We start from the raw sequence: 288,358 nt of genomic DNA on the forward strand, positions 1-288,358 counted from the left end.
TGTCATGACATGTTCTGAAGCATGTATCAGCCAAGTCTGCGCAGAAGACGCTGGAGACAATGGGTACCAGAAGATGCCAAAAATGACCCACTAAAGACTTCACTTGTGACTGTGGGTCTCAAACTGTATGGGAGATGTGGTGGACATTTTATTGTGTTGAAGGCTGTGATGACCATCTTATTGTGTGGGATGATTTGGGGCATGATATTTTGCCTGGGGTTTTGGGGTCATCATACTGTGTATGTAGAGGAATGTGGGGACATCAATCTGTGTAAGGTTATCATATCGTGCAGGGGTCATGAAATAGTTATCATAGTGAGTGAGGAGGAGCTTCATTAGGGGCAAAATAACTAACTGTAAGCGCCTCAATACATAGCCCTCTCTGTTTCTTAAAAATTTGCGAGCTATGTCATTTTGTGACTGAGTCTATGTTCTATGAAAGGACTTTTGCTATGGGGCCCCAATGATTTTTATGTACACCCCTGCTCAGGGACATTATTACAATAAAGAGTCACTTAGGGTCATTATTATTTGTAGAGCTGAGCAAAACTTTCAAGGTTCGGTTCGTTTCAGCTCGGCAAACCTCCCAGTGTTCGCCTATCAATTCGTCAAGCAATTTGTCAAACATATCCGAATCCCAGTGGATTTAATGGGAGGCAAAACCAAACACATATAGAACACCTTCAAAGGGGCCCAAAAGTTGCTAAAACAGCACAAATTAGAGGCAGACACCAAGAAAAGTGGCATCAATTGACCCACAGTACACTATTTGTTGTGCACAGCAATAGTCAGCCATAAGTAGAGATGAGCGTTGTTCTACTCGAACTGTTCGCCAATCTCAAATTCGAGCTGTTTTGGGCGGTGTTCGAGCCGGTCGGCGAACACGAACAATTTGAGAAAAATTCGGCTGTTCGAGGTTATGTTCGATAACTGTTCGTGCACCAAAATCATAACTGGATTTTTTCTCAGTAATGATGAAAATTAATGTTAATACGCAGTTTGAGTGTACAGCGGGGCGGGGGGAGGGGCAGGGGATGGATCTCTGCAGGAACAATGAAGATCTCCATTTTTTTTTCTCTTTCCCGCATTTGCAGTGGGGAGGTGCAATCTGTCAGCCTATCAGCAGCGCACACACGGAGCGAAGTGCTTTTTTTCACACAAGCAAGGGCATGTGTGATTGGCAGTGTATGTCACATGTCCTTGCCCTATAAGACCAAGCCATTTTCCCCGTCGCCACCATTTTCTCACTGCTGCAGCTGCGTGTTAGACGGCACCGCTGTTGCTGTGTGCGCTATACCTTGTTAATTTCAAGCCAATTTTCGCACAAATATACAGATAGCTTGGGAGTAGGGAATAGTTGTGATTGCAGTCCTTTTAAGGACTAGGTTACAGCATTTCCTACGACTTTTATCAGGCAGGTCTGTGCTCTTAAATAGATAGATTGTGGGAGTAAAGACTAATTGTAATTGGAGTCCTTTTCAGGACTAGGTTACATCAGTTCCTATCAGTTTTTGCCAGGCAGGTCTGTGCCAGTGCTGTGCAAGTTTTTTTCACAGCATTTGGCTGAATCTAGCAAAGCTAATCCTTTTTGGCCTATTGCAGAGTGTGTTAGTCAGTGGAGTAGCCTATCTGTGTTGCAAGATATACCACCTGTGTATAGACTACCAATTTTTTTACTGCACCTAGTGAAGTAAAATCTTTTGGGCATAGCATCATTCTATTAGTCCATCTATACTGACCTCCATCAGGTTGCAAACTGAATATAATTTTTTTCTGCATCTAGCTCTGAAAAAATATTTGGGCTTCTAGCAGTGTGTGGGACTTGGTCTATTAGTCCATCTATACTGACCTCCATCAGGTTGCAAATTAAAAATAATTTTTTTCTTCATTTAGCTCTGAAAAAATATTTGGGCTTCTAGCAGTGTGTGGGACTTGTTCTATTAGTCCTTCTATACTGACCTCCAGCAGGTTGCAAATTGAATATAATTTTTTTCTGCATCTAGCTCTGAAAAAATATTTGGGCTTCTAGCGGTGTGTGGGACTTGGTCTATTAGTCCATCTATACTGACCTCCATCAGGTTGCAAATTAAAAATAATTTTTTTCTGCATCTAGCTCTGAAAAAATATTTGGGCTTCTAGCAGTGTGTGGGACTTGGTCTATTAGTCCATCTATACTGACCTCCATCAGGTTGCAAATTAAAAATAATTTTTTTCTTCATTTATCTCTGAAAAAATATTTGGGCTTCTAGCAGCGTGTGGGACTTGATCTATTAGTCCATCTATACTGACCTCCATCAGGTTGCAAATTAAAAATAATTTTTTTCTGCATCTAGCTCTGAAAAAATATTTGGGCTTCTAGCAGTGTGTGGAACTTGGTCTATTAGTCCATCTATACTGACCTCCATCAGGTTGCAAATTAAAAATAATTTTTTTCTGCATCTAGCTCTGAAAAAATATTTGGGCTTCTAGCAGTGTGTGGGACTTGGTCTATTAGTCCATCTATACTGACCTCCATCAGGTTGCAAATTGAATAAAAAAATTTTCTGCATCTAGCTCTGAAAAAATATTTGGGCTTCTAGCGGTGTGTGGGACTTGGTCAATTAGTCCATCTATACTGACCTCCATCAGGTTGCAAATTAAAAATAATTTTTTTCTGCATCTAGCTCTGAAAAAATATTTGGGCTTCTAGCAGTGTGTGGGACTTGGTCTATTAGTCCATCTATACTGACCTCCATCAGGTTGCAAATTGAATAAAAAAATTTTCTGCATCTAGCTCTGAAAAAATATTTGGGCTTCTAGCGGTGTGTGGGACTTGGTCTATTAGTCCATCTCTACTGACCTCCATCAGGTTGCAAATTAAAAATAATTTTTTTCTGCATCTAACCCAGCCAATAGTTTTGGCCTAATACCACAGTTTGGCCACTCAGCTCTGCTCGGTTACCATCCATTGTTTTTTTGTGCAAACAACTCCAGAGTTGTGAATTAGTTAACCACCAAAATGAGTGGAAAAAGGCCTGCTGCTGGTGGAAAGGGGAATAGGCGTGTTGGGAAGGGGAAAAAAGGTTGTGTCCGTGGGGTAGGTGCAGAAGAAAGACCATCTTCCAGCCAAACTAAAATGTCTACTTCTTTTAGCGGACAATGTGATAAGATCCCTTTCTTGCGGCCACGCCAATCGCTACAAATTCCAGATGAGGCACAAAAACAGCAGGTGCTTCAACGGATATCAAGTGCTCCTTTAAGTGGGCTCTCCTCCACATCAACTTCAACATCACAAATACTCCAGTCCTCAAAGGTGTCACCCAAATCGCACTTGCTTCCTCACAGCTCCCAAATCTCCAGCTGCCCGTCTGAGTATGAGGTAGAACAGATGGTTGAGTCTGCAGAGCTGTTTACTCATACTATAGCCTGGGAATCAGAGGTCGACTCCAGCGCTTCTGTGAATCCAGACGAGGAAATGATCTGCACTGATGCCCAGAATCTTTATGAGTCGGATCCAGGACCAGACGCAGAAGGTTCTGACCATAATGTAGACCCTCATTCCCAAACTGTAACTCCTGTTGGTGGAGACAATGAGGAAGATGATGATAAGACTCAAATACCTGATTGGAGCGACAACTTTAGTTTTTTGTCAGGGCAGGAACAGGTTGGCTCTGAGGACGACGGGTGTGATAACGCACAGGGTGATGATGATGAGGTCGGAGATCCCACTTACTGTCAACCCACAGTCAGCCAAGAGATGAGGTCAGCAGAGGAGGTGGAGGAAGATGCTAGTGACGACGAGGTCAGGTTGCGCCTTCCTGGACAGAGACGTAGTACTGGAAGCACGTCAACAACTGCATCCTCAAACACAACTCTGCCTCTCACCACAAGTCGTGGTGGCTCTTCAGGTCGCATGGGTGCTAAGCCTTGCATAGCCTGGGCATTTTTTCAGATCGATAAAGATGACCCAACTCGTGTTATCTGTAACATTTCTCAGCAAAAGCTAAGTAGAGGCCAAAAAATACATAGTTTGAGTACTTCATGCATGAACCGGCACATGGACATGAAGCATAAGTTGCAGTGGGAAGCTCAGTGTGCTACAATGCGGTCTAGCCGGCCGGGCCAACCACCGTCTGCCATATCTTGTGCATCCGCGGCCTCTTCATCCTCTGTGACTGGGGGGACAGCAGTCACACCTGTTTTGGGGCGCAGACCTGCCACCTCTTTACCCGCAACAGCCAGCGTGATTGGCAGGTCATCATTTTCTTTGGAGGTGGTAACACCAGCTGGTCTTGAGCGCTGTCCGACATCGATAGCACCACCTTTGGATCAAGGCAACCTAACATGTCCGCCTGCATCTTCCTCACAGACCGGCAGTTTGCCGGGGACACCCTTATCAACCCCGTCTAAGCACAATAGCCAGCCCTCGGTCCCTCAGATGTGGACAAGTAAAAGACCATTTCCTCCTAGCCATGAGAAAGCTAAGAGGTTGAATTTCACCATCTGCAAGCTCTTGGCTACAGAAATGCTGCCTTTCCGCCTGGTGGACACAGAGGATTTTCGAGACCTTATGTCCGTCGCAGTGCCCCAGTACCAGATGCCCAGTCGGCACTACTTCTCAAAGAAAGGTGTGCCTGCGCTCCACCAGCATGTCGCACACAACATCACCGCTTCTTTGAGAAACTCTGTGTGTGACAGGGTGCATTTCACCACAGACACTTGGACGAGTAGGCATGGACAGGGGCGTTACATGTCGCTGACTGGGCACTGGGTAACTATGGTGACAGCAGGACAAGGGGCTGCTGTCCAAGTCTTGCCGTCCCCACGAGTTGTGCGTCAATCCTCTTTATGTCATTTTTCCTCCACTGCTTCTGCCTCCTCAACCTCCTCTCGGTCTTCCACCTGCACCCAAAGCCTGTCTGGTCATGCCACAAGCTTTCTAACTGCGCAGAAGGGATCCTGCACACCTCCTTACTATGCTGACTGTAGGGCTCAACGTCATCAGGCGGTTTTTACATTGAAATGTCTGGGAAATGTGAGTCACACAGCTGAGGAGTTGTGGTCACCTCTGGAGAACCAATTTCATGAATGGTTGTCTCCACTGGACCTGAAACCAGGGAAGGCCGTGTGCGACAATGCTGCAAACCTGGGTGCGGCCCTTCGCCGGGGCAATGTCACACACGTGCCTTGTATGGCTCACGTGTTGAACCTGGTTGTCCAGCAATTTTTAGCCCACTATCCCAGACTAGATGGCCTTCTGCAGAGGGCACGGTCGCTGTGTGCTCACTTCCGCCGTTCGCATCCCGCAGCTCAGCGACTTACATCTCTACAGAAGTCGTTGGGCCTGCCACTTCACCGGCTAAAATGCGATGTGCCTACCCGGTGGAATTCAACTCTGCACATGTTGCAGCGACTGTGGCAGCACCGACAAGCCCTGGTGCAATACGTTCTGACGTATAGCCTGGGCCAACGAGATTCAGAGGTGGGGCAAATCACGCTGGAGGAGTGGTCTCAGATCAGGGACCTATGCACCCTTCTGCACAGTTTTGAAATGGCGACGAAGATGTTTAGTGCTGACGATGCCATTATCAGCATGACTATTCTGGTGATTTACATGCTGGAGCACATGTTAAACAGAATTCGGAGTCAGGTGGTGGCACAAGAGGAGGTGGAGGAAGTAGAGGAGGAGGAGTTGTATGCGGAAGGGCTAACATCTGCAAGGTCCAGACGGTCGGCAGCACCAGGGAGGCAGGCATGTGAGGGTGGGGGAGATGATTTTACCAGGGCGCATGGTAGCAGCCAAACTAGTGAGGAAGGTGCAGGAGCCCAGGAAGAAGTGGAGGATGAACTGATGGAAGACTCATCAGATGAGGGAGACCTTGATCACATTTCTGTTGTGCGAGGTTGGGGGGAGAGGACAGAGGAAGGAAGCATGATTGTTACCTCGCCACCAACACAACAGGGACTTGGTGCTCCTGGATGCGCAACACACATGAGTGCCTTCTTGCTGCACTACCTGCAACATGACCCTCGAATTGTGAGAATTAGAAATAATCCTGACTACTGGGTTGCCACACTGTTAGATCCCCGGTACAAAAGTAAATTTGCAGAAATTATTCCTGCCATAGAAAGGGATGCACGCATGCAGGAGTATCAGCAGAGACTGTTGCAGAATCTTACATGTGCTTTTCCACAAAATACCAGTGGTGCACGTAGTGAATCTCACAGTTCCAACTTGCCAACCGTGGTCTGTATGGAATTGTTCAATAAAGGGCCCAAAATTAAGATAACATAGATGGGAGAGGTCTCTATGAATAGGAATTCCTAAGTATTTGATACCCTGTGAGGGCCAGGCAAAGGGAAAGTTGGACTGGATGGAATCCTATATGGATTTAGGGAGGGAGACATCGAGGGCCTCAGACTTCGCTGCATTGATTTTAAAATTTTACCATGTAACAAAGTGATCTAATTCAGCCATAACAGCAGGGATGGATATATGTGATTGAGTGATATATACTAGGACATCATCAGCAAATAGAGAGCACTTGTACTTGGTGCCTCCCACCTCAATCCACCTAATATTGGGGTTATGGCGAATTGATGAGAGCAGGTGCTCCGTCACTAGGATGTATAAGAGAGGGGACAGAGGACATCCCTGCCTTGTCCCATTGGTGATTGTGAAAGGTGATGAAAATGTTCTGACGCACCCCCTGGGCCTTGGGACACCCGGAGCCGGACCCTTTTTGGTGGATGCTGGTGGTTGTAGTCTTCGTGGCGGCGATCCGGTTCCGTGGCTCAGGGCGGTCAAACCAGTGGCGGAACTATTTATGTGGTTTTGATGTTTAAATGTCCGACTACGCCACCCGTGGATTGCGGTCAGAGTGAACCGCCGCTACAGGGCAGACCGCTAAGGCTGGTGTTGTGGGTGCAGCAGAGCGTAGCATAACTCCCCACGGGAGGAGTATAGCCTCAGGGCAGTGTATGCGGAGGATGGGGGTGATGGTGCAGGGCAGCAGCAGTAACGACACGGAGTCAGTGATGCAGTTCAGGGCCTTTACTCACAGTTCTTATTATCCAGACCACGTCTGCAGGTAACGGCTGCCCACGTCGTACTGTGCTCACCAGGTGAGGGGCTCAGACAACTCCCAGATAACTTTGGAGCGCTTCACAGGACCCCCTTTGTGTGTCCTTTGTCTGGCCTTTCTTACCAACACTTCTGTCCGGCTGCCTCGGGCCTCCTCTTGGTAAACTTGGCGCCAGTTTCCCTGACCCTATGTGGTGCCTTCCTAGCGGGTGGAGCAAGGGGCTGCGCCACATAAAATGTCAGAGCCTCCGGTTTCTAGCTGAGGGTCGTTTCCTGCCTCCACTAGTTCGGGGACCGGTCTCCCCCTTTGGCCTGACCCCTCCACGCAGGTGGATTCGGGCGTGCGGTGGCGACTCGCCCGTCCGCACCCCTGGGATCCCTTCATTCCTCGTTCCTGGAGCCTTCTCCGCTCCTCTTCCTTCCTTCTCCCTCTTGCAGGCCTGGGCCTCTGTTACTAGGCCCGCCTCCGGAGCAGAGCTCATGCAGAGCCCCTGCTCCCTGCCACTTCTGCTCAGACTTCTCTGCACTGAACTAAGATGGTGCCCACCTTTTATACTCCCTTCTCAATGCACCCAGGAACTGCTTCCTCCCTGCTCCTGCACTGCAGGGTTCCCCTTCCTCAGTGTTCCCTCCCCCCACTCCAGCCAGGGACAGGGACTGTCGTGCCCATCTCAGGGGCATATTGGTCGCCCTGCCCCACGGCAATGTGGTGTAATGCATGCAGGTGTCGGGTCCTGATCCACACTCCATCCTTATCTGAGAGTGAGATATCACACCTCTGGGTGAGGTGCAATACGTCTGTAGCAACCGAGCCCTCGGTGCTACAGTTCCATTTATCTTCAGCCTAGGTGACGTATTGTGATACAGGGCCGTGATTTTGGCTATAAAAGGGTCCCCTAGACCCGTACCCCAAGCTTTTTAAGAGAATCATATATGGCGTGCCAGGAGACTCTATGGAATGCTTTCTCAGCATCCAACGAGAGTATCTACTTACAAATTTTTAACTGCATCTAGCCCAGGAAATACTTTGTGCCTAGTAGCAGTGTCTGCTAGTCAGCGGATTATCCCGGCTGTTAAGCAAGCTACACCACCTGTAGTTTGGACACTTAATTTTTTCAAAGGAAATGCTTCGGGACCACGGGATACTTAGTGAAGAGCATCAGGAGGCACCCCAAGGCATAGGGGCTGGGACTGGCACTAGGATGCCTTGCGGTGGACAGCCGAGCTCGATCCTTATAAAAGCTTTTTAACTGCAGCAGCTTTAGTGGACGCTACTGGAGCTGGAATTACGCGGCTGCTGGCATGAGACTTGCCCTCCAATAGATCCTTGTAAATGGATTTAAAGTGTATTCATTCAAATTAGAGGGACAATTTAAATTAAAAAGCTTAGAGCTGCCTCCACCAGAGGGGGGCTCTCTCGACCCACCAGCGGACAGGCACCAGTATTGGGAGAGGGGGGCTGGCCGTCAGGGTTCACCGCGGCTCTGGCACAAACCCGGCGACACGGAGGTGGCACGGGCAGGAGCGGACTGGCCGTCTCGGCTTCTCACTTTTTGGGTTTTAGAAGGGCATGACATGCCTATATCTGTGTCTCCCCCTCCTTTTACTCCTCCACCTCTTTTCTTTTCGCATGACTATATGTACTTGTCACTTTTCCATGTGTTAGTTGTGTCTTCTGAGCAGTTTGTCAGCTTTTGGACAGGTGTTTTCTATGTGTTTCTATGTGTTTTTGTTTGCCTGCCATTGGTTTTAACGGTGTTCGAAGGTGTTCGACGAACAGTTCGACGAACAGTTCGGCGAACACACGGGTGTTCGACGAACCGAACCGAACTCGAACACTACGGGGGTGGCTCAACACTAGCCATAAGCCATGCATGAGGTATCAGGTCCTGGGCCAGCATTTAAAGCTTTGAATTGAAATTCAAAGTAAGACAAGGTGGGTGAGTGATTGACGTACGCTTGCTGTGCTGAGAGCCCTGATACTTCATGCAACAGCTCAAACTACTTTTCTGCTCAGCCACACTCAGATGGCACAAACAGTTTCATAGAGTACTATTTTTAGAGAAATTTAAGGAAAGTAACACAGGTATTTAACTAAAAGTAAGTGCAGGTCTGCCGGTCTGGGAGCCCTACTGCTACAGGCAACACACATGAAGGAGACCCAGCTTTGAGTCTTCACATTTACAAAAAATAGGGGCAGACACTACCAAAGTGGCATCAATTTGACCAGAGTAGAACTCAGAGTAGAACTACACTGTGTTCCAAATTATTATGCAAATAATATTTTCTCAGATTTCCCAAATTACCTATATGAATTGCAGTCATTGTAATTTTCCAGTCAAATAACTATTAGAGTACAATTGAAAGGTTTTTGTACAAACAGCCTATGATAACAGTATATTTTTAAAAAAATAAAAAACTCAAACTGCACTCAAAATGCATGTTCCAAATTATTATGCACAGCAGAGTTTTCAACCTTTTCATTTTAATAAAGAACAAAAAAATTGTCATTTTTGAAATTATACGCATTAGCAGGTTATTACAAACTGAAAGCAAACAGTTTTCAACTCAAAACTTTATTCTAGGTGATGTTACATTTGCACATAGGACCGCTTGTTCGAAAGGAGCTTCTGAACTCTCTCGTCCATTGAATTTGTCAGGTTTTGGATGGTTTCTGCTTTAATTGTTTTGCATGAGGACAGAATACCCTCCCAGAGCTGTTGCTTAGATGTGAACTGCCTCCCGCCATCATAGACACTCCTTTTGATGATGCTCCAGAGGTTCTCAATGGGGTTGAGGTCAGGGGAGCATGGGTGCCACACCATAAGTTTGTCCCCTTTTATGCCCGTAGCAGCCAGAGATGCAGATGCGTTATATGCAGCTTGAGACGGGGCATTATCATGCATGAAATGATCTCGATGGTCCAGATGGATGGAGTGGAAGATGGCTGGTTGATGGACACCCCATGCAAACACGGCTACGGCACTAACAAGGAGGAGGTGGAGTAATGTTTTGGGCTGGAATCATGGGGAGAAAGATTGTCGGCCCTTTTAGGATCCCTGAAGGGGTAAAGATGAACTTCATAATGTATGTTGAGTTTCTCAAACAGCGCTTCCTTCCATGGTTCAAGAAGAAGAACCGTGCATTCCACAGCAAGATCATTTTCATGCATGATAATGCCCCGTCTCATGCTGCACATAACACATCTGCATCTCTGGCTGCTATGGGCAACGTGGCTACGTGGTAACACGAGCTCCCCTCGATTGCTGTAATACTCCCTTTTGTGGCACCCTGCCTGTGTGACAAAAGTGTGGAACTTAGAGACTTTGTTATCCCTTCCGCATCCTCCTCTGCTTCCTCCTCTTCCTCTGGGACCACCACCTGCAGACTATTAAAAGAGTGCTACAGCATGTAGATGACCGGGATTGTGATGCTGATGATGGCTTCATCAGCACTAACCATCTTAGTTACTATTTCAAAACTGTGTAGAATGGTGTAGAGGTCCTTAATCTGTTCCAACTCCTCAAACGTGATTTGCACCACGTCCGTACTGCATTGGCCCACGCTATATGACATGAGATACTGCATCAGGGCTCATCACTGCTGCCACAGTCACTGCAACATGTGCAGTGTGGAATTCCACCATGTCGGCACATCGCATACCAACCGGTTAACTGGTATGGACAAAGACCTCTGTATTAATGCAAATAGAAGACCTGCGGGGTGTGGATGGCAGAAGTGAGCACACAGCAACTATGCTTTCTGCAGCAGCGCATCCAGGCCGGGATAGAGGCGGACAAATTGCGGTATGACCATGTTGAGGATGTGAGCAATGCAAGGCATGTGTGTAGGGTTGCCATGGCATAGGGCTGCCACCGGGTTCACACCGTTATCTCACACTTCCTTCTCTGCATCAAGTTTACTGGAGACAGCCATTGCTCAAACTCAGCCTGGATAGCTCTCCACAACTCTTGAGCTGTGTGAATGCAATCTCCAAGACATATTAATTTTAACACTGTCTGTTTGCGGTGAGCCCTGGCTGCGCATTACCGAGGTAGTGGGGATTCATTCTGCACTGTTGAAACGTGTGTCTCATTAAGGCAGACGTTGAAGGTGCAGGTGGGGCCCTAGAGGAGGTGGAGAAGGCAGAAGCAGTAGAGTAAGTGTTAGATACAGAGGTTTCTCCCACAAGCCTTGGGGATTCCTAGACCTGTGGAGCAGCCCCTTTTCTGGCTGCCCCAGCAGCCACAAGAGCCACCCAGTGTCCAGTCAGTGAGAAGTAATGCCCCTGGCAATGCTTACTTGTCCAGGAGTCTGTGGTGAAATGCACCCTGGCAGACATAGATTTAGTAAAGAAATGGGTGATGTTGTCCGCAACATGCTAATGGCGGCTGGGCAACTGGTACTGGGGGACTGCGACGGCCATCAGCTTTCACCACCTGTATCCACCAGGCGGAAAGGCAGCATTTCCGTGGCCAATAGATTGGAGATAATGGAGTTCAACCTCTTAGCTTTGGCATGTGTAGGATGAAACAATCTTTTATGTGACCACAACTGCCGGACCGAGGGCTGGCTTCTGTGCTGAGAGAGGGTGGAGTAGGGTGAAAACGACAAACTGCTGGACCGGGAGTGAGGTGCAGGCGGGGATGTTACGGTGAATTGAGAAAGATGTTGTGTGGTCGGTGAAGCAAAAACAGCAGGTATGTCCACTTCTATTACAGCTGAAGGGCTCTCACTCAGCCGGACTGAAGCGGGTATACAAGTGGAGGTTCTGCGGCTGGAGACCTGTGTGACAACACTTCACACGGTGATGGAGGAGGAAGAAACAGCAGATGCAGTTGAAGGGGCATCTATTGGTTGATGAGGCCCACTGGTCCACATTTTATCGCAGTCAGTTTTCCAGACTAACACATGTTGATTGCGCATGTGACGGTTCATGCGTGTAGTAGTCAAATTATTGCAATTTTTCCCTCTATTGAGTCATTTTTTTGCAAAGTTGACAGATAACATGAGTTAGCTCATGATTTGCAGTCTCAAAAAATACCCGGCCCTGCGAGCTGCAGACTAGTGTTGAGCCACCCCCATAGTGTTCGAGTTCGGTTCGGCTCGTCGAACACCCGTGTGTTCGCCGAACTGTTCGTCAAACTGTTCGTCGAACACCTTCGAACACCATTAAAACCAATGGCAGGCAAACAAAAACACATAGAAACACATAGAAAACACCTTCAAAGGTGTCCAAAAGCTGACAAACTGCTCAGAAGACATAACTAACACATGGAAAAGTGACAAGTACATATAGTCATGCGAAAATAAAAGAGGTGGAGGAGTAAAAGGAGGGGGAGACACAGATATAGGCATGTCATGCCCTTCTAAAATCCAAAAAGTGAGAAGCCGACACGGCCAGTCCGCTCCTGCCCGTGCCACCTCCATGTCGCCGGGTTTGTGCCAGAGCCGCGGTGAACCCTGATGGCCAGCCCCCCTCTCCCAATACTGGTGCCTGTCCGCTGGTGGGTCGAGCGAGCCCCCCTGTGGTGGAGTCAGCTCTAAGCTTTTTAATTTAAATTGTCTCTCTAATTTGAATGAATACTCTTTAAATCCATTTACAAGGATCTATTGGAGGGCAAGTCTCATGCCAGCAGCCGCGTAATTCCAGCTCCAGTAGCGTCCACTAAAGCTGCTGCAGTTAAAAAGCTTTTATAAGGATCGAGCTCGGCTGTCCACCGCAAGGCATCCTACTGCCAGTCCCAGCCCCTATGCCTTGGGGTGCCTCCTGATGCTCTTCACTGAGTATCCCATGGTCCCGAAGCATTTCCTTTGAAAAAATTAAGTGTCTAAACTACAGGTGGTGTAGATTGCTTAACAGCCGGGATAATCCGCTGACTAGCAGACACTGCTACTAGGCACAAAGTATTTCCTGGGCTAGATGCAGTTAAAAATTTGTAAATAGATACTCTCGTTGGATGCTGAGAAAGCATTCCATAGAGTCTCCTGGCACGCCATATATGATTCTCTTAAAAAGCTTGGGGTAGGGGTCTAGGGGACCCTTTTATAGCCAAAATCACGGCCCTGTATCACAATACGTCACCTAGGCTGAAGATAAATGGAACTGTAGCACCCTGAGGGCTCGGTTGCTACAGAGGTATTGCACCTCACCCAGAGGTGTGATATCTCACTCTCAGGTAAGGATGGAGTGTGGATCAGGACCCGACACCTGCATGCATTACACCACATTGCCGTGGGACAGGGCGACCAATATGCCTCTGAGATGGGCACGACAGTCCCTGTCCCTGGCTGGAGTGGGGGGAGGGAACACTGAGGAAGGGGAACCCTGTAGTGCAGGAGCAGGGAGGAAGCAGTTCCTGGGTGCATTGAGAAGGGAGTATAAAAGGTGGGCACCATCTTAGTTCAGTGCAGAGAAGTCTGAGCAGAAGTGGCAGGGAGCAGGGGCTCTGCATGAGCTTTGCTCCGGAGGCGGGCCTAGTAACAGAGGCCCAGGCCTGGAAGAGGGAGAAGGAAGAAGAAGGAAGGAAGAGGAGCGGAGAAGGCTCCAGGAACGAGGAATGAAGGGATCCCAGGGGTGCGGACGGGCGAGTCGCCACCGCACGCCCGAATCCACCTGCGTGGAGGGGTCAAGCCAAAGGGGGAGACCGGTCCCCGAAACTAGTGGAGGCAGGAAACGACCCTCAGCTAGAAACCGGAGGCTGTGACATTTTATGTGGCGCAGCCCCTCGCTACACCCGCTAGGAAGACACCACATAGGGTCAGGGAAACTGGCGCCAAGTTTACCAAGAGGAGGCCCGAGGCAGCCGGACAGAAGGGTTGGTAAGAAAGGCCAGACAAAGGACACACAAAGGGGGTCCTGTGAAGCGCTCCAAAGTTATCTGGGAGTTGTCTGAGCCCCTCACCTGGTGAGCACAGTACGACGTGGGCAGCCGTTACCTGCAGACGTGGTCTGGATAATAAGAACTGTGAGTAAAGGCCTTGGACTGCATCACTGACTCCGTGTCGTTACTGCTGCTGCCCTGCACCATCACCTCCATCCTCCGCATACACTGCCCTGAGGCTATACTCCTCCCGTGGGGAGTTATGCTACGCTCTGCTGCACCCACAACAGCAGCCTCAGCGGTCTGCCCTGCAGCGGCGGTTCACTCTGACCGCAATCCACGGGTGGCGTAGTCGGACATTTAAACATCAAAACCACATAAATAGTTCCGCCACTGGTTTGACCACCCTGAGCCACGGAACCGGGTCGCCGCCACGAAGACTACAACCACCAGCATCCACCAAAAAGGGTCCGGCTCCGGGTGTCCCAAGGCCCAGGGGGTGCTTCAGAACATTTTCATCACCTTTCACAATCACCAATAGGACAAGGCAGGGATGTCCTCTGTCCCCTCTCTTATACATCCTAGTGACGGAGCACCTGCTCACATCAATTCGCCATAACCCCAATATTAGGTGGATTGAGGTGGGAGGCACCGAGAACAAGTGCTCTCTATTTGCTGATGATGTCCTAGTATATATCACTCAATCACATATATCCATCCATGCTGTTATGGCTGAAATAGATCACTTTGTTACATGGTCAAATTTTAAAATCAATGCAGCGAAGTCTGAGGCCCTCGATGTCTCCCTCCCCAAATCCATATAGGATTCCATCCAGTCCAACTTTCCCTTTGCCTGGCCCTCACAGGGTATCAAATACTTAGGAATTCCTATTCATCGAGAACAACTCCATACAGACCACGGTTGGCAAGTTAGAACTGTAAGATTCACTACGTGAACCACTGGTGTTTGTGGAAAAGCACATGTACACTGCGTTCCAAATTATTATGCAAAAAGTGTTTAGGAGTGATAAGGGAAGAATTTGTTTGTTTGTCAGTTAAACTCATTGATGGTGATGTGTGTCAGGGCTCTTTATATCACTGTAAGCAATTGCAGACACCTGTGCTAATTAGTTTGGCAGGTGTGTCCAATGAAAGGCAAGACTACTTAAGAAGGCTGTCTCACATTATTAAGCAGCCTACATTTTCTGCCAAAATGGGAAAGAAAAAGGATGTGTCAGCTTCTGAGAAGCAACAAATTGTGGAGTGTTTAGGTCAAGGCATGACTACAATCAACATTGTGCGATGATCAGGATGAAGTGTCTTGGCAATCAAGAAGTATGTAGCTGATTCACAGTACACACGTGTGCGTGCTGATAAGGGCAAATTGAGGACTCTTTCCTACAGGCAATTACGTCAGGTTGAAAGAGCAGCGGCAAAAAAGCCTTGTCATAGCAGCAGACAAGTTTTTGAAGCTGCTTGTGCCTCCAACGTCCCCCGAACAACAAGATGCAGGGTCCTTCAGAGGTTTGCAGCTGTGCATACGCCATCCTGTCGACCTCCTCTATCCACTTCACACAAGCAGAAACGGCTCCAGTGGGCCAAACATTACATGAAGACTGATTTCAAAACTGTTTTGTTCACGGATGAGTGCCGTGCAGCGCTCGATGGTCCAGATGGATGGAGTGGAGGATGGCTGGTTGATGGACACCCCACGCAAACACGGCTACAGCGCCAACAAGGAGGAGGTGGAGTAATGTTTTGGGCTGGAATCATGGGGAGAGAGATTGTCGGCCCCTTTAGGATCCCTGAAGGCGCTAAAGATGAACTCCATAATGTATGTGGATTTTCTCAAACAGCACTTCCTGCCATGGTTCAAGAAGAAGAACCGTGTATTTCACAGCAAGATCATTTTTCTGCATGATAATGCACCATCTCATGCTGCACATAAAACATCTGCATCTCTGGCTGATATGGGCATAAAAGGGGACAAACTTATGGTGTGACCCCCATGCTCCCCTGACCTCTACCCCATTCAGAACCTTTGGAGCATCATTAAAAGGAGTGTCTATGATGGCGGGAGGCAGTTCACATCTAAGCAACAGCTCTGGGAGGGTATTCTGTCCTCATGCAAAACAATTGAAGCAGAAACCATCCAAAACCTGACAAATTCAATGGACGAGAGAGTTCAGAAGCTCCTTTCGAACAAGGGGTCCTATGTGAAAATGTAACATCACCTAGAATAAAGTTTTGAGTTGAAAACTGTTTGATTTCAGTTTCTAACAACCTGCTAATGCTTATAATTTCAAAAATGACCATTTTTTTGGTCTTTATTAAAATGAAAAGGTTGATCGAAAAGTTTGGGGGGATCTAAGAGTGTGGCAACCCAGTAGTCATGATTACTTCGAATTCTGACAATATGAGGGTCATGCTGCAGGTAGTGCAGCAAGAAGGCACTTATGTGTCTTGCGCATCTCGGAGCCCCAAAATTATTTTCCGGGCTAGATGCAGCTAAAAATTATTATTAATTTTAAATCTGGTGAAGCTTTAGTATAGATGGCCTAATAGGATCAGTGCTGCACACTGCTACAAAGCCCAAATTATTTTCCAGCCAAGATACAGATAAACATGATTAGTAATTTGAAAGCTTAAAACGGTTGGTAGGGTGATTTTAACCAATCATCAAGCTTTTACTCTCCCCAGGATGACACAGGGGTAGAAAAGTCGTTTCGGATCCATGATTTGTTCATCTTTATGAACGTGAGTCTGTCTACATTATCAGTGGAGAGCCGCGTGCGCTTATCTGTCAGCACACCACCAGCAGCGCTGAACACACGTTCAGACAGAACGCTGGCTGCGGGGCATGACAAGATCTCCAAGGCGTAAGTGGCTAGCTCCGGCCATTTATCCAGATTGGAAGCCCAAAAAGAGCAAGGGTCCAGTGACACAGTCGTGGCTTCAATGTTTACTTGGAGATACTCCTATACCATCGTCTCTAGGCGTTGACTATGTGTCAGACTTCTTGTCTCCTGTGGCCTTGCAAAGGATGGGCTAAAAAAGTGGTGAAATGATTCCGCAAAAAAACTCCTCCTCCTCTACTTCCTCCACCTCCTCTTGTGCCAGCACCTGACTCCGAATTCTGTTTAACATGTGCTCCAGCATGTAAATCACCGGAATAGTCATGCTGATAATGGCATCGTCAGCACTAAACATCTTCGTCGCCATTTCAAAACTGTGCAGAAGGGTGCATAGGTCCCTGATCTGAGACCACTCCTCCAGCGTGATTTGCCCCACCTCTGAATCTCGTTGGCCCAGGCTATACGTCAGAACGTATAGCACCAGGGCTTGTCGGTGCTGCCACAGTCGCTGCAACATGTGCAGAGTTGAATTCCACCGGGTAGGCACATCGCATTTTAGCCGGTGAAGTGGCAGGCCCAACAACTTCTGTAGAGATGTAAGTCGCTGAGCTGCGGGATGCGAACGGCGGAAGTGAGCACACAGCGACCGTGCCCTCTGCAGAAGGCCATCTAGTCTGGGATAGTGGGCTAAAAATTGCTGGACAACCAGGTTCAACACGTGAGCCATACAAGGCACGTGTGTGACATTGCCCCGGCGAAGGGCTGCATCCAGGTTTGCAGCATTGTCGCACACGGCCTTCCCTGGTTTCAGGTCCAGTGGAGACAACCATTCATGAAATTGGTTCTCCAGAGCTGACCACAACTCCTCAGCTGTGTGACTCACATTTCCCAGACATTTCAATGTAAAAACCGCCTGATGACGTTGAGCCCTACTGCCAGCATAGTAAGGAGGTGTGCAGGATCCCTTCTGCGCAGTTAGAAAGCTTGTGGCATGACCAGACAGGCTTTGGGTGCAGGTGGAAGACCGAGAGGAGGTTGAGGAGGCAGAAGCAGTGGAGGAACTTTGACATAAAGAGGATTGACGCACAACTCGTGGGGACGGCAAGACTTGGACAGCAGCACCTTGTCCTGCTGTCACCATAGTTACCCAGTGCCCAGTCAGCGACATGTAACGCCCCTGTCCATGCCTACTCGTCCAAATGTCTGTGGTGAAATGCACCCTGTCACACACAGAGTTTCTCAAAGAAGCGGTGATGTTGTGTGCGACATGCTGGTGGAGCGCAGGCACACCTTTCTTTGAGAAGTAGTGCCGACTGGGCATCTGGTACTGGGGCACTGCGACGGACATAAGGTCTGGAAAATCCTCTGTGTCCACCAGGCGGAAAGGCAGCATTTCTGTAGCCAAGAGCTTGCAGATGGTGAAATTCAACCTCTTAGCTTTCTCATGGCTAGGAGGAATTGGCCTTTTACTTGTCCACATCTGAGGGACCGAGGGCTGGCTATTGTGCTTAGACGGGGTTGATAAGGGTGTCCCCGGCAAACTGCCGGTCTGTGAGGAAGATGCAGGCGGACATGTTAGGTTGCCTTGATCCAAAGGTGGTGCTATCGATGTCGGACAGCGCTCAACACCAGCTGGTGTTACCACCTCCAAAGAAAATGATGACCTGCCAATCACGCTGGCTGTTGCGGGTAAAGAGGTGGCAGGTCTGCGCCCCAAAACAGGTGTGACTGCTGTCCCCCCAGTCACAGAGGATGAAGAGGCCGCGGATGCACAAGATATGGCAGACGGTGGGTGGCCCGGCCGGCTAGGCCGCATTGTAGCACACTGAGCTTCCCACTGCAACTTATGCTTCATGTCCATGTGCCGGTTCATGCATGAAGTACTCAAACTATGTATTTTTTGGCCTCTACTTAGCTTTTGCTGACAAATGTTACAGATAACACGAGTTGGGTCATCTTTATCGATCTGAAAAAATGCCCAGGCTATGCAAGGCTTAGCACCCATGCGACCTGAAGAGCCACCACGACTTGTGGTGAGAGGCAGAGTTGTGTTTGAGGATGCAGTTGTTGACGTGCTTCCAGTACTACGTCTCTGTCCAGGAAGGAGCAACCTGACCTCGTCGTCACTAGCATCTTCCTCCACCTCCTCTGCTGACCTCATCTCTTGGCTGACTGTGGGTTGACAGTAAGTGGGATCTCCAACCTCATCATCATCACCCTGTGTGTTATCACACTCGTCGTCCTCAGAGCCAACCTGTTCCTGCCCTGACAAAAAACTAAAGTTGTCGCTCCAATCAGGTATTTGAGTCTTATCATCGTCTTACTCATTGTCTCCACCAACAGGAGTTACAGTTTGGGAATGAGGGTCTACATTATGGTCAGAACCTTCTGCGTCTGGTCCTGGATCCGACTCATAAAGATTCTGGGCATCAGTGCAGATCATTTCCTCGTCTGGATTCACAGAATCGCTGGAGTCGACCTCTGATTCCCAGGCTATAGTATGAGTAAACAGCTCTGCAGACTCAACCATCTGTTCTACCTCATACTCAGACGGGCAGCTGGAGATTTGGGAGCTGTGAGGAAGCAAGTGCGATTGGGGTGACACCTTTGAGGACTGGAGTATTTGTGATGTTGAAGTTGATGTGGAGGAGAGCCCACTTAAAGGAGCACTTGATATCCGTTGAAGCACCTGCTGTTTTTGTGCCTCATCTGGAATTTGTAGCGATTGGCGTGGCCGTAAGAAAGGGATCTTATCACATTGTCCGCTAAAAGAAGTAGACATTTTAGTTTGGCTGGAAGATGGTCTTTCTTCTGCAGATGTTACTGTTGCTTTAACACCTACCCCACGGACACAACCTTTTTTCCCCTTCCCAACACGCCTATTCCTCTTTCCACCAGCAGCAGGCCTTTTTCCACTCATTTTGGTGGTTAACTAATTCACAACTCTGGAGTTGTTTGCACAAAAGAACAATGGATGGGAACCGAGCAGAGCTGAGTGGCCAAACTGTGGTATTAGGCCAAAACTATTGGTTGGGTTAGATGCAGAAAAAAATTATATTCAATTTGCAACCTGATGGAGGTCTGTATAGATGGATTAATAGAACAAGTCCCACACACAGCTAGAAGCCCAATATTTTTTCAGAGGTAGATGCAGAAAAAAATATATTCAGTTTGCAACCTGATGGAGGTCAGTATAGATGGACTAATACAACAAGTCCCACACACAGCTAGAAGCCCAATATTTTTTCAGAGGTAGATGCAGAAAAAAATATATTCAGTTTGCAACCTGATGGAGGTCTGTATAGATGGATTAATAGAACAAGTCCCACACACAGCTAGAAGCCCAATATTTTTTCAGAGGTAGATGCAGAAAAAAATATATTCAGTTTGCAACCTGATGGAGGTCTGTATAGATGGATTAATAGAACAAGTCCCACACACAGCTAGAAGCCCAATATTTTTTCAGAGCTAGATGCAGAAAAAAATATATTCAGTTTGCAACCTGATGGAGGTCTGTATAGATGGATTAATAGAACATGGCCCACACACAGCTAGAAGCCCAATATTTTTTCAGAGGTAGATGCAGAAAAAAATATATTCAGTTTGCAACCTGATGGAGGTCAGTATAGATGGACTAATACAACAAGTCCCACACACAGCTAGAAGCCCAATATTTTTTCAGAGGTAGATGCAGAAAAAAATATATTCAGTTTGCAACCTGATGGAGGTCAGTATAGATGGACTAATACAACAAGTCCCACACACAGCTAGAAGCCCAATATTTTTTCAGAGGTAGATGCAGAAAAAAATATATTCAGTTTGCAACCTGATGGAGGTCTGTATAGATGGATTAATAGAACAAGTCCCACACACAGCTAGAAGCCGAATATTTTTTCAGAGGTAGATGCAGAAAAAAATATATTCAGTTTGCAACCTGATGGAGGTCTGTATAGATGGACTAATACAACAAGTCCCACACACAGCTAGAAGCCCAATATTTTTTCAGAGGTAGATGCAGAAAAAAATATATTCAGTTTGCAACCTGATGGAGGTCAGTATAGATGGACTAATACAACAAGTCCCACACACAGCTAGAAGCCCAATATTTTTTCAGAGGTAGATGCAGAAAAAAATATATTCAGTTTGCAACCTGATGGAGGTCTGTATAGATGGATTAATAGAACAAGTCCCGCACACAGCTAGAAGCCCAATATTTTTTCAGAGGTAGATGCAGAATAAAATATATTCAGTTTGCAACCTGATGGAGGTCTGTATAGATGGATTAATAGAACAAGTCCCACACACAGCTAGAAGCCCAATATTTTTTCAGAGGTAGATGCAGAAAAAAATATATTCAGTTTGCAACCTGATGGAGGTCTGTATAGATGGATTAATAGAACAAGTCCCACACACAGCTAGAAGCCCAATATTTTTTCAGAGGTAGATGCAGAAAAAAATATATTCAGTTTGCAACATGATGGAGGTCTGTATAGATGGATTAATAGAACAAATCCCACACACAGCTAGAAGCCCAATATTTTTTCAGAGCTAGATGCAGAAAAAAATATATTCAGTTTGCAACATGATGGAGGTCTGTATAGATGGATTAATATAACAAGTCCCACACACAGCTAGAAGCCCAATATTTTTTCAGAGCTAGATGCAGAAAAAAATTATATTCAATTTGCAACCTGATGGAGGTCAGTATAGATGGACTAACAGAATGATGCTATGCCCAAAAGATTTTACTTCACTAGGTGCAGTGAAAAAATTGGTATTCTATACACAGGTGGCATATCTTGCAACACAGATAGGCTACTCCACTGACTAAAACACTCTGCAATAGGCCAAAAAGGATTAGCTTTGCTAGATTCAGCCAAATGCTGTGAAAAAAACTTGCACAGCACTGGCACAGACCTGCCTGTCAAAAACTGATAGGAACTGATGTAACCTAGTCCTGAAAAGGACTTCAATTACAATTAGTCTTTACTCCCACAATCTATCTATTTAAGAGCACAGACCTGCCTGATAAAAGTCGTAGGAAATGCTGTAACCTAGTCCTTAAAAGGACTGCAATCACAACTATTCCCTACTCCCAAGCTATCTGTAGATTTGTGCGAAAATTGGCTTGAAATTAACAAGGTATAGCGCACACAGCAACAGCGGTTCCGTCTAACACGCAGCTGCAGCAGTGAGAAAATGGTGGCGACGGGGAAAATGGCTTGGTCTTATTGGGCAAGGACATGTGACATACACTGCCAATGACACATGCCCTTGCTTGTGTGAAAAAAAGCACTTCGCTCCGTGTGTGCGCTGCTGATAGGCTGACAGATTGCACCTCCCCACTGCAAATGCGGGAAAGAGAAAAAAAAATGGAGATCTTCATTGTTCCTGCAGAGATCCATCCCCTGCCCCTCCCCCCACCCCGCTGTACACTCAAACTGCGTATTAACATTAATTTTCATCATTACTGAGAAAAAATCCAGTTATGATTTTGGTGCACGAACAGTTATCGAACATAACCTCGAACAGCCGAATTTTTCTCAAATTGTTCGTGTTCGCCGAACGGCTCGAACACCGCCCAAAACAGCTCGAATTTGAGATTGGCGAACAGTTCGAGTAGAACAACGCTCATCTCTACTGCAGACCCATTACCGCTGCTGGCCACAGTTGTTTCTGAGGTTGCATCACTCAATGTCTGTGCGGTGGGCTGCAACATAACCTCCTCATCTTCCTCTTCCTCCACTAATTCAGCTGAGTTACTCAGCTGCTTGCTTCTCGGTTCACACCAAGTAGGATCTACAACCTCAGATCCCTGATCGAACAGAAAAAAAATTTGGGCATCTGTGCAGATGATTTCCTCTTTTTAAGTCTGTGAATCTTTGGAGTAGACTTCTGCTACCCATGGCACAGAATGTGTGAACATCTCTGCAGACTTGCCTATCTGTGGTTCCCTATAGTACGTTGGGCGGTTGGAGAGTTGTGATGCAGGGGGAAGCAAGGGTAAATATTACATTATTACACAGAAAGGTGTTTTTCTCTTTATTACTGTTCACAAATTTGTCTAAATCTGTGTTAGTGAGCACTTCTCCTTTGCCGAGATAATCCATCCACCTCAAAGCTGTGGCATATCAAGATGCTGATTAGTGCACAGATGTGCCTTAGGCTGACCACAATAATAATTGTGGGAAAAAGGCCTTTTGTGTACATAGAAAAAGTCTTGGATCTTAGAGTTCAGCTCAAGAATTATGAAAGCAAAAACAAAAGTGGTGCATTTATATTTTTGTTCAGTGTACTATATGGCGCTGTACAGCTGTAAAGAGGCAGAGGAGACATTATTTCTATATGCTGCCGTATAACTGTAATGAGGCACAGGAGAACCTTACTACATTGAGAAAGTACAGAGGAAACATTATTACTGTGTAGGGGGGCACATATGGAGCACTGTTATTGTGTGAGGCTTAAAAAGAGGGTACTCTTACTGTGTAGGACACAGACGGAGCATTATTACTGTCTATGGCACTGATTATAGCACTATATGGTTTGTGTAGAGGTGGTGGAATGTAAGAAGGGTACTGGAAAAAAATTAAGCCAAAAATGTATATTTTTTTGTATGAATGGCATTTATTTGTGAAAAAACTGGGAAATTTGGCAAAAATTTTGAAAACTTTGCAATTTTCAAACTTCGAATTTTCGTGCCCTTAAATCTGAGAGATATGTCATACAAAAGATTTAATAAATAATTTTTCTCACATGTCTACTTTACATCAGCACAATTTTGGAACCACAATTTTTTGTTGTTAGGACGTTATAAGGGTCAAAAGTTGACCAGCAATTTTTCATTTTTCCAACAAAATTTACAAAACCTTTTTTTAGGGACCACATCACATTTGAAGTGACTTTGAGGGGCCTTTATTTCACAAAATACCCAAAAGTGACACCATTGTAAAAACTGCACCTCTGAAGGTGCTCAAAACTAGAGATGAGCAAATTTGTTTGGCGAATGATTGCCAGTTTGAAATTTGGCACAAATATAGCACATTCGGATTCGTGTTCGGGTTACCAAGCTTTTGCACAAAAATCGTCAAAATTCGGCCTGAACATGAACATCCCTGGTTTCCCACGCTGTCATCTGTGTGACAACGTGGGAATCAGGGCCTGTGATCTGTGGTAATAGAGCTACCTCTGGTAGCAGCGCTGCGTGGACCATACTGACAGCTGTCAGAGTAATCCCCGCAGCTGTGATAGTCATCCTCTGTAAAAATCTTACCGCGGGTGACAGGCGCCGGCTGTAATCTCCCATCAGCTGTAATCTCCCATCTGAGTGCTTCCGCTGTGAAAGTGAAATTGAAAAATATTTAAATAAAAATAATAAACACATATACTCACTATCACTTACCTGCACCTTGACCCCTATAATCTTGTCTCCTGTAAAAAATAAAAAATAAGAAAACACCATATACTCACCTTACACCTAGTCCCCAAAGCCCATGATCACCTGAAATAAATGTAAAATAACAAACCAACCTCATCCGTCCGCCGTAGTCCATGTAAAGAGGGTCCCACATCAATCTCAGTGATAGCACGGCCGCATCCGGAGATACACTGACAGGAGCTATGGCTCTCCCAGTGTATCGCGGGAAGCTGCCGGCTGGTGGTCACAGGAGTTAAAACAGCTGATCATCAGCTGATAGCTACGGTGATCTCATTTACGACATTAGTGCTGTGTGGGAATTTTCCAACGCAGCACTTAATGCTGTAAAGTGAGATCACCGGAGCTCCCAGCTAATGATCTGCTGTTTTAACTCCGTGACCTCACCACTGCAGACTGCAGTGCAGCACTATGTACTGACAGGAGTGATCACACTCCTGTCAATGTATAGAGTGCTGTCTTCTACAGCAGTGACATCAGTGATTGCTGATTTCCCTGTTGTAGAAGTGATCCGGATCCGGGACACTGTGGATTATGTCATGACGGAGGACAGGTGAGGGATATGGTTGTTTTTTATTTTTGTTTTTTTCACAGGAGAACGAGGGCGTCGAAGGCTGAGTGAGTAATAAAATAAACACTAAAAAAATTACTAAAACCATGTGGAATTTTATTTCAATAAAATACTTTATTCTGGCCGTGTCTTTATTGAAAAACGTTGTAAACCTTTACTATGCTGTTAGGAAAGGGGGCATCTTATAGAAGCCTCTCCATTACTAAACTGGGCTTCATGTCAGCTGTCAATACAAGGCTGACGTGAACCCCAGCCCTATTACCCCACTCGCCACCACTACACAGCAGTGGGAAGAGCGAGGCTATGCACCAGAATTGGTGCATCTTATGGAGGCGCCGTTTCTGGGTAAGCTGAGGGCTGATGTTATTAGCCTTGGAGGGGGACAGGATCCATGGACCCTTCCCTGGCTATTAATATCAGCTCACAGCTGTCTGTTTAACCTTTGATGGTTAGATTTTATAGGGGTCCCTACGTCAATTTTTTTCTGGGGGCCCCCTATAATTTAGCCAGTAATGGCCAAGAAAACAGCTGTGAGCTGTTATTAATAGCCAGGGAACATCTTTGGCTAATGGCCCCCTCTTTGGCTACTAATATAGGCCCCCAGTGGTCGACTTTCCCTCTGCTGGTTAAGAAAATGACGCGAGAGCCCACAATATTTTTTTAATTTAATTCTTCATTTTATTTCATTTATAAGAAATCCCATGCCCACTGTGCTTGTTTTTTACGCTGCGTTAACTCACCGGCAGCATGTCAATTTCTGTAGTGGAGACGCAACTCTCCGCTGCTGATTTTGACCGATTGAAATGTCATTATATGCGCTGGATCCGCATGTACTGTAAAAATAAGTGCGGAATTAGAACGCAGCGTTTTGGAAGCAGTGAAAATACTCACTCCTAGTTTGAAGGTAATCCAAGGGTTAGGGTATGTGCACACGACCTGGACAAGCAGAGCTTTGGACGCAGTATACTTCATGCTGAACGCAGGTGAATTAACATGTGTTCATTGTACCATGCAGATGCACCACATTTAACACATTGTACTGATCAGATTTCTCTTGTGGAAACTAGCGACTCCTCAAGAGAAATTGACATGGCGCGGTCTGGAAAGACGCTGATGTCCGTGTCCACAGGTGATCCGCAGGCACAGAAGAACGCATAGAGGACATGGAATTTCTGCAAATCCCATCCACTATGCTGTAACATCTGGCGCTGCGGGTTTGATGTTGCATAAGCACACAGCGTCAAACCCACAGCGTCTCCTGATCGTGCACACATACCCTTAAAGCAATGTCCCATATTTATTTTTTTCAAATATCTTTATTTAGCTCCAAAAACCATTCATTGCTGTATAAAAATGCATCCAAAAAATGCATGCAAAAACACACAAAAAAATCTGCAGCAAAGTGAACGAGAAACATGACTTGTCATGCACACATTGAGTATTTTTCACTTGCAGATTTGGGGCAGAAAATAATCATCAGCATGTCAATTCTCTGTATGTTTTTTGCCAGTGTTTTTTCAGTGCATTCAATGGGTGAAAAACGCAGGCAAAATGCACCAAAAGCCAAAATAGAAAATAATCTTCAGCATGTCAATTCTTTGTGCATTGAATGCAATGCAATAAAATCGCAGAAAAACCACAGGTAATAACACGCATCAAAATTGGGGTAAAATCTCGGCAAAAACCCAATGTGTGAACATAGCCCTATTTTGCAAAAAAACATGCAAAGCATAAAATCCTGATAAAAAAAACAAGATGTATGCATGAGATTTCTGGACTATCATTTGCTGGTACTGTAAAATGCAGCTGTAAATGAGCATTAAAAAAGCATAAAAAAATGCAGAAAAAAAGCAATGCGTTTTTGCAACTTTTTTTTTATTCAGCAAATCCTGATGTCTTCCTAGGAAGGTTTGTTCAGTTTTATTCCTGATTTTTTGCTGCAGTTTTTTCACTGTCCTTTTGTTTCTTTATGCATGTACTTAAAGTTCAGTGAAAAAAAAAATCTGATCGGGTTTTGGCACAAAAAACGCTAAAAAAAACACTGAAAATATTGATACCTGTGTTTTTGGTGCTTTTTTTACAGCTTTTTTCACTACCCATTATTTCCAATGAGCGAAAAACACTGAAAAAATGCTGGAAGAAGTGACATGTTCCCACATTGCGTTTTTTCAGCATTTTTTTATGCAAATTTTCTGCTGCATTTTACAGTGCCAGCAAAGTCTATGAGATTCCAGAAATCTCATGCACACATTTTGTTTTCTATTTATCAGGATTTTGTGCTTTGCATGTTTTTTTTTGTAGAATATAGCTATGTTCATACATTGCGCTTTTGCCACAGTTTTACATCGATTTTGATGCATGTTTTTGCCTGTGTTTTTGCCGCGGTTTTACCACAATTTTGATGCTTTTATTGCTTGCGTTTTTGCCACGGTGTTGCCGCAATTTTACTGCAATTTTGATGGGCTTTCTTCCCTTCATTTTTGCTGCGATTTTGATACGTTTTATTGCGCTTGAGTTCAAACAGCTGATCATCAGCTAATCAGCTCTGGTGACCTCAGTTACCTTAGTGCTGGGTGTGAAAATTCCCACACAGCACTAATGTCATAAGTGAGATCACTGGACCTCTCAGCGGATGATCAGCTGTTTGAACTCCTTGCGATACACTGCGGGAGCCATAACTCCTGTCAGTGTATCGCTGGCTGCCGGATAGCACAGTTGTGTCTCCGGATAAGGCCATGCTATTACTGAGATCGACATGTGACACTCGTTATATGGACTGTGGTGGACAGGTGAGGATGAGGTTGATTTGTTATTTTACCTTTATTACAGGTGAACATGGGCTTCGGGGACTAGGTGTAAGGTGAGTATATGGTGTTTTGTTATTTTTTATATTTTACACGGTCGAGATCATCGGGGTCAAGGTGCAGGTAAGTGATAGGTGAGTATATGTGTTTATTATTTTTATTTAAATATTTATTTTCACTTATTTTTTACTTTCACTTTCACCGCACAAGCGCACTGATGGGAGATTGCTTCTCCCATCAGTGGTGCTTGGGCGGTGGGTATACTGTGACAGCAGGCGCCGGATGATGGGGGTAGTAGCCCCATCAGCCGATGCCTGTCACCCACGGTAAGCTTTTTACCACGTGTGACTGTCACAGTTGCGGGGATCACACTGACAGCTATCAGTATGGTCCCCGTAGCGCTGTTACCAGAGGTAGCTATATTACCGCCGGTTACAGCCCGATTACCGCAGGTGACAGTCACAGCTGCAGGGATCACTCTGACGGCAGCCAGTATGGTCCCCTCAGTGCTGTTACTGCCGATCACTGGCCCTGATTCCCGCGCTGTCACACAAATGACAGCGTGGGAAACCAGGGATGTTCGGGGCCATGTTTGTGTTCGAGTTCGTGACGCGGCAATACCAAATATGTGTACTTTTATTGTTTTGCTTTTTTCATAATAATATTTATTTATGGGTACTAATATATATATATATATATATATATATATATATATATATATATATATATATATATATTTTATCAATTTGTGATTTTGTTTTAAATATTTTTACAACTTTTTTTTACTTTGTTCCATTATAAGACTTTCACTTTCTGCAGTCTGATCGCAGTTATAAGGTATATCAGTGCAAGATCACTGCAATACCTAATAACTAGGGTTGAGCGAGTATGTTCTATCCGAGTATGCTCGGGCCGAGCTCCGAGTATTTATAGCTGCTCGGTGATATGGTTGAATCGCTCCCGTGTGCATGATTTGCAACTGTTTGACAGTTTTATTACATGTGAGGAATGTGTATAAGCATACTCGGCGAAAGGGTTAATATAACATACTCGCTCAACACTACTAATAACTTGTTTGTGCTGCAGACTGAAGTTAGTTAGATGATGCACTAAGCATGATCTAAGTAACTTACTAGTGCCTGGTGACCTGGATGTCATCATGACGACATCGGGTCACTATGCCACCGATTGGGACCATGCGATGATGTTGCGGGGTCTCCGATCCAAAAGCAGAGGGGCTTGTGTCCCTCTGCTTGCTCGCTCGCTAAATGCTGTGATCACAGCGATTGCAGCATTTAGCGGGTTAAAGTGCCGGGAGCGGTGCAAGCAGAATCAGCTGACACCTGTCGGCGATACCGTGTTCACAGCCTCTGTGCACACAAAATCCCCAATATTTATCCATATGTCCCTGGTCAATAAATACCAGGGCACAAGGATGTATGGATATGTCTCTCGTCAGAAAGGGGTTAATAATAATAATACTAAATCTTATATAGCGGTATTATTGGAAATATAGGTCTTGTAGTAATTCTCGATTTCTTCCAGGCAGGATAATATTAGTAACAGAGACCCCAATCTGGGGAAGGGGCTAGGGACAGTATGGACCCATGTGCTTTCAAATGGCAGATCTAAATTTTGGTCCCAGTGTGTTCCTGAATACTAGTATTACATGATACAATCAATGTTGAGTAGTCTGCAGTCCTAAGGCTTGAATATATTATTTTTATTTAAAATAAGAAACTTATGGTGATAAGAGAAATAAATTAGGAAAAGATAATTAGATAGAACGGCTCATTGCATAACACAAATATTCACAGATCAGTTTGATAAAGAAATATAGGGCTTCTTATTATGCATAGTTGTGTAACTTGAATTTTGGTAATTCACATCATGACAGTAATAGAGAAAAACATTTACTTAGACATACTCATATACAATGTAACTGATATTTTGAAAAACTATGTCATGGTTTGTTTAGTTTTAATAAACAAGGAAAACTTCAGGATTTTAATTATGTGTTCATATGTTGCCTTCAGAGTAAATGCAAAGAAAGTTCAATCAAATATTTATTATTCTTTCAGCTCTTAATAGAGGGATGTGTTCAAATTACTGAACACTATTTTTATTAATAATTCTATTAGCAGATAGAGTACAAAACTGGATGATTCTTTTTTTCTTGTTAACTACTCATTGCCTAAGAACCAGCAACCACAAGAGCATCAGAGAGTGCACAGTTGAGGTCAGCACTGGGATTATGGCACTCATTTAAATAATCAAACAGAAGCCCACCATCCTCCCTCCCCACAAGGCAATCAGGAATCCTGGAGAATCAGGGGAGTGCTGTACTTCGGAAAACAAAATGAGAATAACTCTTTAACTGTCTTGTTTGTTGGGTATTGTTTTTTTATTACACACAAAATCAAGTTTTCTGTAAATAACATCACAGTCATGACAAAAATGTGCTGAAAACTATCATAAAAGTGTAACAAAATCAAAATAAGAGTCTGCTTAATTCAACGTCACCTGATGCTTTTTTATTAAATTCAATTGTTGGCTATCCAGAGACTTAAATACAAATTACAATATCCAGAATACAAATTTCCAAAATAAGCCTGTGTGGACACTAACTTAGCAAGTCATGGAGATTTTGACTCTAACGCCCGCTGATTTTTAAATAAAGCTCTGAATTTTGATAGAGGCTTTAATTAATTGTTATAATCAGGATATTTTACTGTCATATTGGTCTCATTCTCAGACTGTCTCTTTTTTGTGTGAAGTACATTAATAATGTTTTTCTGACCTAAAAGGCTTCTGTCGGTGATTTAGATACGTTTATGATTCAACTTAACAACCACAATCTCAATATCTGCTTGGTCAATAAACACTACCAATGTGCAACTGATTTTTTAGATGTCATCATAATATGTGATCCATGACAAAGATGTTTTCATGAAAAAGATTTTGGTTAGTTTTCTTTTATATGTTACCTCCTCTCAGCCCCCATAGATGATTTGCGCCATACCTGTTGATCAAACCTTAAGGATGAGACATACTGTATATATTCCACTGATAATATAGAACATCAAATTGCTGATGTTAATAAATCCTCCCTTGACCGTGGAAATAGCCATAGATCTATAAAAAGGGACATACAACCATGCTAAACATGCCAAAATTCAACAGCTTTAAAACCAAAATAACAGAAAGACTTCCAATACTCAAGTAAAATTCCTCACTTAATTCCATTCCCAGTAGCAGATGAAGCACAATTGCTTAAAAATTGGTCCATTTTAACAGCTGATCAAACACTAGAAAGGTATTTAACTCCATATCTCAGCATGACTGCTCGTCATGAACGAAATTTAAAAGATATTTTGGTTAAAAGGCACTTGCTTTGACTAATACCAAAAGTCTGATTTTGTCTGATCAAGATTTGAGATGAGCGAACCTCTCAAGGTTTAATTCGTTTCAGATAGAAAAACTTCCCGATGTTCTCCGAACAATTCGTCAAGCAGTGCGTCGAACATATCCGAATCTCATTGCATTCAATGGGAGGCAAAACTAAACGCATACACAACACCTTCAAAGGGACCCAAAAGCTGCCAAAGCAGCTCAAATTGAGGACAGACTGAGTCTTTTTGGAGAACACAAAGGATGACACAACTCAAGTTATCTGCCAACTTTCTTAAAAACTAGTAGAGGCAATAATTGCAACAAATTGACTACTACATACATGAACTAGGATATGCACAATCAACATGCATTAGACTGGAAATCTCACTGTGCTAAAATGCAGACTAGCAGGACTCGCCAACCAACGGACCCCTCATCTACCGAAACTGCTGCTTCTTCCTCCTCCCTCACCGTGGCAAGTGTTCTCACACAGGTCTCAGGCCGCAGAACCTCCACTTATTTACCCGCTACAGTTGGGGTGAGTGAGAGCCCGTCAGCTATTATGGAAGTGGACATGCCTGCTGTTTTTGACCGATCTCAGACACCGAGCACATCACATCTTTCTCAATCCACCATAACATCTCTGCATGCACCTCTCTTACAGTTCAGCAGTTTGTCGTGTTCACCCTACTCCACCCTCTCTCAGCACAGCAGCCAGCCTTTGGTTGCGCAATTGTGGTTACTTAAAATATTGTTTTATCCTACACATGACAAAGCTAAGAGGTTGAACTTCACCATCTCCAATCAGTTGGCCATGCAAATGCTGCCTTTCCGCCTGATGGATACAGACGGTTTCCAAAAGCTTATGTCCATTGCAGTCTCCCAGTACCAGTTGCCAAGTCGCCATTACTTCTCTGAGAAAGATGAGCCTGTGTTACACCAGCATGTTGGAGACAACATCACCTGTTCCTTGATAAAATCTTTGTCTGACAGGGTGAATTTCACCACTGACACCTGGACAAGCAAGCATGGCGAGTGGCATTACATCTCGCTGACTGGGCACTGGGTGACTCTGGTGGCTATGGGGGCAGGTGGGGAATGAGCTTCTCCACAATTCTTGGAATCCCCAAGGCTTGCAGGGTGCTTGGGGATGGAGAACTAAACCACTACCCATCAGAAGATGGAGAACTAAACTACTAGACAACAGGGGTTGGAGAACTAAACTACTAAACAGCTAGGGTTTGAGAATTAAACCACTACACATCAGAAGATGAAGAGCTAAACTAATAGACAACAGGGGTTGGAGAATTACACCACTACACACCAGGGGGATGGATAACAAAACCACTAGACACCAAGTCTTGAAATCCCCAAGAATTGCGGGACAAACCTCTGTATCTAAAACTTCCTCTACTGCTTCTGCCTCCTCCACCTCCTCTAGGGGGCCTCCACCTGTGCCCTCAACCTCAGCCTTTATGAGACACGTTTTCCAACAGTGTAGAGGGAATCTCCCCCACTTCCGTACTGCGCAGCCAGGGTTCACAGTAATCATGCAGTGTTTAAATTAATATGCCATGGAGATAGCGGTCATGCATGTTACGCTCGCGCCCAGACTGGCTGGCGTGAGCGTGATTAGTGATGCCACTGTACCATGAACCGAGGAGTGCCTGGAGGGGTGTAACTAAGTATCAACCCGATCCGACCAAGGTCGCACGGCGGCTTAGTCAACTCCATTGGCCAAGGAGGAACTGAGCAGAGGGACCAGGTGTGACTCCAGGTCAGACCCCGGTCACAGTTGTTAACCCACACCAGGGAATGCAGGAACAGGCAGGTTAGACTGGCATACAGGCAGGTGGGTATTGGCAAGTACGGCTGGTATGCAGACAGGTGGGTACTGACAAGTACGGCTGGTATGCAGACAGGTGGGCACTGGCAAGCACGGCTGGTATGCAGACAGGTGGGCACTGGCAAACACGGCTGGTATGCAGACAGGTGGATACTGGCAAGCACGGCTGGAATGCAGACAGGGAGGTACTAGCAGGTTGGAGCGCAGGCTGGATAGGGTCCAGTACAGACTGGGAGACAGGTACAGAGCCGCAGATGCAGTAGACAAGCAGAGTAAAGCGAAACCGCCGGAGCGGAGGACAAGGCAGAGCAGAGAGGAACTGCTGGTGCAGTAAGCAAGCAGAGCGGAGCGAAAACCGCAGATGCGGTGGGCAAGGCAGAGCAGAGCGGAACAGCCGGAGCAGTGGACAAGGCAGAGCAGAGAGAAACCACAGGTGCGGTGGACAAGGCAGAGCGGAACCGCCGGAGCAGTGGGCAAGGCAGAGCAAAGAGAAGCTGCCAGAGCGGTGGGCAAGGCAGAGCATAGAGAAGCCGCCAGATCGGTGGGCAAGTCAGAGCAGAGAGATACCGCCGGTGCGGTTAGCAAGGCAGAGCAGAAAAAAGCCGTCGGAGCGGTGGGCAAGTCAGAGCAGAGAGAAGCCGCCGGAGCGGTGGGTAAGGCAGAGCAGAGGGAAGCCGCCAGAGCGGTGGGCAAGTCAGAGCAGAGAGAAACCGCCGGAGTGGTGGGTAAGGCAGAGCAGAGGGAAGCCGCCGGAGCAATGGGCAAGTCAGAGCAGAGAGAAACCGCCGGAGCGGTGGGCAAGACAGAGCAGAGCGAAACCGCAGGTGCGATGGACAAGGCAGAGAGGACAGGGCTCTATTCACATGGAACAGACTGGAAAATACAGGAAGATGGCTAGAACACAGGAGGAAGATACGGAGGAAGGGAAAAGGGTCAAGCAGAACCAGATACTCACAAGCTACTTCCTATGAAGAAGCGAGTGGACACAAAACTCACAAACAGAAGTACAGAGACAATGAGTTGAAGTTAGGTGCAGGTTCAGATACTGCAGGAAAATGGAAGGTACGGACATAGAGACAAAGAGGTAACAGGCTAGGATACAGTTCAGACAGGAGCTGCTACTGCAATGAGATACAAGAACGAGCCTGGGTATACAGCCCCCAGAGTGGCGGAAACAGACTAGAAGTCACAGGTAACAGGCCTGGGTATACAGCCCCCAGAGTGGTTGAAACAGACTAGAAACAGGACAGGACCTGGCAATTCAGTAGCAAAGACTAACTGAGTGAAGGTGTTGCTCAGGCACTTCCATCTGGGTGGAGGGGGTTTAAATATCCAGTGACTCACAGCAATAGGCTGGAGACGCATTAGGGGTGCACACACAGCAGCTATAAGAATCAGGAAGTAACCGGGCCGCCGTCCTAAGCAGTCAGTCAAGAGACATGCAAACAGCATGAACTGGAGCAAGGTTTGTAGGCTGGACTGACCGGTAAGATTACGGTCTTGCATAGTGGGAGGTGGTGCACTATGCATGCTCGCCGCCAGGGATGTTACAATGCAGCTCAAGAGTTGTGGACAGCTATTCAGGCCGAGTTTGTGCAATGGCTGTCTCCACTGAACCTGGAGCCAGGGAAGGCCATGTGTGATAACAGTGTGAATATGGTGACGACTGTACGCCAAGGCAACCTCACACACATGCCTTGCATGGCTCACATTCTCAACCTTGTGGTACAGCAATTTTTACGCCACTGCAGCAGAAACCACGGTCGCTGTGTGCTCACTTCCACCATTCGCAGCCCACGGGTCATCGACTTTCATTGCTATTGAGGTCTTTTGGCCTACCGGTTAACTGGTTGATATGCGACGTGCCAACATGGTGTAATTCAACTCTGCACATGTTGCAGTGACTGTGGCAGCAGCAACGAGCCCTGGTGCAGTATGTCATTTTATATAGCCTGGGCCAACGCAGTACGAATATGGTGCAAATCACACTTGCGAAGTGGACACAGATGAAGGACCTCACACTCATCTGCACATTTTTGAAATGGCTACTTACATGATTAGCGCTGATGATGTTATCATCAGCATCCCTATTCCAGTCTTTTACAAGCTGGAGAAGACTTTGAATAGTCTGTGGGAGGAGGTGGTGGTCCAAGGGGAAGAGGAGGAAGCAGAGGAGGATGTGGAAGGATAATAATATCTCTAAGTTCCTAAGAGGGTGGAATACAGTGATCAACGGAGGCTCATAGTACCAGGCAAACTGTTAGTAAAGGTGCAGGAGCCGAGGAACAAATGGAGGAGAAAGAGGAGGAAGAGGTGATGGCCACAGTACAGTTAGGAGATGAAGAGGATAATGATCCCCTCTGTGTTGTCTGTGGTTGGTGGGAAGGGACAGAGGAAGAAAGCTTGAGTGTTATTCTGCCACCAGCACACTATGGACTTTGACATCATGGAAGGGTCTGACCCATGAGCGCCTTCTTGCTGCACAACATGATTGTTGCCTGTATTGCTGGATTATAAATAGTGATGACTACTGAGTTGCCACTCTGCTCGATCCACTATACAAAAGTAAATTTTGCCAGATGCTCCCCCCCTGGAAAGGGACGCGCCCATGCTGGAGTATAAAAACATGCTCGAAGGCAATCTTGAGAGTGGTTTTCCCCAAGACTGCAGTGAGGCACATAGTGTGCATCGCAGTTGTAGACTTCCAACCCCGGGAATGTCGAGTCATCAATGCAAAAACATTAGCAGCGGCAGTGTAAATGGCAGAAGTAATTCTGTGAGTCATTTCACAAATTTTTTAGACCAACTTGTGCACCAGCAGAGTATAGAGTAGACCGCCTAACTTTCATCAAGATGAACAAGTCATCGATCTCTAACGACTTTTGCTCCAGTGCTGCATTGATCTCGAGTTATTGCAGTCTGTGACAATTTATTTTGGCTTCTGTGCCTGCTGCTGCTACTGCTACTGATGTTACTAAAAATGTTTTGAAATGTGGAGACTCCAAGTTGGGTGTCCATCTGTGGGGTTGCCTGTAGTGTAAGGGGTGTCAGAGACCCATTATACTATTTCTACTCTGGGGAAATTGATATGACTGTAAAGCGCTGTGGAATTAATGATGATACATAAGTGAGTAAAGTAAATAACTAAATAACAATTGATTCCACTTTAGTGGTATCTGTCCATAGTTCTTGGAAATTGTTGGTTTCCAATTTTGGTCTCCTTTATGTGTGGTGTTTGAATTTGGCCAAGCTCTCAAAGCACCAGGCCTACACCTGTCACTCATCCATCTGTTGCTGATCAAATTTAAGCTAGAAATGCTGCTCCAAGCTCTGTCCCATGTGGATATGTGGCTTGGTTTTAGGACCATGCTATCAGCACAACCAATTTAGATTCTGATATTTGGACTCCTGGATGGAGCACAATATGAGCACAAAATATTTATATGCTAACATGTGGCCTGGTTTCTGGGCCACGCTATTAGCACAAAATAATTAAAAGCTGAAATGTGGCATGGTTTCTGTAGCATAGTAGTACCAGAAAAAAATAGATTTTCTAATGTGGAGCCCTGGATAGAGCAGAATCGCAGCGTATAATAATTACAAGCTCAGATGTGGCCTGGTTTATGTAGCACAGAAGTAGCAGCAAAAAATTAGATTTTAAAATGTCAACCCCTGGATGGAACAGAATATCAGCACCAAAGAATTAAAAGCTTAAATGTGGACTAGTTTCTGTAGCACAGTTGTAACAAAGTAAATTTAGATTTTATAATGTCAACCCCTGGCTGGAGCTGAATATCAGCACCAAAGAACTAAAAGATCAAATGCGACATGGTTTTTGTAGCTCAGTAGTAACACAACAAATTTAGATTTTAGAGAGTCAACCCCTGTATGGAGCAGATTATCAGCACCAAAGAATTAAAAGATGAAATGTGGCCTGCTTTATGTAGCACAGTAGTAAGACAACGAAGTTAGATTTTATCATGTGAACCTCTGTATAGAGAACAATATCAGCACCAAATAATTTAAAGCTGAAATGTGGTCTGCAGTATGTAGCACAGTAGTAAGACAACAAATTTAGATTTTATCATGTGGACCCCTGTATGGAGAAGAATATCAGGACCAAAGAATGTCAAATGTGGCATGGTTTCTGTAGCACAGTAGTAAGACAACAAAGTTAGATTTTACCCCTGTTTGTAGAATAATATCAGCAGTAAAGAATTAAAAGCTCAAATTTGGCTTAGTTTGTGTAGTACGGTAGTAGCAGAAAATATTGAGATTTAGTAATGTGAACCCCTGGAAGGAGCAGAATATCAGCACCAAAGAATTAAAAGCTCAAATATGGCATGGTTTCTGTAGCACGGTAGTAACAGAACAAATTAAAGTTTTATAATGTGAACCCCTGGATGTAGCAGAGATTTAGCACCAAAGAATTAAAAGCTCAACTGTTAGCTAGTTTATGTAGCACAGTAGTAGCAGAAAAAAATGAGATTTTCTATTGTGAACTCATGGATGGAGCAGAATATCAACACAAAAGAATTTAAAGCTCAAATATGGCCTAATTTCTGTTCCACAGTAGTAGCAGCAAAAATGTTTATGTAGCACAGTAGTAGCAGAAAAAAATGAGATTTTATAATGTCAACCCCTGGATGGAGCAGAATATCAACACAAAAGAATTAAACACTCAAATATGGCATGGTTTCTGTAGCATGGTAGTAGCAGAAAATAATGAGATTTAGTAATGTGAACCCCTGGAAGGAGCAGAATATCAGCACCAAAGAATTAAAATCTGAGATGTGGTCTGCTCTATGTAACATATTAGTATGACAACAAAGTTGGATTTTATCATGTGAACCCCTGTATGAAGAACAATATCAGCGTCAAAAAATTACAAGCAGAGATGTGGCCTGCTGTATCAAGTTAATAACAGAAGAAATTAGATCTTTTTTAACTTTGGATGAGCTCTGAATACAGCTGAATTTCACCGCCAGAAAATTACAAGTTGAGATGTGGCCTGCTGTATCACATTAATAACACAAAAAATGTGATTTTTGTACTGTTGACGAAGCCTATATAAAGCAGAATACATTCAACAAAAAATTACAAGCTGAGATGTGGCCTGCTGTACCACATTAGTAACAGAAAAGATTAGATTTTTTTTACTGTGGATGAGGCCGGTTTACAGCAGAATATATGTGCAAAGCAATTACAAGCTGAGATGTGGTCTGCAGTATGTAGCATGTGAGTAAAAGAAAAAAAATAGATTTTTCTACTGTGGACAAGCTCTGGATACAGCTGAATTTCACCGCCACAAAATTACAAGCTGAGATGTTGCATGCTGTCTCACATTAGTAACAGAAGAAATTTGATTTTTTTTTACTGTGAGCGAGCTCTGGATACAGCTGAATTTCACCGCAAGAAAATTACAAGCTGAGATGTGGCTTGATTTAATGTTAGTAACAGAAGAAATTAGATTTTTTTTACTGTGGACGAGCACTGGATACAGCTGAATTTCACTGTCAGAAAATTACAAGCTAAGATATTGCCTGCTGTATCAAGTTAGTAAGAGAAGAAATTCAATTTTTTTTTTAATGTGGATGAGCTCTGGATACAGCTGAATATCACTGCCAGAAAATTTAAAGCTGAGATGTGGCCTGATGTATCACGTTAGTACAAGAAAAAAATAGATTTTTTTACTGTGGATGAGGCCTGTATACAGTAGAATATATGCGTCAAAAAATTACAAGCTGAGATGTGGCCTGCTCTATTACTTTAGTAACAGAAGAAATTAGATTTACTTTTACTGTGGACGAGCTCTGGATATAGCTGTATTTGAATTTCACCTCCAGAATATTACAAGCTGAGATGTGGCCTGCTGGATACAGCTGAATTTCACGGCAAAAAACATACAAGCTGCGATTTGGCCAGCTGTATCACTTTGGTAACAGATCAAATTCAATGTTTTTTTTACTGTGGAGAAGCTCTGGATACAGCTGAATTTCACCGCCAGAAAATGACAAGCTGAGATATGGCTTGCTGTATCACGTTAGTAACAGAAAAAAATAAATTTTTGAACTGTGGATGAGGCATGTATACAGCAGAATATATGAACCAGAAAATTACAAGCTGAGATGTGGCCTGCTGTATGCAGCACATTAGTAACAGAAGAAATTAAATGTGTTTACTATGGACGTGCTCTGGATTAAGCTGAATTTCACCACCAGAAAATTACAAGCTGAGATGTGGCCCTCTGTATCACATTAGTAACAGAAGAAATTAGATTTTTTTTACTGTGGATGAGCCCTGGATACAGCTGAATTTCACCGCCACAAAATTACAAGCTGTGATGTGGCCTGCTCTATAACGTTAGTAATATTAAAAATTAGATATTTTTTTTTACTGTGGACAAGGCCTGTATACAGCAGAATATGCAGTATGTGCCAAAAAATTACAAGCTGAGATATGGCCTGCTGTATGTAGTACAGTAGTAACAGAAAAAAATTGAGTTTCAAAGGTGTACTCAACAATTTCAGCAGTGCACAATAGTGGTCTATGCTGAAATGTTGCCTGCTGTCTCTGTCTGGAACACACCAATAGCAAAAACCATTGAACTGCTGGAAGGTTGATTTCCCAGCCACACAGGATCCCATCTATCTAAACTATTTTACTTAGAAGTAACCGCCTAGCTAACTATCTCAAATTTCTCAGTATCCAGGAGCAGCATCAGAAGCAGCCTCTCTGTGCTCTTACACTGACAAAATGGCGATAAAACAACATGTCCGCTCTTTATGTAGAGAGGGACATGTGACTTCAGCAGCAAATAACAGAAGCCCTTGTGTCTGGACGTTGTGGATGGTTCCTGCGCCCTGATTGGCTTGCCGGAATCTGCACACATAAAGTTAAGAAAATAAAAAAATAAAAGATTAACAGCCTGCCGCTACTCTGAATTCCCCCCCTCTTCCCTTATTAAACATATTCCCCCTGCTCATCATACAGCACCACTACCCTTGCCAAAGTCCTAATAAATACAGTAGTGGAGACGCGATGATTTCCCCCACTTTAGCCAAATTGGGCCGATTTTCAGTAAAAATGCTCGGGTGTCCGATAACTAATCTGAATCTACAATGTTTGTGCCGAATTTGAAAAAAAAAACAAATGTTTTGCGAACATATTTGCTTATCTCTAGTCAAGATCTACTCTACATGTTTGAAAAATATTAGGTTTCATCCTATCAGAGAAAGATGGCCTTTATATTATATTAAATGACCTTTACATTATTAGGTGGCCTTTATATAAAAGATGGCCTTAATAATAGGCTTAGTTCTATTAGAGAAAGGAGGCCTTGTCTTGCGTGACTAGTGGGCACACATGAATTGGCCAATTTGTGCATTAAGTATCTTTATTTTATAAGCATATTCTATATAATAGTAATGTAGCTTAAATTACATATATTCGATGTTTGCATAAATCTTTGCACTTTCAGAGTGCTACTGTATTCTTTTATTAGTATTTATTTGATTATATAGGTAGATGTACCTCAAGACTTACTGTGGTTCCTCCTGTCGCTCATACTATTTTGTCAATTACCCATAATAATCAACTGATTACCTGGTTTTGTACATCATTATAATAAAATATCTTACGGGATATTTAGACTTCAAGATCTTGTTTATTATGTGTATCATTTGTTGAGTATCAATTTTACTTTTACTTAATATCACTCACAGTATTTTCCATAAACTAATGAAGGGGTTTATGGCTCTCCTATATCCATTTGAGTAGTTGCAGTTGTATTGTCCTCTATATGTGAGTATATGTCCGTTGAAGTATAACCCCAAATAAAACTGCTATAGTGCTGTAGACGTTTAGCTACATGCACTCATTTGTACAACAAAATTCACTTTTTATTTACTTTTGTTTTCTTTTATTTAACCCTATATACTTTTTTGTCTCACACCTCCGACCACCAAATTGAAATATTTTGTCTGGCCCTGTCATTCACAGAAATTTAATTCACATATGTATTGCTTTACCATGAATTGCGCACTTATTATTTTTTCTCATTTATTTACATTTATATTTATATGTGTGCCGGACTGTGCAAAACCTTTAGACAGGTGTGTAAAAGAAATGCTGCATAATTAGAAAGCTTTAAAAAATAGAAACAATAATAGATTATTTTCACCAATTAACAAAATGCAAAGTGATTTAAATAAAAGAGAAATGTAACCATCCTTTGTTTTGCAAACAGCATCAATACTTCCACACTTGCACACAGTTTTCAAAATAATTTAATTTTTTCTTGTGCACATGCTAAACTGCATTTTTTTGTTTCTTATGCATCTAATATACAAAACTATTTTTGTGAGGTTTACTGTAATTGTCAATCATGCATTTTCAGATTTTTTTCATTTTAATCATTGGTATTTAGATTTTTTGTTGTTATTATCTTTATGGAAAACATGGTACCCTCTTGGATTTTCTTCTGGACTTACAGTGGCTTGCAAAGGTATTCACCACACTTGGCATTTTTCATATTTTGTTAACTCATAATTTGGAATGTCACTTTTTATTTTAGGGTTTGCATCAGTTCATATAAAGAGCATGCATTCAACTGTGAGCATTTGGTTCTGTTGTTATTGTGTTGGTTTTCTTATTGTGAAGCAAACAATAAATAGCACAAAAAAACTAAAAACATCAGTGTGCCTAACTATTCACCCCCTTAAAGTCAGTACTTTGTAGAGCCTCATTTTTCATCAATTACAGTTACAGGTTGCTTTGGAAGAGTCTCCATGAGCTTTCCACATCCTTCTACTGGGATGTTTGGCTATTCCTCAAGTCAAAACAGCTCCAGCTCTTGCAACTTAGATGGCTTCCTCTGGGGAACAGCAATCTTCACATCTGACCACAGATTCTCAATTGGATTAAGGTCTGGACTTTGACTTGGTCACTCCAAAATATTTACATGATTTCCATTAAACTACTCAAGTGTTGTTTTAGCAGTATGCTTTGGGTTATTGTCTTGTTGGAATGTGAACCATCGCCCCAGTCTCAAATCAATGACAGACTGAAACAGGTTTTGCATAAGAATGTCCCTATATTTCGCACCATCCACCTTCCTCTCGAATTGGTCCATTTTCTCTGCCTCTGCTGCCGAAAAACATTCCTACAGCATAATGCTGCCGCCACCATGTTTCACTGTGGTGATGATGTTCTTGGGGTGATGAGCTGTGTTGGTTTGTAGGCTGACATAGCAATTACTTTGGTGGCCAAAAAGATTAATGTTTGTCTCATCTGACCAGAGCACTTCACTCCATACATTTGGGGAGTCTCAAACATGTCTTTTGTCAAACTCAAAACAAGCCTTACAATTTTTGTGTGTAATTTTGTGACCCACTATTCCATAATGGCCACCTCTATGGATGGTACGGATTATGGTGGTCTTATGGACAGATACTCCAGTCTCTCCTTGGGAACTCTGCAGCTCCTTCAGGGTTACCTTTGGTCTCTGTACTGCCTCTCTGATTACATGCCTAGGCTGAGAGTTTTGGTGGACAACTCTCTCTTGGCAGGTTTGTTGCAGTAATGGACTTCATGGTGTTTCAGGGGATCATCAGAGATGGGGTTATTTTGTTATAACCCAACCATGACTTATATTTCTCACCAACTTTGTCTTATACAGTCGCCTCAATCACATCTTCTGTCATGTGATTGGTGCTCCAATCATGTGGTGTCACTTAATTTCCTGGTGTCTCTTGATATTGTAGTAAATAAAAGTCCAGCTTACTCACCACCAGGTGCATGGATCGCACAATCTGTGTATAATGAGAGAAAAACAAAGAAACAGCTATGGACAATTCTGAATGGACAAAGTGACCATTACTCTCCATACAGCACCCAGGCTCTAATAGAAATCATTCTTGAAGAATGGAAAATGATACATGCTGCAATATGTTGCCAACTTGTTAATTCCATGCTTAGAAGACTTGGTGCTTGTGACAGCACTGCATTTATTTTTAATTGTGCCAGATGTATTATTCAGTAAGCTCAGGGACATGAGCTATTGCTCCTATGAGTCTATTGTTTGTAGGTTGAATTGATGTTTGTTGATTTGTTGAATGGTTGCTGACTACTTATTGTATCAGTCCTTGCAGCTTATTGTTCTGCTATCATTGAGGGACAAAGGCGCAGGTTAATTGAACAATCAATGTTTTCTTAATTTGGTGAATACCTGCTGACTACCTATTGTATCAGTCAATGCAGATTGTTGTTCTACAAACATTGAAGGACAAAATATGCAGGTTAATTTAACACTTGAACAGCTGTGGAATCTCTCTACTTCTACAAAAAGACTCTAGAGGAGAGTAGCTAAGGCACCATGGCTCCAATAGGAGGAATACAGATTTGATCCACTGTCCATCACTAAACCAATGGAGACGTTTGGAACAATCCAGTCACCTGACCACATACCTCAATGGACTCTGTCATCTTCCTAAGCTTGCAGCTAATCTTTTTCTGTGGGTGCCCACCAAAATCAGGGTGCTACTGGCTGGGGTAGTTGGCCCTGGAAGCCCTGAAGTTCTAATTCCCAGCGAGCCTATGGAAGTGTGAGCGGTAGGTGGTGGCTGGACCTGAAATTGGGTCAGAATCATCTCTGGTCTCCCATTCTGGTCCAGCCAGGGCAGATGCTGCTTAGCATCACCGTCAGTCCCAAAGCCTAGCCAGTGCAAGAGAAGTACAGGCTGTCTCTCGGATCCTTTTTCCTAGTAGTGCTAAGCATAGGTTGCGGAGGGGAACAAGGGCTGCTACAGCCTAAGACCAGGAAGCACTGCACTGTGACATGGTGCACCGTGATTAGTGCTTTGGTGCCAGCTGATCCGACACCGCCTAATTGGCCACGGGTGACGTCATCAGTAGTGCGACCAATAATGTGACAGTGGGCAGGGCTTAGTCTTTAAATAGGCCGCCTACAAGCATGGCGGCGCGCTCTGATCATTGAGCTAAGGTTGTGTTCCTGTGTGGACGCTTGTCTGTTTGGCTCCATGTGCTCTTAAGCTGCTCTCTCCGTGACCTGCCCATGCCAGAGTTCGCTCGGCTGTTTAACACAGGTTGCTTAGGCAGGCCTAGCTTTGGACAGGCAAGTTTTGCTGGGGACAGGCAGTCTTAGCAGGAGGGAGGCAGGTAGTTTCCGTTTGACAGTCTGGCTCCGTCAAGGGGGTCGCTATACACCCTGAGCAGACTATGGGCGCCATATCCCTGGTACCGCCTGTTAGTCATGTGGAGAGTTACTCCGCAGTCCGGTCGCACACTGGCTGGGAGCACATACACGCCGGTGTGAGACACACACACTTCCTAGCGTCTGCTGCACAGCCTCTGTGCAGTTAACAGGGCTACGGCTACGTTATTTGTCGCACATCTCTTGTGCAGTTAACGGAGATAGTGCGAATCCCTTTTCCTGTCCCGGTGTGAAGTAACACTGGAGGGATTTATACATTAGTTGGTCGTTTTACCTTCTTACCCGGAAGGTGTTCGGCCGCAGTCTTCTAGGCTGCATCGCGGACCCTGGGTTCAGTTGCTTTCCATTATTTAATAAAGTTGTTTTGCAACCAACCCCTTAACAGTATCAGAGCACCAGGGTCTTGCCGAACATGGCTGACAACCAGCAACTGCAGCGCAATATACAGCAACTTGAGGCCAAACTTAGGACTCTGGAACAAGCTGCCCCAGTGGCTGATATCACTGCAGTAGCTACCCAGGCAGCTTCTCATGCGGCCAATCTGGTTAACACGGCTGCGGTGGATGCTGCGGCAGCTGCAATTACCCCATTACCCCGTTTTGCTCTCCCGGAAAAATTTTCTGGTGACAGCAAATCCTGCAGAGGTTTTATTAATCTGTGCTCCATTCAGTTGCTGATGATGGAGGCATGGTTCCCCTCCGAAAGGGCCAAAGTGGGTTTTGTAATCTCGTTACTTTCTCACAGGGCCTTGGAGTGGGCTACAACTGTGTGGGAGCGGAGTGACCCGGTAGCGGCTAATGCGGGTCTCTTTCTTACAGCCCCAAAAAGTTTTTCCTAGGTCCTCAGGTCACGCATGATATGGCTCTTAAGCTTCTTGCGTTGGTCCAGGGTTCGGCCACCGCCAGCCACTATGCCATCCAGTTCAGAATCTTAGTGGCTGAATTTCATTGGTCTGAGTGGTCTTTAATCCCGGTGTTCTGGAAGGGTCTGGCTGGGCATATTAAAAATGCTCTATCTACCAGAGAGATTCCAACCTCCCAGGAAGAGTTAATCTCTCTCGCTAACCGAATAGATTTGTGTCATGCACAACACAAGTTAGAGCTGGAGGTCTCCAGATCTCAGTTTCGGTTGGCACCTTCATTCTCTAGACCCATTTCCAAACCCGCGACTTCCGACACGGAGCCTGAGGCTGTGGATATATCCCGGACTGAGTCTAGCCCCTCTTGATCCCGACCTGCACATCCCTTGGAGTACTCCATTAATAAGGGTTCCAAGCGGTTGGGAAAACGAGTGTGTCTAACCGCCGTTGGAGGAGGTGTGTTAGATTCCGGGGCTTCTTCCTCCAAATTATTGTATAAGGTGACATTGCTCTTCGGAACAACCATGGTTACTGCCAAGGCGTGGGTGGATTCTGGCTCCAATGGCAATTTTTTGTCATCTACGTTTGCCCAGAAGCACGCCATTCTTATGGAGTTACTGCCAAAACCAATGAACATTAGGGTAGTCAACGTTTCACTGCTGGACACGCAAATCACTCATCAGTTGATTCCCCTCACCATGTCGTTCTCTCAGGGTCACCGGGAGGTTGTCTCATTTCTTATTATTCCCGGTGGTTTGGATGAGGTGCTATTGGGTCTTCCATGGTTACGTTGTCACACTCCACACATTGACTGGAATGCGGGGTGAATTTCTTCCTGGCTTGAGAATTGTTTGTCTTAGTGTATGTTTATAGCCTCCCGGAAGGTAGTCTCTGAGCCTTCTACCGACTTGGCCACTCTTCCTGTGCAATATCAAACTTTTGCGGATGTCGTTCCCAAAAAGGCTGCAGACACTTTACCTCACCGCCGACCTTATGGCTGTCCTATTGATTTGGTCCCTGGCACAGATCCTCTGTCTGTCCCCGAGACCCAGGTCTTGTCAGATTATATCAAAAAGAACCCTCGTGTAGACCCTTTGTCCCGGTCCATGGATACGGCTGAGGATGATGACGAGCCCAGGCTTACCATTCCTTCGGGAAGAATGCGGATGGTGGCTCCATTGTTCCTAAACCAGGTTCCTTCTGCGAGGACGTTCGTTCCTCCTAATCTACAAAATGAGGTGCTCTCCTGGGCACATGCCTCTAAGTTCGGAGGTCATTTTGGGGTCAAACGTACCACAAAGTTTCTCCAACGGTCATATTGGTGGCCCCAGTGGTGCCAGGATATAAAGGAATATGTTCTAACATGTGTCTCCTGTGCGAGAGATAAATCATCCCGTCAAAGTCCGGCTGGTCTTCTCCATCCGTTACCCGTGGCGGCTTCCACAGATCAGACTCCGCTTCTTCTGAATAATGGCCAACATCCGCGCGTTCCGGTTCCTATGCCAGTTCCCTCTGTGGAAACTGGGGTCAGAGATTGGGCTCTGGAGGCGCGGGAGGTTTGGGACCATACCCAGGATGCTATATTGGCCTCCAAGAATCGGATGAGAGAGTCGGCTGACACTCTTCGTCGTTCAGCCTCCGTATTCTATCCGGGCGACAGAGTGTGGCTCGCGGCTCGCAATATCAAAGTACGCGGGGAATCTGCTAAGTTTGCCCCCAACTTTATTGGTCCTTTCAAAATTTTGGCCCAAGTAAACCCCATAGTGTACCGTTTACAGTTACCACGACACCTGAGGAGTCATGACACTTTTCATGTGTCGCTCTTTAAGCCTGTTCACCTGACAAAATTTGCTGAACCCCAACTTGCTACAGACACCATGGGTGTTGATCTCGAGATGCAGGCTATTGTGGGATCTAAGATGGTTTGTGAAAAAAAAATATTTCCTGATACACTGGAGGGGTCATCGATCCAAGGATCGCTCCTGGGAACCGGTGGACCACATTCATGCCCCTCTGCTCTTTGAGGAATATGAGCGTCAAGTGGAGGGGGATGTTAGAAGTAGAGATGAGCGTTGTTCTACTCGACCTGTTCGCCAATCTCAAATTCGAGCTGTTTTGGGCGGTGTTCGAGCCGTTCGGCGAACACGAACAATTTGAGAAAAATTCGGCTGTTCGAGGTTATGTTCGATAACTGTTCGTGCACCAAAATGATAACTGGATTTTTTCTCAGTAATGATGAAAATTAATGTTAATACGCAGTTTGAGTGTACAGCGGGGTGGGGGGAGGGGCAGGGGATGGATCTCTGTAGGAACAATGAATATCTCCATTTTTTTTTCTCTTTCCCGCATTTGCAGTGGGGAGGTGCAATCTGTCAGCCTATCAGCAGCGCACACATGGAGCGAAGTGCTTTTTTTCACACAAGCAAGGGCATGTGTCATTGGCAGTGTATGTCACATGTCCTTGCCCTATAAGACCAAGCCATTTTCCCCGTCGCCACCATTTTCTCACTGCTGCAGCTGCGTGTTAGACGGCACCGCTGTTGCTGTGTGCGCTATACCTTGTTAATTTCAAGCCAATTTTCGCACAAATCTACAGATAGCTTGGGAGTAGGGAATAGTTGTGATTGCAGTCCTTTTAAGGACTAGGTTACAGCATTTCCTACGACTTTTATCAGGCAGGTCTGTGCTCTTAAATAGATAGATTGTAGGAGTAAAGACTAATTGTAATTGGAGTCCTTTTCAGGACTAGGTTACATCAGTTCCTATCAGTTTTTGCCAGGCAGGTCTGTGCCAGTGCTGTGCAAGTTTTTTTCACAGCATTTGGCTGAATCTAGCAAAGCTAATCCTTTTTGGCCTATTGCAGAGTGTGTTAGTCAGTGGAGTAGCCTATCTGTGTTGCAAGATATACCACCTGTGTATAGAATACCAATTTTTTTACTGCACCTAGTGAAGTAAAATCTTTTGGGCATAGCATCATTCTATTAGTCCATCTATACTGACATCCATCAGGTTGCAAATTGAATATAATTTTTTTCTGCATCTAGCTCTGAAAAAATATTGGGCTTCTAGCTGTGTGTGGGACTTGTTCTATTAATCCATCTATACAGACCTCCATCAGGTTGCAAACTGAATATATTTTTTCTGCATCTACCTCTGAAAAAATATTGGGCTTCTAGCTGTGTGTGGGACTTGTTCTATTAATCCATCTATACAGACCTCCATCAGGTTGCAAACTGAATATATTTTTTTCTGCATCTACCTCTGAAAAAATATTGGGCTTCTAGCTGTGTGTGGGACTTGTTCTATTAATCCATCTATGCAGACCTCCATCAGGTTGCAAACTGAATATATTTTTTTCTGCATCTACCTCTGAAAAAATATTGGGCTTCTAGCTGTGTGTGGGACTTGTTCTATTAATCCATCTATACAGTCCTCCATCAGGTTGCAAACTGAATATATTTTTTTCTGCATCTACCTCTGAAAAAATATTGGGCTTCTAGCTGTGTGTGGGACTTGTTGTATTAGTCCATCTATACTGACCTCCATCAGGTTGCAAACTGAATATATTTTTTTCTGCATCTACCTCTGAAAAAATATTGGGCTTCTAGCTGTGTGTGGGACTTGTTCTATTAATCCATCTATACAGACCTCCATCAGGTTGCAAACTGAATATATTTTTTTCTGCATCTACCTCTGAAAAAATATTGGGCTTCTAGCTGTGTGTGGGACTTGTTCTATTAATCCATCTATACAGACCTCCATCAGGTTGCAAACTGAATATATTTTTTTCTGCATCTACCTCTGAAAAAATATTGGGCTTCTAGCTGTGTGTGGGACTTGTTCTATTAATCCATCTATACAGACCTCCATCAGGTTGCAAACTGAATATATTTTTTTATGCATCTACCTCTGAAAAAATATTGGGCTTCTAGCTGTGTGTGGGGCTTGTTCTATTAATCCATCTATACAGACCTCCATCAGGTTGCAAACTGAATATATTTTTTTCTGCATCTACCTCTGAAAAATATTGGGCTTCTAGCTGTGTGTGGGACTTGTTGTATTAGTCCATCTATACTGACCTCCATCAGGTTGCAAACTGAATATATTTTTTTCTGCATCTACCTCTGAAAAAAATTTGGGCTTCTAACTGTGTGTGGGACTTGTTCTATTAATCCATCTATACAGACCTCCATCAGGTTGCAAATTGAATATAATTTTTTTCTGCATCTATCCCAGCCAATAGTTTTGGCCTAATACCACAGTTTGGCCACTCAGCTCTGCTCGGTTCCCATCCATTGTTTTTTTGTGCAAACAACTCCAGAGTTGTGAATTAGTTAACCACCAAAATGAGTGGAAAAAGGCCTGCTGCTGGTGGAAAGGGGAATAGGCGTGTTGGGAAGGGGAAAAAAGGTTGTGTCCGTGGGGTAGGTGTTAAAGCAACAGTAACATCTGCAGAAGAAAGACCATCTTTCAGCCAAACTAAAATGTCTACTTCTTTTAGCGGACAATGTGATAAGATCCCTTTCTTACGGCCACGCCAATCGCTACAAATTCCAGATGAGGCACAAAAACAGCAGGTGCTTCAACGGATATCAAGTGCTCCTTTAAGTGGGCTCTCCTCCACATCAACTTCAACATCACAAATACTCCAGTCCTCAAAGGTGTCACCCCAATCGCACTTGCTTCCTCACAGCTCCCAAATCTCCAGCTGCCCATCTGAGTATGAGGTAGAACAGATGGTTGAGTCTGCAGAGCTGTTTACTCATACTATAGCCTGGGAATCAGAGGTCGACTCCAGCGCTTCTGTGAATCCAGACGAGGAAATGATCTGCACTGATGCCCAGAATCTTTATGAGTCGGATCCAGGACCAGACGCAGAAGGTTCTGACCATAATGTAGACCCTCATTCCCAAACTGTAACTCCTGTTGGTGGAGACAAAGAGGAAGACGATGATAAGACTCAAATACCTGATTGTAGCGACAACTTTACTTTTTTGTCAGGGCAGGAACAGGTTGGCTCTGAGGACGACGGGTGTGATAACGCACAGGGTGATGATGATGAGGTTGGAGATCCCACTTACTGTCAACCCACAGTCAGCCAAGAGATGAGGTCAGCAGAGGAGGTGGAGGAAGATGCTAGTGACGACGAGGTCAGGTTGCGCCTTCCTGGACAGAGACGTAGTACTGGAAGCACGTCAACAACTGCATCCTCAAACACAACTCTGCCTCTCACCACAAGTCGTGGTGGCTCTTCAGGTCGCATGGGTGCTAAGCCTTGCATAGCCTGAGCATTTTTTCAGATCGATAAAGATTAGTGTTGAGCCACCCCCGTAGTATTCGAGTTCGGTTCGGTTCGTCGAACACCCGTGTGTTCGCCGAACTGTTCGTCGAACTGTTCGTCGAACACCTTCGAACACCGTTAAAACCAATGGCAGGCAAACAAAAACACTTAGAAACACATAGAAAACACCTTCAAAGGTGTCCAAAAGCTGACAAACTGCTCAGAAGACATAACTAACACATGGAAAAGTGACAAGTACATATAGTCATGCGAAAATAAAAGAGGTGGAGGAGTAAAAGGAGGGGGAGACACAGATATAGGCATGTCATGCCCTTCTAAAATCCAAAAAGTGAGAAGCCGACACGGCCAGTCCGCTCCTGCCCGTGCCACCTCCGTGTCGCCGGGTTTGTGCCAGAGCCGCGGTGAACCCTGATGGCCAGCCCCCCTCTCCCAATACTGGTGCCTGTCCGCTGGTGGGTCGAGCGAGCCCCCCTGTGGTGGAGGCAGCTCTAAGCTTTTTAATTTAAATTGTCTGTCTAATTTGAATGAATACACTTTAAATCCATTTACAAGTATCTATTGGAGTGCAAGTCTCATGCCAGCAGCCGCGTAATTCCAGCTCCAGTAGCGTCCACTAAAGCTGCTGCAGTTAAAAAGCTTTTAGAAAGATCGAGCTCGGCTGTCCACCGCAAGGCATCCTACTGCCAGTCCCAGCCCCTATGCCTTGGGGTGCCTCCTGATGCTCTTCACTGAGTATCCCATGGTCCCGAAGCATCACCTGCATGCATTACACCACATTGCCGTGGGGCAGGGCGACCAATATGCCTCTGAGATGGGCACGACAGTCCCTGTCCCTGGCTGGAGTGGGGGGAGGGAACACTGAGGAAGGGGAACCCTGTAGTGAGGGAGCAGGGAGGAAGCAGTTCCTGGGTGCATTGAGAAGGGAGTATAAAAGGTGGGCACCATCTTAGTTCAGTGCAGAGAAGTCTGAGCAGAAGTGGCAGGGAGCAGGGGCTCTGCATGAGCTTTGCTCCGGAGGCGGGCCTAGTAACAGAGGCCCAGGCCTGGAAGAGGGAGAAGGAAGGAAGAGGAGCGGAGAAGGCTCCAGGAACGAGGAATGAAGGGATCCCAGGGGTGCGGACGGGCGAGTCGCCACCGCACGCCCGAATCCACCTGCATGGAGGGGTCAGGCCAAAGGGGGAGACCGGTCCCCGAAACTAGTGGAGGCAGGAAACGACCCTCAGCTAGAAACCGGAGGCTGTGACATTTTATGTGGCGCAGCCCCTCGCTACACCCGCTAGGAAGGCACCACATAGGGTCAAGGAAACTGACGCCAAGTTTACCAAGACGAGGCCCGAGGCAGCCGGACAGAAGGGTTGGTAAGAAAGGCCAGACAAAGGACACACAAAGGGGGTCCTGTGAAGCGCTCCAAAGTTATCTGGGAGTTGTCTGAGACCCTCACCTGGTGAGCACAGTACGACGTGGGCAGCCGTTACCTGCAGACGTGGTCTGGATAATAAGAACTGTGAGTAAAGGCCCTGGACTGCATCACTGACTCCGTGTCGTTACTGCTGCTGCCCTGCACCATCACCCCCATCCTCCGCATACACTGCCCTGAGGCTATACTCCTCCCGTGGGGAGTTATGCTACGCTCTGCTGCACCCACAACACCAGCTTCAGCGGTCTGCCCTGCAGCGGCGGTTCACTCTGACCGCAATCCACGGGTGGCGTAGTCGGACATTTAAACATCAAAACCACATAAATAGTTCCGCCACTGGTTTGACCACCTTGAGCCACGGAATCGGGTCGCCGCCACGAAGACTACAACCACCAGCATCCACCAAAAAGGGTCCGGCTCCGGGTGTCCCAAGGCCCGGGGGGTGCATCAGAACATTTTCATCACCTTTCACAATCACCAATGGGACAAGGCAGGGATGTCCTCTGTCCCCTCTCTTATACATCCTAGTGACGGAGCACCTGCTCTCATCAATTCGCCATAACCCCAATATTAGGTGGATTGAGGTGGGAGGCACCGAGTACAAGTGCTCTCTATTTGCTGATGATGTCCTAGTATATATCACTCAATCACATATATCCATCCATGCTGTTATGGCTGAAATAGATCACTTTGTTACATGGTCAAATTTTAAAATCAATGCAGCGAAGTCTGAGGCCCTCGATGTCTCCCTCCCCAAATCCATATAGGATTCCATCCAGTCCAACTTGCCCTTTGCCTGGCCCTCACAGGGTATCAAATACTTAGGAATTCCTATTCATAGAGACCTCTCCCATCTATGTTATCTTAATTTTGGGCCCTTTATTGAACAACTCCATACAGACCACGGTTGGCAAGTTAGAACTGTAAGATTCACTACGTGAACCACTGGTGTTTTGTGGAAAAGCACATGTACACTGCGTTCCAAATTATTATGCAAAAAGTGTTTAGGAGTGATAAGGGAAGAATTTGTTTGTTTGTCAGTTAAACTCATTGATGGTGATGTGTGTCAGGGCTCTTTATATCACTGTAAACAATTGCAGACACCTGTGCTAATTAGTTTGGCAGGTGTGTCCAATGAAAGGCAAGACTACTTAAGAAGGCTGTCTCACATTATTAAGCAGCCTACATTTTCTGCCAAAATGGGAAAGGAAAAGGATGTGTCGGCTGCTGAGAAGCAACAAATTGTGGAGTGTTTAGGTCAAGGCATGACTGCAATCAACATTGTGCGATGATCAGGATGAAGTGTCTTGGCAATCAAGAAGTATGTAGCTGATTCACAGTACACACGTGTGCGTGCTGATAAGGGCAAATTGAGGACTCTTTCCTACAGGCAATTACGTCAGGTTGAAAGAGCAGCGGCAAAAAAGCCTTGTCATAGCAGCAGACAAGTTTTTGAAGCTGCTGGTGCCTCCAACGTCCCCCGAACAACAAGATGCAGGGTTCTTCAGAGGTTTGCAGCTGTGCATACGCCATCCTGTCGACCTCCTCTATCCACTTCACACAAGCAGAAACGGCTCCAGTGGGCCAAACATTACATGAAGACTGATTTCAAAACTGTTTTGTTCACGGATGAGTGCCGTGCAGCGCTCAATGGTCCAGATGGATGGAGTGGAGGATGGCTGGTTGATGGACACCCCACGCAAACACGGCTACAGCGCCAACAAGGAGGAGGTGGAGTAATGTTTTGGGCTGGAATCATGGGGAGAGAGATTGTCAGCCCCTTTAGGATCCCTGAAGGCGCTAAAGATGAACTCCATAATGTATGTGGATTTTCTCAAACAGCACTTCCTGCCATGGTTCAAGAAGAAGAACCGTGTATTTCACAGCAAGATCATTTTTCTGCATGATAGTGCACCATCTCATGCTGCACATAAAACATCTGCATCTCTGGCTGATATGGGCATAAAAGGGGACAAACTTATGGTGTGACCCCCATGCTCCCCTGACCTGTACCCCATTCACAACCTTTGGAGCATCATTAAAAGGAGTGTCTATGATGGCGGGAGGCAGTTCACATCTAAGCAACAGCTCTGGGAGGGTATTCTGTCCTCATGCAAAACAATTGAAGCAGAAACCATCCAAAACCTGACAAATTCAATGGACGAGAGAGTTCAGAAGCTCCTTTCGAACAAGGGGTCCTATGTGAAAATGTAACATCACCTAGAATAAAGTTTTGAGTTGAAAACTGTTTGATTTCAGTTTCTAACAACCTGCTAATGCTTATAATTTCAAAAATGACCATTTTTTTGGTCTTTATTAAAATGAAAAGGTTGATCGAAAAGTTTGGGGGATCTAAGAGTGTGGCAACCCAGTAGTCATGATTACTTCGAATTCTGACAATATGAGGGTCATGCTGCAGGTAGTGCAGCAAGAAGGCACTTATGTGTCTTGCGCATCTCGGAGCCCCAAAATAATTTTCCGGGCTAGATGCAGCTAAAAATGATTATTAATTTTAAATCTGGTGAAGCTTTAGTATAGATGGCCTAATAGGATCAGTGCTGCACACTGCTACAAAGCCCAAATTATTTTCCAGCCAAGATACAGATAAACATGATTAGTAATTTGAAAGCTTAAAACGGTTGGTAGGGTGATTTTAACCAATCATCAAGCTTTTACTCTTCCCAGGATGACACAGGGGTAGAAAAGTCGTTTCGGATCAATGATTTGTTCATCTTTATGAACGTGATTCTGTCTACATTATCAGTGGAGAGCCGCGTGCGCTTATCTGTCAGCACACCACCAGCAGCGCTGAACACACGTTCAGACAGAACGCTGGCTGCGGGGCATGACAAGATCTCCAAGGCGTAAGTGGCTAGCTCCGGCCATTTATCCAGATTGGAAGCCCAAAAAGAGCAAGGGTCCAGTGACACAGTCATGGCTTCAATGTTTACTTGGAGATACTCCTGTACCATCGTCTCTAGGCGTTGACTATGTGTCAGACTTCTTGTCTCCTGTGGCCTTGCAAAGGATGGGCTAAAAAAGTGGTGAAATGATTCCGCAAAATTGATGTTACCAGCAGATACTGTGGTTCTGTTACGGTTTGAGTGCTGAACACTTGACGGTCCCACGGTTGGCAAGTTGGAACTGTGAGATTCACTACGTGCACCACTGGTATTTTGTGGAAAAGCACATGTAAGATTCTGCAACAGTCTCTGCTGATACTCCTGCATGCGTGCATCCCTTTCTATGGCAGGAATAATTTCTGCAAATTTACTTTTGTACCGGGGATCTAACAGTGTGGCAACCCAGTAGTCAGGATTATTTCTAATTCTCACAATTCGAGGTTCATGTTGCAGGTAGTGCAGCAAGAAGGCACTCATGTGTGTTGCGCATCCAGGAGCACCAAGTCCCTGTTGTGTTGGTGGCGAGGTAACAATCATGCTTCCTTCCTCTGTCCTCTCCCCCCAACCTCGCACAACAGAAATGTGATCAAGGTCTCCCTCATCTGATGAGTCTACCATCAGTTCGTCCTCCACTTCTTCCTGGGCTCCTGCACCTTCCTCACTAGTTTGGCTGCTACCATGCGCCCTGGTAAAACCATCTCCCCCACCCTCACATGCCTGCCGCCTTGGTGCTGCCGACCGTCTGGACCTTGCAGATGTTAGCCCTTCCGCATACAACTCCTCCTCCTCTACTTCCTCCACCTCCTCTTGTGCCACCACCTGACTCCGAATTCTGTTTAACATGTGCTCCAGCATGTAAATCACCGGAATAGTCATGCTGATAATGGCATCGTCAGCACTAAACATCTTCAACGCCATTTCAAAACTGTGCAGAAGGGTGCATAGGTCCCTGATCTGAGACCACTCCTCCAGCGTGATTTGCCCCACCTCTGAATCTCGTTGGCCCAGGCTATACGTCAGAACGTATTGCACCAGGGCTTGTCGGTGCTGCCACAGTCGCTGCAACATGTGCAGAGTTGAATTCCACCGGGTAGGCACATCGCATTTTAGCCGGTGAAGTGGCAGGCCCAACGACTTCTGTAGAGATGTAAATCGCTGAGCTGCGGGATGCGAACGGCGGAAGTGAGCACACAGCGACCGTTCCCTCTGCAGAAGGCCATCTAGTCTGGGATAGTGGGCTAAAAATTGCTGGACAACCAGGTTCAACACGTGAGCCATACAAGGCACGTGTGTGACATTGTCGCACACGGCCTTCCCTGGTTTCAGGTCCAGTGGAGACAACCATTCATGAAATTGGTTCTCCAGAGCTGACCACAACTCCTCAGCTGTGTGACTCACATTTCCCAGACATTTCAATGTAAAAACCGCCTGATGACGTTGAGCCCTACTGCCAGCATAGTAAGGAGGTGTGCAGGATCCCTTCTGCAGTTAGAAAGCTTGTGGCATGACCAGACAGGCTTTGGGTGCAGGTGGAAGACCGAGAGGAGGTTGAGGAGGCAGAAGCAGTGTAGGAACTTTGACATAAAGAGGATTGACGCACAACTCGTGGGGACGGCAAGACTTGGACAGCAGCCCCTTGTCCTGCTGTCACCATAGTTACCCAGTGCCCAGTCAGCGACATGTAACGCCCCTGTCCATGCCAACTCGTCCAAGTGTCTGTGGTGAAATGCACCCTGTCACACACAGAGCTTCTCAAAGAAGCGGTGATGTTGTGTGCGACATGCTGGTGGAGCGCAGGCACACCTTTCTTTGAGAAGTAGTGCCAACTGGGCATCTGGTACTGGGGCACTGCGACGGACATAAGGTCTCGAAAATACTCTGTGTCCACCAGGCGGAAAGGCAGCATTTCTGTAGCCAAGAGCTTGCAGATGGTGAAATTCAACCTCTTAGCTTTCTCATGGCTAGGAGGAAATGGTCTTTTACTTGTCCACATCTGAGGGACCGAGGGCTGGCTATTGTGCTTAGACGGGGTTGATAAGGGTGTCCCCGGCAAACTGCCGGTCTGTGAGGAAGATGCAGGCGGACATGTTAGGTTGCCTTGATCCAAAGGTGGTGCTATCGATGTCGGACAGCGCTCAACACCAGCTGGTGTTACCACCTCCAAAGAAAATGATGACCTGCCAATCACGCTGGCTGTTGCGGGTAAAGAGGTGGCAGGTCTGCGCCCCAAAACAGGTGTGACTGCTGTCCCCCCAGTCACAGAGGATGAAGAGGCCGCGGATGCACAAGATATGGCAGACGGTGGGTGGCCCGGCCGGCTAGGCCGCATTGTAGCACACTGAGCTTCCCACTGCAACTGATGCTTCATGTCCATGTGCCGGTTCATGCATGAAGTACTCAAACTATGTATTTTTTGGCCTCTACTTAGCTTTTGCTGACAAATGTTACAGATAACACGAGTTGGGTCATCTTTATCGATCTGAAAAAATGCCCAGGCTATGCAAGGCTTAGCACCCATGCGACCTGAAGAGCCACCACGACTTGTGGTGAGAGGAAGAGTTGTGTTTGAGGATGCAGTTGTTGACGTGCTTCCAGTACTACGTCTCTGTCCAGGAAGGCGCAACCTGACCTCGTCGTCACTAGCATCTTCCTCCACCTCCTCTGCTGACCTCATCTCTTGGCTGACTGTGGGTTGACAGTAAGTGGGATCTCCAACCTCATCATCATCACCCTGTGCGTTATCACACCCGTCGTCCTCAGAGCCAACCTGTTCCTGCCCTGACAAAAAACTAAAGTTGTTGCTCCAATCAGGTATTTAAGTCTTATCATCGTCTTCCTCATTGTCTCCACCAACAGGAGTCACAGTTTGGGAATGAGGGTCTACATTATGGTCAGAACCTTCTGCGTCTGGTCCTGGATCCGACTCATAAAGATTCTGGGCATCAGTGCAGATCATTTCCTCGTCTGGATTCACAGAAGCGCTGGAGTCGACCTCTGATTCCCAGGCTATAGTATGAGTAAACAGCTCTGCAGACTCAACCATCTGTTCTACCTCATACTCAGACGGGCAGCTGGAGATTTGGGAGCTGTGAGGAAGCAAGTGCGATTGGGGTGACACCTTTGAGGACTGGAGTATTTGTGATGTTGAAGTTGATGTGGAGGAGAGCCCACTTAAAGGAGCACTTGATATCCGTTGAAGCACCTGCTGTTTTTGTGCCTCATCTGGAATTTGTAGCGATTGGCGTGGCCGTAAGAAAGGGATCTTATCACATTGTCCGCTAAAAGAAGTAGACATTTTAGTTTGGCTGGAAGATGGTCTTACTTCTGCAGATGTTACTGTTGCTTTAACACCTACCCCACGGACACAACCTTTTTTCCCCTTCCCAACACGCCTATTCCCCTTTCCACCAGCAGCAGGCCTTTTTCCACTCATTTTGGTGGTTAACTAATTCACAACTCTGGAGTTGTTTGCACAAAAAAACAATGGATGGGAACCGAGCAGAGCTGAGTGGCCAAACTGTGGTATTAGGCCAAAACTATTGGCTGGGTTAGATGCAGAAAAAAATTATATTCAATTTGCAACCTGATGGAGGTCTGTATAGATGGATTAATAGAACAAGTCCCACACACAGCTAGAAGCCCAATATTTTTTCAGAGGTAGATGCAGAAAAAAATATGTTCAGTTTGCAACCTGATGGAGGTCAGTATAGATGGACTAATACAACAAGTCCCACACACAGCTAGAAGCCCAATATTTTTTCAGAGGTAGATGCAGAAAAAAATATATTCAGTTTGCAACCTGATGGAGGTCTGTATAGATGGAATAAAAGAACAAGTCCCACGCACAGCTAGAAGCCCAATATTTTTTCAGAGGTAGATGCAGAAAAAAATATATTCAGTTTGCAACCTGATGGAGGTCAGTATAGATGGACTAATACAACAAGTCCCACACACAGCTAGAAGCCCAATATTTTTTCAGAGGTAGATGCAGAAAAATATATATTCAGTTTGCAACCTGATGGAGGTCTGTATAGATGGATTAATAGAACAAGTCCCACACACAGCTAGAAGCCCAATATTTTTTCAGAGGTAGATGCAGAAAAAAATATATTCAGTTTGCAACCTGATGGAGGTCTGTATAGATGGATTAATAGAACAAGTCCCACACACAGCTAGAAGCCCAATATTTTTTCAGAGCTAGATGCAGAAAAAAATATATTCAGTTTGCAACCTGATGGAGGTCTGTATAGATGGATTAATAGAACAAGTCCCACACACAGCTAGAAGCCCAATATTTTTTCAGAGGTAGATTCAGAAAAAAATATATTCAGTTTGCAACCTGATGGAGGTCAGTATAGATGGACTAATACAACAAGTCCCACACACAGCTAGAAGCCCAATATTTTTTCAGAGGTAGATGCAGAAAAAAATATATTCAGTTTGCAACCTGATGGAGGTCAGTATAGATGGACTAATACAACAAGTCCCACACACAGCTAGAAGCCCAATATTTTTTCAGAGGTAGATGCAGAAAAAAATATATTCAGTTTGCAACCTGATGGAGGTCTGTATAGATGGATTAATAGAACAAGTCCCACACACAGCTAGAAGCCCAATATTTTTTCAGAGGTAGATGCAGAAAAAAATATATTCAGTTTGCAACCTGATGGAGGTCAGTATAGATGGACTAATACAACAAGTCCCACACACAGCTAGAAGCCCAATATTTTTTCAGAGCTAGATGCAGAAAAAAATATATTCAGTTTGCAACCTGATGGAGGTCAGTATAGATGGACTAATACAACAAGTCCCACACACAGCTAGAAGCCCAATATTTTTTCAGAGGTAGATGCAGAAAAAAAAATATTCAGTTTGCAACCTGATGGAGGTCTGTATAGATGGATTAATAGAACAAGTCCCACACACAGCTAGAAGCCCAATATTTTTTCAGAGGTAGATGCAGAAAAAAATATATTCAGATTGCAACCTGATGGAGGTCTGTATAGATGGATTAATAGAACAAGTCCAACACACAGCTAGAAGCCCAATATTTTTTCAGAGGTAGATGCAGAAAAAAATATATTCAGTTTGCAACCTGATGGAGGTCTGTATAGATGGATTAATAGAAAAAGTCCCACACACAGCTAGAAGCCCAATATTTTTTCAGAGGTAGATGCAGAAAAATATATATTCAGTTTGCAACCTGATGGAGGTCTGTATAGATGGAATAAAAGAACAAGTCCCACGCACAGCTAGAAGCCCAATATTTTTTCAGAGGTAGATGCAGAAAAAAATATATTCAGTTTGCAACCTGATGGAGGTCAGTATAGATGGACTAATACAACAAGTCCCACACACAGCTAGAAGCCCAATATTTTTTCAGAGGTAGATGCAGAAAAAAATATATTCAGTTTGCAACCTGATGGAGGTCTGTATAGATGGATTAATAGAACAAGTCCCACACACAGCTAGAAGCCCAATATTTTTTCAGAGGTAGATGCAGAAAAAAATATATTCAGTTTGCAACCTGATGGAGGTCTGTATAGATGGATTAATAGAACAAATCCCACACACAGCTAGAAGCCCAATATTTTTTCAGAGCTAGATGCAGAAAAAAATATATTCAGTTTGCAACCTGATGGAGGTCTGTATAGATCGATTAATAGAACAAGTCCCACACACAGCTAGAAGCCCAATATTTTTTCAGAGGTAGATGCAGAAAAAAATATATTCAGTTTGCAACCTGATGGAGGTCAGTATAGATGGACTAATACAACAAGTCCCACACACAGCTAGAAGCCCAATATTTTTTCAGAGGTAGATGCAGAAAAAAATATATTCAGTTTGCAACCTGATGGAGGTCAGTATAGATGGACTAATACAACAAGTCCCACACACAGCTAGAAGCCCAATATTTTTTCAGAGGTAGATGCAGAATAAAATATATTCAGTTTGCAACCTGATGGAGGTCTGTATAGATGGATTAATAGAACAAGTCCCACACACAGCTAGAAGCCCAATATTTTTTCAGAGGTAGATGCAGAAAAAAATATATTCAGTTTGCAACCTGATGGAGGTCAGTATAGATGGACTAATACAACAAGTCCCACACACAGCTAGAAGCCCAATATTTTTTCAGAGCTAGATGTAGAAAAAAATATATTCAGTTTGCAACCTGATGGAGGTCAGTATAGATGGACTAATACAACAAGTCCCACACACAGCTAGAAGCCCAATATTTTTTCAGAGGTAGATGCAGAAAAAAAAATATTCAGTTTGCAACCTGATGGAGGTCTGTATAGATGGATTAATAGAACAAGTCCCACACACAGCTAGAAGCCCAATATTTTTTCAGAGGTAGATTCAGAAAAAAATATATTCAGATTGCAACCTGATGGAGGTCTGTATAGATGGATTAATAGAACAAGTCCCACACACAGCTAGAAGCCCAATATTTTTTCAGAGGTAGATGCAGAAAAAAATATATTCAGTTTGCAACCTGATGGAGGTCTGTATAGATGGATTAATAGAACAAGTCCCACACACAGCTAGAAGCCCAATATTTTTTCAGAGGTAGATGCAGAAAAAAATATATTCAGTTTGCAACCTGATGGAGGTCTGTATAGATGGATTAATAGAACAAGTCCCACACACAGCTAGAAGCCCAATATTTTTTCAGAGGTAGATGTAGAAAAAAATATATTCAGTTTGCAACCTGATGGAGGTCTGTATAGATGGATTAATAGAACAAGTCCCACACACAGCTAGAAGCCCAATATTTTTTCAGAGCTAGATGCAGAAAAAAATTATATTCAATTTGCAACCTGATGGAGGTCAGTATAGATGGACTAATAGAATGATGCTATGCCCAAAAGATTTTACTTCACTATGTGCAGTAAAAAAATTGGTATTCTATACACAGGTGGTATATCTTGCAACACAGATAGGCTACTCCACTGACTAACACACTCTGCAATAGGCCAAAAAGGATTAGCGTTGCTAGATTCAGCCAAATGCTGTGAAAAAAACTTGCACAGCACTGGCACAGACCTGCCTGGCAAAAACTGATAGGAACTGATGTAACCTATTCCTGAAAAGGACTCCAATAACAATTAGTCTTTACTCCCACAATCTATCTATTTAAGAGCACAGACCTGCCTGATAAAAGTCATAGGAAATGCTGTAACCTAGTACTTAAAAGGACTGCAATCACAACTATTCCCTACTCCCAAGCTATCTGTAGATTTGTGCGAAAATTGGCTTGAAATTAACAAGGTATAGCGCACACAGCAACAGAGGTGCCGTCTAACACGCAGCTGCAGCAGTGAGAAAATGGTGGCGACGGGGAAAATGGCTTGGTCTTATAGGGCAAGGACATGTGACATACACTGCCAATGACACATGCCCTTGCTTGTGTGAAAAAAAGCACTTCGCTCCGTGTGTGTGCTGCTGATAGGCTGACAGATTGCACCTCCCCACTGCAAATGCGGGAAAGAGAAAAAAAAATGGAGATCTTCATTGTTCCTGCAGAGATCCATCCCCTGCCCCTTCCCCCACCCCGCTGTACACTCAAACTGCGTATTAACATTAATTTTCATCATTACTGAGAAAAAATCCAGTTATCATTTTGGTGCACGAACAGTTATCGAACATAACCTCGAACAGCCGAATTTTTCTCAAATTGTTCGTGTTCGCCGAACGGCTCGAACACCGCCCAAAACAGCTCGAATTTGAGATTGGCGAACAGTTCAAGTAGAACAACGCTCATCTCTAATAAAGATGACCCAACTCGTGTTATCTGTAACATTTGTCAGCAAAAGCTAAGTAGAGGCCAAAAAATACATAGTTTGAGTACTTCATGCATGAATCGGCACATGGACATGAAGCATAAGTTGCAGTGGGAAGCTCAGTGTGCTACAATGCGGCCTAGCCGGCCGGGCCAACCACCGTCTGCCATATCTTGTGCATCCGCGGCCTCTTCATCCTCTGTGACTGGGGGGACAGCAGTCACACCTGTTTTGGGGCGCAGACCTGCCACCTCTTTACCCGCAACAGCCAGCGTGATTGGCAGGTCATCATTTTCTTTGGAGGTGGTAACACCAGCTGGTGTTGAACGCTGTCCGACATCGATAGCACCACCTTTGGATCAAGGCAACCTAACATGTCCGCCTGCATCTTCCTCACAGACCGGCAGTTTGCCGGGGACACCCTTATCAACCCCGTCTAAGCACAATAGCCAGCCCTCGGTCCCTCAGATGTGGACAAGTAAAAGACCATTTCCTCCTAGCCATGAGAAAGCTAAGAGGTTGAATTTCACCATCTGCAAGCTCTTGGCTACAGAAATGCTGCCTTTCCGCCTGGTGGACACAGAGGATTTTCGAGACCTTATGTCCGTCGCAGTGCCCCAGTACCAGATGCCCAGTCGGCACTACTTCTCAAAGAAAGGTGTGCCTGCGCTCCACCAGCATGTCGCACACAACATCACCGCTTCTTTGAGAAACTCTGTGTGTGACAGGGTGCATTTCACCACAGACACTTGGACAAGTAAACATTGAAGCCACGACTGTGTCACTGGACCCTTGCTCTTTTTGGGCTTCCAATCTGGATAAATGGCCGGAGCTAGCCACTTACGCCTTGGAGATCTTGTCATGCCCCGCAGCCAGCGTTCTGTCTGAACGTGTGTTCAGCGCTGCTGGTGGTGTGCTGACAGATAAGCGCACGCGTCTCTCCACTGATAATGTAGACAGACTCACGTTCATAAAGATGAACAAATCATGGATCCGAAACGACTTTTCTACCCCTGTGTCATCCTGGGGAGAGTAAAAGCTTGTTGATTGGTTAAAATCACCCTACCAACCGTTTTAAGCTTTCAAATTACTAATCATGTTTATCTGTATCTTGGCTGGAAAATAATTTGGGCTTTGTAGCAGTGTGCAGCACTGATCCTATTAGGCCATCTATTCTAAAGCTTCACCAGATTTAAAATTAATAATAATTTTTAGCTGCATCTAGCCCGGAAAATAATTTTGGGGCTCCGAGATGCGCAAGACACATAAGTGCCTTCTTGCTGCACTACCTGCAGCATGACCCTCATATTGTCAGAATTCGAAGTAATCATGACTACTGGGTTGCCACACTCTTAGATCCCCCAAACTTTTCGATCAACCTTTTCATTTTAATAAAGACCAAAACAATGGTCATTTTTGAAATTATAAGCATTAGCAGGTTGTTAGAAACTGAAATCAAACAGTTTTCAACTCAAAACTTTATTGTAGGTGATGTTACATTTTCACATAGGACCCCTTGTTCGAAAGGAGCTTCTGAACTCTCTCGTCCATTGAATTTGTCAGGTTTTGGATGGTTTCTGCTTCAATTGTTTTGCATGAGGACAGAATACCCTCCCAGAGCTGTTGCTTAGATGTGAACTGCCTCCAGCCATCATAGACACTCCTTTTAATGATGCTCCAAAGGTTCTGAATGGGGTAGAGGTCAGGGGAGCATGGGGGTCACACCATAAGTTTGTCCCCTTTTATGCCCATATCAGCCAGAGATGCAGATGTTTTATGTGCAGCATGAGATGGTGCATTATCATGCAGAAAAATGATCTTGCTGTGAAATACACGGTTCTTCTTCTTGAACCATGGCAGGAAGTGCTGTTTGAGAAAATCCACATACATTATGGAGTTCATCTTTAGCGCCTTCAGGGATCCTAAAGGGGCCGACAATCTCTCTCCCCATGATTCCAGCCCAAAACATTACTCCACCTCCTCCTTGTTGGCGCTGTAGCCGTGTTTGCGTGGGGTGTCCATCAACCAGCCATCCTCCACTCCATCCATCTGGACCATCGAGCGCTGCACGGCACTCATCCGTGAACAAAACAGTTTTGAAATCAGTCTTCATGTAATGTTTGGCCCACTGGAGCCGTTTCTGCTTGTGTGAAGTGGATAGAGGAGGTCGACAGGATGGCGTATGCACAGCTGCAAACCTCTGAAGGACCCTGCATCTTGTTGTTCGGGGGACGTTGGAGGCACAAGCAGCTTCAAAAACTTGTCTGCTGCTATGACAAGGCTTTTTTGCCGCTGCTCTTTCAACCTGACGTAATTGCCTGTAGGAAAGAGTCCTCAATTTGCCCTTATCAGCACGCACACGTGTGTACTGTGAATCAGCTACATACTTCTTGATTGCCAAGACACTTCATCCTGATCATCGCACAATGTTGATTGCAGTCATGCCTTGACCTAAACACTCCACAATTTGTTGCTTCTCAGCAGCCGACACATCCTTTTTCTTTCCCATTTTGGCAGAAAATGTAGGCTGCTTAATAATGTGAGACAGCCTTCTTAAGTAGTCTTGCCTTTCATTGGACACACCTGCCAAACTAATTAGCACAGGTGTCTGCAATTGCTTACAGTGATATAAAGAGCCCTGACACACATCACCATCAATGAGTTTAACTGACAAACAAACAAATTCTTCCCTTATCACTCCTAAACACTTTTTGCATAATAATTTGGAACGCAGTGTACATGTGCTTTTCCACAAAACACCAGTGGTTCACGTAGTGAATCTTACAGTTCTAACTTGCCAACCGTGGTCTGTATGGAGTTGTTCAATAAAGGGCCCAAAATTAAGATAACATAGATGGGAGAGGTCTCTATGAATAGGAATTCCTAAGTATTTGATACCCTGTGAGGGCCAGGCAAAGGGAAAGTTGGACTGGATGGAATCCTATATGGATTTGGGGAGGGAGACATCGAGGGCCTCAGACTTCGCTGCATTGATTTTAAAATTTGACCATGTAACAAAGTGATCTATTTCAGCCATAACAGCATGGATGGATATATGTGATTGAGTGAAATATACTAGGACATCATCAGCAAATAGAGAGCACTTGTACTCGGTGCCTCCCACCTCAATCCACCTAATATTGGGGTTATGGCGAATTGATGAGAGCAGGTGCTCCGTCACTAGGATGTATAAGAGAGGGGACAGAGGACATCCCTGCCTTGTCCCATTGGTGATTGTGAAAGGTGATGAAAATGTTCTGATGCACCCCCCGGGCCTTGGGACACCCGGAGCCGGACCCTTTTTGGTGGAAGCTGGTGGTTGTAGTCTTCGTGGCGGCGACCCGGTTCCGTGGCTCAGGGTGGTCAAACCAGTGGCGGAACTATTTATGTGGTTTTGATGTTTAAATGTCCGACTACGCCACCCGTGGATTGCGGTCAGAGTGAACCGCCGCTGCAGGGCAGACCGCTGAGGCTGGTGTTGTGGGTGCAGCAGAGCGTAGCATAACTCCCCACGGGAGGAGTATAGCCTCAGGGCAGTGTACGCGGAGGATGGGGGTGATGGTGCAGGGCAGCAGCAGTAACGACACGGAGTCAGTGATGCTGTCCAAGGCCTTTACTCACAGTTCTTATTATCCAGACCACGTCTGCAGGTAACGGCTGCTCACGTCGTACTGTGCTCACCAGGTGAGGGGCTCAGACAACTCCCAGATAACTTTGGAGCGCTTCACAGGACCCCCTTTGTGTGTCCTTTGTCTGGCCTTTCTTACCAACCCTTCTGTCCGGCTGCCTCGGGCCTCCACTTGGTAAACTTGGCGCCAGTTTCCCTGACCCTATGTGGTGCCTACCTAGAGGGTGTAGCGAGGGGCTGCGCCACATAAAATGTCACAGCCTCCGGTTTCTAGCTGAGGGTCGTTTCCTGCCTCCACTAGTTTCGGGGACCGGTCTCCCCCTTTGGCCTGACCCCTCCACGCAGGTGGATTCGGGCGTGCGGTGGCGACTCGCCCGTCCGCACCCCTGGGATCCCTTCATTCCTCGTTCCTGGAGCCTTCTCCGCTCCTCTTCCTTCCTTCTCCCTCTTCCAGGCCTGGGCCTCTGTTACTAGGCCCGCCTCCGGAGCAGAGCTCATGCAGAGCCCCTGCTCCCTGCCACTTCTGCCCAGACTTCTCTGCACTGAACTAAGATGGTGCCCACCTTTTATACTCCCTTCTCAATGCACCCAGGAACTGCTTCCTCCCTGCTCCTGCACTACAGAGTTCCCCTTCCTCAGTGTTCCCTCCCCCCACTCCAGCCAGGGACAGGGACTGTCGTGCCCATCTCAGAGGCATATTGGTCGCCCTGCCCCACGGCAATGTGGTGTAATGCATGCAGGTGTCGGGTCCTGATCCACACTCCATCCTTACCTGAGAGTGAGATATCACACCTCTGGGTGAGGTGCAATACCTCTGTAGCAACCGAGCCCTCAGGGTGCTACAGTTCCATTTATCTTCAGCCTAGGTGACGTATTGTGATACAGGGCCGTGATTTTGGCTATAAAAGGGTCCCCTAGACCCCTACCCCAAGCTTTTTAAGAGAATCATATATGGCGTGCCAGGAGACTCTATGGAATGCTTTCTCAGCATCCAACGAGAGTACCTAATTACAAATTTTTAACTGCATCTAGCCCAGGAAATACTTTGTGCCTAGTAGCAGTGTCTGCTAGTCAGCGGATTATTCCGGCTGTTAAGCAAGCTACACCACCTGTAGTTTAGACACTTAATTTTTTCAAAGGAAATGCTTCGGGACCATGGGATACTCAGTGAAGAGCATCAGGAGGCACCCCAAGGCATAGGGGCTGGGACTGGCAGTAGGATGCCTTGCGTTGGACAGCCGAGCTCGATCCTTATAAAAGCTTTTTAACTGCAGCAGCTTTAGTGGACGCTACTGGAGCTGGAATTACGCGGCTGCTGGCATGAGACTTGCCCTCCAATAGATCCTTGTAAATGGATTTAAAGTGTATTCATTCAAATTAGAGAGACAATTTAAATTAAAAAGCTTAGAGCTGCCTCCACCACAGGGGGGCTCGCTCGACCCACCAGCGGACAGGCACCAGTATTGGGAGAGGGGGGCTGGCCATCAGGGTTCACCGCGGCTCTGGCACAAACCCGGCGACACGGAGGTGGCACGGGCAGGAGCGGACTGGCCGTGTCGGCTTCTCACTTTTTGGATTTTAGAAGGGCATGACATGCCTATATCTGTGTCTCCCCCTCCTTTTACTCCTCCACCTCTTTTATTTTCGCATGACTATATGTACTTGTCACTTTTCCATGTGTTAGTTATGTCTTCTGAGCAGTTTGTCAGCTTTTGGACACCTTTGAAGGTGTTTTCTATGTGTTTCTATGTGTTTTTGTTTGCCTGCCATTGGTTTTAACGGTGTTCGAAGGTGTTCGATGAACAGTTCGACGAACAGTTCGGCGAACACACGGGTGTTCAACGAACCGAACCGAACTCGAACACTACGGGGGTGGCTCAACACTAGTTAGAAGGGGGGATAATGTTAGGCGTCGGGTGGTTGCTGGACCTGAAATTGGCTCAGAATCATCTCTTGTCTCCCATTCTGGTCCAGCCGGGGCTGTCTGTCTCTCGGGTCCTTGTTCCTAGTAGTGTTAAGCATAAATTGCGGAGGGGAACAAGGACTGCTACAGCCTAAGTCCAGGATGCACTGCACTGAGCATGCCCGTGACATGGTGCACCGTGATTGGTGCTTTGGTGTCAGCTGATCCAGTGACCTGGCACCTGACCTGATTGGCTGCGGGTGACGTCATCAGTAGTGCGACCAATAATGCGACAGTGGGCAGGGCTTAGTCTTTAAATAGGCCGCATACAAGCATGGCGGCACACTCTGATCATTGAGCTAAGGTTGTGTTCCTGTGTGGACTCTTGTCTGTTGGGCTCCACGCGCTCTCTAGCTGCTCTCTCCATGACCTGCCGATGCCAGAGTTCGCTCAGCTGTTTAACACAGGTCGCTTAGGAAGGCCTAGCTTTGGACAGGCAGGTTTAGCTGGGGACAGGCAGGCTTAGCTGGAGGGAGGCAGGTAGTTTTCGTTTGACAGTCTGGCTCCGTCAAGGGGATCGCTATACACCCTGAGCAGACTACGGGCGCCATATCCCGGGTACCGCCTGTTAGTCATGTGGAGAGTTACTCTGCAGTCCGGTCGCACACCTGCTGGGAGCACGTACAGACCGGCGTGAGTCACACACACTTCCTAGCGCCTGCTGCGTAGCCTCTGTGCAGTTAACAGGGCTACGGCTACGTTATTTGCCGCACATCTCTCGTGCAGTTAACGGAGATAGTGCGAATTCCTTTTCCCGTCCCGGTGTGAAGTAACACTGGAGGGATTTATACATTAGTTGGTTGTTTTACCTTCTTACCCGGAAGGTGTTCGGCCGCAGTTCTCTAGGCTGCATCGCGGACCCCGGGTTCGATGGCTTTCCATTATTTAATAAAGTTGTTTTGCAACCATCCCCTTAACAGTGAGACTCTGTCATTTGCACCATCTTGTGTATTTGCTGGGACTATACTATATGTTGTTAATTATTGGTGATGCAAATTGCTACTGTAGTGTGTTACCATCACACTGTGTAGTTTTAGTGGTATTCTGCCCACGGGAAAGGAGTATTTGTGTCCAGTGGGATGAGCCTTGGTCCATGTGGTCTTTCTAAAGACAGCCAGGCTAGCATACGAGAGTTTCCACGGTCCTTTAAAATCATGGCGGTCATACAAAATATTAGATGTAGTTTTTGCACTAGTTTATATTCATTGTGCATCAACTAATTTGGTAAAACTGAATATTTTGTAATGAAAGTTATATTACTAACCATACTTTAATGTTATGGGTTAAAAATGTTCTATAATACTCAGATTTGTCAAAACTTGGCAAATTATTCTTGTGTGGTCAGTGAGATATTGATTACAATATTACTTTTCAAAGGGGGTGTACACATTTTTTCTGTGCACTGTATATTTTTACCATATGTCAGAGGTAGTAATCACTGCACACGGTACAGAATAGGTTTGCTTCAAGTGAAAATAATTTATTCCAATATAATATAGTCAAAACGTGAAATAAACGACAAGGTAGAAGCTGACGTTTCGGCCACCAAGTGGCCTTGATCACAGTGCTGCTAGAAATGAATGGAAAAAAAATAATAATAATTACAAAGAATCCAATTTTTGCACTATTTACAATATTTGCAAATATTTTGTGAACCTACAGTACAGACCAAAAGTTTGGACACACCTTCTCATTTAAAGATTTTTCTGTATTTTCATGACTTTGAAAATAGTACATTCACACTGAAGGCATCAAAACTATGAATTAACACATGTGGAATTATATACATAGCAAAAAAGTGTGAAACAACTGAAAATTAGTGTTGAGCGAGCATGCTCGACACTGCTCGGTACTCACCTGAGCATCATGCTACTTGGGATGTTCGGCGAGCACCGAGCATTTCGGGGTTACTCGGGCAGGAGCTCGGGTCTCCGCCCTGCATATTTGGCGCTCTTTACAGAGCCAATGAACATGCAGGGATTGCCAGCCAGTCACTGTAATGCCGCAGCCATGTTGTTTGTGGGCATTATATTGATTGGCTGGCTGCACAGAGCCACCTCGAGTATTTAAAACTGGGCGCCGCCATCTTGGACACAGTCGCTCCGGATCAGACAGTGTAGGGACAGCGCTGCTGATTTAGGGAGAGATATATCCTGCAAAATAGTTAGTGCAGGGTCTGTAAAGGCTGCTAGAACAAACAAACAGTCCTTCTCAGGACTAATATCCATCTCAGGTATATCAGGAAGGCAGGCAGGCTGTATAGGAGACGCAGTGGTTATACCAGCAAACGCTGCATTACAGTCCTGTGTGCTCCTGTTGCTGAAATTGCTGGACTTAACTCCAGGTCTCGTGGGCCAGGAAAAATTCTTTTTTTTTCATCTAAATCCTGCTTTTTTTTTCCTCCTTCACACTGTACAAATACCCGTCTTATTAACCTTTTGGTATCCCCCTCCCAAAAAAAAACAAATAAAAGTGTGTCTGATTTTTCAGACACAAATATATCTGTTGAAAATAGTCTGGTGTAGGCTAGAGAAACAGAAGTGTGGTTTTGCAGTTCCACGGTTCAAACCTCTGTATTATCCACTTTTGGGCCATTTGTATCTAAAAAAAAACAGTTTGAGTGTGTCGCTCACTGTTCAGTCGCAAATATATATATTTAAAAATGTCCACCAGTAAATTATAACTGTGGTTTTGCTGTTCCATGGTAAAAAATCTCTATTATCCTGCTTTGGCATTTTTTGCTGTAAAAAAAAACTAATCGTGTCTCCCTGATTTTTCAGACACAAATATATCTGTTGAAAATAGTCTGGTGTAGGCCCGAGAAATACAAGTGTGGTTTTGCAGTTCCACGGGTCAAATCTCTGTATTATCCTGCTTTTTTGCATTTTTTGCCGTAAAGGAAAACGGTAGTGTCTCCTGATTGTTCAGACACAAATATATCTGTTAAAATAGTCTGGTGTAGGCCCGAGAAATACAAGTGTGGTTTTGCAGTTCCACGTATCAAATCTCTGTATTATCCTGCGTTTTTGCATTTTTTGCTGTAAAGAAAAACAGTAGTGTCTCCTGATTGTTCAGACACAAATATATCTGTTGAAAATAGTTTGGTGTAGGCCCGAGAAATACAAGTGTGGTTTTGCAGTTCCGCGGTTCAAACCTCTGTATTATCCACTTTTGGGCCATCTGTATCTAAAAAAAAACAGTTTGAGTGTGTCGCTCACTGTTCAGTCGCAAATATATATATTTAAAAAAGTCCACCAGTAAATTATAACTGTGGTTTTGCTGTTCCATGGTAAAAAATCTCTATTATCCTGCTTTGGCATTTTTTGCTGTAAAAAAAACTAATCGTGTCTCCCTGATTTTTCAGACACAAATATATCTGTTGAAAATAGTCTGGTGTAGGCCCGAGAAATACAAGTGTGGTTTTGCAGTTCCACGGGTCAAATCTCTGTATTATCCTGCTTTTTTGCATTTTTTGCCGTAAAGGAAAACGGTAGTGTCTCCTGATTGTTCAGACACAAATATATCTGTTAAAATAGTCTGGTGTAGGCCCGAGAAATGCAAGTGTGGTTTTGCAGTTACACGAGTCAAATCTCTGTATTATCCTGCTTTTTTGCATTTTTTGCTGTAAAGAAAAACAGTAGTGTCTCCCTTATTGTTCAGACACAAATATATCTGTTGAAAATAGTTTGGTGTAGGCCCGAGAAATACAAGTGTGGTTTTGCAGTTCCACGAGTAAAATCTCAGTATTATCCACTTTTGGGCCATTTTTACCTAAAAAAAACAGTTTGAGTGTGTCGCTCACTGTTCAGCCGCAAATATATCTATTTAAAATTTTCTGGTATACCCCAGTAAACAATAACTGTGGTTTTGCCATTCCACGGTAAAAAATCTCTATTATTCAGCTTTTGTTTTTTTTCCGTAAAGAAAAACAGTAATAGTTTCTCCCTGATTGTTCAGATTGTTTAAAAGAGTCGGGTGTAGGCCAGAGAACTAGAACTGTGGTTTTCCTCTTCCACGGTTCTAATCTACTTTATATTACCCTTTTTCCATTGATAGAGCGAGTGTAAGCTATTTTACTTCCTTTACAATGGGCAAGACGTGTGGCAAGGGAAGTGGAAGTGGACGTTCTGGTGATGGTGCATGCAGACGACGGGGCCGTGGCCAAGGTGAAAATGTGCCACAACCAACAGCCACATCTTCTTGCTCCCACTTCTTGACCGAATTATTAGGGAAGCACAGAACAACACCAGTATTGCGAACTGATCAGTGTGAACAGGTTATTAATTGGATAGCAGATAATACTTCCAGTTACCTGGGCACCAACACCTCCGGTCTGTCTTCCACATGGTCAACTCTTAGTAGCCGTGAGTCTCGACTGCATACTCCTCCTTACCCTGATGCTCCTTCCTCCCACCATGCCGAGTGTCGTCAGACAGCAACTGAACCCACACTTGGACACTCTGAAGAGCTGTTCACTGGTCCATTGCCAGATTTGTGCCCCTCGCCTGCTCCGCTTGAAGTGGTGGAAGAGGAGATCCCATGTAGCGATGCCCAAATATTTGAACAGCCACGGCCACAGAAAGTCGACGCTGGCAATTTGTCACAATAGGTGGACGACGACGAGACACAATTGCCAGGAAGTGAGGAGGAGGATCGTGGTGCGCAAGTGGAAGAGGAGGAGGTGGTGGATGATCTAGTAACTGACCCAACGTGGCAGGAGGACATGCAGAGTGAGGCCAGCAGCACACAGGGTGAGGGAGGCAGAGTACCCCAACAGGCAGGAAGAAGCAGTGTGGTGGCCGCACACAGAAGGCGGGCAACAGTTCCCCGTAACACCAACACGAGGGACGTTGCCAGTACAACCTGTAGGTCTTCCAGAGTCTGGAATTTTTTTTAAAGACTGCGGATGACCCCAAAAAGGCCATTTGTACCACCTGCCATGCAAGCATCAGCAGGGGTGACAAAACTACCAGCCTGACCACCACCAGCATTATCAGGCAATAGAACCCCCTGTTGTGTGTGCAAGGCAATCCTCTGTCCATACTGCATGCAAAGATACCCCCTCATCTCAGTCTTCACTTGTTATGGCAGTTTCTCAAGAAACAGCATCAACGTCCACGTCCACGTCCCACCGCAGCGTTCAATTGTCCATATCCCAGACCTTTGAATGAAAGCGGAAATTCGCAGCTAACGCCCCACAGGCCACAGTCCTAAATTCGCACATTTCACGACTGCTTGTGTTGGAAATGCTGCCTTTTAGGCTGGTGGAGACGGAATCCTTCCGCAACCTTATGGTGGTGGCCGTCCCTCGGTACTCGGTCCCCAGCCGACACTATTTTGCCCGGTGTGCCATCCCCGCACTACACAAGCACGTGTCCCAAAATATCTGCCGTGCCCTCAACAACGCAGTTACTGGGAGAGTCCACCTGACAACGGACACGTGGACAAGTGCTTGGGGCCAGGGACGGTACATCTTCCTGACGGCACACTGGGTAAACATAGTGGAAGCCAAGACCTAGTCGGACCTTGGGACGGAACACATCCTCCCCACACCGAGGATTGCGGGCCCTATGTCAGTCGGAGTTGCCCCCACAGTGTACAGCTCCTGCGCATCATCCTCCTCCTCCTCCTCATGTTCAGCCTACATCTCAGATATCACCACATCAGTTACAAGCTGGAAGCACTGCAGTACTGCCTCCGCCAAGCGGCAACAGGCTGTGCTGAAGCTCATAAGCTTAGGTGAGAAACCTCACACTGCTTGTGAGTTGTGGACAGCTGTGAAAGAGCAGGCAGATCTGTGGCTGAGACTCCTGAACCTACATCCAGGCATGGTCGTGTGTGACAATAGCCGTAACCTGGTGGCGGCTCTGAGCCGAGGCGAGATCACACATGTACCATGCCTGGCTCATGTGCTTAACCTCGTGGTTCAGCGGTTTCTTAAATCGTACCCCGAGTTGACAGATCTGCTCGTCAAAGTACGCCGCCTGTCAGCTCATTTGCGCAAGTCGGCTACTGCTTCCGCCACCGTTGCTGTGTTGCAGCAGCGTTTGCAGCTTCCATCACACTGACTGTTGTGTGATGTCCCCACACGTTGGAACTCTACCCTCCACATGTTGCAAAGGATTTGTGAGCAGAAGAGAGCAGTTGTGGAGTACCAGCTGCAACAAGGTCATCGATATTCAGGTCAGACTCCACACATAAGACCTCAGGAGTGGACCTGGATGTCTGACATATGTACCATCTTGGCAAACTTTGAGGAGTCCACCAAGATGGTGAGTGGCGATGATGACATCATTAGCGTCAGCATTCCACTAGTCTGTCTTTTGCAATTCTCTCTGCAGAGAATTAAAGAGGAGGCATTGCAGCCAGAGTATGATGAGATGGATGTAGAAGCCGTAGCGATCGATTACACACAGCCCAGCCTCATCTCATCCCAATGTGCATTGGGGGACAATGAGGGAGAGGAGGAGGAGGAGGAAGAACAGGAGCTTGTATCAGGCGCTGTAGACGGTAGTACCTGTACAAGTGTCATACCGTCGGTTCAGCGTGGGTGGCCTGAGGACAGGGGGCAAGAGGAGGAGGAGGAGAGCATGGTCAGTCATGATCTTGGTGTGGACACGGAAGTCTTGCCCGTGACCAGTCAGGCACGCATGGCTGACATTATTTTACGCTGCCTTAACCATGACCCTCGCGTTGTCAAAATGTTGGGTGACAGTCATTACTGGTTGGTGACACTTTAGACCCACACTACAAGGAGAACTTTCACTCTCTTATTCCTGAGCTGGAGAGGTCTACAAAAATGGGGCAGTACCAGAAGGCCCTTGCTGCAGAACTGTTAAAAAAATTCCCATCTGAACACGCTAGCGGCAGAGGTCACAGTTCGTTGACCAACCAAGGCTTACAAGCGAGAGAGAGACAATTCCAATCCAGCAGAGGCAGGGGAACACTGTCAACATTCTGGGACAGTTTTCCGAGACCCGCCCAGCTTACAGGCCCTGAGGCGTGGGGTACTCTCACAAGGAGTGGAAGGTTTCAAAAGATGGTTAGGGAGTACCTTGCCGACTGTACCAGTGTCCTCCGTGATTCCTCTGTGCCTTTTAATTATTGGGTACCCAAGCTGGACACTTGGAATGAACTCGCTCTGTATGCCTTGGAGGTCCTGGCCTGCCCTGCCGCTAGCGTTTTATCGGAGCGTGTTTTTAGTGCCGCTGGGGGAATTATAACTGATAAGTGCACTCGCATGTCAACTGAAAATGCTGACAAGCTGACCCTTTTCAAAATGAACAAGGACTGGATTGGGCCAGACTTCTCATCACCACCAAATGACAGCAGAGTAACATAAAGTCAAATCCACTGTGTTATGGGTATACGCTTCCTCATTTCGGCTGTTTTATGTTCTTCTCCTTATCCTCAGCCTCCACCACAACTATACCACCAGGGTGACCGTGGTCGGTGTGGCCATTATTGAAAGTTCCTCCGTCTTTTTTTTTGTCAGCTTTTGCTTGGAAGGCATAAGCAAAGAATGTGGGAGACCTACTCCCCAATAATGGGAATAATATTTTTAAGATGCTGTACTGTATGGCTCTTGAAAGGGGCATTAAAAGCGTCTTGTTAAGCTACTGCGACCTCTACCACTTTTCCGAGGGGCATTAAAAGCATCTTGTTAAGCTACTGTGACCTCCACCACTTTTCCGAGGGGCATTATAACTGTCTTGTTAAGCTATTGGGACCTCCACGTCTCTTCTGAGGGGCATTAAAAGCATCTTGTTAAGCTACTGCAACCTCAAACACTTTTCCGAGGGGCATTAGAAGAGTCTTGTTAAGCTACTGGGACCTCCACATCTCTTCCAAGCGGCATTCAAACCGTCTTATTAAGCTACTGCGACCTCCACCACTTTTCCGAGGGGCATTCAAACCGTCTTGTTAAGCTACAGGTACCTCCTCGTCTCTTCCAAGGGGCATTCAAACTGTCTTGTTTAGCTACTGCGACCTCCACCACTTTTCCAAGGGGCATTAAAACCATATTGTTAAGCTACTGGGACCTCCACGTCTCTTCTGAGGGGCATTGAAAGCATCTTGTTAAGCTACTGCGACTTCCACCACTATTCCGAGGGGCATTAAAACCGTCTTGTTAAGCTACTGGGACCTCCACGTCTCTTCCAAGGGTGCATTCAAACCGTCTTGTTAAGCTACTGGGACCTCCACGTCTCTTCCAAGGGGCATTCAAACCATCTTGTTAAGCTATTGCGACCTCCACCCTTTTTCCGAGGGGCATTAAAACCATCTTGTTAAGCTACTGGGACCTCCACGTCTCTTCTGAGGGGCATTAAAAGCGTCTTGTTAAACCACTCTGAACTCCACAGCTCTTCCAAGGGGCATTGAAATGTTGTTTTTAATTAACTATAACCTCCACGACTCTTCGATCGGGCAATGCATTTCCTCCTAATTTTTGGCAGCTTTTGCTTGGAAGGCATAAGCAAATACTATGGGAGACCCACTCCCCAATAATAGGAGTAATGTTTGTAATATGCTGTACTGCATGTATCTTGTAAGGGCATTGCAAGTTCCTCTGTCCTAATTTTTCACAGCTTTTGCTTGGAAGGCATAAGCAAAGACTATGGGAGACCCACTCCCCAATGATGGGAATAATTTTTGTAATATGCTGTACTGCATGGCTCTTGTAAGGGGCATTGCAAGTTCCTTCATCCTAATTTTTGGCAGCTTTTGCTTGGAAGGCATAAGCAAAGACTATGGGAGACACACTCCCCAATAATGGGAATAATGTTTGTAATATGCTGTACTGCATGGCTCTTGTAAGGGGCATTGCAAGTTCTTCCATCCTAATTTTTGGCAGCTTTTGCTTGGAAGGCATAAGCAAAGACTATGGGAGACACACTCCCCAATATTGAGAATAATGTTTATAATATGCTGTACTGCATGGCTCTTGTAAGGGGCATTGCAAGTTCCTCCGTCCTAATTTTTGGCAGCTTTTACTTGAAGGCATAAGCAAGACCATGTGAGACACGATTCCCAATAATGGGAATAATGTTTGTAATATGCTGCACTGCATGGCTCTTTTTTATGTAGCATTGCAAGTTCCTCCATCCTAATGTTTGGCAGCTTTTGATTGGAAGTCATAAGCAAAGACTATGGGAGACCCACTCCCCAATAATGGGAATAATGTTTGTAGTATGCTGTACTGCATGGCTCTTGTAAGGGGCATTGCAAGTTCCTCCGTACTTATTTTTGGCAGCTTTTGCTTGGAAGGCATAAGGAAATACTAAGGGAGACACACTCCCAAATAATGGGAATAATGTTTGTAATATGCTGTACTCCATGGCTCTTGTAAGGGGCATTGCAAGTTCCTCCATCCTAATTTTTGGCAGCTTTTGCTTGGAAGGCATAAGCAAAGACTATGGGAGACCCACTCCCCAATAATGTGAATAATGTTTGTAATTTGCTGTACTGCATGGCTCTTGTAAGGGGCATTGCAAGTTCCTCCGTCCTAATTTTTGGCAGCTTTTGCTTGGAAGGCATAAGCAAAGACTATGGGAGACCCACTCCCCAATGATGGGAATAATTTTTGTAATATGCTATACTGCATGGCTGTTGTAAGGGGCATTGCAAGTTCCTTCGTCCTAATTTTTGGCAGCTTTTGCTTGGAAGGCATAAGCAAAGACTATGGGAGACCCACTCCACAGTAATGGAAATAATGTTTGTAATATGATGTACTGCATGGCTCTTGTAAGGGGCATTGCAAGTTCCTCCGACCTAATTTTTGGCAGCTTTTGCTTGGAAGGCATAAGCAAACACTATGTGAGACACACTCCCCAATAATGGGAATAATGTGTGTAATATGCTGTACTGCATCGCTCTTGTAAGGGGCATTGCAAGTTCCTCCGTCCTAATGTTTGCCAGCTTTTGCTTGGAAGGCATAAGCAAAGACTTTGGGAGACACACTCCCCAATAATGGGAATAATGTTTGTAATATGCTGTACTGCATGGCTCTTGTAAGGGCAATGCAATTTCCTCCGTCCTAATTTTTGGTAGCTTTTGCTTGGAAGGCATAAGCAAAGACTATGGGAGACCCACTCCCCAATAATGGGAATAATGTTTGTAATATGCTGTACTGCATGGCTCTTGTAATGGGCATTGCAAGTTCCTCTGTCCTAATTTTTGGCAGCTTTTGCTTGGAAGGCATAAGCAAAGACTATGGGAGACACACTCCCCAATAATGGGAATAATGTTTGTAATATGCTGTACTGCATGGCTCTTGTAAGGGGCATTGCAAGTTCCTCAATCCTAATTTTTGGCAGCTTTTGCTTGGAAGGCATAAGCAAAGACTAAGGGAAACACACTCCCCAATAATAGGAATAATGTTTGTAATATGCTGTACTGCATTGCTCTTGTAAGGGGCATTGCAAGTTCCTCCATCGTAATTTTTGGCAGCTTTTGCTTGGATGGCATAAGCAAAGACTATGGGAGACCCATTCCCCAATAATGGGAATAATGTTTGTAATATGCTGTACTGCATGGCTCTTGTAAGGGGCATTAAAACCGTCTTGTTAAGCTACTGCGACCTCCACCACTTTTCCGAGGGGCATTAAAACCATCTTGTGAAGCTACTGTGACCTCCACGTCTCTTCCAAGGGGCATTCTAACCGTCTTGTTAAGCTACTGGGACCTCCCCGTCTTTTCCGAGGGGCATTAAAACCGTCTTGTTAAGCTACTGTGACCTCCACGTCTCTTCAAAGGGGCATAAAAAGCGTCTTTCTAAGCCACTCTGAACTCCACAGCTCTTCCAATGGGCATTGAAATGTTGTTTTTAATTACCTCTAGCATCCTAGACTCTTCCAATGGGCATGGCATTTCCTCCTAATTTTAGTGGGTAGAAGTTTTTTAGTACGCTGTAATCCACATCTGTTTCAAGGGGCATTGCAGTTCCTCATAATTTTTGGAAAGCCTTCCATTCACTGCTTAGGCCAACAGTGTACAGGACACCCAGTTGTTATAAATGGAAAAAACGGTTTAGTTAAGGCCCTCTGACCTCCATGTCATTTCCAAGGGGTATTGGAGTGCCTCAAAAGTTTTGGTAGGCATTGCACTCACTGTATGCCCTATAACTGTGTAGCCGAACCGCTCCTTTTGTTATAGAAACATATCCTACAAGACATATGTGGTTGACTGGCCTGATATTGATGTGAATGGTCCCTGTTCCTCCTGCTCTTTCTCCTTTGCCACTACCTTATCCATCATTTATCAACTGAAGCTTTGTTTTAACGGGAGTCATAGAACTGGGATAGTAGCAGGAAAACATCCAGCAATCCTCGAAGGAGGTAGGATATGCGCCAAAACGCTGACCACCTCAGCCCTAGCCGCTACTACATACATGCGCTTGCATTCCAAGAAAACAAAGTAGATGCTAACTTCTATCATCATCATCATGCTCCTCACCTTGGCACTCTCAACTCCACTGATGGAGAAGACAGGGCCCACTGGAGGAGTTTGGTTCTCTGGTGGGCTCATCCAATGCTGCCCTAAAGCAGGCCGGGCTAAGAAAAGTGTGTGGGGGGAAGTTGACAGGAGAAATAGGGGCGGCTGGGGACTGTGTGTGGACACCCGGCCGCGGGGCCGCTGGGGACCGAGTATGGACACCTGGCCACCCCCTGGCGGCTGGGGAACGAGTGTGGACACCCGGCCGCCGGGCAGCTGGGGACAGAGTATGGATGCCAGGCTGCCAACGCAGCCATGACGTGGTGGCCAGATTCCGCCTCCACATGCCTAAAAGGCCCAATTTCAAGTGCAAGCAAGCAGTATGGTATTGCAGCCTGGGGGTGGGTGGGTGGTTGGCTTCATATTTGCGCTTGCATTGCAAGGAATGGGGGAGGTACAATTGAACACAGCCCTGGGACAAGAACTTGCACGGGAATAGTTGCAAGTCTGCATCTTCTGATGCGGCAAGGATGACTTCTGATGGGCACACTTTTAGGCAGTGACCTGGGTGTCAGAGATGCTTCCAGGGGTCTTCCCCATGCTGTTCCCATGTCTTTTCAGCACAGTGTGCATGTGTCACACAGCACATGGCCAGATAAGGTTGTAAAATGTTAAAATTACATTTCCCGGTGAATGCATTTGTCACGGTTGAAAGCAATGCAACAGTGCAAACACGAATAAAAAATGCTACTTGTGAACATAGCCCAAGGTGTGGAGGAGTATTTTTTTGGGGGGTTATTTATTTTACCTTATACACAAGTCTTTACCCTGGAAAGGAACATCCTTAACAGTTTCAGTTTCGTTTTTTTGAACATTTTATTGTGAGCCCTTAAAAGTGGCTTAATACCTCTGACCACGTTGTTGACAGCAGTGACCTGGGAGTCAGAAATGCTTCCTGGGGCGATCCCCATGCTGTCCCCATGTCATTTGAGCACTGTCGTTTTGGGCACTTGTTAGGCTGTTAAAAGACTGCCGGGGGTACCGCCGCAAAAATCTTTGGGTCTCCCATAGACTAACATTGGGCTCGTTGCTCGGGTCGAGCACCCGAGCATCACGGTGAGCTCGGCCCGAGCTTCGAGCACCCGAGCATTTTAGTGATCGCTCAACACTACTGAAAATATGTCTTATATTCTAGTTTCTTCAAAGTAGCCACCTTTTGCTTTGATGACTGCTTTGCACACTCTTGGCATTCTCTTGATAAGCATCAAGTAGGAGTCCAAACCAAAGAAAAGAAAGGAAACTTGGGTAATCTATTGAAAAACCCCTCCCACTGTGTGCTCTACTATACTTTACCTAGAAGGGATGATACCAGAAACCTCATATATTAGTATCACTGAATCTGGGGAAAGAACACATCACATAAGCCAATCAATTTCCCTATTTAAGCCTTTAGGGTTAAATGTATCCAAAGTGTAGATCCAAAAAGTTTCACCTTGCTTTAAGAGCTTAATATAGTTGCCCCTCCCCTCCGAGGTCTGGGTACACTTTCTATTACTTGAAATCTCAATTCTGCCACATTGTGTTTTGCTTCCTTGAAGTGATACGGAAGTGGCAACCAAGTCTTTTCACACCTAATGGTGGACTTGTGGCTGGCAACCCTATCCCTTATTGATTGTGTGGTTTCCCCTATATATAATAGGCCACAGGGGCATTTAATGAGATATACCACGAAATTGGTCTCACAAGTATAGAAGTCCTTGATGGGGTATGATTTGCCAGTACATGGGTGAACGATTTAGTTGCCCTTAATGACATTTGAACAACTCATGCAACTCAGGCACAGGAAGGAACCTGTCCTGCGATTCCCTGTAAGGGTCCGGGTGAGAGTCTGTTTTTGAGGGCCTAGATCAGCCCTAACCAATTGATCTTTAATGTTTTTTGGTCGTTTTGTGCACATGAGTGGTGGATTTTTAAATACTTCAATTTTCGGATGGGCCTTAGCCAATAGGGACCAGTGTTTTCGAATCAAATAGTGTATTCTTGGTATTGTCGGATGATTGCAATGTACGAAAGGTAGTCTCTCTCGACGTGTTGGACTGTCGATAGGTGCTTCTATGTTGGACGAATAAATGCGGAAACATGATTACGGGGCAACTACAGCATTTTTAACAGTTTTGCTAGCATAGTGCTTGTGTATGATGAACAAGGGGACGTTGTAGATGAGTGAGGGAGCTGATAATGGCACAGAACAGGTCAGATCAGGGGCGCACTTGTAATTTTTTTCTTCCTGTAGGCAGTAACTTTAAGTCAGGAAAGCGCGTCTAGCCAATCAGAGTGCAAGAAGCATCCACATTGTCCTGACAAAAGGGCTTCTGCAATTGGCTGCTGAAATCACATGTCCTCTCTATATAAAAAGCATCCATGTTCCCTGAGCACCATTTTATCCAGGTCCCTGCTGGAGACAGACGTTGCGGAGTGTGTGCCTGTGTACTGAGAGATATTAGCTAGATAGATGGACACTTGTTTGGAAGTCAGATAGAGTAGATAAGTACTGTGTACCTGTTCAATCGACCTTGCAGCACATATTTTTTTATTGTGCAATTACTGAGATTTTGACAGAAAGAGCAGGGCCCATTGCCATAGAACAATGTTGTGCACCGGTTGTATTGTGCTCCATGCTCAAGTATACCTTCAATCTATTTATCTATTTTTGCACTTGCTAATGTGATAAAGCAAGCAAGCCCTTGTAAGCTACTTTTTGATTTTGTGGGGTTGAAATTCAGCTGTAGACTCTGCAGAGCTTCTGAGTGCAGAGCACAAAAACTTTTTTTCGCTTGCTAATGTGATAGTGCAATTTGCGTTAGCACAGTTTGTCATTTTTATGGTGGGTGAACTTTAGCTGTATGCACAGTAAAACAAACAAATTTTTTCTGTTGCAGGCAGAGTCCACAAAATATTTTTTTGTGTCGAAAATGTAATACAATCTGCTAAAAGCTACCTACTATTTTAGTGGCGGTGAACTTCAGCTGTTTTCAGAGTAAAAAAAAAATATTTTTTTTGTTTTGCTAGCCAGAATTCACAAAAGATTTGTTTCTGTCACAAGCGTATTACACTCTGCTTTAAGCTACCTATTCCTTTAGTGGCGGTAAAATTCAGCTGTATGCTCTCTTGCAGGGTAAAAAGAATCTATTTTTCACTGTGACTCATGTGTTACAGCAGTCTAGATATGAGTTTGAAATATCTTGCAGCATATATTCTATGTTATACTGGTCTCATCCACAGTCAAAAAATACAGTCATATGAAAAAGTTTGGGCACCCCTATTAATCTTAAGCTTAATGTTTTATAAAAATTGGTGTTTTTGCAACAGCTATTTCAGTTTGATATATGTAATAACTGTTGGACACAGTAATGTTTCTGCCTTGAAATGAGGTTTATTGTACTAACAGAAAATGTGCAATCTGTATTCAAACAAAATTTGACAGGTGCATAAATATGGGCACCTCACCAGAAAAGTGACATTAATATTTAGTAGATCCTCCTTTTGCAAAAATAACAGCCTCTAGTTGCTTCCTGTAGCTTTTAATGAGTTCCTGGATCCTGGATGAAGGTATTTTTGACCATTCCTCTTTACAAAACAATTCCAGTTCAGTTAAGTTTGATGGTCGCCGAGCATGGACAACTCTGTTAAAATGATCCCACAGATGTTCAATGATATTCAGGTCTGGGGACTGGGATGGCCATTCCAGAACATTGTAATTGTTCCTCTGCATGAATGCCTGAGTAGATTTGGAGCGGTGTTTTGGATCATTGTCTTGCTGAAAGATCCATCCCCTGCGTAACTTCAACTTTATCACTGATTCTTGAAAATTATTGTCAAGAATCTGCTGATACTGAGTGGAATCCATGCGTCCCTCAACTTTAACAAGATTCCCGGTGCCGGCATTGGCCACACAGCCCCAAAGCATGATGGAACCTCCACCAAATTTACTGTGGGTAGCAAGTGTTTTTCTTGGAATGCTGTGTTTTTTTGCCATCATGCATAACGCCTTTTTGTATGACCAAACAACTCAATCTTGGTTTCATCAGTCCATAGGACCTTCTTCCAAAAAGAAATTGGCTTCTCCAAATGTGCTTTTGCATACCTCAGCCGACTCTGTTTGTGGCGTGCTTGCAGAAACGGCTTCTTTCGCATCACTCTCCCATACAGCTTCTCCTTGTGCAAAGTGCGTTGTATAGTTGACCGATGCACAGTGACACCATCTGCAGCAAGTTGATGCTGCAGCTCTCTGGAGGTGGTCTGAGGATTGTCCTTGACTGATCTCACCATTCTTCTTCTCTGCCTTTCTGAAGTTTTTCTTGGCCTGCCACTTCTGGCCTTAACAAGAACTGTCCCTGTGTTCTTCCATTTCCTTACTATGTTCCTCACAGTGGAAACTGACAGGTTAAATCTCTGAGACAGCTTTTTGTATCCTTCCCCTGAACAACTATGTTGAATAATCTTTGTTTTCAGATCATTTGACAGTTGTTTTGAGGAGCCCATGATGGCACTCTTCAGTGGAGCTTCAAACAGGAGAACAACTTGCAAGTGGCCACTTTAAGTAGCTTTTCTCATGATTGCATACACCTGGCTATGAAGTTCAAAGCTCAATGAGGTTACAAAACCCCAAAAAGTGCTTTAGTAAGTCAGTAAAAAGTAGGTAGGAGTATTTAAAACAAGAAAATGATAAGGGTGCCCATACTTATGCACCTGTCAAATTTTGTTTGAATGCAGATTGCACATTTTCTGTTAGTACAATAAACCTCATTTCAAGGCAGAAACATTACTGTGTCCAACAGTTATTACATATATCAAACTGAAATAGCTGTTGCAAAAACACCAATTTTTAGAAAACATTAAGCTTAAGAATAATAGGGGTGCCCAAACTTTTTCATATGACTGTACTTTCTTCGATTCTTAACGTTATACAGCAGAGGATATCTCGGTTTGTATTAGTTTGGAGAATATCTCGTATGTTATACAGGCCTCATCCACACTAAAAAATACTTTCTTCTGTTACTAATGTCATTTACTAGGGGACATCTCAGGGTGCCAAAGGAGGGTGGTCCACTGCATTCGAGGGAGGTTGGTGATAACAGAAAAACTGATAGTGAAGGTGTTTGTGAAGGTGAGGAACAAATAGAAGAGCAAGATGTGATGGGCGAGCAACAGTCAGAACATGAAGAGGATAAGCATCCCCTGTCTGTTAGTGTTTGGCGGGAGGGGATGGGGGAAACAAGCATCAGAATTACCCAGCCACCAACACAGCATGGGCTTGAAGCTCATGAAAAAGCCCGACATATGAGTGCGTTCGTGCAACACTATCTGCAACATGATCCCCGTAGAGTTATGATTCGAAATAGTGCTGACTACTGGGTTGCCATTCTGTTAGATCCACGTTATAAGAGTAAATTTTGCCAGATGCTTCCCACCCTGGAAAGGGACTAGCGAATGCTGGAGTATCGAAACACTCTTTTACACAACCTTAAGATTGGTTTTCCCCAAGCCAGCAGTGAGACACACAGAGTGTATTGCAGCTCTACACTTTCAACCTCCAGCATGTCGATTTGTCAACCCCAAAATATTAGCAGCAACAGTAGTGTAAGTGGCTGAAGCAATTTCTGTGAGTACTTTCACATATTTTTTAGACCAGCTCGTTCACCTGCACAACAGAGTACAAGTCTGACACATGGTGAATGATTGGAGAGGATGGTGCAATTCTGATTGAGCCTCAATCTGCTGGGATGGCTGTAGTGGAAAAGGTTTTGGCTCCTAATTCTACAATTTCTACTGTAGTGAAATTGATTCCACTTTGCTGGTGTCTGCCACTAATTTATGGAAATGTGGAGAATCATGATTGGGTCTCCATCTATTGGGTTGGCTGTAGTGGAAGAGGTTTTGGTCTCCATTATAATACTTCTACTCTAGTGAAATTGATGCCACTTTGGTGGTTTTAAGCCCAAATGTTTTCAAATGTGAACACTCCTGATTGAGTCTACATCTAATGGGTTGGCTGTAGGGGAAGAAGTGTCGGTCCTAAATATACTATTTCTACTATAGTGAAATTGATGCCACTTTAATGGTTTTTTGGCCCAAATGTTTTCAAATGTGAACATTCCTGATTGGGTCTCCATCTACTGGGTTGGCTTTAGGGGAAGAGGTTTTGTTCCTAATTCTGAAATTTCTACTGTACTGAAATTGATGCCACTTTGCTGGTGTCTACCACTTATTTTTTGAAATGTGGAGTATCCTGATTAGGTCTCCATCTGCTGGGTTGCTGTAGTGGAAGAGTTGTCAGTCACCATTATATCAGTTCTACTCTACTGAAATTAATTCTTTGGTGCAGATATTTTTGTCACAGAGGTACACAAGATATAATCAAAATTGTTTTTCTTAGTACCATGGTATATAAAGCAGGTTATATTTCATCTTGCAATTCTTCGGTGCTGATATTGTTCTCCATTCAGGGGTACCAATTAGTAATGAGAGAGCAAAAAATGTGCTCAACTTAGTGGTTTAGCGGCTTCTCAAATCCTACCCAGATCTGCCAGAGCTGTTTGTGAAAGTACAATGCGTGTGTGCCCATTTCAGAAAGTCAGCTATAGCTTTCGCCAACCTGGCAGTGCTTCAGCAATGTTTGCAGCTTCCAGCTCACTGACTGTTAAAATATTAATTTTAACCTTGCCTGATTGCAATGAGCCCTTGCTGCGCAGTATGGAGGTGGGGGGGGATTCTCTCTGCACTGTTGGAACATGTGTCTTATTAAGGCAGAGGTTGAGGACGCAGGTGGAGGCCCTGGAGGAGGTAGAGGATGCAGAAGCACTGGAGGAAGTGTTAGATACACAGGTTTGTCCCGCAAGCCTTAGGGATTCCAACACTTGCTGTCTAGTGATAACTTGGTGTCTAGTGGTTTAGTTCTCCATCCCCTGGTGTATATTGGTTTAGTTCTCCAACCCTAGCTGTTTAGTAGGTTAGTTTTCCAAACCCTGTTGTCTTATTAGTTTAGTTCTCCAACCCCTGCTTTCTATAAGTTTAGTTCTCCATGTTCTGGTGTGTATTTGTTTCATTCTCCAAACTTAGCTGTTTAGTAGTTTAGTTTTCCAACCCTTGTTGTTTATTAGTTTAGTTCTCCATTTTCTGGTGTGTATTTATTTTTTTCTCCAACCCATCCATGCCCACCCCCAGGAGTTAACATCTGGTGACAAGGGTTTGGATTCTTCTCCGACCTTACTTCGTCCAGACCCAGATCAAATGTCATGCTTTCCCCCTCTTGAGTCTATGAAGCTTTGGATCGGATCTCTGATGCCCCGGAATAGAATGTGTGAACAGCTCTGCAGACTCGCCCATCTGTGCTTACCCACAGTCAATTGGCTGGTTGGAGAGTTGTGACATGGGTGAAAACAAGGGTAATTGGGGTGCCACCTTTGAGGATTGTACTGTGTGTGATGTTAAGGTGGAGGAAGAGGAGCAGAGGCCACTTGATGCAGAGCTTGTCATCTACTGGAGTACATGTTCTTCCTTCCCCTCATCTACAAGGTGTACCGCTGTGCGACTGCCAAAGAAAGGGAGTGGAGTCCAGTAACAGAAGTTTTCAAAATGCTGCACAATTGCTCACTGCACCAAAACAAACCTACTTCTCACCTGTCATATCATACGTGTCTCACAACCCTAAACAGCTATTCAGTACTTTCAAGTCCCCCCTCTGTCCGCCAGCTCCCCCTCCCTCTCCTCTCATCTCAGCTGAAGACTTTGCCTCATTCTTCAAGCAGAAGATTGACAACATAGGGCAAAGCTTTTGCTTAAGGTCCCAACAGCCCCTTCTCATAACGAATCAACTCTCCTCCTCAAAAACCAGCTTCTCCGCCATCATGGAAGATCATCGTTACTCTACAAATCACTTCTCACCGCCTGTGAACTTGACCCAATACCATCTCACCTCATTCCAAACTGTACCACAATCTTCATCCCAAGCCTAACCCTCCTCTTCAACCTTTCACTAGCAACTTCCCCTCATGATTCAAACATACCTCGATCACACCCATCCTCAAAAAGACCCCCTTGACCCATCCTATGTTTAGCTATCACTCCATCTCCCTTATGACTCCAAACTACTGGATTATAGTAACATAGAAACGTAGGTTGAAAAAAGACCTAGGTCCATCCAGTTCAACCTTTCTCCTCCAATTGTACTCCCTAAACTAACATACTAACTTACAGGGACTAGGCCTCACAAATGTATTATTACCATTTTTATTATTTCTGCTCTATTACCCGTTGATAATTATTTAATTAGTTTTATGTTTTGTATTACTCTTGTGATTCTAATAATGGTATTAGTAAAATCCCTATGCCTAAATCTGTTGATCCAGAAGAAGGCAAAAACCACAGGACACATTCAGCCAATTTTCATCATGGGGAAAAATTCCTTCTTTACCCCGAGAAAAGGCAATCAGTCCTAGAACCCTGGATCAAACCTAATTGTGTTATGTAATTACTATTATCGTATTAAATGTACTACTATACGTGCAATATTTTTAATAATTTAATAGTAGCCCACAATGTTATGTGTATCAAGGATAATGTCCAGCCCTTTTTTGAAAGCTGTTATAGTGTCTGCCATTACTACCTCTTGTGGCAGAGAATTCCACAGTCTAACTGCTCTTAGTGTAAAGAACCCTTTCCGGTTTAGGTCCCGGAATCGCCTTTCTTCCACCAATATTGAGTGCCCCCTGGTCCTTAGTATAGTATTTGAAAGCAATAAGTCATGTGCTAGTCATTTGTACTGACCACACATATATTTATACATGAAAATGAGACCTCCTCTTAGGTGTCGTTTTTCTAATCTAAACAGATTCAACTTTTTCAACCTCTCATCATATGAGAGGCCTTCCATCCCTTGTAATAATCTAGTTGCCCGCCTTTGAACTGACTCTAACTTCTGCATATCCTTTTAAAAATGTGGAGCCCAAAACTCGATCCCATATTCCAGATGTGGCCTAACCAGTGATTTATGAAGGGGTAACAGTAGATTGGGATCGCGGGATTTTATTTCTCTTTTTATACATCCTAAAATCTTGTTTGCTTTTGCGGCTGCTGCTTGACATTGAGTACTGCTGCTCAACTTACTTGTAACCAGAATACCCATGTCCTTCTCCTGTTCTGCAGTCCCGCGTATACTCCCATTTAATGTATATGCAGCAATAAGATTACTCTGTCCTAGGTGCATTACTCTACATTTCTCTACATTAAACCTCATCTGCCAAGTGTTTGCCCATACAGTCATCTTATCCAGATCGTTCTGCAATACTGCAATATTGTAATGTCAAGATCAGATTTTAATTTCCTACATGGTTTGGTGTCATCAGCAAAAACCAACACTTTACTCTCAATCCCATCCCCAAGGTCATTAATTAAGAAGTTAAAAAGAATCGGTCCTAGCACAGATCCCTGCGGCACCCCACTGCTGGCTATATCCCATTTAGAGAACGTACCATTTATGACGACTCTTTGTTTCCTATCATTTAGTCAATTCATTACCCATCTGCATATAGTTCCCCCAAGTCCTTGCTTCTGCAGCTTCAGCATAAGGCTGCTATGTGGTACAGTAACAAATGCCTATGCAAAGTCCAGATAAATCACATCATTCGCATTACCAACATCCAGATTTGCACTTATCTCCTCATAGAACCCCAACATGTTGGTTAGACACGACCTATTTTTCATGAATCCATGCTGATTGTCATTTATTATATTACTGGATGGAGGCCTGATGCTATCGCATCGAGAGGGTGGTAATGTCACGATGGGGGCAGGCTTTGCAGTGTTGAGAATCTCTCTCCCCCATGTGCTCACCCACCTATCCATTTGCTCTTTCCCCCATGTGCTGACTTCTCCCATCTGTGCTCTCTTCTTTGACCTGTCTACCCCATGTGCTATCCCCCTTGTCTGCTGTCTCTCTCCTTCCTGTGCTGTGTTCTCTCCTCATGTACTGTTCCGTTTGAGCTGTCTCCCCCCAGTGCTTTGTCTCGCTCCCCCCTGTGCACTTAGTCTCTCCCCCATCTGCTGTCTTCTCCTCTCATGTGATCTCTTCTTTGACCTGTGTACCCCATGTGCTCTCCCCCTTGTCTGCTCTTTCTCTCCACCCCTGTGCTGTCTTCTTCCCTCATGTGTTCTCTCATTTGAGCTGTCTCCCCATGCAGTAAATCAGACTGCCGCCATCTTTGTGCAGGCAGATAGCGGCGGTCACATTAAAACTGCGCTTGCACTCCTCCTGTACAAAGATGGCGGCGGTCAGTGAATCATTCGGCTGATCCCGGCATCGGCGTGTGCAGCGTGTATGGCGTGTTCCCGACGGTGTTCCGCTGGTTTTACCACGCAAGAGGCTGGTACCACCAGCAGTTTCCATATTGAGACACCCATTACTTGGGTGTCCCAATATGGCGGTCGACAAACTTCCCCCGCTTGGAATTCTGGGATCCGGACACATCTGGATGGAACAGGATGTGAAGACATTGCAAGGTAAGTATATTATAGATTCTCTGTGATATAACTCTGCAGGTCATCTCTTATGATGCCCTCAAAAACTTTGCACACTACTGAGGTCAGACTTACCGGATGGAAGTTACCTGGATCCACCTTTTTACCTTTCTTAAATAACGGTACCACATCGGCTATCCTCCAATCCTGTGGCACTACCCCAGTTACCAGAGAGTCTAAGAATATGAGATACTGCAGTTTGTCAATTACTGAGCTAAATTCCCTCAGTATTTGTGGATGAATACCATCTGGGCCGGTGGATTTGTCAATGTTTAATTTGCTCAGACGCAGGCGTACTTCTTTTTGTGTTAAACTAGTTATATTAGGTGGTGAATTTTAATTTTTGCCCCGTTGAAAGATCCCTGGAATGGACGGTATGTTGGTGAACATGGATGAAAAGTGCCTGTTTAATATCTCAGCCTTTTCTTTGTCCTCTATAATTATCTTGTTGTGATTTTTTAAGGGGCCGATACCATCTGATTTTTTCTTTTTGGCATTTATGTATGTATAACATTTTTTGGAATTTATTTTAATGTCGCTTGCGATTTGCTGCTCTGTAGATAATTTTGCAACATCAACACGTCTATTATGAACTGTCCTCCCACCTCTCCTGCTCCCTCTTTGACCACTTAGAATCTGGCTTCCGACCTGACCATTCCACTGAAACTGCCCTGACTAAAGTCACCAACGACCTACTAACTGCCAAATCCAAGCAAGACTAATCTGTCCTCCTCCTCCTAGACCTGTCATCTGCCTTTGACACAGTAGACCATGCCCTCTTACTACAGACTCTCATCTCTCAGCCATCACAAACATGGCCCTGTCTTTGATCTTTTCATACCTAACCGACAGGACATTCAGGGTTTCCCACTCACACACCACCTCCTCATCTCACCCCCTATGTGTTGGTGTCTCCCGAGGCTCAGTTCTAGGACCCAGGCTCTTCTCCATCTACACCTTTGGCCTGGGAAAGCTCATAGTCTCACGGCTTTCAGTATCACCTCTATGCTGATGACACACAGATATACCTCTCTGGACCTGATATCACCTCTATCCCCTCCTTACTAACCAGAATCCCACAATGTGTGTCCTATATTTCATCTTTTTTCTCTGCTATATTTGTAAAAATTAACATGGATAAAATAGAATGCATCCTCTTTCCACCATCTCATTCATCCCCTCCCAACTGACATATCCATCAAAGTGAAGGGATGCTCACTCTCCCCAGTCCCGCAAACTTGACTCTGATCTGTTCTTCAAATGTCATATCCAAGCTCGTTCTGTTAGAACCCTCCTGTTTGTTTTTTTTCCATCTTGTGTTTTGCTGTCACTTGACCATCTGCCTTTATATTCCAGCTCCGCCCTTTTGGCCGTGCTGGACTTCAGTGTTTGACTGTTTCTCTAGCCAGGTGTTTTGGTGCCTTTCTCTGTCAGTTCGCTTGGTCCTTCTGGGACCTCTAGTACCTTTTTGACAGTTTGTCTATTTGTATTCTGCAACAACTTCTCTGTTTAGGAATTGTCCCATTTTTGTCCCAGTCCATAGTTCTTTTAGGGACCCCTCCCCTTATGCTATAGGTCTTCATTCAGACTAGCTGAGGACTAAGGCGGGTCTGTTCGCTAGGAACAGGCAGCCCACTACATTGTAGGGATTCAGCTTAGTCTTACTGTAGGGACAGCTTTCCCCTATCTTTCCTTAGTACTTGATGCAGTTCATAACACTTTCCACTTGCTGACTCCAACTCCAAAGTATCTCGGGGATCCATGCATTCCTCAACTATGAATATAGAAAACACCAGTGCTAGCCCTCATCATCTGCCGCCTCGACTACTACAAGCTCCTGCTCTGTGGCCTCCCTTCTACCACTCCAATCTTTCCTTAAATGTGCTGGCCGATTAATCCACCTGTCACCTCGCTATTCCCAGGCTTCTTCCCTCTGTCAATTCCTGCGCTGGCTCCCTGTTGCCCAGAGATTCCAGTTGAAAAGCCTAACTTTGGCATACCAAGCCATCGAAAACTTGTCTCCTCCATACATGTGTGACCTAGTCTCCCTGTACCAGTTACCTGCATGCAACCTCCCATCCTTCCAAGATCTCCTTCTCTACTTCCCTCTTGACTCTTCTTGTCACAACCACATAGAATATTTGTCCCGTGCATTTCACCTACTATGTAACGCTGTAACTCAATACATCAGACTGTTGTCTACTGTGGAAACCTTGAAAAGGAAGCTGAAGACCCACTTCTTGTGAAAAGCGTACATTCTGCGGTAACCCTCGCTCCAGCATACCGCTGCACGACTAGCTGTAACCTGACCTACTGTATCCTCCCTCATCCCTTGTACATTGTTTGTGCGCCCTCGCCGGCAGGGTCCTCTCTCCTCTTGTACTAGTCGTTGACCCCTTTTCACATGTAATGCGCCACGGAATAAATGTCGCTGTAATAATAATAATAATTATAGTACTTGTACTCTGGGTGAATTGATGGAACTTTCCTGGTGTTTACCCCTAATTTGATGTGTTTTGGTAGCTTTTGGGCCTGTTTGAAGGTGTTGTATTATGATTTTTGTTGTCCCTCCATTGAATCCTATGATGTTCGGAAATGTTTATCGAATGTTAGACGAATAAATTCGGCAAGTGTCTAAATATTCAGTGTACATTTCCGAACCGAACATTGAAATGTTCTCTCATCTCTACTCAGCACACAAAAAAATGCTTACATGCAGCATCAAGGATAGAAAATATAAAACGTTTTACATCTCATAAAATGGCAACAGAAATAAAAAAAGTTTTGCAAGGTTCTGAATTTTTTAAAAAAGTAAACAGTAAAAAAAGCCTTACAAGTCTTGTATCAGTGTAATTGTACTGACCAGAAGAATTTTATAACCATGTCATTTTTACTGTACAATGAATGCTTTTAAAACAAACCAAAAGACAAGCAGCTTTTTATTTTTTTCCCCATTTCATCCTACTTGGAATTTTTATTCCAGTTTTTCAGTACATTATATAACAAAATGATTGGCGTCATTCAAAACTACAACTTATCCAACAAAAAAATCAAGCTCTCTTACTGCTATGTCGATGGAGAATTCCATTTTTTATTTTACTTTGAACAAAGGGAGGAGAAAACAAAAGTGAAAAAAAGAAAAATGTACAGGTCCTTAAGGAGTTAAAGTTATTCCTCTTTGTTAGTTGATATTCTTGTGCATTCCACCGCTAACTGTGTCCTGATCACAATGAGTGCAACTTAGTCACCCTATAAAATCAGGGTCGTGTTGAGCTGTCAGTATTGTGAATGACAGCTCAGCTGTACAATCTGAGGCACGGCCGTGCTGAGCTGTCAGTGTTGTGAGTGACAGTCCAGCTGCCAATAAGGGCAAGGACGTGCTGATTTTTTTCCAGGTTCCCATTCTGGGTGATTGCCTAGCTATTTAGCTGGCTATCAGTGTCTGATTATTACCAGTCACTGCTTTAGCTCGGTGGTGTGTGCCCTGTTTCCCTGTGCTCTGTTTCTGACCTTTTGCTGCCTGACCTATGACCCTGCCCTTTAACAATCCGTTTGCCTATCCCCTTTGTCTTGATTTAATTTCCTGGAATTTTGACCTCACACTGTGACCTGAATACGGATTTTCTAGAACACTTATGAGCAACATCTTTCCAACTCACTACCTCCAGAACTCAACATTAACTCTGGAAAAAAAAAAACAAATGACATTTGTTTTGGCTAAAACAAGATGGAGTGTCAGCACAGGGAAGTGTCAAGTTACATCTCCTATTACAATCTATGGAGAGTCGAGAGTGAAGAGGAGTGAGAAAATATACAGAAGCAGAAAAAAAATCAGGAATTTCTCTGTTTATGTATGTTATGTAAAGTAAGCATAACAGTAGTTAGTTTCCACCCACAAACTAGGAAAATTCAAGATGCAATGGCTATAAATAGTGTTTTTCCTCATGTACACATACATGAAAACATATTTTGAAGAGTTATCTGAAATAACAAGTACACTTTAAGTAAAAAATTTTGGAGGAAAGTGGGGGGTGCATCTTATAATCCGATGTACATTAATATTGTGGCTGTGGGTGGTGGAGGATGTGGGGGAAGTGACAGCGGCTGAGTAGCGGGGCACAGGAGGCAGCTGCCGCCTGCTGCAGCCTACACTGTGCCCGCTACTAAAGAAAATGAATATTCACTTTCCTTAATAGCCGGCACACTGTGCCTGCAGCGCGGCTCCTGGCATGTATGGCACCCTTCATCCCTGTATGTATGGCCCCCCTCATCCCTCATCCAGGTAAGTATGGCACCCTTCATCCCTGTATGTATAGCCCCCCTCATCCTTGTATGCTTGGCACCCCTCATCCTTGTATGCTTGGCACCCCCTGTTCCCTGTCACGCTGCACAGAAAAAAAATAAACATTCATACTCACCTCCTCTCTCCTCCGGCACTGTGTCCCGCTCTGTGCCGGAATAGTCACTGCTCCCCACGCTGGGACTCTGTGCGTGCGGAGCAGTGACCATTCTCCCTAATAGCGTGCACACTGTAGCCGCAGCACGGCTCCTGCTACGCTCGGCTGTCAGTGTGCCCGCTATTAAAGTTCATGAATATTCACCACTCCCATGGGTGTGGTGAATATTTATGGACTTTAATAGAGGGCACACAGACCGCAGAGCGGCAACAGGAGCCACGCTGTTAGGGAGACTGAATGGTTACTGCTCCCCACACATGCATTTACGGCATGGTGAGCAGTGACTATTCTGGCACAGCATCTCGCTGTGTGAGGGCGCATGGCAGTATTGCCATGCGCATCTCACACAGTAAGAACCCTGTTGGCAACAGAACGGGATGCAGCGATAGAGGAGAGAGGGGGTGAGTATAATTGTTTATTTTTTTCTGTGCAGCATGATGGGGATCAGGGATTGCCAAGCATACCAGGATGAGGGGGGCCATACATACAGGGATGAAGGGTGCCATACATACCAGGAAGAGCGATAAGGGGGGCCATACATATCGGGATGAGGGATGAGGGGGGCCATACATACAGGGATGAGGGGATCCATACATACAGGGATGAGGCATGAAGGGGGCCATATATACTGGGATGAGGGGGGCCATACATACAGGGATGAAGGGGCCATACATACAGGGATGAAGGGGGCCATACATACAGGGATGAAGAGTGCCATACATACCAGGAAGAGGGATGAAGGTGCCATAGATACCAGGATGGGTGTAAGGGGGGCCATACATACAGGGATTAAGAGTGTCCTACATACCAGGAATAGGGATGAGAGGGGCCATGCATAACAGGATGAGGGATTGGGGTGCCATGCATACTAGGATGGTGGATTGGGGTGCCATGCATATGAGGGTGGGCATGAGGGCCACATATAACAGGAAGGAGGGGGCCATATATACCAGGATGGGGGATATTAACAGAATTGGGGGACATTACCCCTATAACAGTGTCAGCAACAGGGCATCATGACCACATTTTTTGCTTAATTTTTTTTTCTATTTTCCCCCTCTAAAACCTAGGTGCATTTTATAGCTCAAAAAATATGGTAAATCCAATAAAAACAAGACATAAAAAACATATAAGAAGCTGACTCAAACGTGCAGGTAATTTAATATGAACATAACTCTGTAGTGATGTGCTGAACAACTCGAAGCAATTTTTATATCCCCCACAGCAGTAGAACCAGAATAAGATTGATTCCAAATTTCACCATATTATCACAAAATGTATATGGTAGTCAGTTTCCCAACAGACCAATAAATGATTCCATGAAAAGGAATCTCTCCCAAATATGCAGGTCTGTAGACAATAAGTGTCAGGATTATTCCATGTCCATTAGGATGTTGGCGAATCCATGCGCCTCTCAGTCATCCAGTACTCAGACGATAGGGTGCATCCTGACTTTGTATATTAAACTCCTCCCGATACGTTTTCTCCCTACCAGGGAGGAAATATAGGCTGGCACAGAGGAGGTGCAGTTGGGCTCCCACCATACCAAACTATCCCATCCCCTGATGAAACATAAAGGTTATGTTTTATATATTTCCCAACCTGCTACATCTACTCTGAAAGTCCCCTGGGAAAAGAGGATATTTTGTCGGTTTTTGTTGGAGACCGATTTGACTTAACTATGTAAGTAATTGGGGTTAAAAGATTGACAAAGTTAATTATAGTTTTCTATAAAATGTTTTCAAACAGAAAAAGTGGCAATGGAAATAGACTTGGTGGTGTTAGCGAAAATAAAAAAACATCATTGGCCGTGTTTGCCTCTGGCAAGCTTATTAGTGGGGAAGAAGTGGAGGGCATTTTGGAATATATGGCACATCAGTCATCTCAGTCATAGCATGATGATGGCATCTCTGACAAAGACACCATCAGTCCAATTTTTGGACTGTCTCTTATTATATTTCCTATTGGTTACTGCCAGGTAACTATCTGTTTCTAAGGGGAAATGACTAAGGCTGTATTGATATACATCTTTTTATGGCATTTGAAGTGCCAGAGATTTGCTGTGAATTTGTTGCAAATCAAATTTGTATGAAAATTTCTCCTGGCAAGCTCAAATTTCAAAAGATATGATCATCTCTACAGTTATTGCCTAATTTGAGAGAAATTATTGAATTAACAAATAATGCTAATCGCAAGCTTACAGCATGTTTCAAAAAAATAAGTTATGCTACAGTTATAATTTCAGTGTGTACTAGATCTAAAGTTTCTTCTTAATATGTCAAAACAAGTATAAGAACTTGTTTTTATTCTCAACTTTGTGCAAAGTGATGATTTTCTTAGTAAGCTGAATAGCATTATCTCTGCACTCTCCTTGCAAGCCAGATAAACAAACATAATACAAGAGCAATCTCTTTGGAATTGATAAACTAAGTTGGTCATTTTATTTGTGCAGACGTGAAGCTTCATTTACATATACATTTCACTGTGATCATAAATTCATAACTTTAGATAATACAAAGCCATATGAAATGAATTTGCTTATGTTTGCATTATCAGTTTCTCAGTATTTACTATAGTCTTTTCTTCTTTTAAACAGAATGTTATTCATATGAAATCTAAGTCAAATGAAGTATATTGCTTGCAATTAAATAGTACTTTATAAACAATGAATGCTCTTTCCACAGGTTTGAGGAAAATCAATATGCAGATATAGTGGTTTGCTGGAAGGTCCACTCAATGCAACAACATCAATGACAGAGTTCTTGTGGCTCCTTGTATGAATGTCTGATTTTGCTGAATCTCTAATTTGTTTCTCCATAATAATTAGACAGCATTAGAGCTGTCTGGCAGTGTTTCCTCTTTCCATATGTGTATAGCCCAATTTTAGAGATGACCAAATCTTCCGAGATTCAAATTCAGCAGATAGCTTGAATTTAGCAGGAAAATTTGATTTGCATTGACGTTACTGCAAATTGAATATTACTTATTAAAAACTCTGAGCCTTAAAATATACTGTAGGGTGTAAAAATTAAATACTCACCTTATGCAACATCCTTTCTGACCTTCTTTTCCTGCCATCGCACCCCCTGCATGTGCGCACCTTCGACATTGGGTCTGATTTTGTTCACAGGTCATTTTCTTCTCTGGGCTATTCCTCCAGTGGGTTGGGCAAATTTTTGTGCTTTTCTGTGCCTTCCACTCCCACAATGGGCTGGTCTTTTTCTCTGTATGGCGACACAGTTCGCCTTGTTTGTGCACATGCTGCTATGCACCTTCTTCTTTATGCCATATATCACATTCTTACATTTAATAAGTTAACATATAGGGGTCTTGAGCATGTTAACAACATCAAGTTCTGGAGTAAGATTAGTTTGCTAAATGTAATTTGAAAACCTTAAACACCAGGGACACACGTGATGTGATGACAATGTCTTCCCTCACACTATTGGTAGTGCTCCCTTCGAGGCTGGTGGCAGTAGCTTGCAATGTAGCTTGGTTTAAGGGATGAGCAAGAAAGCAGGAGAGGCCATTATAGATAACAACTGAAATTCTTTTAGTATTTGAAATTTGAAAAACATAAATAACTGGCAAAAGACTGAATAGTATTCACAGACGACATTGACAGAATTCTCATATATAGTACATGGTCGCATTTTACATTTGTTCTTAATTATGATCACAATCATTTGAACCTATTTTAACAAAATCCCTATTTACTACTTAGTGCATGCTGGCTGCACCAGCTATCTTTCCAGATTCTCACATGAGGCAAGGCATAAAATTTCTTCCCTAAAATCTTCCACACTGTGTCTGACCATACAGGAACATGGTCTGATCATGCCACAGCTCCTGGGCAGGGAAGGAAGCAAAAGAGACTATACAGACATTTCAGCACATGATCACAGCTGATACTTTTTGTTGGGTAAAACATTTTCCTGCCTGTTTATAAACAATGTTTTACTTCAAAGACGGAATCAGCTATGATCCTCTGCTGTAATGTCTGTATACTCTTTTGCTTCCTCCCCTGTCCAGGAGCTGTGGTATGATCAGACCATGTTCCTGTACGGTAAGACACAGCCATTATACAGTACACAGCAGGGGCACATTTATAAGATTATCTCAGCACAGGAACATTTTATTTAAATACATCCAAATGTGGAACTTATCATTATTCAAAGACCTATTCATTAAAATGAACTTTTGTTCATGGGAAAACCCCTTTAAGAATTGAAATAAATATTAGTTTCAAACCACAACATTTAGAGGCAGGACAACCTCATTTGTAGTAGTTTCAGAATGTGTTTTTAATTCTTCCAATTTTTGGAAAAATATTTAACCAGAATGAATCAGTCAACTCCAAAGTGGTTGTTATAGCAGAAGATGAGGTCCCTCAAGTTCAAAGACCCCATCTATGCTATATAAGTCTGACGGTTACCTTAGGTCAAAAACAACAACTAAATGTTCCTTCCTTGTATCAATAGAAACTAACGTGTCCTTGCTAGTCATCAGATGCGCCTGATTAAATGTTTCAACTACAAACATAGGCGTCACGGGAACAGAAACCAGTTTTTGTTTGCACAGCTAAATTGTATGATCGGACCATATATGGTAAATCCGTTTCTGCCTCCAGGGTGTATATAAACCCTATGCTTTGTAATAAAGTTAGAGTCTGTTGACGCATACTACCTGTCTTGTGTCTTATTCTATCCCGTACCGCATACCAAAGGATGGAAGGAGCAAGAAAGCAGTGACGACAGCTGGCGCCCGAACAGGGACCTGAGTTAATCAGCCCAGGGGTGCTCGACCGGTCCGAGACGTGGGACGAGCGAAGCTCTCTATTGGTGATATGTACAGCGCTGAGGTAAGAATAACTGTTATATTCTACCTAAATTATATCACTACATAGAAGAGACTCCCTCACCCCAGAGCGGTCGGCTCCCAGGTAATTCACAGATTGTTGTCTGGCTCAGGTCTCTTTGAACCAGTAGAATCCCCTCAGATAAATTGTCAGCCCTGCCTTCTATCCTTTGGAGAACTTAAGAATGACAGCATGGATCTGATGATTGTGTTGTGGGTGTGTCTCGGGTTCGGTGTTTTTGGTCTGTTTTTCTGGTTGGCGTATAAGTCCTGGAGGGCAAGTAGTGGCGTGGTTCAGAAATCTTTGTGGCCCATTGTCTAAGTGATTAAGGAGTCTACTCTGAGTGAGGAGAACCAAAAGAATGGGTAACCAAAATGCCAAAGAAGGCATTACAGCCAAAGACTTAGTAGTACGCAGAGAAGGGAAACAGGCACTGATTGGAATTGACAAAATATTGTGTAAGGCGGGAATGAATGAAAATGGAGAGATGAACGGAGAGAAATGAAAATCCTTCTTTAACTCCTATCATGGATGGCTGAAAGATAAGGGTCTGTTGAAGACAGTGGATGTATGGATGAATGCATGCGCTCATTTTGAAGGAAGAATTGAAGAATTAGGAAACGGATGTTACAGACTGACAAAAACCGGAATGACAGATTTTCCTCCCTATCTGCCCCCGACGTCACCTCCACCCCAGTACCAGAATTCCCAGGAACCCAATTGCTGGGTTTGCCCCAGATGTGGACAGCAGAATCCCTTGACTGTAGATATCTGTGTGGCATGCGGAGGACCAAGACCCCACCCAGCTAGACTATTCCCAATGAGGACGATAGTTGTGCCAGGAACACCAGGCGCAGCAGCAGCAGTAGGGGACGCAGTTGTTCCAGGTCAAGAAGCCCGTACAATGTTAATGTATAGACCATGGAGTCCCTCAGAACAATTGGCGTTGATTTCCCAGTTGCCAGATCCGTCCCAGTCCCCGATGGGTTTTGCCAGAATGATAAGAACCATACAGGATACGTATAATTCAACTAGGTTGGATTTACAAGGGGTAATTAAGGGAAAATTGGCAGATGAAGCCCTCTATGATAGGCTGATAGACGAAACGTACAAGCAGTATGACAATAGGACCGGACCCTTAGACGCATAACCCAATAATGCAGCGGCCGGAGTCCTGTTCACAACAGCATTGGTAAAGGCATGTAGAGACAGGCAGGGAGACAGGCAGGTTCCACTAGAAGACCGAGTTCAGGGTAAGGAAGAGGACCCCAAAGATTACCTTTGGGCTCTAAGGAGGACTTGGTCGGAAATGGGGTTCATTCCTGAAAATAAGACTAGTGAGAGGGTATTAGCACGTGCTTTCATGAACGGACTAAAGAAAGAGATTGCAGAAAAGGTAAAAGCAAGTAGACCAGAGTGGAGATCAGTGAAGGCAGAGGACTTGGCCAGGATAGCTCAGGGGGCACAGCATGACATAATGCAGGCAAAAAGAGCTGCCAGAATACACATAGTAGAGATGACCCCCAGAAACAACAGAGGCAGAGGACGGACTGCAGGAGGGGGACAGAGACTATGTTACGGATGCAGAAAGCCAGGACATTTTAGAAAGGACTGTAGGACCAACCCGTATCCAGATGCTCAGAGTACGGGTCCTCCAGCCAACCAAACAACGCCCCCATAGGAAGAGGGTAGCTTGCACATGAACCCCCTCATCTCCTTACCCCCAACTTCCAGTTGTATAGTGCAGGTGAACCTACCAGGGGGACATGAAATCGATTTCCAAGTAGATACGGGGCCGACAATTCAGTAATTACGCGAGGTGATTGGCCATACACTGACACTGATTTTTCACATCATGTCATTGCCACCCCTTTCAATTCCCTGTCTGTCCTGCTCCCTGTCACTAAAAAAATCCCCTGCAAATTCAAGGAGCTACTGTACATAGCCAGCTCATGGTATCGCCCCGAGGCCAATGTAACCTTTTGGGAAACAATGTATTGTCTCAATTACAAGCACATATCGAATATCATCCTGATGGCACTGTCACCATGACCCCAGGTTTAAAAATAAGCACCCTGTGCAAAATTATGTCACTAGATATTGCCAGCATAGAAGAGACAAACGATTTTCCCCTGATATTGGAGCAGGCTGTACCATATGACTTTTGGGCCTCAGATGACACTGATGTTGGTAGGTTAAGAGTTCAACCAGTAATGGTGAATCTAAAACCAGGAGCCATCTTGCCTCAACAGAAGCAGTATCCCCTTAGCTCGGCTCAGGAGAATGCCATAGCCCAGCAAGTCCAAAAATTACTACACAGGGAAGTCCTAGTCAAAACCCAGTCCCCTTGCAACACTCCCCTGTTCCCAGTAAAGAAAAAGAGTGTGCCAGGACAACCAGCCGCATATAGAATGGTCCATGACCTCCGGTTGGTTAACAAAGCCACAGAACTTCTAACACCAGTTGTGCCCAACCCGCATACTTTTCTATCACAGATACCTTCTAACTCTCTTTGTTTTTCAGTGGTCGATTTGGCAAATGCATTTTTCAGTGTATCATTACATCCTGACTGCCAGTACCTGTTTGCTTTCACATTCCAGGGCAGTCAATATACATGGACAGTGTTGCCACAGGGTGCCCAGAATTCACCCACAATGTACACTGCAAGTCTGCAGGAAATACTGGAGGGATGGTCTGAACCACATATCGTTGTTCTGCAATATGTCGATGACCTGCTCATTTGTGCCCCCTCCAGGAAACAATGTCATAATGCAACTATATCGCTTATGTTGTTTCTCTATCGCGCTGGCTGCAAGGCATCAAAAAATAAGCTTCAGTTTTGTAAATCTTCAGTCACCTTTTTGGGACATTGCATTACACCAGGAGCCTGCCATTTGACAAATTCACGTAAACTAGCAGTACAGGCACTCACTGTCCCCATTAATGTTGCCGCCCTCAGAACTTTTCTTGGACTTGTTTCCTATTGCAGACAGTGGATTCATGCCGTTTCTGTTTTAATGCAGCCCCTCTATGACTGTCTTACCCCAACACCTTTTGTACTAACACCAGAGGCAATAGACTGTTTTTATTCTCTCAAAAAACGTATTTTGGCCGCTCCAGCTTTGGGTACAACTAACTATGAGCTCCCATTTACTCTGCACCTTCACGAGCAAGCTGGACATGCAGCAGGAGTTTTAACTCAATCACATGGTGACAATCAGAGACCTGTTGCCTATTTTAGTGGCAGATTAGATGCGGTAGCTAGTGGTGCACCATCCTGTGTACGTGCTCTTCATGCTGTTGGACTGCTACTCCACAAATCTGCAGACATTGTTCTAGATCATCCACTCACCGTGCTAACACCTCATGATGTCTATACTATATTGAATCAAGTGCAACCCGCTCACCTCTCAGCAGCACGTCATCTCAGGTTACAATGTGCACTGTTAATGCCTCCCAATGTTTCTTTACAGAGGTGTACTACTTTGAACCCAGCAACTTTGTTACCTCTCTCGGATCTGAAGGAGGGGTCAGGTACTTTGCTATTTAAGGAAGATCCAAGAGATGTTCATCATGACTGTGTACAAATAATGGCACAAGAAACGGCAGGTTTACCTACTGTATTTGAACATGAATTAAAAAATGCAGATTTTGAATTTTTTGTAGATGGATCCCGTCATCTGGACTATTCAGGTACTTTACATACTGGATATGCAGTTGTCTCCCTCAATGCAGTAATCAAAGCAGAACCAAAGCTCCCACACCAATCGGCTCAAGAGGCCGAACTTAGGGCCCTAACCGAGGCCTGTAAACTAGCAGAAGGTAGTGTTGTTAACATTTACACGGATTCTAGATACGCATTCGGTAAAGCGCATGATTTTGGTCCAATATGGAAATCAAGAGGTTTCCTGATGGCAGCAGGACACCCCATAAAGAATGCTGATGTGGTCCAGCAGTTAATTGATGCGCTACAATTACCCAAACAAGTAGCTGTCATAAACGTAAGAGCACATACCAGAGGCACCGACCAGGTAAGCAGAGGTAATGCGATGGCAGATGCAGCAGCAAAAACAGCAGCCTGCAAGCCGCAACAAGGGTCAACAGTACGTCAGTTAAGTGCCCCTAAAAACCTCTTTGTGTCAGAGGACATCTTATCCCAAATGCAGGCTCAGGCTCTGAAGGAGGAGGTTGATAAGTGGTTGAAGGAAGGTGCATGCCTGAATGAAGCAAATGGGGTATGGGGGAAAGGGACACGACGATGCCTTCAAAGGGCACTGTACCCAGCAGCTGCCCAGATGCTACATGGGCCGGTACACCAATCTAAAACGGCTGTGATGAATGTGATCCAGAAACATTGGGTGGCACCAGGATTCTCCACCTGTATTGAACAACTGATAAAAGGGTGCATGATATGTGCTACACATAATCAGGGTAGAGTAGTTAAAACACCACCCAAACACACCCCCCGGCCCCTCTATCCAATCCAGAGACTGCAAATTGATTATATTCAGCTGCCGCAGTCAGGATCATGGGAATATGTGTTGGTCTGTATTGGTTTGCTCTCAAGATGGCCAGAGGCTTTCCCGATTGCCAAAGCCACGGCTGCGGCAACCGCAAAGAAACAGCTTGCGGAGGTGGTCTGCAGGTATGGGGTACCAGAGGTAATTGAGAGTGACAGAGTTACACACTTCACGGGTGAAATAATGAATGAAGTCATGTCAGCTCTAGGAATTCAACAAGCATTCCACACCCCATATCACCCACAAAGTAGTGGTAAAGTGGAAAGACTGAATGGGACGTTGAAATTAAAAATTCAGAAAGCCATGGCTGAGACAGGAAAACCATGGCCGGATTGTTTACCGCTTGCTCTGTTTTCAGTAAGATACACGCCCAATAAAAAGACTGGACTCTCTCCATATGAGATATTGTTTGGCAACGTACCCAGCCTAGGGTGTTTCTATCCGCAAGCATTAGAAATGAACAACCATGTGTTAAGTTCCTACGTGAGGGCTTTACACAAAAAGATTAATTTAAGCAAATACATGATAATGTTTTCAGTTCTCTTCCAGATCCAGATCAAGACTCTAGCAGCCATACGCTGCAACCTGGAGACTGGGTGGTTATAAAAAGACAAGTGAGGAAAAGCCTAGATCCACGGTTTGACGGACCCTTTCAAGTTCTGCTGACCACAAGCACAGCCGTTAAGCTAGAGGGAAAAGAGGCCTGGATCCACGCGTCCCATTGCAAAAAGATACTAGGAGAACCAGCGGACAAAGAATGAAGACATTGTCTATACTTATCTGCATCCTTGTGACCACAGGTGCATGGATTGTTAGGCACCACAGATGGAGATCACAATAGATTCATTAAACACAATCTAATCGATGGACTAAAGGAGCAGAACCAGACTATTGCTAATTGTTGGATATGTACACATGCCCCTGTGACGTCCACTAGCATACCCTTTCTCACTGTCCCAGTCTCATGGGAAGAGATAAACTTTTGGGTGAACTGTTCAGATACTTGGACCAATAATTTCACACAGAGATTATGGAATACCACTGTTGGGATTCCTGTAGTAGGGTGGACAGAATTTCCTTGGTGGCAAGGGAACCTGACAGGTCAAGTAATCCCCAGGTTATATCTAGCTTTTAAAGGAGGGGAGTGGGTACCCCGAAACAGAACAAAAATTACTGATTTTGGTAAGATACCTCAACAGGGGTTAAAAGTAAGTTTCAAGCCCACCGGAGACAGCAGTGATGCATTTAAACCTTCCCTGTTGGAAATATATCTACACACCCCTGATTGGGTGAACAATGTTTATTTTAAAAACAGGACAAGTGATACCTGTGCCGACGTACCTGGCAATCTACAATGTAATGACATTTCAAGTTATGAGTAGGGTGCCCCCACTTGTGGTGCGCCCAACGCAGGTTATTGTTCTCCCTTAGGTCAGCAGCCTGGATGGTGTATGATGTCTAATGTTTCCAAGTTTGTTGATTTAGTTCACCGTTTCATACTGCAACATTCAGCATTATGGGATCTTCCCTCATCCATGTATTGGGTATGTGGAGACAAGGCATTCAAGTGGCTCCCAGTAGGAGTGACAGGAACTTGTACTTTAGCCAGATTGACACCCGCAACTTATATTGTTACTCCAGACCAGCTAGATCCCTTGTCTATCCCGAAACATACATTACATAAAAGAGCCGCAGATAACAATCCCAGGCCAAATGGGAGACCCCACATAGTTCAAATGGGTAGGGTAAACAAGTTTTTCAGTGCATTGTTTATATACCCTATGCTGACGCAAATGTGGGATAAATTAGTTGAGGCTACAGATTATCTGGATGATCAAATCTGGTATGTTTCAGAAATAATTAATGGGTCTCTTGCAGTACAGAATCAATTGATTATTGTCACGAACCAACATACCCTTGTACTAGATTATTTGACGGCGGCACAAGGAGGAATGTGCCAGATAATAGGGCCCGCGTGTTGCCATTATATAGATAATTCTAGTGTATTGACACTCAAACATAAATTAAACGACGTTATAAAATTAAGAAAGCTTTATGATGAGGCCAACCTCAAGAACCAGGATTCCTGGTGGGCAAACACCTTTTCCTTTCTGAATCCCGCTAATTGGTTTAAAGGTATCGGTGGGTGGTTGGCTGGTATAGTGCAAGCTATTTTTCAGGTTTTGCTAATGTGTCGTGCGGTTTATTTGGTTTTTAAGCTTTTTCTAATGTGTATTCAGCATTGTACTAAAAGAAAAAGAAAACATAGAGATTCATATTGATAAATGAAGGAACAAAAGGACGGAATGTTATAGCAGAAGATGAGGTCCCTCAAGTTCAAAGACCCCATCTATGCTATATAAGTCTGACGGTTACCTTAGGTCAAAAACAACAACTAAATATTCCTTCCTTGTATCAATAGAAACTAACGTGTCCTTGCTAGTCATCAGATGCGCCTGATTAAATGTTTCAACTACAAACATAGGCGTCACGGGAACAGAAACCAGTTTTTGTTTGCACAGCTAAATTGTATGATCGGACCATATATGGTAAATCCGTTTCTGCCTCCAGGGTGTATATAAACCCTATGCTTCTGTTGACGCATACTACCTGTCTTTTGTCTTATTCTCTCCGGTACCGCATACCAAAGGATGGAAGGAGCAAGAAAGCAGTGACGACATGGTCATCAACATAGTTCTTGCCTGGCCCTGTGCTTCGCAGATTAAAAAAACACCTACTTTTTACTGTATACTCTTATAAAGTTATCTTACCTTAGTTGCATTGGTCCCCAGGTAGCATCCATGAAACAGCGGAGCTAAGAGAAATATGAGTAATATGGGTCAGAGCCAGAAAAAAAGACAGAAACAAGATAGAGCTAAAAATGAAGATAGAATTGGAACCAAAAACAGCTGTCTAGTGAAACCTTTGCAGATTCCAAGAGGTCAGGCAATAACAACAAGATGATAGAGATGTCAGGCAGTTGTCAGGAACACAGCCAGGTCAGAAACACAGTAGTTAAATCCGTTAACAGTGCTCCAGGGAAGTGGAATACAATAACAGGAAATAATTTTGTCACAACAGGAAATTAAATAGAAGGCTGTGAGTGCCAAATATCACCCTCAGGTTGGTCTGCTGGCTGGTCCATCAGTCTGACCATGAGCGACACCAGAAGACTTGTTAGGTTGGTTGTCGTGTGCACATGCTCCTAAGAATCAGAGAAAAAAAGTCCCTCATCTTTGTCAGCGCCAATGTTAGGAACAGAACTATGGTGCCTGGCAGTGCCAATGGGAGTAGGAGCAAGGACAGGTAGTAATGTAAGACAGATATCCAACAACAACATCACATTCTTAACATGAAAATAATCAATGAATTCTATAAATGTTTTAGATATTCTTAAATTAAATTGAAGTTATCATATTTCAGCTGTTAACCATCCAAAGAACATTCAATAACACCGCAAATCTAGCTAATATACTGTAGAAATATTATTTTCTCCCAGATTTAATGTAATGGAGCTTCTAGAGGAGACCACTAGAGCTGTCAACCAAGAACAGAGAACCTAGAAAATTTGACTTGAAGGGAATGAACAATCTAAAAAATAAGCATAAAAGGAGTAAGGCATGTTGCTTAACGAGAGATTAGTGGTCAACATAGTGTCATAAACTTACATGATTGTCTTTGTCACCCATTCTCTTTGACCTGAGAATGTCTGTCTGACCAGCCAATTAGGAGAGCCAGTGACAAGATCTTGAAAAGATTGGATTTTGTGACCAATCATGGTTCTCAGCATGCAATTTAATGTTGCTATATGATAGCTCTGTGCAAGCTTTTATATACAGTTATATGAAAAAGTTTGGGCACCCTTATTAATCTTAAGCTTAATGTTTTATAAAAATTGGTGTTTTTGCAACAGCTATTTCAGTTTGATATATGTAATAACTGTTGGACACAGTAATGTTTCTGCCTTGAAATGAGGTTTATTGTACTAACAGAAAATGTGCAATCTGCATTCAAACAAAATTTGACAGGTGCATAAGTATGGGCACCCTTATCATTTTCTTGTTTTAAATACTCCTACCTACTTTTTACTGACTTACTAAAGCACTTTTTTTTGGTTTTGTAACCTCATTAGGCTTTGAACTTCATAGCCAGGTGTATGCAATCATGAGAAAAGCTACTTAAAGTGGCCACTTGCAAGTTGTTCTCCTGTTTGAATCTCCTCTGAAGAGTGGCATCATGGGCTCCTCAAAACAACTGTCACATGATCTGAAAACAAGATTATTCAACATAGTTGTTCAGGGGAAGGATACAAAAAGCTGTCTCAGAGATTTAACCTGTCAGTTTCCACTGTGAGGAACATAGTAAGGAAATGGAAGAACACAGGGACAGTTCTTGTTAAGGCCAGAAGTGGCAGGCCAAGAAAAACATCAGAAAGGCAGAGAAGAAGAATGGTGAGATCAGTCAAGGACAATCCTCAGACCACCTCCAGAGAGCTGCAGCATCAACTTGCTGCAGATGGTGTCACTGTGCATCGGTCAACTATACAACGTACTTTGCACAAGGAGAAGCTGTATGGGAGAGTGATGCGAAAGAAGCCGTTTCTGCAAGCACGCCACAAACAGAGTCGGCTGAGGTATGCAATATCACATTTGGAGAAGCCAATTTCTTTTTGGAAGAAGGTCCTGTGGACTGATGAAACCAAGATTGAGTTGTTTGGTCATACAAAAGGCGTTATGCATGGCGGCAAAAAAACACAGCATTCCAAGAAAAACACTTGCTATCCACAGTAAAATTTGGTGGAGGTTTCATCATGCTTTGGGGCTCTGTGGCCAATGCCGGCACCGGGAATCTTGTTAAAGTTGAGGGACGCATGGATTCCACTCAGTATCAGCAGATTGTTGACAATAATGTTCAAGAATCAGTGATAAAGTTGAAGTTACGCAGGAGATGGATCTTTCAGCAAGACAATGATCCAAAACACCGCTCCAAATCTACTCAGGCATTCATACAGAGGAACAATTACAATGTTCTGGAATGGCCATCCCAGTCCCCAGACTTGAATATCATTGAACATTTGTGGGATCATTTGAAGAGGGCTCTCCATGCTCAGCGACCATCAAACTTAACTGAACTGGAATTGTTTTGTAAAGAGGAATGGTCAAAAATACCTTCATCCAGGATCCAGGAACTCATTAAAAGCTACAGGAAGAGACTAGAGGCTGTTATTTTTGCAAAAGGAGGATCTACTAAATATTAATGTCACCTTTCTGATGAGGTGCCCATACTTATGCACCTGTCAAATTTTGTTTGAATGCAGATTGCACATTTTCTGTCAGTACAATAAACCTCATTTCAAGGCAGAAACATTACTGTGTCCAACAGTTATTACATATATCAAACTGAAATAGCTGTTGCAAAAACACCAATTTTTATAAAACATTAAGCTTAAGATTAATAGGGGTGCCCAAACTTTTTCATATGACTGTACTTTGTGGTACCGTGATGCAATTATTGAATTATTATTCTAGAGTTCTGACCAGATTTTCTCTCTAACTCCTCTTCTGGATTTATTTTTGGATACCTACTCTGCTATGACCTTTGTCTAACTACCCTTTGTCGAATTGTATTGCCTGACCATTTGGACTCCGACCAGGCCAACCTCAGCTGTTTTTTGTTCCCCTTTATGATAGACTCTCAGGTGTGGACCCCTATTTGTTTTTGTTACACAAAAAAGAATGGTGATACTTTATTCCACTATGCTCCTTATTGGATTACAGCATGCAATGATGGACTATTTTTCACTAGTCTTTTCTTTATAACAATTATGTGAAAGCTGTGCTGAATCCAAACATTTCATTTATTTTGTGCACTCAATATTTTATTATTACAACTGAAGCTTTTAAAAATGAATGAAATCCAGTAACAAGCTTTAGAGCTAGCTTTAAGATCATCCAGTCCCCAAGAAAACAAATCCATTCAGTATGTTGTCAAGCTATACAATTATATTTTACAGTAAACTCTCAACAACATCAGGGGTATTATTAAGATATAGTGTAGATCATATTTCTCATAAAGAACTTAGTAGTTATAATGGAAAGCGGTGCTAAATACTACACAGAGCTAGATCATTAAAACCTACCGTTTTATGACAACCTTGTAAACAATGCATTTAAGTTCAGTCTATTGTAATTGCCATATAAATATGACTTGTAATGTAAAAGTACATGTGCAGTGATCACATTTAATGTCTGCTCATTAGATTAATAACATAATAACAATTAGACGGGAGTTCAACAGTACATAGCACCTTATGTCTGGCTCTAGTAGATGCCAGTAGATATTACAAGAATACAAGTAACAGAAGTAATTAAACATGTCAGGGTTCCTCAAAGCTAACAAGTTGGGCTGATGAGCAATACAATGTTCCTTGTCAAGCAATGCATTTTAAACAGAATCTGTATTATGAGTTAGGTGTTCTTTTCAATTCATCTTTAACCAGTATAATAATTTATGCAAAGTAGCAGATACATAGACAAAGAAATGAAGAATTTTGCAAGTCAATCACATTAAACTGCTATCTTTGTTGTTAACATTGCATTTAGAGTGTACCTTTCTGTGCCCTATTATTTAGAAAGGTTGCCACATTAGGCCCGAAGGGTTTATGAATTTCATACAGGGGCTCCATAAATGGAACGTTTATGATGAGTCATTTAACCTCTTTAAAGCCTAAGACGTACTATTACGTATCTGCGCCCGGGGACTTAAGAGCCTGATACGTATTAGTACGTCTTTGCGATCGCGCCCGCACGCAAGCTGTGCGGGCTCGATCGCCGCCGGGTATCAGATGATTGTCACAGCTGACACCCGGTGCTATGTGCAGGGAGCGGTCCCGCACCACTCCCGGCACATTAACCACCGCAATGCTGCAATCGAAGTCGATCGCAGCATTGCGGGGGCAAGGAAGGTAATTGCAATACTCACCTCCTCTCCTGGCCTCCAGCGCTGTCTGCCGCGGCTTCCCGGATGTTGCCACGACAACCTGATATCGTTATAACAACATCCGGGTCACTAGACAGCAGGAAGATATTTTGGTCATGCGCAGTGCATGACCAAAGTATCTTCTGCATCTGCAGCCCTGACAGCCTGCATAGCACAGGGATGGTGCTCCATACCTATGCTATACAGGCGATCAGAATAAAAAAAGTGAAAATCCCATAGTGGGACAAAGAATAAAAGTAAAAAACATGCCAGAAAGTGAAAAAAAAAAATTGTAAAAATATAAAAAAAAAAATTAAAAAAATAATCCACCAAAAATAAAAATATAATGTTCCCATTAATAAATATTATAAAAAAAACAAACAATAAAAGTGAACAGGTAAAATAAATAAATAAAAAATGAAGCAAAAAACAATGCTTTATCATCATACCGCCAAACAAAAAATGGAATAACATGCGATCAAAAAGATGAATATAAATAAAAATGGTACCACTGAAAATGTCATCTTTTCCCACCAAAAAACAAGCCACCATACAGCTCCATCAGCCGAAAAATAAAAAAGTTATAGCTCTCAGAATAAAGCGATACAAAAAAATATTTTTTTCTATAAAATTGCTTTTATTGTGAAAAAGCGCCAAAACATAGAAAAACTATATAAATGTGGTACCGCTGTAAACGTACTGATCCGAAGAATAAAGCTACCTTATCAATTTTACCACACGCGGAACAGCATAAAAATTCCTGAATTGTTGGTTTTTGTTTATTCTGCCTCCCAAAAATTGGAATAGAAAGCGATCAAAAAATGTCACGTGCCTGAAAATGGCACCAATAAAAACGTCAACTCATCCCGCAAAAAACAAACCACCACATGACTCTGTCGGCCAAAATATGGAAAAATTATAGCTCTCAAAATATGGTGATGCATAAACTAGATTTTACAAATTAATGCGTCTTTTAGTGTGTGACAGCTGTCTATCATTAAAACCCGATATGATTCTGGTATCGCTGTAATTGCACCGACCTGAAGAATAATGTCGTCTAATCACTTATACCGCATGAGGAATGGCGTAAAATATAAACTCTAGGCTTAGGGTTAGGGTTGTGCTAGGGTTAGAGTTAGGGTTGGGGTTAGGGTTGGGCTAGGGTTGGAGTTAGGGTTGGGCTAGGGTTAGGGTTGGGCTAGGGTTGTGCTAGGGTATAGGGCTGGGGTTAGAGTTGGGGTTAGGGTTGGGCTAGGGTTGGGGTTGGGGTTAGGGTTGGGCTAGGGTTAGGGTTGGGCTAGGGTTAGGGTTGGGCTAGGGTTGTGCTAGGGTTAGGGTTGGGATTAGGGTCGGGATAGGGTTGGGGTTAGGGTTGGGCTAGGGTTAGGGTTGGGCTAGGGTAAGGGTTGGGGTTGAGATTAGGGTTGGGATTTTTTTCAAAAGTAAAAAGAAAAGATGACGATATGGCGACTAGTGTTGAGCGCAAGTGCTCGCTACTTGAGTTTGCATCGAGTGCTTGAGTATGCACTGAGTATCGCGAGTGCTCGAGTGACATACTTGAGTCTCCGCCCCATATGCTACGCGGCCAAAAAAAACTCGCGGGGATTGCCTGCCATGCACATGTTTTTTTTTGGGTGTCTAATAACCGTGAAACATGTGGACGGGGACTCGAGCATGTCAATCGAGCACCCGTGATACATGGTGCATACCTGAGTACCCGATGCAAACTCAAGTAGCGAGCACTTGCGCTCAAGACTAATGACAACTTATTCAATATGATGTTATCAAACTCTGTGTGGTACCTCTGGGTTCAAAATGTTCACTATACTCCTTGATAAAATCCTTGAGGGGTGTAGTTTCCAAAATGGGGTCACTTGTGGGGGGTTTCCACTATTTAGGCACATCAGGTGCTCTCCAAACGCGACATGGCATCAGCTCTCGATTCCAGCCAATTTTGTGTTCAAAAAGTCACACAGTGCTCCATCCCTTCTGAACTCTGCCATGCGCCCAAACACTGTATTTTCCCCACATGGGGTATTGGCATACTCAGGAGAAATTGCACAAAAGTCTTTGGGGTCCATTTTCTCCTCTTACCCTTGTGAAAATAAAAAAAATGGGGCTAAAACATAATTTTTGTGGAAAAAGTTTGATTTTTTTATTTTCACGGCTCCATGTTAAAAACTTTTGGGGGTTCAAGGTGCTCTCCACACATCTAGATACGTCCCCTGAGGGGTCTAGTTTCTAAAATGGTGTCACTTGTGAGGGGTTTCCACTGTTTAGGCACATCAGGGGCTCCCTAAACGCAACATGGCGTCCGCTAATTATTCAAGCAAATTTTACATTCAAAAAGTCAAATGGCGCTCCTTCCCTTCCGAACCCTGCCGTGCACCCAAACGGTGTTTTTTCACCTACACATGGGGTATCTGCTTACTCAGGAGAAAATGCACAAGAAACTGCATGGTGCAATTTCTCCTGTTACCCTTATGAAAATGCAAAATTGGGGCTGAAAACATTTTTGTGGGAAAAATGTGAAAATTTTATTTTTACAGCTCAATGTTATAAGATAAGATAAGATATACTTTATTTATCCCGGAGGAAATTGCGGTATCACAGCAGCAGAACACAGATCTCGAACATGACACATATGATAACATAACATTTGGAATGCTTTAGACATTGCTTTTCAGACATTTGTTAAACACCCCCATAGCTGTTGGAACAAACGTTATAGTATCCAAGATATTGTCATTTGTGAGGAGTTTCCACTGTTTAGGCACATCAGGGGCTCCCCAAATGCAACATGGCATCCGCTAATTATTCAAGCAAATTTTACAATCAAAAAGTCAAATGGTGCTCCTTCACTTCCGAACCATGCCGTGCACCCAAACAGTAGTTTTTACACATATATGGGGTATCGGCGTGATCAGGGGAAATGGCATAATTAATCTTGGGGTCAATTTTTTCCTGTTACCCCTGATAAAATAAAAAAAATTGGGTCAAAAGTAACATTTTTGTGAAAAAAGTTAAATGTTCATTTTTTTCTTCCACATTCCAAAAATTCCTGTGAAGCACCTGAAGGGTTAATAAAGTTCTTGAATGTGGTTTTGAGCACGTTGAGGGGTGCGTTTTTTAGATTTGTGTCACTTTTGGGTATTTTCTGTCATAAAGACCCCTCAAAGTGACTTCAAATGTGATATGGTCCCTAAAAAAATGGTTTTGGGAATTTTGTTGGAAAAATGAGAAATCGCTGGTCAACTTTTAACCCTTATAGCTCCCTAATAGAAAAAAATTTTGGTTCCAAAATTGTGCTCATGTAAAGTAGACATGTGGGAAATGTTATTTATTAATTATTTTGTGCGACATAACTCTCTGATTTAAGGGCATAAAAATTCAAATTTTGAAAATTGCAAAATTTTCAAAATTTTCGCCAAATTTCGAAGACATTTTACCACAGTCATTAAGTACAGTATGTCATGAAAAATCATTCTCAGAATCAGGGGGATCTGTTGAAGCGTTCCAGAGTAATTACCTCATAAAGTGACAGTGGTGAGAATTGTAAGAATTGGCCTGGTCATTAACGTGCAAACCACCTTGGGTTGTAAAGGGGTTAAAGAGTAACCGTCATTTAAATTTTTATTTTATAAATCAATAATACGCATCAAAATAAGTAACTTTGTAATATATCTTATCAGTGAAATCTGCTTATTTATTCTACCGGACCGATCATTAATTTTAAACACTTAATTCATGGGTAAAATCTGGATTTGGTGAAGACAGATTTTTATATTACTGAGATAGGCGATGACAGTTGCTACTAATAATATTCTATGTAAAGGGGAGAGTGAGAGGAAGGGAGGTGCTTCTAGCTCGTTCCTCCTCCTCTTCTCTGCCCTATTAAAAGCCTTGATGTCTGCGATCCAATGTCTTATTCCAAATAAATACACATTTTTCTTAATGAGCTGTTAAGACCTATTGATCAGATGCAGATCTCCCTTAGAATCTGCCTCCATACCTTATTTTAAATGAAAGGTGGTGTTACCAGTGTGGGACATGTAGATCAGGAGAGCAGACTGTTCGACATTACATATGTCATACTGGTAATGCCTCCTTTCATTTAAAATAAGCTCTAGAGGCAGATTTTCAGGGAGATCTATGTCCAGCTATAGATCTTAACAATTTATTTGCATATTAAGAAAAATGTGGATTTTTCTTCAATAAAATATTGGATCTTAAATTTCAAGGTATGATTTTATTCAACTTTCTATGACCTGCATGCCTATATAGATGATTTAAGAGAATTGATCCTACTGACTCCCTTTAAACTATCAAGCTTATTGACTCCTTGTTGGAAACATCTCCATGAGGGCCATATTGAAGTTGTGTGCCCACTATGCATTTTTTAAGCGTTTCCGCAGCAGCAATTCCGCCGCAGAAGCGCTTAAAAATGCTTGGTAGAAGGTCTGCAATGTTCCCCAATGATAATCCGCATGTGCTATGCACATGCTGCAGAAATTTCCACTGTGGATTATCATTGCAGAAAAATCAGCAGCACTACCAATTATTTTGAGTAAGCGTTGAGTTTTGCCGCCATTGACTTTCATTGACTCGCTTAATATCCGCATGACTACTTGTGCGATTCAGTGTGCGTATGGTACCCGGGTCTGGAGAAGAGGAGAGGAGGAGACTCTCCTTCAGACCTGGGTACCACAGTGCCTGTAAAAAAAAAGAATTTAAAATAAAAAAAAACAAAACAATAGACTTACCTTCTGATGGCCTCCGGTCTCCTTAGTGATGCGTTCTGGCTCCCTGGCGGCTCGCGATGGTCTAAAAGGACCTTCCATGACGCTGGCGTTTTTTCGGCCAGGGAGATGCAGAGACGCTCATGAAAAATCCGGAGCATTTCTGCATCGTGCATCTGGAGCATTTCTGCACATAGCCTTATAGGTTCATACAATGGAAAATCAGCAAAAGGTGCAATAATTTGAACCAACCTCAACAAGTCTTTCAAAATAAATATTAGAGAATTCAGCAAGGAGAGAACTATGGTATGTATATATATATATATATATATATATATATATATATATATATATATATATATATATATATATATATATATATATATATATATATATATATATATATATATATATATAGTACAGACCAAAAGTTTGGACACACCTTCTCACTTAAAGATTTTTCTGTATTTTCATGACTATGAAAATTGTACATTCACACTGAAGGCATGAAAACTATGAATTAACACATGTGGAATTATATACTTAACAAAAAAGTGTGAAACAACTTAAAAAATGTCTTATATTCTAGGTTCTTCAAAGTAGCCACCTTTTGCTTTGATGACTGCTTTGCACACTCTTGGCATTCATCTTGATGAGCTTCAAGAGGTAGTCACCGGAAATGTTTTTCATTTCACAGGTGTGCCCTGTCAGGTTTAATAAGTGGGATTTCTTGCCTTATAAATGTGGTTGGGACCATCAGTTGTGTTGTGCAGAAGTCTGGTGGATACACAGCTAATAGTCCTACTGAATACACTGTTAGAATTTGTAATATGGCAAGAAAAAAGCAGCTAAGTAAAGAAAAACGAGTGGCCATCATTACTTTAAGAAATGAAGGTCAGTCAGTGCGAAAAATTTGGAAAACTTTGAAAGTGTTCCCAAGTGCAGTTGCAAAAACCATCAAGCGCTACAGGAAAGGAAGACCAAGAGTCACCTCTGCTTCTGAGGAAAAGTTTATCCGAGTCACCAGCCTCAGAAATCGCAGGTTAACAGCAGCTCAGATTAGATATATATATATAATATATGTGTGTGTTTCTCTCCTTGCTGAATTCTCTAGATTCATAAACTCCAACATCTCTTTTACAAACATAGGAGATTAAAAATAAAATATATTTTACTCAATTCTCCCCTCACCTGATGCCAAAGCTCTTTGTCCGGTCCTATACAGGCTCGTTTTCTCCCTCTAGCCCCAACCTTCCCTTCTGTCTTTAGTCTTTGACTTCTTGGCAACTGCAATGCTCCCCAGGCCTCAGATGACATCACTTGAGGCACAGTCAACACCTGAGGCATCAAACAGTAAAAATAAAAGAAAGACAGGAACTGTAGGGAGAAAGCAAGCCCATGGAGTACCAAACCAGGATCATTTGGCGCCAGGAAAAGTAAGGGAAAAGGTGAGTGTAATGTTGTTTTTATTAATTTTTTAACCCCTTCTGGGACTTATAAAGAACGAAGCAAAATGGCTGCCAGTAGGCTGCAATTTTGTTTAATTTGAGTCAAATCTAAATGCAAAAAAAATCTAATTAAGGGGATTCCTTTTTTTTCTTAATATGAAGCAAACTCAATTTGCCTTAAATCTATTTCCTCATATTTAGTGGAATGCACTAGATTCAGAGACTTTTTAGTATCTTTCTAGATCTAGGATTTGTATATTACAAAGGTTTTATATTTCCACATTTGGTGCAATAGATATCTTAAACTCTAGCGTCATTTATGTCTTTTGAAAATGTTTCCTTTTCTAGCTGGAAATATTGTTTCACAAGGATCACTCCAGTGACATCACTGTAAAATAAATTTTACCTAATATTCACAGTGGATTTATTTTTTAATGTTTACTGAAATATTCTAATATTAGGCAGAGACCGTTTGGGGCATTTATGTTGTAAGGTTACATAGCAGAAACAACACTATTATAATGTCAAGAGACTCTTCTACCTCCATTATCTAATTTTCTGTTTGCGGCATCCAGTTTTACCGCAGGCTTGTTTATTATAGTATAATTTGTAGTTTTGAAAATGACTTTTTAATTTATAATATGATGTGCTGAGAAATGCAAAGAAAATCTTTGTGGCATGGAATGTAAAAAATACATTATTGCTCAAATTCCATTTTTACAGCATTCACTATGCAATAAATGTGACAAATTAATTTTATTGTGAGGCTTTGCATGAAACGTCTTTTTTATGTTTTGCTAGTTTAAAAGAACGCTAAGAAAATCACTGTTTTTGTTTGGACATTTGGAACTTTTTATTTTTCTGTTATTAGTACTGTGTGAGGTCCTTTCTTAGTGAGTGATGGCCCATTTTAAAGTACATTACATATGACATTTTGATAACATTTTATTCAACATTTCAAGTGCATTGAGATCACTAAATAACAGCAATTCTTGCTCTTTTTTATGATGTACAGTACAGACCAAAAGTTTGCACACACCTCATTTAAAGATTTTTCTGTAGTTTCATGACTATGAAAATTGTACATTCGCACTAAAGGCATCAAAAGTATGAATTAACACATGTGGAATTATATACTTAACAAAAAGTGTGAAACAACTGAAAATATGTCTTAAATTCTAGGTTCTTCAAAGTAGCCACCTTTTGCTTTGATGACTGCTTTGCACACTCTTGGCATTCTCTTGATGAGCATCAAGAGGTAGTCACCAGAAATGGTTTTCACTTCACAGGTGTGTCCTGTCAGGTATAATAAGTTTGATTTCTTGCCTTATAAATGGGGTTGGGGCCATAAGTTGCGTTGTGCAGAAGTCTGGTGGATACACAGCTGATAGTCCTACTGAATAGACTGTTAAAATTTGTATTACGGCAAGAAAAAAGCAGCTGAGTAAAGAAAAACGAGTGGCCATCATTACTTTAAGAAATGAAGGGTAGTCAGTGTGAAAAATTGGGAAAACTTTGAAAGTGTCCCCAAGTGCAGTTGCAAAAACCATCAAGCGCTACAAAGAAACTGACTCACATGAGGACCGCCCCAGGAAAGGAAGACCAAGAGTCACCTCTGCTTCTGAGGATAAGTTTATCCGAGTCACCAGTCTCAGAAATCGCAGGTTAACAGCAGCTCAGATTAGAGACAAGGTCAATGCCACACAGAGTTCTAGCAGCAGACACATCTCTACAACAACTGTTAAGAGGAGACTTTGTGCAGCAGGCCTTCATGGTAAAATAGCTGCTAGGAAACCACTGCTAAGGACAGGCAACAAGCAGAAGAGACTTCTTTGGACTAAAGAACACAAGGAATGGACATTAGACCAGTGGAAATCTGTGCTTTGGTCTGATGAGTCCAAATTTGAGATCTTTGGTTCCAACCACCGTGTCTTTGTGCGACGCAGAAAAGGTGAACGGATGGACTCCCACCTTGAAGCATGGAGGAGGAGGTGTGATGCTGTGGGGGTGCTTTGCTGGTGACACTGTTGGGGATTTATTCAAAATTGAAGGCATACTGAACCAGCATGGCTACCACAGCATCTTGCAGCGGCATGCTATTCCATCCGGTTTGCGCTTAGTTGGACCATCATTTATTTTTCAACAGGACAATGACCCCAAACACACCTCCAGGCTGTGTAAGGGCTATTTGACCAAGGAGGAGAGTAATGGGGTGCTATGCCAGATGACCTGGCCTCCAGTCACTAGACCTAAACCCAATCAAGATGGTTTGGGGTGAGCTGGACCGCAGAGTGAAGGCAAAAGGGCCAACAAGTGCTAAGCATCTCTGGGAACTCCTTCAAGATTGTTGGAAGACCATTTCCGGTGACTACCTCTTGAAGCTCATCATGAGAATGCCAAGAGTGTGCAAAGCAGTCATCAAAGCAAAAGGTGGCAACTTCGAAGAACCTAAAATATAAGACATATTTTCAGTTGTTTCACACTTTTTTGTTAAGTATATAATTCCCCATGAGTTAATTCATAGTTTTGATGCCTTCAGTCTGAATGTACAATTTTCATAGTCATGAAAATACAGAAAAATCTTTAAATGAGAAGGTGTGTCCAACTTTTGGTCTGTACTGTATATTTTCAGCCATAAACAGCCATCATCTGGCTTATGAATCACGTTTGGAAGGGGTTAAGACATGATATGTGCCAAAATTACTAAATATGTGTGCCATTTTTCCTTTACAACACATTGGTAGATTGGCACAATTTGCATGAATTCCACCTACAAATAAATTCTTCCTACGACTCTACTGATAAATCTTTCCAGGTGACTATATGGAAAGTGCCCTGACCATTGTCAAATGTTTGTGAGTCATTTCTGAGCACTCTGGACATAGGTTAAGAAGAAGGTTGGTTACAATTATTTACTGTGAAAGTCTGTCTCCTCTTGCAATCTAACAAATTACCTAATTGCTAAAACTAAAGTAGTTGTGTTTGTTAATTTTTCAGAAATAATTACTGTCAAGAATCATAAAAGAAAAGTCATATAGTTGTCACATCATGTGTGAGGAGAAGCATGTCACAGGTGAATCCACTAAATTCTACTTGAATTTTCAATGCATAAATCACATATACCATTGTCTCTTGAGTACCTTCTGATTATTGCATGTCTTGCTCTACTATTTAAATTGTGTTAAATATAAATGAGAGAGTTCTTGTACAGACTCGTGTTCAGCAGAGAAGCACCCAGCCAACAAGTCTGTTTTGATGTAATTTTTTTACATTAATCTCTTGCAATACACTGTTGTGCTTCCAGGAAGTCAGCCATTGCATAAACCATAGTTGACATATAGATAATGGATTTCACTCACAAATGTCAAATTAGAAATTTAGTAGAGAATTTTACCAAAAAATCAGATTCTCCTCTGGGTGACCACAATTTTGCTGAATTGTAAAGAGCCAGAAAAATGGTTAAACCCCCCATAAAATAGAAAAAGCGTTCATCATTGCTCTTTATATTTTTAAACAGAGAGGGAATAAGCTGGAGCTTCTGCACTAACAGCAATCATGGTGCTCAGTATCTGACTGCAAATATAGAAGATCAGAAGAAAATATGGCACTCACGTAAAAAATAAATTCATCTCCTAATGACTTACCTTGCAAGCTGCTGCAGCACACCATCCAGTCACTTGCACCCTCCGACCTCTTATTTCTGCTTTTCCCTAGTGTTCAACATGCTCTTCGACCTTCATCATGTTGCACTGGGGCTTTTAACACCAAGTAGGCCTCTAACATGACATCATATGTTGTGATGTCTCACAACATCGAAGCCTCGTCCCCACATGTAGAAGGCAATATAGGATGTCATGTGCATAGGAAGGCAGAAAGGAGAGTTCGGATGGTGGGCTGCAGCAGTGGCATGACAGGAAAATGGCGAGGTGAGTATTATTTTTTATGACCATTGTTTATTATGCTCTGGGGGCTAGAGCTATCCCAGAGCATAATAAACAATGGTCATAAAATAATAATACTCATCTCGCCATTAGCGAGAGCTATCCCAGAGCATAAAAAGCACGTGGGATTATAAATGCTATATTCTACCCTTACACTAACTATATAAAGATATGACACCACTATGTTGGATAAATAGGCCGCAATGCTTTATTAAGGGTTTAATAACCAATAAAAAAATCTTTAAATCCAATAAATAATCAAATAGACTAATCACTTAAAAAACAGCTCAGTTCTTAATTGACTTAAGTCAGCAATTAATCCACTACAAGTTACCATCACCACACAGCCAGAGAGCTGTGTATCACCTCCCTCTATAAAGGCATGCGACAATAAACAGAAAAGAAAGGGGGACACTGGGGATGTTGAGGTGTGAGGTAGGGAATTCAAAGGCATGGGCAACTGAGTGAGTTAAAGGGATTGTCTGGTCAAAAGTGATAAGTCTGCAGTCACTCTGTGTGATTGCAGACTTATGAATCCCCCCAGCGCACGAGTTATACATACCCCCGTCCAGTTAGCTCCGCCTCGCTCCATACACTTGTATAGAGCGAGGCCACCCCCCATCTAGCAATGCAGATGGCCAGTGGGCGCATCCGACTAGAAAACGTGGTCTCGCTCAATGCAAGTGTATGGGGTGAGTCCACGCCCACTGGACGGGGGTTTGCACAACACATACATACCCTCCGTTACCGGGTTACCGGGTCTGAAACCGGCTAATCCCCGCAGTGCACAGTGGGGATGGATTAATAAGTCTTCAATCACACAGAGTGACTGTAGACTTATCATTAAAAGAAGGTATATGTAGACTGGATACAAGAAATGGACAGATAAAACTTAAAATGTCCACTACATGAAAACGGCTATGGAGCAATTAATAACACAGCTATTCATCAACAATGTCAGGAAGTTTTATATATTCCCACTATGATATGTGAATACATCTTTTAAACATTTCTGGGTAACTGTGATCTCTATGAGTACTAAGATATAGACATATATAAAGAGCTTCAGCAGTTATCCAGTTCACCACTATCACAGGGCATATCAGTCAATCTTACAATCTGTTCAACGAGGCTGTTTTCAGATTTCGTCAAACATAAAAACATCTGTTTTCTGATTTCATCAAACATAACCAAAGGGCTTTATTCACCTGATAGAAGATGAAAGTGTGTCCTTTTGACTTCCATCAGGGTGTCATGAATTAATTTTTTTCAGCCTCAAATGAAAGCGCAGTAGACTGTGCTGTTATTATGCATTTTTGGTTCTGTTGCTTATGTAATCGCCCAATATGTGCTTGTATTTCATATAGTCTCAAGAAGAAGTTTGATAGGTATAGGTGGCAATTAAGCTCTTTAAATATTTAATATTTATTATTAGCTTCAGGAAATTATTAATAATAAATAAAAGAGAAACTGTTACCAGAAAAATGCTATTAACCTGTAGATATGAGGTTAATCTGTGGTGCTGGCACTGGTTCTGTGACCACTCTGAGTATACAGAATGATGATTGCAGCCGAGCTTTCCTGGCTCTAACTAACAGTTGGCCCTAATGTAAATCCAGTGTCAGTCAAAGATGGGGGCGTGGCTACTGCTATCTCTTTATACAATCAGAGCGGTGACTAAACCAGCTCCGATGCAGCCCTCGTGACTGAAACCGAAACACTGCCTGGGGGAGCCGAGCAATTTAATAATGTTAATATCAACAAAAAACAAACTAAATAGACAGGGGTCCCAAAGTTAACAACAGCAAAAGACTAAAAATACAAACATTTTTTTTTTCTGATGCTCAATACCATCTTATTGGTGGCCTTTTTTTGCAATGTGATCTCTTTATTATGATTATTTGCACTATTATTGTCACCTAACCTTATCACTCACTTATTTTTGGTGTCTATATCTAGGGCATAATAGGGTCAGGGAGGGAAAGCCGATGAGGAGCGGGGGCACAACATTGCAAAATTAGGGTGCCAACCTCCGTTGCAAGGTAGGGACAATTTAGGGGACCATTATAGGGTGAGACCAATCCTTCCTTTCCTTTGTGACTTTATTTAATTTTAAGTCCCCCCTTTTTATGGTGATTTTGAATAAAATGTTGTATATAGTAGGAGGGTCTTTTTTACTCTTTTCTTCTTGTTAATAATGTCAATAATCGCAGACAAACCCCGTATCTGCAATTTAATAGCGTTTTTCATGGTGACAGGTTCCCTTTAAATATAAATTAAAGTTGCCACTATCCAATATCTAACATCTTTGAGCTAGTAATGTTAATGTAATTGTGAGCAACTGCTCAACAGTACATTTTACTATTAAACAGATTCATTGCAATAAATCAATTTAAAACCAGTGGGAAGCTATTGTCCTCCCTCCTATTAGAATTAAGTCATCACATATGCCAGAGGGTCACCTAAATTCAGCAATTTGTGTACAGTTTGGGCTACATGTGGGACAGTAAAAATAGAAGATTGATAGCTGGATACCTCAGGGGCTCTGCCAATGAGGCATGGCATGTTCAAACAATTCCAGCAAAATGTTCACTAGAATAAGGCTCTCCTTCCCTTTTGAGCTTTGCAGTTTGCCTCAAAAGTAGTTTTTGACCGCATATGACGTATTGGCATATTCAAGAGGAATTGCGTAACATTTTAGTGATCATTTTTTATTGACTCAGCCCAATGTTATATAATTCTTTGAATTGCTTCAGGGTTAAAAATGCTCACTACAGCGCTAGATGAATTCCTCAAGGAGTGTAGTTTCCAAAATGGATCACCTGTCAGAGTTTTTGCTGTATTCACATGTTGTTGGCTCGTCAAATGTGACATGGAATTCGCAATCTGTTCCAGCCAAAATTGTGCTCCAGAATTCAATTGGCGCTCCTTCCCTTCCGAGTCCTGCCGTGTGGCCAAACAGTAGTTTTTTATCACATATGGGATATCGTGTACTCAGGAGAAATTGCATAACATGTTGTATGGTCCATTTTCTCCTGTTTCCCTTGTGATAATGAAAAATTTGTGGCTGAAGCTAATTTTTTTCAGGAAAAATGTATTTTTCATTTTTACGGCTCAACATTATAAAATTCTGTGTAGCACCTATGGGCTCAAGGTGCTGACCACACATCTACATGCTGCAAGTTCCTTAAAGGGGTGTAGTTTCCAAACTGTGGTTGTCAGGGGTTTTCACTATTTAGGAACATCAGGGACTCTGCAAATGCGACATGGCATTCGCTCTCGATTCCAGCCAATTTTGCATTCAAAAATTTTGCTCCTTCTCTTCTGAGCCCTGCCCTGCCATGTACCCAAACAGTAATTTTCGCTCACATATGGGGTATTGGCCCACTCAGGAGACATTGCACAACAATTTTTGGGTTTTTTTTGAAAAAAAAATATTTTTAATTTTCAAGGCTCAACATTATAAATTTCTGTGAAGCACCTGTTTGTTCAAGGCGCTCACCACACATCTAAATAAGCTCCTTGAGGAGTCTAGCTTCAAAAATTGGGTCACTAATTGGGGTTTCTACTCTTTGGGCACATCAGAGGCTCTCCAAATGCAACACGACATGGTGTCCGTTCTTGATTCTTGCCAATTTTGCATTCAGAAAGTCAAACGGTGCTCCTTTCCTTCCAAGCCCTGCCATGCACCCAAACAACAGTTTTGTTGCACATATGATGTATCGGTGTACAAAAATTAATGTCCATTTTCTCCTGTTACTCTGGTGAAAATAAAAAATTTGGGGCTAAAGTAACATTTCTGCAAAAAAAAGTAAAATGTAAATTTTTTTCCTTTCACATTTCTTTAATTCCTGAGAAGCACTTAAAGGGTTAATAAACTTCTTGAATGTGGTTTTGAGAACTTTGAGGTGTGTATTTTTTTTTTTAATTGTTTCACTTTTATTTTTTTTTCTGTCAAATAGGCCCCTCATATTCACTTCAAATGTGATGTGGTCCCTATAAAAAGGGTTTTGTTAATTTTGCTGGAAAAATGAGAAATTGCTGATCAACATTTAAATCTTTCTAACTTCCTAACAAAAACAAATTAGGTTTCAAAAATAATGCAGATGTAAAGTAGACACATGGTAAATGTTACTTATTAACTATTTTGTGTGATGTAAATTTGAGACATTTTCCAGGATTACCTGGATTGGGGATGAGGGGTGCCATACATACCAGGATTAGGGGGTGAGGGTGTGAAGCCAGGGTTGAGGAGAGAGAGATGGATGATAATAATACGTCTGAGTTGGTTGGACTAGGAGACGCCTCACCTTCCCCTCCCCGCTCGCTAGCCCACCCTGAGAGTTAGGGTACTCGGAAGCCCAGGGTTGTCGCATTAAAAAAAGTTAAGGGCTAGGAGGGATGGTGACAGTGATTCGAGTGGTGTGAAAGACTACGCCACCTGTGGTTTCTGGTGATCCTCCAGCAGCGCTGCGTTCAGTCCTCTGAGGCAGGATGTTGTGGCAGCCGCAGATGGAAACAGGAGGATGGGAATTGTAGTGGGAGATGTAGTGCGGGGTCATGCGGTGCCACGTTGCAATAAGAAACCGGAGGCCATAGGGGTAGTCTTCCAAGCTTTACTCACGGTAGATTGCACAGCTGCAAGGCTTCTCCCTGCTCCTCACGGCGCGCTGCGGCCACCAGGACCGAGGGTCGACAACCTCAGAGTAGTTCAGGTGCTTTGGTCAGGACCCCGCACCAGAGTGTTCCTAGACTTTTCCCACTAGGTCCTCTCCTGTTCGTGTGTGGTATGTGTACTAAGGCCGGGTCTCCCTCTGGACTATGCACAGAACAAGGGTACGGGTGGCAACTTCGCTGCGTCCATTACCCGGTGGGATCCACTGAGCCTCCGGACTTCTCCAACTAAGAATTAAAGTAACATATCAGGGGCCGGTACCCCTTTTGCAGCAGGAATCCCTCTGACTAGACCAGAATAGTGAGGACAGGTGGTGTATACCGCTCCGTCTGAATCCCCCTGGGATCCTTTTGCCTGTGGAGCTTGTCTCCTCTGCTACCTTCCAGGCCTTCTTGGGTAGGGACCTTGACCAGGTAGAGACAGCCGTTAACTCTAGCCCGCTCCTCGACTCAAGGCCAGAGTACGAGGACCAGGTCCCCATCAACTGCAGGTTCACACAGAAAGCCACGTTCAGTGATGAAGATCACAATCAAAGACCGTAAGCCCAAGATGGCTGTTCATTAAATATGAATTTTTGTTGTGTAACCTAAATGTGCGTCCTCCACTCTCACCCACTACTAGGTTCCCCATACTTTGGTTCCCCCATCTCCACTTATCCCGGGTGGGGCAGCACCCTGGTGCATATGAGCCCCCCTCAGGTGGGAGAGGTGTAGTGTTGGATGCAGAGGTGCGGTCCTGACAGCTGCACCATCCTTACCTCGAAGGAGAGATACCACACCTCATTTAAGAGATGCAGTACCCCTGTGGCGACCGAACCCTCAGGGGCACCACATTCCCCCCGGGTGAAACACAGCACGTCCGTGGGCTGCAAAGAGAGCAAAAACAAGGTACAGACTTTTTTAATTTTTGTAACAACATAACAATCTTCCCATTATGGGAGGCACTTTTTCTTAAACGTTGCAAACTTTAGATAGTACAAAAGTATAAAAACATCACAGAGACATTATGCATATAGACAGACTGATTAAAGTGCAGTAAGAAGGAGTCAGTTCAGAAGCAAGAGGGACCTGTCCCAAACCCTCAATGTAGGCCCTGGGGTGGCTGCAGGGCATGAAGATCCCAAGTTGGACCTCCAGGAGAGTCACTCCAGACAAGTTTTGGTTCTGAGTTCTGAGGTCGTAGTAAAGCGGTTTCGTATAAAACCAATAAGGAGCACCTAAATAGATGCATAAACTATATATAATAGAAGAGTGTGTCTACTGGCAGTCCGCAGGGACAAGTGTCTCTCTAAACTGGGAGGAAAACATGGTAGTTAACATAGAACAAGAACAAGTTAACTGCAAAAGGTTACAGCCGCCGGGGCCGCTTGCTCCATATATACCCACCGGGGAAAAGGTTCATTCCTCCCGACGGAGGCTGGCTGATCCTCCACTGTCAAGCGTTAGGGGGTGTCACTCCTGGACACTTTATGCACATCCAGGGCGTACCACCCCCGCACCCCGTGGTGGCGGGTGTACGAAACCAGGTCACCCGGGAAGAGGTTCCGGCCAGGGTGTCCCTTCTTTAGTCGCGGCTCGACGTCCCGCCGGCTGATGAAGACGTCTTGCTTGAACTGGGGACTCCGAATGAAGCCCCATCCCGCCTCCTGGTGGAAGCAGACAATGTGCCCTTCCTCCCGGGGGCTTGGACAGGCTGCCTCCTCCTGGCGGCCCTTGGATTTTGCGGCCTTGGGGCGCACCTCCAGGCGCTCGCAGCAAATCTCCCTCTGCCGTCGCTCCCTGTCAAGCTGAAGGATTTGCTGCCTACACAGCTCGCTCCTCCTCCGTGCTTCAGCCTGAGTCTCCTGGGGGAAGCCTATCAGGTCCCCCCCCCTGGTTGTCCCAGGCCATCTCCTCTGCCGCCGGCCAGGTAACTTGAGGTGCAGGTTGCAGTGACAGCAGGGGTTGCTGCAGGTCCCCGGTGAGTGCGGACCAGTCCGGGTTGGGGTCGGTAGATTCCTCAGCAGGCACAGGTTCCTCCGAGACGGGAGGCGGGAGGCAATGCAGGTCTATGGCGATGGCGGAGGCTTCCAGCTCCGGGGCCAAGACTTTCTCCCAAGTTACCACGCCAGGTAGCAGGTGCTCCGTCATCAGATCCAGGAGGGGCACGGTGGGCTCAGCAGCCGGGACAAGGGTATCAGTCTTAGCCGATCCTGGGCTGCACACGACCTCCGTTGCTTCTTCCTCCTGGGTTGCTGCTCCTTGGTGGCGGGCCTGGATCTTCTGCAGCATCTCTTTCCGCCACGCAGCGGACGCCGCATACTGGGCCTCAGCAACCCTTCGGGCAAGGTCCGGGGTTTCCCTACGAAGGAATTCAGCTTCCCCCGAGGTCAGGAACATGCCTCCCTCCTCTCCGACTGGAGTAGGACCTGGGCCGAGTTTGGAAGGCTCCGGTGGACTTTCCTCAGCAGCGTCCATGACTGCTCCAGAGTATGGTGAGTCTCGGACTGTTATGGCCGCACCTTGTGGTTTCCTTCGTTCCCTCCTCTTTTCGGGGCGGCTCCAGGGCGGTAGGCTGACAGGCACTCCTTCGGACATCCCATCCATTTTGACGGACACTACCCCGCGGACAGTCTCTAATGGAAGGGGCGGTCTGCTCTTTTGGCGCCATGGGGGAGCCAGGCCCACGATAGGAGGGGCTAGGAAGCTGTCCTTTTTGCACATTATGGCGGCCAATCTTCTTGGGCGGGCACCATTTTAAGTGAAAAACGACAGTCTGAGGTAAAGAGGCGCACAGTACCCGGTAGCAATGGGCAATCATCTTCCGTTGCTGCGGGCACGCAATCCTGCCGACTACGCCAAGTTGTGTGACGCCCGGGTGGAGGAGAGAGAGATGGATGATAATAATACGTCCGAGTCAGTTGGACTAGGGGACGCCTCTCCTTCCTCTCCCCGTTAGCTAGCCCACCCTGAGAGTTGGGGTACTCGGAAGCCGGGCCACTGTGCAGGGTGGATGTAGTCGTGGCCTAGGCCTGGTCCATGCAAAGGGTTGTCACATTAAAAAAAGTTAAGGGCTAGGAGCGGCGGTGACCGTGATTCGAGTGGTGTGAAAGACTATGCCGCCTGTGGTTTCTGGTGATTCTCCACCAGCGCTGCGTTCAGTCCTCTGAGGCGGGATGTAGTGGCAGCAGCAGAAGGTACTACTCACCACAGGCGGAGCAGGGCCTCAGGGCAGAGGAAACAGGAGGATGGGAATTGTAGTGGGAGATGTGGTGCGGGGTCATGCGGTGCCGCGTTGCAATAAGAAACCGGAGGCCATAGCGGTAGTCTTCCAAGCTTTGCTCACGGTAGAATGCACAGCTGCAAGGCTTCTCCCTGCTCCTCACGGTGCACTGCGGCCACCAGGACCGGGGGTTGACAACCTCCGAGTAGTTCAGGTGCTTTGGTCAGTACCCCGCACCAGAGTGTTCCTAGACTTTTCCCACTAGGTCCTCTCCTGTCCGTGTGTGGTACGTGTACTAAGGCCCGGTCTCCCTCTGGACTATGCACAGAACAAGGGTACGGGTGGCAACTCCGCTCCGTCCGTTACCCAGTGGGATCCACTGAGCCTCCGGGCTTCTCTGACTAAGACTTAAAGTGACAGAGTCAGATATCGGGGGCCGGTACCCCTTTTGCAGCAGGAATCCCTCTGACTAGACCAGAATAGTGAGGACAGGTGGCGTATACCGCTCCGTCTGCATCCCCCTGGGATCCTTTTGCCTGCGGAGCTTGTCTCCTCTGCTACCCTCCAGGCCTTCTTGGTTAGGGACCTTGACCGGGTAGAGACAGCCGTTAACTCTAGCCCGCTCCTTGACTCAAGGCCAGAGTACGAGGACCATGTCCCTATCAACTGCAGGTTCACACAGAAAGCCACGTTCAGTGATGAAGATCACAATCAAAGACCGTAAGCCCAAGATGGCTGTTTATTAAATATGAATTTTTGTTGTGTAACCTAAATGTGCGTCCTCCACCCTCACCCACTACTAGGTTCCCCCATACTTTGGTTCCCCCATCTCCACTTATCCCTGGTGGGGCAGCACCCTGGTGCATATGAGCCCCCCTCAGGTGGGAGAGGTTTAGTGTTGTATGCAGAGGTGGGGTCCTGACAGCTGCACCATCCTTACCTCGAAGGAGAGATACCACACCTCATTTAAGAGATGCAGTACCCCTGTGGCGACCGAACCCTCAGGGGCGCCACAAGGGGTGCCATGCATACCAGCATTGGGGATGAGGGGTGCCATGCAATCCAGCATTGGGGATGAGGGGTACCATGCATACCAGAATAGGGATGGGGGTACCATGCATATCAGGATGAGGGATGGGGTGCCATGCATACCAGGATTGGGGGTGAGGGGACCATGCATACCAGAATAGGGATGAGGGGCACCATGTATACCAGGATTGGGGGATGAGGGGTACTATGCATAGCAGGAATGGGGGGTGAGGGGATCATGTATACCAGAATTGGGAATGAGGGGACCATGCATACCAGGATTGGGGATGAAGGATACCATGCATACCAGAATAGAGATGAGGGGTACCATGCATACCAGAATAGGGATGAGGGGTACCATGCATAACAGGATTGGGGATGAGGGGTGCCATACATACCAGGATTGGGGGGTGAGGGGTGCCATGCATACCAGCATTGGGGATGAGGGGAGTCATGCATACCAGCATTGGGGATGAGGGGTACACTGCATACCAGAATAGGGATGAGGGGTACCATGCATACCAGGATTGGGTGATGAGGGGTACCATGCATGCCAGAATAGGGATGAGGGGTACCATGCATACAAGGATTTGGGGGGTGAGGGGATCATACATACCAGGATTGGGGGTGAGGGGTGCCATACATACCAGAATAGAGATGAGGGGTACTGTGCAAACCAGGATAAGGGATGGGGTGCCATGCATACCAGGATTGGGGGATGAGGGAGCCATGCATACCAGGTTGAGGAATTGGGTGCCACGCATACCAGGATGAGGGATACCATACATACCAGAATATGGATGCGGGGTACCATGCATACCAGGATGAGGGATGGGGTGCCATGCAAACCAGGATGAGGGGTACCATACATAACAGGATAGGGATGAAGGGTACCATACATACCAGAATAGGGATGAGGGGAGCCATGCATACCAGGATTGGGGGATGAGGAGGCTGTACATACCCGGATTGGAGGATGAGGGGTGCCATATATACCAGAATTGGGATGAGGGGTGCCATGTATACCAGGATGAGGAATGGGGTGCCATACATACCAGGATAGGGGATAGGGATGCCAGGGGATACCAGGATAGGGATGAGGGGTACCATACATACAAGGATGAAGGATGGTATGCCATGCATACCAGGATTGGGGGATGAGGGGTGCCATACACACCAGGATGAAAGATAGGGTGCTATTCATACCAGATTTGGAATGAGAGGTGCCATGCATACCAGGATTAGGAATGAGGGGTGCCGTGCATACCAGGATTGGGGGTGAGGGGTGCCATGCATACCAGGATTGGGGGTGAGGGGTGCCATGAATACTAGGATTGGGAATGAGGGGTGCCATGAATACTAGGATTGGGGATGAGGGGTGCCATGCATACCAGGATTTGGGGTGAGGGGTACCATGAATACCAGGATCGGGAATGAGGGGTGACATGCATACCAGGATTGGGGATGAGGGGTGCCATGCATACCAGGATTGGGGATGAGGGGTGCCATGCATACCAGGATTGGGGATGAGGAGTACCATGTATACCAAGATTGTGGATGAGGGGTACCATACATTCCAGGATTGGGGGTGAGGGGTGCCATGCATACCAGAATTGGGGATGAGGGGTGCCATGCATGCCAGGATTGGGGATGAGGGGTTCCATGCATACCAGGATTGGGGATTAGGGGTGCCATGTATACCAGGATTGGGGATGAGGGGTTCCATGCATACCAGGATTAGGGATGAGGGGTGCCATGCATACCAGGATAGGGATATGGGGTGCCATGGATACCAGGACAGGTATGAGGGGTGCCATACATACCAAGATAGGATGGGGGGACAGGATGGGAGCAGCACAAATACCAGGATGGGGGCAGCACAAATACCAGGATGGGGGGCAGCACATACCAGCATGGAAGCCCATATACCAATAAAAATGGGCGTAGAATGGGTTCAATAGCTTGTGTATATATATATATATATATATATATATATATCTCAATCTGAAATAACAGTCCTTCTGAGGATAGCAGGAGTTAGGCAGGTAGGCACGGTTTGTGACAGACTACAGTGCATGATACAGCACAAGAGGGTCCATTGCATGTTCACTGATCCTGCTATGACAAATATTTGTAGACATAGCCCCAGATATCAGGGGCCAGGGCAAATTATTGTTGTATCTTAATCCTGATTATGTGCTTAAAAAGCAATCCAGAGAACACAATTTTTCTGCTCCATTTGCTTGTTAGCACTGCAGAATACAGCCAGATCTTTTCCATATTACAGCGATAAAAATCTAGACATTTGAACTGAACGTGGAAAATATTGGCCTCCTTTTCCATTTTGTTGCAATGTGTTGGTCAAGCTATTCACATGAGGTCAGTGTGAAGAATAGTATTAGTAAACTACAGAATTGCTATTTAAAACCGTTGTTCTCTGTCAGACGCATCACATACAACAGCGTTCCAAAATCAGCCATTTCTAGCTTCCATTTCCATTTTGTTGCTGTGCGTTGGTCAAGCTATTCACACGAGGTCTCTGTGAAGAATAGTATTAGTAAACTACAGGCCTGCAATTTAAAACTGTGGTTCTCTACCAGACCTATCATATATAACTGCGTTCCAAAATCAGCCATTTCTGGCTTCCATTTACATTTTGTTGCAGTGTGTCAGTAAAGCTATTCACACGGGGTCTCTGTGAAGAATAGTATTAGTAAACTACAGGCCTACTATTTAAAACCGTGGTTCTTTGTCAGACAGATCACATATAACTGCATTCCAAAATCAGCCATTTCTAGTTAACGTGGAAAATATTGTCCTCCATTTAAAATGGGCAAGGTGCGTGGCAATGGATTGGGAAGTGGACATGATGGTGATGGTACATGCAGTGACCAAGGACGTGGCCGTGGGCAAGCTGAAATTGTGCCACAGCAAATGCCCACATCTTCTCGCTCGACCATCCTGTCCCAATTGCTAGAGGACAGCAGAACACTACTATTGAATACAGAGCAGTGTCAAAAGGTTGTTGGTTGGATAGCAGATAATGCTTCCAGTCACTTTGCCACCACCACAACCACCCTGTATTCCACACGGTCGAGTCTCAGTAGCAGTGAGTCTGGACCATATAATCCTCAACCTGATCCTCCTTCCTCCCACCATGCCGAGTGCCCGGAGAAAACTGATCCCACACTTGGACACTCCTAAGAGCTGTTCAATTTTCCATTTGTAGATTCGGATTCGGGCCTCTCGCTCGCCCAGCTTCAAGCGAGTCAAGAGGAGAGCGTGTGTAGCGATGCCCAAATATGTGAGCAGCCACGGTCAAACGAAGGTAACGGTGGGAAAGTGCAATTACTGTCGCAAGAGGTGGATGATGATGATGCCCGTGCGGCATGATCTATATTGGTGAAACCACACAATCAGTAAAAGACCGTATCTCTAAACATAAATCGACCATAAGATGTAGAAACATGCTACTACCCATTCCCCACCATTTCATCACTCTAGGACACAATATAACACAACTCAAATTCCAGGTCCTGGAACAGGTACCACCATTACGCAGAGGTGGCAATCGGATCTCACTTCTCAAACAAAGGGAAGCATTCTGGATCCACGAGTTGGATTCCAGGACCCCCAAAGGTCTGAACAGAGAATACGATTTATCCGCCTTTATATAAAAAAGGATGTGCTATACATAGTACCCTTGTCTGCATTGTGCTTTCATGCTCAGCCACACAAGGGTCTGTTCAGATGCTCTTGTCTTTTAACAAGCCACACCCTTTCTTTTGTTTCTTATAATGCGATCGTAACTCCTGTATATTATTGTATATTATTGCATTAACTGTATCTCTCTCATATCACAATATGTCTATATCATATGATGTACTATACGTTTGGTTTACATGCACTCATCCTCTGTTTCTTCTCTCCTTAGAAAGCCCTGCCCTCCATTCCTGCTCCCCCTTCCAGTCCCCTCCTTCGTTTCCACGACTACTGCGCATGCCCAGATCTCCTGGTTCTCTCTGTCAGTCCCTTCCTGTTGTGTGGAACGCAAGCCTCTGGACCGCACACATCACCACCATCGTCACATCCGGTGACGTCACTTCCGTTTCCACTCTAGTGCGCTCTGCAGCGTCTTGGTTCACTCTTGCCACTATATATACAGGGACCCTCTACACCACATGTCAGTGCCTTCTACTAGCGGGGGATACCGCGTAGCTCAGCTCTCACCATTCAGGTATAGTACTGCATCTTCCAGACTATGTAATTTTCTACACCTAGCGTCTCACCTTGGCATGTATACATTCTCACAGGTAGCTTTAGAGACCTCCTGTCCGAACCGTCCAGTCACGTATACTAGCGGGGGATACCGCGTAGCTCAGCCCTCACTTCTCAGGTACAGTACTGTATCTTTTAGACTATGTTATCTTACTACACCTAGCGTCTTTCCTTGGCATATATACATTCTCACAGGCAGCTTTAGAGACCTCCTGTCCGGGCCGTCCAGCCACGTACACCTTCTCTTATACTCTGGTATGTCTCCTTCAGTTGTTTTCTTCCGCTTCTATTGGCAACACCTTCTCCTACCCTTATTCCTCTCTCCCCCAATATCCCATCGAGTTACATTTATGTTTAATTTTTTGGATTCATTATAATTTCTGGATTTATTATCATGTATTTATTTTTTTCCTTACTGCATTACTTATATTTTGCAGCAATACTGATGAAGGTCAACTGTGACCGAAACGTTTATTTTGTGTGGACTGCATAATAAAATTACCTTTTTTCTTGCATATCCATTGAGTGCCGAGGTTATTCTTATATTTTACGGGTTCGGCCCCTACTCGAGCACCACTCTTAACAGCTGTGCGGTGATTTTTTACATTTTACTTGATTTACCGTTCCACCTGCACGCTGTCGGGATATGACATCCAATACTTTTTCTTACAATGCGGAAGAAGCTTCTTCCATACTAGCACAAGCTAATTTATCCTGTGATTTTTTGAGGGTCCCCCCTAGAGAAACCAGAGGTCGTGATCTTGAAAAGAAACAGAGACACCTCACCAATCTTGAACTTCATTGTGCCACCCTTACAGAATATCTGAGGGTCCAACGCATACCTAGAGGTCTTAGAGTACCCTTAAGACCTACACTATTTTCTGACTTACCAGACTACTGCAACCGTTTTGAACAGATTCTCAACAAATGTTCACTTGATCTCATGACATTAACTGTAGACTTTTTAAACAAGGCTATTTCTTCCACGAGGGATCAGATCAAGAACACCGAAAGACAACTTACATCTACAATCAACGCCGAGGAGTGGTCTACTTTGCAAGCCAAGATTAAAACTAACATTGATCTACACCGCCAGGAAACCGAGACCAGGAAAAGACTCAAGTTCCAGAGAGACACTGAGGACTACGAACTACAAAGAGTCTACCGATGGCAGGAGAAACGTACAACTGGTGGAAACTCTCGTCGCTTTATCCACTCATCAACAGATATCTCCTCTTCGGGCTCGGAGACCGACAGAAGAGACCAATCTTTTTCCTCTTCTCGTTTTTTAGGACAGTACAAAAGACGCCCATCCCGAAGAAGACGAGAAGAGGCGGGCAGCACCAGAGGAGGCATGGATTTCACCAGGATAACTCGTTCGCAGACACAACGCCCCTGGTGGTAAATATATCATCTAAAACCTTGAATAGTGCCCAAACCTCTCTATTACAGAAAGGCCTCTCTTTCTGCCCCTCTTACCGCCCTAATACCTTCAAACTTGAGATGGAACTTCAACGGTTCTATCGCTCACTTAGATTGAAGGTTCATTTTGCCCAAACGGCCTCTCCTGTTGCCCCCGATCCCACGTCAGTTCTTCCTTCAGACCCCCAGGTAGCCATTACTTCTAAAAGCCTTGGCCTCTATACTCGCAGCTCATACAGACCACCTCAGGGCTCACATGCCCTCGAAACATTTATTGGTTTCGTTGACAGTGCATTTAAGGACCTTAGGTCCAAAGCTGACAGAGGCAAGTTACACTACGAATCCAATTTATCATCTCTTGACCAACAGGCCCTCAACAGCCTGAGACAGGACAAAAGTATCATCATCAAACCCGCTGATAAAGGGGGAGCCATAGTGGTGATGGATAGTACACAATACATCGCTGAAATTGAACGACAACTAAACGACTCCACCACCTATCGCCGCCTACCTCATGACCCCACCCTACAGTTCAGCAAATTGATCAACACGATCATTGACCGATTTGCCGGGGCCGGTATTATTGACACTAAAACGTGCAAATTCCTTACCAAGACACATCCAGTGACACCAGTCTTCTACATGCTACCCAAGATTCACAAAAAGTTTGACGAACCCACCCGGCCGACCGATCGTGGCCTCTACCGACTCTCTTCTCTCTCCATTGGCCATCTTTCTGGAGAAAATCTTGACTCCTCTTACCCAGAGAAGTCCTGCTTTTCTGGTAGACACAGGAGCCTTTCTAACGACATTGGGTGGTTTGGGACAAGTGCCCCCTGAAGCATTATTAGTCACATTTGATGTCAGAAACTTATATACATCTATACCTCATGACACCGGCATAGAAACAGTCAAAATTCTCATGACCGAGTCTTCGATAGACCCATGCATTATAGACCTCTCCATTGAGTTACTCACGCTTGTCCTTCCTAAGAACTACTTTCTGTTCCAGGACACCTACTACCTTCAGATTAAGGGCACTGCTATGGGCTCCAATGTGGCCCCCCCGTATGCGAACTGCTACATGGCTAATTTTGAGAATCGCATGGTGTACACACACCCATTGTTTCAGTCACATTCCATCATATGGAAAAGATTCATTGACGATATCTTTTGCATCTGGGCTGGTCCATTGGAGTCCCTCGAGTTGTTTCACAATTTTCTCAACAGTGCATGGCCTGATCTTGGTTTTACTATGACATATGACAAATTTCAGATCAGCTTCCTAGACACCTTGGTACTGAAGGACACCGAAGGGCGCCTAAGCACAGATCTCTTTCGGAAATCGACTGACCGGAATGGTCTACTATATTTCACCAGCAATCATCCCAAACCTATGATAACATCTATCCCCAGATCCCAGTTCAAAAGAGTTGAACGCATTGTCTCAGATCCAGACACAAGAAATCTACGACTGCAAGAGATGCAATCCAAATTCAGAGAACGGGGTTACCCTTCCTCCACTCTCCAAACTAGAACAGGGAATCCCAGCAGGAATGCGGCCTTGGGCACCAAGGAACGCATTCCCTTTGTTCATACATTTCATCCATATGCCTATCTCCTCCATAAAACCATAAAAAAACATTGGCACTTACTGCAAGAAGCATACCCCACCATACTGTCATTTCAACAACCATTTATGCCCTGTTTTAAAAGAGCTCCTAACATTAAAGATGCGCTGGTACATGCTGATATCGGCAGCAACAAAACAGGCCAGACACAACCTTTTCTTCGCAATCCTAAATCAGGCACATTCCCGTGCCTTCAATGCCACCAATGTAATAATGTACTAAAAGGTAATTCCGTTTTTCATCCTCAGTCAGGCAAGAGATACACTATCAAAGACTATTTCACATGCGACAGCTCATTCGTGGTCTATCTCATTAAATGCCCGTGCGGCATGATCTATATTGGTGAAACCACACAATCAGTAAAAGACCGTATCTCTAAACATAAATCGACCATAAGATGTAGAAACATGCTACTACCCATTCCCCACCATTTCATCACTCTAGGACACAATATAACACAACTCAAATTCCAGGTCCTGGAACAGGTACCACCATTACGCAGAGGTGGCAATCGGATCTCACTTCTCAAACAAAGGGAAGCATTCTGGATCCACGAGTTGGATTCCAGGACCCCCAAAGGTCTGAACAGAGAATACGATTTATCCGCCTTTATATAAAAAAGGATGTGCTATACATAGTACCCTTGTCTGCATTGTGCTTTCATGCTCAGCCACACAAGGGTCTGTTCAGATGCTCTTGTCTTTTAACAAGCCACACCCTTTCTTTTGTTTCTTATAATGCGATCGTAACTCCTGTATATTATTGTATATTATTGCATTAACTGTATCTCTCTCATATCACAATATGTCTATATCGTATGATGTACTATACGTTTGGTTTACATGCACTCATCCTCTGTTTCTTCTCTCCTTAGAAAGCCCTGCCCTCCATTCCTGCTCCCCCTTCCAGTCCCCTCCTTCTTTTCCACGACTACTGCGCATGCCCAGATCTCCTGGTTCTCTCTGTCAGTCCCTTCCTGTTGTGTGGAACGCAAGCGTCTGGACCGCACGCATCACCACCATCGTCACATCCGGTGACATCACTTCCGTTTCCGCTCTAGCGCGCTCTGCAGCGTCTTGGTTCACTCTTGCCACTATATATACAGGGACCCTCTACACCACATGTCAGTGCCTTCTACTAGCGGGGGATACCGTGTAGCTCAGCTCTCACCATTCAGGTATAGTACTGCATCTTCCAGACTATGTAATTTTCTACACCTAGCGTCTCACCTTGGCATGTATACATTCTCACAGGTAGCTTTAGAGACCTCCTGTCCGAACCGTCCAGTCACGTATACTAGCGGGGGATACCGCGTAGCTCAGCTCTCACTTCTCAGGTACAGTACTGTATCTTTTAGACTATGTTATCTTACTACACCTAGCGTCTTTCCTTGGTATATATACATTCTCACAGGCAGCTTTAGAGACCTCCTGTCTGGGCCGTCCAGCCACGTACACCTTCTCTTATAGTCTGGTATGTCTCCTTCAGTTGTTTTCTTCCGCTTCTATTGGCAACACCTTCTCCTACCCTTATTCCTCTCTCCCCCAATATCCCATCGAGTTACATTTATGTTTAATTTTTTGGATTCATTATAATTTCTGGATTTATTATCATGTATTTATTTTTTTCCTTACTGCATTACTTATATTTTCCAGCAATACTGATGAAGGTCAACTGTGACCGAAACGTTTATTTTGTGTGGACTGCATAATAAAATTACCTTTTTTCTTGCATATCCATTGAGTGCCGAGGTTATTCTTATAGATGATGATGATGAGACACAATTGCGAGACAGTGAGGAAGAGGACCAGGGTGCAGAAGTGGAAGACGAGGTCGTGGATGATATAATAACTGACACAACCTGGCAAGGGGGACATGCAGAGCAGGGGGAGGGAGGCGTAGCATTATAAAAGGCAGGAAGAAGCAGTTTGGTGGCTGCAGACACATGGCAGGAAAGCATTCCCGTAACGCCAACATGACGGAAGTTGCCAGTACAACTGTTAGGTCTTCCCAAGTCTGGTTGTTTTTTAAAGACTCTGCCGATAACCCCAAAAATGCCATTTGCACTACTTGCCAGGCCAGCATCAGCAGGGGTAGCAAAACTAGAAGCCTGACCACCACCAGCATGATCAGGCACATGGCAGCAAAGCACCCCACTAAGTGGGCCGAACCCCAGGGTTCAGAAACAGTGTCTACTTGTAACGCCACTGCTTTTTCCGCTTTTGTGCGTGCACGCCAATCTCTTAACCATGGTGCATGCCAAGATGCCTCCCACCGTGCACGTGTCTTTGCACACTCTCAACTAGCACCATCAGCAAACACGTCCTTGTCCTTGTCCCAGCGCAGTGTTTGGTTATCCCTACCCCAGTCCTTGGAATGAAAGCGCAAATATGCAGCCAACGCCCCACAGACCAGACTACTAAATTCACACATTTCGGGAATGCTTGTGCTTGAAATGTTGCCTTTTAGGCTCGTGGAGATGGAAACTTTCAGAAACCTGATGGCAGCGGCCATCCCTCGGTACTCTGTCCCCAGCCGCCACTATTTCTCCCGGCGTGCTGTCCCTGCATTACACGAGCACGTGTCCCACAACATTAGCCTTGCCCTCAAAAACGCAGTCACTGGGAAGGTCCACTTAACCACAGACACGTGGACAAGTGCTTGTGGGCAGAGACGGTACATCTCGCTGATGGAACTCTGGATTAATATAGTGGAAGCCGGGACCCAGTCAGACCTTGGGACGGAACACATCCTCCCAACGTCAAGGATTGCGGGCCCTGGGTCAATCTGGGTTGCCTTCACATTTTAAAGCTCCTGAACCTTCTCTTCCTCCTCCTTTTCAGCCTCCATATCCAAAATGGCCACATCAGACAGAAGCTGGAAGCACTGCAGCACTGCCTCGGCCAAGTGGCAACAGGCTGTGCTTAACGTAATATGCTTAGGTGACAAACTGCACACCGCGGTTATGGTCAGCTCTGAAAGAGCAGGCAGATTTGTGGCTGACACCGCTGACCCTTCAGCCAGGCATGGTAGTATGTGACAATGGCCGTAACCTGGTGGCGGCTCTGAGGTGAGGTGAGCTCACACATGTACCATGCCTGGCCCATGTGCTTAACCTCATGGTTCAGCTGTTTCTCAAAACCTACCCGGATCTGCCTAATCTGCTTGTCAAAGTATGCAGCTTGCGTGCCAATTTTAGAAAGTAAGCTACAGCTTCCGCCGCCCTTGCCGTGCTTCAGCAGCATTTGCAGCATCCAGCTCACTGACTAGTGTGCGATGTCCCCACAAGTTGTAACTCTACAGTTGCAGATGTTGGGAAGGATTTGTTAGCAGAAAATGGCAGTTGTTGACTACCATCATCAACAAGGCTGTCGGTATTCAGGTCAGACTCCATACATAAGACCTCAGGAGTGGACATGGATGTCAGACCTCTGTACCATCCTCCAAAACTTTGAGGACTGCACCAAGATTGTGAGCGGTGATGACACCATAATTAGCATCACCATGCGGCTTCTCTGTCTTCTGAAACACTCTCTGCTCACAATTAAAGAGGATGCATTGCATGCGGAGCATGATGAGATGGAGCAAGGAACTATACAGGGTGATTAAACACAGCCCAGCCTCATCTCATCCCAACGTGGATTGGATGACAATGAGAAAGAGGAAGAAGAAGAAAAGGAGCTAGTTTCCTGCGCTATAGACGGAACTACCTGCACAACTGTCATACCGTTTGTTCAGCATGGATGGCCTGAGGACTGGGAGGAGGTGGAGGATGAGGAGGAGAGCATGGTCAGTCGTCCTCTTGGTGAGGACACAGAAGTCTTGTCTGTTAGCTGTCTGGCACACATGGCTGAGTTTATGTTACACTGCCTTTCCCGTGACACTTGCGATATCCAAATGTTGAGTTACAGTCATTATTGGTTAGTGACACTTCTAGACCCATGCTACAAGGAGAACTTTCTGTCTCTTATTCCTGCGCTGGTCACAGTTCATTGGATAATCAAAGCGTACAAGCGAGAGACACAAATCCAATCCAACAGAGGCAGGGGAATACTGTCAAAGTTCTGGAACAGTTTTATCAGACTCTCCCATCTCACGGGCCCTGAAGCTCGGGGTACTGTCACAAGGAGGGGAAGGTTTCGGAAGATGCTGAGGGAGTACCTTGCTGACCGTACCAATATCCTCCATGATTTCTCTGTGCCTTATAATTATTAGGTATCCAAGTTGGACACGTGGCATTAATTGGCTCTCTACGCCTTGGAGGTTCTGGCCTGCCCTGCCGCTAGAATTTTGTCAGAGCGGGTTTTTAGTACCGCTGGAGGAATTATAACCATTAGGCGCATCGGCCTGTTAACTAGTGTTGAGCCACACCCGTAGTGTTCGAGTTCGGTTCGGTTCGTCGAACACCCGTGTTTTCACCGAACTGTTCATCGAACACCTTCGAACACCGTTAAAACCAATGGCAGGCAAACAAAAACACATAGAAACACAAAGAAAACACCTTCAAAGGTGTCCAAAAGCTGACAAACTGCTCAGAAGACATAACTAACACATAGAAAAGTGACAAGTACATATAGTCATGCGAAAAGAAAAGAGGTGGAGTAAAAGGAGGGGGAGACACAGATATAGGCATGTCATGCCCTTCTAAAAGTGAGAAGCCGACACGTCCAGTTCGTTCCTGCCCGTGCCACCTCCGTGTTGCCGGGTTTGTGCCAGAGCCGCGGTGGACCCTGACGGCCAGCCCCCCTCTCCCAATACTGGTGCCTGTCTGCTGGTGGGTCAAGCCCCCCTGCGGTGGGGGGGGGTAACATCTGCAGAAGAAAGACCATCTTCCAGCCAAACTAAGATGTCAACTTCTTTTCATGGACAATGTGATATGATCCCTTTCTTACGGACACGCCCATCGCTACAAATTCCAGATGAGGCACAAAAACAGCAGGTGCTTCAGCGGATATCAAGTGCTCCTTCAAGTGGGCTCTCCTCCACCTCAATTTCAACATCACAAATACTCCAGTCCTCAGAGGTGTCACCCTAATCGCACTTGCTTCCTCACAGCTCCCAAGTCTCCAGCTGCCCGTCAGAGTATGGGGTAACTCAGAGTCTGCAGAGCTGTTTACTCATACTATAGCCTGGGAAACGGAGGTCTGCTCCAGAGCTTCTGTTAATCCAGACGAGGAAATGATCTGCACTGATGCCCAGAATCTTTATAAGTCGGATCCAGGACCAGATGAAGAAGGTTCTGAGCATAATGTAGACCCTCGTTCCCAAACTGTCACTCCTGTTGGTGGAGACAATGATGAAGACGATGATGAGACTCAAATACCTGATTGGAGCGACAACTTGACTTTTCGGTCAGGGCAGGAAGAGGTTGGCTTTGAGGACGACGGGTGTGATAACACACGGTGATGATGACGAGGTTGGAGATCCCACTTACTGTCAACCCACAGTCAACCAGTCGATGAGGTCAACGGAGGAGGTGGAGGAGGATGTGACTAGCCCAGGGGATGGGGATGACTCGGTACCCGGGCCTTTGCCTGGCCTTGGGGATGTCGCGGTGGTCGGCTCCCTGGCCCGTACCCTGGGGTCACTCTTTAAAAGAGTGGATAATTGTTAATTTTATAAGAGTTCGTGACGCCACCTGTGGTATCTGGTGAGAAGCACCAGCGCTGCAGCAGTCCACTGAGACCCGTGATAAGGCAGCTCGATGTTATTGCTCCCCACAGGTGGAGCTAGGTCTCAGGGCAGCGTATGCAGGGGGAATGCAGGACAGGCGAGACCCAGCTGGGTCAGAGCAAGAACGGGAACGGACACGGTAGTCACTTCCATACCTTTTACTGGAGGAAATTCAGGCACATCCCGGAGCACTGTAGGGTGAAGGGTGAATATCAGGATCCTCCCCAATGAGCGGGTGTAGGGCCTCCTGTTTCTTGCCTCTGCGTAGTAAGTTTCTGACCTGCCTTTGGCTAGGCCTAACTTTGTCTCTGTCCTGCGCTGGCTGACCTTGTGGTAGGGCCTTCTCTTGGAGTTCACGCTCCCACTATGCGGGGCCTAAGCGTCTCCTGGCTCTGTTACGTATCAGCACCTTAGCGATCCTGGGACTTGTAGTTCTCCAGGTATTCCAGTTATGCCTTACTGAATCTAGCTAGCAGGAGCCTCGTGCTCCACTGCTGAACTATTATCTGAGTTCTCTAGACTAGACTGAGCTCCACTGCAGACTGACCTCTCTTAGGCTTCTCTACTGCAGGAACTCTTCAGAGGAACTGAACTGCCTAGCTCCACCTTCCCTATTTATATCCCTAACGGGCTCCCTCTGCTGGTCTGAGGAGGAACGTGGAGATGTGTGAATGTTTATGGGGGCCTCTTGTGGAGGATTCCATCAATACACTCTTCTATGATCTGTGATACCAAGCACAGCGGGGCGTCATAGATGCTATTGACGACGAGGTTAGGTTGCGCCTTCCTGGACAGAGACGGAGTACTGGAAGCACGTCAACAACTGCATCCTCAGCCACAACTCTGCCTCTGACCACAAGTCGTAGTGGCTCTTCAGGTCGCATGGGCTCTAAGCCTTGCATAGCCTGGGCATTTATTCAGAATGATAAGGATGACCCAACTTGTGTTATCTGTAATATTTGTCACCAAAAGCTAAGTAGAGGCCAAAAAATCCATAGTTTGAGTACTTCATGCATGTACCATCACATGGATATGAAGCATAAGTTGCAGTGGGAAGCTCACTGTGCTACAATGCGGCCTAGCAGGCTGGGCCAACCACCGTCTGCCCTATCTTATGCATCCACGGCCTCTTCATTCTCTGTGACTGGGGGGACAGCAGTCACACATGTTTTTGGACGCAGACCTGCCACCTCTTTACCTGCAACAGCCAGTGTGATTGGCAGGTCGTCAGTTCATTGGGAAGTGGAAACACCTGCTGGTGTTGAGCGCTCTCTGACATCGAGAGCACCACCTTTGGATCAAGGCAACCTAACATGTCCGCCTGCATCTTCCTCACAGACCGGCAGTTTGCCGGGGACACCCTACTCAACCCCGTTTAAGCACAACAGCCAGCCCTCGGTCCCTCAGATGTGGAAAAGTAAAAGACCATTTCCTCCTAGCCATGAGAAAGCTAAGAGGTTGAAATTCACCATCTGCAAGCTCTTGGCTACAGAAATGCTGCCTTTCCGCCTGGAGGACACAGTGGATTTTCGAGACCATATGTCCGTCGCAGTGCCCCAGTACCATATGCCCAGTCGGCACTACTTCTCAAAGAAAGGTGTGCCTGCGCTCCACCAGCATGTCGCACACAACATCACCGCTTCTTTGAGAAACTCTGTGTGTGACAGGGTGCATTTCACCACAGACACTTGGACGAGTAGGCATGGACAGGGGCGTTACATGTCGCTGACTGGGCACTGGGTAACTATGGTGACAGCAGGACAAGGGGCTGCTGTCCAAGTCTTACCGTCCCCACGAGTTGTGCGTCAATCCTCTTTATCTCGAAGTTCCTCCACTGCTTCTGCCTCCTCAACCTCCTCTCGGTCCTCCACCTGCACCCAAAGCCTGTCTGCTAATGCCACCTGCTTTCTAACTGCGCAGAAGGAATCCTGCACACCTCCTTACTATGCTGGCAGCAGGGCTCAAGGCATCAGTGTTTACTTTGATATGTCTGGGAAATGTGAGTCACACAGCTGAGGAGTTGTGGTCAGCTCTGGAGACCCAGTTTCATGAATGGTTGTCTCCACTGGACCTGCAACCAGGGAAGGCCGTGTGCGACAATGCTGCAAACCTGGGTGCGGCCCTTCACCGGGGCAATGTCACACACGTGCCTTGTATGGCTCACGTCTTGAACCTGGTTATCCATAAATTGTTAGCCCACTATCCCGGACTAGATGGCCTTCTGCAGAGGGCACGTTCGCTGTGTGCTCACTTCTGCCGTTCGCATCCCGCAGCTCAACGACTTACATCACTACAGAAGTCGTTGGGCCTGCCAGTTCACCGGCTGAAATGCGATGTGCCGACACGGTGGAATTCAACTCTGACCATGTTGCAGCGACTGTGGCAGCACCGACAAGCCCTGGTGCAATACGTTCTGACGTATAGCCTGGGCCAACGAAATCCAGAGGTGGGGCAAATCACGCTGCAGGAGTGGTCTCAGATCAGGAACCTATGAAGTTGACGTGCCCCCTGGGCCGTGGGGTACCCTGAGCCAGCCCGGTAGACGCTTGGGGTTGTAGTCACTGTGGCGGTGACCCGGTCCGTGATCCAGGGCGGTCAATCCAAGGGTAATTTGTATATATGGGTTTCATAATGTCCGACTACGCCACCTCTGGAGTGGGGCAAAAGGGGCCGCCGCTGCGGAACAGTCCTCTGAAGCTGGTGGTTTTGCAGCAATGGTATTATTACTCACCACAGGAAGAGTGTAGCTTCAGGGCAGTGTGGGTGGATGATGGTGGTTGTAGTGCAGGGAATCAGTAATGAACACATAGTCCATGTGATGCAGTCCCAAGATCTCTACTCACAGTTGTTGCAGTCCAGATTACAGGTACCAGAGCAATCTCACCCGTCGTGCTGTGCGTACTCAGTGAGCGGCTCAGTCCACCCCCAGATAGCTCCGGAGTACTTAGCAGGACCCCCTTCTGTGTGTCCTTTCTCTGGCCTTCTCCCTGCACCTCACACCCAGTGACACTTCTATCCGGTATCCTCGGGCCTTGTCGGGCGACTTGTGTTCCGTCCCCTGGGTCCTATGTGGCTAACTTCTTAGTGAGTGAGAGACAGAAACTCAGATGCAAACAACACAGTGAAGATAAATCTAATCCCAATGGACCCATGTTATTGCATATAGGACTAATAAAGAGAACGGGCCATCATCTTGTAACAATAAAGATAAGGGGGGATTGTTCCTCTGTGAAGCAGAGAAACAAAAAGATGGCCACACAAGTTCAAAATTGTAAAGAAGTAAGAAAATTCCTTTATTAACACATGTAGTAAACACAAATTACAAAGATAAATGCGGACGACAGAGTAGACACAGAGTGCTGGATCCACATGAATAAAACAATGTTAAAAACTGTGACACAGCGCCCGAAAGGTCAGCCTATATAGCAAGTGGAAATATAAGGGGGGGGAGCGACAGGGTCACATGTATTAATAAATATATACCACCCATCATGAATACCTTTTACAAATAGTACCCCCAAAGCAATAATATCCCATCACAATCAAAATACCCAGAAACAAAAGGGTTAAAACCCTTATACAGATGGAAGTAATACAACCAAATGGTCATAAATAAGCTAAAATAGCTATGTACCTGGGTAAGGCCACCAGACAGGCTCTGCTACCGTCACCCCGACGCACGTTTCGGTAGGAAAACCTTTTTCAAGGGGTAATACTGCACACCAACTATCCACCTTTTATACCCCCACATCCATATCTGCAGCGTGCACATGTTGCACAGTAAAGCGGAAGTGCCATGTAACTGACTTCCTGTTTCACTCACTGCATGTAACTGACTTCCTGCCTCATTCACAGCGTCTCCATGGAGAGGCGTCAACAGCCCTGTCATGTGGCTCCAGGCTCCACCCCCTCGCTTCACATGATCAAGCCCAAGTAACTGACTTCCTGTCTCACTCACTGCTTGTAACTGACTTCCTGCCACATTCACTACGTCTCCATGGCGAGGAATAAACAGCCCTATCATGTGGCTCCAAGTTCCACCCCCTCACTTCACATGATCAAGCCCGAGTAACTGGCTTCCTGTCTCACTCACTGCATGTGACTAACTTCCTGCCACATTCACTGCGTATCCATGGAGAGGCATCAACAGCCCTGTCATGTGGCTCCAAGTTCCGCCCCCTCGCTTCACATGATGAAGCCCAAGGTGCCACCCCCATGATCATGGGATATAAACACCACCGCTGCCCGGCCAAAAATGACGCGGAAACTCCGCCGCACCACAGGCGCACAGCGGCGTCGGCATCACAAGGACGTCGAGAGCCACTGGGCGCATGCGCAAAGCGGAGGGACCGCGTACCGGCCAGACAGCGATGGCGTGCACCGGAGCCACCACCAAGGCACCTGACAGCTGGCAGAAGACAAAGAAAGGGAACGAAAGAAGAAAGATTTGAAGGAGAAGGAGGAGAGGACAAAATTGACTCAGGTGGAACATAGGAGGCAGACAAGAAAGGGAGCAAATAGGAAATGTGTATACAAATAAGTACTGCAATCAAAAATATTACCATAATAGATGGAAGACATATGTATATCCAAAACTGTTAACCTATATCCATATCAGTACATACAATATAGAGTACATAAATATCAATCCCATTAGAGCATTGTGCAATACAATCTTCTGCAGATTCGTCTCATTAGAAAAAATAATACATTGATGTAACAGCAAAAACCACATATATCTCTCAATATATGCTATATCAGTGAATTATGCAATCATCTTCTCATGGTGTCTGCAAGACTACATCATCACCATCCTCCATGGAATCCAGGTAGATAGCTGCATGATGTCAAACAATGGAGAACCGGGAGGTAAGGGCAACTCACTCATCACTGGTAACAGGGCAGACAATATGTCACGGGCAACAATCTAGTAGAGAATCAATGTGCAGCATTAAAATAAGAACAATGATAAAATCTGAAATGCAAAAAAGAATATAAAAACAACTGAGGACATCACATGCAGACCGGAAATTAAAGAAATGGGACGAAGCTAATACTCTCGTTCAACCCCTTCGGTTGCAGGGTTTTAAGTGCCCATATCCATTTAGACTCCAGCTGGGCCAACCTCTGGGTCACTCGACCACCACGGATACCTACAACTATATTGTCTATACCTCTCACACTCAGCCCAGTGGATTCACATCCATGGTATAATTTGAAGTGGCGTGGGATGGTCTTGAGGGTGGATGCATCAGTGTGGCCAAGTGCCAACTTCTTAGTGAGACTGGTGTGGACTTTTACCTGCAGTACATGAAATGCTGCAGCCTCCGGTTTCTAGTTGAGCCTTGCTGTTTCTCCGCTAGGTGAGGGACCGGTTCCCCTTATCTGGCCTGACCCCTCTACCTCGTGGTAGCAGCAGGAGTACGGGTGGCCTTCTGCACGGCCCGTAGCCCTAGGGTCCCTTCGGTTCCTGAAGCCTTCCTGCTCCCACTCCTCTCTTCTCTCCTTCAGTCCTGGGCCTCCCAGGCTAGGCCCGCCTCTGGAGCAGAGCTCATGCCGAGCCTCTGCTCCTGTCACTTTTCCTCCTCTGACTGGCTTGCTCTTTCTAAGATGGCTTCCTATTTATACTCTCCTTGTCATGTGCTCCGCTAAGCTGCTCCCCTAAGCACCCACTACATAGGACCCTCCCACCAGCTAGGGACCTGGGACTGTGCTCTCCCATAGGAGCAATCTCGCCCTACCCCCACTGCGGGTATGTGTTGGATGCAGGTGTTAGGGTCCCAAGCCATATGCCTTCCTTACCTGAGGGTGAGATACCACACCTCTGGGTGAGATGCAGTAACTCTGTGGCGACTGAACCCTCAGGGGCGCCACACACCCTTCTGCACAGTTTTGAAATGGCGACGAAGATGTTTAGTGCTGACGACGATGCCATTATCAGCATGACTATTCCGGTGATTTACATGCTGGAGCACACATTAAACAGAATTCAGAGTCAGGTGGTGGGACAAGAGGAGGTGAAGGAAGTAGAGGAGGAGTCGTATGCGGAAGGGATAACATCTCCAAGGTCCAGACGGTTGGCAGCACCAAGGCGGCAGGCATGGGAGGGTGGGGGAGAGGGATTAACCAGGGCGCATGGTAGCAGCCAAACTGTTGAGGAAGGTGCAGGAGCCGAGAAAGAAGTGGAGGACGAACTGGCGATGGGCATGGAAGACTCATCAGATGAGGGAGACCTTGATCACATTTCTGTTGTGCGAGGTTGGGGGGAGAGGGCAGAGGAAGGAAGCATGATTCTTATCTCGCTACCAACACAACAAGGACTTGGTCCTCCTGGATGCGCAAGACACATGAGTGCCTTCTTGCTGCACTACCTGCAACATGACCCTCAGATTGTCAGAATTCGAAGTAATCCGGACTACTGGGTTGCCACACTCTTAGATTCCCGGTACAAAAGTAAATTTGCCGAAATAATTCCTGCCATAAAAAGGGATTGACGCATGCAGGAGTATCTGCAGACGCTGTTGCAGAATCTTACATGTGCTTTTCCACAAAACACCAGTGGTGCACGTAGTGAATCTCACAGTTCTAACTTGCCAACCATGGGACTGTCGAGTCTTCATCACTCAAACCGTAAGAGTAACACAGTATCTGCTGGTAACAGCAATTTTGTGGAATCGTTTCACCACTTTTTTAGACCATCCTTTACAAGGCCACAGGAGACAAGAAGTCTGACACATAGTCAATGCCTAGAGAGGATGGTGCAGGAGTATCTCCAAGTGAACATCGAAGCCATGACTGTGTCACTGGACCCTTGCTCATTTTGGTATTCCAATCTGGAAAAATGTCCGGAGCTCGCCACTCACGCCTTGGAGATCTTGTCATGCCCTGCAGCCAGTGTTCTCTGTGAACGTGTGTTCAGCGCTGCTGGTGGTGTGCTGACAGATAAGTGCACGCGTCTGTCCACTGAGAATGTAGACAGACCCACGTTCATAAAGATGAACAAATCATGGATTCGCAAGGACTTTTCTACCGCTGTGTTATCCTTGGGAGACTAAAACCTTGAGGATTTGGTAAAATCACCTCACCAACCGTTTTAAGCAACTGTGGGGCAATTGATGCCACTTAACCCTAGAACGCATGACCATAAAAATCTACACTTTCATATACCTGGGGCCTTTTAGGCCCATGTGCAAATAACATGGAATAACTCAAACTCAAATGACAAACAACTATATACATGAAGAATACCTAGAGTTTCAAAATTCTAACTAAAGTAATCTTGCAGAAAATAGAAAACAATTAACAGGGCGGGCCTGCGAGGCCCCAGGTATGCGTTCTAGGGTTAAGTGGTGTCTGTGCCACAATTTTGGGAAAAAATGGAGACTCTTTTTGGAGTCCCCTTGCTGTGTCTTACGTGACGTTGGCATCGTCAATTCCAGGTGGGTTGGGTCGCTCCCCCCCCATTTTAACTGTAAGAAACTACATACACTATGGCTTGGGGTAACACAGATGGTTGAGTCTGAAGAGCTGTTTACTCAGAGGTCTGCTCCAAATCTTCAGTGTCTGCTAGTCAGCGTAGAATTTTTAACTGCATCTAGCCTAGGCAATACTTTGGGCGTAGTAGCCCAGCTGCGAAGCAAGCTGCACCGCCTGTGTATCTAATAAGAATTTTTAAATGTATCTAGCCTAGGCAGACTGTGGGGACCCCCAACCAAACCCAGACGCTCAGCCCCCCTACCGCCCCCCTTTCCTTGACAATACAATAATGTAACTCTTACAACTGGATGGGTGAGGATCGGTCACAGCTTTATTAACTCTTTATACTCATTCCATTAGAAAGGCATTTTATTTCTAAAATAATTCAGCTTGTTGCAGCATGCCCTGGGTCTCCACTTCGGCAAGTTGGCCAACAAGTGTAACTCTCCAACATGTCCTTTCTATTTCCAGGCCACGGAGGATCCTGCGTACTCGTATGCAGGACTCTGACCCCCACATATCACTCTTAACGCTTGTTCCACTCCGTCCTAGATTCCTTACCGGAATATGTCCAGTACAATATCCATTAAGTGAACACCGTCGGGCCGCATGAGGCCTGCTTTATCTCCTTCCAGTTGTCGGTGTTGTATCACTACACCGCCTCTGTCTCTTCTAAATTTTGCCATAAGAATATTTATTACCCGCCTTGTCCGTTCGATGGCCGTGATGTCTCGCGTACCTTGCCATACCGCTATCAGCACAATCTCTGACCATACTATAGCTAGTTTTGTGAAAAATTCGCTGAAGCGCTCAGTGTCTAGTTTCATTATTGCCATTAGTTATGCGCTGTTGTGATGACCTAGGTTGTTTCCCCCGGCCTGTATAACTAAGATGACCGGACATCTTGCCTCTCTCCCTACCTTGATTACCTCCATTAGTACCTGTGGCCATAGCAGGCCTCTATTACCTCTCTAGTTGAAACATGTGTTATGAAACTCTAATTTCCTCCCGCCTGGGCAGACTTTCGCCCTTTTTTCTGCCCAATACATATACGAGTGGCCTATCACCCACACTGTTGGCTTAGCGTCACCTGTAAAAGAAACAAACCACGTTAGGATAACAAGTCCGGTCTTATGTATCTTGCCAAACACGTGGATCGCCATCTCCCTATCCTCTGAACTTCCGTTTCTGACAGTCCTGCTCTTGCTGCTTCCGTGGCCGCGCCTATGCGGAATGAATGTGTCCCGTAATCTTTGGGGTGGTTCCCTGCCGATGTTATGCATTTATTAAATATAGCTTGGAACTGGTATCTTGATAATGGCATTCCATCAATGTGTGATAGGAAGAAATTACTTTGTGATCTGATGGTTAGATATGTTTTTACTATTGTTACCCGACTCAGTGTACCGTTTGTGGGTTGTAGAAGTACCCAAGTGCCCCTGCCCGCTGGAACCGTTTTCGATTTGTGTATGCGTAAACGTATTGCATTATTGGCTATGACTACGTCCTGGTGTAATAAGCCTCCACTGGTGGTAATTTTGGATTGAGGGACTAATTCGCTTATGCATAGCGCCCCGAAGAAGGCGATCACAAATGCAGTAAACAGTAGTGCTGCTTCAAATTGTGAGTGTCATGTTAATGGTGTTAGGGATATGATGTGAGAAATCAGTTTTAGTGACACGGGACGGGAAGTCTACACTCCTGACTTGGCTGACCCCTTTTCCACCCTTTTATGGATTGTCTGATGATGAACCTTTGTCACATCTCCCCAATTCAGTAGTTGGAAGTGAAATGCTACTCCGGTCAGACACCGCTGCGCTGACGCCCCTGATATGCCCCTCATAATTAGCTGGTGGAGAAATTCTATGGTGACTTGTGATCTGGCTTGTTCACATTGGTCAACCCGTCTGCCTGCTACTAGTCGCGTCCACTCTTCCCATGCCTTACTGTATGCTTGCCACGTCAACGGGGCAACTGACGCTCTGATTAATGGCATCAACTATTCGCCACTAGATCCCATAGGGAAGGTGGGCAACTGTTGCCCGATAGGTGGGCCTTGTGGAAGAGCTCTGTGAAAATCTGCCAATTGAATTGTTATAAAGCGTTAGCAGCAGCTTTAGACCCCTCAGCATAGTGGCTAGCGCGGACCCAAACATTGTGTTTTAGGCACAGGAATGCTAGCCTGGGTAGTAGGCCTAGCACTGGGAGAGACGATGATGCAATCTTATTAATGCAGTGCGCTAGGCTGGTGTTTTTTGTTATGAAGCGTATATTTTTGTAAGCCAGGCGCGCGCCCCATATTTCTATTGCTACCACTATTGGGAAGAAAAATTATTTTCAGGGCTACATGCAGCTAAAAATTATTATTAATTTAAAAGCTGGTGGAGCTTGGTATAGATGGCCTAATACAATGAGTCCCACACACTGCTAGAAGGCCAAATATTTTTTCAGAGCTAGATGCAGATAAAAATTATTTTTCATTTGCAACCTGATGGAGGTCAGTATAGATGGACTAATAGAGAAAGTCCCACACACTGCTAGAAGGCCAAATATTTTTTCAGAGCTAGATGCAGATAAAAATTATTTTTCATTTGCAACCTGATGGAGGTCAGTATAGATGGACTAATAGAGAAAGTCCCCCATACTGCTAGAAGGCCAAATACTTTTTCAGAGCTAGATGCAGATAAAAATTATTTTTAATTTGCAACCTGATGGAGGTCAGTATAGATGGACTAAAAGAGAAAGTCCCACACACTGCTAGAAGGCCAAATATTTTTTCAGAGCTAGATGCAGATAAAAATTATTTTTCATTTGCAACCTGATGGAGGTCAGTATAGATGGACTAATAGAGAAAGTCCCCCACACTGCTAGAAGGCCAAATATTTTTTCAGAGCTAGATGCAGATAAAAATTATTTTTCATTTGCAACCTGATGGAGGTCAGTATAGATGGACTAATAGAGAAAGTCCCACACACTGCTAGAAGGCCAAATATTTTTTCAGAGCTAGATGCAGACAAAAAATTATTTGGAATTTGCAAACTGATGGAGGTCAGTATAGATGGACTAATAGAGAAAGTCCCACACACTGCTAGAAGGCCAAATATTTTTTCAGAGCTAGATGCAGATAAATATTATTTTTCATTTGCAACCTGATGGAGGTCAGTATAGATGGACTAATAGAGAAAGTCCCACACACTGCTAGAAGGCCAAATATTTTTTCAGAGCTAGATGCAGAAAAAAAGTATATTCATTTTGCAACCTGATGGAGGTCAGTATAGATGGACTAATAGAACATGTCCCACACACAGCTAGAAGGCCAAATATTTTTTCAGAGCTAGATGCAGAAAAATATTATATTCAATTTGCAACGTGATGGAGGTCAGTATAGATGGACTAATAGAACAAGTCCCACACACAGCTAGAAGCCCAAATATTTTTTCAGAGGTAGATGCAGAAAAAAATTATATTCAGTTTGCAACCTGATGGAGGTCAGTATAGATGGACTAATAGAACAAGTCCCACACACAGCTAGAAGGCCAAATATTTTTTCAGAGCTAGATGCAGAAAAAATTATATTCAATTTGCAACCTTATGGAGGTCAGTATAGATGGACTAATAGAATGATGCTATGCCCAAAAGGTTTTACTTCACTAGGTGCAGTAAAAAAATTGGTATTCTATACGCAGGTGCTGTATCTTGCAACACAGATAGGCTACTCCACTGACTAACACACTCTGCAATAGGCCAAAAAGGATTAGCTTTGCTAGATTCAGCCAAATGCTGTGAAAAAAAATTGCACAGCACTGGCACAGACCTGCCTGGCAAAAAGTGATAGGAACTGATGTAACCTAGCCCTGAAAAGGACTGCAATTACAATTAGTCTTTACTCCCAACCTATCTATTTAAGAGCACAGACCTGCCTGATAAAAGTCGTATGAAATGATTTAAAGTAGTCCTTAAAAGGACTGCAATCACAACTATTCCCTACTCCCAAGCTATCTGTAGATTTGTGCTAAAATTGGCTTGAAATTAACAAGGTATAGCGCACACAGCAACAGCGGTGCCATCTAACACGCAGCTGCAGCAGTGAGAAAATGGTGGCGACGGGGAAAAAGGCTGGGTCTTATAGGGCAAGGACATGTGACATACACTGCCAATGACACATGCCCTTGCTTGTGTGAAAAAAAGCACTTCGCTCCGTGTGTGCGCTGCTGATAGGCTGACAGATTGCACCTCCCCACTGTAAATGCGGGAAAGTGAAAAAAAAATGGAGATCTTCATTATTCCTGCAGAGATCCATCCCCTCCCCCTCCCCCCGCCCCGCTGTACACTCAAACTGCGTATTAACATTAATTTTCATCATTACTGAGGAAAAATCCAGTTATGATTTTGGTGCACGAACAGTTATCGAACATAACCTCGAACAGCCGAATTTTTCTCAAATCGTTCGTGCTCGCCGAACGGCTCGAACACCGCCCAAAACAGCTCGAATTTGAGATTGGCGAACAGTTCGAGTCGAACAACGCTCATCTCTACTGTTAACTGAAAATGCTGATAGGCTGACTCTTATAAAAATGAACAAGGGCTAGATTGGGCCAGACTTCTCAACACCACCGAATGATAGCAGTGTAATAGAAACTCAAATACAGTGTCTTTTTTTGGGAGGTCTAACTCTATTCCCATGCACCTCTGTCTTCACATCCAAACATGGGTATACGCTTCCTGATTTTGTCTATTTACTCTGGCCTTCCTCCTTCTCCTCATCCTCATCCTCTCCCACCATATTACCACCATATCTACCATATCACCATATCTACGTCTTTTGCAAGGGGTATAGGAGTTTCTCCAAATTTTTAGCAGCCATTGCATTGACTGCATAGGCAGATAGTATGGGAGACCCACTTCCTAATAATGGGAACATTGTTTTCAGGAGGCCCTCCGACCTCTACATCTCTTGCAAGGGGCATTGGAGTGCCTCCAAATTTTTGGCAGCCGTTGCATTCACTGCATAGGCAAACAGTGTTGGAGACCCATTTCCTAATAATGGGAACATTGTTTTCAGGAGGCCCTCCTCTATGTCTCTTGCAAGGGGTATTGGAGTGCCTCCAAATTTTTGACTGCCGTTGCAGTCACTGCAAACCCTATAACTGTATAGCAGACCCGCTCCTGTCTAATGGGAACATGTCGTTACTGAGGCCCACCTCTATGTGTCTTTGAATTGTTATTGGGGTTTTTCCCAAATTTTGGCAGCCCTTGCAATCACTGCATGGGTATTACCACTATAAGAGACCTACTCCTTTGTAATGGGAACATTTTTTTTACTGAGGCCCTTCTGTATGTCTCTTCAAAGGGGTATTGGGGTGCGTCCAAATTTTTGGCAGCCCTTGCCATCACTGCATACGCAATAACAGTATAGGAGAACCTCTCTTTTATAATGGGAACAACAAAGCATAGCTGATTGCTGACCCTTTAAGAATAGTAAGGGCCACCTGAGGGCCCTATAAAATAGTCTTTGTTTCTTTCAGAGTCCCTCTTTCATAAATGAAACAGGATGTGTCTGATCATGTTTCACACAACACATGGCCAGATAAGGTAGTAAAAATGACATTTCCCGGTGAATGCATTTTTTACCTTAGAAAGCAATGCAAAAGTGCAAAACAGCATCAAAAACGCTACGCCCAAGGTGTGGAGGAGCATTTTTGGTTTTGGCTATTTATTTTGCCTTATATACAAGTCATTACCTTGGAAAGGATGTTCCTTAACATTTTTCCCAGGAGAATCCATTTTGGTTTCGTTTTTGTATGTTTTATTGTGAGTCCGTAAAAGTGGCGTAATACCTCTGACAACATTGTTGACAGCAGTGACCTGGAAGTAAGAAATGCTTCCAGGGGTTTTCCCCATGCTGTGCCCATGTCATTTGAGCACTGTTCCCATTGATTTGGGCAATTTTTAGGCCCTCTGCAGACCGCGGGGCGGAGGGGTGGGCGCCGGAAAAATGCTTGAGTTTCATAATAGACTTACATTGGGCTCATTGCTCGAACTTAGCACTCGAGCAAATTGAATTTGCTCGACCCGTACAATGTGTACCCAAGCATCTTAGTGCTTGCTCATCACTAATAAAGACATCAAGGAGCGGTGGTGAGCGGAGGAGTGCAGGGGAGCTTGAAGCTGTTTCGTGCAAAAATGCACTTTTATGACAAAAAGATTGTCGTTTGTGCAAGCTTATGGTGAGTGCCAACTTTCTTCTACATTTTATTTGAACATATCAAGCAAATTTTACCATTATCATGGAGTACAATATGTCATGCAAAAAACAGTTTCATAATCACTGGGATCCGTTGAAGTGTTCCAGAGTTATTACTTCATAAAATGACACTTGGCAGAATTGAAAAAAAAAGGAAAGTGAAAACAGGCTCCGGATTAAAAACTGCACCATTCAAATTATCCAACCCTTCAGGTTCTTCACAGTAATTAACACAAAGTGGAATGAAAAGAAGCGAAAAATAAATGTTTACATTAAAATGTTGTTTTAGCCCATTTCTTTTTCACAGAGAATAACAAGTGAAAATGAACCAGAAAATTTGTAAAGTCATTTCTCCTGAGTACAGCAATATCCTTGTTTGAAATTACTGTTTGACACACACAAAAGGGCTCAGAATTGAAGATGCGCTATTTGAATTTGGAGCCCAAATTTGTCTGGAATAGCTTGTGAAAGAAATGCTGCATTTACAGAGACCCAAAAATGCCAGAACAGCTGAAAACCCCCAAAAAGTTATGCTATTTTGTAAATTTCATGCCTGAAGGAATTCATCTAGGGATTATTAAGCATTTAAGTAAGTACAGGTGCATCTCACTAAATAAGAATATCATCAAAAAGTTAATTTATTTCAGTTCTTCAATACAAAAAGTGAAACTCATATATTATATAGAGTCATTACAAACAGAGTAATCTATTTCAAGTGTTTATTTCTGTTAAAGTTGATAATTATGGCTTACAGTCAATGAAAACACTAAAGTCATTATCTCAGTAAATTAAAATAATTAAAAAAACACATGCAAAGGCTTCCTAAGCATTTAAAAAGGTCCCTTAGTCTGTTTCAGTAGGTTCCACAATCATGGGGAAGACTGCTGACTTGACAGATGTCCAGAAGGCAGTCATTGACACACTCCACAAGGTCAAGAGTAGTGTTGAGCCACCCCCGTAGTGTTCGAGTTCGGTTCGGTTCGTCGAACACCCGTGTGTTCGCCGAACTGTTCGTCGAACTGTTCGTCGAACACCTTCGAACACCGTTAAAACCAATGGCAGGCAAACAAAAACACATAGAAACACATAGAAAACACCTTCAAAGGTGTCCAAAAGCTGACAAACTGCTCAGAAGACACAACTAACACATGGAAAAGTGACAAGTACATATAGTCATGCGAAAAGAAAAGAGGTGGAGGAGTAAAAGGAGGGGGAGACACAGATATAGGCATGTCATGCCCTTCTAAAATCCAAAAAGTGAGAAGCCGAGACGGCCAGTCCGCTCCTGCCCGTGCCACCTCCGTGTCGCCGGGTTTGTGCCAGAGCCGCGGTGAACCCTGACGGCCAGCCCCCCTCTCCCAATACTGGTGCCTGTCCGCTGGTGGGTCGAGAGAGCCCCCCTGTGGTGGAGGCAGCTCTAAGCTTTTTAATTTAAATTGTCCCTCTAATTTGAATGAATACACTTTAAATCCATTTACAAGGATCTATTGGAGGGCAAGTCTCATGCCAGCAGCCGCGTAATTCCAGCTCCAGTAGCGTCCACTAAAGCTGCTGCAGTTAAAAAGCTTTTATAAGGATCGAGCTCGGCTGTCCACCGCAAGGCATCCTAGTGCCAGTCCCAGCCCCTATGCCTTGGGGTGCCTCCTGATGCTCTTCACTAAGTATCCCGTGGTCCCGAAGCATTTCCTTTGAAAAAATTAAGTGTCCAAACTACAGGTGGTGTAGCTTGCTTAACAGCCGGGATAATCCGCTGACTAGCAGACACTGCTACTAGGCACAAAGTATTTCCTGGGCTAGATGCAGTTAATAATTTGTAAGTAGATACTCTCGTTGGATGCTGAGAAAGCATTCCATAGAGTCTCCTGGCACGCCATATATGATTCTCTTAAAAAGCTTGGGGAAGGGGTCTAGGGGACCCTTTTATAGCCAAAATCACGGCCCTGTATCACAATACGTCACCTAGGCTGAAGATAAATGGAACTGTAGCACCGAGGGCTCGGTTGCTACAGACGTATTGCACCTCACCCAGAGGTGTGATATCTCACTCTCAGATAAGGATGGAGTGTGGATCAGGACCCGACACCTGCATGCATTACACCACATTGCCGTGGGGCAGGGCGACCAATATGCCCCTGAGATGGGCACGACAGTCCCTGTCCCTGGCTGGAGTGGGGGGAGGGAACACTGAGGAAGGGGAACCCTGCAGTGCAGGAGCAGGGAGGAAGCAGTTCCTGGGTGCATTGAGAAGGGAGTATAAAAGGTGGGCACCATCTTAGTTCAGTGCAGAGAAGTCTGAGCAGAAGTGGCAGGGAGCAGGGGCTCTGCATGAGCTCTGCTCCGGAGGCGGGCCTAGTAACAGAGGCCCAGGCCTGCAAGAGGGAGAAGGAAGGAAAAGAAGCGGAGAAGGCTCCAGGAACGAGGAATGAAGGGATCCCAGGGGTGCGGACGGGCGAGTCGCCACCGCACGCCCGAATCCACCTGCGTGGAGGGGTCAGGCCAAAGGGGGAGACCGGTCCCCGAACTAGTGGAGGCAGGAAACGACCCTCAGCTAGAAACCGGAGGCTCTGACATTTTATGTGGCGCAGCCCCTTGCTCCACCCGCTAGGAAGGCACCACATAGGGTCAGGGAAACTGGCGCCAAGTTTACCAAGAGGAGGCCCGAGGCAGCCGGACAGAAGTGTTGGTAAGAAAGGCCAGACAAAGGACACACAAAGGGGGTCCTGTGAAGCGCTCCAAAGTTATCTGGGAGTTGTCTGAGCCCCTCACCTGGTGAGCACAGTACGACGTGGGCAGCCGTTACCTGCAGACGTGGTCTGGATAATAAGAACTGTGAGTAAAGGCCCTGAACTGCATCACTGACTCCGTGTCGTTACTGCTGCTGCCCTGCACCATCACCCCCATCCTCCGCATACACTGCCCTGAGGCTATACTCCTCCCGTGGGGAGTTATGCTACGCTCTGCTGCACCCACAACACCAGCCTTAGCGGTCTGCCCTGTAGCGGCGGTTCACTCTGACCGCAATCCACGGGTGGCGTAGTCGGACATTTAAACATCAAAACCACATAAATAGTTCCGCCACTGGTTTGACCGCCCTGAGCCACGGAACCGGATCGCCGCCACGAAGACTACAACCACCAGCATCCACCAAAAAGGGTCCGGCTCCGGGTGTCCCAAGGCCCAGGGGGTGCGTCAGAACATTTTCATCACCTTTCACAATCACCAATGGGACAAGGCAGGGATGTCCTCTGTACCCTCTCTTATACATCCTAGTGACGGAGCACCTGCTCTCATCAATTCGCCATAACCCCAATATTAGGTGGATTGAGGTGGGAGGCACCGAGTACAAGTGCTCTCTATTTGCTGATGATGTCCTAGTATATATCACTCAATCACATATATCCATCCCTGCTGTTATGGCTGAAATAGATCACTTTGTTACACGGTAAAATTTTAAAATCAATGCAGCGAAGTCTGAGGCCCTCGATGTCTCCCTCCCTAAATCCATATAGGATTCCATCCAGTCCAACTTTCCCTTTGCCTGGCCCTCACAGGGTATCAAATACTTAGGAATTCCTATTCATAGAGACCTCTCCCATCTATGTTATCTTAATTTTGGGCCCATTATTGAACAATTCCATACAGACCACGGTTGGCAAGTTGGAACTGTGAGATTCACTACGTGCACCACTGGTATTTTGTGGAAAAGCACATGTAAGATTCTGCAACAGTCTCTGCTGATACTCCTGCATGCGTGCATCCCTTTCTATGGCAGGAATAATTTCTGCAAATTTACTTTTGTACCGGGGATCTAACAGTGTGGCAACCCAGTAGTCAGGATTATTTCTAATTCTCACAATTCGAGGGTCATGTTGCAGGTAGTGCAGCAAGAAGGCACTCATGTGTGTTGCGCATCCAGGAGCACCAAGTCCCTGTTGTGTTGGTGGCGAGGTAACAATCATGCTTCCTTCCTCTGTCCTCTCCCCCCAACCTCGCACAACAGAAATGTGATCAAGGTCTCCCTCATCTGATGAGTCTTCCATCAGTTCGTCCTCCACTTCTTCCTGGGCTCCTGCACCTTCCTCACTAGTTTGGCTGCTACCATGCGCCCTGGTAAAATCATCTCCCCCACCCTCACATGCCTGCCGCCCTGGTGCTGCCGACCGTCTGGACCTTGCAGATGTTAGCCCTTCCGCATACAACTCCTCCTCCTCTACTTCCTCCACCTCCTCTTGTGCCACCACCTGACTCCGAATTCTGTTTAACATGTGCTCCAGCATGTAAATCACCGGAATAGTCATGCTGATAATGGCATCGTCAGCACTAAACATCTTCGTCGCCATTTCAAAACTGTGCAGAAGGGTGCATAGGTCCCTGATCTGAGACCACTCCTCCAGCGTGATTTGCCCCACCTCTGAATCTCGTTGGCCCAGGCTATACGTCAGAACGTATTGCACCAGGGCTTGTCGGTGCTGCCACAGTCGCTGCAACATGTGCAGAGTTGAATTCCACCGGGTAGGCACATCGCATTTTAGCCGGTGAAGTGGCAGGCCCAACGACTTCTGTAGAGATGTAAGTCGCTGAGCTGCGGGATGCGAACGGCGGAAGTGAGCACACAGCGACCGTGCCCTCTGCAGAAGGCCATCTAGTCTGGGATAGTGGGCTAAAAATTGCTGGACAACCAGGTTCAACACGTGAGCCATACAAGGCACGTGTGTGACATTGCCCCGGCGAAGGGCCGCACCCAGGTTTGCAGCATTGTCGCACACGGCCTTCCCTGGTTTCAGGTCCAGTGGAGACAACCATTCATGAAATTGGTTCTCCAGAGCTGACCACAACTCCTCAGCTGTGTGACTCACATTTCCCAGACATTTCAATGTAAAAACCGCCTGATGACGTTGAGCCCTACTGCCAGCATAGTAAGGAGGTGTGCAGGATCCCTTCTGCGCAGTTAGAAAGCTTGTGGCATGACCAGACAGGCTTTGGGTGCAGGTGGAAGACCGAGAGGAGGTTGAGGAGGCAGAAGCAGTGGAGGAAAAATGACATAAAGAGGATTGACGCACAACTCGTGGGGACGGCAAGACTTGGACAGCAGCCCCTTGTCCTGCTGTCACCATAGTTACCCAGTGCCCAGTCAGCGACATGTAACGCCCCTGTCCATGCCTACTCGTCCAAGTGTCTGTGGTGAAATGCACCCTGTCACACACAGAGTTTCTCAAAGAAGCGGTGATGTTGTGTGCGACATGCTGGTGGAGCGCAGGCACACCTTTCTTTGAGAAGTAGTGCCGACTGGGCATCTGGTACTGGGGCACTGCGACGGACATAAGGTCTCGAAAATCCTCTGTGTCCACCAGGCGGAAAGGCAGCATTTCTGTAGCCAAGAGCTTGCAGATGGTGAAATTCAACCTCTTAGCTTTCTCATGGCTAGGAGGAAATGGTCTTTTACTTGTCCACATCTGAGGGACCGAGGGCTAGCTATTGTGCTTAGACGGGGTTGATAAGGGTGTCCCCGGCAAACTGCCGGTCTGTGAGGAAGATGCAGGCGGACATGTTAGGTTGCCTTGATCCAAAGGTGGTGCTATCGATGTCGGACAGCGCTCAAGACCAGCTGGTGTTACCACCTCCAAAGAAAATGATGACCTGCCAATCACGCTGGCTGTTGCGGGTAAAGAGGTGGCAGGTCTGCGCCCCAAAACAGGTGTGACTGCTGTCCCCCCAGTCACAGAGGATGAAGAGGCCGCGGATGCACAAGATATGGCAGACGGTGGTTGGCCCGGCCGGCTAGACCGCATTGTAGCACACTGAGCTTCCCACTGCAACTTATGCTTCATGTCCATGTGCCGGTTCATGCATGAAGTACTCAAACTATGTATTTTTTGGCCTCTACTTAGCTTTTGCTGACAAATGTTACAGATAACACGAGTTGGGTCATCTTTATCGATCTGAAAAAATGCCCAGGCTATGCAAGGCTTAGCACCCATGCGACCTGAAGAGCCACCACGACTTGTGGTGAGAGGCAGAGTTGTGTTTGAGGATGCAGTTGTTGACGTGCTTCCAGTACTACGTCTCTGTCCAGGAAGGCGCAACCTGACCTCGTCGTCACTAGCATCTTCCTCCACCTCCTCTGCTGACCTCATCTCTTGGCTGACTGTGGGTTGACAGTAAGTGGGATCTCCGACCTCATCATCATCACCCTGTGCGTTATCACACCCGTCGTCCTCAGAGCCAACCTGTTCCTGCCCTGACAAAAAATTAAAGTTGTCGCTCCAATCAGGTATTTGAGTCTTATCATCGTCTTCCTCATTGTCTCCACCAACAGGAGTTACAGTTTGGGAATGAGGGTCTACATTATGGTCAGAACCTTCTGCGTCTGGTCCTGGATCCGACTCATAAAGATTCTGGGCATCAGTGCAGATCATTTCCTCGTCTGGATTCACAGAAGCGCTGGAGTCGACCTCTGATTCCCAGGCTATAGTATGAGTAAACAGCTCTGCAGACTCAACCATCTGTTCTACCTCATACTCAGACGGGCAGCTGGAGATTTGGGAGCTGTGAGGAAGCAAGTGCGATTTGGGTGACACCTTTGAGGACTGGAGTATTTGTGATGTTGAAGTTGATGTGGAGGAGAGCCCACTTAAAGGAGCACTTGATATCCGTTGAAGCACCTGCTGTTTTTGTGCCTCATCTGGAATTTGTAGCGATTGGCATGGCCGTAAGAATGGGATCTTATCACATTGTCCGCTAAAAGAAGTAGACATTTTAGTTTGGCTGGAAGATGGTCTTTCTTCTGCACCTACCCCACGGACACAACCTTTTTTCCCCTTCCCAACACGCCTATTCCCCTTTCCACCAGCAGCAGGCCTTTTTCCACTCATTTTGGTGGTTAACTAATTCACAACTCTGGAGTTGTTTGCACAAAAAAACAATGGATGGCAACCGAGCAGAGCTGAGTGGCCAAACTGTGGTATTAGGCCAAAACTATTGGCTGGGTTAGATGCAGAAAAAAAATATTTTTAATTTGCAACCTGATGGAGGTCAGTATAGATGGACTAATAGACCAAGTCCCACACACCGCTAGAAGCCCAAATATTTTTTCAGAGCTAGATGCAGAAATTTTTTTTATTCAATTTGCAACCTGATGGAGGTCAGTATAGATGGACTAATAGACCAAGTCCCACACACTGCTAGAAGCCCAAATATTTTTTCAGAGCTAGATGCAGAAAAAAATTATTTTTAATTTGCAACCTGATGGAGGTCAGTATAGATGGACTAATAGACCAAGTCCCACACACTGCTAGAAGCCCAAATATTTTTTCAGAGCTAGATGCAGAAAAAAATTATTTTTAATTTGCAACCTGATGGAGGTCAGTATAGATGGACTAATAGACCAAGTCCCACACACTGCTAGAAGTCCAAATATTTTTTCAGAGCTAGATGCAGAAAAAAATTATTTTTAATTTGCAACCTGATGGAGGTCAGTATAGATGGACTAATAGAACAAGTCCCACACGCTGCTAGAAGCCCAAATATTTTTTCAGAGATAAATGAAGAAAAAAAATATTTTTAATTTGCAACCTGATGGAGGTCAGTATAGATGGACTAATAGACCAAGTCCCACACACTGCTAGAAGCCCAAATATTTTTTCAGAGCTAGATGCAGAAAAAAAATATTTTTAATTTGCAACCTGATGGAGGTCAGTATAGATGGACTAATAGACCAAGTCCCACACACCGCTAGAAGCCCAAATATTTTTTCAGAGCTAGATGCAGAAAAAAATTATATTCAATTTGCAACCTGCTGGAGGTCAGTATAGAAGGACTAATAGAACAAGTCCCACACACTGCTAGAAGCCCAAATATTTTTTCAGAGCTAAATGAAGAAAAAAATTATTTTTAATTTGCAACCTGATGGAGGTCAGTATAGATGGACTAATAGACCAAGTCCCACACACTGCTAGAAGCCCAAATATTTTTTCAGAGCTAGATGCAGAAAAAAATTATATTCAGTTTGCAACCTGATGGAGGTCAGTATAGATGGACTAATAGAATGATGCTATGCCCAAAAGATTTTACTTCACTAGGTGCAGTAAAAAAATTGGTATTCTATACACAGGTGGTATATCTTGCAACACAGATAGGCTACTCCACTGACTAACACACTCTGCAATAGGCCAAAAAGGATTAGCTTTGCTAGATTCAGCCAAATGCTGTGAAAAAAACTTGCACAGCACTGGCACAGACCTGCCTGGCAAAAACTGATAGGAACTGATGTAACCTAGTCCTGAAAAGGACTCCAATTACAATTAGTCTTTACTCCCACAATCTATCTATTTAAGAGCACAGACCTGCCTGATAAAAGTCGTAGGAAATGCTGTAACCTAGTCCTTAAAAGGACTGCAATCACAACTATTCCCTACTCCCAAGCTATCTGTATATTTGTGCGAAAATTGGCTTGAAATTAACAAGGTATAGCGCACACAGCAACAGCGGTGCCGTCTAACACGCAGCTGCAGCAGTGAGAAAATGGTGGCGACGGGGAAAATGGCTTGGTCTTATAGGGCAAGGACATGTGACATACACTGCCAATCACACATGCCCTTGCTTGTGTGAAAAAAAGCACTTCGCTCCGTGTGTGCGCTGCTGATAGGCTGACATATTGCACCTCCCCACTGCAAATGCGGGAAAGAGAAAAAAAAATGGAGATCTTCATTGTTCCTGCAGAGATCCATCCCCTGCCCCTCCCCCCGCCCCGCTGTACACTCAAACTGCGTATTAACATTAATTTTCATCATTACTGAGAAAAAATCCAGTTATGATTTTGGTGCACGAACAGTTATCGAACATAACCTCGAACAGCCGAATTTTTCTCAAATTGTTCATGTTCGCCGACCGGCTCGAACACCGCCCAAAACAGCTCGAATTTGAGATTGGCGAACAGTTCGAGTAGAACAACGCTCATCTGTAGTCAAGAGTTCCAATTTTCATTTGGAAATCAAGGTCCCAGAGTTTGGAGGAAGCGTAGAGAGGCACACAATCCAAGCTGTTTGAGGTCTAGTGTGAAGTTTCCACAGTCAGTGATGGTTTGGGGAGCCATGTCATCTGTTGGTGTAGGTCCACAGTGTTTTATCAAGAACAAAGTCAGCTCAGCCGTCTACCAGGAAATTTTAGAGCACTTCATGCTTCCCTCTGCCGACAAGCTTTTGGAGATGGAAATTTCATTCTCCAGCAAGACTTGGACGTGTACACACTACCAAAACTACCAATACCTGGTTTAAAAACAACAGTATCACTGTGCTTGATTGGCCAGCAAACTCGCCTGACCTTCCCTAGAGAATCTATCGGGTATTGTCAAGAGGAAGATGAGAGACACCAGACCCAACAATGCAGACGAGCTGAAGGCTGCTATTAAAGCAACCTGGGCTTCCCTAACACCTTAGCAGTGCCACAGGCTGATCGCGCTACGCCGCATTGATGTAGTAATTGATGCAAAAGGAGCCCCGACCAAGTATTGAGTGCATTTACTGAACATACATTTCAGTAGCCCAACATTTCCGATTTTAAAAACATTTTTCAAGCTGTTGTTATAAAGTATTCTAATTTACTGAGATAATGACTTTTGTGTTTTTATTTGTTGTAAGCCATAATCATCAACATTAACAGAAATAAACACTTGAAATAGATCACTCTGTTTGTAATAACTCAATATAATATATGAGTTTCACTTTTTGTATTGAAGAGCTAAAATAAATTAACTTTTTGATAATATTCTAATTTAGTGAGATGCACCTGTATGTAAGTAAGCCCATAGTTGTTTCACAGACTATTATGAGCCGTGAAAGTGAATTTTTTTTAATAAGAGTTAATAGGAAAATACAATAAATTGTTATATAATTTCTCCTGAATGTGGCAGTACCTCATATGTTGTCAGAAACTAACGTTCGGGCACATGAAATGGCTAGAGAAGGAATTACCGTATTTTTCGGACCATAAGACGCACCGGACCATAAGACGCACCAAGGTTTTAGAGGAGAAAAATAGAAAAAAAATTTTATTAAAAAATGTGTTCACAATGAACTTTTAATGGTGAGGGGGTCTTCTGCTGACACTGGTATAGGGGTAATGTCCCCTAATTCTGACAATATCCCCCATCCTGGTATATATGCCCCCCCCTTCCTTTTATACGTTGCCCTCATCCCCATCCTGGTATGCCTGACATCCCTCCATCCTGGTATGCATGGCACCCTTAATCCCTATCCTAGTATGCATGGCACCACTCATCCCTTATCCTGGTATGCATGGCACCCCTTATTCCTGTCCTGGTATGCATGGCACCCCTCATCCCTATCATGGTATGGATGGCACCCCTAATCCCTATCCTGGTATGCATGGCACCCCTCATCCCTGTCCTGGTATGCATGGCACCCCTCATCCCTGTCCTGGTATGCATGACACCCCTAATCCCTATCCTGGTATGCATTTCACCCCTAATCGCTATCCTGGTATGCATGGCACCCCTAATCCCTATCCTGGTATGCATGGCACCCCTCATTCTTATCCTGGTATGTATGGCCCCTCATCCTTATCCTGGTATGTATGGCCCCCTCATCTTTATCCTGTTATGTATGCCCCCCTCAGCCTTATCCTGGTATGTATGGCCCCCTCACCTTTATCCCATTATGTGTGGCCCCCTCATCCTTATTCTGGTATGCATGGTCCCCCTAATCCCCATAATGCTGCACATAAAAAAAACAAACACTCCTATTCACCTTTCTTCCCTCCTCCATCGCTGCTTCCTGTCTGCCAGCACTGATCTCGCCATGTGAGCCGCGCATGGCATCACTGCCATGCGCAGCTCACAAGGATAGATCAGCTGCCGAAAGTCACTGCTCCCCACGCCGGGACTGTGTGCGCGGGGAGCAGTGACTTCTTGCTCCTTAATAGCTGGCACACAGCGTAGCCGCAGCGCGGCTCCTGCTGCTGCCGGGTGATCTAGTGTGCCCGCTATTAAAGGGCATGAATATTCACCACTCCCCACGCCCATGGGCGTGGAGAGAGGTTGAATATTCATGCCCTTTAACAGCGGTCACAGGCGATTCCGGCAGCAGCAGGAGCTGCGCTGCTGGTACACTGTGTGCCGCTATTAAGGAGCATGAATATTCAGTGCTCCCCACGCCCCATGGGCATGGGGAGCAGTGAATATTCATTTTCTTTAGCAGCGAGGACAGTATAAGTTGCTGCAGGCGGCTGCTGCCTCCTGTGCCCCGCTACTCCACCGCTGCCGCTCCCCCCCAACCCCACACAGCATATATATATATACCCCCTCTCCCCCAACATTCGGAATATAAGACGCACCCCCCATTTTCCTCCAAAATCTTGGAGGAAAAAAGTGTGTCTTATAGTCCGAAAAATACGGTAGTTCTTTGGCTTTGAAGTGCAATTTGGCAGGAATAGCTTAAGGAAACCATTTACAGAGCCCTCAAAGTGCCAGAACTGCAGAACTCTCCCCCACCCCCCAAAAGTTACCCATTTTGGAAAATATAAGCCTCAAAGTATTCATCTTTTCAACACATTTTTACCTCACGGTGAGGTTTTTTTTTAACATTGTGCTGTGTGAAAATAAAATACAGTAATAATTAGTAGACTTGGGAGATTTGGTTATAAATTAATTAAATTAATTTTCAATTTCCAGTAAAATCAGGAATTTAGTCGAATATCTTGTTGCATTCTGAAGGCCAAGAAAGGGTTAGAAAAAGTAGAAAACTCTTATACTTATACCTCTCCTCAGCCCTCTCCATACTTTTCCCAACATTACTCAACCTGATTCTCAAATTGGCTCCTTTTCCTTCTTTTCCCTCAGGCAAGGCCTCACACTGTCACGTGGGGCACAATGCACGTCATTAACGTTAGTCACTAGAAATTTTGTCATGATTTTATCTATTTTTTATGGTGTTTCCTATATGGTTTAAATAGTGTGGCAGTTTCATAGCTTGGGTCTATTCAAGCCCGGTGGTAACAAATATGTGTACTTTTTTGCCTATTTTTATTTTTACTTAAAACCTACATTTTTAATGACACTTTTTTTTCGTTTTCATTGTTCTTTTTTTTTTTTTTTTTTTTTATATTTTACAAATTATAATGGACTTTTATACTTCTTTCCTTAGTCTCTCTTTGAGTTTTGAACTTTCAAGTTCTTGAGGGCTGCTATAATGCAGTAAACCTGTCAGTTTTACTCTGACACATGACCTGCTAAACCTTGCTTTTGGGAACGATCATTCTTTAAACTCAAATGCTAAAGCGTTTAAAAAACAATGGTCATTCATAGTGTGGTGACACAAGTTAAGGACCCAAGTCAAATAAATTTTTGTGCGTATTTTGCCTACATACCTGGAAACTAACAAAATCTTTAGCATGCACAATATTGGGCTTTTCTTTTTTTTTTTGCTCCTTTTATTTTTATCATTTATAGTACATCTTATGTGTCTTTTTTTATATTTAGTAAATATTAACCACTATATTTAAACCTAAAGCTTTATTAATTTTGTCTTATTGCTGTAAAGAACCTTTATCAGTATCAAATATCAAGTCATATAAATGAAACTACAATTTCAGGGGAAAAAAAACATTAATATCACCAGACAAGGTATGTTATATAATAGTTTTATGAATCATTTAAACATATCAATATTAAAATGTTTAAACAAACTCATTTTCATTAAGGTCCACATCAGCATTATGGTTGCCTTCAAAAGGTCACTGGAAATTGGAAGGGTTCAAGCCGATTTCCGTGCAACATGGTATGAGCATTGACTGCAATGCATGGACAGGTCATGGGTAGTGTTGAGCGATACCTTCCGATATCGGGAAATTTCGGATCGGATTGGATCGGACCAATACCCAAAAAGTATTGGATATCGCCGATTCCGATACCGGAAACCAATGCAAGTCAATGGGACAGAAATATCGGAATAAAAATAAACCCTTTCTTTCCTTGTAGGTTAATTCTACATGAAGGAAAACAACTAAGAACAATGTAGAATGTATTGGGGGAGGTGGGGGAGACAATAAAGGCATAGAGGTTTAGCCCAATCAAATGGAATAGCGGGAATTAATATTTTTTCTAAGACGTTCTGAGTTACGGAAATATTGACTATGTTAAGTTTTTTTATATTTTGTCAGATAGTTATGTTTCACTACTTCCATGCTCTTCACCTTCTTTTTTACTTTTCCCACACTTTCTCCTTCATCATCCTCAGCATCAGCATCTTTTTCATGAACTTCTTCTTCACCTTCTTCATCTTCTTCTTCTTCACCTTCTTCGTATTATTCTTTTTTTTTACATTCTTCATATTCTTCTTATTCAACTATTATTCTTCTTCATATTCTACTTCTTCATCTTCTTAATATTCTTCTTCTTCATCATATTCTTATTTGTGACAGGCATTCCTGTAGTTGTTATTTATAAAAGTTTGAACATTACACCTTTCGTTCTGCCCATCACAAAAGATTTACAACAGGATTTGTCCGCGTTCCGTGTGGCCTGCAGCAGCAGGACTTTTCCAGGGGCACCACGAGGAGGAACGGACTCAACCCCATACACTGCTTAGTCATCTTCTGCTTATAATTTAGATATTATCTTTTGCTCTGACTTTTAGTCTTATACTTAATGTTCTTCCGCTTTTTGTTCTGCAGCTTCTTGTACTTCTGCTTCTTGGTTTTCTGTCTCTTGTTATTCTGTATCTTGGTGGTTGTCTTCTTCTTCTTTTTCCTCTTGGTCAACTTCTTCAGGGTCATCTTCTTGGTCTTCTTCGGGGTGGTCTTCAGGGTTGTCGTCTTCAGAGTCGTCGTCTTCGGGGTCCTCGTCTTCTTCGGGGTCCTCGTCTTCTTCGGGGTGGTCTTCAAGGTCCTCATGTTCAGGGTCGTCGTCTTCGGGGTCCTTGTCTTCTTTGGGGTGGTCTTCAGGGTCCTCGTCTTCAGGGTCGTCATCTTCGGGGTCCTCGTCTTCTTTGGGTTGGTCTTCAGGATCCTCGTCTTCAGGGTCCTCTTCTTTGGGGTCCTTGTCTTCTTCGGGTTGGTCTTCAGGGTCCTCGTCTTCAGGGTCCTCGTCTTCGGGGTCCTCGTCTTCTTCGGGGTGGTCTTCAGGGTCCTCATGTTCAGGGTCGTCGTCTTCGGGGTCCTTGTCTTCTTTGGGGTGGTCTTCAGGGTCCTCTTCTTCAGGGTCGTCATCTTCGGGGTCCTCATCTTCTTCGGGGTGGTCTTCAGGGTCCTCGTCTTCAGGATCCTCATCAGGGAGATCCAGAGTGATTACCAAGAACCATTTCAAAAAGCTTGAACTTGGAAATGTAGCAGAAGGTAAAAGAAGGCTGAGGAACTGCCGAGAACCAGCTGATGGTACTGGAACCCGGATGGGTAGCAGAAGGTGCAAGAGCCAATGGAACTACCGAGGACCAGCTGACGGTACTGGATCTCGGTTACTAAGCAGGAGGTACCTGCGCCAGAAAGCACTACCAAGGACCAGCAGACGTTGGTGGAGCTTGGGTACCGAGAAAGAGGCACCTAAGCCAAAGGCACTGCCGAGAACCTGCTGACGGTACTGGAACTCGGATGGGTAGCAGGAGGTACAAGAGCAAATGGAATTACCGAGGACCAGCTGACGGTACTGGAACTCGGTTACTAAGCAGGAGGTACCTGTGCCAGAAAGCACTACCAAGGACTAGCAGATGTTGGTGGAACTTGGATACCAAGAATGAGGCACCTAAGCCAAAGGCACTGCCGAGAACCAGCTGACGGTACTGGAACCCGGATGGGTAGCAGAAGGTACCCATGTAAAAAAAAGTTGCAAGGCCGCGAGCCGGCAGCAGTCACCGAAATCCACAGTCCTACAGGGGGTGCTTGTCTTATTGGCACAATGGAACCAGCCTTCATTGCCTGATCCCGCAGCCCACATAGGAGTCACCTAAACTGCAGGTACCATAGAGTCGGCTAACCCGACCGCAACACGACAGGACAACGCATTGGAGGCAAAGTGACGTTGACACTACCCGGAAACAGCTGGCGTGCTGGAACTAGGCTGGGCAGGAGGGAGTACCCGTGCCAAAGACACTGCCGAGAACCAGCTGACGGTACTGGAACCCGGATGGGTAGCAAAATGTACAAGAGCCAATGGAACTACCGAGGACCAGCTGACGGTACTGGAACTCGGTTACTAAGCAGGAGGTACCTGTGCCAGAAAGCACTACCAAGGACCAGCAGACGTTGGTGGAACTTGGATATCGAGAAGGAGGCACCTAAGCCTAAGGCACTGCCGAGAACCAGCTGACGGTACTGGAACCCGGATGGGTAGCAGAAGGTACAAGAGCAAAAGGAATTACCGAGGACCAGCTGACGGTACTGGAACCCGGATGGGTAGCAGAAGGTACAAGAGCAAATGGAATTACCGAGGACCAGCTGACGGTACTGGAACCCGGATGGGTAGCAGAAGGTACAAGAGCCAATGGAACTACCGAGGACCAGCTGACGGTACTGAAACTCGGTTACTAAGCAGGAGGTACCTGTGCCAGAAAGCACTACCAAGGACCAGCAGACATTGGTGGAACTTGGATACCGAGAAGGAGGCACCTAAGCCAAAGGTACTGCCGAGAACCAGCTGACGGTACTGGAACCCGGATGGGTAACAGAAGGTACCCATGTAAAAAAAAGTTGCAAGGCCGCGAGCCGTCCGCAGTTACCGAAATCCACAGTCCTACAGGGGGTGCTTGTCTTATTGGCACAATGGAACCAGCCTTCATTGCCTGATCCCGCAGCCCACATAGGAGTCACCTAAACTGCAGGTACCATAGAGTCGGCTAACCCGACCGCAACACGACAGGACAACGCATTGGAGGCAAAGTGACGTTGACACTACCCGGAAACAGCTGGCGTGCTGGAACTAGGCTGGGCAGGAGGGAGTACCCGTGCCAAAGACACTGCCGAGAACCAGCTGACGGTACTGGAACCCGGATGGGTAGCAAAATGTACAAGAGCCAATGGAACTACCGAGGACCAGCTGACGGTACTGGAACTCGGTTACTAAGCAGGAGGTACCTGTGCCAGAAAGCACTACCAAGGACCAGCAGACGTTGGTGGAACTTGGATATCGAGAAGGAGGCACCTAAGCCTAAGGCACTGCCGAGAACCAGCTGACGGTACTGGAACCTGGATGGGTAGCAGAAGGTACAAGAGCAAAAGGAATTACCGAGGACCAGCTGACGGTACTGGAACCCGGATGGGTAGCAGAAGGTACAAGAGCAAATGGAATTACCGAGGACCAGCTGACGGTACTGGAACCCGGATGGGTAGCAGAAGGTACAAGAGCCAATGGAACTACCGAGGACCAGCTGACGGTACTGAAACTCGGTTACTAAGCAGGAGGTACCTGTGCCAGAAAGCACTACCAAGGACCAGCAGACATTGGTGGAACTTGGATACCGAGAAGGAGGCACCTAAGCCAAAGGTACTGCCGAGAACCAGCTGACGGTACTGGAACCCGGATGGGTAACAGAAGGTACCCATGTAAAAAAAAGTTGCAAGGCCGCGAGCCGGCCGCAGTTACCGAAACCCACAGTCCTACAGGGGGTGCTTGTCTTATTGGCACTATGGAACCAGCCTTCATTGCCAGATCCCGCAGCCCACATAGGAGTCACCTAAACTGCAGGCACCATAGAGTCGGCTAACCCGACCGCAACACGACAGGACAACGCATTGGAGGCAAAGTGACGTTGACACTACCTGGAAACAGCTGGCATGCTGGAACCAGGCTGGGCAGGAGGGAGTACCCGTGCCAAAGAGACTGCTGGGAAACAGCTGGCGGTGCTGGAACCCAGGGTAAGTACTAAAAACAGAGTGGAGCCAGAGGCCTAATTGGAGCAAGTTTATAATCAATAGTAGTGTGAATGTGGACAGAGCAGGAGAATTTGCCGGACACACAGCAGGGGAACAGCTGACATCACTGAACTCCAATAACACGGCAGCAAGCGTTGACTGTGCAGACGGCACTTCTGAGCAGCAACTAGCGGTATTGGAGCTCAGGGTAAATACTAAAAACAGAGGAGCCAGAGGTGTAATTGGAGCAAGTTTTAAATCAGTAGTACAGTGGATGTGGACAAAGCAGGAGAATTTGCCGGACACACAGCAGGGGATCAGCTGACGTTACTGAACCCCAATAACATGGCAGCAAGCGTTGACTGTGCAGATGGCACATCTGAGTGCCAACTGGCGGTGTTGGAGCTCAGGGATACTACTGAAAACAGAGGAGCCAGAGGTGTAATTGGAGCAACTTTAAAATCTGTAGTAGTGAGAATGTGGACAGAGCAGGAGAAATTGCCGTCCGCACAGCAGGGGAACAGCTGATGTTACTGAACCCCAATAACACGGCAGCAAGTGTTGACTGTGCAAACAGCACTTCTGAGTGCCAACTGGCGGTGTTGGAGCTCAGGGATAATACTGAAAACAGAGGAGCCAGAGGTGTAATTGGAGCAACTTTAAAATCTGTAGTAGTGAGAATGTGGACAGAGCAGGAGAAATTGCCGTCCGCACAGCAGGGGAACAGCTGATGTTACTGAACCCCAATAACACGGCAGCAAGCGTTGACTGTGCAAACGGCAGTTCTGAGCGCCAAGTGGTGGTGTTGGAGCTCAGGGATAATACTGAAAACAGAGGAGCCAGAGGTGTAATTGGAGCAACTTTAAAATCTGTAGTAGTGAGAATGTGGACAGAGCAGGAGAAATTGCCGTCCGCACAGCAGGGGAACAGCTGATGTTACTGAACCCCAATAACACAGTAGTAGAGATGAGCGTTGTTCTACTCGAACTGTTCGCCAATCTCAAATTCGAGCTGTTTTGGGCGGTGTTCGAGCCGGTCGGCGAACACGAACAATTTGAGAAAAATTCGGCTGTTCGAGGTTATGTTCGATAACTGTTCGTGCACCAAAATCATAACTGGATTTTTTCTCAGTAATGATGAAAATTAATGTTAATACGCAGTTTGAGTGTACAGCGGGGCGGGGGGAGGGGCAGGGGATGGATCTCTGCAGGAACAATGAAGATCTCTATTTTTTTTTCTCTTTCCCGCATTTGCAGTGGGGAGGTGCAATCTGTCAGCCTATCAGCAGCGCACACACGGAGCGAAGTGCTTTTTTTCACACAAGCAAGGGCATGTGTGATTGGCAGTGTATGTCACATGTCCTTGCCCTACAAGACCAAGCCATTTTCCCCGTCGCCACCATTTTCTCACTGCTGCAGCTGCGTGTTAGACGGCACCGCTGTTGCTGTGTGCGCTATACCTTGTTAATTTCAAGCCAATTTTCGCACAAATATACAGATAGCTTGGGAGTAAGGAATAGTTGTGATTGCAGTCCTTTTAAGGACTAGGTTACAGCATTTCCTACGACTTTTATCAGGCAGGTCTGTGCTCTTAAATAGATAGATTGTGGGAGTAAAGACTAATTGTAATTGGAGTCCTTTTCAGGACTAGGTTACATCAGTTCCTATCAGTTTTTGCCAGGCAGGTCTGTGCCAGTGCTGTGCAAGTTTTTTTCACAGCATTTGGCTGAATCTAGCAAAGCTAATCCTTTTTGGCCTATTGCAGAGTGTGTTGGTCAGTGGAGTAGCCTATCTGTGTTGCAAGATATACCACCTGTGTATAGAATACCAATTTTTTTACTGCACCTAGTGAAGTAAAATCTTTTGGGCATAGCATCATTCTATTAGTCCATCTATACTGACCTCCATCAGGTTGCAAACTGAATATAATTTTTTTCTGCATCTAGCTCTGAAAAAATATTTGGGCTTCTAGCAGTGTGTGGGACTTGGTCTATTAGTCCATCTATACTGACCTCCATCAGGTTGCAAATTAAAAATAATTTTTTTCTTCATTTAGCTCTGAAAAAATATTTGGGCTTCTAGCAGTGTGTGGGACTTGTTCTATTAGTCCTTCTATACTGACCTCCAGCAGGTTGCAAATTGAATATAATTTTTTTCTGCATCTAGCTCTGAAAAAATATTTGGGCTTCTAGCGGTGTGTGGGACTTGGTCTATTAGTCCATCTATACTGACCTCCATCAGGTTGCAAATTAAAAATATTTTTTTTCTCCATCTAGCTCTGAAAAAATATTTGGGCTTCTAGCAGTGTGTGGGACTTGGTCTATTAGTCCATCTATACTGACCTCCATCAGGTTGCAAATTAAAAATATTTTTTTTCTTCACTTATCTCTGAAAAAATATTTGGGCTTCTAGCAGCGTGTGGGACTTGTTCTATTAGTTCATCTATACTGACCTCCATCAGGTTGCAAATTAAAAATAATTTTTTTCTGCATCTAGCTCTGAAAAAATATTTGGGCTTCTAGCAGTGTGTGGGACTTGGTCTATTAGTCCATCTATACTGACCTCCATCAGGTTGCAAACTGAATAAAAAAAATTTCTGCATCTAGCTCTGAAAAAATATTTGGGCTTCTAGCGGTTTGTGGGACTTGGTCTATTAGTCCATCTATACTGACCTCCATCAGGTTGCAAATTAAAAATAATTTTTTTATGCATCTAGCTCTGAAAAAATATTTGGGCTTCTAGCAGTGTGTGGGACTTGGTCTATTAGTCCATCTATACTGACCTCCATCAGGTTGCAAATTAAAAATAATTTTTTTCTTCATTTAGCTCTGAAAAAATATTTGGGCTTCTAGCAGTGTGTGGGACTTGTTCTATTAGTCCTTCTATACTGACGTCCAGCAGGTTGCAAATTGAATATAATTTTTTTCTGCATCTAGCTCTGAAAAAATATTATGGCTTCTAGCGGTGTGTGGGACTTGGTCTATTAGTCCATCTATACTGACCTCCATCAGGTTGCAAATTAAAAATAATTTTTTTCTGCATCTAACCCAGCCAATTGTTTTGGCCTAATACCACAGTTTGGCCACTCAGCTCTGCTCGGTTACCATCCATTGTTTTTTTGTGCAAACAACTCCAGAGTTGTGAATTAGTTAACCACCAAAATGAGTGGAAAAAGGCCTGCTGCTGGTGGAAAGGGGAATAGGCGTGTTGGGAAGGGGAAAAAAGGTTGTGTCCGTGGGGTAGGTGCAGAAGAAAGACCATCTTCCAGCCAAACTAAAATGTCTACTTCTTTTAGCGGACAATGTGATAAGATCCCTTTCTTACGGCCACGCCAATCGCTACAAATTCCAGATGAGGCACAAAAACAGCAGGTGCTTCAACGGATATCAAGTGCTCCTTTAAGTGGGCTCTCCTCCACATCAACTTCAACATCACAAATACTCCAGTCCTCAAAGGTGTCACCCAAATCGCACTTGCTTCCTCACAGCTCCCAAATCTCCAGCTGCCCGTCTGAGTATGAGGTAGAACAGATGGTTGAGTCTGCAGAGCTGTTTACTCATACTATAGCCTGGGAATCAGAGGTCGACTCCAGCGCTTCTGTGAATCCAGACGAGGAAATGATCTGCACTGATGCCCAGAATCTTTATGAGTCGGATCCAGGACCAGACGCAGAAGGTTCTGACCATAATGTAGACCCTCATTCCCAAACTGTAACTCCTGTTGGTGGAGACAATGAGGAAGACGATGATAAGACTCAAATACCTGATTGGAGCGACAACTTTAGTTTTTTGTCAGGGCAGGAACAGGTTGGCTCTGAGGACGACGGGTGTGATAACGCACAAGGTGATGATGATGAGGTCGGAGATCCCACTTACTGTCAACCCACAGTCAGCCAAGAGATGAGGTCAGCAGAGGAGGTGGAGGAAGATGCTAGTGACGACGAGGTCAGGTTGCGCCTTCCTGGACAGAGACGTAGTACTGGAAGCACGTCAACAACTGCATCCTCAAACAGAACTCTGCCTCTCACCACAAGTCGTGGTGGCTCTTCAGGTCGCATGGGTGCTAAGCCTTGCATAGCCTGGGCATTTTTTCAGATCGATAAAGATGACCCAACTCGTGTTATCTGTAACATTTGTCAGCAAAAGCTAAGTAGAGGCCAAAAAATACATAGTTTGAGTACTTCATGCATGAACCGGCACATGGACATGAAGCATAAGTTGCAGTGGGAAGCTCAGTGTGCTACAATGCGGTCTAGCCGGCCGGGCCAACCACCGTCTGCCATATCTTGTGCATCCGCGGCCTCTTCATCCTCTGTGACTGGGGGGACAGCAGTCACACCTGTTTTGGGGCGCAGACCTGCCACCTCTTTACCCGCAACAGCCAGCGTGATTGGCAGGTCATCATTTTCTTTGGAGGTGGTAACACCAGCTGGTCTTGAGCGCTGTCCGACATCGATAGCACCACCTTTGGATCAAGGCAACCTAACATGTCCGCCTGCATCTTCCTCACAGACCGGCAGTTTGCCGGGGACACCCTTATCAACCCCGTCTAAGCACAATAGCTAGCCCTCGGTCCCTCAGATGTGGACAAGTAAAAGACCATTTCCTCCTAGCCATGAGAAAGCTAAGAGGTTGAATTTCACCATCTGCAAGCTCTTGGCTACAGAAATGCTGCCTTTCCGCCTGGTGGACACAGAGGATTTTCGAGACCTTATGTCCGTCGCAGTGCCCCAGTACAAGATGCCCAGTCGGCACTACTTCTCAAAGAAAGGTGTGCCTGCGCTCCACCAGCATGTCGCACACAACATCACCGCTTCTTTGAGAAACTCTGTGTGTGACAGGGTGCATTTCACCACAGACACTTGGACGAGTAGGCATGGACAGGGGCGTTACATGTCGCTGACTGGGCACTGGGTAACTATGGTGACAGCAGGACAAGGGGCTGCTGTTCAAGTCTTGCCGTCCCCACGAGTTGTGCGTCAATCCTCTTTATGTCATTTTTCCTCCACTGCTTCTGCCTCCTCAACCTCCTCTCGGTCTTCCACCTGCACCCAAAGCCTGTCTGGTCATGCCACAAGCTTTCTAACTGCGCAGAAGGGATCCTGCACACCTCCTTACTATGCTGGCAGTAGGGCTCAACGTCATCAGGTCACACCATAAGTTTGTCCCCTTTTATGCCAATATCAGCCAGAGATGCAGATGTTTTATGTGCAGCATGAGATGGTGCATTATCATGCAGAAAAATGATCTTGCTGTGAAATACACGGTTCTTCTTCTTGAACCATGGCAGGAAGTGCTGTTTGAGAAAATCCACATACATTATGGAGTTCATCTTTAGCGCCTTCAGGGATCCTAAAGGGGCCGACAATCTCTCTCCCCATGATTCCAGCCCAAAACATTACTCCACCTCCTCCTTGTTGGCGCTGTAGCCGTGTTTGCGTGGGGTGTCCATCAACCAGCCATCCTCCACTCCATTCATCTGGACCATCGAGCGCTGCACGGCACTCATCCGTGAACAAAACAGTTTTGAAATCAGTCTTCATGTAATGTTTGGCCCACTGGAGCCGTTTCTGCTTGTGTGAAGTGGATAGAGGAGGTCGACAGGATGGCGTATGCACAGCTGCAAACCTCTGAAGGACCCTGCATCTTGTTGTTCGGGGGACGTTGGAGGCACAAGCAGCTTCAAAAACTTGTCTGCTGCTATGACAAGGCTTTTTTGCCGCTGCTCTTTCAACCTGACGTAATTGCCTGTAGGAAAGAGTCCTCAATTTGCCCTTATCAGCACGCACACGTGTGTACTGTGAATCAGCTACATACTTCTTGATTGCCAAGACACTTCATCCTGATCATCGCACAATGTTGATTGTAGTCATGCCTTGACCTAAACACTCCACAATTTGTTGCTTCTCAGCAGCCGACACATCCTTTTTCTTTCCCATTTTGGCAGAAAATGTAGGCTGCTTAATAATGTGAGAGAGCCTTCTTAAGTAGTCTTGCCTTTCATTGGACACACCTGCCAAACTAATTAGCACAGGTGTCTGCAATTGCTTACAGTGATATAAAGAGCCCTGACACACATCACCATCAATGAGTTTAACTGACAAACAAACAAATTCTTCCCTTATCACTCCTAAACACTTTTTGCATAATAATTTGGAACGCGGTGTACATGTGCTTTTCCACAAAACACCAGTGGTTCACGTAGTGAATCTTACAGTTCTAACTTGCCAACCGTGGTCTGTATGGAATTGTTCAATAAAGGGCCCAAAATTAAGATAACATAGATGGGAGAGGTCTCTATGAATAGGAATTCCTAAGTATTTGATACCCTGTGAGGGCCAGGCAAAGGGAAAGTTGGACTGGATGGAATCCTATATGGATTTAGGGAGGGAGACATCGAGGGCCTCAGACTTCGCTGCATTGATTTTAAAATTTTACCATGTAACAAAGTGATCTATTTCAGCCATAACAGCAGGGATGGATATATGTGATTGAGTGATATATACTAGGACATCATCAGCAAATAGAGAGCACTTGTACTCGGTGCCTCCCACCTCAATCCACCTAATATTGGGGTTATGGCGAATTGATGAGAGCAGGTGCTCCGTCACTAGGATGTATAAGAGAGGGGACAGAGGACATCCCTGCCTTGTCCCATTGGTGATTGTGAAAGGTGATGAAAATGTTCTGACGCACCCCCTGGGCCTTGGGACACCCGGAGCCGGACCCTTTTTGGTGGATGCTGGTGGTTGTAGTCTTCGTGGCGGCGATCCGGTTCCGTGGCTCAGGGCGGTCAAACCAGTGGCGGAACTATTTATGTGGTTTTGATGTTTAAATGTCCGACTACGCCATCCGTGGATTGCGGTCAGAGTGAACCGCCGCTACAGGGCAGACCGCTAAGGCTGGTGTTGTGGGTGCAGCAGAGCGTAGCATAACTCCCCACGGGAGGAGTATAGCCTCAGGGCAGTGTATGCGGAGGATGGGGGTGATGGTGCAGGGCAGCAGCAGTAACGACACGGAGTCAGTGATGCAGTTCAGGGCCTTTACTCACAGTTCTTATTATCCAGACCACGTCTGCAGGTAACGGCTGCCCACGTCGTACTGTGCTCACCAGGTGAGGGGCTCAGACAACTCCCAGATAACTTTGGAGCGCTTCACAGGACCCCCTTTGTGTGTCCTTTGTCTGGCCTTTCTTACCAACACTTCTGTCCGGCTGCCTCGGGCCTCCTCTTGGTAAACTTGGCGCCAGTTTCCCTGACCCTATGTGGTGCCTTCCTAGCGGGTGGAGCAAGGGGCTGCGCCACATAAAATGTCAGAGCCTCCGGTTTCTAGCTGAGGGTCGTTTCCTGCCTCCACTAGTTCGGGGACCGGTCTCCCCCTTTGGCCTGACCCCTCCACGCAGGTGGATTCTGGCGTGCGGTGGCGACTCGCCCGTCCGCACCCCTGGGATCCCTTCATTCCTCGTTCCTGGAGCCTTCTCCGCTCCTCTTCCTTCCTTCTCCCTCTTGCAGGCCTGGGCCTCTGTTACTAGGCCCGCCTCCGGAGCAGAGCTCATGCAGAGCCCCTGCTCCCTGCCACTTCTGCTCAGACTTCTCTGCACTGAACTAAGATGGTGCCCACCTTTTATACTCCCTTCTCAATGCACCCAGGAACTGCTTCCTCCCTGCTCCTGCACTGCAGGGTTCCCCTTCCTCAGTGTTCCCTCCCCCCACTCCAGCCAGGGACAGGGACAGTCGTGCCCATCTCAGGGGCATATTGGTCGCCCTGCCCCACGGCAATGTGGTGTAATGCATGCAGGTGTCGGGTCCTGATCCACACTCCATCCTTATCTGAGAGTGAGATATCACACCTCTGGGTGAGGTGCAATACGTCTGTAGCAACCGAGCCCTCGGTGCTACAGTTCCATTTATCTTCAGCCTAGGTGACGTATTGTGATACAGGGCCGTGATTTTGGCTATAAAAGGGTCCCCTAGACCCCTACCCCAAGCTTTTTAAGAGAATCATATATGGCGTGCCAGGAGACTCTATGGAATGCTTTCTCAGCATCCAACGAGAGTATCTACTTACAAATTTTTAACTGCATCTAGCCCAGGAAATACTTTGTGCCTAGTAGCAGTGTCTGCTAGTCAGCGGATTATCCCGGCTGTTAAGCAAGCTACACCACCTGTAGTTTGGACACTTAATTTTTTCAAAGGAAATGCTTCGGGACCACGGGATACTTAGTGAAGAGCATCAGGAGGCACCCCAAGGCATAGGGGCTGGGACTGGCACTAGGATGCCTTGCGGTGGACAGCCGAGCTCGATCCTTATAAAAGCTTTTTAACTGCAGCAGCTTTAGTGGACGCTACTGGAGCTGGAATTACGCGGCTGCTGGCATGAGACTTGCCCTCCAATAGATCCTTGTAAATGGATTTAAAGTGTATTCATTCAAATTAGAGGGACAATTTAAATTAAAAAGCTTAGAGCTGCCTCCACCACAGGGGGGCTCTCTCGACCCACCAGCGGACAGGCACCAGTATTGGGAGAGGGGGGCTGGCCGTCAGGGTTCACCGCGGCTCTGGCACAAACCCGGCGACACGGAGGTGGCACGGGCAGGAGCGGACTGGCCGTCTCGGCTTCTCACTTTTTGGATTTTAGAAGGGCATGACATGCCTATATCTGTGTCTCCCCCTCCTTTTACTCCTCCACCTCTTTTCTTTTCGCATGACTATATGTACTTGTCACTTTTCCATGTGTTAGTTGTGTCTTCTGAGCAGTTTGTCAGCTTTTGGACACCTTTGAAGGTGTTTTCTATGTGTTTCTATGTGTTTTTGTTTGCCTGCCATTGGTTTTAACGGTGTTCGAAGGTGTTCGACGAACAGTTCGACGAACAGTTCGGCGAACACACGGGTGTTCGACGAACCGAACCGAACTCGAACACTACGGGGGTGGCTCAACACTACACAGCAGCAAGTGTTGACTGTGCAGACAGCACTTCTGAGTGCCAACTGGCGGTGTCGGAGCTCAGGGATAATACTGAAAACAGAGGAGCCAGAGGTGTAATTGGAGCAACTTTAAAATCTGTAGTAGTGAGAATGTGGACAGAGCAGGAGAAATTGCCGTCCGCACAGCAGGGGAACAGCTGACGTTACTGAACCCCAATAACACGGCAGCAAGTGTTGACTGTGCAGACGTCACTTATGAGCGCCAACTGGCGGTGTTGGACCTCAGGGATAATGCTAAAAACAGAGGAGCCAGAGGTGTAATTGGAGCAACTTTAAAATCTGAAGTAGTGTGAATGTGGACAGAGCAGGAGAAATTGCGGTCCGCACAGCAGGGGAACAGCTGACGTTACTGAACCCCAATAACACGGCAGCAAGTGTTGACTGTGCAGACAGCACTTCTGAGCGCCAACTGGCGGTCTTGGAGGTCAGGGATTACAGTTCAGGTGGTAGAAACATGAACACAACAGGAGACCTGGATACTGTTGCCAACCTATTATTTATTCTGGAAGAGGACTGGCAAATTCATGAGAGATCCAGGCCTTGTTCATTTTGAGAAAAGTAAGCAAGTCAACGTTATCGGAGGATAGTCGCATGCGACGGTCAGTTAGTACACCACCTGCGGCACTAAAGGCGCGTTCCGATAATACACTAGCAGCAGGGCAAGCTAGCACCTCCAATGCATGCTGGCTAAGCTCTGGCCATGTATCCAGCTTACAGACCCAAAACTTGAAGGGAGAAGAGCCATCTGGGAGTACACTGAGAGGGCAAGACATGTAGTGTGTCACCATCTGACGGAAACGTTGCCTCCTGCTCACTGGAGCCGTCTGTGATGGTGTAGACATTTGTGGCGGTAGGGACACAAAACTTTGCCACATTTTGGCCATACTGGTCTTGCCTTGTGCTGAGGCACTGCTTCTGCTCCCTCTTTGTGCAGAGCTTCCTCCACTGCCTCGACGCACTGAGCTGCTTTGTAAAGCACTAGCAGCACTGCTCTCGGTTGTAATGGAGAACATGATGGAATGCACCAGTGCGTCTTGGTACTCCCGCATTTTACGCTCCCGGTTCAACGGTGTTATGAGGCTTTGTAAGTTGTCCCGGTAGCGAGGATCTAGGAGGGTGGACACCCAATAATCAGCCGTGTTGAGAATGTGGGCGATTCAGCGGTCGTTTCTCAGGCACTGCAGCATGAAATAAACAATGTGCTGCAGACTGCCAACTGGCCAAGAAACGCTGTCCCCTGCTTGAGGTGTGATCTCTGCCTGCTCTGCATCACCCCACCCTCGCTCTAGATACTGACTACTAGAGCATTGTGTACCTCCCTCCTCTGGACAGATGTCTTCCTCCTCCATTGACTCCTCCTCATCCTCCTCACAAAGTGTCCCCTGCCTAGGACTTTGGGAGGAACCACGTTGCGCAGACTGTAGGGAAGCAGATGGCATTTGTGACTCCTCATCCTCCACCTCTTCCAAAACCTCCTCCCTTAGTGCTTGCAGTGTTTTTTCAAGCAGGCAGATAAGGAGGATAGTCATGCTAACTAGTGCATCATCTGCACTCGCCATCCGCGTGGAATAATCGAAGGCATGCAAAACGTGGCAAATGTCCTTCATAGAGGCCCACTCAGTGGTGGTGAAGTGTGAACGGCGCGCACTGCGACTTGTTTGCGCCTGCTGTAGCTGGTACTCCATTACTGCTGCCTGCTGCTCACACAACCTCTCCAACATATGTAACGTTGAATTCCACCTGGTGGGTAGGTCACATATGATGCGATGTTCTGGAAGACGTAATCGGCGCTGCAGAGCTGCAATGCGCGATCTTGCGTTGCTGGAATGCCGCAAGTGAGCACACTCTATGCGGACCTTGTGAAGCAGTGCATCAAGATCCGGATAGTCCCTCAAAAAACTCTGCACGACCAAGTTTAGCACATGTGCCAGACATGGGATGTGAGTGAGGTTGCCTAGGCCCAGAGCTGCCACCAGATTTCGGCCATTGTCACACACTACCATGCCTGTCTGGAGATTCGCTGGCACAAACCACACGTAACTCTGCTGCTTGATGGCATTCTAGAGCTCCTGCGCTATGTGGCTTCGATTCCCCAAAGAAATTAATTTTAATACGGCCTGTTGACGTTTGGCCATGGCTGTGCTCATATCGGTCATCAAAACAGGTAACCGTTCATGGGTCGATGTGGAGGTAGACCGTGACGGCCCCTGCAGCGCTGATTCAGAGGAACTGGAGTATGAGGAGGAGTCAATTTGTACAGACTGGATTCCTGCAATCCTTGGAGTTGGCAGAACACGTAAAGCGCCACTCTCAAGATCTGTACCCGGCTCCACAACATTTACCCAATGGGCAGTAGGGAAAGGTATCGTCCCTGCCCATGCTTACTGGTCCACGCATCGGTGGTCAGGTGGACCTTGCTACTGATGGTGTTTTGTAGCGCATGTTTAATTTTTCCCTCCACATGCTGTTGCAGGGCAGGGACGGCTTGCCTGCTGAAATAAAAGCGGCTGGGCACATTGTATTGTGGGACTGCCAATGCCATAAAGTTACGAAAGGTGTCAGTCTCCACCAGCCTGAATGATAGCATTTCAAGGGCCACTAGTTTAGCAATGCCAGCATTCAGAGCCTGTGCTCGGGGGTGGTTTGCCGAGTATGGGCACCTTTTCTCCCATGCCTGTGCTACTGATGGCTGTAGACTGGCCTGGTAGTGTGAGGATGACAGGGAAAGTGGTGCTGTGGGTGGAATTACACTGTGTCTCTGTACAACAGTGCCAGAGATTCTTCCATGGCGATCCTGTGAGGAAGCCGAACCAGCTGCATACTACCTCTTCTTCAAATTCTCGAATTCTGCTTGGCTGGCCCCCTCTTTACAAGCCAAGAGATTCAGAGAACAGAAGTAGACATGGCTCCTGTCCAGGGCTCTCTGACTGCCTGGGCAATTTGGCAGGTGGTGAAGAGACAGATGGGTGCTCATCAGTGCTCAGGACCTGAGAGGATCTGGAACTAATTGAAGTCAATGCGTTAGCTGCCATCCATCCGACAACGGCTTCAATTTGGTCCTCCAGCAGCAGTGGGGTAGGGCTAGCTCCTACAAAGCTGCGCATAAAGGACTGTTCCCTGGTAAAACTGTGGGATGCTGAGTCACTGGTGCCTGCAGCAGGCACAGAATCCTCAAGTCCTCTCCATGCAGAAACTCGACGCCCACGACCACATGACTTACTCCCTGCCTTCTTCATCTTGGTAGACTGATAAAGATAGGCAGAAAAGTACTAAGGGCTTAGTGTGCTTATTTCTGAACAGCTGCTAACAGGTATAAGAAACATTAATTTTATAAAGTGTGGACTAGACTTTAATATGAGCTAATGTGGCCTACACAACTGTAAAGTGGAGTGTTTGGTGAACTTTATTTAGGTTTTTTTTGTCACAAAAAGACACTGGATGTGCCCAAAGATGTAATACTGATAGTATCACAAACTTTTGTAGCTATTACAATGTAGGAAGGTAACCTACAATGCAATAGATGAGGCTACAAAAAATAGGCTAATACTAATCTCGCTGGGGCTGCAGGGCACAATGCTGCAGAAAGGTTCCTCTATCTACTCCTATATAGTGTGTTTGGAACCAATGTAGCTGAATACGGATGGAACCACCACACTAATAATGTTAATGTTCAATTAGCAAAAAAGGACAATGTATGAGGCAATGACGCACGCTGAGCGCACTACAACCAGACGTGGCTGAAGCACACACTACAGCGTGAGCTGCACTCACACACACAGACCTTGCAGACAGCGGTGAACAGTGCAGATGCAGAGCACTGTGCACTAGCGCTGCAAAACAAAAAAAAATTCTCTATCTACTCCTATATAGTGTGTTTGGAGCCAATTTAGCTGAATACGGATGGAACCACCACACTAATAGGAGATATCAGGAAAAATTATGAATTAGCAAAACAGGACAATGTATGAGGCAGTGACACACACTGAGTGCACTACAACCAGACGTGGCTGAAGCACACACTACAGGGTGAGCTGCACTTACACACAGAGACCTTGCAGACAGCGGTGAACAGCACAGAGAACTGTGCACTAGCGCTGCAAGGCACAGCGATTTATAAAGTAGCTTGGGTAAAGCAGAATTGACCAAATAGGTAGCTAAAACTGTCCCTCAGAACAACAGCATCCTATCCCTAACTGAATTCACAGCAGAGTGAGCTCAAAATGGCGGCGGCGGCTTTTATAGTGCATCATGACATCATTTCAGCAGCCAATCACAGCCATGCCATTAGTTAAGATGCCTACATGCCTAACAGGATGTGCCCACACTTCTTAGGATCCTCATTGGCTGAATAAAATGAAATTGGCTCATTGCATTATGGGAACTTCCAATTCCAGTATACGATATTGTAAAAGTATCGGAATTAAGTATCGGAATTCCGATACTGCGAATATCGGCCGATACCCGATATTTCAGAATCGGAATGCTCAACACTAGTCATGGGCAATAAGAGCACTGTCCTTGGTTAGTAGAGCTAAGATAACCGTGACTGGGTAGTAGGTTTAAGAGAGCTGTTACTGGGTATTAGGGCCAAGAGAGCTGTTCCTGGGTAGGAGGTCTAAGAGAGTTGTTCCTGGTAGTAGGGGTAAGAGAGTTGTTTCTGGGCAGTAGGGCTAAAACTGCTGTCCCTGGGTAGTAGGGTTAACAGTGCTGTCCCTAGGTAGTATAGCTGAGAGAGCTGTCCCTGTGTAGTAGGGCTAAGAGAGCTGTTCCTGGGTAGTAGGGCTAAGAGAGCTGCTTTTTGGGTACAAGGGTTAAGAGTGCTGTCCCTGGATAGTAGGATTAAGCGCACTGTGCCTGGGTAGTAGGTCTGAGAGTGCTATCCCTGGATAGTAGGGCTAATAGAGATGTCCCTGGGTTGTAGAGAGCAGTGCCAGACCTCAGAGTCCAAGATGGACTGCTACCTATGCTAAAATGGCTGTGCATGCTCTGATTCAAAGATGGAACCCTTATTAAAGTTTTGGCTGGCTTCATTTACTATTTGTGCTGGATGACTGCGTTCACTGCATTCACATTTTGACTGCATTCATTTTTTGTGCTGCATGATTGAGTTCACTGTTTGTGCTGGTTGACTGAGTTCACTTTTTGTGCTGGCTGACTGCGTTCACTGTTTGATATGGCTGACTGCGATCAGGGCATTCACTGTTTGTGCTGGCTGCGTTCACTGTTTGTGCTGACTGACCGCTTTCTCTTTATGTGCTAGCTTACTGTCTTCACTGTTTGTGTTGGTTGACTGCATTCACTTTTTGTGCTGGCTGTGTTCTCAGCTTTCACTGTTTGTACTGGCTGCCTGCGATCACTGCATTCACCATTTGTGCAGGCTGACTGCGATCACTGCGTTCACCATTTGTGCAGACTGACTGCCTTCACACTGTGCACTGTTCACTCACAAAGATAAAAACTGCTCCTTGTGATGGAGCCGCCCTTCAACTAAGCGCTGACTGCATCCGCTCAAATTGCAAAATGACATCAGCTCTCTGTGCTGGCTCCTCTCCCTCTGCTAAGTATTGGTTGTGGTGATGTAGAAGGCAGTCAGTACTCAGTAGATGAGGTCGTTCCAGAACAGGGCCGGGGGTCATCTTAGGTTTTGAGCTGTGGCACATACGTCAACACTGCTCTGACCGGCTCTCCACTTTCCCCATACAGAGAGATGTTCAGAGCAGTGTTAAAGTGTGTCCTGACCTCGCTAGCCACATAAAATGACATGACTGGCTTGATTTGGCCCGTGGGCCTTGTGTTTCACATCTTTGCAGTAAATTATGCTCTTTGTAGCCACTTTCCACTCTGACCAAGAAATGAAGATCTTGCAAAAGTCACCCCTATGCTTGGGTAATATAAGGATAATGGGGGCCTCAGGAAGTTCAGACTGTGTAGGTCCCTTAGTCAGGTGACTATCACACATGTGACTTGTCACGTGACTAATATACAAGTGCTCAGGTGGACATTATGCAAAAATGACTTCATTGTGCCGCCTGTGTCATAGAGAAGGTACAGAGCAGGGAGCTTCTTCCAGCACCATTTCTATATCTAATTATATGTGCTTCATTCAGATATAGATATAATTTAATATGGCAGGGTGCAGAGCTGTGAGGCACAGAGAGGAGTTGGCTTTTGGCAGCTCTGCTCCCTGCCATGCACTAATGGTGATGCTCAAAATTATAATGGGGGCAAACTAGCTTTTGGCACCCCTAGCAGTTGCCAAGTTTGCCCTTATTATAACCTGTCTCTATATAACCTACAAAATGATCTAATGCGGAATATAAAAATTATATATTTTTAATCTTATAGCCCCATACAGTAGTGTTCTCTAACTTGGATATACCATCAAGATGTGAGCGGAGCAAACCTGATAGTATCCTATAGAAAGCAATTTTTGTTTAAACAACCACCTTAAATGGCCAGACAATTTAACCTTTTCTTGCCATCCATCAATGACTAAAAGGGCAGAGTGATCTTTGCTGTTTATGAAGGGTGTAAGAAACATATTCCAGGATGCTTCACCTGACTGAGCAGTTTGTTTTGTTTCCATTTTTTGCTTGAGAATTCCTGTCAGATGAACTGTACTTTATACACATGCCATTTCTAAAGGATGGTTTTATAAAAGGTCACACAAGTAAGACTGAAAGCTATCTTCTCTGCCAGAGTTGTATCAAGCTGTGGACAATTTAAAAAAAAATGTAATTTCCTTTCTAAATTTTGAGCCAAATAATTTATATATATATAATACACATAAACTTACCTGAAATTCCCCGGCAATACATTAGCTACCAATACTGCACACACATTTTAAAACTCACAAGATTCTGATATATCAGGAAAGTTACTTTTTATAAGCAAGTCTTTTTTTTTCTCTAAATTTAAAAAGAAAACTAGTTTGGGATTTTATTAGTGTTTCTTTCCAATAAGAATCATCTGACAAATGTAGCTGGAGCCAAAGTTCGCACTTGTGTTATAAATCATATTGAAAAAGTGGCCTTCAATTTGGCAAGGAAAAATTATTGTAAGCTTTACAGGGGGATTTTTCCTATTGCGAGTACTCAAGAATGTTACTATTCTAATTAGAAATGTGCAAGTAATGAATTACCAGTGAAGCAAAGTACCCACAAAGAATTTAAATAAGCTACTTTTACAGTAAGCTAATATTGAACTTTCAAAATAACAATTCAGTTCCATGGGAAGATATTCAGCTCGTTTAATTGTGTACTGTTTGGATAGCTATTTGTCCCATAAAACTTTTAAATAGTAAAAAAATCCATAAACTATAAAAAATAGAAGTTTAAGAGGGCAAAATAGATCTCTGCTTAAAGTAATTAAGATTATTAACCTCATTATTAAGAAGGTCATACCAAGTTTGGAAGCTTTCTGATCCCCATCTATCCCTAGAACTGGCTATCTCCGGTGGTCGCATTAAGAATGATTAGAGCAGAGTTGTGCATGCTCTGCCACTCCTTCATTCACATAGTGCTTTTCAGAGCCTTGGTTCTAGGAATCGATGGGGTCCCAGCGGTCGGACAACCAGAAATCGAAAAGTTATCCCCTATCCAAAGGAAATTTGTAAATCTTTTTAGTACATTTTTAATATTTAGAAGAAGTGAGAGCGAGTAGAAATGGCATGAAAAAACAATATTTTTATTATTCAAATATAAATATATAATAGTGACAAAATGAAAGTAAACACAATGACAATGGGTGATCGTTGGATCAGGAAAAGCCCCGCTACATCTTGAGACCCCTCATAAGTATATATTCCTGTACATAATGGATTCAAGCAAAATCCATAAGAGGGTTAGAGGAGAGAAAAAAAGAGGGGGGAGAAGACAAAATACGCGGGGGAGGTAGAAACATAGGGAGAGTACAGGGTGTCAATCAACAAGGGTGAGATACCCATTATCTCAAATGCCCAAATGGGAAACTATAATAATTAATGAATCAAGGTACTCACCCAGATAATTAGTACACTCTCTAAGATATGGGGGGCACAGGGAGGCAGATAGTTTCCATCCACGGAGGGCCTCGACGCGCGTTTTGCGTCGGCTTTATTAAGAGGCACATGATTTAATATTTAGTAAGAAGTTATAAAAAATAAGTGATATAGGTGAGAAAATGTACCAATCATTCCCTTATCCCTGTGACAATATATATTACAGTTCACTCAATCAAAATATGTTTAACAGGAAATTAGAAATGTTAAAGGGATTGGACACTACTTTACAAGTCTCTTTAATGTGACCTTTCTGCCTTAGATAGGCTCTTTTAAATACATTTGTTTCCAAAATCTTTCTGGAAATTTACTTGCTTTCCTAGTCATCTGAGAATCTCCCAACTTCCTGTGATGTCACATCAGATTCTCCATCAGTTCTCTGATTTGCAGTCTGATATGACATCACAATCATGTGACTTTTCATGCTGTGCAGGTGAGCATGGCTCTATTCAGCTGCAGAGCTCACTCACTGCTTCTGTGCCAATGGGTGCAGACACAGCTTTCCCATCTCTCTGCACATATCTCCTTCCAGATCTTTCCCTTGCACCTGTATATATGCAGCAAGGTGTATAAATTAACACACATACACATGGCTATACACCCTTTGCAATAACATATACCAGGCAGTATACCTTCTATAATTTCTTTAATTATTCATACATGTCTCTCCCCTTCCATTCTATTACAGTGGATCATGTTTAGTCAGTAAAGAGGAGTAGGGGATAAGCTTTATTTACAGAGCTGCTGTTCTGGTGCTTTGCATTTTATTCACTGTAATAGGGACTTACCTGCAACAGTGTATTTGACGGGTGTTGCTGAGACCTTGTGAGACAATGATGGGTCATTTGCAACCGATCTGGTACAAAGAGCTGTCTCCCTTTTGTAAGCAATGAAATTTGGCTCCCCAATGAGGGCCATTTACAGTTTCTGAATGGATCTCAATAAAGTTAAAATGATGGTGTTCAGTTACTGATATGACACCAAGCGGGAAAATGCCCTATCATTGTCTGGCTACAGGTGAGCAGAGAGTTTTGAGCACATAAAACTGCAATGATTTTACTTCAAATGTGTGTTCACCTGCAAGTGAATACAATTTTTATAGAGATCTGTTTGAGATACAAAATAGCCAGACTACGCAAAACAAGAGTGAGGGTGTTAAGGTGACATTGGGGATGGAGTAGGATAGGATTAGATGGAGTTGCAGGGTATATGTTCACTGCTGGCTTGTAGCCTAACATGAGGAATGATCTGAAGTATAGTCAGAATGGAGCAAAGGATCCTGAAGTGATGACTGTGACAACAAAGCTGGTGTCTGGGGGCAGGTAGTAGAGCAGAAGAGATAAAATATGAAAATTGGCACAAAAGTTATATGTGTATTTTTTGAGTCATTATCATTGACTGATTCTCCTTGATGTCCGATCGAATCGATAAGTCTGCAGACACTCTGTATGACTGCAGAATTATGAATCCCCCCAGCGCATACACTGTGCACTACAGGGATTCATTGATATCTGACCCGGAACTGGAAGGTTTGGATGAGTTATACATACTCCCGACCAGTGGGTGCTCCCTGGTTTCCATACACTTGTATGAAGCGAGGCCGTGCCCTCTAGTTGCCCACGCCCACTGGATAGCCGCGTCACTAGACGGGACATGGCCTTGCTCAATAAAAGTATATGGAGCGAGGCCATGCCCATTAGATGGGCCCTGGCCAGGAGAATGTATAACTCATACATACCCTCCAGTCCCGGGTCAGAAACCGGTAAATCTGGGGGGATTCATAAGTCTGTAGTCACACAGAGTGACTGCAGTCTTATCGATTTGGACCTGACAACCCATTTAAAGAAGCCCTCTCATGAACATTTTTCTTGCATAGACATGTGTATATGTGTATTTAGTGTATTGTCAGTATGTTAATATATTCACCTACCATCATTTTCTCTGGTATCAAACACCATTTAGAACCTCTTCTCAGTGATAGCGCCACACTTTAGACTCTCTGGATCACTCTGTGCTCTATGTGAGACCCGGAAGTCTCTTTCACAATGTAAAACTTGTTCTGGTGCTCCACATCCTTACATTGTAAAAGCTACTTTAAGATCATGAACAGTGCAGTGTGACCAGGAGACTTTGAATAACAGTGACATCACTCAGAAATGAAGGGAAATGGCACTGGATCTCAGAGAAGACCATAGTAGATGAGTATATTAACACACTGACAGTACACTAATTCACATATACACATATTTAGGGGAAATAAATGTTCATTGGAGGGCTTCCTTGAGTATTTATGGTAAAAACAGTAGCTGAGTTAGGATAGTGGGTAACCTCTGTAAGTATTAGCTAAACAAGTTTTTCTCTCAGCTTTCTTAAGTTTATAGCCTACAACAAATGGTTGAAAAGATACACCCATATACGTTATCTGGATTTTCCTGTTGGTGACCAATCTTGAAACACTGACATTAATTTACATGATTTAAACCTCCCATTATCTGATTTCTTAATTGTGACCTTACATTAATTTGGGTACAGCTATGTCCACATTGCATTTTTCCCACTGCCGTGTGCATATGCTTAAGAGGTATGCGTCCAACAGTGGCCACAATTAGGATGGATGCCTAATAGTGCTGAGCGAGCACTAAAATGCTCGGGTGCTCGAAGCTCGGGCCGAGCTCGCCGTGATACTCGGGTGCTCGACCCGAGCAACGAGCCCAATGTTAGTCTATGGGAGACTTGAGCATTCTTGCGGTGGCACCCCCGGCAGTCATTTAAAAGCCTAACAAGTGCTCAAAACGATAGTGACAGTGCTCAAATGACATGGGGACAGCATGGGGATCGCCCCAGGAAGCATTTCTGACCCCTAGGTCACTGCTGTCAACAACGTGGTCAGAGGTATTAAGCCACTTTTACAGGCTCACAATAAAACGTTCAAAAACGAAAGTGAAACTTTTTTCCTGTGAAATATGTTAAGGAACATCCTTTCCAGGGTAAAGACTTGTGTATAAGTTAAAATAAATGACCAAAAACAAAAATACTCCTCCACACCTTCGGCTATGTTCACAAGTAGCATTTTTTATGCGTTTTTGCACTTTTGTATTGCTTTCAACTATGACAAATGCATTCACCGTGAAATGTCATTTTAACATTTTACAACCTTATCTGGCCATGTGCTGTGTGACACATGCATAAAGTGCTGAAAAGACAAGGGAACAGCATGGGGAAAACCCCTGGAAGCATCTCTGACTCCCTGGTCACTGTCTAAAAGTGTGCCCATCATAAGTGATCCTTACCGCATCAGAAGATGCAAACTTGCAACTATCCCCATGCAAGTTCTAGTCCCAGTGCAGTGTTCAATTGTACCTCCCCCATTCCTTGCAATACAAGCTCAAGTGTGCAGCCTGCCACCCACCCACCCCCAGGCTGCAATACCATACTGCTTGCTTGCTTGAGCTTGAAATTGGGCCTTTTAGGCATGTGGAGGCGGAATCTGGCCACCATGTCATGGCTGTGTTGGCAGCCTGGAATCCATACTCAGTCCCCAGCCGCCCGGAGGCCGGGTGTCCATACTCGGTCCCCAGCCGCCCGGAGGCCGGGTGTCCATAAACGGTCCCCAGCCGCCCCTATTTCTCCTTGGAACATACCCCCACACACTTTTCTTAGCCCGGCCTGCTTTAGGCAGCATTGGACGAGCCCACCAGAGAACCAGACTCCTCTGGTGGGCCCTGACTTCTCCATCGGTGGAGTTGAGAGTGCCAAGGTGAGGAGCATGATGATGATGACAGAAGTTAGCATCTGCTATGTTTTCTTTTAATGCATGTGTAAGTGTGCAGCCTGCCACCCACCCACCCCCAGACTGCAATTCCATACTGCTAGCTTGCACTTGAAATGGGGCCTTTTAGTTTGGAGGAGGCCGAAGCTGGCCATTACCTCATGGCTGCTTCGGCAGCGAGGTATCCATACTCAGTCCCCAGCCGCCCATATTTGTCCTGGTGTGTCTTATACATAAGATTAAGCGCGTATACCAAAACATTACCTGTGCCCTCCCCAGTGCATTAAGTGGGAAGGAGAGCCTATTCCGCTGTAGTGTGTGCATGCCAAACCCCTTTTCATGGTACATGCGAAGATGCCTCCCACCTTGCACCTGTCGTTGCAGACTTGCAACTATCCCCATTCAAGTCCTTGTCCCAGGGCAGTGTTCAATTGTACATCTCCCATTCCTTGCAATGCAAGCGCAAGTATGCAGCCTGCCACCCACCCACCCCCAGGCTGCAATACCATACTGCTTGCTTACTTGCACTTTAAATTGGGCCTTTTAGGCATGTGGAGGCGGAATCTGGCCACCACGCCATGGCTGTGTCGGTGGCCTGGTGTCCATACTCGGTCCCCAGCCACCCCTATTTGTCCCGGTAACCTTTCCCACACTTTTCTTAGCCTGGCCTGCTTTAGGGCAGCATTGGCTGAGCCCACCGGACTATCAGACTCCTCCGGTGGGCCCTGGCTTCTCCATCAGGGGAGTTGAGAGTGCCAAGGTGAGGAGCATGATGAGGATGATGGAAGTTAGCATCTGTTTTGTTTTGTTTTAATGCAAGCGCATGTATGTAGTAGCGGCTAGGCCTGATGTGGTCAGCGTTTTGGCGCATATCCTACCTCCTCCGAGGATTGCTGGATGTTTTCCTGCTACTATCCAAGTTCTATGACTCCCGTTAAATCAAAGCTTCAGGTGATAAATGATGGATGAGGTAGTGGCAAAGGAGAAAGAGCAGGAGGAACAGCGACCATTCACATCAATATCAGGCCAGTCAACCAGATATGTCTTGTAGGATATGTTTCTGTAACAAAAGGAGCGGTTCGGTTACACAGTTATTGGGCATACAGTGAGTGCAATGCCTACCAAAAATTTCGAGCCACTCCAATGCCCCTTGGAAATGACATGGAGGTCAGAGGGCGTTAACTAAACCTTTTTTTCCATTTATAGCAACTGGGTCTCCTGTGCACTGTTGGCCTAAGCAGTGAATGGAAGGCTTTCCAAAAATTATGAGGAACTGCAATGCCCCTTACAAGAGCCGTGTGTGGCACCCCAGGGGTCTGGTCACCACAGTAATAGAGATATTACGTCGGAGAGCAAGTGGGAGGTTTCCTGGTCAGGATCCCTTAAACATGCAACATCCTCCTGCCCCAATCCTGGGAGGGGAGAATTCTGCCCTTATAAACTGGATCTGGGGCGGGGTTGAGTGAGTCAGAGAACAGTCAGAGTCAGAGTGAGAGCAATGGAAAGTAACAGCAAGGAGCTCTGTAGGAGCTAGGAGCTAAAGACCAGGGGCTGGAAGCTGAGCAGAGCTCGCCCTGGCAGAAGACAATAGGAACCGGACACAGGAGTCCGAAGCTGTGAGGACTTATATATCCAGCAGCAGAAACCAGCCGGCAGAGGATTTCAGGTCCTCTGGCCATAGAAGCCCGGAGGCTCAGTCACAAGCAAGGGACCAGCACCGCCGTCGTGGAGCGGATGCTAACAGAAGGCCCCAAGTCACCAGCCATACGGTTGAGCACTACACGGTACACTCAGGGACGTGGGCTACTTCTACCCGCTTACAGCAAGGTAGCCAGGAAGAGTGCAGACAGACGGGGAGGCCTACAACTCCACCTGGCCAGGGGAACTCCTGCTTGCTCACAGACTGACCAGGCCTCTTATGCTAGCCAGTACTCACAGGAGGGTCTACCTTATAATCATCAGAAAAAACCCTGAACTGCACTGCAAAGACTCTGAGTAATTCTTGCTGCGCTCGTGCACCATCACTCCCATCATCCACACTCACTGCCGTGAGGCTATACTCCTCCCGAGGGGAGTTATCCCATTCTATGCTGCGCACACAACACCAGCCTCAGCGGTCTGCCTCGCAGCGGTGGTACTCCATGACCGCAATCCACGGGTGGTGCAGTCGGACAATTAACCTCAAAACCTAAGAAAGACTGCCACTAGTTTGACCAGCCTGAGCCACGGGACCGGGTCACCGCCACGGAGACTACAGACCCCAGAGACCCGGCACCGGGTATCCCACACACGTGTACACACGGCCCAGGGGGCGTGTCACATGCAGTACAGCATATTACAAACATAAGTCCCATTATTGGGGAGTGGGTGTCCCATGGTATTTGCTTATGCTTTCCAAGCAAAACCTGCCAAAAATTAGGACGGAGCAACTTGCAAAGCCCCTTACAAGAGCCATGCAGTACAGCATATTACAAACATAAGTCCCATTATTGGGGAGTGGGTGTCCCATAGTATTTGCTTATGCTTTCCCAGCAAAAGCTGCCAAAAATTAGGATGGAGCAACTTGCAATGCCCCTTACAAGAGCCATGCAGTACAGCATATTACAAACATAAGTCCCATTATTGGGGAGTGAGTGTCCCATAGTATTTGCTTATGCTTTCCCAGCAAAAGCTGCAAAAAGTTAGGATGGAGCAACTTGCAATGCCCCTTACAAGAGCCATGCAGTACAGCATATTACAAACATAAGTCCCATTATTGGGGAGTGGGTGTCCCATGGTATTTGCTTATGCTTTCCCAGCAAAAGCTGCCAAAAATTAGGACAGAGCAACTTGCAATGCCCCTTACAAGAGCCATGCAGTACAGCATATTACAAACTTAAGTCCCATTATTGGGGAATGGGTGTCCCATAGTATTTGCTTATGCTTTCCCAGCAAAAGCTGCCAAAAATTAGGACGGAGAAACTTGCAATGCCCCTTACAAGAGCCATGCAGTACAGCATATTACAAACATAAGTCCCATTATTGGGGAATGGGTGTCCCATAGTATTTGCTTATGCTTTCCCATCAAAAGCTGCCAAAAATTAGGACGGAGCAACTTGCAATGCCCCTTACAAGAGCCATGCAGTACAGCATATTACAAACATAAGTCCTATTATTGGGGAGTGGGTGTCCCATAGTATTTGCTTATGCTTTCCCAGCAAAAGCTGCCAAAAATTAGGACGGAGCAACTTGCAATGCCCCTTACAAGAGCCATGCAGTACAGCATATTACAAACATAAGTCCTATTATTGGGGAGTGGGTGTCCCATAGTATTTGCTTATGCTTTCCCAGCAAAAGCTGCCAAAAATTAGGACAGAGCAACTTGCAATGCCCCTTACAAGAGCCATGCAGTACAGCATATTACAAACATAAGTCCTATTAATGGGGAGTGGGTCTCCCATAGTATTTGCTTATGACTTGCAAGAAAAAGCTGCCAAAAGTAAGGACGGAGGAACTTGCAATGCTGGCACCCTGGTGGTATAGTGGTGGTGGAGGCTGAGGATACGGAGAAGAAGATTAAACAGCCGAAACGAGGAAGTGTATACCCATGTGTGGGTGTGAAGCGGTGCATGTGAATACACCTCCCGAAATAACACAGTGGATTTGACTTTATGTTACTCTGCTGTCATTTGGTAGTGATGAGAAGTCTGGCCCAATCCAGCCCTTGTTCATTTTGATAAGGGTCAGCTTGTCAGCATTGTCAGTTGACAGGCGAGTGCGCTTATCAGTTATAATTCCCCCAGCGGCACTAAAAACACGCTCCGATAACTCGCTAGCGGCAGGGCAGGCCAGGACCTCCAAGGCGTACAAAGCAAGTTCATTTCAAGTGTCCAGTTGGATACCCAATAATTAAAAGGCACAGAGGAATCACGGAGGACGCTGGTACGATCGGCAAGGTACTCCCTCACCATCTTTTGAAACTTTGCACTCCTTGTGAGAGTAACCCGCGCCTCAGGGCCTGTAAGCTGGGCGGGTGTCAGAAAACTGTCCCAGAACGTTGACAGTGTTCCCCTGCCTCTGCTGGATTGGAGTTGCATCTCTCTCGCCTGTACGCCTTGGTTGAGCAATGAACTGTGACCTCTGCCGCTAGTGTGTTCAGATGTGAAATTTTTTAAGAGTTCTGCAGCAAGGGCCTTCTGGTATTGCCCCATTTTTGTATACCTCTCCACCTCAGGAATAAGAGAGTGAAAGTTCTCCTTGTAGCGGGGGTCTACAAGTGTCACCAACCAGTAATGACTGTCACCCAACATTTTGGCAACGCGAGGGTCACGGTTAAGGCAGCGTAACATAAAGTCAGCCATGCGTGCAAGACTGGTAACGGGCAAGATTTCCGTGTCCTCACCAAGATGACGACTGACCATGCTCTCCTCCTCTTCCTCCTCCCCCCTGTCATCAGGCCACCCTCGCTGAACCGACGGTATGACACTTGTACAGGTACTACCGTCTACAACGCATGATAGCAGCTCCTGTTCTTCCTCCTCCTCCTCCTCCTCCTCCTCTCCCTCATTGTCCCCCAATGCACATTGGGATGAGATGAGGCTGGGCTGTGTGTAATCGCCCGCTACAGCTTCTTGATCCATCTCATCATACTCTGGCTGCAATGCCTCCTCTTTAATTCTCTGCAGAGAGCGTTGCAAAAGACAGACAAGTGGGATGCTGACACTAATGATGGCGTCATCGCCACTCACCATCTTGGTGGCCTCCTCAAAGTTTGTCAGGATGGTACATATGTCAGACATCCAGGTCCACTCCTGAGGTCTTATGTGTGGAGTCTGACCTGAATATCGACGGCCTTGTTGCAGCTGGTACTCCACAACTGCTCTCTTCTGCTCACAAATCCTTTGCAACATGTGGAGGGTAGAGTTCCAACGTGTGGGGACATCACACACCAGTCAGTGTGCCGGAAGCTGCAAACGCTGCTGCAACACAGCAAGGGTGGCGGAAGCTGTAGCCTACTTGCGAAAATGGGCTGACAGGTGGCGTACTTTCACGAACAGATCTGGCAACTCGGGGTACGATTTAAGAAACCGCTGAACCACGAGGTTAAGCACATGAGCCAGGCATGGTACGTGTGTGATCTCATCTCGCCTCAGTGCCGCCACCAGGTTACGGCCATTGTCACACACGACCATGCCGGGATGTAGGTTCAGCGGTCTCAGCCACAGATCTGCCTGCTCTTTCACAGCTGTCCACAACTCACAAGCAGTGTGAGGTTTATCACCTAAGCTTATGAGTTTCAGCACAGCCTGTTGTCGCATGGCGGAGGCAGTACTGCAATGCTTCCAGCTTGTAACTGATGTGGTGATATCTGAGATGGAGGCTGAACATGAGGAGGAGGAGGAGGATGCGCAGGAGCTGTACACTGTGGGGGCAACTCTGACTGACATAGGGCCCGCAATCCTCGGTGTGGGGAGGATGTGTTCCGTCCCAAGGTCCGACTGGGTCCCGGCTTCCACTATGTTTACCCAGTGTGCCGTCAGAGAGATGTACCATCCGTGGCCACAAGCACTTGTCCACGTGTCCGTTGTCAGGTGGACACTCACAGTAACTGCGTTGTTGAGGGCACCGCAGATGCTTTGGGACACGTGCTTGTGTAGTGCGGGGATGGCACACCGGGCAAAATAGTGTCATCTGGGGACCGAGTACCGAGGGACGGCCACCGCCATAAGATTGCGGAAGGATTCCGTCTCCACTAGCCTAAAAGGCAGCATTTCCAATGCAAGCAGTCGTGAAATGTGCGAATTTAGGACTGTGGCCTGTGGGGCGTTAGCTGCAAATTTCCACTTACGTTCAAAGGTCTGGGATATGGACAATTGAACGCTGCGGTGGGACGTGGACGTGGACGTTGATGCTGTTTCTTGAGAAACTGCCATAACAAGTGAAGACTGAGAGGAGGTGGCATCTTTACATGCAGTATGGACAGGGGATTGCCTTGCACACACAACAGGGGGTTCTATTGCACGCACAACAGTGGAAGAAGCAGTGGTGACACCCGCTGACACTGGTCGTGGACCCTGGGTTTCGCCCCACAAAGTCGGGTGCTTTGCTGCCATGTGCCTGATCATGCTGGTGGTGGTCAGGCTGGTAGTTTTGTCACCCCTGCTGATGCTGGCATGGCAGATGGAACATATGGCCTTTTTGGGGTTATCAGCAGAGTCTTTAAAAAAATTCCAGACTCTGGAAGACCTACCGCTTGTACTGGCAACGTCCCTCGTGTTGGTGTTACGGGGAACGGTTGCCTGCCTTCTATCTGCGGCCACCACACTGCTTCTTCCTGCCTGTTGGGAATCTCTGCCTCCCTCCCCCTGTGTGCTGCTGGCCTCACTCTGCATGTCCTCCTTCCACGTTGGGTCAGTTGCTAGATCATCCACCACCTCCTCCTCTTCCACTTGCGCACCACGATCCTCCTCCTCACTTCCTGGCAATTGTGTCTCATCATCGTCCACCTCTTGTGACAGATTGCCAACGTTGACTTCATGTGGCCGTGGCTGTTCAAATAATTGGGCATCGCAACATGGGATCTCCTCTTCCACCACTTCAAGCGTATCAGGCGAGGGGCCCAAATATGGAAATGGACCAGTGAACAGCTCTTCAGAGTGTCCAAGTGTGGGATCACTTGCTGTCTGACGATACTCGGCATGGTGGGAGGAAGGAGCATCAGGGTGAGGAGGAGTATGCGGTCGAGACTCACGGCTACTAAGAGTTGACGGTGTGGAAGACAGACCGGAGGTGGTGATGCCCAGGTAACTGGAAGTATTATCTGCTATCCAATTAATAACCTGTTCACACTGATCAGTTCTCAATACTGGTGTTGTTCTGTGCTTCCCTAGTAATTCGGTCAAGAAGTGGGAGCGAGAAGATGTGGCTGTTGGTTGTGGCACATTTTCACCTTGGCCACGGCCCCGTCCTCTGCACGAACCATCACCAGAACGTCTACTTCCTCATCCCTTGCCACTCGCCTTGCCCATTGTAAATGATGTAAAATAGCTTACACTTGCACTATCAATGGAAAAAGGGTAATAAAGAGTAGATTAGAACCGTGGAAGAGGAAAACCACAGTTATTGTTTACTGGGGTATACCACACTTTTATAAATAGAGATATTTGCGGCTGAACAGTGAGCGACACACTCAAACTGCTTTTTTTTTAGATACCAAAGGCCCAAAACTGGATAGTACAGCGATTTGACCCATGGAACTGCGAAACCACACTGGGATGTCGGTCCTACACAAGACTATTTTCAACAGATATATTTTTGTGTTACAACAGTCAGGAGACACTACTGTTTTTCTTTACGTTAAAAAATACCAAAAGCTGAATAATAGAGATTTTTTACCGTGGGATGGCAAAACCACAGTTATTGTTTACTGGGGTATACCACACTTTTTTAAATAGAGATATTTGCGGCTGAACAGTGAGTGACACACTCAAACTGCTTTTTTTTTAGATACCAAAGGCCCAAAACTGGATAGTACAGCGATTTGACCCATGGAACTGCGAAACCACACTGGGATGTCGGGCCTACACAAGACTGTTTTCAACAGATATATTTTTGAGTCACAACAGTCAGGAGACACTACTGTTTTTCTTTACGGAAAAAACTACCAAAAGCTGAATAATAGAGATTTTTTACCGTGGGATGGCAAAACCACAGTTATTGTTTACTGGGGTATACCACACATATTTAAATAGAGATATTTGCGGCTGAACAGTGAGCGACACACTCAAACTGCTTTTTTTTTAGATACCAAAGGCCCAAAACTGGATAGTACAGCGATTTGACCGGTGGAACTGCGAAACCACACTGAGATGTCGGGCCTAAACAAGACTATTTTCAACAGATATATTTTTGTGTCACAACAGTCAGGAGACACTACTGTTTTTCTTTACGGAAAAAACTACCAAAAGCTGAATAATAGAGATTTTTTACCGTGGGATGGCAAAACCACAGTTATTGTTTACTGGGGTATACCACACTTTTTTAAATAGAGATATTTGCGGCTGAACAGTGAGCGACACACTCAAACTACTTTTTTTTTAGATACCAAAGGCCCAAAACTGGATAGTACAGCGATTTGACCAGTGGAACTGCGAAACCACACTGGGATGTATGGCCTACACAAGACTATTTTCAACAGATATATTTTTGTGTCACAACAGTCAGGAGACACTACTGTTTTTCTTTACGGAAAAAACTACCAAAACCTGAATAATAGAGATTTTTTACCGTGGGATGGCAAAACCACAGTTATTGTTTACTGGGGTATACCACACTTTTTTAAATAGAGATATTTGCGGCTGAACAGTGAGCGACACACTCAAACTGCATTTTTTTTAGATACCAAATGCCCAAAACTGGATAGTACAGTGATTTGACCCGTCGAACTGCGAAACCACACTGGGATGTCGGGCCTACACAAGACTATTTTCAACAGATATATTTTTGTGTCACAACAGTCAGGAGACACTACTGTTTTTCTTTACGGAAAAAACTACCAAAACCTGAATAATAGAGATTTTTTACCGTGGGATGGCAAAACCACAGTGATTGTTTACTGGGGTATACCACACTTTTTAAATAGAGAAATTTGCGGCTGAACAGTGAGCGACAAATTCAAACTGCTTTTTTTTTAGATACCAAAGGCCTAAAACTGGATAGTACAGCGATTTGGCCCGTGAAACTGCGAAACCACACTGGGATGTCGGGCCTACACAAGACTATTTTCAACAGATATATTTTTGTGTCACAACAGTCAGGAGACACTACAGTTTTTCTTTACGGAAAAAACGACCAAAAGCTGATTAATAGAGATTTGTTACAGTGGGATGGCAAAACCACAATTATTGTTTAATGGGGTATACCACACTTTTTTAAATAGAGATATTTGCGGCTGAACAGTGAGCGACACACTCAAACTGCTTTTTTTTTAGATACCAAAGGCACAAAACTGGATAGTACAGCGATTTGACCCATGGAACTGCGAAACCACACTGGGATGTCGGGCCTACACAAGACTGTTTTCAACAGATATATTTTTGTGTCACAACAGTCAGGAGACACTACTGTTTTTCTTTGCGGAAAAAACTGCCAAAACCTGATTAATAGAGATTTTTTACCGTGGGATGGCAAAACCACAGCTATTGTTTACTGGGGTATACCACACTTTTTTAAATAGAGATATTTGCGGCTGAACAGTGAGCGACACACTCAAACTGCTTTTTTTTTAGATACCAAAGGCCCAAAACTGGATAGTACAGCGATTTGACCCATGGAACTGCGAAACCACACTGGGATGTCTGGCCTACACAAGACTGTTTTCAACAGATATATTTTTGTGTCACAACAGTCAGGAGACACTACTGTTTTTCTTTACGGAAAAAACTACCAAAACCTGAATAATAGAGATTTTTTACCGTGGGATGGCAAAACCACAGTTATTGTTTACTTGGGTATACCACACTTTTTAAATAGAGATATTTGCGGCTGAACAGTAGTGTTGAGCCACCTCCGTAGTGTTCGAGTTCGGTTCGGTTCGTCGAACACCCGTGTGTTCGCCGAACTGTTCGTCGAACTGTTCATCGAACACCTTCGAACACCGTTAAAACCAATGGCAGGCAAACAAAAACACATAGAAACACATAGAAAACACCTTCAAAGGTGTCCAAAAGCTGACAAACTGCTCAGAAGACACAACTAACACATGGAAAAGTGACAAGTACATATAGTCATGCGAAAAGAAAAGAGGTGGAGGAGTAAAAGGAGGGGGAGACACAGATATAGGCATGTCATGCCCTTCTAAAATCCAAAAAGTGAGAAGCCGAGACGGCCAGTCCGCTCCTGCCCGTGCCACCTCCGTGTCGCCGGGTTTGTGCCAGAGCCGCGGTGAACCCTGACGGCCAGCCCCCCTCTCCCAATACTGGTGCCTGTCCGCTGGTGGGTCGAGAGAGCCCCCCTGTGGTGGAGGCAGCTCTAAGCTTTTTAATTTAAATTGTCCCTCTAATTTGAATGAATACACTTTAAATCCATTTACAAGGATCTATTGGAGGGCAAGTCTCATGCCAGCAGCCGCGTAATTCCAGCTCCAGTAGCGTCCACTAAAGCTGCTGCAGTTAAAAAGCTTTTATAAGGATCGAGCTCGGCTGTCCACCGCAAGGCATCCTAGTGCCAGTCCCAGCCCCTATGCCTTGGGGTGCCTCCTGATGCTCTTCACTAAGTATCCCGTGGTCCCGAAGCATTTCCTTTGAAAAAATTAAGTGTCCAAACTACAGGTGGTGTAGCTTGCTTAACAGCCGGGATAATCCGCTGACTAGCAGACACTGCTACTAGGCACAAAGTATTTCCTGGGCTAGATGCAGTTAAAAATTTGTAAGTAGATACTCTCGTTGGATGCTGAGAAAGCATTCCATAGAGTCTCCTGGCACGCCATATATGATTCTCTTAAAAAGCTTGGGGTAGGGGTCTAGGGGACCCTTTTATAGCCAAAATCACGGCCCTGTATCACAATACGTCACCTAGGCTGAAGATAAATGGAACTGTAGCACCGAGGGCTCGGTTGCTACAGACGTATTGCACCTCACCCAGAGGTGTGATATCTCACTCTCAGATAAGGATGGAGTGTGGATCAGGACCCGACACCTGCATGCATTACACCACATTGCCGTGGGGCAGGGCGACCAATATGCCCCTGAGATGGGCACGACAGTCCCTGTCCCTGGCTGGAGTGGGGGGAGGGAACACTGAGGAAGGGGAACCCTGCAGTGCAGGAGCAGGGAGGAAGCAGTTCCTGGGTGCATTGAGAAGGGAGTATAAAAGGTGGGCACCATCTTAGTTCAGTGCAGAGAAGTCTGAGCAGAAGTGGCAGGGAGCAGGGGCTCTGCATGAGCTCTGCTCCGGAGGCGGGCCTAGTAACAGAGGCCCAGGCCTGCAAGAGGGAGAAGGAAGGAAAAGAAGCGGAGAAGGCTCCAGGAACGAGGAATGAAGGGATCCCAGGGGTGCGGACGGGCGAGTCGCCACCGCACGCCCGAATCCACCTGCGTGGAGGGGTCAGGCCAAAGGGGGAGACCGGTCCCCGAACTAGTGGAGGCAGGAAACGACCCTCAGCTAGAAACCGGAGGCTCTGACATTTTATGTGGCGCAGCCCCTTGCTCCACCCGCTAGGAAGGCACCACATAGGGTCAGGGAAACTGGCGCCAAGTTTACCAAGAGGAGGCCCGAGGCAGCCGGACAGAAGTGTTGGTAAGAAAGGCCAGACAAAGGACACACAAAGGGGGTCCTGTGAAGCGCTCCAAAGTTATCTGGGAGTTGTCTGAGCCCCTCACCTGGTGAGCACAGTACGACGTGGGCAGCCGTTACCTGCAGACGTGGTCTGGATAATAAGAACTGTGAGTAAAGGCCCTGAACTGCATCACTGACTCCGTGTCGTTACTGCTGCTGCCCTGCACCATCACCCCCATCCTCCGCATACACTGCCCTGAGGCTATACTCCTCCCGTGGGGAGTTATGCTACGCTCTGCTGCACCCACAACACCAGCCTTAGCGGTCTGCCCTGTAGCGGCGGTTCACTCTGACCGCAATCCACGGGTGGCGTAGTCGGACATTTAAACATCAAAACCACATAAATAGTTCCGCCACTGGTTTGACCGCCCTGAGCCACGGAACCGGATCGCCGCCACGAAGACTACAACCACCAGCATCCACCAAAAAGGGTCCTGCTCCGGGTGTCCCAAGGCCCAGGGGGTGCGTCAGAACATTTTCATCACCTTTCACAATCACCAATGGGACAAGGCAGGGATGTCCTCTGTCCCCTCTCTTATACATCCTAGTGACGGAGCACCTGCTCTCATCAATTCGCCATAACCCCAATATTAGGTGGATTGAGGTGGGAGGCACCGAGTACAAGTGCTCTCTATTTGCTGATGATGTCCTAGTATATATCACTCAATCACATATATCCATCCCTGCTGTTATGGCTGAAATAGATCACTTTGTTACATGGTAAAATTTTAAAATCAATGCAGCGAAGTCTGAGGCCCTCGATGTCTCCCTCCCTAAATCCATATAGGATTCCATCCAGTCCAACTTTCCCTTTGCCTGGCCCTCACAGGGTATCAAATACTTAGGAATTCCTATTCATAGAGACCTCTCCCATCTATGTTATCTTAATTTTGGGCCCTTTATTGAACAATTCCATACAGACCACGGTTGGCAAGTTGGAACTGTGAGATTCACTATGTGCTCCACTGGTATTTTGTGGAAAAGCACATGTAAGATTCTGCAACAGTCTCTGCTGATACTCCTGCATGCGTGCATCCCTCTCTATGGCAGGAATAATTTCTGCAAATTTACTTTTGTACCGGGGATCTAACAGTGTGGCAACCCAGTAGTCAGGATTATTTCTAATTCTCACAATTCGACGGTCATGTTGCAGGTAGTGCAGCAAGAAGGCACTCATGTGTGTTGCGCATCCAGGAGCACCAAGTCCCTGTTGTGTTGGTGGCGAGGTAACAATCATGCTTCCTTCCTCTGTCCTCTCCCCCCAACCTCGCACAACAGAAATGTGATCAAGGTCTCCCTCATCTGATCAGTCTTCCATCAGTTCGTCCTCCACTTCTTCCTGGGCTCCTGCACCTTCCTCACTAGTTTGGCTGCTACCATGCGCCCTGGTAAAATCATCTCCCCCACCCTCACATGCCTGCCGCCCTGGTGCTGCCGACCGTCTAGACCTTGCAGATGTTAGCCCTTCCGCATACAACTCCTCCTCCTCTACTTCCTCCACCTCCTCTTGTGCCACCACCTGACTCCGAATTCTGTTTAACATGTGCTCCAGCATGTAAATCACCGGAATAGTCATGCTGATAATGGCATCGTCAGCACTAAACATCTTCGTCGCCATTTCAAAACTGTGCAGAAGGGTGCATAGGTCCCTGATCTGAGACCACTCCTCCAGCGTGATTTGCCCCACCTCTGAATCTCGTTGGCCCAGGCTATACGTCAGAACGTATTGCACCAGGGCTTGTCGGTGCTGCCACAGTCGCTGCAACATGTGCAGAGTTGAATTCCACCGGGTAGGCACATCGCATTTTAGCTGGTGAAGTGGCAGGCCCAACGACTTCTGTAGAGATGTAAGTCGCTGAGCTGCGGGATGCGAACGGCGGAAGTGAGCACACAGCGACCGTGCCCTCTGCAGAAGGCCATCTAGTCTGGGATAGTGGGCTAAAAATTGCTGGACAACCAGGTTCAACACGTGAGCCATACAAGGCACGTGTGTGACATTGCCCCGGCGAAGGGCCGCACCCAGGTTTGCAGCATTGTCGCACACGGCCTTCCCTGGTTTCAGGTCCAGTGGAGACAACCATTCATGAAATTGGTTCTCCAGAGCTGACCACAACTCCTCAGCTGTGTGACTCACATTTCCCAGACATTTCAATGTAAAAACCGCCTGATGACGTTGAGCCCTATTGCCAGCATAGTAAGGAGGTGTGCAGGATTACTTCTGCGCAGTTAGAAAGCTTGTGGCATGACCAGACAGGCTTTGGGTGCAGGTGGAAGACCGAGAGGAGGTTGAGGAGGCAGAAGCAGTGGAGGAAAAATGACATAAAGAGGATTGACGCACAACTCGTGGGGACGGCAAGACTTGGACAGCAGCCCCTTGTCCTGCTGTCACCATAGTTACCCAGTGCCCAGTCAGCGACATGTAACGCCCCTGTCCATGCCTACTCGTCCAAGTATCTGTGGTGAAATGCACCCTGTCACACACAGAGTTTCTCAAAGAAGCGGTGATGTTGTGTGCGACATGCTGGTGGAGCGCAGGCACACCTTTCTTTGAGAAGTAGTGCCGACTGGGCATCTGGTACTGGGGCACTGCGGCGGACATAAGGTCTCGAAAATCCTCTGTGTCCACCAGGCGGAAAGGCAGCATTTCTGTAGCCAAGAGCTTGCAGATGGTGAAATTCAACCTCTTAGCTTTCTCATGGCTAGGAGGAAATGGTCTTTTACTTGTCCACATCTGAGGGACCGAGGGCTGGCTATTGTGCTTAGACGGGGTTGATAAGGGTGTCCCCGGCAAACTGCCGGTCTGTGAGGAAGATGCAGGCGGACATGTTAGGTTGCCTTGATCCAAAGGTGGTGCTATCGATGTCGGACAGCGCTCAAGACCAGCTGGTGTTACCACCTCCAAAGAAAATGATGACCTGCCAATCACGCTGGCTGTTGCGGGTAAAGAGGTGGCAGGTCTGCGCCCCAAAACAGGTGTGACTGCTGTCCCCCCAGTCACAGAGGATGAAGAGGCCGCGGATGCACAAGATATGGCAGACGGTGGTTGGCCCGGCCGGCTAGACCGCATTGTAGCACACTGAGCTTCCCACTGCAACTTATGCTTCATGTCCATGTGCCGGTTCATGCATGAAGTACTCAAACTATGTATTTTTTGGCCTCTACTTAGCTTTTGCTGACAAATGTTACAGATAACACGAGTTGGGTCATCTTTATCGATCTGAAAAAATGCCCAGGCTATGCAAGGCTTAGCACCCATGCGACCTGAAGAGCCACCACGACTTGTGGTGAGAGGCAGAGTTGTGTTTGAGGATGCAGTTGTTGACGTGCTTCCAGTACTACGTCTCTGTCCAGGAAGGCGCAACCTGACCTCGTCGTCACTAGCATCTTCCTCCACCTCCTCTGCTGACCTCATCTCTTGGCTGACTGTGGGTTGACAGTAAGTGGGATCTCCGACCTCATCATCATCACCCTGTGCGTTATCACACCCGTCGACCTCAGAGCCAACCTGTTCCTGCCCTGACAAAAAACTAAAGTTGTCGCTCCAATCAGGTATTTGAGTCTTATCATCGTCTTCCTCATTGTCTCCACCAACAGGAGTTACAGTTTGGGAATGAGGGTCTACATTATGGTCAGAACCTTCTGCGTCTGGTCCTGGATCCGACTCATAAAGATTCTGGGCATCAGTGCAGATCATTTCCTCGTCTGGATTCACAGAAGCGCTGGAGTCGACCTCTGATTCCCAGGCTATAGTATGAGTAAACAGCTCTGCAGACTCAACCATCTGTTCTACCTCATACTCAGACGGGCAGCTGGAGATTTGGGAGCAGTGAGGAAGCAAGTGCGATTTGGGTGACACCTTTGAGGACTGGAGTATTTGTGATGTTGAAGTTGATGTGGAGGAGAGCCCACTTAAAGGAGCACTTGATATCCATTGAAGCACCTGCTGTTTTTGTGCCTCATCTGGAATTTGTAGCGATTGGCGTGGCCGTAAGAAAGGGATCTTATCACATTGTCCTCTAAAAGAAGTAGACATTTTAGTTTGGCTGGAAGATGGTCTTTCTTCTGCACCTACACCACGGACACAACCTTTTTTCCCCTTCCCAACACGCCTATTCCCCTTTCCACCAGCAGCAGGCCTTTTTCCACTCATTTTGGTGGTTAAATAATTCACAACTCTGGAGTTGTTTGCACAAAAAACAATGGATGGTAACCGAGCAGAGCTGAGTGGCCAAACTGTGGTATTAGGCCAAAACTATTGGCTGGGTTAGATGCAGAAAAAAAATATTTTTAATTTGCAACCTGATGGAGGTCAGTATAGATGGACTAATAGACCAAGTCCCACACACCGCTAGAAGCCCAAATATTTTTTCAGAGCTAGATGCAGAAAATTTTTTTATTCAATTTGCAACCTGATGGAGGTCAGTATAGATGGACTAATAGACCAAGTCCCACACACTGCTAGAAGCCCAAATATTTTTTCAGAGCTAGATGCAGAAAAAAATTATTTTTAATTTGCAACCTGATGGAGGTCAGTATAGATGGACTAATAGACCAAGTCCCACACACCGCTAGAAGCCCAAATATTTTTTCAGAGCTAGATGCAGAAAAAAATTATTTTTAATTTGCAACCTGATGGAGGTCAGTATAGATGGACTAATAGACCAAGTCCCACACACCGCTAGAAGCCCAAATATTTTTTCAGAGCTAGATGCAGAAAAAAATTATATTCAATTTGCAACCTGCTGGAGGTCAGTATAGAAGGACTAATAGAACAAGTCCCACACACTGCTAGAAGCCCAAATATTTTTTCAGAGCTAAATGAAGAAAAAAATTATTTTTAATTTGTAACCTGATGGAGGTCAGTATAGATGGACTAATAGACCAAGTCCCACACACTGCTAGAAGCCCAAATATTTTTTCAGAGCTAGATGCAGAAAAAAATTATATTCAGTTTGCAACCTGATGGAGGTCAGTATAGATGGACTAATAGAATGATGCTATGCCCAAAAGATTTTACTTCACTAGGTGCAGTAAAAAAATTGGTATTCTATACACAGGTGGTATATCTTGCAACACAGATAGGCTACTCCACTGACTAACACACTCTGCAATAGGCCAAAAAGGATTAGCTTTGCTAGATTCAGCCAAATGCTGTGAAAAAAACTTGCACAGCACTGGCACAGACCTGCCTGGCAAAAACTGATAGGAACTGATGTAACCTAGTCGTGAAAAGGACTCCAATTACAATTAGTCTTTTCTCCCACAATCTATCTATTTAAGAGCACAGACCTGCCTGATAAAAGTCATAGGAAATGCTGTAACCTAGTCCTTAAAAGGACTGCAATCACAACTATTCCCTACTCCCAAGCTATCTGTATATTTGTGCGAAAATTGGCTTGAAATTAGCAAGGTATAGCGCACACAGCAACAGCGGTGCCGTCTAACACGCAGCTGCAGCAGTGAGAAAATGGTGGCGACGGGGAAAATGGCTTGGTCTTATAGGGCAAGGACATGTGACATACACTGCCAATCACACATGCCCTTGCTTGTGTGAAAAAAAGCACTTCGCTCCGTGTGTGCGCTGCTGATAGGCTGACAGATTGCACCTCCCCACTGCAAATGCTGGAAAGAGAAAAAAAAATGGAGATCTTCATTGTTCCTGCAGAGATCCATCCCCTGCCCCTCCCCCCGCCCCGCTGTACACTCAAACTGCGTATTAACATTAATTTTCATCATTACTGAGAAAAAATCCAGTTATGATTTTGGTGCACGAACAGTTATCGAACATAACCTCGAACAGCCGAATTTTTCTCAAATTGTTCGTGTTCGCCGACCGGCTCGAACACCGCCCAAAACAGCTCGAATTTGAGATTGGCGAACAGTTCGAGTAGAACAACGCTCATCTCTACTGAACAGTGAGCGACACACTCAAACTGCTTTTTTTTTAGATACCAAAGGCCCAAAACTGGATAGTACAGCGATTTGACCAGTGGATCTGCGAAACCACACTGGTATGTCGGGCCTACACAAGACTATTTTCAACAGATATATTTTTGTGTCACAACAGTCAGGAGACACTACTGTTTTTCTTTACGGAAAAAACTACCAAAAGCTGAATAATAGAGATTTTTTACCGTGGGATGGCAAAACCACAGTTATTGTTTACTGGGGTATACCACACTTTTTTAAATAGAGATATTTGCGGCTGAACAGTGAGCGACACACTCAAACTGCTTTTTTTTTAGATACCAAAGGCCCAAAACTGGATAGTACAGCGATTTGTCCCGTGGAACTGCGCGACCACACTGGAATGTCGGAACTACACAGGACTATTTTCAACAGATATATTTTTGTGTCACAACAGTCAGGAGACACTACTGTTTTACTTTACGGAAAAAACTACCAAAAGCTGAATAATAGAGATTTTTTACCATGGGATGGCAAAACCACAGTTATTGTTTACTGGGGTATACCACACTTTTTTAAATAGAGATATTTGCGGCTGAACAGTGAGCGACACACTCAAACTGTTTTTTTTTTAGATACAAATGGCCCAAAATGGATAATACAGAGGTTTGAACCGTGGAAGTGCAAAACAACACTTCTGTTTCTCTAGCCTACAGCAGACTATTTTCAGCAGTTATATTTGTGTCTGAAAAATCAGAGACACGCTTTTTTTTGGGGGGGGAGAGGGGGTGACACACCAAAAGGTTAATAAGACGGGTATTTGTACAGTGTGAAGGAGGAAAAAAAAAGGAGGATTTAGATGAAAAAAAAAGGATTTTTCCTGGCCCCCGACACCTGGTGCTAAGTCCAGCAATTTCAGCAACAGGAGCACACAGGACTGTAATGCAGCGTTTGCTGGTATAACCACTGTGTCTCCTATACAGCCTGCCTGCCTGGTATCTGTTTGTTTGTTCTGGCAGCCTTTACAGACCCTACACTAACTATTTCGCAGTTTATATCTCTCTCTAAATCAGCAGCGCTGTCCCTACACTGTCTAATCCGGAGCGACTGTGTCCAAGATGGCGGCGCCCCATTTTAAATACTCGAGGTGACGCTGTGCGGCCAGCCAATCACTGTAATGCCCACAACCAACATGGCTGCAGCATTACAGTGACTGGCTGGCAATCCCTGCATGTTCATTGGCTCTGTAAAGAGCGCCAAACATGCAGGGAGGAGACACGAGCTCCCGCCCGAGTAATCCGGAAATGCTCGGTGCTCGCCGAACATCCCGAGTAGCGTGATGCTCGGGCGAGTACCGAGCAGTGTCGAGCATGTTCGCTCAACACTAATGCCTAAGCATTCATCCACAATAAAACTCATAGTAAAAAACAAACAAACATATACTGCATGAAATTTGTTTCTTTGCTGTGTCCCTCTGCATAGGAAACCACAGTTTGATGCACTTTTCTATAAAGTAAAACAATATGTAGACTCATACCTGCCAGACACAGGTCAGAAGAACACAATTATGGCCTCTGTAATGAAGGAGTGTACTTTTGGATTGTTACAGTATACAGTGGAAAAATATCCCTATTAGTGATGAGGAAGCATGCTCGCCACTATCTGGTACTCACCCGAGCAGCTCAGCACTCGAGATGCTCAGTGCTCGCCTAGTAATTTTGAAATGCTCGGGTGGGAGCTCGAGTCCCCTCTCCACATGTTTGGCGCTGTTTAGACAGCAAATTAACATGCAGGGATTGCCTGACAGTCACTGTAATGACGCTGTCATGTTGGTTCTGGCATTACAGTGATTGGCTGGCTGCATAGCGTCATCGGGTCTATATAAGACCTGGGACCCTATGCTCGTCACAGTCTACTGGTAAAGCAGGCAGAGTAGGGAGAGGTGCTGCTGAGTGAGGGAGAGAATTGGCGGTTGTCTTAGTGAGGTATTCCACAGCATTAAAAATCTACACTAACAGTCCTTCTAAGGACTAATTCTGATGCATATTAATCCAGGTGATAGCAGTAGTTAGGCAGGCAAAGTTTGTGGAGAGCATATACAACAGAATAGGGTCCATTGCACGTTCTTTCTGATGCTGTTACTCATATCCATAGCCCTAGATATCAAGGCAAATAATCTTTTCTCTCTTAATCCTGATTATTTTGATGAAAAGCAATATAATACACAATTTTTACTGCTCCATTTGCTTGTTACAGCATACAGCCAGATTTGGTTGATTTTAATAGCTTTGCTGTATTGTAGAAGCAGAGAAACTTGACTATCATCAGATGTGATCCGATATAACTGCGGTAATAATCGTGACATTTTTTGAGGCATGCCAAATACTACACTCCATTTAAAGTCAGCCTGCTATGTTTTGTTGAACCCATTCACGCTTGGTAGCTGACCAATACCACATCTATAAGGCCACTTCCTAAAACCGTGGTAATCAGACGTGATCCCATATTACTGTGGTAACAATCCTGATATTTTTGGAAGTGTATCAAATATTATACTCCATTTAAAGTCTGGCAGTTGTGTGTTGTTCCAAGCTATTCACACTTGATCACTGACCAATATCATACTAATAGGACACTGCCTAAAACCGTGGTCATCGGACGTGATCCTATATTACTATATATAACCCTGACATTTTTGGAAGCATGACAACTATTCTACTCCATTTAAAGTTTGCCAGTTGTGTGTTCAAACTTATTCACACTTGGTCGTTGACCAATACCATATCTATTAGGCCACTGCCTAAAACCGTGGTCATTATATGTGATCCTATATTACTGCTGTAATAATCCTGACATTTTTGGGAACGTGACAAATATTCCACTCCATTTAAAGTCTGCCAGTTCTGTGTTCAAACCTATGCACACTTGGTCGCTGACCAATTCCATATCTATTAGGCCACTGCCTAAAACCGTGGTAATCAGATGTGATCCTATATTACTGAGGTAATAACCCTGACATTTTTGGGAATGTGACAAATATTATACTCTATTTAAAATGGACAAGGCGTATGGCAAGTGATGGTGCACACAGAGGTCGAGGCCGTGGGCAAGTGAAATTGTGCCTGCTGAGGGATCACAAAAAGCACCCACATCCTGTCGTTAAATCTTCCTTTCCCATTTTCTAGGGGGCCGAGTAACATCACTCTTGAAGCCAGACCAGTGTGAAAAGGTTGTTGGTTAGATAGCAGAAATTGCTTCCAGCCAGTTTGCCACCAAAAGTGTGTTAAGTGGGGATGTCCCAGGTGAGGAAACAGCCCTTGACAGAGAAGGAAATAAGGATGTGGTCAGAGAGAGGGAAAGGGGAATTAGCAAAGTCATGCACTGATCAAAGCTGTGAGAAGACAAAGTCCAGAGTATTCTCATCTTCATGCGTAGCAGAGTAAGGAAACTGTGAGAAGCCAAATGAAGAGGTCAGAGAAAGTAGATGAGAGGCAGATTGGGAGAAGGGATCATCCATGGGGATATTAAAGTCTCCCATTATGAGAGTGGCAATGTCACAGAATGTAAAGTGAGAAAGCCAGGTGACAAAGTGATCCAAAAACTGAAGGGAGGTGGCCGAAGGGCGATACTTAACTGCCACTCGCAGGGAGAAGTGTTTGAAGTGTCCGATGGTCTGGAAGTCTGGCAGTATGTGAAAATTTCAGCCCAACAAATGAGAGTGCAGCAGTGGCGGTGATGTCCGACTGCTGGATCCAGGTTTTTGTAAGAGCCAGAAGGTTTAGGGAATTGGAAAGGAAAAAATTGGGAATGTTAGCTAGTTTTTTTATTGCTGATTGTGCTTTCCAGAGGGCACAATTAAAAGAGATAGGAGAGTGCATGCACTGAATGTTAATAATATTAGCAGGGTTTCTATATGCAGCAGGAAGACAGTTATGTATATTAGTGGAGGGAAGTCCAGGCTTGGGGGAGATGTTGCCAGCGACTAGGAGAAGGAAAAAAAAGAGAAAGAGCAGGTGATGCAATAATTTGTAATAATTTGTGTGAACGTTTTAAGTGCTATATTGTGGTAGTGGATGGTTTGTGGTGGGTGAGAAATGTCAGTAGAGCCTCAGAAATATACATGGGAAAGAGGAAAGGGGAGGGGTTGATATGGAGAGAGTGCACATAATATATTAGGGGGCGGGAGAGTTGAGATAAAGCAGAAGTTAAAATATATATGAAGCAGAGTGATATGACCAATACATAATGCTGTACAACTGACCACAAGCTTTGTGCAACCCTAGTGCACTGTTCAGGTTACTGCTGTCTGGCCATGGACAGGACCTGTGCAAATTTTTTATCCTTACGGGATCCCGGGCTTGTCTTATGATTTGCTGTGCTGGTGCATTGTTACCTGTGTGATGAATCAAACACCACACCAAGTTACCAAGAAGGGAAATTTTCGCATCTCTTGGCCATGGCCATAGAACTCTGACCTGGACCGTGGAACAGGGTTGCGTGAATCTTTAGTCAATAGCATTTTACATGTGATAGTTTAATTTCTTTGTATGAGTAAACGATTCTGTGCTGAATACAAGAAACTGAGGTACCTATTCTCCTATCCTAGCAGAGGGCAATAGTTGGTAGCATAAGGTATCATGGACATGAGAACATTATGGCTCTGTACAACCTCCAACTTGTACAGGACTGTAATATAATACCTTAGACTGCTACAAGAATCTGCTGTACCTTCGTATGACTCCAGCTTTACATCATTTCTTCCAGTTAGAATTTTTTCCCTAAATGCATTGCTCCTAGGGGAGAATAACTCTGCAATATGTGATGCTATGTGCACAAAAAGCGATTTTAATGCGTTTTTGCAGTGTATTTTCGCTGTGAAAACGCATTAAAATTGTTTGTAGTCGGTCTGCCATTTACCATTTAGGTCTGCTGTGCACATCATGCGGAAATTTCCACTGTGAATTCGCAGCAAGACCAATTCTAGTGCGATTTCGTTGCGAAATCGCTGCAATTGACTCGCATTGGATCGCATAAGATCCGCATGACTATATGTAGTCATGCAGATCTTATGCCATTAATGTGCAGATTGTACCCAGGTCTGGAGAAGAAGAGACTCTCCTCCAGACCCGGGTACCATAGTACCTGTAAGTAAAAAAAGAATTAAAATAAAAAATAACCTTATACTCACCTTCTGATGGCCCCCGCTCTGCTCCCGGCGTTGCTGCTGGCTTTGTGGCGGGTACCGGTAATGTAAAAGGACCTTCCATGACGTCATCGGTCATGTGACAGGTCATGCGACCGCTGATGTTGGCATCTCTTGCTTTCATCTCTGAGGGAGAGTATGGATGGGGATCCACAGAGATAAGTCGGGGCAGAGTCCTGGGAAGCTGCAGGGCCGGGCAAGACATCCCTGAGTTTGGAAGTGCCATTAGAGCGAGAGATAACACAGATGACCAAAACTATAACTGCTGTGATAAACAGTGCTGTGTCCATGACCCAGTCTGAACTGATAATATTGAGTAAAGTTGAATTGTTGTAAAAGAGCCAAGAGTCCGGTGTGAACTGTGTGATCTAGCTTAGACCCGGGACCGTGGAACAGATGGAGCCTCAAAGAACAAAAAAGCGAGCGCTGTCCATTACTTGCTTACCAAATAACAGACAGGACATTATCTTTTATTTGTGAGGAGCCAGGGTGTGGGAGAACAGCAGCCCCTTGCTCAGGACTACTGCCCTGTGCCCCTCACACATGTATGGCCATCAAGTGATTGTAATGTGAATTCCAGCCTGGAAAATTTAAACTATTGTAATGAATCTGTGAGAAATTGGAATAAGGTAAGGGTGAATATTGTACATCTGTATTATGACATTATTAAAAAAAGAAAATTTTTCTAGAATTGAGAATTATTCTAACTATTAACAATCCATTTTGGCAAAGCATTGGTGACGTATCATGTAAAGATGATAGCAAAACCTTATTAAACAAACGTTAATTTCAATTCCTAAATATACTCGCCAGAATTATCTACTGCTCTTCATAAAACTTGTTTAACTATATGCAAGTTGATATGTCCAAGACGGCTTCTTTTAATAAATATGCATTAGAACTGGTTTCTGAATTCACTTCTCTTTACGTCTTCTGAAGGCATAAATGGTAGGTGACAGACAAAACTAATCTGTAAACAGAAGAAATACAGCGATGATTAAAAAGAAACAGGAAGAAAAGAGTCCCTTTGTAGTCATTATTTCACTTTTATGTATGTCAAAAACAGTAAAGGCGAGACGTGTGTAAATTCAAATGAGAATGAACTACATTTGAGAGTTTTGTGACTTAGTTGTTGAAATCTGCTGTATGAAATATCTGAAATGCTAGCAGACATTAGCAAGTAATTTAATACAATCGAAGTCATTGTGAAGCTGCAGATAGGAAGATGAACAGTGATAGGTAAAGCAGAATAACTCCAACATGATAGATTAGCAGGCGACAATTGTATGCGGTGATAAATGAGCTACTGACAGAATGCCATAACAGGGATTTAGTCTGAAAATAAAAAAGACAGAGATTAAGAAAGACAATTGTAGAAAGGTAAACAGATTTGCCTCTTTGGAGTCTTTTCTTAAAAATGGGAAATATGGCTTTCAATACTGCAACATATTTCTTTTTACATGTAATGCAGAATTGATTATATTATTTTATAAAAGGGTAATTGTAGGGGTAATTAATTATTTATAGTCACAAATTACCAAAGACAAAAGGATTCCCTAAACTAAAGACCATATATTCAAATGTAACTTTTATTTTAGTAACTTTTATATTAATAACTGAGGGATATTGCACTGAATAGTTAAAACCACATGATGTGAATGGTTTACAGAAACTATGTTGAGAAATATAATCATTGTATTGATAGGCCTTATCAAAATAAATCGCAAAATAGATTAGTATTAATGGCTGCTTTGTGCTAAGCGCTGTGCGGTCACAGATTGTAGCTGTGCTATGTAATTTTTCACTGTGCTATAAACATTGTGCTCTCTGTATACCATCACATATGCTATTTAAATAAGTCCGCTATTAGCCTCTCCAACATGTTTCACTAAAGTGACATCATCAGGGGAATAAGGTAAGCCTCATAGCCTCATTCCCCTGATGACGCCAGTTTGGTGAAACATGTTGGGGAGGCTAATAGCTGACTTATTTTAAATAGCATATGTGATGGTATACAGAGAGCACAATGTTTATAGCACAGTGACAAATTACATAGCAGAGTGACGATCTGTGACTGCACAGTGCTTAACACATAGCAACCATTAATACTAATCTACCTGTATGTTGGGATTTATTTAGATTAGGACTATCAATACAAAGAGTATATATCACAACATAGTTTCTCTTAAGCACTCACATCATGTGGTTTAAACTATTCATTGCAATATTCCCCAGTTATTAACCATCTAAAATAAAAGTTACATTTTATTTTATGGTCTTTAGTTTAAGGGATCCTTTTGCCTTTCTTAAATTGTGACTATATGACCCCAAAACAGAAACTAAATTGAGTCAACCATTCTGATGCTGCGTTTTATCATCCATGGCAGAAAAGTCTGTATGTTCATCTTTTCATACCTACAGTATTTCCATGGCCATTGAGTTAATTTCTAACCATTTGTCTAAGAATTCAGTTCACCTGTTCAGGGATGTCCTGCATATTTACTTGCTAACCATCACTGGTCCCCTTTTCTCCAAGCACCCTGTAGAAACCATGTGGTCAGCCTCAGAATAGATAAATCTTCATGAGGGACCCCAGCTCACCATCCTTATACATGAGCAGTACTTGGCACAGTACACTTGATACACTATGTACAGGTAGGCCACCTCCCACGCTATGAACATTAATTTATTTTTGCTACAATATCTAGTAATCAGGGATGAGAATATCAATTCTAAACGGATTGAATTAATTTAGAATTATCTAAAATTTGTGTATTCAGGCTCAAATTCAGCAAGATGGCAGCTGGCTAGACACCATTGTGTTGGATTACAAAAGATAGGAAAAGGGTTAAATAAGTAAAAAAAACTATGCTCACCTTACCCCAACCCTCATCTGTCCCGCCAACCAGCCTCTATCTGTCCCAGCATCTTTGATCGCTCTGTGCTGACTGAGCCTCAAAACCTTATGAGATCTTGCCCTGTGACCTCATGATATATGTTGCTCCCAATGTCATTTTGTCACAAGGCAACAGCATAACATTTTGAGGCAAAATGAGAGCATAGGGGCCACAGATGCCGGGTCACAAGGAAAGAAGCTAATAAATGGTCAGAGCAGGAGACTGGACGGGAGCAGAGAGGGGCTGTGCAGCTGGACAAGTGAGGGCCAGGGTGAGGAGAGTATAATTTTTTTTCTATTATGCTTGAGCCTATATTGATATATAAGATTTTTGTTCAAAAAAATATGCAATATAGAACTGTACAGATGAATATTCTGTGTCAGAGAAACAGCTGTAATTCGATCTAAGGCAACCTTCATAAATCTGTTTCCAGTACTTGTGGCATCCGTTTTCACACGTACTGGACGGAGACACATACACATGCAAACCCATTATAATCTATTGTGCTGCTTACATGTCCATGTTTTCTCACGGACGATTTTTCCTTGTGAACCACAAGGAGACATGCCTGTTTTTTTCTGCAGCACACCAGATCACACAAACCCATACAAGTCTATGGGTCAATGTACTGTGTGTACGGAAAGTGTTCAGACCCCTTTCAATTTTTCACTCTTTGTTTCATTGCAGCCATTTGGTAAATTCTAAAAAGTTCATTTTTTTTTCTCATTAATGTACACTCTGCACCTCATCTTGACTGGAAAAAAAAATGTAGAAATTTTTGCAAATTTATTAAAAAAAACCCTGAAATATCACATGGTCATAAGTATTCAGACCTCTTGCTCAGTATTGAGTAGAAGCACCCTTTTGAGCTAGTACAGCCATGAGACTTCTTGGGAATGATACAAGTTTTTCACACCTGGATTTGGGGAATCTCTGCCATTCTTCCTTGCAGATCCTCTCCAGTTTTGTCAAGTTGGATGGTGAACGTTGGTGGACAGCCATTTTCAGGTCTCTCCAGAGACGCTCAATTGGGTTTAGGTCAGGGCTCTGACTGGGCCAGTCAAGAATGGTCACAGATTTGTTCTGAAGCCACTCCTTTGTTATTTTAGCAGTGTGCTTAGGGTCATTGTCTTGTTGGAAGGTGAACCTTCGGCCAAGTCTGAAGTCCAGGTCCAGAGCACTCTGGAAGAGGTTTTTATCCAGGTTACAAGAGCAGGCACCCCTAATAACATGTTTAATTAAAGGGCTACCTTAAAGGGAACCTGTAACTTAAATCATGCTGCCCAAACCATGGCAGTTTGAATCAGAGCCTGAATACACGATTGCAGCCAATTATGCTTTTCTTTGGCTTTTTAGAGAAAACATAGATTGAAGTAAAGAGCCTAACTAGTTTGGCGTCTCCTGTGCTGGCTTCCCCTTGTACCGTTCCAGGTAATTGACAGATTGCTCTCTTTATTCACACATGGGAAGTACCTATCAATCAACTAGAACGGTGCAGAGAGAATCTGGCCAGGGGCGGCGCCAGACTAGTTTTGTCTATTTCAATAGTCCTTTGCTAGCTCTTCAAACTATGTTGTCTCTGAAACACTGGAGTGTTTCAGAGAAAAACATACCTGGCTGCAATTGCGCAGCCTGGCTCTGATTCATGCTGCCCATGGTTTATAATAATAATTTTTAATAATAATTTTATTCATATAGCGTCAACATTTTAAGCTTTGATTCCTATGCTATGGTTTACGAATCGTGAATCAGGTCACAGGTTTCCTTTTGGCATTATTGTTAAGCGATATATGGTATTCCACCAAGTGAAGTCAAGGGAAAAAAACTAATTAACTATGACAGAGAACTTCACCTATTCATGCTAAAAGCACAGGTCAGCTAAATTATAGTATGCTAAGGGTATGTGCCCACAATGCAGAAATGAAGCAGAACATTTCTGCAGCGTTTCTGCATGTTCTTGGCAGTCAAAAACGCTTGCGGATTTTACATGCGTTTTTGACGCGTTTTTGACGTGTTTTTACATGTGGATTTGACTTGCGTTTTTCATGTGCATTGGGACCTCAAATCCGCATGTAGAAACGCACAAATAATGGACATGTTGCGGATTTTTCCACAAGGAAAATCCGCTGCGGAAAATTCCGCAGCATGGGCACAAACATGCAGATTTTCATTGGGGATCATGGGGCACGGATTACCAAGCGTTTTGCAAGCGTTTACGCTGAGAAATTCTGCAGCAAAAACGCTTCAATTCGCAGGTGGAAAAAATTTGGAGGACTGCAGGTATATAGCTGGGTCTATACTGATTTCATTTTAGATTTTTACCAATGAACTAAGACTATTACAGTCTTCAAAGAGTTCAGTCAAATGGCTACATGCTTTGGCTTTGTGCACACATATATCATTTTTACCAAAATTATCCCCTTTCAGTTAAAAATATGGACTTGTCAAGTCATTAGAGGGGTTGTCTTTGACGACCTCTTTATATTTCAGTTGGTTCAGTAAATAGGCAATTAGCATCCAGCTGATGTCAGCTATGACAATCAATGATTTTAGCATAAGAAGTTGCAGGCAGCCAGGTTTGTAGTATTAAATGGTTGCCAAAGTAAAGCATGGATGTCTTCAATGTGACAAGGTGAACTAAAACAAATGGGACCCTACACTAAACTCATGGGCCAAAGCCTTACAAAATGAACTTGGGTTTTAGTGCTATATGTTTTTTAGATTGTGTAGTAGTGTCACAATTTAGTTTGCTGTGACTAAACAGAAATCACACAGCAAAATGGAGGGGAATGTTATTGGTGCAATTTACATGGTGCTCTCAGTCTATTTCAAGTACAACTCATAACTTTTATTTTAAAGCATGCATGACTGTGTAAGCAGATTACTTGGTACTTAACCAACACTATTCATTTGACTAACACAAAAGAGAAATCTATTTACAAGTATACATATATATATATATATATATATATATATATATATACACACACACACACGTAAGCATTATATTGACGGTAACAGTAACAAGGTTAATATAGTTAATATAGTAAACAGACAATAGCCCTATATAAATACATAAAAAACATAGCTGATAAACCGTGTGCATATGTATATGGTCAGCATAAGTTCCACTCCAAAAGCAATATAACATCAAAAGAGAAAAAGGGGTGATTTATATCAAGAAATTTTTATTATTACATATCAAAAAATTACATAAATATATCAAAGTAGTCATCACAATTATTATCACTTAAAAATGGGGAGCACACAAGGGAACCAGGGAATAATAGCACTAGATGATATGTAAAACCACATAGCCAACCCCACATGTAGATGTCAAATATCAAACTGGTGCAGTGGGGACTCCTAAGGCAAGAGGCTGACTCAGATAACAATTATAACAGGACAAGAGGTATGCCAAGTAACATCATAATAGACAATAAGCCACCTAAATGTAACCTTCACTCAATATTATAAGAAGAGCCATCTTACCAAGGGATGCGAGGGATTAAAGTGCTGAGTGCGAGATACCCATGCAGACAAACGCCTCATTTTTAAGTGCTAATAATTGTGATGACTACTTTGATATATTTATGTAATTTTTTGATATGTAATAATAAAAATTTCTTGATATAAATCTCTCCTTTTTCTCTTTTGATGTTATAAGGTTAATATAGTGTATTATGACACAGCAATGCGACTAAATACAATATCAATACAATGTTCTATTACATTCACTGTTCTTTTTATCTAGCAGTTAAATGACAGCTAATGTCTTTAAATCTTAACATAACAGGCGTCACTCTCAGCACTAGACCCATCCCCTTGTAATCTCTGTAAACACCTTTGATTGTTACACTGGCCCTAGTGGGGTCACTGGTATTTCCCACTAGGCCGCAAGTCCTAGATATGCGAGTAACTGGGCATACAGTGTGCTCGTTGCAATGACCATCTCCATCCCCTGTAGCACAGACACAACCCACACCCATACGTATGCACTGGAAATAGCAGCCCACAGGAACGGACCTCTGCTACAGCTGGATTGTCTCCCGTGTTTGGTTTGGATCTGGTTATGGACTCCCACTGGCACTGCTCACGGACTTCTACTGGCACTGCTTACAATTATCTACAGGTGCTGGTCATGGACTTCTACTGGTGCTGCTCACAGACTTTTACTGGCGCGGGGCACGGATCTTCCGCACAGCTCAGGCCTTCTCCAGCATCTGACTGCTCTCGGACTGTTCTATGGCGATGTTGGCTGTGAGCCCACCTTACAGCCACACGACTTATCCTGGTATAGGTTCTGGTGCCAGCTGTCCTTTCTCAGACCAGCCAGGCCTTTTATAATTAGTCACTGTGACACAGGTGTCAACTGTCCTAGTGTCGTCTTTAAACTCTTCCTCTGGGAACATAGGTTCCCACTATTAGATTCCTTCTACTGCAATTCTTTCTTTACTTTCACCTTTGACCAGCAGATGGCAGTGTTCGCTTGCAATTACTCAGCTAGGCATCAACTTCAACTGTATTTTTCTCTCTTGTCCACTTCCTTACAACTGTGATTTGCTCAAAGTTAGCAATAAGTTAGCTCTGACTATATTGTTCAAATATACTGAAGATTTCATTGAGGTTGTGCAAAGGAATTTGTTTTATTATACCCTCTTTAATACATTGCTTATACTCTGTATTGGTTGTGTTATCTTCAGAGCTCACCGTGATGAGGTCATGACTTTGGGCAGTTTTCTTCTTGCCCTATGAATTAAATGCTCGTTGGTGTATTATTACTGAAGGTTATTCATAGAACTGTTCTTATCTGATATTTGGCCGATTTACAAATGTTCTTAGATCACTGGATACATGCTGCTGTCTTTTTCTTCCTATTCAGCTGATTGTTCATCATGTAGTTTTCTGGACATTTATCAGATGTTATCTACAATTGTATTATGTAGGACTTTTTATGTATACCTGCAATGTTTTGCTAGTTTCAGGAATAAATGGAGCAGTGAGAAACCTTTTAAAATCAATGTTACTACCAATAGTTTTTTTAATTTATTGTATCCAAAAATATTTTATAAAACTTTAATAACATCTTAAATTGTATTACACTCATTTATTTAATTTTAAAGTTAATTTAATATTTAAATTTTCTCATGCAGTAATTTTATAGTTTATCTATTTTTAAGTTGTTGTTTTTTTAATTTATAAGTATATATATATTTTTTATCAATATACAGTTGTCACACAAGGATACAACAAAATTCAAGAATATATTCCGGCATTATAGCATGGTTGATGGAATGTATTTAAAGCAAACAATCACATAATTTTCAATTGAGAATAATGGTCACTTAATGTGAGAAAGTTTATGGGTGTACAAAGATAACTTTAAAGTGCAATAGTTCCGTTTTTTTTTACAAATATGAGCATGACTGTAAGGTTTCCAAGCCAAGTATTCAAAAGAAACTTTCTAAAAATGGGTTGTATCAACACCTAAATGTTTTGATAGGGGTTTTCCAGTGGTCCATGGTGGGACAAGAAGAGATGATGTCTGCCCTTTAGTCACCTGACCACCGAGGCCTGTGATTGACTGCAGCAGATGGGTGAGTGTAATGTCATTGGATGTGTCTAGAATGATTTTCTGTTGTAGTCATCTGATCTCTGCAGCCAATCACAGACCTCAGTAGTCAGGTGACTGGAAAAAACTCACTGCTTTTTGTCCCCGTGCACACCACCAGAGAGAGTACGACTGGATTCGCACAGTTAGAGTATCTAAATATGCTCCTTAGGTTATAACTTCCCCTGCCATTTATAAACTTTTTTTTATGTGTCAGAAAACCTCTAACATATCTACATGAAAGAATACATCACCTGGGAAGCAAGACGCAAAATACAATTTATTATCATAATCAGAAGTGTTTAGTTTATAAGAGCATACTTTAATGTATTTAGTAGTGTTGAGCGAGCACTAAAATGCTCGGGTGCTCGAAGCTCGTGCCGAGCTCGCCGTGATACTCGAGTGCTCAACCCGAGCAATGAGCCCAATGTTAGTCTATGGGAGACCCGAGCATTTTTGCGGCGGCACCCCCGGCAGTCTGTAGAAAGCCTAAAAAGTGCCCAAAATGATAGTGACAGTGCTCAAAAGACATGGAGAGAGCATGGGCATCGCCCCAGGAAGCATCTATGACCCCCAGGTCACTGCTGTCAGAGGTATTAAGCCACTTTAAGGGGCTCACAATAAAACGTTCAAAAACGAAACTGAAACGGTTTTCCTGTGAAATATGTTAAGGAACTTCCTTTCCAGGGTAAAGACTTGTGTATAAGATAAAATAAATAACCAAAAACAAAAATACTCCTCCACACCTTGGGCTATGTTCACAAGTAGCATTTTTTATGCATTTTTGCACTTTTATATTGCTTTCAACCGTGACAAATGCATTCACCGGGAAATGTCATTTTAACATTTTACAATCTTATCTGGCCATGTGCTGTGTGACACATGCATACAGTGCTGAAAAGACATGGGAACAGCATGGGGAAGACCCCTGGAAGCATCTCTGACACCCAGGTAACTGCCTAAAAGTGTGCCCATCAGAAGTGATCCTTTCAGCATCAGAAGATGCAGACTTGCAACTATCCCCGTGCAAGTCCTTGTCCCAGGGCAGTGTTCAATTGTACCTCCCCCTTTCCTTGCAATGCAAGCGCAAGTAAGCAGCCTGACACCCACCCACCCCCAGGCTGCAATACCATACTGCTTGCTTGCACTTGAAATTGGGCCTTTTAGGCATGTGGAGGCAGACGCCGGCCACGATGTCATGGCTGCGTCTGCGGCCTGGTATCCATACTCAGTCCCCAGCCGCCCCGCGGCTGGGTGTCCATACTCGGTCCCAAGCCGCCCGGCGGCCGGGTATCCACACACGGTCCCCAGCCGCCTAGGGGCGGCCGGGTGTCCATAAACGGTCCCCAGTGGCCCCTATTTCTCCTTGGAACATCCCTCCTCACACTTTTCTTAGCCCGGCCTGCTTTTGGGCAGCATTGGATGAGCCCACCAGAGAACCAGACTCCTCCGGTGGGCCCTGGCTTCTCCATCAGGGGAGTTGAGAGTGCCAAGGTGAGGAGCATGATGATGATGATAGAAGTTAGCATCTGCTTTGTTTTCTTGGAATGCAAGCGTAAGTGTGCAACCTGCCACCCACCCACCCCCAGGCTGCAATACCATACTGCTAGCTTGCTTGCACTTGAAATTGGGCCTTTTAGGCATGTGGAGGCAGTCGCCGGCCACCATGTCATGGCTGCGTCGGCGGCCTGGTATCCATACTCAATCCCCAGCCGCGCGGTGGCCAGGTGTCCACGCTCAGTCCCCAGCTGCCAGGGGGTGGCCGAGTGTCCATAATCAGTCCCCAGCCGCCCCTATTTCTCCTTGGAACATGCCCCCACACAATTTTCTTAGCCCGGCCTGCTTTAGGGCAGCATTGGATGAGCCCACCAGAGAACCAGACTCCTCCGGTGGACCCTGGCTTCTCCATCAGGGGAGTTGAGAGTGCCAAGGTGAGGAGCATGATGATGACGATAGAAGATAGCATCTGCTTAATTTTCTTGGAATGCAAGCGCATGTATATAGTAGCGGCTAGGCCTGAGGTGCTCAGCGTTTTGGCGCATATCCTACCTCCTCCGAGGATTGCTGGATATTTCCCTGCTACTATCCCAGTTCTATGACTCCCGTTAAAACAAAGCTTCAGGTGATGAATGATGGATGAAGTGGTGGCAAAGGAGAAAGAGCAGGAGGAACAGGGACCATTCACATCAATATCAGGCCAGTCAACCACACATGTCTAGTAGGATATGTTTCTGTACCAAAAGGAGAGGTTACACAGTTATATTGCATGCAGTGAGTGCAATGGCTACCAAAACTTTCGAGGCACTCTAGTTCCCCTTGGAAGTGACATGGAGGTCAGAGGGCCTTAAGTAAACCATTTTTTTCATTTATAGCAACTGGGTCTCCTGTGCACTGTTGGCCTAAGCAGTGAATGGAAGGCTTTCCAAAAATTTTGAGGAACTGCAATGCCCCTTGAAACAGACGTGGATTACAGCATACTAAAAACCTTCTACCCATTATTGGGGAATGGGTCTCCCTTATGGATCTCCTATGCATTGAAAAGCAAAAGCTGACTAAAATTAGGAGGAAATGCAATGCCCGTTGGAAGAATGGAGGAGTTCGCAGTGGAATAAAAAGACAATATCAATGCCCCTTGAAAAAGTGGTGGAGGTCGCAGTAGCTTAACAAGACGGTTTTAATGCCCCTTGGAAGAGACGTGGAGGTCGCAGTGGAATAAAAAGACAATATCAATGCCCCTGGGAAAAGTGGTGGAGGTCGCAGTAGCTTAACAAGATGATTTTTATGCCCCTTGGAAGAGTGGTGGAGGTCACAGCAGCTTAACAAGACGGTTTTAATGCCCTTGGAAGAGACGTGGAGGTCGCAGTGGAATAAAAAGACAATATCAATGCCCCTGGGAAAAGTGGTGGAGGTCGCATTAGCTTAACAAGACGATTTTAATGACCCCTTGGAAGAGACGTGGAGGTTGCAGTAGCTTAACAGGACGGTTTAAATGTCCCTTGGAAGAGCCGTGGAGGTCGCAGTAGCTTAACAAGATGGTTTTAATGCCCCTTGGAAAAGTGGTGGAGGTCGCATTAACTTATCGAGATAGTTTTAATGCCCCTTGGAAGAGACGTGGAGGTTGCAGTAGCTTAACAAGACGGTTTAAATGCCCCTTGGAAGAGATGTGGAGGTCGCAGTGGAATAAAAAGACAATATCAATGCCCCTGGGAAAAGTGGTGGAGGTCGCAGTAGCTTAACAAGACTGTTTTAATGCCCCTTGGAAGAGTGGTGGTGGTCACAGTAGCTTAACAAGACTGTTTAAATGCCCCTTGGAAGAGACGTGGAGGTCGCAGTGGAATAAAAAGACAATATCAATGCCCCTGGGAAAAGTGCTGGAGGTCGCATTAGCTTAACAAGACGGTTTTAATGCCTTTTGGAAAAGGGGTGGAGGTCACATTAGCTTAACAAGACGGTTTTAATGCCCCTTGGAAGAGACGTGGAGGTGGCAGTAGGTTAACAAGACGGTTTTAATGCCCCTTGGAAGAGACGTGGAGGTCGCAGTAGAATAAAAAGACAATATCAATGCCCCTGGGAAAAGTGGTGGCTGTCGCAGTAGCTTAACAAGACGGTTTTAATGCCCCTTGGAAAAGTGGTGGAGGTCTCATTAGCTTAACAAGACGGTTTAAATGCCCCTTGGAAGAGAGGTGGAGATCGCAGTAGCTTAACAAGACGGTGTTAATGCCCCTTGGAAGAGACGTGGAGGTCGCAGTGGAATAAAAAGACAATTTCAATGCCCCTTGGAAAACTGGTGGAGGTCGCATTAGCTTAACAAGACTGTTTTAATGCCACTTGGAAGAGTGGTGGAGGTCAAAGTAGCTTAAAAAGACGGTTTAAATGCCCCTTGGAAGAGACGTGGAGGTCGCAGTGGAATAAAAAGACAATATCATTGCCCCTGGGAAAAGTGGTGGAGGTCGCATTAGCCTAACAAGACGGTTTTAATGTCTTTTGGAAAAGGGGTGGAGGTCGCATTAGATTAACAAGACGGTTTTAATGCCCCTTGGAAGAGACGTGGAGATTGCAGTAGCTTAACAAGACTGTTTTAATGCCCCTTGGAAGAGTGGTGGAGGTCACAGTAGCTTAACACGACGGTTTTAATGCCCCTTGGAAGAGACATGGAGGTCGCAGTGGAATAAAAAGACAATATTAATGCCCCTTGGAAAAGTGGTGGAGGTCGCATTAGCTTAACAAGATGGTTTTAATGCCCCTTGGAAGAGACATGGAGGTTGCAGTAGCTTAACAAGACGGTTTAAATGCCCCTTGGAAGAAACGTGGAGGTCAGAGTGGTTTAACAAGATGGTTTTAATGCCCTTTACAAGAGCCATGCAGTACAGCATATTAAAAACATTATTCCCATTATTGGGGAGTGGGTCTCCCATAGTCTTTGCCTATGCCTTCCAAGCAAAAGCTGCCAAAAATTAGGAGGGAGGAACTTGCAATGCTGGCAACATGGACCACGGTCACCCTGGTGGTATAGTGGTAGTGGAGGCTGAGGATATAGATGAAAGCAAAAAAAAAATGAATTGAGGAAGCTTATACCCATGTGTGGGTATAAGACTTAATGTTACTCTTCTGTCATTTGGTGGTGATGAGAAGTCTGGCCCAATCCAGCCCTTGTTCATTTTGATAAGAGTCAGCTTGTCAGCTGTGGGGGCAACTCTGACTGACATAGGGCCGGCAATCCTCGGTGTGGGGAGGATGTGTTCCGTCCCAAGGTCCGACTGGGTCCCGGCTTCGACTATGTTTACCCAGTGTGCCATCAGGGAGATGTTCTGTCCATGGCCACAAGCACTTGTCCACGTGTCAGTTGTCAGGTGGACTCTCCCAGTAACTGCGTTGTTGAGGGCACGGCAAATGTTTTGGGACACGTGCTTATGTAGTGCAGGGATGGCACACTGGGCAAAATAGTGTCGGCTGGGGACCGAGTACCGAGACACGGCCACCGCCATAAGGTTGCGGAAGGATTCGGTCTCCACCAGCCTAAAAGGCAGCATTTCCAATGCACGCAGTCGTGAAATGTGCAAATTTAGGACTGTAGCCTGTTAGAACCCTCCTGTTAGTTTTTGCTATCTTGTGTTTTGCGGTCACATGACCAGCTGCCTATATACTCCAGCTCCGCCCTTCTGGCTTTGCTGGACTTCAGTGTTTTTTGCCTGTCTCTCTAGCCAGGTGCTTCGGTGCCTATCTCTGTCTAGTTTGCTTGGTCCTCTGGGACCTCTAGTACCTTTTGCCAGTTTGTCTTTTTGCTCTGCAACAACTTCTGTTAGGTCTCCGATCAGACTAGCCAAGGACGAAGGCGGGTCTGTTTACAAGGAACAGGCTGCCCGCTACATCATAGGGATTCAGCTTAGTCTTACTGTAGGGACAGCTTTTCCCATTCTTTCCTTAGTTTATGTTGCAGATCCTAACACCTGTGGGGCGTTGGCTGCGAATTTGTGCTTTCATTCAAAGCTCTGGGATATGGATAATTGAACGCTGCGGTGGGACGTGGATTTGGACGTTGATGCTGTTTCTTGAGAAACTGCCATAACAAGTGAAGACTGAGAGGAGGGGGCATCTTTGTATGCAGTATGGACATGGGATTGCCTTGCACGCACAACAGGCGGTTCTATTACACACACAACAGCGGATGAAGCAGTGGTGACACCCGCTGACACTGGTCGTGGACCCTGGGGTTCGCCCCACAAAGTCGGGTGCTTTGCTGCCATGTGCCTGATCATGCTGGTGGTGGTCAGGCTGGTAGTTTTGTCACCTCTGCTGATGCTGGCATGGCAGTGGTAGAAATGGCATTTTTGGGGCTATCAGCAGAGTCTTTAAAAAAATTCCAGACTCTGGAAGACCTACCAGATGTACTGGCAACGTCCTTCGTGTTGGTGTTACGGGGAACTGTTGCCCGCCTTCTGTGTGTGGCCACCACACTGCTTCTTCCTGCCTGTTGGGGTACTATGCCTCCCTCCCCCTGTGTGCTGCTGGCCTCGCTCTGCATGTCCTCCTGACACATTGGGTCAGTTACTAGATCATCCACCACCTCCTCCTCTTCCACTTGCGCACCACGATCCTCCACCTCACTTCGTGGCAATTGTGTCTCATCATCGTCCACCTCTTGTGACAAATTGCCAGCGTCGACTTCCTGTGGCCATGGCTGTTCAAATATTTGGGCATCGCTACATGGGATCTCCTCTTCCACCACATCAAGTGGAGCAGGCGAGGGGCACAAATATGGAAATGGACAAGTGAACAGCTCTTCAGAGTGTCCAAGTGTGGGATCAGTTGCTGTCTGACGACACTCGGCATGGTGGGAGGAAGGAGCATCAGGTGAGGAGGAGTATGCGGTCGAGACTCATGGCTACTAAAACTTGACCGTGCGGAAGACAGACTGGAGGTGGTGGTGCCCATGTAACTGGAAGTATTATCTGCTATCCAATTAATAACCTGTTCACACTGATCAGTTCGCAATACAGGTGTTGTAGTGTGCTTCTGACGCGCCCCCTGGGCCAGTGCTGTTTGGGGATTACCCGGAGCCGGATCAGATGGGGGTTGTAGTCTCCGAGTGGCGGCGACCTGGTCCGTGCCCAGGGTGTCAAACTCAGTGTGTGGCAGTCTTTACAGATGTTGTTAAAGGTCCTTAGTGTCGACTACGCCACCCGTTGTTTTGCGGTCAAAAGGCCGCCGCTGCAGCAGGGTCCGCTGAGGCTGGTGGTATATGTGCAGCTGTGGTAGTATAACCCCCAACGGGAGGGGTATAGCCTCAGGGGGTCAGGTGTAGAGGATGGTGGTTGTGCAGGTGCAGGAGAGCTAAGCAAGAAGACTCAGAGTCGGGCTGTGTAGTTCAGGGGTTTTTACTTACGGGTGTTCTTATGGTCACTCTGGCCTGAAGCGACCACCCGAGCCGTGCTGCGTCCACCAGGTCCTGGACTCGGCCAACCCCCAAGCAATTCTGAAGCGTGGTCCTGAGCTCCTGTCTGACTTTCCCTCTCTTCTGGCCGTTCTCACCAGGGATCCACTTATGTCCGGCTCCCTCGGGCCTCTTGGTGGGTGCACCTCTTCTGGGTTCCCTGACCCTATACCTGGTATGCCTTCCTAGTGGATTTAGTGAGGGTCGTGGCAGATCCTGCCCACGACCTTCGGTCTCTGGCTAAGGTGTGCTTTGGCCTCTGCCAGCTTGGGATCCGGTACCCTGGGTGCCAACCCTTCACCCTGCTGTTTGTATTCTGGGGTCTTGGGGTTCCTTCTTCTTCTCTCTGGGTCCTTCTGACACCTCTCTCTCTCTCAGACTTGGCCTTGGAGCTGGGCCCAGCCGGAACCACAACTGCCTGTCAGCCCTTCTGGCTGAGCTTCTCTGCTCTGCTCCTCAGGCTAAACTCTGACAGACTGACCCTGATCTAAGGTGGTGCCCACCTTATATACTCCCTCTATGTGTGAGCTCAGGTGACCAGCACCCAATGAGCTCCTAGCTTTACCCAGACTGCTCCCCCTATCTGCCCCTACACTACTGGGATGTTCCACCCCCTTCCCACTCCAGCCAGGGACAGACACTGTCGTACCTGCACATAAACTGGTGGGAGTACCGTTGATCTGTCCCCCGGAAATGGGATGTATGTAGTGTATGCAGCTAACTGAGCTCAGTTCCACACTCCATCCTTACCCGAGAGTGGAATACCACACCTCTGGCTTGAGGTGTAATACCCCTGTAGCAGCCGAGTCCTCAGGGTGCTACACTTCCCTAGTAATTCGGTCAAGAACTGGGAGCGAGAAGATGTGGCTGTTGGTTGTGGCACTTTTTCACCTTGGCCACGGCCCTGTACTCTACACGCACCATCACCGGAACATCCAGTTCCACATCCCTTGCCATGCACCTTGCCAATTGTAAATTAAGTAAAATAGCTTACACTCACGCTATCAATGGAAAAAGGGTAATAAAAAGGAGATTTGAACCGTAGAAGAGGAAAACCACAGTTCTATTTCTCTGGCCTACACCAGAATCTTTTAAACAGATATATTTGTGACTGAACAGACAGGGAGACCTCTTTACTGTTTTTTTTACGTAAAACAGGCCAAAAGTTGGATAATACAGAGATTTGACCAGTGGAACTGCAAAACCACAGTTATAGTTATGTGGCGTACACCAGACTCTTTTAAACAGATATATTGGTGTCTGACCAGTAAGGGAGACACTATTACTGTTTTTTTTATGGCAAAAAATACCAAAAACAGGATAATACAGAGATTTGACCCGTGGAACTGCAAAACTACAGTTATAGTTTTATGGCCTACACCAGACTCTTTTAAACAGATATATTGGTGTCTGACCAGTCAGGGAGACACTATTACTGTTTTTTTTTAAGGCAAAAAATGCCAAAAGCAGGATAATACAGAGATTTTACCCATGGAACTGCAAAACCACATTTATATTTTTCTGGCCTACACCAGACTCTTTTAAACAGATACATTGGTGTCTGACCAGTCAGGGAGACGCTATTACTGTATTTTTTTATGCAAAAAATGGCAAAAGCAGGATAATGCAGAGATTTGACCCGTGGAACTGCAAAACCACAGTTATAGTTATGTGGCGTACACCAGACTCTTTTAAACAGATATATTGGTGTCTGACCAGTCAGGGAGACACTATTACAGTTTTTTTTATGGCAAAAGATGCCAAAAACAGGATAATACAGAGATTTGACCCGTGGAACTGCAAAACCACAGTTATATTTTTATGGCCTACACCAGACTCTTTTAAACAGATATATTGGTGTCTGACCAGTCAGGGAGACACTATTACAGTTTTTTTTGTGTGGCAAAAAATGGCAAAAACAGGATAATACAGAGATTTGACCCGTGGAACTGCAAAACCACAGTTATAGTTATGTGACGTACACCAGACTCTTTTAAACAGATATATTTGTGTCTGACCAGTCAGGGAGACACTATTACAGTTTTTTTTTATGGCAGAAAATGCAAAAAGCAGGATAATACATAGATTTGACCTGTGGAACTGCAAAACCACAGTTATAGTTATGTGGCATACACCAGACTCTTTTAAACAGATATATTGGTGTCTGAACAGTCACAGACACACTCAATTTTTTTTTTTGGGGGGAGGGAATACCAAAAGGTTAATAAGACGTGTATTTTTACAGTCTGACTGAGGAAAAAAAATACACTATTTAGATGAAAAAAAAATCAAAATTTCCTGGCCTCTGAGACCGGGGTGATAAGTCTAGCTATTTGACCAACAGGAGGACACAGGACTGTAATGCAGCGTTTGCTGGAATAACCACTGCGTCTCCTATACAGCCTGCCTGCCTGCCTGATATCTGGCATGGATATTAGTCCTGAGAAGGACTGTTTGTTTGATTTGGCAGGCTTTAGAGACCCTACACTACCTATTTCGCACTATATATCTCTCACTAACTCAGCAGCACTCTCCCTACACCGTCTGATCCGGAGTGACTGTATCCAAGATGGCGGCGCCAGGTTTTAAATACTCGAGGTGATGCTGTGAGGCCAGGCAATCACTGTAAGGCCCACAAACAACATGGCTGTGGCATTACAGTGACTGGCTGGCAATCCCTGCATGTTCATTTGCTCTGTAAAGAGTGGCAAACGTGCAGGGCAGAGACCCGAGCCACCGCCTGAGTAACCCGGAAATGCTCGGTGCTCGCCGAACATGCTTAGTAGTGTGATGCTCGGGTGAGTAACGAGCAGTGTCGAGCATGCTCGCTCAACACTAGTATTTAGTGAAGGACTTTATACTGTGCACTGTTTCTTGATCTTCCTGAAGAAGCCAAACATGAAACGCATGTTGGAATGAGTGGTGGTGTATCAGGCTGGTACAGTATTGCAATTGGGTGTATATAACTTTTAGGACATACAATTACTTTAAAAGGACCTTTATGTATCATGCTTTTTCTGTGCATCTAGTTGAAACAATATTCTATATAGGTGTACACTCTGTCCTTCACTCAATAAACACCTTACCTGGCTATTTCTTTATGATCATGAACCTTGAGCGCTTGGTGATATTTAAATTTACTAAATATTGCTTACAAATATTTGAAATTCGCTACAAATGGTTGAATTAACTACCTGAATTCAAGAAGGATCTGGATGCCTTTTTTGAAAAATGTATTACCAGTTATGGGCACTAGATTCTGTCTTGGATGTTGATTCAGGGAGCTAGTCTGATTGCTGTATGTAGAGTCGCAAAGGAGTTTTTCATCTAATATGGAGCCATTAGTGTCTGCTCCACAGAGTTTTTGCCTTCCTCTGGATCAACGTGTTAGGCTATAGGTTGATCTCAATGGACTTAATTTTACCTTCAACCTTAAAAACTATAAAATTATGGTAATATGAACAATTGGACCTATTCTTCTATTATATCTGCCTCAACAGTATCCTTTACCTGATTTTGTGTTTCAAGATGTTACTATGATTATGTGACGTCCTCTCCAGTGAAAGCCCTTTTAGTTTACCCTGGGTGATGGGGGGACTCGGAGTAGGGTCCTGTGATGGAGAGATGGGGTGCAGCCATGGCCCGGACCCGACCCGTGGTCAGGGCCGTCACATTAAAAGGAGATGGTGTGGGCTCATCCGGGTTGAGTGGCTTATTTAACGACTACGCCACCTGTGGTGCCTGGTGAGGGGTCACCAGCGCCGCCGCAGTCCGCTGAGGCATGGTGTCACGGCGGCCAAAGTTCTTACTACTCCCCACAGGCGGAGCAAGGCCTCAGGGCAGACAGACAGGATGGAAGGGGTAGTAGTAGAGGAGTACGGGCGCCGCATGGTGTGGTGTGGCGCAGAATAAACAGTCCGGAGGCCATAGGGGTGAATTTCCAAGGCTTTACTCACTTTAGAGATGGCAGAAGGAAGGCAACTCCCTGCTCCCCGCGGAGTCCTGCGGTCACCAGAGACGGTGGTCCGACAACCTCCGAGTAAGTCCAGCGTTCAATCGGGACCCTACACCAGAGTGTTCCTGAACTACAGACCGAATCCTTTCCTGTCCGTGTGTGTACAAACAGGCCAGGACTCCCTCTGAATTCCTCTCTGAACAAGGGCATGGTTACCTGCTCCGCTCCGTCCGATACCCGATGGGATCCTCAGGGCCTACCGGGCTTTCCTGTCCAGGACATAGAGTAGCAAGGTCGGGTGTTGGGGGCCTGTACCCCTCTTGCAGCCGGAGTCCCTCTGAATATATCAGCATGGCGAGGACAGGTGGTGTACACCGCTCCGTCTGCATCCTGCCTGGGATCCATTTGCTATGGAGCCACACTCTTAAGCTCCTGGCCTTCTTGATCCTTGTCCTTGGCTGGGTTGAGACATTCCTGGTCTACAACCTACCTCTCGTCCCAAGGCCAGGGTACGAGGGCTGTGTCCCTTGCCGGTGCTGGCCCACACAGGATCTGCGCTCCGGGAGGGAGGTCACATTACACACAGTATTTGACAGCACAGAGACGTGACTAACAAGGACTAAAGGACCAAGATCAAAGATGGCTTTTTATTAAATATCAAATTTAAAGTGTAACTAACTTGTAAGTCCTACACCCTCACCCACTAACTGGTTCCCCTAACTCTTGGTTCCCCAGTCTCCCTGTAACCAGGGTAGCAGTACCTAGTGCATACTAGCTCCCTCTGGTGGAGAAGTGTGGTGTTGGATGCAAAGGCTGGGTCACGACTATCACACTGTCCTTACCTCAGAGGAGGAACACTACACTCCATTAGAGAAGTGCAGCATCCCTGTGGCGGTCGAACCCTCAGGGGCGCCACATTCCCCCCTGGTAAAACACAGCATGTCCGCGGGCTGCAAAACAAGTAACACTCAAAGATGCAGAGTCAGTTCAGAAGTGCGAGGGACCTGTCCAAAACCCTTAACTTGGGCCCTGGGGTGGCTGCAGGGCATGAAGATCCCAAGTTGGACCTCCCGGAGAGCCACCCTGACAGGTTTTCACGAGGTAGAAATTATCCGCGGTTTTTGTATAAAACCAATATGGAGCACCTAAAAAGATGCAAACTATATACAATAGAAAGAGTCTGTCTGCTGCCAGTCCGCAGGGACACGTGCCTCTAGAAATTGGGGATAAACATAATAAAGCAAAACAACCAAATCAACCTTTTAAACTCTAACAGCAGCCGGGGGCTGCTCAGTCCTTGTGTTCCCGCTGGGGAAAGGGCTCATTCCTCCCGACAGAGGATAGCCGGTCCTCCACAGATGAGTGCGCGGGGGCATCCCTCCTGGACACTTTATGGATATCCATGGCGTACCAGCCTCGCACTCCATTGTGGAGGGCGGAGGTGACCATGTCGCCCAGGGCGAGGTTCCGGCCAGGGTGTCCCTTTTTGGGCTGGGGCTCGACGTCACGACGGCTGAAGAAAACGTCCCGCTCCAGCCCGGGACTCCTTATGAAGCCCCATCCCGCCACACGGTGGAAGTGGACCGCCTGACCTTCTTCACGGGGGCTTGGATGGGATGCCTCCCTCTGGCGGGACTTGGACTTTGCAGCTTTGGCCCAAACTTGAAGCTGCTCGCAGCAGATCTCCCATTCCCGCTGCTCCCGACCCAGCTGCAGAATTTGTTGGAGGCAGTATTCGCTCCTCCTCTGAGCTTCAGCTCGGGTCTCCTGGGGGAAGCCAATTAGGGTGCCCCCCTGGTTTTCCCAGGCCCACTCTTCTGCCGCCGGGCAGATAACTGTGGGAGCCGGAAGCGGCGTTAGGGGGCGCTGCAGCAGGCCCGAGTGTGCGGACCCTTCCGGGTTTGGGCCCGTGGATTCCCATGCAGATCCGGGTTCCTCTGGAACGGGAGGTGAGAGACCATGGAGGTCTCCGGACATGGCGGCAGGTTGGAGCTCTGCGGAGAAGGCTTCCTCCCAGGATACAGCACCTGGGAGCTGGCACTCGGACCATAGGTCCAGGAGGAGCTCGGTTTGCTCCGCGGCCGGGGTAAGGGCTTCAGTCTCACCCGGTCCTAGGCTGCAGGCGCCCTCCAGGGACTCTTCTCCTTGGGCCACCGCTCCTTGGGTAAGGGCCTCACTCCTCTGCCGCACAGCACCCTCTATGCACTCCCGGGCCAGGTTGCCCGGTCCGTAACTGGGGACCGCAGGGGCTCCCAGGTGTGGGTGGAATCTGGCTCTGTCTCCACCGGCATCCATAGTCACTGCTAGTGGTGATGATGCTGGAACTCTAAGTCGCTGCACCTTTTCGTCTCCACCTCTTTTTGGGGCGGCTCTAAGGCTGCAGGCCGACTTGCACTCCCTCGGACGTCCCCTCCGGGATGATGGACACTACTCCGCGGACAGTCTCTAATGGGAGGGGCGGTCTGCTCTTTTGGCGCCATTGGGGAGCCAGGCCCATGACGGGGGGTGCCGAGATGCTGTCCTTTCCTCACATTATGGCGTCCGTTCTTCTTGGGCGGGCGCCATTTTAGGAGAAAAGGTGACAGTCTGTTTAGAAAGGCACGCAGTACCCGGTAGCAATGAACACTCTTCTCCGTTGCTGCGGGCACGAGATCCTGCCGACTACGCCAGGTTGTGACGTCCTCTCCGGTGAAAGCCCTTTTAGTTTACCCTGGGTGATGGGGGGACTCGGAGTCGGGTCCTGTGATGGAGAGATGGGGTGCAGCTGTGGCCCAGACCCGACCCGTGCTCAGGGCCGTCACATTAAAAAGAGATGGTGTGGGCTCATCCGGGTTGAGTGGCTTATTTAACAACTACGCCACCTGTGGTGCCTGGTGAGGGGTCACCAGCTCCGCCGCAGTCCGCTGAGGCATGGTGTCACGGCGGTCAAAGTTCTTACTACTCCCCACAGGCGGAGCAAGGCCTCAGGGCAGACAGACAGGATGGAAGGGGTAGTAGTAGAGTAGTACGGGTGCCGCGTCGTGTGGTGTGGCGCAGAATAAACAGTCCGTAGGCAATAGGGGTGAACTTCCAAGGTTTTACTCACTTTAGAGATGGCAGAAGGAAGGCGACTCCCTGCTCCCCGTGGAGTTCTGCGGTCACCAGAGACGGGGGTCTGACAACCCCCGAGTAAGTCCAGCATTCAATTGGGACCCTACACCAGAGTGTGCCTGAACTACAGACCGAATCCTTTCCTGTCCGTGTGTGTACAAACAGGCCAGGACTCCCTCTGAATTCCTCTCAGAACAAGGGCAAGGGTAGCTGCTCCGCTCCGTCCGATACCCGATGGGATCCTCTGGGCCTACCGGGCTTTCCTGTCCAGGACATAGAGTAGCAAGGTCGAGTGTCGGGGGCCGGTACCCCTCTTGCAGCTGGAGTCCCTCTGAATATATCAGCATGGCGAGGACAGGTGGAGTACACCGCTCCGTCTGCATCCTGCCTGGGATCCATTTGCTATGGAGCCACACTCTTAAGTAGTGTTGAGCCACCCCCGTAGTGTTCGAGTTCGGTTCGGTTCGTCGAACACCCGTGTGTTCGCCGAACTGTTCATCGAACTGTTCGTCGAACACCTTCGAACACCGTTAAAACCAATGGCAGGCAAACACAAACACATAGAAACACATAGAAAACACCTTCAAAGGTGTCCAAAAGCTGACAAACTGCTCAGAAGACATAACTAACACATGGAAAAGTGACAAGTACATATAGTCATGTGAAAATAAAAGAGGTGGAGGAGTAAAAGGAGGGGGAGACACAGATATAGGCATTTCATGCCCTTCTAAAATCCAAAAAGTGAGAAGCCGACACGGCCAGTCCGCTCCTGCCCGTGCCACCTCCGTGTCGCCGGGTTTGTGCCAGAGCCGCGGTGAACCCTGACGGCCAGCCCCCCTCTCCCAATACTGGTGCCTGTCCGCTGGTGGGTCGAGCGAGCCCCCCTGTGGTGGAGGCAGCTCTAAGCTTTTTAATTTAAATTGTCTCTCTAATTTGAATGAATACACTTTAAATCCATTTACAAGGATCTATTGGAGGGCAAGTCTCATGCCAGCAGCCGCGGTAATTCCAGCTCCAGTAGCGTCCACTAAAGCTGCTGCAGTTAAAAAGCTTTTATAAGGATCGAGCTCGGCTGTCCACCGCAAGGCATCCTACTGCCAGTCCCAGCCCCTATGCCTTGGGGTGCCTCCTGATGCTCTTCACTAAGTATCCCATGGTCCCGAAGCATTTCCTTTGAAAAAATTAAGTGTCTAAACTACAGGTGGTGTAGCTTGCTTAACAGCCGGGATAATCCGCTGACTAGCAGACACTGCTACTAGGCACAAAGTATTTCCTCGGCTAGATGCAGTTAAAAATTTGTAATTAGATACTCTCGTTGGATGCTGAGAAAGCATTCCATAGAGTCTCCTGGCACGCCATATATGATTCTCTTAAAAAGCTTGGGGTAGGGGTCTAGGGGACCCTTTTATAGCCAAAATCACGGCCCTGTATCGCAATACGTCACCTAGGCTGAAGATAAATGGAACTGTAGCACCCTGAGGGCTCGGTTGCTACAGACGTATTGCACCTCACCCAGAGGTGTGATATCTCACTCTCAGGTAAGGATGGAGTGTGGATCAGGACCCGACAGCTGCATGCATTACACCACATTGCCGTGGGGCAGGGCGACCAATATGCCCCTGAGATGGGCACGACAGTCCCTGTCCCTGGCTGGAGTGGGGGGAGGGAACACTGAGGAAGGGGAACCCTGTAGTGCAGGAGCAGGGAGGAAGCAGTTCCTGGGTGCATTGAGAAGGGAGTATAAAAGGTGGGCACCATCTTAGTTCAGTGCAGAGAAGTCTGAGCAGAAGTGGCAGGGAGCAGGGGCTCTGCATGAGCTCTGCTCCGGAGGCGGGCCTAGTAACAGAGGCCCAGGCCTGGAAGAGGGAGAAGGAAGGAAGAGGAGCGGAGAAGGCTCCAGGAACGAGGAATGAAGGGATCCCAGGGGTGCGGACGGGCGAGTCGCCACTGCACGCCCGAATCCACCTGCGTGGAGGGGTCAGGCCAAAGGGGGAGACCAGTCCCCGAACTAGTGGAGGCAGAAAACGACCCTCAGCTAGAAACCGGAGGCTCTGACATTTTATGTGGCGCAGCCCCAACGCTACACCCGCTAGGAAGGCACCACATAGGGTCAGGGAAACTGGCGCCAATTTTACCAAGAGGAGGCCCGAGGCAGCCGGACAGAAGTGTTGGTAAGAAAGGCCAGACAAAGGACACACAAAGGGGGTCCTGTGAAGTGCTCCAAAGTTATCTGGGAGTTGTCTGAGCCCCTCACCTGGTGAGCACAGTACGACGTGGGCAGCCGTTACCTGCAGACGTGGTCTGGATAATAAGAACTGTGAGTAAAGGCCCTGGACTGCATCACTGACTCCGTGTCGTTACTGCTGCTGCCCTGCACAATCACCCCCATCCTCCGCATACACTGCCCTGAGGCTATACTCCTCCCGTGGGGAGTTATGCTACGCTCTGCTGCACCCACAACACCAGCCTCAGCGGTCTGCCCTGTAGCGGCGGTTCACTCTGACCGCAATCCACGGGTGGCGTAGTCGGACATTTAAACATCAAAACCACATAAATAGTTCCGCCACTGGTTTGACCGCCCTGAGCCACGGAACCGGGTCGCCGCCACGAAGACTACAACCACCAGCATCCACCAAAAAGGGTCCGGCTCCGGGTGTCCCAAGGCCCAGGGGGTGCGTCAGAACATTTTCATCACCTTTCACAATCACCAATGGGACAAGGCAGGGATGTCCTCTGTCCCCTCTCTTATACATCCTAGTGACGGAGCACCTGCTCTCATCAATTCGCCATAACCCCAATATTAGGTGGATTGAGGTGGGAGGCACCGAGTACAAGTGCTCTCTATTTGCTGATGATGTCCTAGTATATATCACTCAATCACATATATCCATCCCTGCTGTTATGGCTGAAATAGATCACTTTGTTACATGGTAAAATTTTAAAATCAATGCAGCGAAGTCTGAGGCCCTCGATGTCTCCCTCCCCAAATCCATATAGGATTCCATCCAGTCCAACTTTCCCTTTGCCTGGCCCTCACAGGGTATCAAATACTTAGGAATTCCTATTCATAGAGACCTCTCCCATCTATGTTATCTTAATTTTGGGCCCTTTATTGAACAATTCCATACAGACCACGGTTGGCAAGTTAGAACTGTAAGATTCACTACGTGAACCACTGGTGTTTTGTGGAAAAGCACATGTACACTGCGTTCCAAATTATTATGCAAAAAGTGTTTAGGAGTGATAAGGGAAGAATTTGTTTGTTTGTCAGTTAAACTCATTGATGGTGATGTGTGTCAGGGCTCTTTATATCACTGTAAGCAATTGCAGACACCTGTGCTAATTAGTTTGGCAGGTGTGTCCAATGAAAGGCAAGACTACTTAAGAAGGCTCTCTCACATTATTAAGCAGCCTACATTTTCTGCCAAAATGGGAAAGAAAAAGGATGTGTCGGCTGCTGAGAAGCAACAAATTGTGGAGTGTTTAGGTCAAGGCATGACTACAATCAACATTGTGCGATGATCAGGATGAAGTGTCTTGGCAATCAAGAAGTATGTAGCTGATTCACAGTACACACGTGTGCGTGCTGATAAGGGCAAATTGAGGACTCTTTCCTACAGGCAATTACGTCAGGTTAAAAGAGCAGCGGCAAGAAAGCCTTGTCATAGCAGCAGACAAGTTTTTGAAGCTGCTGGTGCCTCCAACGTCCCCCGAACAACAAGATGCAGGGTCCTTCAGAGGTTTGCAGCTGTGCATACGCCATCCTGTCGACCTCCTCTATCCACTTCACACAAGCAGAAACGGCTCCAGTGGGCCAAACATTACATGAAGACTGATTTCAAAACTGTTTTGTTCACGGATGAGTGCCGTGCAGCGCTTGATGGTCCAGATGGATGGAGTGGAGGATGGCTGGTTGATGGACACCCCACGCAAACACGGCTACAGCGCCAACAAGGAGGAGGTGGAGTAATGTTTTGGGCTGGAATCATGGGGAGAGAGATTGTCGGCCCCTTTAGGATCCCTGAAGGCGCTAAAGATGAACTCCATAATGTATGTGGATTTTCTCAAACAGCACTTCCTGCCATGGTTCAAGAAGAAGAACCGTGTATTTCACAGCAAGATCATTTTTCTGCATGATAATGCACCATCTCATGCTGCACATAAAACATCTGCATCTCTGGCTGATATGGGCATAAAAGGGGACAAACTTATGGTGTGACCCCCATGCTCCCCTGACCTCTACCCAATTCAGAACCTTTGGAGCATCATTGAAAGGAGTGTCTATGATGGCTGGAGGCAGTTCACATCAAAGCAACAGCTCTGGGAGGGTATTCTGTCCTCATGCAAAACAATTGAAGCAGAAACCATCCAAAACCTGACAAATTCAATGGACGAGAGAGTTCAGAAGCTCCTTTCGAACAAGGGGTCCTATGTGAAAATGTAACATCACCTACAATAAAGTTTTGAGTTGAAAACTGTTTGAATTCAGTTTCTAACAACCTGCTAATGCTTATAATTTCAAAAATGACCATTTTTTTGGTCTTTATTAAAATGAAAAGGTTGATCGAAAAGTTTGGGGGATCTAAGAGTGTGGCAACCCAGTAGTCATGATTACTTCGAATTCTGACAATATGAGGGTCATGCTGCAGGTAGTGCAGCAAGAAGGCACTTATGTGTCTTGCGCATCTCGGAGCCCCAAAATTATTTTCCGAGCTAGATGCAGCTAAAAATTATTTTTAATTTTAAATCTGGTGGAGCTTATTATAGATGGCCTAATAGGATCAGTGCTGCACACTGCTACAAAACCCAAATTATTTTCCAGTCAAGATACAGATAAACATGATTAGTAATTTGAAAGCTTAAAACGGTTGGTAGGGTGATTTTAACCAATCATCAAGCTTTTACTCTCCCCAGGATGACACAGGGGTAGAAAAGTCGTTTCGGATCCATGATTTGTTCATCTTTATGAACGTGAGTCTGTCTACATTATCAGTGGAGAGCCGCGTGCGCTTATCTGTCAGCACACCACCAGCAGCGCTGAACACACGTTCAGACAGAACGCTGGCTGCGGGGCATGACAAGATCTCCAAGGCGTAAGTGGCTAGCTCCGGCCATTTATCCAGATTGGAAGCCCAAAAAGAGCAAGGGTCCAGTGACACAGTCGTGGCTTCAATGTTTACTTGGAGATACTCCTGTACCATCGTCTCTAGGCGTTGACTATGTGTCAGACTTCTTGTCTCCTGTGGCCTTGCAAAGGATGGGCTAAAAAAGTGGTGAAATGATTCCGCAAAATTGATGTTACCAGCAGATACTGTGGTTCTGTTACGGTTTGAGTGCTGAACACTTGACGGTCCCACGGTTGGCAAGTTGGAACTGTGAGATTCACTACGTGCACCACTGGTATTTTGTGGAAAAGCACATGTAAGATTCTGCAACAGTCTCTGCTGATACTCCTGCATGCGTGCATCCCTTTCTATGGCAGGAATAATTTCTGCAAATTTACTTTTGTACCGGGGATCTAACAGTGTGGCAACCCAGTAGTCAGGATTATTTCTAATTCTCACAATTCGAGGGTCATGTTGCAGGTAGTGCAGCAAGAAGGCACTCATGTGTGTTGCGCATCCAGGAGCACCAAGTCCCTGTTGTGTTGGTGGCGAGGTAACAATCATGCTTCCTTCCTCTGTCCTCTCCCCCCAACCTCGCACAACAGAAATGTGATCAAGGTCTCCCTCATCTGATGAGTCTTCCATCAGTTCGTCCTCCACTTCTTCCTGGGCTCCTGCACCTTCCTCACTAGTTTGGCTGCTACCATGCGCCCTGGTAAAACCATCTCCCCCACCCTCACATGCCTGCCGCCTTGGTGCTGCCGACCGTCTGGACCTTGCAGATGTTAGCCCTTCCGCATACAACTCCTCCTCCTCTACTTCCTCCACCTCCTCTTGTGCCACCACCTGACTCCGAATTCTGTTTAACATGTGCTCCAGCATGTAAATCACCAGAATAGTCATGCTGATAATGGCATCGTCAGCACTAAACATCTTCGTCGCCATTTCAAAACTGTGCAGAAGGGTGCATAGGTCCCTGATCTGAGACCACTCCTCCAGCGTGATTTGCCCCACCTCTGAATCTCGTTGGCCCAGGCTATACGTCAGAACGTATTGCACCAGGGCTTGTCGGTGCTGCCACAGTCGCTGCAACATGTGCAGAGTTGAATTCCACCGGGTAGGCACATCGCATTTTAGCCGATGAAGTGGCAGGCCCAACGACTTCTGTAGAGATGTAAGTCACTGAGCTGCGGGATGCGAACGGCGGAAGTTTGCACACAGCGACCGTGCCCTCTGCAGAAGGCCATCTAGTCTGGGATAGTGGGCTAAAAATTGCTGGACAACCAGGTTCAACACGTGAGCCATACAAGGCACGTGTGTGACATTGCCCCGGCGAAGGGCCGCACCCAGGTTTGCAGCATTGTCGCACACGGCCTTCCCTGGTTTCAGGTCCAGTGGAGACAACCATTCATGAAATTGGTTCTCCAGAGCTGACCACAACTCCTCAGCTGTGTGACTCACATTTCCCAGACATTTCAAAGTAAAAACCGCCTGATGACGTTGAGCCCTACTGCCAGCATAGTAAGGAGGTGTGCAGGATCCCTTCTGCGCAGTTAGAAAGCTTGTGGCATGACCAGACAGGCTTTGGGTGCAGGTGGAAGACCGAGAGGAGGTTGAGGAGGCAGAAGCAGTGGAGGAACTTTGACATAAAGAGGATTGACGCACAACTCGTGGGGACGGCAAGACTTGGACAGCAGCCCCTTGTCCTGCTGTCACCATAGTTACCCAGTGCCCAGTCAGCGACATGTAACGCCCCTGTCCATGCCTACTCGTCCAAGTGTCTGTGGTGAAATGCACCCTGTCACACACAGAGTTTCTCAAAGAAGCGGTGATGTTGTGTGCGACATGCTGGTGGAGCGCAGGCACACCTTTCTTTGAGAAGTAGTGCCGACTGGGCATCTGGTACTGGGGCACTGCGACGGACATAAGGTCTCGAAAATCCTCTGTGTCCACCAGGCGGAAAGGCAGCATTTCTGTAGCCAAGAGCTTGCAGATGGTGAAATTCAACCTCTTAGCTTTCTCATGGCTAGGAGGAAATGGTATTTTACTTGTCCACATCTGAGGGACCGAGGGCTGGCTATTGTGCTTAGACGGGGTTGATAAGGGTGTCCCCGGCAAACTGCCGGTCTGTGAGGAAGATGCAGGCGGACATGTTAGGTTGCCTTGATCCAAAGGTGGTGCTATCGATGTCGGACAGCGCTCAACACCAGCTGGTGTTACCACCTCCAAAGAAAATGATGACCTGCCAATCACGCTGGCTGTTGCGGGTAAAGAGGTGGCAGGTCTGCGCCCCAAAACAGGTGTGACTGCTGTCCCCCCAGTCACAGAGGATGAAGAGGCCGCGGATGCACAAGATAAGGCAGACGGTGGTTGGCCCGGCCGGCTAGGCCGCATTGTAGCACACTGAGCTTCCCACTGCAACTTATGCTTCATGTCCATGTGCCGGTTCATGCATGAAGTACTCAAACTATGTATTTTTTGGCCTCTACTTAGCTTTTGCTGACAAATGTTACAGATAACACGAGTTGGGTCATCTTTATCGATCTGAAAAAATGCCCAGGCTATGCAAGGCTTAGCACCCATGCGACCTGAAGAGCCACCACGACTTGTGGTGAGAGGCAGAGTTGTGTTTGAGAATGCAGTTGTTGATGTGCTTCCAGTACTACGTCTCTGTCCAGGAAGGCGCAACCTGACCTCGTCGTCACTAGCATCTTCCTCCACCTCCTCTGCTGACCTCATCTCTTGGCTGACTGTGGGTTGACAATAAGTGGGATCTCCAACCTCATCATCATCACCCTGTGTGTTATCACACCCGTCGTCCTCAGAGCCAACCTGTTCCTGCCCTGACAAAAAACTAAAGTTGTCGCTCCAATCAGGTATTTGAGTCTTATCATCGTCTTCCTCATTGTCTCCACCAACAGGAGTTACAGTTTGGGAATGAGGGTCTACATTATGGTCAGAACCTTCTGCGTCTGGTCCTGGATCCGACTCATAAAGATTCTGGGCATCAGTGCAGATCATTTCCTCGTCTGGATTCACAGAAGCGCTGGAGTCGACCTCTGATTCCCAGGCTATAGTATGAGTAAACAGCTCTGCAGACTCAACCATCTGTTCTACCTCATACTCAGACGGGCAGCTGGAGATTTGGGAGCTGTGAGGAAGCAAGTGCGATTTGGGTGACACCTTTGAGGACTGGAGTATTTGTGATGTTGAAGTTTATGTGGAGGAGAGCCCACTTAAAGGAGCACTTGATATCCGTTGAAGCACCTGCTGTTTTTGTGCCTCATCTGGAATTTGTAGCGATTGGCGTGGCCGTAAGAAAGGGATCTTATCACATTGTCCGCTAAAAGAAGTAGACATTTTAGTTTGGCTGGAAGATGGTCTTTCTTCTGCAGATGTTACTGTTGCTTTAACACCTACCCCACGGACACAACCTTTTTTCCCCTTCCCAACACGCCTATTCCCCTTTCCACCAGCAGCAGGCCTTTTTCCACTCATTTTGGTGGTTAACTAATTCACAACTCTGGAGTTGTTTGCACAAAAAAACAATGGATGGTAACCGAGCAGAGCTGAGTGGCCAAACTGTGGTATTAGACCAAAACTATTGGCTGGGTTAGATGCAGAAAAAAATTATTTTGAATTTGCAACCTGATGGAGGTCAGTATAGATGGACTAATACAAATAGTCCCACACACTGCTAGAAGCCCAAATATTTTTTCAGAGGTACTGTAGATGCAGATAAAAATTATTTTTAATTTGCAACCTGATGGAGGTCAGTATAGATGGACTAATAGACCACGTCCCACACACTGCTAGAAGCCCAAATATTTTTTCAGAGCTAGATGCAGAAAAAAATTATTTTTAAATTGCAAACTGATGGAGGTCAGTATAGATGGACTAATAGACCAAGTCCCACACACCGCTAGAAGCCCAACTATTTTTTCAGAGCTAGATGCAGAAAAAAATTATATTCAATTTGCAACCTGCTGGAGGTCAGTATAGAAGGACTAATAGAACAAGTCCCACACATTGCTAGAAGCCCAAATATTTTTTCAGAGCTAAATGAAGAAAAAAAATATTTTTTATTTGCAACCTGATGGAGGTCAGTATAGATGGACTAATAGACCAAGTCCCACACACTGCTAGAAGCCCAAATATTTTTTCAGAGCTAAATGAAGAAAAAAATTATTTTTTATTTGCAACCTGATGGAGGTCAGTATAGATGGACTAATAGACCAAGTCCCACACACTGCTAGAAGCCCAAATATTTTTTCAGAGCTAGATGCAGAAAAAAATTATTTTTAATTTGCAACCTGATGGAGGTCAGTATAGATGGACTAATAGACCAAGTCCCACACACCGCTAGAAGCCCAAATATTTTTTCAGAGCTAGATGCAGAAAAAAATTATTTTTTATTTGCAACCTGATGGAGGTCAGTATAGATGGACTAATAGACCAAGTCCCACACACTGCTAGAAGCCCAAATATTTTTTCAGAGCTAGATGCAGAAAAAAATTATTTTTAATTTGCAACCTGATGGAGGTCAGTATAGATGGACTAATAGACCAAGTCCCACACACCGCTAGAAGCCCAAATATTTTTTCAGAGCTAGATGCAGAAAAAAAATATTTTTAATTTGCAACCTGATGGAGGTCAGTATAGATGGACTAATAGACCAAGTCCCACACACTGCTACAAGCCCAAATATTTTTTCAGAGCTAAATGAAGAAAAAAATAATTTTTAGTTTGCAACCTGATGGAGGTCAGTATAGATGGACTAATAGACCAAGTCCCACACACTGCTAGAAGCCCAAATATTTTTTCAGAGCTAGATGCAGAAAAAAATTATTTTTAATTTGCAACCTGATGGAGGTCAGTATAGATGCACTAATAGACCAAGTCCCACACACTGCTAGAAGCCCAAATATTTTTTCAGAGCTAGATGCAGAAAAAAATTATTTTTAATTTGCAACCTGATGGAGGTCAGTATAGATGGACTAATAGACCAAGTCCCACACACTGCTAGAAGCCCAAATATTTTTTCAGAGCTAGATGCAGAAAAAAAATATTTTTAATTTGCAACCTGATGGAGGTCAGTATAGATGGACTAATAGACCAAGTCCCACACACTGCTAGAAGCCCAAATATTTTTTCAGAGCTAGATGCAGAAAAAAATTATATTCAGTTTGCAACCTGATGGAGGTCAGTATAGATGGACTAATAGAATGATGCTATGCCCAAAAGATTTTACTTCACTAGGTGCAGTAAAAAAATTGGTATTCTATACCCAGGTGTTATATCTTGCAACACAGATAGGCTACTCCACTGACTAACACACTCTGCAATAGGCCAAAAAGGATTAGCTTTGCTAGATTCAGCCAAATGCTGTGAAAAAAACTTGCACAGCACTGGCACAGACCTGCCTGGCAAAAACTGATAGGAACTCATGTAACCTAGTCCTGAAAAGGACTCCAATTACAATTAGTCTTTACTCCCACAACCTATCTATTTAAGAGCACAGACCTCCCTGATAAAAGTTGTAGGAAATGCTGTAACCTAGTCCTTAAAAGGACTGCAATCACAACTATTCCCTACTCCCAAGCTATCTGTATATTTGTGCGAAAATTGGCTTGAAATTAACAAGGTATAGCGCACACAGCAACAGCGGTGCCGTCTAACACGCAGCTGCAGCAGTGAGAAAATGGTGGCGACGGGGAAAATGGCTTGGTCTTATAGGGCAAGGACATGTGACATACACTGCCAATGGCACATGCCCTTGCTTGTGTGAAAAAAAGCACTTCGCTCCGTGTGTGCGCTGCTGATAGGCTGACAGATTGCACCTCCCCACTGCAAATGCGGGAAAGAGAAAAAAAAATGGAGATCTTCATTGTTCCTGCAGAGATCCATCCCCTGCCCCTCCCCCCACCCCGCTGTACACTCAAACTGCGTATTAACATTAATTTTCATCATTACTGAGAAAAAATCCAGTTATGATTTTGGTGCACGAACAGTTATCGAACATAACCTCGAACAGCCGAATTTTTCTCAAATTGTTCGTGTTCGCCGAACGGCTCGAACACCGCCCAAAACAGCTCGAATTTGAGATTGGCGAACAGTTCGAGTAGAACAACGCTCATCTCTATTAACTAATTCACAACTCTGGAGTTGTTTGCACAAAAAAACAATGGATGGTAACCGAGCAGAGCTGAGTGGCCAAACTGTGGTATTAGGCCAAAACTATTGGCTGGGTTAGATGCAGAAAAAAATTATATTCAATTTGCAACCTGATGGAGGTCAGTATAGATGGACTAATAGAGAAAGTCCGACACACTGCTAGAAGGCCAAATATTTTTTCAGAGCTAGATGCAGAAAAAATTAGACTCAGTTTCCAACCTGATGGAGGTCTGTATAGATGGATTAATAGAACAAGACCCACACACAGCAAGAAGCCCAATATTTTTTCAGAGGTAGATGCAGAAAAAAATATATTCAGTTTGCAACCTGATGGAGGTCAGTATAGATGGACTAATACAACAAGTCCCACACACAGCTAGAAGCCCAATATTTTTTCAGAGGTACTGTAGATGCAGATAAAAATTATTTTGAATTTGCAACCTGATGGAGGTCAGTATAGATGGACGAATAGAGAAAGTCCGACACACTGCTAGAAGGCCAAATATTTTTTCAGAGGTACTGTAGATGCAGATAAAAATTATTTTTAATTTGCAACCTGATGGAGGTCAGTATAGATGGACTAATAGAGAAAGTCCGACACACTACTAGAAGGCCAAATATTTTTTCAGAGCTAGATGCAGAAAAAAATTATATTCAGTTTGCAACCTGATGGAGGTCTGTATAGATGGACTAATACAACAAGTCATACACACAGCTAGAAGCCCAATATTTTTTCAGGGGTAGATGCAGAAAAAAATATATTCAGTTTGCAACCTGATGGAGGTCAGTATAGATGGACTAATACAACAAGTCCCACACACAGCTAGAAGCCCAATATTTTTTCAGAGGTAGATGCAGAAAAAAATATATTCAGTTTGCAACCTGATGGAGGTCAGTATAGATGGACTAATACAACAAGTCCCAAACACAGCTAGAAGCCCAAATATTTTTTCAGAGGTACTGTAGATGCAGATAAAAATTATTTTTAATTTGCAACCTGATGGAGGTCAGTATAGATGGACTAATAGAGAAAGTCCGACACACTACTAGAAGGCCAAATATTTTTTCAGAGCTAGATGCAGAAAAAAATTATATTCAGTTTGCAACCTGATGGAGGTCTGTATAGATGGATTAATAGAACAAGACCCACACACAGCTAGAAGCCCAATATTTTTTCAGAGGTAGATGCAGAAAAAAATATATTCAGTTTGCAACATGATGGAGGTCAGTATAGATGGACTAATACAACAAGTCCCACACACAGCTAGAAGCCCAATATTTTTTCAGAGGTAGATGCAGAAAAAAATATATTCAGTTTGCAACCTGATGGAGGTCAGTATAGACGGACTAATACAACAAGTCCCACACACAGCTAGAAGCCCAAATATTTTTTCAGAGGTACTGTAGATGCAGATAAAAATTATTTTGAATTTGCAACCTGATGAAGGTCAGTATAGATGGACTAATAGAGAAAGTCTGACACACTGCTAGAAGGCCAAATATTTTTTCAGAGGTACTGTAGATGCAGATAAAAATTATTTTTAATTTGCAACCTGATGGAGGTCAGTATAGATGGACTAATAGAGAAAGTCCGACACACTACTAGAAGGCCAAATATTTTTTCAGAGCTAGATGCAGAAAAAAATTATATTCAGTTTGCAACCTGATGGAGGTCAGTATAGATGGACTAAGACAACAAGTCCCACACACAGCTAGAAGCCCAATATTTTTTCAGAGGTAGATGCAGAAAAAAATATATTCAGTTTGCAACCTGATGGAGGTCAGTATAGATGGACTAATACAACAAGTCCCACACACAGCTAGAAGCCCAATATTTTTTCAGAGGTAGATGCAGAAAAAAATATATTCAGTTTGCAACCTGATGGAGGTCAGTATAGATGGACTAATACAACAAGTCCCACACACAGCTAGAAGCACAAATATTTTTTCAGAGGTACTGTAGATGCAGATAAAAATTATTTTGAATTTGCAACCTGATGGAGGTCAGTATAGATGGACTAATAGAGAAAGTCCGACACACTGCTAGAAGGCCAAATATTTTTTCAGAGCTAGATGCAGAAAAAAATTATATTCAGTTTGCAACCTGATGGAGGTCTGTATAGATGGATTAATAGAACAAGACCCACACACAGCTAGAAGCCCAATATTTTTTCAGAGGTAGATGCAGAAAAAAATATATTCAGTTTGCAACCTGATGGAGGTCAGTATAGATGGACTACTACAACAAGTCCCACACACAGCTAGAAGCCCAAATATTTTTTCAGAGGTACTGTAGATGCAGATAAAAATTATTTTGAATTTGCAACCTGATGGAGGTCAGTATAGATGGACTAATAGAGAAAGTCCGACACACTGCTAGAAGGCCAAATATTTTTTCAGAGGTACTGTAGATGCAGATAAAAATTATTTTTAATTTGCAACCTGATGGAGGTCAGTATAGATGGACTAATAGAGAAAGTCCGACACACTACTAGAAGGCCAAATATTTTTTCAGAGCTAGATGCAGAAAAAAATTATATTCAGTTTGCAACCTGATGGAGGTCAGTATTGATGGACTAATACAACAAGTCCCACACACAGCTAGAAGCCCAATATTTTTTCAGAGGTAGATGCAGAAAAAAATATATTCAGTTTGCAACCTGATGGAGGTCAGTATAGATGGACTAATACAACAATTCCCACACACAGCTAGAAGCCCAAATATTTTTTCAGAGGTACTGTAGATGCAGATAAAAATTATTTTGAATTTGCAACCTGATGGAGGTCAGTATAGATGGACTAATAGAGAAAGTCCGACACACTGCTAGAAGGCCAAATATTTTTTCAGAGCTAGATGCAGAAAAAAATTAGATTCAGTTTGCAACCTGATGGAGGTCAGTATAGATGGACTAATAGAATGATGCTATGCCCAAAAGATTTTACTTCACTAGGTGCAGTAAAAAAATTGGTATTCTATACACAGGTGGTATATCTTGCAACACAGATAGGCTACTCCACTGACTAACACACTCTGCAATAGGCCAAAAAGGATTAGCTTTGCTAGATTCAGCCAAATGCTGTGAAAAAAACTTGCACAGCACTGGCACAGACCTGCCTGGCAAAAACTGATAGGAACTGATGTAACCTAGTCCTGAAAAGGACTCCAATTACAATTAGTCTTTACTCCCACAACCTATCTATTTAAGAGCACAGACTTGCCTGATAAAAGTCGTAGGAAATGCTGTAACCTAGTCCTTAAAAGGACTGCAATCACAACTATTCCCTACTCCCAAGCTATCTGTATATTTGTGCGAAAATTGGCTTGAAATTAACAAGGTATAGCGCACACAGCAACAGCGGTGCCGTCTAACACGCAGCTGCAGCAGTGAGAAAATGGTGGCGACGGGGAAAATGGCTTGGTCTTATAGGGCAAGGACATGTGACATACACTGCCAATGACACATGCCCTTGCTTGTGTGAAAAAAAGCACTTCGCTCCGTGTGTGCGCTGCTGATAGGCTGACAGATTGCACCTCCCCACTGTAAATGCGGGAAAGAGAAAAAAAAATGGAGATCTTCATTGTTCCTGCAGAGATCCATCCCCTGCCCCTCCCCCCACCCCGCTGTACACTCAAACTGCGTATTAACATTAATTTTCATCATTACTGAGAAAAAATCCAGTTATGATTTTGGTGCACAAACAGTTATCGAACATAACCTCGAACAGCCGAATTTTTCTCAAATTGTTCGTGTTCGCCGAACGCCTCGAACACCGCCCAAAACAGCTCGAATTTGAGATTGGCGAACAGTTCGAGTAGAACAACGCTCATCTCTACTCTTAAGCTCCAGGCCTTCTTGATCCTGGTCCTTGGCTGGGTTGAGACATTACTGGTCTACAACCTACCTCTAGTCCCAAGACCAGGGTACGAGGGCTGTGTCCCTTGCCAATGCAGGCCCACACAGGATCTGCGCTCCGGGAGGGAGGTCACATTACACACAGTATTTGACAGCACAGAGACTTGACTAACAAGGACTAAAGGACCAAGATCAAAGATGGCTTTTTATTAAATATCAAATTTAAAGTGTAACTAACTTGTAAGTTCTACACCCTCACCCACTAACTGGTTCCCCTAACTCTTGGTTCCCCAGTCTCCCTGTAACCAGGGGAGCAGCACCTAGTGCATACTAGCTCCCTCTGGTGGAGAAGTGTGGTGTTGGATGCAAAGGCTGGGTCACGACTATCACACTGTCCTTACCTCAGAGGAGGAACACTACATTCCATTAGAGAAGTGCAGCATCCCTGTGGCGGTCGAACCCTCAGGGGCGCCACATTTATCCTCTCATATGCTCATAGTTATTGAGTGTGCATTATTGTACACCTTCCCTCATGGTCCTATCTATCATCCTGCCTTTTAGAATTCCATTATGTCTTGTGTGATTTGTTTTTTAATTGTGGATTTTTTTCAAAAACAGTTTTCTATAGTTTTTCAAATACTTTGAGCATTTCTTATAATATTTGAGGTATTTCCTTCTGAATATGTATGATTGTGTGTACTTTGTAGGTTGCACACAGCAGTCAGTGCAAGTCACTTAAAGAGCATAATTTAGGTAGGCGTTCCATTCCTTATTGAAAACATATGCACCGAAGCTCATTTGCTAGGAGCAAAAGAATATAGGCTATGTCACAAGCCATATATTAGTTGGTCATACAAGAGTAAATAAAAAGTGACACAAAATGGCATTTATTATGCCCTAGGGTGATGGGAGAGATCCCGGAGCATAATAATACTCATTCAATTTACATAAAATAAACTTGATGTGAAAAGAATGTCCTGGCCGTATTTGAGCAAACTATTGATATGGAGTGTCATCAGATTCCATCATCACTAATATTGTCCTTTTGAAAAAATGTTCTACTCAGATAAGGTGAGAACAACAAACTTGCAAGTCATCTCACCTGCAAAAATCATGGATAATTTCGTAGGTAGAGCTAAATTTTCAGCTTTGACTTGGAATATAACAGCCCTAATTTTAAGTGTTTGGGTTGCAGTCAGCAAACTAATTAAATTATTGTGAAGAACCATCTGGAAACAGAGTAATCCTGTTTAATGTTAGTTAGACTCTTTAGGCAACCTCATAGAATTGCAGCAATTTTTTATGCAGCATTAGTGAAAACACAATAAAATACCTTGAATTCAATAATAAAATGTCAAAAATTACACACTCAAGTCAACACAATCATGGTAATCAGTCGTTAAACACCTACTTGGAGCCTTCACTTGCCATCTTAACTGAAGAAATTACTACCTGCAGGCAGTAGCTCTGGTTGCTACACGGCCCTTGATGCATTTCCCCAGCATGTGTCCAGATCCCATTCCAGAAGATATAAATATATAGGTTATTCCAAATTGTTCTCGGTTAATAATAACTTAATTAATAACTAAAATTTAGGTCACTAAGTGCAAATGTAAGTGGGAAAAAAATGTGAAATAAGCCTGTCTTTGGCAGTGACCTTGAAAACGGTATTGTTCACACATCTTTCATTGAAATGAAATAAAACCCCCTCTAGCTAAGTAATAAGCAAAGAATTTCCTGCATAAAAAAATGATGTAAATAGTGGCAGTAAATTGACTTTAACAAATGTATACAATATTTCATGCTAATTAGATTTTTTTCTCTATGCTTAGAGGAAATGTGCTAACCCGTCCCCATCTTTTTCTTAAATGAAGCCAATGAGTAATTTGATAAATGTAAACTATTTATGGAATGTAGATTAAAGTGCCATCATCAACCAACCATTTTTTGGTCTTCACTTAATAATCATGTATCATTTGTCAAGTTACAGGTAAATTAGCATATATTGCAAGTAAATTCTCCTATCTTTCCATGGCACAATATTCTTGAGTGCCTAAAGCAGATGAAGGGCATATTTTTGTGTGTTCTTACACAGACAGTAACACTTGAATGATCTGATAATTCTGCCATTTTAATGACATTGATTCACTAGTAGTGTTGAGCGAGCATGCTCGACACTGCTCGGTACTCGCCCGAGCATCACGCTACTCGGGATGTTCGGCAAGCACCGAGCATTTCCGGGTTACTCGGGCGGGAGCTCGGGTCTCCGCCCTGCATGTTTGGCGCTCTTTACAGAGCCAATGAACATGCAGGGATTGCCAGCCAGTCACTGTAATGCTGCAGCCATGTTGGTTGTGGGCATTACAGTGATTGGCTGGCCGCACAGCGTCACCTCGAGTATTTAAAACCGGGCGCCGCCATCTTGGACACAGTCGCTCCGGATTAGACAGTGTAGGGACAGCGCTGCTGATTTAGGGAGAGATATAAACTGCGAAATAGTTAGTGTAGGGTCTGTAAAGGCTGCCAGAACAAACAAACAGTCCTTTTCAGGACTAATATCCATCCCAGATACCAGGCAGGCAGGCTGTATAGGAGACACAGTGGTTATACCAGCAAACGCTGCATTACAGTCCTGTGTGCTCCTGTTGCTGAAATTGCTGGACTTAGCACCAGGTGTCGGGGGCTGGGAAAAATCCTTTTTTTTTCATCTAAATCCTGCTTTTTTTTTCCTCCTTCACACTGTACAAATATCCGTCTTATTAACCTTTTGGTGTGTCCACCCCCCCCCCCCAAAAAAGCATGTCTCTGATTTTTCAGACACAAATGTAACTGATGAAAATAGTCTGGTGTAGACTAGAGAAACAGAAGTGTTGTTTTGCACTTCCACGGTTCAAACCTCTGTATTATCCATTTTGGGCCATTTGTATCTAAAAAAAAAACAGTTTGAGTGTGTGGCTCACTGTTCAGCCGCAAATATCTCTATTTAAAAAAGTGTGGTATACTCCAGTAAACAATAACTGTGGTTTTGCCATCCCACGGTAAAAAAATCTCTATTATTCAGCTTTTGGTAGTTTTTTCCGTAAAGAAAAACAGTAGTGTCTCCTGACTGTTGTGACACAAAAATATATCTGTTGAAAATAGTCTTGTGTAGGCCCGACATCCCAGTGTGGTTTCGCAGTTCCACGGGTCAAATCGCTGTACTATCCAGTTTTGGGCCTTTGGTATCTAAAAAAAAAGCAGTTTGAGTGTGTCGCTCACTGTTCAGTCGCAAATATCTCTTTTTAAAAAAGTGTGGTATACCCCAGTAAACAATAACTGTGGTTTTGCCATCCCACGGTAAAAAATCTCTATTATTCAGCTTTTGGTAGTTTTTTCCGTAAAGAAAAACAGTAGTGTCTCTTGACTGTTGTGACACAAGAATATATCTGTTGAAAATAGTGTTGTGTAGGCCCGACATCCCAGTGTGGTTTCGCAGTTCCACGGGTCAAATCGCTGTACTATCCAGTTTTGGGCCTTTGGTATCTAAAAAAAAAGCAGTTTGAGTGTGTCACTCACTGTTCAGCCGCAAATATCTCTATTTAAAAAAGTGTGGTATACCCCAGTAAACAATAACTGTGGTTTTGCCATCCCACGGTAAAAAATCTCTATTATTCAGCTTTTGGTAGTTTTTTCCGTAAAGAAAAACAGTAGTGTCTCTTGACTGTTGTGACACAAAAATATATCTGTTGAAAATAGTCTTGTGTAGGCCCGACATCCCAGTGTGGTTTCGCAGTTTCACTGGTCAAATCGCTGTACTATCCAGTTTTGGGCCTTTGGTATCTAAAAAAAAAGCAGTTTGAGTGTGTCACTCACTGTTCAGCCGCAAATATCTCTATTTAAAAAAGTGTGGTATACCCCAGTAAACAATAACTGTGGTTTTGCCACCCCACAGTAAAAAATCTCTATTATTCAGCTTTTGGTAGTTTTTCCGTAAAGAAAAACAGCAGTGTCTCCTGACTGTTGTGACACAAAAATATATCTGTTGAAAATAGTCTTGTGTAGGCCTGACATCCCATTGTGGTTTCGCAGTTCCACGGGTCAAATCGCTGTACTATCCAGTTTTGGGCCTTTGGTATCTAAAAAAAAAGCAGTTTGAGTGTGTCGCTCTCTGTTCAGCCGCAAATATCTGTATTTAAAAAAGTGTGGTATGCCCCAGTAAACAATAACTGTGGTTTTGCCATCCCATGGTAAAGAATCTCTATTATTCAGCTTTTGGTAGTTTTTTCCGTAAAGAAAAACAGTAGTGTCTCCTGACTGTTGTGACACAAAAATATATCTGTTGAAAATAGTCTTGTGTAGGCCCAACATCCCAGTGTGGTTCCGCAGTTCCACGGGTCAAATCGCTGTACTATCCAGTTTTGGGCCTTTGGTATCTAAAAAAAAAGCAGTTTGAGTGTGCCGCTCACTGTTCAGCCGCAAATATCTCTATTTAAAAAAGTGTGGTATAACCCAGTAAACAATAACTTTGGTTTTGCCATCCCACGGTAAAAAATCTCTATTATTCAGCTTTTGGTAGTTTTTTCCGTAAAGAAAAACATTAGTGTCTCCTGACTGTTGTAACACAAAAATATATCTGTTGAAAATAGTCTTGTGTAGGCCCGACATCCCAGTGTGGTTTCGCAGTTCCACGGGTCAAATCGCTGTACTATCCAGTTTTGGGCCTTTGGTATCTAAAAAAAAAGCAGTTTGAGTGTGTCGCTCACTGTTCAGCCGCAAATATCTCTATTTAAAAAAGTGTGGTATACCCCAGTAAACAATAACTGTGGTTTTGCCATCCCACGGTAAAAAATCTCTATTATTCAGGTTTTGGTAGTTTTTTCCGTAAAGAAAAACAGTAATGTCTCCTGACTGTTGTGACACAAAAATATATCTGTTGAAAATAGTCTTGTGTAGGCCCGACATCCCAGTGTGATTTCGCAGTACCAGGGGTCAAATTGCTGTACTATCCAGTTTTGGGCGTTTGGTATCTAAAAAAAAGCAGTTTGAGTGTGTCGCTCACTGTTCAGCCGCAAATATCTCTATTTAAAAAAGTGTGGTATACCCCACTAAATAATAACTGTGGTTTTGCCATCCCACGGTAAAAAATCTCTATTATTCAGCTTTTGGTAGTTTTTTCCGTAAAGAAAAACAGTAGTGTCTCCTGACTGTTGTGACACAAAATATATCTGTTGAAAATAGTCTTGTGTAGGCCCGACATCCCAGTGTGGTTTCGCAGTTCCACGGGTCAAATCGCTGTACTATCCAGTTTTGGGCCTTTGGTATCTAAAAAAAAAGCAGTTTGAGTGTGTCGCTCACTGTTCAGCCGCAAATATCTCTATTTAAAAAATTGTGGTATACCCCAGTAAACAATAACTGTGGTTTTGCCATCCCACGGTAAAGAATCTCTATTATTCAGCTTTTGGTAGTTTTTTCCGTAAAGAAAAACAGTAGTGACTCCTGACTGTTGTGACACAAAAATATATCTGTTGAAAATAGTCTTGTGTAGGCTCGACATCCCAGTGTGGTTTCGCAGTTCCACAGGTCAAATCGCTGTACTATCCAGTTTGGGGCCTTGGGTATCTAAAGAAAAAGCAGTTTGAGTGTGTCCCTCACTGTTCAGCCGCAAATATCTCTATTTAAAAAAGTGTGGTATACCCCAGTAAACAATAACTGTGGTTTTGCCATCCCACGGTAAAAAATCTCTATTATTCAGCTTTTGGTATTTTTTTTCCGTAAAGAAAAACAGCAGTGTCTCCTGACTGTTGTGACACAAAAATATATCTGTTGAAAATAGTCTTGTGTAGGCCCGACATCCCAGTGTGGTTTCGCAGTTCCACGGGTCAAATCGCTGTACTATCCAGTTTTGGGCCTTTGGTATCTAAAAAAAAAGCAGTTTGAGTGTGTCGCTCACTGTTCAGCCGCAAATATCTCTATTTAAAAAAGTGTGGTATACCCCAGTAAACAATAACTGTGGTTTTCCTCTTCCACGGTTCTAATCTACTCTTTATTACCCTTTTTCCATTGATAGTGCAAGTGTAAGCTATTTTACTTCATTTACAATGGGCAAGGCGCGTGGCAAGGGATGTGGAAGTGGACGTTCTGGTTATGGTTCGTGCAGAGGACGAGGCCGTGGCCAAGGTGAAAATGTGCCACAACCAACAGCCACATCTTCTCGCTCCCACTTCTTGACCGAATTACTAGGGAAGCACAGAACAACACCAGTATTGAGAACTAATCAGTGTGAACAGGTTATTAATTGGATAGCAGATAATACTTCCAGTTAGCTGGGCACCACCACCTCCGGTCTGTCTTCCACATGGTCAACTCTTAGTAGCCGTGAGTCTCGACCGCATACTCCTCCTCACCCTGATGCTCCTTCCTCCCACCATGCCGAGTGTCATCAGACAGCAAGTGATCCCACACTCTGAAGAGCTGTTCACTGGTCCATTTCCATATTTGGGCCCCTCGCCTGATACGCTTGAAGTGGTGGAAGAGGAGATCCCATGTTGCGATGCCCAAATATTTGAACAGCCACGGCCTCAGGAAGTCAACGTTGGCAATCTGTCACAAGAGGTGGACGATGACGAGACACAATTGCCAGGAAGTGAGGAGGAGGATCGTGGTGCGCAAGTGGAAGAGGAGGAGGTGGTGGATGATCTAGTAACTGACCCAACGTGGAAGGAGGACATGCAGAGTGAGGCCAGCAGCACACAGGGGGAGGGAGGCAGAGTATCCCAACAGGCAAGAAGAAGCAGTGTGGTGGCCGCAGACAGAAGGCAGGCAACCGTTCCCCGTAACACCAACACAAGGGACGTTGCCAGTACAAGCGGTAGGTCTTCCAGAGTCTGGAATTTTTTTAAAGACTCTGCTGATAACCCCAAAAAGGCCATATGTTCCACCTGCCATGTCAGCATCAGCAGGGGTGACAAAACTACCAGCCTGACCACCACCAGCATGATCAGGCACATGGCAGCAAAGCACCCGACTTTGTGGGGCGAACCCCAGGGTCCACGACCAGTGTCAGCGGGTGTCACCACTGCTTCTTCCACTGTTGTGCGTGCAATAGAACCCCCTGTTGTGTGTGCAAGGCAATCCCCTGTCCATACTGCATGTAAAGATGCCCCCTCCTCTCAGGCTTTACTTGTTATAGCAGTTTCTCAAGAAAAAGCATCAACGTCCACGTCCATGTCCCACCGCAGCATTCAATTGTCCATATACCAGACCTTTGAACGAAAGCGGAAATTCGCAGCTAACGCCCCACAGGCCACAGTCCTAAATTCGCACATTTCACGACTGCTTGCGTTGGAAATGCTGCCTTTTAGGCTGGTGGAGACGGAATCCTTCCGCAATCTTATGGCGGTGGCCGTCCTTCGGTACTCGGTCCCCAGCCGACACTATGTTGCCCGGTGTGCCATCCCCGCACTACACAAGCATGTGTCCCAAAGCATCTGCCGTGCCCTCAACAACGCAGTTACTGTGAGTGTCCACCTGACAACGGACACGTGGACAAGTGCTTGTGGCCAGGGATGGTACATCTCTCTGACGGCACACTGGGTAAACATAGTGGAAGCCGGGACCCAGTCGGACCTTGGGAAGGAACACATCCTCCCCACACCGAGGATTGCGGGCCCTATGTCAGTCAGAGTTGCCCTCACAGTGTACAGCTCCTGCGCATCCTCCTCCTCCTCCTCCTCATCATGTTCAGCCTCCATCTCAGATATCCATCTCAGATATCACCACATCAGTTACAAGCTGGAAGCATTGCAGTACTGCCTCCGCCAAGCGACAACAGGCTGTGCTGAAACTCATAAGCTTAGGTGATAAACCTCACACTGCTTGTAAGTTGTGGACAGCTGTGAAAGAGCAGGCAGATCTGTGGCTGAGACCACTGAACCTACATCCCGGCATGGTCGTGTGTGACAATGGCCTTAACCTGGTGGTGGCTCTGAGGCGAGGTGAGAACACACACGTACCATGCCTGGCTCATGTGCTTAACCTCGTAGTTCAGCGGTTTCTTAAATCGTACCCCGAGTTGCCAGATCTGCTTGTGACAGTACGCCGCCTGTCAGCTCATTTTCGCAAGTCAGCTACAGCTTCCGCCGCCCTTGCTGTGTTGCAGCAGCGTTTGCAGCTTTCGGCACACCGACTAGTGTGTGATGTCCCCACACGTTGGAACTCTACCCTCCACATGTTGCAAAGGATTTGTGAGCAGAAGAGAGCAGTTGTGGAGTACCAGCTGCAACAAGGCCGTCGATATTCAGGTCAAACTCCACACATAAGACCTCAGGAGTGGACCTGTATGTCTGACATATGTACCATCCTGACAAACTTTGAGGAGGTCACCAAGATGGTGAGTGGCGATGACGCCATCATTAGTGTCAGCATCCCACTTGACTGTCTTTTGCAACGCTCTCTGCAGAGAATTAAAGAGGAGGCAAAGCAGCCAGAGTATGATGAGATGGATCAAGAAGCCGTAACGGGCGATTACACACAGCCCAGCCTCATCTCATCACAACGTGCATTGGGGGACAATGAGGAAGAGGAGGAGGAGGAGGAGGAGGAGGAGGAAGAACAGGAGCTGCTATCATGCGTTGTAGATGGTAGTACCTGTACAAGTGTCATACCGTCGGCTCAGCGTGGGTGGCCTGAGGACAGGGGGGAGGAGGAGGAGGAGGAGGAGGAGAGCATGGTCAGTCGTCATCTTGTTGAGGACACGGAAATCTTGCCCGTTACCAGTCTGGCACGCATGGCTGACTTTATGTTACGCTGCCTTAACCGTGACCCTCGCGTTGTCAAAATGTTGGGTGACAGTCATTACTGGTTGGTGACACTTGTAGACCCCCGCTACAAGGAGAACTTTCACTCTCTTATTCCTGAGGTGGAGAGGTCTACAAAAATAGCGCAGTACCAGAAGGCCCTTGCTGCAGAACTCTTAAAAAAATTCCCATCTGAACACGCTAGCGGCAGAGGTCACAGTTCGTTGCCCAACTAAAGCGTACAGGCGAGAGAGAGGCAACTCCAATCCAGCAGAGGCAGGGGAACACTGTCAACATTCTGGGACAGTTTTCTGACACCCGCCCAGATAACAGGCCCTGAGGCGCGGGGTACTCTCAGAAGGAGTGGAAAGTTTCAAAAGATGGTGAGGGAGTACCTTGCCGACAGTACCTGCGTCCTCCGTGATTCCTCTGTGCCTTTTAATTATTGGGTATCCAAGCTGGACACTTGGAATGAACTCGCTCTGTACGCCTTGGAGGTCCTGGCCTGCCCTGCCGCTAGCGTGTTATCGGAGCGTGTTTTTAGTGCCGCTGAGGGAATTATAACTGATAAGCGCACTCGCCTGATAACTGACAATGCTGACAAGCTGACCCTTATCAAAATGAACAAGGGCTGGATTGGGCCAGACTTCTCAACACCACGAAATGACAGCAGAGTAACATAAAGTCAAATCCACTGTGTTATTTCGGGAGGTCTAATCACATGCACCGCTTCACACCCACACATGGGTATACTCTTCCTCATTTTGGCTGTTTTATCTTCTTCTCCTTATCCTCAGCCTCCACCACCACTATACCACCAGGGTGCAAGCATTGCAAGTTCCTCCGTCCTTATTTTTGGCAGCTTTTGCTTGCAAGGCATAAGCAAATACTATGGGAGACCCACTCCCCAATAATGGGACTTTTGTTTGTAATATGCTGTACTGCATGGCTCTTGTAAGGGGCATTGCAAGTTGCTCCGTCCTAATTTTTGGCAGCTTTTGCTTGCAAGGCATAAGCAAATACTATGGGACACCAACTCCCCAATAATGGGACTTATGTTTGTAATATGCTGTACTGCATGGCTCTTGTAAGGGCAATTGTAAGTTGCTCCGTCCTAATTTTTGGCAGCTTTTGCTTGCAAGGCAAAAGCAAATACTATGGGAGACCCACTCCCCAATAATGGGACTTATGTTTGTAATATGCTGTACTGCATGGCTCTTGTAAGGGCCATTGCAAGTTGCTCTGTCCTAATTTTTGGCAGCTTTTGCTTGCAAGGCATAAGCAAATACTATGGGACACCCACTCCCCAATAATGGGACTTATGTTTGTAATATGCTGTACTGCATGGCTCTTGTAAGGGGCATTGCAAGTTGCTCTGTCCTAATTTTTGGCAGCTTTTGCTTGCAAGGCATAAGCAAATACTATGGGACCCCGACTCCCCAATAATGGGACTTATGTTTGTAATATACTGTACTGCATGGCTCTTGTAAGGGGCATTGCAAGTTGCTCCGTCCTAATTTTTGGCAGCTTTTGCTTGGAAAGCATAAACAAATACTATGGGACACCCACTCCCCAATAATGGGACTGATGTTTGTAATATGCTGTACTGCATGGCTCTTGTAAGGGGTATTGCAAGTTGCTCCGTCCTAATTTTTGGCAGCTTTTGCTTGCAAGGCATAAGCAAATACTATGGGAGACCCACTCCCCAATAATGGGACTTATGTTTGTAATATGCTGTACTGCATGGCTCTTGTATGGGGCATTGCAAGTTGCTCCGTCCTAATTTTTGGCAGCTTTTGCTTGGAAAGCATAAGCAAATACTGTGGGACACCCACTCCCCAATAATGGGACTTATGTTTGTAATATGCTGTACTGCATGGCTCTTGTAAGGGGCATTTCAAGTTGCTCCGTCCTAATTTTTGGCAGGTTTTGCTTGCAAGACATAAGCAAATACTATGGGAGACCCACTCCCCAATAATGGGACTTATGTTTGTAATATGCTGTACTGCATGGCTCTTGTAAGCGGCATTGCAAGTTGATCCGTCCTAATTTTTGGCAGCTTTTGCTTGCAAGGCATAAGCAAATACTATGGGAGACCCACTCCCCAATAATGGGACTTATGTTTGTAATATGCTGTACTGCATGGCTCTTGTAAGGGCAATTGTAAGTTGCTCCGTCCTAATTTTTGGCAGCTTTTGCTTGCAAGGCAAAAGCAAATACTATGGGAGACCCACTCCCCAATAATGGGACTTATGTTTGTAATATGCTGTACTGCATGGCTCTTGTAAGGGCCATTGCAAGTTGCTCTGTCCTAATTTTTGGCAGCTTTTGCTTGCAAGGCATAAGCAAATACTATGGGACACCCACTCCCCAATAATGGGACTTATGTTTGTAATATGCTGTACTGCATGGCTCTTGTAAGGGGCATTGCAAGTTGCTCTGTCCTAATTTTTGGCAGCTTTTGCTTGCAAGGCATAAGCAAATACTATGGGACCCCCACTCCCCAATAATGGGACTTATGTTTGTAATATACTGTACTGCATAGCTCTTGTAAGGGGCATTGCAAGTTGCTCCGTCCTAATTTTTGGCAGCTTTTGCTTGGAAAGCATAAGCAAATACTATGGGACACCCACTCCCCAATAATGGGACTTATGTTTGTAATATGCTGTACTGCATGGCTCTTGTAAGGGGCATTGCAAGTTGCTCCGTCCTAATTTTTGGCAGCTTTTGCTTGCAAGGCATAAGCAAATACTATGGGAGACCCACTCCCCAATAATGGTACTTATGTTTGTAATATGCTGTACTGCATGGCTCTTGTATGGGGCATTGCAAGTTGCTCCGTCCTAATTTTTGGCAGCTTTTGCTTGGAAAGCATAAGCAAATACTATGGGACACCCACTCCCCAATAATGGGACTTATGTTTGTAATATGCTGTACTGCATGGCTCTTGTAAGGGGCATTGCAAGTTGCTCCGTCCTAATTTTTGGCAGGTTTTGCTTGCAAGGCATAAGCAAATACTATGGGAGACCCACTCCCCAATAATGGTACTTATGTTTGTAATATGCTGTACTGCATGGCTCTTGTATGGGGCATTGCAAGTTGCTCCATCCTAATTTTTGACAGCTTTTGCTTCCAAGGCATAAGCAAATACTATGGGAGACCCACTCCCCAATAATGGGACTTATGTTTTTAATATGCTGTACTGCATGGCTCTTGTAAGGGGCATTGCAAGTTGCTCCGTCCTAATTTTTGGCAGCTTTTACTTGCAAGGCATAAGCAAATACTATGTGACACCCACTCCCCAATAATGGGACTTATGTTTGTAATATGCTGTACTGCATGGCTCTTGTAAGGGGCATTGCAAGTTTCTCCATCCTAATTTTTGGCAGCTTTTGCTTGCAAGGCATAAGCAAATACTATGGGAGACCCACTCCCCAATAATGGGACTTATGTTTGTAATATGCTGTACTGCATGGCTCTTGTAAGGGGCATTGCAAGTTGCTCCTTCCTAATTTTTGGCAGCTTTTGCTTGCAAGGCATAAGCAAATACTATGTGAGACCCACTCCCCAATAATGGGACTTATGTTTGTAATATGCTGTACTGCATGGCTCTTGTAAGGGGAATTGCAAGTTGCTCCGTCCTAATTTTTGGCAGATTTTGCTTGTAAGGCATAAGCAAATACTATGGGACACCAACTCCCCAATAATGGGACTTATGTTTGTAATATGCTGTACTGCATGGCTCTTGTAAGGGGCATTGCAAGTTGCTCCGTCCTAATTTTTGGCAGCTTATGCTTGCAAGGCATAAGCAAATACTATGGGAGACCCAGTCCCCAATAATGGGACTTATGTTTGTAATATGCTGTACTGCATGGCTCTTGTATGGGGCATTGCAAGTTGCTCCATCCTAATTTTTGACAGCTTTTGCTTCCAAGGCATAAGCAAATACTATGGGAGACCCACTCCCCAATAATGGGACTTATGTTTTTAATATGCTGTACTACATGGCTCTTGTAAGGGGCATTGCAAGTTGCTCCGTCCTAATTTTTGGCAGCTTTTACTTGCAAGGCATAAGCAAATACTATGTGACACCCACTCCCCAATAATGGGACTTATGTTTGTAATATGCTGTACTGCATGGCTCTTGTAAGGGGCATTGCAAGTTTCTTCATCCTAATTTTTGGCAGCTTTTGCTTGCAAGGCATAAGCAAATACTATGGGAGACCCACTCCCCAATAATGGGACTTATGTTTGTAATATGCTGTACTGCATGGCTCTTGTAAGGGGCATTGCAAGTTGCTCCTTCCTAATTTTTGGCAGCTTTTGCTTGCAAGGCATAAGCAAATACTATGTGAGACCCACTCCCCAATAATGGGACTTATGTTTGTAATATGCTGTACTGCATGGCTCTTGTAAGGGGAATTGCAAGTTGCTCCGTCCTAATTTTTGGCAGATTTTGCTTGTAAGGCATAAGCAAATACTATGGGACACCAACTCCCCAATAATGGGACTTATGTTTGTAATATGCTGTACTGCATGGCTCTTGTAAGGGGCATTGCAAGTTGCTCCGTCCTAATTTTTGGCAGCTTTTGCATGCAAGGCATAAGCAAATACTCTGGGAGACCCACTCCCCAATAATGGGACTTATGTTTGTAATATGCTGTACTGCATGCATCTTGTAAGGAGCATTGCAAGTTGCTCCGTCCTTATTTTTGGCAGCTTTTGCTTGCAAGGCATAAGCAAATACTATGGGAGACCCACTCCCCAATAATGGGACTTATGTTTGTAATATGCTGTACTGCATGGCTCTTGTAAGGGCCATTGCAAGTTGCTCTGTCCTAATTTTCGGCAGCTTTTGCTTGCAAGTCATAAGCAAATACTATGGGACACCCACTCCCCAATAATGGGACTTATGTTTGTAATATGCTGTACTGCATGGCTCTTGTAAGGGGCATTGCAAGTTGCTCTGTCCTAATTTTTGGCAGCTTTTGCTTGCAAGGCATAAGCAAATACTATGGGACCCCCACTCCCCAATAATGGGACTTATGTTTGTAATATACTGTACTGCATGGCTCTTGTAAGGGGCATTGCAAGTTGCTCCGTCCTAATTTTTGGCAGCTTTTGCTTGGAAAGAATAAGCAAATACTATGGGACACCCACTCCCCAATAATGGGACTTATGTTTGTAATATGCTGTACTGCATGGCTCTTGTAAGGGGCATTGCAAGTTGCTCCGTCCTAATTTTTGGCAGCTTTTGCTTGGAAAGAATAAGCAAATACTATGGGACACCCACTCCCCAATAATGGGACTTATGTTTGTAATATGCTGTACTGCATGGCTCTTGTAAGGGGCATTGCAAGTTGCTCCGTCCTAACTTTTGGCAGCTTTTGCTTGCAAGGCATAAGCAAATACTATGGGAGACCCACTCCCCAATAATGGTACTTATGTTTGTAATATGCTGTACTGCATGGCTCTTGTATGGGGCATTGCAAGTTGCTCCGTCCTAATTTTTCTCAGCTGTTGCTTGGAAAGCATAAGCAAATACTATGGGACACCCACTCCCCAATAATGGGACTTATGTTTGTAATATGCTGTACTGCATGGCTCTTGTAAGGGGCATTGCAAGTTGCTCCGTCCTAATTTTTGGCAGGTTTTGCTTGCAAGGCATAAGCAAATAATATGGGAGACCCACTCCCCAATAATGGGACTTATGTTTGTAATATGCTGTACTGCATGGCTCTTGTAAGCGGCATTGCAAGTTGCTCCGTCCTAATTTTTGGCAGCTTTTGCTTGCAAGGCATAAGCAAATACTATGGGAGACCCAGTCCCCAATAATGGGACTTATGTTTGTAATATGCTGTACTGCATGGCTCTTGTAAGGGGCATTGCAAGTTGCTCCATCCTAATTTTTGACAGCTTTTGCTTCCAAGGCATAAGCAAATACTATGGGAGACCCACTCCCCAATAATGGGACTTATGTTTTTAATATGCTGTACTGCATGGCTCTTGTAAGGGGCATTGCAAGTTGCTTCGTCCTAATTTTTGGCAGCTTTTACTTGCAAGGCATAAGCAAATACTATGTGACACCCACTCCCCAATAATGGGACTTATGTTTGTAATATGCTGTACTGCATGGCTCTTGTAAGGGGCATTGCAAGTTGCTCCGTCCTAATTTTTGGCAGGTTTTGCTTGCAAGGCATAAGCAAATACTATGGGAGACCCACTCCCCAATAATGGTACTTATGTTTGTAATATGCTGTACTGCATGGCTCTTGTAAGCGGCATTGCAAGTTGCTCCGTCCTAATTTTTGGCAGCTTATGCTTGCAAGGCATAAGCAAATACTATGGGAGACCCAGTCCCCAATAATGGGACTTATGTTTGTAATATGCTGTACTGCATGGCTCTTGTATGGGGCATTGCAAGTTGCTCCATCCTAATTTTTGACAGCTTTTGCTTCCAAGGCATAAGCAAATACTATGGGAGACCCACTCCCCAATAATGGGACTTATGTTTTTAATATGCTGTACTGCATGGCTCTTGTAAGGGGCATTGCAAGTTGCTCCGTCCTAATTTTTGGCAGCTTTTACTTGCAAGGCATAAGCAAATACTATGTGACACCCACTCCCCAATAATGGGACTTATGTTTGTAATATGCTGTACTGCATGGCTCTTGTAAGGGGCATTGCAAGTTTCTCCATCCTAATTTTTGGCAGCTTTTGCTTGCAAGGCATAAGCAAATACTATGGGAGACCCACTCCCCAATAATGGGACTTATGTTTGTAATATGCTGTACTGCATGGCTCTTGTAAGGGGCATTGCAAGTTGCTCCTTCCTAATTTTTGGCAGCTTTTGCTTGCAAGGCATAAGCAAATACTATGTGAGACCCACTCCCCAATAATGGGACTTATGTTTGTAATATGCTGTACTGCATGGCTCTTGTAAGGGGAATTGCAAGTTGCTCCGTCCTAATTTTTGGCAGATTTTGCTTGTAAGGCATAAGCAAATACTATGGGACACCAACTCCCCAATAATGGGACTTATGTTTGTAATATGCTGTACTGCATGGCTCTTGTAAGGGGCATTGCAAGTTGCTCCGTCCTAATTTTTGGCAGCTTATGCTTGCAAGGCATAAGCAAATACTATGGGAGACCCAGTCCCCAATAATGGGACTTATGTTTGTAATATGCTGTACTGCATGGCTCTTGTATGGGGCATTGCAAGTTGCTCCATCCTAATTTTTGACAGCTTTTGCTTCCAAGGCATAAGCAAATACTATGGGAGACCCACTCCCCAATAATGGGACTTATGTTTTTAATATGCTGTACTGCATGGCTCTTGTAAGGGGCATTGCAAGTTGCTCCGTCCTAATTTTTGGCAGCTTTTACTTGCAAGGCATAAGCAAATACTATGTGACACCCACTCCCCAATAATGGGACTTATGTTTGTAATATGCTGTACTGCATGGCTCTTGTAAGGGGCATTGCAAGTTTCTCCATCCTAATTTTTGGCAGCTTTTGCTTGCAAGGCATAAGCAAATACTATGGGAGACCCACTCCCCAATAATGGGACTTATGTTTGTAATATGCTGTACTGCATGGCTCTTGTAAGGGGCATTGCAAGTTGCTCCTTCCTAATTTTTGGCAGCTTTTGCTTGCAAGGCATAAGCAAATACTATGTGAGACCCACTCCCCAATAATGGGACTTATGTTTGTAATATGCTGTACTGCATGGCTCTTGTAAGGGGAATTGCAAGTTGCTCCGTCCTAATTTTTGGCAGATTTTGCTTGTAAGGCATAAGCAAATACTATGGGACACCAACTCCCCAATAATGGGACTTATGTTTGTAATATGCTGTACTGCATGGCTCTTGTAAGGGGCATTGCAAGTTGCTCCGTCCTAATTTTTGGCAGCTTTTGCATGCAAGGCATAAGCAAATACTCTGGGAGACCCACTCCCCAATAATGGGACTTATGTTTGTAATATGCTGTACTGCATGCATCTTGTAAGGAGCATTGCAAGTTGCTCCGTCCTTATTTTTGGCAGCTTTTGCTTGCAAGGCATAAGCAAATACTATGGGAGACCCACTCCCCAATAATGGGACTTATGTTTGTAATATGCTGTACTGCATGGCTCTTGTAAGGGCCATTGCAAGTTGCTCTGTCCTAATTTTCGGCAGCTTTTGCTTGCAAGTCATAAGCAAATACTATGGGACACCCACTCCCCAATAATGGGACTTATGTTTGTAATATGCTGTACTGCATGGCTCTTGTAAGGGGCATTGCAAGTTGCTCTGTCCTAATTTTTGGCAGCTTTTGCTTGCAAGGCATAAGCAAATACTATGGGACCCCCACTCCCCAATAATGGGACTTATGTTTGTAATATACTGTACTGCATAGCTCTTGTAAGGGGCATTGCAAGTTGCTCCGTCCTAATTTTTGGCAGCTTTTGCTTGGAAAGAATAAGCAAATACTATGGGACACCCACTCCCCAATAATGGGACTTATGTTTGTAATATGCTGTACTGCATGGCTCTTGTAAGGGGCATTGCAAGTTGCTCCGTCCTAATTTTTGGCAGCTTTTGCTTGGAAAGAATAAGCAAATACTATGGGACACCCACTCCCCAATAATGGGACTTATGTTTGTAATATGCTGTACTGCATGGCTCTTGTAAGGGGCATTGCAAGTTGCTCCGTCCTAACTTTTGGCAGCTTTTGCTTGCAAGGCATAAGCAAATACTATGGGAGACCCACTCCCCAATAATGGTACTTATGTTTGTAATATGCTGTACTGCATGGCTCTTGTATGGGGCATTGCAAGTTGCTCCGTCCTAATTTTTCTCAGCTGTTGCTTGGAAAGCATAAGCAAATACTATGGGACACCCACTCCCCAATAATGGGACTTATGTTTGTAATATGCTGTACTGCATGGCTCTTGTAAGGGGCATTGCAAGTTGCTCCGTCCTAATTTTTGGCAGGTTTTGCTTGCAAGGCATAAGCAAATAATATGGGAGACCCACTCCCCAATAATGGGACTTATGTTTGTAATATGCTGTACTGCATGGCTCTTGTAAGCGGCATTGCAAGTTGCTCCGTCCTAATTTTTGGCAGCTTTTGCTTGCAAGGCATAAGCAAATACTATGGGAGACCCAGTCCCCAATAATGGGACTTATGTTTGTAATATGCTGTACTGCATGGCTCTTGTAAGGGGCATTGCAAGTTGCTCCATCCTAATTTTTGACAGCTTTTGCTTCCAAGGCATAAGCAAATACTATGGGAGACCCACTCCCCAATAATGGGACTTATGTTTTTAATATGCTGTACTGCATGGCTCTTGTAAGGGGCATTGCAAGTTGCTTCGTCCTAATTTTTGGCAGCTTTTACTTGCAAGGCATAAGCAAATACTATGTGACACCCACTCCCCAATAATGGGACTTATGTTTGTAATATGCTGTACTGCATGGCTCTTGTAAGGGGCATTGCAAGTTGCTCCATCCTAATTTTTGGCAGCTTTTGCTTGCAAGGCATAAGCAAATACTATGGGAGACCCACTCCCCAATAATGGGACTTATGTTTGTAATATGCTGTACTGCATGGCTCTTGTAAGGGGCATTGCAAGTTGCTCCTTCCTAATTTTTGGCAGCTTTTGCTTGCAAGGCATAAGCAAATACTATGGGAGACCCACTCCCCAATAATGGGACTTATGTTTGTAATATGCTGTACTACATGGCTCTTGTAAGGGGAATTGCAAGTTGCTCCGTCCTAATTTTTGGCAGATTTTGCTTGTAAGGCATAAGCAAATACTATGGGACACCCACTCCCCAATAATGGGACTTATGTTTGTAATATGCTGTACTGCATGGCTCTTGTAAGGGGCATTGCAAGTTGCTCCGTCCTAATTTTTGGCAGCTTTTGCATGCAAGTCATAAGCAAATACTCTGGGAGACCCACTCCCCAATAATGGGACTTATGTTTGTAATATGCTGTACTGCATGCATCTTGTAAGGAGCATTGCAAGTTGCTCCATCCAAATTTTTGGCAGCTTTTGCTTGCAAGGCATAAGCAAATACTATGGGACACCCACTCCCCAATAATGGGACTTATGTTTGTAATATGCTGTACTGCATGGCTCTTGTAAGGGGCATTGCAAGTTGCTCCGTCCTAATTTTTGGCAGCTTTTGCTTGCAAGGCATAAGCAAATACTATGGGAGACCCACTCCCCAATAATGGGACTTATGTTTGTAATATGCTGTACTGCATGGCTCTTGTATGGGGCATTGCATGTTTCTCCGTCCTAATTTTTGGCAGCTTTTGCTTGGAAAGCATAAGCAAATACTATGGGACACCCACTTCCCAATAATGGGACTTATGTTTGTAATATGCTGTACTGCATGGCTCTTGTAAGGGGCATTGCAAGTTGCTCCTTCCTAATTTTTGGCAGCTTTTGCTTGCAAGGCATAAGCAAATACTATGGGAGACCCACTCCCCAATAATGGGACTTATGTTTGTAATATGCTGTACTGCATAGCTCTTGTAAGCGGCATTGTAAGTTGCTCCGTCCTAATTTTTGGCAGCTTTTGCTTGCAAGGCATAAGCAAATACTATGGGTGACCCACTCCCCAATAATGGGACTTATGTTTGTAATATGCTGTACTGCATGGCTCTTGTAAGGGGCATTGCAAGTTGCTCCGTCCTAATTTTTGGCAGCTTTTGCTTGCAAGGCATAAGCAAATACTATGGGAGACCCACTCCCCAATAATGGGACTTATGTTTGTAATATGCTGTACTGCATGGCTCTTGTAAGGGGCATTGCAAGTTGCTCCGTCCTAATTTTTGGCAGCTTTTGCTTGCAAGGCATAAGCAAATACTATGGGACACCCACTCCCCCATAATGGGACTTATGTTTGTAATATGCTGTACTGCATAGCTCTTGTAAGGGGCATTGCAAGTTTCTCCGTCCTAATTTTTGGCAGCTTTTGCTGGCAAGGCATAAGCAAATACTATGGGACACCCACTCCCCAATAAAGGGACTTATGTTTGTAATATGCTGTACTGCATGGCTCTTGTAAGGGGCATTGCAAGTTGCTCCGTCCTAATTTTTGGCAGCTTTTGCTTGGAAAGCATAAGCAAATACTATGGGACACCTACTCCCCAATAATGAGACTTATGTTTGTAATATGCTGTACTGCATGGCTCTTGTAAGGGGCATTGCAAGTTGCTCCGTCCTAATTTTTGGCAGCTTTTGCTTGCAAGGCATAAGCAAATACCATGGGAGACACACTTCCCAATAATGGGACTTATGTTTGTAATATGCTGTACTGCATGGCTCTTGTAAGGGGCATTGCAAGTTGCTCCGTCCTAATTTTTGGCAGCTTTTGCTTGCAAGCCATAAGCAAATACTATGGGACACCCACTCCCCAATAATGGGACTTATGTTTGTAATATGCTGTACTGCACGGCTCTTTTAAGGGCATTGCAAGTTGCTCCGTCCTAATTTTTGGCAGCTTTTGCTTGGAAAGCATAAGCAAATACTATGGGACACCCACTCCCCAATAATGGGACTTATGTTTGTAATATGCTGTACTGCATGTGAGACGCTCCCTGGACCGTGTGTACACGTGTGTGGGATACCCGGTGCCGGGTCTCTGTGGTCTGCAGTCTCCGTGGCGGTGAGACGGTCCCGTGGCTCAGGCTGGTCAAACCAGTGGCAGTCTTTCTTAGGTTTTGAGGTTAATTGTCCGACTGCGCCACCCGTGGATTGCGGTCAGGGAGTACCACCGCTGTGAGGCAGACCGCTGAGGCTGGTGTTGTGTGCGCAGCAGAGAATGGGATAACTCCCCACGGGAGGAGTATAGCCTCATGGCAGTGAGTGTGGATGATGGGGTTGATGGTGCACGAGCGCAGCAGGAACGACTCAGAGTCTTTGCAGTGCAGTTCAGGGTCTTTACTGATGATTATAAGGTAGACCCTCCCGGGAGTACTGGCTAGCATAAGAGGCCTGGTCAGTCTGTGAGCAAGCAGGAGTTCCCCTGGCCAGGTGGACTTGTAAGCCTCCCCATCTGTCTGCACTCTTCCTGGCTACCTTGCTGTAAGCGGGTAGAAGTAGCCCACATCCCTGAGTGTACCGTGTAGTGCTCACCCGTATGGCTGGTGACTTCGGGCCTTCTGTTAGCCCCCGCTCCACGACAGCGGTGCTGTTCCCTTGCTTGTGACTGGGCCTCCGGGCTTCTATGGCCAGAGGACCTGAAATTCCCTGCCGGCTGGTTTCTGCTGCTGGATATATAAGTCCTCACAGCCTCGGACTCCTGTGTCCGGTTCCTATTGTCTTCTGCCAGGGCGAGCTCTGCTCAGCTTCCAGCCCCTGGTCTTTAGCTCCTAGCTCCTACAGAGCTCCTTGCTGTTACTTTCCCTTGCTCTCACTCTGACTCTGACTGTTCTCTGACTCACTCAACCCCGCCCCAGATCCAGTTTATAAGGGCAGAATTCTCCCCTCCCAGGACTGGGGCAGGAGGATGTTGCATGTTTAAGGGATCCTGACCAGGAAACCTCCCACTTGCTCTCCGACGTAATATCTCTATTACTGTGGTGACCAGACCCCTGAGGTGCCACACATGGCTCTTGTAAGGGGCATTGCAGTTCCTCATAATTTTTGGAAAGCCTTCCATTCACTGCTTAGGCCAACAGTGCACAGGAGACCCAGTTGCTATAAATGGAAAAAAAGGTTTAGTTAACGCCCTCTGACCTCCATGTCATTTCCAAGGGGCATTGGAGTGGCTCGAAATTTTTGGTAGGTATTGCACTCACTGTATGCCCTATAACTGTGTAGCCGAACTGCTCCTTTTGTTACAGAAACATATCCTACAAGACATATCTGGTTGACTGGCCTGATATTGATGTGAATGGTCCATGTTCCTCCTGCTCTTTCTCCTTTGCCACTACCTCATCCATCATTTATCACCCGAAGCTTTGTTTTAACATGAGTCATAGAACTTGGATAGTAGCAGGAAAACATCCAGCAATCCTCGGAGGAGGTAGGATATGCGCCAAAACGCTGACCACCTCAGGCCTAGCCGCTACTACATACATGCACTTGCATTACAACAAAACAAAGCAGATGCTAACTTCTATCATCCTCATCATGCTCCTCACCTTGGCACTCTCAACTCCCCTGATGGAGAAGCCAGGGCCCACCCAAGGAGTCTGATAGTACGGTGGGCTCGGCCAATGCTGCCCTAAAGCAGGCCAGGCTAAGAAAAGTGTGGGAAAGGTTACCGGGACAAATAGGGGTGGCTGGGGACCGAGTATGGACACCCGACCACCCCCTGGAGGCTGGGGAGCAAGCGGGGACACCCGGCCACCAGGCGGCTGGGGACTGAGTATGGATACCAGGCCGCCGACACAGCCATGGCGTGGTGGCCAGATTCCACCTCCACATGCCTAAAAGGCCCAATTTAAAGTGCAAGCAAGCAAGCAGTATGGTATTGCATCCTGGGGGTGGGTGGGTGGCAGGCTGCATACTTGCGCTTGCATTGCAAGGAATGGGAGAGGTACAATTGAACACTGCCCTGGGACAAGGACTTGAATGGGGATAGTTGCAAGTCTGTAATGACAGGTGCAAGGTGGGAGGCATCTTCGCATGTACCATGAACAGGGGTTTGGCATGCACACACTACAGCGGAATAGGCTCTCCTTCCCACTAAATGCACTGGGGAGGGCACAGGTAATGTTTTGGTATACGCGCTTAATCTTATGTATAAGGCACACCAGGACAAATAGGGGCGGCTGGGGACTGAGTATGGATACCTCGCTGCCGAAGCAGCCATGAGGTAGTGGCCAGCTTCGGCCTCCTCCAAACTAAAAGGCCCCATTTCAAGTGCAAGCTAGCAGTATGGAATTGCAGTCTGGGGGTGGGTGGGTGGCAGGCTGCACATTTACACTTCCATTAAAAGAAAACATAGCAGATGCTAACTTCTGTCATCATCATCATGCTCCTCACCTTGGCACTCTCAACTCCACCGATGGAGCAGTCAGGGCCCACCAGAGGAGTCTGGTTCTCTGGTGGGCTCGTCCAATGCTGCCTAAAGCAGGCCGGGATAAGAAAAGTGTGTGGGGGGATGTTGCAATGAGAAATAGGGGTGGCTGGGGACCGTTTATGGACACCTAGCTGCCCCCAGGCGGCTGGGGACCATGTGTGGACACCCGGCCGCGGGGCGGTTGGGGACCGAGTATGGACACCCGGCCGTCGGGCGGCTGGGGACTGAGTATGGATTCCAGGCCGCCAACACAGCCATGACGTGGTGGCCAGATTCAGCCTCCACATGCCTAAAAGGCCCAATTTCAAATTCAAGCAAGCAAGCAGTATGGTATTGCAGCCTGGGGGTGGGTGGGTGGCAGGCTGCATACTTGCGCTTGTATTGCAAGGAATGGGGGAGGTACAATTGAACACTGCCCTGGTACTAGAACTTGCATGGGGATAGTTGCAAGTCTGCATCTTCTGATGCGGCAAGGATCACTTATGATGGGCACACTTTTAGACTGTGACCTGGGAGTCAGAGATGCTTCCAGCGGTCTTCCCCATGCTGTTCCCATGTCTTTTCAGCACTTTATGCATGTGTCACACAGCACATGGCCAGATAAGGTTGTAAAATGTTAAAATGACATTTCCCGGTGAATGCATTTGTCATAGTTGAAAGCAATACAAAAGTGCAAAAACGCATAAAAAATGCTACTTGTGAACATAGCAGAAGGTGTGGAGGAGTATTTTTGTTTTTGGTCATTTATTTTAACTTATACACAAGTCTTTTCCCTGGAAAGGATGTTCCTTAACATATTTCACAGGAAAAAAAGTTTCACTTTCGTTTTTGAACGTTTTATTGTGAGCCCGTAAAAGTGGCTTAATACCTCTGACCACGTTGTTGACAGCAGTGAACTGGGGGTCATAAATGCTTCCTGGGGTGATCCCCATGCTGTCCCCATGTCATTTGAGCACTGTCACTATCGTTTTGGGCACTTGTTAGGCTTTTAAAAGACTACGGGGGGTGCCACCGCAAAAATGCTCGAGTCTCCCATAGACTAACATTGGGCTCGTTGCTCGGGTCGAGCACCCGAGTATCACGGCGAGCTTGGCCTGAGCTTCGAGCACCCGAGCATTTTAGTGCTCGCTCAACACTATTCACTAGTCATTATAGATTGAGTTACCTTAATTTTCTTGCTAAATTACAAACTAATTAGTAGATTTGTGTTGGTTGTACTAATGATTTCAAATATGAGAGGGGGTTCAAAGGATAAAATTTCACCATATCTGATCTAGAAACTATGAATTCAGTTGTATTAATAATTAGATATCTACTGCTCCACAATGCAGATGCTTCTAAATTGAACAGCATAATTTTATTTAACTGTCTCTTTAAAATGCACCTTTCATTTCACTTTATTGAAGTCATGTCTGAGAGAAAAAAAAATTGCAGCAGAAAGTGTTTCTAAATAAATAAAAACATTACTTGTTAAACATCAGTGGTGATCATCGAATTCCCCCAGTAAACAGTGAATTGCAAGGAACAGATAGAGCAGGGATGTCAAACTCAATTACTCAGAGGGCCAAAATGAAAAACTTGGACAAAGTCATGGGCCAACCAGTGTACAGTATAATGGGCCCCAAAAAGTCTTCCAAACAGTATAATGGCCCCAAATAGTTCTCCATACAGTTTATTGGCCCCACATTGTCCTCCATACAGAATAATGGGCCCCACGTTGTCCTCCATACAGAATAATGGGCCCCACATAGTCCTTCATACAGAATAATGGGCCCCACATAGTCCTCCATAAAGAATAATGGACCCCACATAGTCCTCCATGCAGAATAATGGGCACCACAGAGTGCTCCTTACAGAATAATGGGCCCCACAAGGTCCTCTATGCAGAATAATGGGCCCCACAAAGTCCCCCATACAGCATAAGGGGCCCCAACATAGTCCTGCACACAGAATAATGGCCACATATAGGGGTGGTGGTTCTGTTGTCGTGGGCAAAATAAAACCACCCTGTGGGCCAGATTTGGCCCATGGGCCCGAGTTTGATATGTATGAGATAAAGCATGCAGAGGGAAAAAGTGGTGAGAATGCAGGATATAAGTCATATACTGGTCAAAAATTATGTTATACCTCAGAAAAACATACAGGACTAGTGATGGATGAGCACAAAAAAACTTGGGTGCTCGATGCTCGGTTCGAGGAAATTGGAATGCTCAGGTGCTCGACCCAAGCAATGAGCCAAATGTAAGTCTATGGGAAACTCGAGCATTTTTCACGTGGCTTCCCCCCGAGGTCTGCAGAGGGCCTAAAAATTGTCCAAATCGATGGGAACAGTGCTCAAATGACATGGGATCAGCATGGGGAAGACCCCTGGAAGCATTTCTGACTCCCAGTTTACTGCTGTCAACAACATTATTATTATTATTATTATTTATTATTGTAGCGCCATTTATTCTATGGCACTTTACATGTGAAAAAGGGGTATACATACAAGAACAATTACACTAATCTTGAACATAATGTGACAGCGACTGGTACAGGAGGAGCGAGGTCCCTGCCCACAAGGGCTCACAATCTACAAGGGATGGGTGAGGATACAGTCGGTGAGGGTAGAGCTGGTTGTGCAGCCGTGTGGTGGATCAGTGGTTACTGCAGGTTGTAGGCTTGTCGGAAGAGGTGGGTCTTCAGGGTCCATTTGAAGGTTTCCACGGTTGACGAGAGTCTGACGTGTTGGGGTAGAGAGTTCCAGAGTAGGGGGGAAGAACGGGAGAAATCTTGTATGCGATTGTGGGAGGAGGAGATAAGAGGGGAGTAGAGAAGGAGATCTTGTGAGGATCGGAGGTTGCGTGCGGGTATGTAATGGGAGACTAGGTCAGAGATATATGGAGAAGATAGATTATGAATGGCTATGTATGTCATGGTTAGGGTTTTGAACTGGAGTCTCTGAGCAACGGGGAGCCAGAGATTGACAGAGAGGAGAGGCCGGGGAATAGCGGGGGGACAGGTGGATTAGTCGGGCAGAAGAGTTTAGGATGGATTGGAGGGGTGCAAGAGTGTTGGAAGGGAGGCCACAGAGCAGGAGGTTGCAGTAGTCAAGGCGGGAGATGATGAGGGCATGCACTAGTGTTTTTGCTGATTCGTGGTAGAGGAATGTGTGGATCCAGGAGATATTTTTGAGTTGGAGTCGACAGGAAGTGGAAAGGGCTTGGATATGTGGTTTGAAAGAGAGTTCAGAGTCCAGGGTTACCCCAAGCCAGCGAGCTTGATGGACTGGGGAGAGTGGACAGCCATTGACATTGATGGATAGGTCAGTTGGGGGGGTGAATGAGATGGGGGAAAGATGATGAATTCTGTTTTGTCCATGTTAAGTTTTAGAAATCTAGCAGAGAAGAAGGATGAAATAGCAGACAGACATTGTGGGATTTTGGTTAGTAAGGAGGTGATATCGGGTCCAGAGAGGTAGATCTGTGTGTCATCAGCGTAGAGATGATAATGAAAGCCATGAGACTCTATGAGCTGTCCCAGGCCGAAGGTGTAGATGGAGAAGAGCAGGGGTCCTAGAACTGAACCTTGGGGGACACCGACAGATAGGGGGCGAGATGAGGAGGTGGTGTGTGAGTGGGAGACACTGAATGTCCTGTCTGTTAGGTATGAGGAGATCCAGGATAGGGCCAAGTCTGTGATGCCGAGAGATGAGAGAGTTTGTAGTAAGAGGGAATGGTCCGCTGTGTCGAAGGCAGATGACAGGTCTAGGAGGAGGAGGACAGAGTAGTGTCGCTTGATTTGGCAGTTAGTAGGTCGTTGGTGACTTTAGTCAGTGCAGTTTCAGTAGAATGGTGCGGTCGGAAACCAGATTGTAGGCGGTCGAAGAGGAAGCAGGAGGAGAGGAGGGAGGACAGCTCAGAATGGACGTGTTGTTCCAGTAGTTTTGAGGCATAAGGGAGAAGTGATATGGGGCGATAGCTAGTCAGAGAGGATGGGTCAAGGGAGGGCTTTTTGAGGATGGGTGTGATTGAGGCATGTTTGAAGCATGAGGGGAAGACACCAGTTGTTAATGACAGGTTGAAGAGGTGGGCTAGGGCTGGGATGAAGATAGTGGTAAGGTTTGGGATGAGGTGGGACGGGATTGGGTCAAGTTTACAGGTGGTGAGGTGTGATTTGGAGAGTAAAGAGGAAAGTTGATCTTCCGTAATGGTGGAGAAGGTGGTTTTGAAGGAGGAGGGTTGAGTAGGTGTGGGGAGGGGCTGTGGGGGCTTTAGGCAAAAGCTTTGTCTAATGGTGTCAATCTTCTGCTTGAAGAATGAGGCAAAGTCTTCAGCTGAAATAAGAGGAGAGGGAGGAGGCACTGGGGGACGGAAGACAGAATTGAAGGTGTTGAATAGTTGTTTGGGGTTGTGAGACAGGGAGGATGTGAGAGATGAGAAGTATGTTTGTTTTGCTGCAGTGAGCGTGGACTTGAAGGTATTGAAGGACTGTTTGAATGCGATGAAGTGCTCATTGGAGTGGGACTTTTTCCATCTACGCTCAGCAACCCTGGAGGCCCGTCACAGTTCTTTAGTTAGGCTGGTGTGCCAGGGTTGTCTGTTGATTGTGTGAGCTTTGGTCTGTGTGAGCGGGGCGACCAAATCGAGAGCTGCAGCTGTTGTGGTGTTGTATAAAGTGGCAGCAACATCTGCATTATGTAAGGAACTAATGTCTGTAAGAGGGAGAAGGGATTCAGAGAGTGAGTGTAGGTCAAGGTGTTTGAGATTTCTGCGAGGGTATGCAAGTTTGAGGAGTGAGGATTGTTGCCCAGGAGAGGAGAGGGTAGAGAATGTAAGTAAGCTGTGGTCAGAGAGAGGGAGAGGTGAGTTAGAGAGGTTAGATAGGGAACAGAGGCGGGTGAAGATGAGGTCCAGTGTGTGGCCATCTTTGTGGGTGGGTGTGGAAGACCACTGTGTAAGACCGAAGGAGGAAGTGAGGGATAGAAGCTTAGAGGCAGCTGAGAGGGAAGTGTCAATGGGGATGTTAAAGTCGCTCATGAGGATAGTGGGGATGTCAACGGAAAGGAAATGAAGTAGCCAAGTGGTAAAGTCATCATAGAAAGTGGTGGTTGATCCTGGGGGCGGTAAATGACAGCCAGTTGGAGGTTGGAGGGGGAGTAGATGCGCAAGCAGTGCACTTCAAAATAGGGGAGAGTAATTGAGGGCAGCAGTGGCATATGGGCGAAGGAGCAGTTATCTGAAAGGAGGAAACCTATTCCTCCACCGTGCTTTCTGGTGGGGCGGGGAGTATGGGAGAGGTGAAATCCGCCATATGAAAGTGCAGCAGGAGAGGCCGTGCCAGAGTGGGTGAGCCAGGTTTCAGTGATGCCGAGGAAGGAAAGCTTGTTAGTGATGAAGAGGCCGTGAATGTAGGAAAGTTTGTTGCCAACGGAGCGAGCGTTCCATAGAGCTCCTGTTAGAGGGACTGGGGAAGCGGGGGCTGGGTGGATGGGTATAAGGTTAGAAGGGTTACAAGAGTTTGGGATGGATCGTGGGTAGGAGGTGGAAGTGATTGTAGGGATGTGGTGAGGAGGGCCGGGATGTCGCCGGCAGTGAGGAGGAGCAGAGAAAGCTTTAGTAGGTGGGAGCAGGAGAGGGCATGAGGTGGCTGTCTGTGTTTGGAGACAAAGGATTGTATGTTGAGGAATAGCTCTGAGGAGGAGGTGAGATGGGTGGGGAGAATGGAGGCAGAGATGAAGAGTTCATTACTAGGTGTAGGGATTAGGGGTGATTGTAAAAGGTGAAGGATTAAGGGGGTGAAAGTGAAAACAAAGACAAACATTGTTTCCTGTGACTTAGTATCCAGTTAACTTCAGTTCACTTCAGGTTCAATTCAGGATTAATTCATGTTTCACACACTTAAGCAATGGACACTTAAGGTGATGGACACAGACTAAAGTCTAACAGACTCCTGGCCCACAATATATTTGTAACAGAATGCATTCAGTTGTGAACCAGAGTGGAGTGGTCTATGCTCATCTTGATCAGCTGATTAAGGCTGAACCAGATGCTGGATAGTCAAAGGCTAAGTAAACAAGGTCATAAATGAAAGTGGGGGTAGCTGGTGCAACTTGAAGAAAATACCATTAGTAAATTGGAGCAGAGTGGTATAGGGAAGTCTGCATGGAAGTCAGGATGGGAAAGCTGAGTCACGTACCATTAGTAAATAGGAGCAGAGATGTATAGGGAAGTCTACATGGAAGTCAGGATGGGAAAGCTGAGTCACGTACCATTAGTAAATAGGAGCAGACAGGTATAGGGAAGTCTGCATGGAAGTCAGGATGGGAAAGCTGAGTCTCGTACCATTAGTAAATAGGAGCAGAGAGGTATAGGGAAGTCTGCATGGAAGTCAGGATGGGAAAGCTGAGTTACGTACCATTAGTAAATAGAAGCAGAGAGGTATAGGGAAGTCTGCATGGAAGTCAGGATGGGGAAGCTGAGTCACGTACCAGTAATAGGAATGGATAAACAGAGATGCTGATTAGAGTGGCAGGTAAGGTACAGTCTGCATGCATCATATTATTCAGGATTAATTCATGATTCACACACTTAAGCAATGGACACTTAAGGTGATGGACACAGACTAAAGTCTAAGAGACTCCTGGCCCACAATATATTTGTAACAGAAACAACATTGTCAGAGGTATTACGACACTTTTAAGGACTCACAATAAAGCAAACAAAAACTAAACCAAAATGTATTTTCCTGGGAAAGATGTTAAGGAACATCCTTTCCAGGGTAATGACTTGTATATAAGGCAAAATAAATAACCAGAACCAAAAATACTCCTCCACACCTTGGGCTATGTTCACACATAGCATTTTTGATACGTTTTTGCACTTTTGCATTGCTTTCAACCAAGACAAATGCATTCACTAGGAAATGTCATTTTAACATTTTACAACCTTATCTGGCCATGTGGTGGGTGACACATCATCAGACACATCCTGTTTCATTTATGATGGAAGGACTCAGAAAGTCACAAAGCATATTTTTATAGGGCCATAAGGCGGCCCTTACAATTCTTAAAGGGCCAGCAGTTGGCCCTCGCTATTGTTAGAGAGCCAACAGCCGACTATGCTTTTTTGCTCCCATTATTAACGAGTGGGTCTCCTATACTGTTATTGGGTATGCAGTGACTGCAAAGGCTGCCAAAAAACAATGTTCCCATAATTAGGAAGTGGGTCTCCCATAGTGTTTGCCTATGCAGTGCATGTAAAAGCTGCCAAAAATTTTGAGGAACTCCAATGTCCCTTGCAAGACACGCAGAGGAGGTTATATGGTAGATATGGTGGCGAATGATATGGTGATGGAGTATGAGGAGAAGGAGGAGGACAAAAGCAAATAGCCAAAATCAGGAAGCGTATACCCATGTGTGGGTGTGAAAAGGTGCATGGGAATACACCTCCCAAGAAAAGACACTGGATTTGAGTTCATGTTACGCTGCTATCATTTGGTGGTGTTGAGAAGTCTGGCCCAATCCAGCCCTTGTTCATTTTTATAAGAGTCAGCCTGTCAGCATTTTCAGTTTACAGGCGGATGCGCCTATCGATTATAATTCCACAGGTGGCACTAAAAACCCGCTCTGATAAAACGCTAGCGGCAGGCATGCCAGTACTTCCAAGGCATAGAGAGCCAGTTCATTCCACATGTCCAGCTTGGATACCCAGTAATTATAAGGCACAGAGGCATCACGGAGGACTTTGGTACGGTCAGCAAGGTACTCCCTCACCATCTTCCCAAACTTTGCACTCCATGTGAGAGTACCCCGAGCCTCAGGGCCTGTTAGATGGGAGAGTCTGAGAAAACTGTCCCAGAACTTTGACAGTGTTCCCCTGCCTATGCTGGATTGGAGTTTTGTCTCTCTCGCCTGCACTCCTTGGTTGTCATATGAAGTATGCCCTCAGCCGCCAGCGTTTTCAGATGGGAATTTTTTTAATAATTCTACAACAAGGGCCTTTTGGTACTGCTCCATTTTATGAGACTTGTCCTGTTCGCATTGAGAATAAGAGATAGAAAGTTATCCTTGTAGCAAAGTGTCACCAACCAGTAATGACTGTCACCCAAAATTTGGAGAGCGCAACGGCCCATTTTAAATGGAGGACAATATTTTCCACGTTCACTACAAATGGCTGGATTTGAACTGCAGTAATATGTGGTACGTGTGACGGAAAACCACAGTTTTAAATAGCTGGCCTGTAGGTAACTATCTTTAACAGCGACCTCTTGTCAATAACTTCGCTGACACACTGCAACAAAATTTCAATGGAGGCCAGAAATGGCAGAATTTTCAGCACACTTATATGTGATCCGTGTGACAGACGAACCTCAGTTTTAAATAGCTGGCCTATAGGTAATTATTTTTAACAGAGAACTTGTGTATATAACTTCGCTGATACACTGCAACAAAATCTCAATGGAGGCCAGAAATGGCAGAATTTTCAGCGCACTTATATGTGATCCGTGTAACGAACAAACCACAGTTTTAAATAGATGGATTTTTAGCGCTGTAATATGGAAAGGATCTGGCTGTATTCTGCCGTGCCAATAAGCAAATGGATGGGGCAGAAAAACGGTGTTCTCTGGATTGCTTTTTAAGCAAATAATCAGGATTAAGATGCAAAAAAAAATTATTCCTTAAGACAGAACTGGAATGGACCCTCTTGCTATATGCACTGCCTGCCTGCCTAGCACTGATATCTATGCAGCTAGATTAGTCCTCAGAAGGACTGTTAGTTGAGATGGATATGTGAATAATATATGGTGGTGCACCTACACTAACTAAGAAACAAGCAAATCTCTCCCTAGTTCAGAAGCACCTCTCCCTACACTGTCTGATTCCGGCATAAACTGTGACGAGCATGGTGGCGCCTGGTCTGATATAGACATGATTATGCTGTACGGCCAGCCAATCACTATAATGCCACAACCAACATGGCTGCGGTATTACAGTGTGTGGCAGACAATCCCTGCATGCTCATTGGCGCTCTAAAGAGCGGCAAACATTCAGGGAGGGGCCACGAGCTCCCGTCGAGCAACCCCGGAAATACTCGGCGAGCACCGAGCATCTCGAGCAGTGAGATGCTTGGGCGAGCACCGAGCAGTAGCGAGCATGCTCGCTCATCACTATACAGGACACCAATTTAATGTATAGAGAAGACTATCCAGAACTGGTCTTCAAGAAGAATTACAGTTAAAAAGTTATACCTTTGGCATGAAAAATGGGCAAAGCGACTCCACTATACAAAAAACAAAAGGTATTGGGTTGCAGAAATCTGGCAGCAGATGCTCTGGTATGATGAGTAAAAGATCAAAATATCAGACTGTAACAGAGCAGTTTGTTCATGAAAGGGCTAATGAGCGGTATACAGTGTGTTGAAAAAGTATTCATACCTCATGAACATTTCCACATATTTTCACATAACACTTCCAAATTTAAATTTATTTTATTGGGATTTTATGTGATATATCAATGCAAAATAGCAAGTATTTGTGAGGTATGAAGGAAATGATACATAGTTTTATAAATATTCAAAAAATATAAATCTGAAAATTGTGATGTGCATTTGTATTCAGCTGCAGTGATTCAATACTTTGTAGGACCACATTTCGCTGCAATTACTGCTGCAAGTCTTTTAGGGTATGTCTCTACCAGCTTTGCACATTTAGTTCTAGATTCAATTCACTTGAACTGAGCGAGTCTCTGCACATTTAGCATGTATGTGACTGGAAGTACGCAGATCAAAAGAGAATCCTGACAGTGTGCAGTGAGCACGCTGTGAAGTTTCTGAAATCTGCAGTCACATAGAGTGGTTTTCCGCACGGCCTGAGGTGTAGAGCCACGAAGCAAGAGCATGGAGCACGTCCTGATACAGCACAAACTCCATCCACTGATGCATTTCCAAAAGGAGAATTACCTCCAGCTTCACTGATAAGTAGTGTTGAGCCACCCCCGTAGTGTTCGAGTTCGGTTCGGATCGTCGAACACCCGTGTGTTCGCCGAACTGTTCGTCGAACTGTTCGTCGAACACCTTCGAACACCGTTAAAACCAATGGCAGGCAAACAAAAACACATAGAAACACATAGAGAACACCTTCAAAGGTGTCCAAAAGCTGACAAACTGCTCAGAAGACATAACTAACATATGGAAAAGTGACAAGTACATATAGTCATGTGAAAATAAAAGAGGTGGAGGAGTAAAAGGAGGGGGAGACACAGATATAGGCATGTCATGCCCTTCTAAAATCCAAAAAGTGAGAAGCCGACACGGCCAGTCCGCTCCTGCCCGTGCCACCTCCGTGTCGCCGGGTTTGTGCCAGAGCCGCGGTGAACCCTGACGGCCAGCCCCCCTCTCCCAATACTGGTGCCTGTCCGCTGGTGGGTCGAGCGAGCCCCCCTGTGGTGGAGGCAGCTCTAAGCTTTTTAATTTAAATTGTCTCTCTAATTTGAATGAATACACTTTAAATCCATTTACAAGGATCTATTGGAGGGCAAGTCTCATGCCAGCAGCCGCGGTAATTCCAGCTCCAGTAGCGTCCACTAAAGCTGCTGCAGTTAAAAAGCTTTTATAAGGATCGAGCTCGGCTGTCCACCGCAAGGCATCCTACTGCCAGTCCCAGCCCCTATGCCTTGGGGTGCCTCCTGATGCTCTTCACTAAGTATCCCATGGTCCCGAAGCATTTCCTTTGAAAAAATTAAGTGTCTAAACTACAGGTGGTGTAGCTTGCTTAACAGCCGGGATAATCCGCTGACTAGCAGACACTGCTACTAGGCACAAAGTATTTCCTGGGCTAGATGCAGTTAAAAATTTGTAATTAGATACTCTCGTTGGATGCTGAGAAAGCATTCCATAGAGTCTCCTGGCACGCCATATATGATTCTTTTAAAAATCTTGGGGTAGGGGTCTAGGGGACCCTTTTATAGCCAAAATCACGGCCCTGTATCGCAATACGTCACCTAGGCTGAAGATAAATGGAACTGTAGCACCCTGAGGGCTCGGTTGCTACAGACGTATTGCACCTCACCCAGAGGTGTGATATCTCACTCTCAGTTAAGGATGGAGTGTGGATCAGGACCCGACACCTGCATGCATTACACCACATTGCCGTGGGGCAGGGCGACCACTATGCCCCTGAGATGGGCACGACAGTCCCTGTCCCTGGCTGGAGTGGGGGGAGGGAACACTGAGGAAGGGGAACCCTGTAGTGCAGGAGCAGGGAGGAAGCAGTTCCTGGGTGCATTGAGAAGGGAGTATAAAAGGTGGGCACCATCTTAGTTCAGTGCAGAGAAGTCTGAGCAGAAGTGGCAGGGAGCAGGGGCTCTGCATGAGCTCTGCTCCGGAGGCGGGCCTAGTAACAGAGGCCCAGGCCTGGAAGAGGGAGAAGGAAGGAA

This window comes from Phyllobates terribilis, unplaced genomic scaffold (assembly GCF_046119375.1).
Source record: "Phyllobates terribilis strain yellow unplaced genomic scaffold, ASM4611937v1 Scaffold_1__5_contigs__length_1240528914, whole genome shotgun sequence".
Lineage (NCBI taxonomy): Eukaryota > Metazoa > Chordata > Amphibia > Anura > Dendrobatidae > Phyllobates > Phyllobates terribilis.